Raw genomic sequence first — 276,556 nt, 5'->3', positions numbered from 1 at the left:
GATAGATCCCATCTCTGCTTTCTTTAATCGGAGTCAGAGCTGAAGGGAGCGTTCAGTGTAAGGAGTTTCTAGAGTCGACTGTCTTTCCCATCTCATAGGTCAAAGCTCTAGAATGCCGTGTAAACCATGAAGTGCTGTCAGAACGTTGGATACTAGTAGCGTGATTTTAGACTGAGTAGCCATTTTGATGTATTTTCTCCATGAAAGCGTCTTTTTTCCTGGATTTGAAGCACTAGCCTGCATTCATGTCCCTTGAGAATCCCATGGTCCTCCTAGCCATCAGCTGGTGCTGACAGTGCCTTGTTCTGGGTGTGAGAGCAGCAAAGAGGTAAAAGTAGCATCCTATACTCTGTAACCAACCGGGGATGTGAGCGCTGTCTTTATACTACCCCTTTAGTGGCTGCAGATGAGAGCTTGGTCATCCTTTTATTTATTGTATTATTATTATTATTTATTTATTTTTCTTTTAATTAGAAAAGCAGTAAAAATTGGCAATTAGCATCTTTTCCAGACTGCCCTCAGAAAGACCCAACTGTTGGCTGTTTGGGGGGATCAGTTGCTTCCTGTCACTTTGGACCAGAAGACTTGTCACAAAGCTGCATGGTTTTGGTTTTTAAGGTTTCAATATGTAGTTTTGGCTGGCCTGGCTGGAACTCTCTGTGTACATCAGGCTGGCCTGGGACTCACAGAGACCTGCCTGCCTCTGCCTCTTGAGTGCTGGGATTAAAGTGTGTATCCATGTCTGCCCTGGCCTCACCTCTTGAAGCCTCCGCTACGTCCCTAGAGCACGCTCATTGCTAAGAAAGAATTACCAGTGAGCTTTTGTGGGCCATGAAGATCCAAAGTGTAGATGAAGATACCTTTGTAGATTCACATGTATGAATGCATGTATACTTCTGAATGTGCATGTGTGTCTTTCCTTGGTCAAACTTTAAAGCATTTTACAAAATACATCAGTGTCCTGCAGTCAGTTCAACTGTGGAACATGGGATATCACGCGTGTAACAGCAGGTCAAACCCTGCCGTTGTTTACCATTGTCCAGTCGCTGGGCATTTTTCTGGTTGGGGTTTGTGTTTTATTTTACGTTGTTTTGCCGTTACCGGAGGGTGGTATTAGCGCCATGTCTGCTTTCCTGCTGCTGCGCTGGTCCCGCGATGTTGGAATCGACTGTCCTGCGCCACCTGGCTAACCTCAGTGATTGTTACTCCTAGGATTATCATGTCATTCTGCTCCATGTGCCAAGGGAAGGACAGAGCTTCATTTATGACCTTGACTCGATTTTGCCATTTCCCTGCCCTTTCAACATTTACGTACAAGATGCCCTTAAGTCTGACGATGACATTCATCCACAGTTCAGGAGGTGAGGAAATTCAGTGCTAAGTTCCTGATTTTCTGAAGTAAGACTTGGTGGTTACGTAGACGTCCTTCCCCTCCCTGTCTGCCCCCCCCCTTTTTCAGTCTCTTCCTTTCTTCTCCTCTCCCCTCTTTGTCTGCATCCTCCTGTTTCTGCGTTATTGGTGTGCTTGCTGGACGAGAGCTCAAGAGTATCTTAAAGCTCTGCAGCCTCCTCACCATATAAAAGATGGTGTTACAGACGTCAGTGTGACGAGGGCCAGCCAGGCCTGAGGACCGGTGGAAAGAGAAAATTGATGTCTGTAGATTACCTCTGACCATGCTTGTGCTCTCCCTCTCTCTCTCTCAAGTGTGTAAAAGTGAGTGTGATGAGATTCCCAACATTTTCTTTCAGGTGAGTTGAGGATTTCTGCCTTGATTGCTGCAGTGTGGCTAGAGCATGGCTAGCGTTCTCAAACTCAAGAAAATTACAAGGCAACAACAAAAAGTCCCATCCTTTGTCCCAGTTCGCTACTGAGTAAATAACTACTGGATAGGTTTTCTCCTGTACCTTCTTCTTCTTTTTTTTTTTAATCTTTCTTTTAAGATTTATTTATTATGTGTACAGTATTCTGCTAGCATGCCTGAAGAGGGCACCAGATCTCATTACAGATGTTTGTGAGCCACCATGTGGTTGACTGGGATTTGAACTCAGGACCTCTGGAAGAGCAGCCAGTTGCTCTTAACCACTGAGCCATCTCTCCAGCCCGTCTCCTTACTTTCATAGATTTGGGTTTCAGTCATTTCCTTCAACTTGTTTAGTAGGTAATCAGCCACGTACATGTGTGCAGAAATTCTTGAGTAGTTTTGTGCATCTCCTAGAAACAGTCCATTGTAGGAATGAGTTAGAAGAGCAGCCACGATACCTCCCTGACATAAGTGTGTGTTGATTTCTGCAGGAAATTTAGAGTGGTTCGTGCTGATTCCTACTTGAAGAACTTTGCTTCTGACCGCTCTCACATGAAAGATTCCAGTGGGAACTGGAGAGAGCCTCCTCCAGCCTACCCCTGCATTGAAACTGGCGGTGAGCCAAGGGTGTCCTTTCAGGGCCTCCGCCTGGTGTCTGCTCAGATCTGCATTTCCCTTAGTCAGTTTTGGATAAGCTCCCTGGGTGGTGAGGATAATTGCGAGCACTCGTTCTCTGTGTTTCCTAGATTCAGGAATTGAGGGTCAGAGAACAGGACTGGAAGGCAAAATCACTCAGGGAGAGTAAGTGGCTGGGGACAGAGCCATGACCGCAGCCACCACCGTAACCATGACCGTGGCGAACTGCTCGATTACTGGCTACATCTACTGGGGTTCTGGCATCATATCTGTGTGTCACATAACAGTGCTGTCAGTAGCATGTTGCCATGGTGGGGTTTCATGTGCACCCTTCTGGCGTGTGAAATGCCATTTTAGTAACCTTGTAACAAAGCCTGCGTTAAGAGGGCTCTCCCAGCGCTTGCTTCCTTTCGTCCATTTGAGAAAGCCGTGAGAGTTAAGAACAGAGCCGGTCTTTCACCTTTTACTGTTGCTCGGCGTTCATGTGCTTTTTGAAACATTACCTATGGATTGTAAGTCATTCACAGCATTCCAGGTGAGATGGGTGAGATCATCCCATCATGTTGTTAACGCAGGCCACAGGAAAGAGCCCTGCAGACGGTGCAGAGTTCTGCAGAAACAGAGCAGGGCCATCTCCAGCTCTCTGGGGAGGAAAACAAAAAGAGTTATTTGAAGGGGAGAACACTTAAGGAGGGTTCTGAGTCTCCCAGTGAGAGACTTCAGTGAAAAAGCAAACCAGAAGAACCCCACACTGTGTGATTGCTTTCCCATGCCCCGCCCGATTCCCTGCTTTCAGATTAGAACTATGAAAACTAGTTAGGAGAGGGCTTCCTGGGTTAACCTCACTGTCTCAGGTGGCCTGTTACCCAGGGGCGAGCCTGCACACAGAGTGCCTTCAGCAGGGACATTTCTCTTGTAGATGGAGATGCTTTCAGTAATTAGCACATGTGACCTCATCAGGACCTGGTCCATTTTGGGTCAGTCCTTTAGCTTTGGTGCCAGGTCATTAGGTATCAGTCCCTACTCATTTGTGCCAGGCTTTGGTTAGCTTCTGCACATATAATTGCCATTTATATGTTAGCCGGAAGACGGCATCATGTATAGTGCCGGCCAAACAAGCCTGAGGACCTGATCTTCAGAAGGCAGGCAGGCAGGCGTGATGTGTGGCTTTAACCCTAGCACTGGAGGGGAGGGTCCCTGAGCTGGCTAGCTTAGTGGGCCATGAAGTCCAGGCTCAGTGAGAAATAAAGCAGATAACAGCTACGGGAGACAGCTGATGCTGACCTCTGGTTTCCACACGTGTGAACTCACTTGTGGTTCACACACCCCTCCACACACACACCAATGGCTCTACAATGTCTCTTGAGAATATTGTTTTGTGGGGGAGGATCTGGGAGGAGTTGGAAGAAGAGAAAGATTATGGCCAAAATGTATTATACAAAACTCTCAAAGAATAAATAAAAATATTTTAAAAGTATTTATGGGCCAGAGAGCTGGCTCAGTGGTTAAGAGCACTGAATGTTGTTCCAGAGGACCAGGGTTCAATTCCCAGCACCCGCATGGCAGCTCACAACTGTCTGTAACTCTGGTTCCAGGGGAATCTAATACCTTCACCCCAATGCACATAAAATAAAGGTTAAATAAATTATAAAGAAAGTATTATTTAAAAAAATTTTATTTTAAAATTTATATTTTTTGAAATTAAAATATAATTACCTTGTTTTCCCTTCCCCCTTTATTTTTAGATTTAATTGTTTTATATGCAAAGATGTTTTGCTTGCATTTATATCTGTGCACCACACGGTGCCTAAGGAGGTCAGGTGAGGGCATTGGATCTATTGAAACCAGAGTTGTGAGCCACCATCTGGGTGCTGGGACTCAGCCCTGGGTCCTCTGCAAGGACAAGTTCTCTTAACCACTATTCGGTCCATCCGTCCGTCCGTCCGTCCGTCCATCCATCATCCATCCATCCATCCATCCAACACAGGATCCTACTATGTATCCCTGGTGGGCCTGAACTCACTGTGTAGATCAGGCGAGTCTTAAACTCAGAGATCTGCCAGCCTCTTCCTCCCTGGTGCTGGGGTAAAGGTGTGTGCCATCATGCCTAGCTCTTTATTAAAAAATTGCTTTTGTTTTAAAATGGGTATTTGCTTGCATGTATGTACCCTCGAGGCCAGAAGAGGGGTTGGATCCCCTGGGACTGGAGTTAGACATGGTTGTGAGCTGCATGTGGGTGCTGGGAACCGAACCTGGGTCCCCTGCAATGGCAGCCTGTGTTCTAAACCACTGAGCCATCTCTCCCACCTCCTTCAGAGTCTTGTTAACTGTACATATTGCTTGCCCAGCTCTTTCCTGGCCATTTATCAGTTGACTACATTGGGAATAGGTGTGACAACTTGGCAGTTGGCTGACCGTGTCCCTCTTGTCCCTCTGAATTTCCTGTAAGTTGCCTATTGAAGCCTGGAAATAGATAGTTTGATTATGTATGCACCCTTTATATAACTTTATTTTTTAAATAATTTTAGGCTTCTAGAAAATTTGTTAAATAGGACAGAGTTCTTATCTAACCTTCCCTCAGATTCCCTTGGTGTTGTCTTTCTTTTTTCTTTGCTTCAAGATAGGGTTTCTCTGTGTAGCCCTGGCTATTCTGGATCTCGCTTTGTAGACAAGGCTGGTCTCAACCTCAGAGACCCACCAGCCTCTGCCTCCCGAGTGCTGGGATGAAAGGCGTGCACCACCAACACCTGACTAAGTCTTCTTTTTAAAAGATGTATTTATTTTCAAATTTTTAATGTGTATGGGAGTTTCGCCTGCATGCATGTTAGTATTCCACGTGTGTCCAGTGCCCAGTTAGAAGGTGGCATCGAATCTCCTGGATCTGGAGTCACAGATGGTGGTGTGCTCTGGAGGAGCAGCCGGTGCTGTTAGCTGCTGAGCCATTTCTTCACTTGCTTGGTGTTAATCATCACACGTAACCAAAGCATAATCACCAGAAGAGAAAAGACAGCAATGTAAAACTATTGCTGTGTTCTATAAAAATAACAATGACAATACCGTTAAGGTTTTCGGGGCTTCTTACTCATTTATTTCTGGTATAGAGTCTAACTGGGGTGGGGGAGGTATGACATTTCGTTGTCATTTCTTTTTGTTTCCCCCAGTCTGTGACAGTTCCCTTCCTTTCCCTTTTCTTGCACATCCTTTATATTTGTAAAGACTCCTGGCCATCTGCGCGCCCACGGGGGAGCATCCCTTAGGCCGATGTGGTGCTTGTCTTGAAGAGAGTGTTGTGTGTTGGAGACAAGAACAGCAGAAGTGATCCTGAGCCCTTGCTCATTTGAGTGGGTTCCTCACCTCTTCGGGGTGCTTCTGTTGCTGCTAACCTGAAATTAGTTTCACCAGATGTTTCTTTCATGTTCTTTTCTAGACTCCAAAATGAACCTGCATGATTTCATCAGCATGGACCCTGAAGTAGGATGGGGAGCTGTCTATACACTGTCTGAGTTTGTACAGCGGTTCAGCAGTAAAAACTGCTCAGCCTGATGCTAGAATGTGGAACTGAAGAGGTCCCAGGATCTGAATAAGCCATCCTTCCATTTAAGGGAGCACCATGGTGCAGGTGCTTTGGAGGTCTGTTTTTCCCATTAAACTTGAGCGGAAACATTAATGAACACAAATATGTTCCCCCTTTTTTTAGCTTGAAATCTATCAGCAAGTTCTGTCTCCAACCCTAAGTCAATCATTCTCCAGCCTCAGACACAAACAAGTCAAATAAAAGCTTCCCTATTGATATGCCACAGGCGGTATATAACTGCTAAGATATTCCCATGGCTTATTTGTGTAGACGTTTGATGACCTAGGCCAGCAATTGCTTCCGTTAAACTTGGAGACAGCTCCTCTCCTGTTCTCTCTGCTTCCTGTCCTCTCCACTCTAAACTCTGTGAGCACAGGGTTGTGGCCTGTGGCTCCAGAAGCTCTGTCACCCATTAGAGGTACCTGTAAAACGTTCCCGAGGCAGCGCTGCTGCTCGGAAAGGACAATATTGTGAGCTGAATCAGCTGTAAGTATTAGTCTTTTTGGACTATGATGTTGACTGAGTGTTTATTTGGCCCATGTATGTGCATAGTTTTAAATAAAACTGACTGAAAATTAGTTTGGTTTTGAAGATTTTTGTGGCTTTCTTCTGAGGTGGAGTTGGGCAGTGTTGGTGATGGACTCAGGGTCTTGTATATGTGGGAAGTACCGTACCACAGAGGCCTTCATGTGAGTGTGTGTGTGTGTGTGTGTGTGTGTGTGTGTGTGTGTGTGTGTGTGTGTGTGTATGAGTGTGTGGTGTGTGTGTGTGCAGGCCAGAGGTTGATGTTGAGTATCTTCCTTAGTGACTTCCTTATTTTGGGGGCAGGGTCTCACTGATTGGGCTAACCTGGCTGTCCAGTAAACCCTGGGATTCCTCTTGTCTCTGTCTCCTCGACATGGGGTTATAGGCACATGTCACCTTGCTTGGTTTTATGTGTGAGTTGGGGTTGAATCTAGGGCCACATACTTATGTGGCAGGCCCTTTACTGACAGCCATCCTCATGTCACTCTTAAAATACCTAAGAATGTCTCCATCATAGATGAAAACTATTGCTTTAAAATACATTTAGCACACCTGCCTTGTTGAAGATGCCTTAGGAATGTGTGTATGAACTTTTGCTCCCAGATACCTTTCTACTTAAGAAAATTTTCATTTGACAGGACTCCTCTGCCAGGTGCTGTGACGGTGTTTTATTCAGGAGTCTTGTTAGGTTGGGAAATGTCACTTCCCCATTGGGTTCATGTGTTAAGGATGATTGTGGAAGAAAGCCATTAAACTTTTGTATAAGACCTGGGAAGAGTCTTTCTTTTTCTTTGTGTGTGGAATGAGTACGTGTGTATATTCAGAGGCCGGAAGTCAACCCTTTGTGCCATGTTTCAGTAACTGTCCATCTCTCACTGGGACTGACTGACTGTAATTCTGCTAGCTTGGCTGGCCAGCAAGCCCCAAGGATCTTCCTGTCTCTGCCTCCCCTGGTTGGTATTACAAGTGGAGTCCTGTCATACCTGGTTCTTACACCTTTTTAGTTTAAGGTCTGCAGCGATGGCTGTTACCAGTTGATCTCATGTCGTTCTTGCAGACGGCCTGACTTTCATTCTTAATGCCCATGGCAGGCGGCTCACAACTGCCTGTGACTCCAGCTCACACAAATACTTTATCCTGAGCAGAAAGTATCAACACCCAAAGAATTGTACTCTGATTTACAAAATTATATCTTGGAAGGGCTGGCTTTATTTATTTAATTTTTGTTTTGGTTTTTGGTTTTCTGAGACAGGGTTGCTCTGTGTAACTCTGGAGGCTGTCCTGGCACTTACTCTGTAGACCAGGCTGGCCTCAGAACTCACAGAGATCAGCCTGCCTCTGCCTCCTGAGTGCTGGGATTAAAGGCGTGCGCCACCAACGCCCGGCACGGACTGACTTTTTAATTTGGCCTATTTTATGAGCATGTGTCTAATTAGGGCCTGAAAGGTATGTCTAGTACAAGGCTTGGTGGGTAAAGCCACCTGAAGTCAAGTCTGATGGCCTGAGTTCAGTCCCCAGAATGCACATGGTAGGAGGGGGCTCTCTGGGGCCAGGTGCTGAGAACTTGTCCCCGTACTCAGACTACAACGAAGGAAAAACAATCCTATTTCAGTCGCAGCTCTCATCACTGCTTGATATTAGTGATATTTGCTAGTCCAGGAATCCTCATCTCCCTGGGCTGCCTCACCCAATAGGAATTGTTTGGAGGCACAAGTGAGACTGTATAGGAGGGGAGCGGAAGAAGAGAGCGAGCAGAGAGAGAACTTTGATGCGGAATGTCTTCCTTGATCTCTCCACTTTACCTACTGAAGCAGGGTCTCTTGTTGAACCCAGTTCCTGCTAGTCCTGGCTAGTCTAGCTAGCCGGCTCGCCCGCGTGTCTCCTCACCCCTGCCCCTCTGCTGCTGGTGTTACAGGTAGCTGCTATGCCCGTCCAGCTTTTAGGTGGGTTCTGGGATCCAAATCTTGTTGGTCCTTTTTCTTAGGGTTTCTGTTGCCTGTGATGATACCCTGTGCCCAAAAACAACTTGGGGAGAAGGGTTTATTTCAGTTAAGCTTACAAATTGCAGTTCAGCATTGAAGGCAGTCAGGGCAGGAACTAATGGGGGGGGCATGGAGGGGTGCTGTTAACTGACTTTCTCAGCCTGCTTTCCTCTTTTTTCTTTCTTCCTTTCTTAAATTAAAAAACTTTTAAAAGATTTATTTTTATGTATGCGTGCTCTGTCTGCATGCACAACTTTATGCCAGAAGAGGGCATTAAATCCCACTGTAGATGGTAGTGAGCCTTCATGTAATTGCTGGGAATCAAACTCAGGACTTCTGGAAAAGTAGCTGGTGCTCCTAGTCATCCCTCTAGCCCTCAGTCTGCTTTCTTATAGAACCCACAACCACTAGCCCAGGGTGGCCTCACCCACAATGAGCTGGGCCCATCCTCATCAATCCCCAATTAAGAAAATGCCCTCGAGACTTACCTACAGCCTGATTTTTATTTTATTTTAATTTTTTTTTTTTTTTTTTTTGGTTTTTTGAGACAGGGTTTTTCTCTGTGTGGCTTTGGGGCCTATCCTGGAACTTGCTCTGTAGACCAGGCTGGCCTCGAACTCACAGAGATCCGCCTGCCTCTGCCTCCCGAGTGCTGGGATCAAAGGCGTGCGCCACCAACGCCCGGCCTACAGCCTGATCTTATGGAGGCAATTTTTCAGTTGAGATAACTCTAGCTTGTGTCAAGTTGACATAAAACTAGTTAGTAAGTTCTCATGCTTGGGTGGGCCCAATGAGCCATCTCTCCAGCCCAGATAAAACACTTTGAGCCTTATAGGTATTGATTAGATGTGAACTGTGATGTACATCAACTCATTTAATCTTTAATCCTCAAACGACAGCCCAAGACACTGTCATTTTCTCCATGTCAGAGATTGGATGACCAAGGCACAGTAAGGTAAAATAATATACCCAAAGCTACATATGTGGTGACTGACAAAAATCCAGGTATTTCTGCTTCAGGGCATGCATATAACCATTTGACCCCATTTCTAGGTTGTTCAACCCCCAGTTCTTTCCTTTGATTAAAAAATATACATATTTTATGCGTATGGGTGATTTGCTTACAAGTGTGTCTGTGTGCCCTATGCTTGCCGTGCCTGCAGAGACCAGAAGAGGGCGTTGGATCCCCTGGAACTGGAGTTACAGGTGACTGTGAGCTGTCAAGTGGTCTGGGAATCAAACCCTGGCCCTCTGCGAGGGCAGTGAGCGCTCTTAACTGCTGAGCTCTCTCCAGTCCCTCAGGTCTATTCCACATTCTGTCACCAAACGTCACCACGACTTCGGCAGTTAGGGGACAGAGGCATCAAGAGTTCGGTGTCCTTCCTGTGTACACAGCAAGTTTGACCACAGTCTATGAGAGTCTTCAGAACCCCCAAAACATCTGTCTAAGAGAGATGTCCTTAGCGGGGAATTGAACTCAGCTCTCCAGCATCCATGTGAAAAATGGAAGTGATACCTCACGTCTTTAATCCCAACACTGGGGATGCAGAGACAGATGGATCCTAGGGGCTGCCTAGACTGGCTGAAACTGTTAGCTCCAGGTTCAGTTAGAAATTCTTGACTGGCTTGCTGTAAGTTGAGCTTCCCATGACTTCCTCTTGAGTCTGGTAAATTTGCTAGGATGGCTCACAGAATTTAGGAGCGCATTTAACATTGACTGGGTCTGCTACAGAGTGGAGCTGGCTGGCAGGTGAAGAGACAGGCGTGGTAAAATGACCAGCACAAGGAAGGCCATATCGGGCGGGGTTGGGAATGGTCCCTAGTATGGGAGGTTTTTACCTCTGGGCATCCAGTCATTTGCTGCTCATCCCAGGGATCCGAATCAGGTTGGGCTTATGAAAGGATCACCGTTTTATGGACTTAAAATGTCCAAGGTGTTACGATATTGTAGACAGAAGTTTCTGTCCCACCCCGCCCTGCAGCCATTCAGTCCCAAATAAACACACAGGGGCTTAGAATAATTATAAACTGACTGGTGGCTCAGGCTTCTTATTGGCTAGCTCTCTCTTAATTATTAACCCATTTCTATTAATCTGTGTATCTCCACGTGGTCTTGGTTACCGGTGATGCCCTGGGGGTCTTGCTTCCTTGGCAGCTACATGGCATCTCCCTGACTCTGTCTACTACCTTTCTCTCTCCCTGTTTGGATTTCCTGCCTGGCTACATCCAGCCTGTCCATTGGCAGAAACAGCTTTATTCATCAACCAATAAGAGAAACATATTCACGACATACCGAGGGCATCCCCCATCACGAGAGTACCATAGTTTTCAGTCATGCTCTGGTGTTCTTTGACCTTGCCAACCGCCCAGTACACTGATGTCTATCAGTCCAGGAGCTCTGTGAACCCAACAGTACAGGGATTTTTATTTTTGGTTTTTCCAGACAGGCTTTCTATGTAACAGCTCTGGCTGTTCTGGAACTTGCTTTGTAGATCAGGCTGGCTTTGAACTCACAGAGACCCACCTGCCTCTGCCTCTCGTACTGGGATTACAGGTGTTCGCCACCACCGCTCCGCTGTGATTTTTTTTTTTTTTTTCCCGAGACAGGGTTTCTCTGTGGCTTTGGAGGCTGTCCTGGAACTAGCTCTTGTAGACTAGGCTGGTCTCGAACTCACAGAGATCCACCTGCCTCTGCCTCCCGAGTGCTGGGATTAAAGGCGTGTGCCAAAGGCTTCATTATGAGATACAAGTTTTCCTCATTTTCAGTCCTCTTCCTCGGGAGGATGTGGGGTGGGGCTGAAAACTCGGAAAAACTCCAAACTTCCTCTGGTGGCCTGATGATGAGGTCCCATCCGGGAGCCTGGTAAGAGTCTGCATTAGATGTCTCGTGGTTGGTGGCGCACGTCTTTAATCCCAGCACTCGGGAGGCAGAGGCAGGCGGATCTCTGTGAGTTCGAGGCCAGCCTGGTCTCCAGAGCGAGTGCCAGGACAGGCTCCAAAGCGACACAGAGAAACCCTGTCTCAGAAACCAAACCAAACCAAAACCCCAAAAGTCTGCATTAGAAGCAGAGCATGGGGGCGGCTCCCGCCTCTACTCCCAGCACTCAGGAGGCCGAGGCAGGAAGAACTAACTCAGTGCCAGCCTGGGCTACAGAGTGAGACCCTTATCTCAAAAACCAAAGCAGAGTTTGCCTCAGGACACGAGGTACTCCACTAGATCTGAAGAAATGCACGAGGTTAATATCAGGGCCAGAGACTAAACGAGGGAGTGAGAGGTTGTTCTTGTGTCTCTGTCTACAAAGCTTTTAGGTCCCAGGTCAGTAACCTGGAACCCAGACCAGAGATTAGAAAATGTGTTTTTGTTTTTTAGTATTTCTGCTGCTTAGAAACATAGGGGCTCTAGTTCCTAGTGCTAGGAACTAAGGGTAGACACCAGTATTTACAGTTCTTACCATTTCATTGTAGATGTTGTGATTTCTCTAAGGTAATTTTAAAGGAGCACCTTGGAATCCACAATGCTTGGTGAGCACTCACTTGGTTCCAGCTGCTGACCAAAGCTTGTATTTGGGCGGTTAATCTCTATATTAGCTTTATGGAGTAGGAATTGTTATCCCTGTCTTTCAGATGAGGAAATAGACTCTACTCACCCAGAGCAGATAGTATAAAATATGATTTGAACCCAGCTCTGGCTTAAGAATTGCTGCATTCTAAGAGGAAGATCCAGTTACATCAGAACACATCGCTGGACCCTCTTAGGTCCCCTTTAATCTGGGTCCAGTTATCATTCCCCCTTCACAGGTACAGAAGCTGTGCTTTAAGGGGTAACTGAAGCACTTGGGAGGCAGAGGCAGGCTGATTTCTGTGAGTTCAAGGCCAGCCTGGTCTCCAGAGTGAGTTCCAGGAAAGCCAGAGCTGTTATACAGAGAAACCCTGACTCAACCCTCCCCCGCACAACAAAAGAGGTTACTGAGCTTATAAACAACACAGGGATGTGTCCCAGAGCTGTCAATCTCCAAAGATCATGCCCATCACAGGCAAGGCTAAGATAGGTCCCCCAGGCTTGGCCTTTCTGAATCCATGTCTTTCCTTTCAACCCAAAACTGAGACTTAGGTTTTCACATCAAGGAGGTTAAATGGGAGCAATAATGTTGGGAGTGGGCACATTGGAAAAAAGGGTGACTCTTTGGGATCAGCCTCACTCTGGCCTAGAATGGCTTGGAGCTCTTGATCCTCCTTCGACCTCAGGCCTGGCATAGGTGTGCCACTTTGATCATCTCTGAAAGTCTCTGAGCCTTGCTTTCTCACTGTGAAGTCTGCTTTTGAAACAAATCCTTTGTGATGAATGCATTTTGCTCTCTTGGTACACAAGGGGGAGCATCCAGCCTAGGGATGAGAACCCTGGAGGGATGAATCTGCTTGCTCTGGGCAGGGAAGAGCTCTCTTGCTCTTAGTAGAAATCCATTTGTTTCCCTCCGAGCAAACGGAATGCAACTTACAGACATCATGAAAATTCACTTAACAACAAACACAACCTTCTTAATCGTGGTATTATCATGTCCATGAAGTTTAATGCTGATGTAGCAACACGGTGTGTTCAAATGTCTCTCAGCATCTCCAAGATCATCGTCATCTTACTCCGATCCCTTTTTTTCCCTTTTCAGACAGGGTTTCTCTATGTTGTTCTGGCTTTCCTGGAACTCACTCTGTAGACCAGGCTGGCCTCGAACTCACAGAGATCCGCCTGCCTCTGCCTCCCTCGTGCTGGGATTAAAGGCATGGACCACCACCACTTGGCTTCTTCCTTCTTAAAGATTGATTTTTGTTTGTGTGTATGTACCTCTTTGTATGTGCACGCCTTTCATCTGAGCATTTGGGAGGCTGAAGGAGGGGGATCCGAGTTCAAGGCCAGCCTGGTCTACACAGAGAGTTCATGGCTGCATAGTGAGATTCTGTCTCAAACAAAAGAACAAAAAATGTGTTTTCTAGTGTATATTCAAGACAATAGTTATCAGACATTTTATGAAGCAGAAGATAGAAGAAAAACAAAAAGTAAACATGGTGGGAGAGGGGAGGGGTGGGCCTGGAAGGAGTTGGGGTGAATATGATCAAAGTATATTGTATGCAGGTTTTTCAATTGGCAAATATTATATTTTTTAAAAGTCAAGATATCCAGTCTATGCATTTACTAGTATACTTACTTGGGGTTAAAGTCTGTATAAATATTAAGATTTATTATATATATTAAGATTTATTATTTTATGTATGGGTGCTCTACCGGAATGTAGGCCTTTATGCCAGGAGAGAGCACGAGATCCCAGTAGAGGTGGTTGTGGGCCACCATGTGGTCGCTGGGAACTGAACCTGTGTCCTCTGGTTAAGAGCAGCCAGTGCTCTTAACTGCTGAGCCATCTCTCCAGCCTCCAAACTGAAATATTTCTCTTCATTCTTTCCTGAGAAAAACTGCTGTAAGCTCTGTTGACTTTGAAAATCTAGGGAAATGCCAGATGTTGTAATGCATGCCTTTAATTCCAGTACTCGGGAGGCAGAGGGTGGGTGGATCCCTTGTGAGTTCAAGGCCAGTCTGGCCTACCTAATGAGTTCCGGGACAGACAGAGCTACATGGTGAGACCCTATATCAAAAACAACCCTTGCCCCATCAACAAAACCAAACCAAAACTATGGGGAAAACTGCATTAACATTATCAAGGGCAAATCTACTCTTAGGGAGAAAAGATGTTCTTTATTCCTGCATTGAAATACAACTCGAAGGGCTTGATGGGAAAATTGGCAGTGAAGACAAAGCTCCTGCTTCAACGGGGTCACTGGACAGAGGTAGAAACCTGCAATCTTACGATGGCCACATTCATATTTAAGCTGCTCTTTTTAACCTGATGATGGTATTCACAGCTAATGCTTATGAGACCTGTGTCTAGACAGTTGAGTAAAACAGGAAATGAGTTACATTGTCATCGCTTCAGAGAATTTAACCTCATGTTTTTCCTCTTAGAGCTGGGCCTATTTAAAAAAAAAAAGAGCATTCCTTCTCTCCAGAGAATGTTGGGGCATTTAAGGAACTACAGTCATCCAGGGCCTCTCTCGGGAGTGCAGCTAGCTATTTTGGAAACGGAAATGAGAACATGAATTTATGGTACTTAGACGGTAAACTGAACACAGCTACTTGGAAGAACATGTTTGCTGGTTTCTTCTGGATTCCAAGGATGAGTTCATGGCAGACTAAAAATTCTGAGCTCCTAAAGGGCAAGCTACACTGTATGCTGCTGTAAGTCCATCAGTAGGTCCTGGGAGAGCAAGGTAACAAGGTAACTACCTAAAGGGCAAGCTCAGCCTGACTCAGTCTCCATGCTGGATACAGTATGATGCTCTTTAGTCCATCAGTGGACTCAAAGAACAAGGCAACAAGGTAACTAACATTACCTAAAGGTCAAGCTCAGCCTGATGACACAGTATGATGCTATAAGTCCACCAGTAGGCCCTGGAAGAGCAAGGTAACAAAGTAGCATTACTGGGATACTTTCTGTGCCAAGCAATAAACGAGTCAAAAATATTGCATTATTACATCATTGTAATTTGCTTTATGGTGCTGTGATAAAAAGCACTCTGGCCAAAAGCAACTGAGGGGAGGAAAGGGTTTATTTGGCTTACACTTCCAGGTCACAGCCGGTCACTGTGGGAAGTCAGGGCAAGGGCTCAAGCAGGACCTTGAAGCAGAAACCGTGGAGGATCACTGCTTGCTTGCTCACTCACTCACAGGTCTCTTTTAGCAAGTTTCCTTGTACAGCCCAGGTCCTCCTGTCCAGGGAATGCTGCTGCCCACGGTGGGCTATGCCCTCCTACATGAATTTGCAATCAAGATGGTCCATGACAGAGATGCCTACCAAACAACCCGACGAAGCCAGTTACTCAGTTGTGACTTTTTCAGGCGATTCTAAGCCGTGTCAAGTGACAGTCAATGCTAATTGGGATGCATTTAACACTTGTAACAATGGTAAGCTATGGTTATCACTACAGTACCCATTTTCTAGCTGAAAGGAAGAGGAAAGGGACATTAAGGTTAAGGAGTTTGCAGGAGTGGTAGCCCTGCCTGGCATGCACATGTAAACCATTATGATTCTAGAATCTGTTGTTAATTGGTGTACCAGTTTTCAGACACAATACTCGACAGAAACAGTTTCAGAGAGGAAAGTTTTGACTCTGTTTCAGGGGTTCATCATGGCAGGGAGGTCAAGAGTATTCATGTCACAGTAGACAGGAAGAAGAGAAAGGGGAGACAGGAAGAGCCAGGGCATTGTATGCCCCCCAAGAATATGCTCCCAGTGATCTATTTTCTCCAGCTAGTCCCCAGCTCTTACCTTCCATCACATCCTAATAACATTGTATTAGGACTCTGTTAAGGGATGGATCCCTTCATGAGCTCAGTGTTCTCAGGATCTAATGGTTGGTCTCTGGAGACTCCTACAGTCAGATCTGGACACAAGATTCACTAATCTCGGTGCCTCACAATCAAGCTGATAATCAGAATTAACCATCAGCGATGGTTTGTTGTCCTAGGTAGCACTTGTCAACTTTACATAAATCGTGGTATTCTGGGGAGAGCCTCAGTTGAGGAATTGCCTCCATCTCATTGTCCTGTGCACAAGTCTGTGGGGCATTTTCTTATTTTATTTATTTATTTGTTTGTTTGGTTTTCGAGACAGGGTTCTCTGTATTGTTTTGGAGCCTGTCCTGGAACTCTCTCTGTAGACCAGGCTGGCCTCGAACTCAGAGATCTGCCTACCTTTGCCTCCCAAGTGCTGGGATTAAGGTGTGCACCACCAACGCCCAGCTGTAGGGCATTTTCTTAGGAATTGATGTGGGGGTGGGCTGGAGAGATGGCTCAGAGGTTAAGAGCACCGGCTACTCTTCCAGAGGTCCTGAGTTCAATTCCCAGCAACCACATGGTGGCTCTCAATCATCCCTTATGAGATCTGGCACCCTCTCCTGGTGTGCAGATATACATGGAAGCAGAATGTTGTATGCATAATAAATAAATAAATCTTAAAAAAAACCACACCTTTAATTCCAGCACTTGGGAGGCAGCCGCAGGGAATTTCTGCCAGCCAACTCTAAGAGTTTCAGGAGAAACCTAGTCTCAAAAAAAGAAAAAAAAAAGGGAATTGATTTGGGAGAGCCCAGCCCACTTGTGGGCAGTGCCAACTCTGGACAAATAGTCCTGTGTTACCTAAGAGAGCAAACTGAGCCAACCATGAAAGTGAGCCAGCTTTCCTCTACAGTCACTGCTTCAGTTCCTGCCTTTAGGTTCCTGCCCAAGTTCCTTCGATGCTGGACCATGACCATTACAGAATTGTAATCTGAAATCAACCCTTTCCTCAAGTTTATTTTTGGGTCAGTGTTTATCACAGCAAAGCAGGACAACAATGCCCTATTTTTTATATGGCTATTATGAGGATTAAATGACATGTTTGTAGTAAATTGCTCATAGTGTGTAGTCATAATAAGCATCACAATTCCAGTTAATATTTACACATATAAATGAAATTATGCAGGGGCTGGAGAGATGGCTCAGTGGTTAAGAGCACTGACTATTTATTCTTCCAGATCCTGAGTTCAATTCCCAGCAACCACATGGTGGCTCACAACCACCTTCAATGAGATCTGGTGCCCTCTGCTGGCATGCAGGCAGAAGACTGTATACATAATAAATAAAATTTTAAAAAAAATGAAATTATGCCACTCTTGGCGTTGAAATGACTTTATTCTTCATCCCGATGAAAGAGACATGCCTGGCATTCCTAAAGTCTATTGGAATGGAGTTACACTCAAAATTTTGCATGTAATATGGCAGAGATACAATAATGGTCACAGTTGATCAGGACAGAGAGTTCGTAAGTCATGGGAATTGGCTCACACTGAATAAAGTCTGTGTTGGCTATATTAACTATTGTTTCTAATGGTCCAAGACGTAACTGCACAGCGCATATAACAAATGCTTTGTAAGAGTCACCCAAAGGTTGTTGAGACACATTCCTCTTGCCCAAGGAACTAGCAGTCAAGTAGAGAATACCCTGAAACAATAATAATGGTAACTACCCAAATAGTTACATGTTGTGTTATGTGCCATCACAAAAGGACTAAAATATAAAATAATACATGGAAACATGGGTATGTGTCCATACCCCACTTTGCATGATGTAGTAGTGGGGGCACCCTCGAGTAGGTGACATGTGGCAGTGAGAAGGTGCCTAGGAAGAAGGAACTCTAGAAAGGCCTGGAGGTGGCTAAGAAATGGATAAATTCCAAGACCGGAAAGAGGGTGAGTGTGGCTGGAGAAGAGCAGGATGAGGGGCTTCTGGGCCTTCCTCCTCCTGCTGGTCCTTTGCCATGGCGATTGGATGCCAAGTCCGTAAGAAAGGTCGTCGTCTGGAGAGATGGGCAAGGCCAAAGAGTTTGCATGGGCCCTAGGGACTGTTGAAGCTAGAAAATGCAGGTCAAGGTGCAGCCTGGGCTCTGGGTCAGAGGCCTGGAAGGAAACCAAGGCTCCAAGTGGATAATTCGAAGAGTTTAACAAATGGAGTACTTGAAGGTCTGAACAGAGCTAGGAGGGGTAACAAAGAATGTCGGAGGCCAACGTCACTGACAGGGTCTCTAGCAGGCAGCGCCATTAGTTCTCCAAGACCACCGTGTCCTACTGTTCGGGGCCATCTACTTGGTGATGGTCAGTGGGTATCCTCATTGGTGAATTACAAATCTTATGATATACATATTTTCAAAGTGACTGAGTATAGAGAAAATAGGAACATACATCTTGAGAGGTTTCTCAGTGATTGGTAGAGCAATGGCCTAGTATGTGCACAGCCCTGGGTTTGACCTCCAGCACTGCCAAAAAAAAAAAAAAAAAAAAAAAGAAGGAGGAGGAGGAGGGGAATAGGAAGGTAGAAAAACTACCAAGACTTCGCTCATTACTAGATTTGGTGTTAAGCTATTGACTATTGTAAATAGGGTGATGATACAATTAGAAATAAAACTGTTAATTAGATGGGACAATGCTATTTATGAGACCATATCCATGTTCCGGTCAGGGCAGCTTGACTCTGACGATTTAATGTGAATAGATGTTTTGCGTTTTGTGTGACATCCCTAGGGGTGTTGGCTGCTTTTCAGAGAGCTTCCATTTGGCAGGCAGATGGGGCTGTTGTCCACATTTTCTTCTCCAGCCACAGGCCTACAAGGGAGCAGCTACGCACCAGCATCCTTTGGGGCTGGGGTGGTTATGTAAACACCACAAGCCAGCACGGTGGCCCAGGTCCCACTTTGAGGACCAGAAACTCACCTCTGAAGGGTGTGGCGTCCAGTTCCAAACAGCAGCCTGGATGAAGGGCAGGCCTTGATCTGAGCAGAGCAAGGTGCAAGGTTGGAGAATCAATGTACAGGTTCAGGAGCCTAGAATGAAGCTACGCCTTTTCTAATTTGAATTTGGATTGAGAAATTCATACGAATGTTTTTTAAAGTCCAGAGCCAGATTGCTGAGTTATGAGTTATTTTAGGATAATGTTTTATCAGGCTCTGTTTTGGAAAAAGCGGTTGTGCCTTCGCATTCCCAAGAGGACCCAGGGAGGCTCGTTATGCTTCACCCCTGCAGTCCACAGGGGTGTGCATCCTCGGCTCACACAGCCTCAGTTTGAATGAATCCCACTTTTACTGTGTGATTCTGAGTGAGCTGTGTAAGCTCCCTGTGTCTCGGCTTCCTTTTCTCAAAAAAAAAAAAAAAAAAAAAAGACCGGAAACGACCCTGGTTAGCAGAATCTAGAAGATGAAGCATCAGTGAAATGACTACAGAATTAATCGACTTTTCAGTTTACTGTGTGAGGTGCCTACCTGCTTGCCCCGGTCCCCCCCGTGTGTGTGTGTGTGTGTGTGTGTGTGTGTGTGTGTGTGTGTGTTGTTGTTGTTTGAGACAGAGTCTCTCTCTATAGCTCTGGCTGTCCTGGAGCTCACTATATAGACCAGGTTGTCCTTGAATTCACGGAACTCTGCTGGCCTCTGCGTTCTCAGTGCTGGGTGGGATTAAAGGCGTGTGCGCCATGCCTGGCCAGGAGCTTTTCCTGTTTCCCGACTCCCCTATGAGCACCTGCTACTTTCACCTCATGTTGGGCAGGAGGACAGGTGCCGAAGAGCTAATTCAATAAAGGACACATTAGATGTCATTGTGTCTGTACTATATACCATCTGTATACCTGATTGCAGAATATTGGTTGTTTTTTTTTTTTAAACTTAGTAGGTCTCATTATGACATTTTATATATACAAACTACACTCACACACACACACCACACACACACACACACACCAGTCTACCTTCTGAGTATGAGAGAAAATGTGATATTTTATTTCTCCCCACTAGACTGTAGACTACTGTGAATATTGCTTTATATACACCTAGCTTCACTCTGTGAGTATGTGGGGCTCTCAACTATGCCTTGCTGGGTGTTTTTGTTTGTTGATTTAATTTTTCCCTATCAGGTCTCATATGTAACCTAGGCTAGGTTTGAATTTGTTGTTCTTCTCCTGCTTCAGCCGCCTGAGTGCTTGGACTGGACTGTGAACCGCAATGGGCAGATTTGTCTTCTGAGACAGGATCTTGCCAGGTGGCTTCAAACTTACAGTTCTGCCTTCACGTTCCTCTCCTGCCCCCTTTCAGTGCTGGGCATCATGGCTTTCTTGCTTTTTTTTTTTTTTTTTCCTTGATAGACCCATGCATTCAGCAGACACTTGATGCTGAGTATATTGGGAGCAACTTGCTGAAAAGTCTCAGTTTGGACTAAAAACGTGAAAAGATGACTTTTCCCCCTAATTTTTTGAGACAGCATTTTTCTCTGGAACTCGCTCTGGAGACCAGGCTGGCCTCAAACTCACAGAGATCCTCCTGCCTCTGCCTCCTGAGTGCTGGGGTTAAAGGTGTGTGCCACCACTGCCCAGCTGAATTTTTTTTAAAGTATTGGCTCCCAACTGGATCATATAGCCCCTTTCCAAGCATTGTTTCCCCCGATGACTTTCAGGTAAGAGCTGGCAACTTTTTAGCTCCCTAGACATAAATTTGGTTTAAGCTTTAAAGAAAAATGTTTTCTGATGATCTGGGTGATACCGCTGGTTTAAACACTACACAGAGACCAGCGAGGTGGGGGTCATGGGCTGGCTGTCTTTTCTCAGGCCCATAAGACCAAGCAGAGAACACAATTTGGACCTCATGAGTAATAATAGATGCTTCTATGAAATGACTCTGAGTCATATAACATAAATGCATCTTACCACAGAATGCACCAACCCAGTCACCCTTCCTGACAAGTGCCCTCACAGACCCTGCTGTCGTCACGTCCTTTCTACAGATGAGAACTGAGACACATTAAGGTCCAGCACACTGCCCACTGCAACTAGAGGGGTGGGCTGGCTCTGTAGTCTGCGTTTTCGGTGCTCTGTTGCCTCTTAGAAGGAAGGAGGGGCTTCTCAGAATAATGTGAGGAAAAGGCTGGCTAGCACCATATAATGAAAACAAGGGGGGCAGGTTTGGGAAGTGCAGGCTGGGTGAGCCACACACGCTTTCTTCTTTCTTCGTGTGGGTGGAGAATGACTCTGCTGTCACACTTGGCATTGGCCAAGTATGATTTCTCAGGATGTGGTCGTTGGCTGGGTGCCTCTCGTAGCCACGAGATTCGGCTCCTCCTCTGCCTCTCCTTCTGTCCCCTGTGTCCCGAGAAGCCTCCTTCAGACTTTCCTCACCCTCCTTCTGTTTCTAGGAGGCTGTCTGAATGGGGTGCTGAGAGAGACGAGCTGTCTCTATCTGTGCATGTAGAAACAAATACACAAGTAAATGATCTTTAAAGTCAAAGTTATTTCTTTAGCGCAAGTTAAGCGCACATGCGCATGGGTGATTTGGCAGGAGTTGGTTTTCCCCTTGCACCACGTGAATCCTGGGGATCCAACTCAGGTTGTCCGGCTTGCTGGCCAGTGCTGAGCCGTCTTAGGGCTGCTCTCTTTATATGCGTTTATCTAGATCTCTACTTTGATATATGTTATGAAGGGAAAATATTTTATTCCTTAAATGCTCCTCCTACTCCTTCCCCTTCTCCTTGTGTCTGTACTTAGACCAAGTGTTCATTAAGTCAGAGTCTCTTATTAGCCATGCCCAGACCTTACTGGTGTGATCTGGCTCTACCTTCTGAGGCCAGAATTACAGGGGAGCCTTCTTGCCCACTTGGCACGATCCCCATGGTTCTGGGGATCTGAAGCCCAGTCATCTTGCTCACCAAATGCTTTAACTTCCCTGCTCCTCATTGCTCTTTTTGTTTGTTTGGTTTTTTGAGACAGGGTCTCTCCGAAGCTTTGGAACTTGTCCCGGAACTCATTCTGCAGACCAGGCTGGCCTTGAACTCAGAGAGTTCCACCAGTCTCTGCCTCCTGAGTGCTGGGACTAAAGGTGTGCGCCGCCACCACCCAGCCCTAGTTGCTCTTCTAATTGTACCTTTAATGCCATTTCTTTTGAAGGAGAATTATGGCAGGACCCAGTGCATTTCAGAGTTAAAGGTATCAAATAAAAGGTCCACAGGTAGGGAGTCCAAGCAAGCCCCAGGCAACTGAACGAGAGTCCCCAGCTCAGTTCTTAAACTCTCGTTGCTCAATGAACAATAATAACCACTAACATGTCTTGAATCTGTATTACGGTCAGGCTCCAGGAGCTTTACATATATTCTTACTTTAGTAAATTGTGTCTTGATGGGGGATGTCCTTTCGTATGCTGCACCTATGTGTTTCTCTTATCAGTTGATGAATAAAGGCGTTTTGGCAAATGGCTGAACAGAGTAAAGCCAGGGAGGAAATCTGAACAGGGAGACAGAAAGGTAGGAGTCAGGGTCGAGGAGATGCTATGTAGCCTTAGGGGAGCTAAAACGCCAGGGCACTGCCCGTGAGACAAGGCCACGTGGTGATCTACAAATTAATAGAGAGCTAGCCAGTAAGAAGCCTAAGCCATTGGTCAAACAATTATAGATATATATTGAGTCTGAGTGGTTATCTTATAAGAGGCTGCGGGGATCCCTGCCCCCCCCACCGTGGGTGGAGAGAAACTGGTCCAGTGGGACCAAGATAGATGGAGAAAGTTTCCTTCTACAGTATCTTGAATGTGAACTGTCCCTTGTCATGTGTTTGAACCCTTGGGTCCAAAGCTGGTGGTGGTGTTCTGTATGGTTATGAAACCTTTAGCAGGTGGCAGACCCTTGCTGGAGGACATGGGTCACTAGGGATGCCCCACGGCCTACCTACTGCTCATGCTTATGCCTCCATGATGGTCCGTATCCTTTCTTAGAGCGTGTGCCGATATAAACCCCTTTGCTCAGGTCTCTGCTCACAACAATGAGGGAAGCATCTAGTAGGTTTCTCAATGGCGAGAAATAGGTTCCTGGAAATAAGCATTGACTACGAAGGCAGATTGATGAGAACCTGACTGCTGTGAGGAGGCAAGAATGTTGCAGCCATTTTTTTAAAAAGATTTTATTTATTTATTTATTTATTTATGCATACAACATTCTGCTTCCATGTATATCTGCACACCAGATCTCATAACAGATGGTTGTGAGCCACCATGTGGTTGCTGGGAATTGAACTCAGGACCTCTGGAAGAGCAGTCAGTACTCTTAACCTCTGAGCCATCTCTCTAGCCCCTTGCAGCCATTTTTAAAGCCGTCTTTAAGCTTCTTTAATAATCTCTTGCTGCCCACGTCTGTTTGTGACCTAACATCCTTGTGAGCATCAGATAAATCCTTTAGAATGTAGGAAGGGACTCTTGTAGTGTCTACCAATCCAGAAACTAAGAATGCCAGCAGACAGTATCTGAAGCCCATACTGTGGGGATATCCCCACTTCGCTGTAACCCACCTACCCGATTTCACCGTGTCTGAAACACGAGTTGACACATGACTTTGTTCCATCACCACAAAACCTTCATGAAACTGCTGCTATGTTAGAACATAGAATTTGGAGTAAACTACATCTGTGTTCCTGGGACACAGCCACATATTTGGCCCAGAATAAACTCTCCTTCCCTTTGGGGTGAGACCTGTGTTTCTTTTTCTTTTTTTCTTTTTTTCTTTTTTTTTCTTTTCTTTTTTTTTTTTTTTTTTTGGTTTTTCGAGACAGGGTTTCTTTGTGTAGCTTTGGAGTCTATCCTGGCACTCACTCTGGAGACCAGGCTGGCCTCAAACTCACAGAGATCCGCCTGCCTCTGCTTCCCGAGTGCTGGGATTAAAGGCGTGTGCCACCAACACCCGGCGAGACCTGTGTTTCTTGAACTGATATCTTACTATCAACATCTTGGAGATTGCAGCAGAGGGAGTTAACGTAAAGGTATGCCAAACCACATTACAGGTAAGAGCTGGGTCCGTGGTTCTCGCCGCTTCTGTCTGAGACACTTTAGCCCTCATTCTTCCGAGGCTGGGTAGCAGCTCAGCATCACACCCTCAGAGAAGCCTCTGCTCAGTCTGCCTCAAACATCGCTCTCCTATTCCATTCAGAACACTCACTGCAAGCTACTGCTGTTTTCTTGGTGGTGGTATCCTGGTTAGAATCTGAGATCCATCAAGGCAGAGACAATTTCTGTCTTGTTCACCACCATCCTGTTCTCAGATTTTTGCACAGATTTAGCAAACAGTAACTGTTGTGTTTGTTGGTGAATAAATGATAATGACTTCAGATTTCATTTTCTCTCAATCATTCTACAATACGATCAATACATGGAAATGTCCCAGTTACACATGACAGTATAGTTTGTACTCTTGTTGGTATTAGGCCACAGCTTATTTTTCTATGCATTCCCAGGACATTTTATCATCCTGGTAACAAAGTTCTGGGAGTAGGAATACAAGTCTCAAAAGACAAAAGATATTCATAAAATAATAAGCCAAAAATACACCAGGGTGTATTGTTGGAAAAACATTTATTGCAATTCAGTGTCAAAAAATGTTTACAAAAAATATGCCACTGTCTGGTACAAACAACTATAAAAAAGTCAGTTGTCATGCAAGAAAGTTGTGCAAATAAGTTATACAGGACTCAGATTATTCAATATTAAACAATCATCTTTGCATGTAATCTGTCTAACCTTATACATTTAGTTAACACATTCCACCCACTCTAGTGTTTTCTCTTGAAAAAGTACACTTAAAGCTTCTAAGCTTGGACACGGACTACAGCATACACTCTCTTTAGCCAGGGTGACTGGCATTTGGTAGTATAAAGATGGCACCAAAAGCTCCCAAGGATGGATCAGGGCTTGCAGCCATCTGATGAACAGCCTTGTGCATAGTTAGCAAATGTGTCTCTACCCAAAGAGTCATGTTCAGTCATGTTGAAGCGTATGGAGCATCCAGAAATTTGAAGTTTGGATGTAGCCATTCATTGCCAGCCAAATGGAGAGGGACTAAGCATAGAGAGCCTTCTCAAGAAGCTTTGCTTGCTGAAGTCAAGGACACTTTGAAAAAGGCGCCGCCAGACAAAATTAGGGCTATCACCATCCCTTGCCTTATGGGATAAATTCCACCAACTGCAAACAAAGTTGAACAGTGTGAACTCCCAACCAGATAGAACCTCACTGGATCCTGAGGTGGGGCTCACCAGTAAGAGAGGGGCAGGAAGGAGTATGGATGGCTTAAATGTACCCTTCCATTTCAGGGGAGAAGAAAGACGCGCTTGGGTACCAGTAGGAGCTGGGTCAACACTATACTTATCTGATCCTTTGTGTGTGTGTGTGTGTGTGTGCTAGAATGCCTGAGGATATGTGTGCACAGGCATTATGCTTGTATGTGGAGGTCAGGGCAGACGTTGGGCGTCTTCCCGCATCTCTGTCCACTTTTATTTTGAGGCAGGGTCTCTCACTGAGCCTGGGTATCACTTGATTCTTCAGACTGGATGAACTCCCCTTGCACTGAAGTTCATGTCTGACTTTCACATGGGTGCTGGAAATCTGGCTTCCAGGTCCTCAGGCTTCCATAGCCAGCGCTTTATCAACAAGGCATCTCCCCAGGACCCTGTATCTATTCTTAGAAGGGCATTATGCAAAAACTCAAGGGAAAGACGAATTTATCAAAACATGCTTTTTTTTTTTTTTTTTGAAACAAGGCCTTGCTATGTAGCCCTGGCTAGAAGTGCAGTTCTCCTGCCTCTGCAAAGGTTACAGGTGTGCACCCCATACCTGGCGTGTTGGTTACTTTCTAGTAACCATGCTGTAGTCACAGCAGAATGAGAGGGTGTGAAAAGGAAATGGGGACTCCTTCACTTCTCTGGTAAGAATCAGACTTAAAAGGTTTGGAAGGCTTTGTGACAGATGTCCCTCATGGGACGGTCTCCCCTGCCTCCCGCACGCAGGGAGGACCTTGGAGGAATCACACCGAGCATCGTGACTCTACAGACGTTCACAAGGTGCTTGGGTGGGAGGTGGACTCACAGCTGTAGCATCAGGAAGCTCCAGGTTTCTGTTCAGCTTTCTGCTGCTGACTTCGCAGGGAATGCAGAGGAAGGCTCCCCACCCCCCAATTCTGGATAGACTTCCTCATCTTGAAAGGTAGAAATGCCAGACTATACCCTCGCTCACAGCCCTTCTTGGTCTAATGTCCGGGATGGGGATTTCCTTCATTTAGAAAACCAAAGGTGGCTTTGTTGTTGTTTTCTGTTTCAGCAAAGCAGAGAAGGAAACATGTACAGAAAACATAGAATTTAGAGGAATTACTACCTTGTTTGTTGAAGCCACAGACGGCCCATGATCTATCAAAGAGTAAGATCCCTGCGTGTGCCCAGAGGTTGAGGGTGTTTCTGAGTCTCTGGAAGCACTAACGGGTTTCAAGCCAGCATCCAGTCAAAGGAGATGGTTCACAGACTCAGAGAGTTGGAAACAGATTAAAAAAAAAACAACAACAGATGTCAACATAGAAAATGATAGAGTTTAGTTAAAAAATGCACACATAAAATCACAGTCAAAAATTCACACATAAAATTTAGAGTGTTTGCATAGCAAGATGTTATTGCCCTACAGCCAGGCAGAAAAATATAAACCCAGGTGCATGTTTTATAATCAACATTGTTTTCAATGCCGAGAACCACACACTGCTAAATATCTCCTGTGATGATTTATCTCTGTGAACCATGCCAGTTGCTTAGACAAATCAAATCCCCAGCTTTTGCTCTTCCATGTAGAACAATGAAACAAAGAACCTGTGTCAATAGCGAGCATCTCACGGGGAAGGGATTGGGAGGCCACGGGGATGCGCCACCCACTAGCGGGCTTCACGGTCACAAGTAGGTGGACTCCTCTCCCACTGAGATCTTTTGCAGTGGAAGTATCTTGTCCAAACCACTTCCACCTGAAATTGATCGCCACTAGCCAGGAGGCCTGTCCCAGGTGATGTACTGGAGATCCCCTTGTAACTTCTGGTCCTTTGCCTCCCATTGGACTAATTACACCTGCTCACTCAACAGTGGTGGGTACTGACATGGTCTAGTTGACAGTGTCACTGGGTTTATTTATTTATTTTTTTACTGGTCCTTGCTATAAAAGGAGCATTCCTAAACTTTATATGGAATGGTTCTCCCTCTTCAGAGACTCTCAGCCAATTGTTCTTACGTTTTGAATCACTGTTTCCCTGGGTTTGCTCAAACAGTGTGAACAAAATCTCTTCCTTCTCTTGATACCCAGATGACTTCAGAAGTCTAGTTCTGCTTTACAACATGCAAAGCAGGGGCAGGAGGGCACAGTATTAGAGAGAACACATTTTCTTCTTTGTGTTGGAAAAATTCTTCTAGCAATTTCTATAGCCACGCCCCTCTTGCTTTTGTAGTAGCAGTTCTGGTCTGGGATTCTTAGTTTGTGTTTTAGATCCGGGAGTCCTGGATGGGTTTGCCAAGAGGAATTCTATAGACTATTAATGTCCTAGGAGCAAAAGTTTCTAAGTCCTGTTACTCGTCTGCGAGGCTCTGGCCATGACCTAATATGGGTATCTTGCCTGCTCTACTCTCTCCATGGCTCCTCCTCCACCAACATCAAAGATACAGCATTTCTACCCCTCCCCCACGTCCTCTGCACCTGCCACAGCCTTCCTGTTTCCCACTAACCAATGAAAGTGACCCATACAGGTTCCCTTTTCATCCCTCATCCTAAATGGATTCTTCTGTTGTGTCTCATACCATATCCAATGACACCAAGGTTTATGGAGAGTCTGCAGTCGACATTCCCAAAAACTGTGAGCCCACCACTTGGGGCTAGGGTCATTTTACACAGAGGCAGCTTGTTGCCTGGGGTTGCATGATGTGTGTGCCTTTGTGCACTGCGGACACTGTCCATCAGACTGGCTCACCAGCCTTCCGTTGGCAGCTCAAAGCAGGCAACATGGCTGGACCTGGAAATCCCCTGGTCCCAGCAACTTTCCATCTCCAAACAAGTCAGAACAGTGGTAGCACGTGAAAGGCTGCGAGCCCCTAACCATAATAGTGTCACTCAGAATCACTGTTTCCAGACCTTTTGATAGCAATGGCAGACCCAGCTCCAACCCACACCTAGACAGAAGGTGAGATATTGTAGAGTCTGACAATTATGGAAAAATGTCTTCAAACCCATTCCTTCCTTCCTTTCTTCCTTCCCTTTTCTTTCATAGTCTAGCCCTGTGTTCTTATTAAGTATAGTGTTTGTTTGCATGTATCCCTGCAGGCCAGAAGAGAGCACCAGATCTCATTATGGATGGTTGTGAGACACCATGTGGTTGCTGGGAATTGAACTCAGGACCTCTGGAAGAACAGCCAGTGCTCTTAACCTCTGAGCCATCTCTCCAGCCCCTTCCCTGTGTTCTTAATGTAAAACTAATTCTTGGGCAAAGAGTAAAAAGAAACAAACCCAAACAGAAAACCCTTTGCTGTTACTAGTTTGCAGTCTCCAAAGTTCAACTCTATACACCAAATCTGGTTCTTTTACATCTCCTTTTCCCCATTACCAGCCTTTAAATTCAACTTAATTTCCCCCTCAGGGAGGAATGAAATATAGAGAACGTCTGGTGTAAGCACAGATGCAGCAAAAGCAGGGAGCCCTGCAGACTCCGTCTGCCTGCACAGTACTGACCCAAGCACGCTCTGTTACTGAAGGAAGAGGTGTTGACTGTCCCTTGTTGCTGTGTGTGCTCCGCCACTTTTCCTCTCCTCTGAGGACCACCCAAGCACAATACCTTACTTAAGCATCTCTGTGGAACAACTTCCTATTTCTGCTTACTTGCCAAGGACATACGTAGTGGCAGTTTTATTTGGAGATTAAAAAAAAAAAAAAAAAAAAGCAAATACAACCGCAAATATATGTACATGGTAGAAAAGCAACAATCTATAAAAAGTAAAAAATAACATTGCCCCCACCCCAGGAATCAACTCCTGAAGTCCTGAGATTTGCTTTCTTCCACAGTGTTCATCTCTGCCTTGCAAGACCCCCTGGGATCCTTTGTCTCTTAACTCTCTGTTTTAACTCAGTCCTGAAAGAAGGTGAACTCATCTATCTGGCTGGAGCTCCAGGCTTCTTTTTAAATCCTGCTTTGATAAGTCCCAGTTTTGGATGCCTCAGGTTTGATGTTGGACCTGAAGAACAGAAAGAGCCTTGGCTCATTACCCTGCCAGGGGGAGCAGCAGCTTTCAGACTGGTTAATTGGCTGGTGTGAAAACGTCTCTCGAGCGGTTCTCGGGCTCCACTAAGTTCACAGACATTCACTAATCCATGAAGACACCCATGGAAGCCCAGACAAGCCCAGAAGTTAAGCAAGAAGAGGGTAGAGTTAACTCAGAAGTGCCAAGCCTCCACATCTATAGGCGCCTAATCTATAGCTCTTCATGACCTTTGGCTGGAGCTGTGCTTACAAGGGCCTTCTGGTTCCCTACATGAGCTAGGGCATGGGAGGGAAAAAGGCGTAGATACTGGGAGGGAAGAAGGAAAAGGAAGTCAGAACCAAGAGGAGGGTTTTTTCCTAATAGCGTTCCCATCTTAGCTCATTTACAGATGGAAGAACTTACATGAAACACAGACTTTGCCTGCTAGATAATGTACGCTGCCAGAGAGCGCTCCATGCTTCTGGAGGTAGACTAGTGTGTGGCGTCTTGGTAGGATAAGGCCTTATGCCCCGTGCAGGTTTCAGATGGGCGGACATCATTGCCTATTTAAAACCAACCCCAAAGCCCAAGGACTTCTCAATTGTAGCATCCATTCTCCTTCTTTCTTATTTTAACAATATCACATTGTAAACAAGAGTGTTCTGTCTCGTATTCGAGTTTTGCCTTTTTCTCCCTAGAGAACTAGCAAAGTCTCCATGAACTCAAGAGGACTCCGTTTTCATAGCAGACATAGAGTTCTTGCCCTTACAGTCTTGCTGGCAAATTGTTAGGGAAAAAAAAAGAAAAGTCTATTTACAGTATCTGTTTTTCCGTACCAGTTCTAATGTGAAGTTCACATTTGTAAATTCCCATTGGCAACTGTGTCTCTTCCTTCCAACGTCTTCTCAGTGACTTAGCTCAGAAGTTTCAAGCCAATGCTTAAAATGTACTATTTACAAAGGAAGACTCCGAACTCCCAGCCATCTGGTCAGCAGGGGCCTTGTGAAGTGCTGTCACGTGTTGGGATTCAGAACTTGAACAAGTTGATAAAGTCCTGGGGTGAAAGCGACGAGGAGCAGCTCTCGGGGTTGTTGGCTGTGCACGGATGGACGGTGCCCTGGAAAGAGCATTGCGGTTAGATCTGAGCTCTCACTGGCAGCTCCCCGGCTCTGGATGGCGTCGCCCAATCTCTTAGCAACTCCGTGCCAAGAATGCCAGGGCAGGGGCTGGAGAGGTGGCTCTGTGGCTAAGAGCATGTATTGCTCTTTCAGAGGACCCAAGTTCCGGTCTTGTATCTGGGTCAAGTGGCTCACAATTACCTGTGACTTCAGCGCTAAGGTATCTGACACCTTCTTCCAGCCTCTGCAGGCACCGCTCACACATGTACACAACCACACATGAACATGTACGCAGGTGTATGATAAAAAATACCAACAAACCTTAGACACAAAGGGATGTCACGGAATTCAGGGAGTGAGGAAAGGAGTCGGTGAGTGGAGTGGCTGCCGTGTGACTGTAAGGACCTGTATTTGGGTTCCTGGTACCCACCACCTAAAAGCTGGGCATGGAGGAATGTATCTTGGAACCCTAGGACACTGGGGGTTAGGAAGAGGAGATGGGTCCCTGGAGGTGTTCATTGGCTGGCTAGTCTAGCCAATCTGGTGAGCTTCAGGTTCAGTCCTTTTTTTTCCCCCTAAGATTTATTTATTTATTTATTTATTTATTTATTTATTTATTCATTCATTCATTCATTCATTCATTCATTTATGTATACAAGTGCACTCTCCGCTTGCAATGCCAGAATTCATTCATTCATTCATTCATTCATTCATTCATTCATTCATTTATGTATACGAGTGCACTCTCTGCTTGCAATGCCAGAATTCATTCATTCATTCATTCATTCATTCATTCATTTATTTATGTATACGAGTGCACTCTCCGCTTGCAATGCCAGAAGAGGGCACCAGATCTCATAACGGATGGCTGTGAGTCACCATGTGGTTGCTGGGAATTGAACTCAGGACCTTTGGAAGAGCAGCCAGTGCTCTTAACCACTGAGCCATCTCCCAAGCCCCCTCCCCCCTCCCCCGCCCTTTGTTTTAAAGGGGGTGAGCTATTGAGGGAAAAGGAGACTGTGATCTCAGGCCTCTACATGTGTATGCTCACATGTCATGTGTGTTCCTACGCAAACATGTGCACACACAAACACATCCCACACATACTGCCCCTCCCCACGCCCGCAAAGCAATTCCACAGCACCGAGAAGCTAAAGGGTCAGAGTTTGCCTGCCTGTGTGTTTACCTGTGCACACAAACACAGAGTACGCGGTGAATGGGCTTCAGAGACAAATCAACATGAGGGGTACAGAAATGATATAGTAGCTTTGGAGGCTGTCCTGGAACTCGCTCTTGTAGACCAGGGTGGTCTCGAACTCATAGAGATCTGCCTGCCTCTGCCTCCTGAGTGCTGGGACTAAAGGCGTGTGCCACCCGGCTTGGGGTGCAGAAATGAAAAAGCCTTTGAGTTTCTCTCTCCTGCACAAGTGCTGACTGGGTTTCACCCTCCTCTTAAGTTCAGGGCTGAGACAGGAAAGAACAGAAGAGGAGGTCTGGCCTCATGTTGCTGCCACTGTTGGCACTTAGGACCGGGGCTCAGGGAAATCCGGGCTGGAGGCAGGCACTGAAGCAGAAACTGAAAAGGATGCTAGTGTGTGTCACGCTGACAACATAACCCTAGCCAGCACAGAAGCGTACCTTCCAGGAGACAATGTGGCAGTGTCGGCAGAGCTGCAGGGTGTCCCCATACTGTTCTCTCCTTGGGTAGCATCGAATCAGCTTAAAATACATCTTCTTCCAATCCAGCTGCCCTTTGTCAGACAAGATCAGTCGCTTGCGGATCTGAAAATCAAGTGGAGAAAAAGGAATTTCAGGAGAGGACAGTTTGGGGTTCTCTGGTTCCGAGATTCCGCTCCCACTCTTTCCCCTACGGAATACCCAGGGACAGAACTGTCAACTTGGAAAGCAGCACTTTCTCAGCTCTCTCTGCTCACTCCGCACTGTTCAGCACTGTTCAGCAGCTTCCGAAAGAAACGGAGCTATGAGCAGCGTGGTGGTGGCGCACGCCTTTAATCCCAGCACTCGGGAGGCAGAGGCAGGCAGATCTCTGTGAGTTTGAGACCAGCCTGGTCTACAAGAGCTAGTTCCAGGACAGCCTCCAAAGCCACAGAGAAACCCTGTCTCGAAAAACCAAAAAAACCCAAAACAAAACAAAACAACAAACAAACAAACAAACAAAACAAAACAAAACAAAAAATGGAGCTATGTTTTCCTAGTGACTGGTTGCTCTTGTAGTGCTGTCAACAGGCCGTTCAAAGCCACTCCCAGAGGCCACGACAGTCTTTTCTTTGCCGGACACCCCAACCATTATTTCTAGGAAGACGTAGTCGTTAGCACTAAGGCTCTATTTTATTTCACGTTTACATATCAGGGGCTTCATGAAAAGAACATGTTGAATTAATGCACATACGAAGAAACTGGAAAACCAGCCCTGAAGTGGTGTCCTGAGCAACAGGGTTATAGGGTGTCCACGGCCCAATTCAAATGTGTGGCTGCTTGTCTCATCCTGAGGGTCATTTCACTAATGTGACTACAGCACTTGGTCATTTGTGGCCTTGGCCTCGTCCGTCGCCTGTCTGATGTGGGTATGACAATACCTACCCTTCCTGGGTTGGGAAGATAAAAGGAAATACAGTTCATAAAAGTGCTGGAATAATGCACCATAAAATGTCTCTCTCTCTCTCTCTCTCTCTCTCTCTCTCTCTCTCTCTCTCTCTCTCTCTAAAGGAAAGAGGCAATACCAATGTGTGAAATTTTTGGGTGAGCTATAAAATGTAATTTGCATTAAGGATTTATTTTTCCGGTGGGGGGACGCAGATCAGGGAGCACGGTGTGTGTGGGGGAGCAGGCCACCCGGCTTCACTGACCTGCCGCTCTGAGAAGTGGTACTGGCAAAGTCGCTTCCACAACAGCCGGTCCTCACTGAGCACATGCAGGTCTGCGGCTGCCTGGCCCAGGCTGACCAGGTCCCGCCCATCGCTCAATCTCTGCATGATGTTCAGTTGCAAGCACACGGGCAGGTCGGTGAACGTGAGGCCCTTGAAGGCAGGCTGCAGAGAGAAGGTAAGTGTGGTAAGCGGGTGTTACAGAAGAGCCATTTTCCAGGGAACCTGCTCCCAGAATGCCAGTGTCCCCCGCTTGTCCAATCTGAAGCTGGCTTATCAACCGCTAGATTCTCAAAGCAGTGATGCTCCGTTCCAACAAGTAGGACCCATGGCAGAGCCTCCAGAGGACAGCCTGGCGTGTCTGGGCTGACTCTACCTGAAGTTTACAAGCTTCTGCTTAAAAAAAAAACAAACAAACAAACAAAAAAACAAAACAAAACAAAACAAACTCTCTAAAGCTGGGTGATGGCAGCACAAGCCTTTAATCCCAGCACTCTGTGAGTTCGAGGCCAGCCTGGTCTACAGAGTGAGTTCAAAGAAAGCCTCCAAAGCTACAGAGAAACCCTGTCTTGGAAAACAAAAACAAAACAAAACAAAAACCAAAACCAAAACACCTCTCTAAAAAGCATATTCTGGATTCTTTTCTTATCCTCTCTTGCTCTCTCCCTCTCTCCCTTCCTCCCTTTCCTCCCTGAGACAGCCCTGGCTGTCCTGGAACTCACTCTGTAGGCTAGGCTGGCCTTGAACTCAAGAGATCCACCTGCTTCTGTCCCCCAAGGGCTGGGGCTAAAGGGGAGCACCACCATCACCCTGCTATATTTGTCTTTATTCTTGAGATTTCCATATATGTATAGAATGATACTATCAACCCCATTTCCCTCCTCTTATCTCACCCCCCACACCTGACAGGTCCCTCTCAACTTCATGTCCTTTTCAGAAAAGATTTACTTTTATGGCATGTGTATGAGTGCCTGCCTGCATTACGTAAACACACTATGTCCCTGCCTTGTGCCTGTAGAGGCCAGAGGGCGTTGAATCCCTTGGAACTGGTGTTACAGATGGTTTTGAGCTGCCCTGTCGGTGCTGGGAACCAAACCTAGATCCAATGCAAGAGCTCTTGACCACTGAGCCATCTCTCTAGCTCCTCCTGGTTTGTTTCTGACGCCCCTTTAAGTCCAATTAATGCTGTCCATGTGTGCATGGCATGGGGCCATCCACCGGAGCACCGGGACATACTGGATTTTTGTGCTTTGTTGATTTCCCTACTCAACTTCCAGGATCACACTACCTTCCAAAAGTGCCACTGTCCTGATGGGTGGCCCAGGCAGACACCTCTGTGACCTCAGATGGTTCCATTTCAGCGTACTCTCCGGCACCCAAACCATATCTTGTCTGCCTGTGCACAATGCCCTCACCCACCTGGCTCACTCTTGTCTCTTAGACCCTCTGCAAACCTATTTCCATTGGGTAAGGCGGTTCATGCCTTTGATGTCAGCACTTGGGAGGTATACCTCTGTGTTCATGGCTAGCCTGGTCTACATAGCAAGTTCTAGGACAGCCAGGGCCACACAGAGAGACCCTGTCTCAAGAAACCAAATACCCAACAAAGAAAAAAAAATGCCAAAACAAAACTCAACCATTTCCTCTGACCACCTTTTGGTTTATGTATTTCCCTTAGATCTCCTTCACCGAACTTTCTTGGACCTTCTAGGAGCTCCTTCAAGGAAAGTCTGCACAACTCCTTACCCTTAAGAAACACTGAATGGGACATTCCTTTCAGAGCCTAAGGTCCTTTTTTTTTTTTTTTTTTTTTTTGGTTTTCCGATAGGGTTTCTCTGTGGCTTTGGAGGGTGTCCTGGAACTAGCTCTTGTAGATCAGGCTGGTCACGAACTCACAGAGATCCTCCTGCCTCTGCCTCCCAAGTGCTGGGACTAAAGGCATGCGCCACCAACGCCCGGCCCTAAGGTCCTTTTGCAACAGGGAGTTTGCCCTGTTTCACTGTTGTGTCCTGGTGTCCAGAGTGTCTGGCATATCACAAGCACTCAACAAATATTAGTGCAATGGATTAAATCCAAACAGTCGCACGGGAAATAAAAAGAGAATAACACAAAGACCCTGTGTTTGTGTGTGTGGTATGTGTGTTTACAGTACTATATGTATGTGTCTGAATGCATCTGTGTGGGTTTGTGCATGGACGTTTGCGTATGTGTTTGTTTGTTGTGTATACGCTGGGAATGGCTGGCCCCAAACCCTTTGAGCTAAGCTCCACTGTAAAGGTGGTGGCTCTATTCACACCAGGGAACATTTAATTTTCAAAACTTTTATTCTACAAATATGAGGTTTTGCCTGTATGTATGTATGTATGTATATATATATGTACGTATGTTTGTGAACCACATGTGTGTTTGATTCCCATGGAGATCAGAAGGTACCAGATCCCCTGAAACTAGAGTTACAGATGCTTGTGAGCCACCATGTGGGTGGTGGGAACCGAACCCTGGTCTTCTGCAGACCAACAGTGCTCTTAACTGCCGAGCGATCTCTCTAGCCCCTCCAGGGGATGTTTTTAAAACTGCGTAATATAAACCTGCAATCAACCATGAGCTTCTGAAGGAACCCCCACTATATCCCCAAGCTTATATTCAAGCCCTTTCTTATTTTAAAATTTGATGATCTCAAGATACCTTACCTAGACCTACACCCTTGAAGGCAGGTCCTAGCTTGGAGGCCTTGGAGACTAGTCCAGCACAAACGGCCCTTGAGGCACTTACTGTGGACAGGTGCAGAAGAGCAGAGGGAAAAATAATCCTCTTGGAATAGGGATTATTTTTCTCATCAACATGTTGAAAGCACGGCAAAGCCCAAACACATGGGGCTACTTGGTACCGGCCTCACTGGGATTCCAGGTGTCACTTAGTATTGGAAATCACCTTGGTAGGGAAGACAGGTACTGGTGGGAAGATGGGCCCTAAAAGGAGGACTTAATGGGGACTGTTGAGAAGGATGGGTGTGGCACGGAGGAAGGTGACATGGGCAAAGGGCAGATTCAAATGGCATCCTGGGAAGTCTGGGCCTCGGCTTTCCCAGCCCCCAAAGACTGAGTTTAGAATCCTGAAGATCCCGCTAGTTCTAGTGATCCTGGACCTGCAGCAACGCAGGTCTCCTGTTTCATCAGAAGTGTCTGTGATTTGACAATTTTTACTGTTCACATCTACCCCAGGCTGTTGGGCCGAACTCAATTTGTTTGTAACATCCAGGACTTTGTGTGACCGCAGCAAGCCCTAGACCCAGTTGCCATTTATCATCTGCTGTTGATCATATGAGCTAATAAAACTGCCATGGGATTTTCTCTTTGTTTCCAGCACTTCAAAGCCTCTACTTTTTTGGTGAAAAGTCCCAGGCCAATTATTACATTAACTCCTATTAAAGGCAAGTTTGCTTGGCAGAGTTTGCTCTGTCAAATTTTCAAACCTGAACTTTTCCAAAGCCCTTGCCCAGACCTCATGCCAAGCCCTTATTCCTGATAAATGGTTAACTGCTTGCATGCCTTCTTCCTTTCAAATATAAACATGTAAAAGGAAAAATATGTCACTCTCGCAGCCTGAGTCAAGCCTTTGGCTAAACTCCATTTGTGTCCACCCCAGCCCCCATTTTCCAAAACATTGCTTCCCCTACAAACCAGTTCTCTTAATTCTGTCCTTCATCCCCCATTATTACATAAATTACATTTGCCAATAAAAATTGGCTTGAAAGAGTTAGATATGAAGATTTCTAAGGCAAACAAGGTTATATGCTGGGCAGCAGTGGCGAGGGTGGTCAAATAGGGAAGCGTTTACTATGAAAGCCAGTTTAATATTTTCATGGATTAGCATACTTTTCTTTCTGACAAATATACAAATATACCAGACTGAGGTAATTAGAGTGTTCTTGTTCTCTCCCCGCCCTCCCTGACACCCACCCAAGGATCTTACAGTCTAGGCTGGCTTCAAACTTTTTCTATTGTTGAGGGTGACCTTGAACTCACCATTCTCCTGCCTCCAGTTCCCAAGTGCGCTAAGATTACAGGCCCGAGCCACCAAGCTCCGTAAGAGTTGGGGATGTATGTGGGAAGCCCTACTATACAGCTCTCAGAACAAAACAGCTCAGAGCCCCTCGTGGGTTCAGGAGAGGACAGAGTGGAGACAGGACCAGTCGTTTAAAGTATAGCCTCTGTGAGCAGCCTGTTTTGGAGTCTGATGTCAGACCTCCTGGCACAGAGGCCCCCACACAATAACACTCTGCCCTCCATGTTCTTGGTTTCTACATCCATGAATTCTAAGAACCACAGATGGAAAATACCGAGCCAAAAAAAAAAAAAAAAAAAAAGCATCTGCACTGACTCTGTAGAGACTCTTTTTCTTGTCCTCATGTCCTATGCACATAGCATCCTTTTAGGTATTAAACTGGGCTCAGGATGATTTGCAGTGCAGAGGACGCACGCAGGCTAAGCGTAGTCACCATGCCATTGTACACAAGACACTTGAGCATCCATGGCAACCAGGGCATCTTTGGGGGCGTCTCTGAATCTATTCTCTGTGGATACCGAGGCTGGGTTTTCTCATTTACAAAACGAGGAAATGAAAGAAGAGATGAGCCGGGCGTTGGTGGCACACGCCTTTAGTCCCAGCACTCGGGAGGCAGAGGCAGGTGGATCTCTGTGAGTTCGAGACCAGCCTAGTCTACAAGAGCTAGTTCCAGGTCAGCCTCCAAAGCCACAGAGAAACCCTGTCTCGAAAAAACAAAAAACAAAAAACAAAACAAAAAAAAAAAACAAACAACAAAAAAAAGAGAGATGAGATAGGTAATGCATAGAAGTAAACTTCAGTCATTTGCTCCATTGCAATTAATGACTGGTAAGTTAATTATCACATGGGAAGGACTTACAGTGTGTGTGTGCAGGCAAGCCCTTGATGGTAGCATCTAATGCAGCTATAATAATGGCTGCTACATACCAGGCCCTGTTCCCATTGCTGTCTGTAGACTAGCTTAAGGGATCTCATGCCTATGTTAAATCTCACACACGGATGTGAGATGGGCGTGTCCACCTCGATTTTCCAAATGAGGAAAGCAAAGCTGAGTAACAGTCGGAATCTTGCAGTTGGTAACTTATCACTGTCATCCATTCATCTAGGACAATATTCTCCCATCAGGCTCCCCGGAACCCCAAACATGTACTTCAACAGGCAGGTTGGTGGGGAGCTGTCTCTTCAAAGAAGCACTCATCTCTTCAACTAAAATCTACTGACTGCCGGTGGCAGGCACAGAGCAGCAGGCGACGCTGTCTTTTCCTTTGGAAATCATAAGGCGGTGAGTGGGGACAGACGTGTGTGTGTGTGTGTGTGTGTGTGTGTGTGTGTGTGTGTGTGATGGGAGATCTTTTTAGCTAGCCAGAACGGCTCTGAAGAAGACTATGTGATAGAGGCTTTAAGAGATGGGATGGACCAGGAGGAGGATGTGAGCCAAAGGCCCTGAGGTAGTGTGTAGAGAAGCATGGGGCTCACTGGAGCACCTCAGGCAGATGTTAGAGGGAGACAGATGAGCATGAGGCATGGATCCCTTCTGCAGAGGATTTCATTGGATTAAAAAGGGTTTTGATTTTTTTTTTTTAAATAAGCTGGATCAGTGGATAAACAGTTGGAAGAGAACTAGATGGGGAAAAGTTTGGAAACCACTGATGTTCAGCAGCATGCTTTGCCATTTTAGGAATAAATACTCGCAGCTTCTGACTTTAGCCTAATTGCTGTGTAGTGCTGAGACGGTCACTGGAATGCTCCGGTGCCCACTTCAATGCCATCCTATGAGGGCAGTCACAGTGGCTGCCTTTCAAGAGTGTTTGGGGGGCAGCTAAGGAGGGTTTAAAGGACATAACATCATGAAAGTGTGAGGAACAGGGGGTCCACACTCATTTGAGGTGGCCAGAGGGAACACAGCTCAGGGCAAGCATGACCATCTAAACGAACCCTCCAAAGCTGCTGGAGGATTGATGTCCTGGGAACAAATGGGCCCTGTTCCCTCCTATCACTGGCTGGGAACTTTCTCTGCAGAATAAGACCAGGATGTATTCAGTCCAGGCCACAGAGAACGCTACAATTAGGTAGCAGGTCTACCTGAGTTTTCTGAGAGAAGAAGGGAATTCTGGTCTTAAATGTCCATTGTTAAGCCATGTCTCTCCTTTAGAGATGAGACAGGGATAAACGATTACAATTACGCTGTTCATAATAAGTGCTTGATTTTCTTAAAATAATCCAACAATGGGGATAGTTTCTGAAAGATGACCTACATTTGGGCTCTGCTCCACCCTTTGCACGCGTGTGCTTGCAGGCACATGTATGTGTGTGCATGTACGTGAGTTTGTGGGTGTGTACAAGCAGGGGTGTTGTAGCCTACGTGACTCAGAGGAAGCCATGTAACTGGAGGTTTCCAATTACTCCATCTGCTGCAGAACTTAAGAATCCAAGGTGCAGAAAAACCATTAATTGTAAAGGAAGAATGTGCTTTTTGGAACCGTCACACAGCAAGGTAATTACTTAGAAGAGTCACGGGGTTTCCTTTCTGCATGTCACCCTCACCTGACGCACGGTGCAGCTCTAAACTGTGAGAGTCCCGGAAGCCACTTCACCAGCCCCGGGTGTGATTAGATAAGTAGCCAAGTGTCGTGTGAGCTTCCCGAGTGTGCCTGTCCATTAGTGAGCCCTGAGAGATTACGCCAGCCACACTCACACAGTTGTGTGTGCCTTAGTCTCCCCGTCACCATGAGGAGGATGGGAGCCAACACCAAGTTTTTATTCTGAAAGCCAAAAGCAATGTCTGATATATGAGGCCTGCACTGGTAATCCTCAGCCTCAGAGTGAGTCTCGCTCTGCATTTTCTTACACGGATGGATGTTCAGGCTTGGTTCAAAGGTGTCCTTTGTCATCACTGCCATTAAATGGGACTGAGATGCTACAAGGCTGGTTGTACCAGTTCTCCAAGCCACTGTCTTCTGGGTTCTATTGTACTCGAGGCAGTGTCCCCAATGCACAAACAGCTCATTCTTGTCGAGGGAATGTGTGGAGCGCTCCCCCAAGCCTCACTGAAGACTTGAACGGAGAGCCAGCATCCCTCCCAGAACAGCTATGTTCTCGTTTCTTTGCCCCGTGTTGCAGTTGGCTGTCATTTCTCTCATTCCTTCTACCTGTCTTGCTAAGCTCTTCTCCCACCCCCCTGTATCAGGGTGCCCCTCATACCACCCACCACCCTCAGCACAAGGATGAGGTCTCAAACCAGAAGCAACCATCTGCTGCACCCCCAGAGTCGACTTTAGGCCCTGCAGTGGAGGAAACCATGTAGGGCTGGGTGGGGCGGGCGGGGCTTGCACTCACCCTGGTGATCTGGATGCCGCTCAGCTGCTGCTGCCAGTGTAGTATGGTCTCCATCCGGTACACCCACGTGTTAATGTTACCCACCAGGACAGACTTGCCAACTCTCTGGACCAGCATGCACAAGGATGTGTAGAGGGTCTGGAGAAGTTCCCTGATGAGCCTTATGTTTTGCTGGTCTTCAAGGACTTGAGTGGGGAGAAGAAAAAATGAAAGCAAAGTTATGTGATGGAAACCCTACATGTTACGAGTGGTCTTTTCTTCGTCATTGATTGCTCCCATTACTGGGCTCTGTCTCTTAGGGTACGGACTTCTTTCTCACCAGTGTTCACTCTACACTCGGCTAACGGGTAGAGTCTCCATTATGTCATCTCTCTTTGTTCTCTTCTCCTGGGTTTGTTTGTTGGTTTGTTTGTTTGTTTGTTTTGGTTTTTTGAGACAGGGTTTCTCTGTGTAGCTTTGGAGCCTATCCTGGCACTCGCTCTGGAGACCAGGCTGGCCTCGAACTCACAGAGATCCGCCTCCCGAGTGCTGGAATTAAAGGAGTGCACCACCAACGCCAGGCTGGGTTTCTAAAGGGCTCCTTTCTGTTTCTATTGCTCCACCAGCGCCAAGGGCCCACCTATCAGAAAGCGGCTTTTCTGTTCGGCAGCTGATGGTCAGCAGAAGACTGCAATTTTGGGGTTCATAAGGTTGGGTTTGAACCCTGTCTGGCTAATTTCTAGACGGTCATAGGCAGATCATTTCTCCTACACTTCAGCTCCCCCATGTGTGAAATGAGCCAGAGGTCTAAGGTCATCGCTAGTTCAGTCTTTGCCTCAATTGTGCCTTGCACACAGCCCCATTCTCTAGGAAGATAGAAACTCCACGGTGAAGGGTGGGGTACATGTCCTTATTGGGAAGTCAGTCAAACTTAAAGCAAGGCAAACAGATGATCCTAAAGAGAGGACGAGAGGGCAGTAGTCTTGTTCTTTGCCAAGGGCTCTCAGGGTGGTACCTTTTTCTGAGCTGGAAGCTGATGGCCCTGGAATTCAGCATACACAGCTCATTCCCATCCACTTGTATTACTTTAAATCTAGTGACATGTTCCTCGATGAGAAAATTCACCTGCCTATTTCCAGGCCTATAAAAAGGGCTGGGAGAGGGTGGCAGAGCTCACCTTTCAGAACCACTTTTTCCAAAATGTTCATGAAGTTCTTCTGGGCGATGCCACTCAACGACGTAAGCTGTGACTTTGCTATCAGTTCCAACAGCTGTGGATAAAAATAGAAGTTGCCAGACTTAGAATACAGAGGTATTTTTCTCCTCTAATCTTCACTTCTGAGTCACCTGATGTGCAGATAGAGGCTGACGGGAGAGAGAGAGATAAATGGCAGGCAAGGCCACCAGGCAATAAGAAGCAGGCGCTCCCAGTGAAAGACAAATGGCGGTAATTCAAAACTTGGAGTCAGGATGAATATTTAATTGCCATTTTTCATTTATATATAAAGGCTTTGGGTTTCAGCCAGGGTTAATCTGTTCTATTTGGTCCACTTGGGAAAGGGGAGCTGACAGTATTCCGGAGGGAACAGACCTCTCATGACCTATGAGCACGGGAGCTCTGCACAGTCCCCCCCAGGGGAAACTGCTCTTGCCCCGACTTGAACTCTCGTCCACTGGCCCCCACTGCTCTCAGGGAACAGCAAAGCTCGTGTTTGGTGACCATGCGCTCGTCCTAAGGAAGGGATAATTCTCTTCTAGACATGGTCAGCTTTTTCATGTTCAATAAACCCGCCCGATTAGACTCCTTTGCTGCATTTACCTTTGTTTTTTTTTTTTAATAGGAAGACGCAAAGGAGGAGAAACCGAGGGGTATATAGTGTCTACCTATTTCTTCCCGGAGGTTCAGAGGAAAAACCTTGTATCTGTGAACTTCGATGGGGTCTTTTTCAAAATTTTATTTCACATGTCTGAGTGTTTGTAGCATGTGTGCCTGTGCCATTGGAGGCCAGGAGAGGACATTGGAACCCCCGGAACTAGAGTTACAGCGAGTTCCAGGACAGCTAGGGCTACACAGAAAAATCCTGTCTTGAAGAACCCAAACAAACAAGCAAAATCCCCGCAGACTCTATTGGTGAAGAATATAATGGCAAGGTGTCTTGGGGATCAGCTAGTTCAACCCACTTCTCAGATGAATAAAGTGAGGCTCAAGAGTATGGCCAGGGCCCGGGAGATGGCTGAACAGGTAAAGACACTTGCTGGCCTGAAGTTGATCCCCCAGGCACAGGACAGAAGGAGAGAGCCGTAACTTGTCCTCTGAGCACCACACATGTGCCCATACACAGGCACGCACACACAATAAATAAATGGAATAAAAAATTGAACGGACTTTATGAACTGTCTCACAACCCGTGAGAGGACTCAGCTAAGTTTTCACCACATAGGAAAATCAGAGGACACACTGTGTGTTTCAAAGAATCACCACACAGAAGGTTGCTATAAAGTCAAAACAACCAATTTGGTTGACAACCAGACACATCATGTCCCCAAGAAAAACTTCACAGACTCAGGCTTCGGAAACCGGACTCAGAAAACCAGGGAGTGACACGAGAGAGGTACAGAAGAGACTATGAGAATATCACAATTAAATTATTATTATGTATAATTAATATATGCTAATTCTAAAAAGAAAAGAAAAGAGAAGACTAAGACCCCCTCACTTTTTGGACTCCCTACTCCTTGAAAACTTTCTCAACGGAGCCCTTGACTCTCTCTCATCACAAAATTAAACAGGCTACCTTTGAGCTGGAACAAAATTTCCAGTTTTGTTTTGTTTTGAGACAGGGCCTCACACAGTCCAGGTTGCCTTCAAACTCACTACATAGCTAAGGATGACCTTGAACTTCTGACCCTCCATTTTCCACCTCTTTAGAGCTGGGATGACTGGTGAATCCCGCCATGCCTGTTTTATGAGATGCTGGGAATTAAACACTGGCCTTTGTGCATGCCAGGCACGCATGCTACCCACTAAGCTACAGTCTCGGTCCTGGGAAGCTTTCTGAGAGCATCTCGGAGGACCAGACCCTGGCTGATGTCACGTGAGGTCTCTCATCACTGGACCGTGGTACTGTACTGGATGCTGGAATCAAGGCCGAGGGAGGAAACAAAGTAGAACCGAAAAAAGTGTGCACTGCCAAAACAAAACAACACGAGAACACAAGACACGAAAATAAAAGCAGACTACAGAAGAGGATGAACTCTGGACCCATGTCCTGGTCGGATCAGGGCACCTCTGTGTCTAGGTATTTATTTAAACACTTTGTCCCCTTCGGACCCCTGTCAAACCACATATAGACCTAGCCCCTTGAACACAATTTTAAATTGGAAAAGAAGTTTTAAATCTCAAATGTCTTCTGACTGGGTTTGGTATCTTTGACGTGTGCAGTGGGCGGTGTGGCCTCCTGACTCGGAGGAGGTGGAGGAGGAGGTGACGCCGCTGTGTTGTGCTTAGTGCCAGAGACCTAAACTTAGAAGTCGAGGGGTTGAAAAGCGTGACGCTGACTGTGGAGGCATCAAAACACACCCGGGCGGACACCCTGTCCATCCACAGTGACCACAGCCCTCTGTGCCCGTCTGGTTCAGTTCAGCCACCCATCAGCACGTGACCGTGGAGAGAGGAACACAAACCTCTCATTTTCTCCCTGAGCAACAGCAGTGGGCTGTGCAAAGCCAGGCTGAGGTTTATTAATACCCAGAGCCTCACATGACGAGCATAAAGCAAGATGAAAGAAAACAAAAGCCCGGAGCTTGGATCCTGCTCCTGCAGGGCAGGCGGCTGAACACTGTGACTCATCTTTGGGTAGGAGGTGAGGCAGGGGCTAGCCTGTGATCAGCCAGAAATGCATCCAAAACATGGGTGCCTTGTGACCACCAGCTCCCGAGAGTGTCGGTATTAGCTTAAGAAGGCATCGGCCACAAGGAAAAGTAAATAAATGAAAACTTCCTCTGCAGACTGTGTATTTAGGGGCAGCAAAAAGCTCTCTGGGCTGGCCGATATTATCTTCCTCTACTGAGGGGGGAGAGGGACAGAGCAGCACATTCTGTCAACTGACAGAGGGTGACATGTCAACCTTTCTCTCACCCCAACTGCAGGGAAAGTCCTAGGCAGCTGTGGAGCCCTGGAACAGAAAACAGGGTTTTTGGTCTGGGTGACCTTTATAACTGTCGTCTATTTAGCAAGAATCTCTGTGTGTCCACTCTGTGTCCTAGCCTTGAGACAGATGACAGGGAATGATGACCAAAAACACATGACCCCTAGACGCATGGAGTTCATTGTCTAGTCATCTAGTTTGTTTTTGTATATCTAAATGCCAATAAAAAGACTACTTCAGGAAACACGAAACAACAGCAAAAAAGAGGACCTACAGGATTTTTATGAGCGTCAAGAGAGACAAAGACAAAAACTTACTGAGTGCCAAGCATGAAGTGTTATTATCACTAAGAAAATTATTCTTCTCCCCAGTTCCTGTCTTTTAAGGAAGTTTAAGGATGACAGCTGGAGTAGGCAAATTTTGTAAAGGGTCAAACATTAACTGCTTTTTGTTTGTTTGTTTTTGGGTTTTTAGACAGGGTTTCTCTGTGAAAAAGCCTTGGCTGGCCTTGAACTCACAGAGATCTACTTACTCTACCTGCTTCTGCCTCCTGAATGCTGGGATTAAGGTCACACACCATCATTCCCGGCACCCAAATAGCAACTGTTTTAAGGCTGGTGGGTCTTTCAATCTTTGTATTAAAAATGTCCCGCAACTGTGACACAAAAGCAACCATAGACAATATGTAAATCAGTGTGCACCATGTGTGTGTCAATAAAACTTTACAAAAAACCATCGAAGGGCCAGAGGTAGTCCTGGGGTTACTTCTGGTACACATCATAGGGATTGTAAGCGAAAGTCGCAGAGTCAAACTGTTTTGTATAATGACAGCACCTGCTTTAGAATTGTGAAGATCAAATAGTTCACTAAGCACTCAAAGTGCCAGGAGAATATACTTAGGATCTTGTTATCAGCAGCTTTCCATCATAATACAGAAAAGACAGCTGGATAAAAAACTACTGCCAGGCAGAAAATAGCCAACTACTAGGGTAAAGAACAGCTTGTTTAAAGACTCGATGTTTCAACCGTACATGGCGCCAACTACATGTCTTCAGATTTTAATACTCCTCTGACATCTTTATCTGTGATGGATGCACCAGCTCTCTGGTGACACATCACATGACTTGTAGAGGTACTTCTTGTCCTACTTTGCTAACAGCAATGGACATTTGCTGCGTGCAGAGACTGGGCCACACAGTTCACCTGTGTGGTCTCAGTGTTCAATGACAAAGAGGTTAAGTTCCCCGCCGGACAAACTGAAGACACTAAGGCTCAGAGCAGTCAAGTAGCAATAGTATATAAACTGGGGAGTCAATACTTGACTCCAGATACACCTAACAGAAAATATGTATTTTTGTAGCGCTCAGGAACCCCACAGTGAAGGATAATCAACAATTTGGTATGTAGTACCTGATTTTATTCTAACGACTGTAGCGATATTATGGCTTGTCATTGTCTGGGGAGAGAATCTGGAGACTGTATATCATCAGTGTCCTGTGACTGGTGATCGATTGGCTTTCCATGCCAAGGTGAAGTAATGCCCAGAAGACATTCTACCACACTTACTTAGAAAGAGGCAACAGCTTTGGGCTAACCTCTTACAACCATACAACTTGACTGCCAAGAACCAGCAGACAGTGATGGTGAAGAATCTGCCTATCATTTTGTTGTTGTTAAGAGAGCTATTTGCCCCAGAGAGTATCTAGCATCTGTTTACCAGGATGACTGAGCCAATTGGATCCTTTGCCCTTAGCCACAAGAGATGGGGGGAGTAGAGGGAAACGACCTGTTTGGGAAGTAGCTGTTTTCTGCTGGGCAAATTTTAGCTTGGGTGCCAGCAATGTGTGGCTGTGTTGAAGGAGAGGCAGAAGGTGACGGGGACAGGCAGTCAAGCCGTAGGCTGCCCTGAATGCCATGGTGTCAATGTGAGGCGGATAGTGTGGGGATCTGCGTAAGGACTCACTGTGCGGTGACAGAACGAAGCTTCGCCGCTCCAGGGAGGGGGTGGCCACCACATGCCCAAACCACATCCTGACATTCAGCCGCAACTCATGCTGCTCTGGGAGAGGAGGAGTTGGAGAAAAATCCAGTTGCAAGCAAAGCCCTGGAGCAAATCTCGAGTGTGTACCAACCACCGTTTGATGTGATGTTTGGAGAGCCACGGGGCAAAAGCAATTTCCCTCCCATCATCTTTTACTCAAAATCAGGTTTCATCCTGGAATAGCATTTAGATTTAAATTTATCAGCATTAACTTATGTGTGTGCGTGCGTGTGTGAGTGTGTGTGTATGCGTGTGTGCGTGCGTGCATGAGTGTACCACTGCATGTGAACGGACATCAAAGAACACCTCGTGGGAGCTGGTTCGGCTCTCTCCACTTTCACCTTTATGTGGGCTCTGGAACTGAATTCAGGCCATGAGACTTGGTGGCAAGCGCCTTTACTGGGTGACCTATCTTGCTAGCCCAGTACTAATATTTAAAGAAATAATCATGTCATTTCCTCACTCAAAAATCCTCAGGTGGCTTCCCTCTGCCTTAGGGAAACCCCCATGCTCCTGTTCACAACTGACAAGGTCCTCCTGGACCTACTTCCTGTCCTTCTCCAGCTTCCTTTTGCACAATGGCCCCAAACTCATTCTGTCCCTTATACAGTCCCTTATACCCGCACTTGCTGGACAGGTTAAGTTCGATCCATCCCACCGGTGGGGCGCTCTCTGTCTGGGCCACATCTATACGTGCTTGGCTCCGTCTCATCCCTTAGGTCTTCGTTCAAAGGCTGCCGGGACAGAAAGCAGAGCGATCTCCCCCAACATCTTACAAGAAAACTAACTTCCTTGGCTGCCTTGCTCTCCTGACCCCTCACACGCTTGCTTGCTGCCCCTCCAATCAGCAGCCCTGCCTCCAAACCCTAGAGGGACCTCAGTTTACTACCTCACCCCTGCGTAGTGCATACCAGCTGCTCCACACACACTTAGGCATCTGTCTTTGAGGATCGAAGACTTATTATTTCTGGAAGGGATCTGGAAACAGGTAACCTGAATGCTTGGGATAAAACACTTCCTGTCAAATGATAGGATTCTAGATTGCTTGAACTTTCCGTTTGGAGTTCCTATGGTGTCAGAGTGTGACTCCCCGAGTGGCACAGGGCGCTTAGGAGGAAGTTACCTATCAACCAGGAAAAACATCTCAAACACTCCTTGAAGGGCAGGCAACCTGACCTCTGCAGGGATACTGATAATCAAAAAATAAATAGCAGCTCCCCCTTCTTGGCAATTTAAAAGGTCAAACCCGAATGGAGGTTGACCATGTGTATTCTATAGTATTGTTAATACTATATAAGAACATATTTGTGTCTTGGCTGGGTGTGGTGGCACAGGCCTTTAATCCCAGCACTTGGGAAGTAGAAACATTTGGAACTCTATGAGTTCGAGGCCAGCCTGGTCAACACAGAGACACTGTCTCAAACAAACAAAGCACCATCAGAAAAGGATAGATTTGTCTCCAAATTCTTCCATCTCCTAAGACGAGGCTTTCCATAACTTGCTCGGAAAATCTGCTGGCATGACCAAAAGCAGAGAAGAGTTCCAGCCTCATGAAGCCTCAGCTATGTGTCACGTGCTCAGTGGTCAGGCTGGGTGTCGACTGGAAGGTGCTGTCATTTGTAATAAGCCTTCAGTTACATTAGGCAGCACCTCTGCCTGCCTTGGGTACTGTGTACTTCCAAGATCCTTATTTATTCAATGGATAACACAGATCACAAACCTGGAAGGTTCTGTCCTGACTTTGAGCTTGAACACTGGCAGGTTGTGAGAGGAAAAATCTCAGCCACATTAATTTTCTGCAGGCACGTCAAGATCGGGTAAATATTATTTGCAAGTGAAACAGCTCTTGAACTAAGAGAGTTAAAATAAAGAGGAGGGCCAAGTTTGTATGAATTAATTGTATCCGCAGCCAAGAGAAACTTGCCTCTCCGTCTTTCATCTCCCCAGTTACGCTGGAACTTACAAGGGGTCCCTGAATCCTGTTGTACAGATCTGAGCAGCCACGGCCTTCCTCAGTGACGTTGTTTAAACTGAGCTCCCCAACTCTCCCAGTGTGGCCTCATCTACCCCAGAGTGCCCAACCTGTCCCTATGACTCTTATGATGAGTTTCAATCCATCATCACTCCCTTTCACTTCTGTCCTCCCCGTCTCCAGGTCTCCTCCGTGTCCCCCCCCCCCCAAATTGTGTTCCTGCAAACCCTCTACCCGATTCTCCACCTGGCCAAATTCAGGCCAACCAGGAAGGGAGCATCTCAGGTCCTGCTTTTTTTCCAAGAAGCCACAACCTTAGGGTTGGAGAGATGGCTCAGAAGTTAGGAGCACTGGCTGCTCCTCCAGAGGATCCAGGTTCAATTCCCAGCACCCACCTGACAGCTCGCAACTGTCTGTAACTCCAGTTCCAAGGGATCTGACACCTTCACACCAATGCGCATAAAATAAAAGTTAAAAAGCCGTATCCAATGCTCCTAGACAGCACCAAACCCAACTGATTGCTTATGTAGCTGGGATTTGATGTCAGGGCCCCTCCAGCAGAGGGTAGGTCCCACTCGATTCTCAAGTGGCTAAGGCACACTGGTTCATGGGCTCAGTACAACTTAGGGCTACAAAAACATTTACTTGAAGTGATTTGCCATGTATGGGACATATCAGGAGGAGGAGGATGTCAACTCTTTCTTCCTTGACATTGGAGACCTTTCACAGAATCAGGAGGCCTTTGAGTTCTATGTCACAGTATAACACCAGTACCTTCATGAGGTCCTTCCTTCCTGGATGGGCACTAGATTGGTACTTAAAACTCAGTTCACCTGTCCACTCTGTAGTAAGTTCTGGCTCAGCCTAAAATCCAAGATGGACTCCAATAAAAAAATGTATTTCTAAGACCGTTAGTATGGGCTTGGATTCTGAGTCCTCACACACACACACAACAAGCATGCTTTCAACTCGGTAGTTTCTAAGGTGGGACGAGCAAAGTCAGTTAGAAAAATATGGAAACATGGCAACTCAAAGAATTTTTGAGAGTCATTTCAAGATACAGCCGTGCCAGTGCTGCTGTGACTTGCTGCTGGCCCCCTTCCCTCTATTTCAGACACCACTAGTTTTGAGCCCCTGATGGCCGAGGCCATCCTTCACCTCAAGAAAGCCACCAAGTGTGTGATGCGTCAAATTAATCCAAGGTTACTGTGGTTACGGAACCTGCATGAAGAGCCAGGCTGTCATGCCTACCACAACCCATTGGGGCTTGGCATCTGTATGCCTCAATTTCAGTACCGGGTTTAAATTTGACTCAGTGGGTCATATTTGGTCTTTTGTTTGCCAAACCACCCGTCAGCTTAAACTAAAACACGTTTTTGGAAAAAGCCTCTTCAGGGTTGAAGGAATACAACTTGTAGAAGTATCTAAGTAGACTTAGGGTGGCTGTGTGGTAAAAAATAAGAATGTGCCTTGAGGCTGGGGTGTGCTTTCCCACCGAGAGTAGGGCTATAGGCTTTCTCTGCCCTTCCTGCCTCACTAGTAAACAGGGGCCCGTTTACCCCAATCAGGAAGTCAGTATTGAAGTTCTGCATGGACTTCCTGGGTTGATAATTGCAGCTATAGTTGCCAGGTGGCTGGTCTCATTTGAATCCCACAGAAGAACCAAGAATGATGGTCAAAATTATCTTGGCATTATGGTCTTCTCCTGTGAATATGTGTCCATGTTCATGCAAATAGTTACTCGATACAAACGAAGGCAGAGGGCAGCATGGCGGTGCAATGGGTAGAGATGCTTGCTGCATACAGGCCTGATGCCCCGAGTTCAGTCTCCGGACCCCGCCACAGAAGGAGAGACTGATGCCCCAAAAAGTTGTCCTGTGACTTTCACAGAGGCATTGCAGCGGGCGCAGGCCTGCACTCATGCGCACACAGTACACATGACACACACACACACGCACGCACGCACGCACGCACGCACACAAAAGAAAAGAAAGGAGACCCCACTCTGCATCTCTCCATCTGAGCATGTGGTGGACGGCACCAGGTACAGAACCACAGGACACAGGACTGGGTTTAAATCCCGTGTTTCTTCTTGGCTAGATAACCTTTGTACAGATCACTCAATTCCCTGACCTTTGCTTTCTCATCTTCCAAGTGAGCTTACCACATCCGTCCCACTGAATAGCCTGACCGTCTTCACAGAAGAAGTAGACGCACAGGGTTAGCATCAGTGAACTGCAAAGAGACAGCCGGCAACTGGTGCAATACCCAAAGCTGTCACAAATGATGACTTATTAAAAGAATGCCTTTCCAACCTTCTCTATTCCTTGACATTCTTCTTCCCCCTGGACCCCTCTGGTCGACTAGACGATGTCACACAAAGAAGCCACTCATTTGAAGACTTCTTAAGTCTACCTCTTGGTTTAGCCATAGCGGACTGAACCATCACTGCCAGTACCCATCCATTTCTGTGACAAGAGGGATTCCCACATTATCTCCCTTGCTGTTAGCTGCATCTCCGAGAGACTGGGGGTGTCTCTGAGCATCACTACAGTTTTACGGGGGGGTGGGGGGGTGGGGGACGACGACAGAAGTTTGCCCAGGGTCATGTGAAAACTGTGCATGGCAATAGCCTCGCCTGACCTGGTATGCTGGAGCACACTCTTGACGGCCTTCCCTGGTTTCCCTGAGTTCTATTGCTCCTAAGCCCAGTTCAAACCCCACTTATTCCTTCCTGGTAGTCTATTGGATAAGCTGCTCACAATGCCACCTCCTGAGACTTCACAGGCTACGCCACCTACTCTCATAGGTCCCCTCCTCTACACGCCAGTGCCCGTCAGTCAGACGCTTTGAAACTGTGTATCATGGTGATATAGCTCAGATAACCACAGCACACATTTCCCAAGTCACCAACATGGTTCACAAATCACAAATGAGACGGCGCAGTAGAGGTCAGAAAAACGTAAAGGACAGTAAATGTTTCATGCTTGCAGGCTACAGGAACTGTCACTCAACTCTGAATCTGATTTCCACTTAGCACAGAAAGAGCCCCAGACAGCATGTTAACAAGTGTGCGTAGTTGGGCTCCAGGAAAAGTACACGGGCAGTGATATTTGGGTTGTGCATAATTTTAATGCCTTATTATTATGCTTCTTTAATTTAAAAAAAATATTTGGAAAATACACAAATCACTCTTGGCTTGTGGTGCTTACAGATACAAGAGGGAGACCATGCTGACCCGAGGAGCTTGCCCTATTCTACTGCAGACCTTAAGGTGGTATCATGGCTATTCATTGCTTATCACAATCACATAAATATGAAAACACGCATGCATATATATGTGTATACAGATTTTGTTTTCAGCGCTGGGGTTAGAACCCAGGGTGTTGGACATATTAGGCAAGTGCTCTACCATGGAGCCATTGCTGCAGCCCTTAGGCCACTTTTTTTGGTGCTTGGAATCTTAACTTAATTCTATTTTATCTCAATAATGCAGTCCCCTGCTTGAATAATGGTCTATCTTGGAGGTAGTTTCATTTTATCATATATAAAAAAAAATCTTGTTTTAAAATTATTTTTCTTTTGTGTGGGCACACAAGTCACAGCAAGTGTATGGAGGGCACAGACAACTTTTCTCTCCTTCCATCTTACTTTGAGGCAGGGTCTCTCATTATTTCTTTTAAAAAATATTATTTATTGTGGTGTGTGTGGGGTGTGTGTGTTTGTACTGATATGGTGTATGCTACCATAGTGTCACCATACAGAGATCAAGGGACAATGTCCTTCCAGGGGACAGAATTCCATCTGCCAGGTTTGTGTGGCAAGTGTCTTTCCTGTTGAGTCACTGCCCTGACCCTTAATAACGCAGCCTTCTTAAGTGACTCACTGAGGAATGGGGTTGTTTAGGCAAATGCTGGTGTTTACCATCACCAAGCCCCACTGCAGAGAAAGGGTTTAAAAGAAATGTTCAGCCATTCTCAGCACCTCAGAGGTCCTGCTGCAAACGGGCAAATCTTCAATTGTATCTCATTTGCAGACCCAGACCCCCCATTTTCATCACTCAGGAAAGATGGCCGCACACGTGTAAAGCACGGAAACATACCCAACACTCCGCACTTCCTCTGTCTTTGTTTTCATACTGCATCGTTCCATTTCCACAGAGGTACAATGACTCAGGCACGATTCCCACAGCTCCACAGTTTAGAGGACCAAAGCAATTGGTTTATGGAAGGTATCAGCGCTAACAGGGTCTAGACGTTGAGCTGGAGAGTGGGAGGGGCTCCCCTCTTCCCACCACACATTACAGATGGCCCACAGTACACACTCCAGAAGTCATAACTAGGATTTGATGATGTGTATCTTGTTTAAAAGCTTATTATGCAAAATATAACATTTGGGTCCTCAATAAATTCCTGAATTAGTGTGCAGACTCTAATAAAACTCACTAAGATTTCCTTAGCAGATACTTTAAAAAATGCCAATACCTGCACACAACCTGCAATTAGTGAACTCAGAAGCTCTTGGGGCAGGTGGCAGATACTTACTGGCTTCTTTTTTTTGTTTGTTTGTTTTTTTTGAGACAGGGTTTCTCTGTCGCTTTGGAGGCTGTCCTGGAACTATCTCTTGTAGACCAGGCTGGTCTCAAACTCACAGAGATCCACCTGCCTCTGCCTCCCGAGTGCTGGGACTAAAGGTGTGCGCCACCACCGCCCGGCTCCTACTGGCTTCTTAAGTGGTTAAGTGCAACCAAAGCGGAGATATGCTGCCTTCTCTGGCCTTGGTGTCCTGGCAGTCGGCTGCTATTCCAAGCTACCAACCTTCAACCCCCTTGTATGGGGGATTCAATAGTAGTTTGGGTAAGGAGGCAACCATTAATTAATTAATATTAATAACCAACTAATCACATTAATTATAATCCACCACACATAATTATCCAATTTAAAATGTCATATAATTGATAAATTAATATTAGTAATATTAATAATTACTATTAATTAGTATTAAGTATTAGTGGCTGAGTCTGAATAGCTGGCTCTCATCGGCAGAGCTCACCCATGTGTAAAAACATCACCATGTTTTCAGACCTTCCATTTGAAGCCAGGGACACCCCTCTTAGAATCCTGGCTAACAAAGAACCCAGAACAGCAGATGCCAGCATGAGCTCTTAAGTCTGCATTCCGTTCCTTCCACAGTCCCGTGACCCCGGATAAGTCAGTCACCTGGCTGTACTGTCCGTTTACATGGAAATAGTCTAAGCACCTACACTGAAAAGGTTAAAGGTGAACATGTGTGCGGCTGTGTTATAATGTGGGCCCTCCGCTTTATGTCTTTTGAAAAGAACAGTAGGTGAGTAGGAGCGCCATCTAAAACCGGATCGTTCTGATGATCGATTTCTAACAGGTAATCAGATCTGATGTCTCCTCTAACACAGCCGGTGGAAACTATTCATATTCTTAGCCACGGAAGTTTCCAGATCTCCCTGGGACATTAGTCCAACCAGCCAGACTAGTCTGTAGGCATTGTGAGGACTAGGTGACCTCTCTAAACCAGCAGAGTCATGCAGGATGACGGGGACACTTTACCCAAGAAGGGCTCTTATTTTTATCCCCTGAAGAAGGGCTCAGCCAGCGAGAACACAACTGCTCATGCGTCATAGGCTCAGCCCAGGCCCTCAACCTGCTGCTTGAAGGCCTCGGCTCTTGCCAGGTCATTCTGCACGGCCAGCCTGCGCCTCCCCAGATGGCAGGTGAATGAACCAGGCCTCCAGGGGACTGGCATGTCATCACCCTGGCTGAGCTGCTGCGGTCATCTGACCGTGTGATTGGCAGCGAGAAGATGGACAACCCAGAAAAAGAAAACAAACGCTTAACCAAGTAACACCCACAGGTGGAAATTCCCTCCAATTTCAGAGTCCCAAATCTAAACAGCTTCTTCTTCCTAAGGGTAAACCATCAACAAAAAATGTACCACAAAGTAAGTGTGTGTGTGTGTGTGTGTGTGTGTGTGTGTGTGTGTGTGTGTGTAAAACCACTACCCAGACTCAACAACCTCAAAGCATGTCACACTCAATGGTGCTATTTCCTTCATTATTAATACTTTGCTAAAATTCATTCATTTTTTTTTTCACAATAGGGTTTAGAGTAGAAAGCAACAGACCCCAATAACAGTGTCAGCCTTAGGGTGGGAGGCATGGGAAGGTCACACAGAGGGGCTTTGAGCCCACCCATTTATGTGGCCTAAGTTGAAGCAGGCCAGCTGTGACCCAGAGCAGCTCAATTTGGGGCTTATTTCCTGAGAAACTCTCCTTTGCTGCTGTTGCTGCCTGCTCCATGCTCCCATTTAGACAGGGGGAAGTGTGGGAGGACCAGGAGTGAATGTCTACTTGGTGACAGACTGACTCACAGATTTTCTGAGGAATTATGGCACAGCATGTCTGAGGGGAGTCCGTCTTGGACATAACAACACAGCTACCATCTAGACCCTCAAGTCCTGGGGACTGGGAAAGCAATGCTGGACAGAGTTGTCTTCTGCTTGCACTGCACCCTCATGGTCATAAAAATCTCTCTCTCTCTCTCTCTTTCTCTCTCTCTCTCCCTCCCTCCCTCCTCCTCTTCCTCCTCCCTCTCTCCCTCTCTCATTCAAAACTAGGACAACATGAATTTTGTTTTGTTTTTCAAGACAGGGTTTCTCCATGTAACCATGGCTGTCCTGGAACTCGCTCTGCAGACCAGGCTGGCCTTGAACTCAGAGATCCGCCTGCCTCTGCCTCCTGCATGCTGGGACTGAAGGCGTGCTCTGCCACCATTGCCAAGACCCCTCCAGACAACATGGATGTTAACAATCCAGTTCAAGAGTCTGGGCAAGCTTGGGCTTTTGAGACTCACCCTGACTACGTAGTTGAATCTTCTGGAATCCAGTATGGCGGTCGAGAAGTCCAGCCTGTTGAAAGCTTCCCCCAAGGTGCAGTAGCCATGGCGCTGCATGTGAGTGAGACAGACACACGTTACTCCCGCCATGCAAGGCTATACCCGTACAGTCCAGGGACTCCATTGAACACCCCACTGTCCGTCTTAGAGGACTGGGCTTCGCCTTCCTCTCTGCATCCGAATCCCAGGAGACACAGGAGAGTGGTGCAGCCCACATCTCCTCCACTTGGGGACTAACCTGTGGACCATCCGTTTTCGTGACTAGTACCACCCTAGCTCTCTGCACACACTGGTCTGGGCGTGCTAGTGTACAGTGCATCACTGGGAACTGCGTACATGCTATTTGGGATTGCGACAGTGTCTGCCACACACTCATGGGAAGAGTTCGCTCAGTTCTCCCTGCGGCCAAGATGGCATCACCCCGCACACTGTGCTTTGTGTGGGAGAAAACAAGCTCTGAACTTTGTGTATGGACACACAGAGAATCGGGGATACAGACTTCTGGTATATCATCTCATCCTGTCCTAAGTTCCTGGGTGATTTGGGTTTGCCCCTGATGCCATAGAGAAACGGGGTGTTGTCCAAGGCCCCCCCCCCCGAAAGAAACAAGAATGCTGTCACTCTGTCATGCTGCCTCACGTTCCAGTGAGCAAATGGCCCGTCTTATCCCGTACCACAGAAGACGACTTCGTACAAGGACCCACCTACCGCAGAGAGCCGGCCCTGAAAACGCCTGCTGGATTTAATGGTTAGTCCTCGAAAGCCTAACCCCTAAGCAAGGCAAAGCCTGAAGATAGCACTCTTCCCTGCCCACTCCCTCTGACAGAAAGCTGACCCCACCCCCTTAGACATAAAGAACCCTCTGTGCCCAAAGCTCTCCTAGGAGCGTGGTGCTGTAGTGAGTGGGTATATGCTCACCTCTTTAGTACTTCCTTTGTGAACATAGATCCACTTTTCTTGATGGAAATCTACGGAGGCCAAAAATGCAAAAGGAACATATCTGAACAACGTGCAGCAGCCTTAAGGTTTTAAATGTGACTCATTTTTTAAAAAATTTATTTTACAAAGTTTAACATGTTTGGACACAAAAAAGACTTTACCAACAGTCTAACAGGAAACCACGCTTTTTTTCTTTTTTCTTTTTTTTTTTTTTTGGTTTTTGAGACAACGTTTCTCTGTGTAGCTTTGGAGCCTATCCTGGCACTCGCTCTGGAGACTAGGCTGGCCTCGATCTCACAGAGATCCATCTGCCTCTGCCTCTCGAGTTCTGGGATTAAAGGCGTGCATCACCAACACCCGGCGAAAACACGCAATTTTAATGGACCCTTATATCCTACACATAAGTACCTAGACCATGTGAGCAAGATTTATGCAAGAGGGACATATCTATTTTCTTCTTCCATCTGTTTTTTTTTTTTTCTTCATTTTGAGACAGAGTCTATGCATCCTACATTGGCCTCAAACTCTTCTACCTTCCACGAGCCATTGTGCCCAGTCCATTTGGTACTGAGGATGAATCTGGGCCTTTGTGCCTGGGAGGCCAGTGCTGAGCTATGTCCTCATCCTCACAATCCTATCTGCAAAGCCTCCAAACAGCTGAAAACCAAAGCACTTTGGGAATGGGCTCAGCTGGTTATATCCCTGACCTGTAACTATCTTACCTATGTCAAAGGCAAGTGACAAGCAGGGACACACTCCTCTGGCGAGGACTTTCGAACGATAAATATGCTAATTTTGCTTGTGAAAGGCATAGCTGGGTTTGCGGAAGGACACAAAGTTCCCAGCAACCCCAGGTGAGTGATACAGACGGCATGGAGGCATCGCTCAAGATGAGAGGACTCATTGCTTTCAAGAACCATCCGTAGCAATCTCCCGACAGCCTCTGCTTTTCTTTTCTCACAGGGTCTCACATAGCCGCAGGCTGGCTTTGGATTTGTTAGACAGCACTGGACCATGGCTTTGAACTTCTCATCCTCCTGCTGGGCTGACCTTCCAGGGGCACAATGCCTAACTACAGAGCACGGAGGGGCTGAACCCAGCCAGGCCTGACTCTGCCTCCCAGGCAGACGCTCTACCAACTGAGCGGATGTCCCCAGACACCATTCTTCTTACATTCAAAACAAATGGCTTACACTGCGTTTTGGTTTTGCTGTTCAGTATGTCCTTCTTTCTCTTCTTGGCGGCAACGTCATAGTTCAAGCTGTTGAAGAGGTTCTCTTTATTGTAAACCTCCTTGCTGCAGTAGCTGTAAGGGGAGAGAAAAGGGTTGTGACAGCTATCCTTCCACAAATAACTCCCTGGATTATAAAACACACCAACACATACATATGCTTCCCAGACAAAAAGACCGGACAGCAGCCTTTCTCCAGCCTTCCTAATGCTGCACCCTTTAACACCATCCCTCATGTTACGGCGACTCCCACCCATAAAATGATTTCACTGCTACTCTATAACTGCAATTCTGCTGCTGTTATGAACCCTAATGTAAATATCTGATATGTGACCCCTCCCTGTGAAGGGGCCATTTGACCCCAAAGGGGTTGTGACTCACAGGCTAAGAACCGCTGCCACCCAGGCACAAGAACGGACTTGTCTCTTTTAGTAAATATATCACCTCCGTGTGGCAGGCAGGGACGGGGGCATGCGTTCCTTCTGACTTCTCTAACAGGGCCTTCCATTATAATTTGACGGAGAACACTATACTCTGTGAGACTGACGCAGCTCGCTACCGTCTCACTTTAAACAAAAGTGCTCAACAGGGGAGGGCGATGGCTGGTATCCCTGCTGCCACACAATGCCTGCATTTTGCAAGACGCAGAGCATCTAGTCCAAGCTGCCCTGGCTTCTTCCTTCCCTTTGCACCATTCTTCCTCCTTCCCTTATCCACCCTTCCACCTTCTCCAGCCCTCAACTCTTCTCTCTCTTTGAGGCAGGGTCTCGCTCTGTAGATCAGGCTGGTCTCGAGCTCACAGAGATCCACCAGTCTCTGCCTCCCCCCCCCCCCCCCCCCGTGCTGGGATTAAAAGGGAGCGCCACCATGTCCAGTACCTTTCTCTTCTTTTTAAGACAAGATTTTACTATGTAGCTCAGGCTGGCCTTGGATTACTACGTAGCACAGGCTGGTTTTGAAATACTGTTCCTCCGCCTCAGCCTCCTGAGCACTGTCTGTACAGAATGCTGGGATTGCAGACATGCTATCACACCCTGCCCTTCTCCTTATAAACGGTTTTAATGAACTATAAATCACATATTATACCAGTCATTCACTTTAACGTATGACCAAGCTGCTTCAACTAGCCTGTCCCTGTCGTGTCTTTAAAACATGACCACAATTACAAAAATCTAACTTAAAAAGTCCCCTTCTGGCAGGTATTTTGCACATGACACTACTTGTTTAACAACAGTGGGACTCAGGCTGAAAGGTTAAAGTGCTGGATCCTAACAGAAACCAGAAAAACGCACAATTCGTTAACTTAGAGGGGCTGAGAAGACACCAAATATCTAGGTCACCGAAGGGTGGGCTGGTCCAACTTTGGTCAGGTGCCTACTTCCTTCAGCAGGCTGAGGTATTATGGGAGTGTGGCTGATAGTCTCACAATTTAAAGAAAATTCTTGACTACTTTCTACAAAAATGATGGGGAAGAAATACTAAAATTTAACCTTTTTCTTTTTTAGGTTTTGGTTTTTTGAGATAGGGTTTCTCTGTGTAGCCCCAGCTGTCTTGGAACTCTGTAGACCAGGCTGACCTTGAACTCAGAGATCTGCCTGCTTCTGCCTCCTGAGTGCTAGGATTAAATGCATGCCCCACCACCACCTGGCTCCCTGCCTCTTTCAACCCCCAGGAGGAAGGCAGGATTTGTAACAACAGGTGTGTGTGTCCACTAATATATTGAGTCCTTTAATTTCAATAAAAAATGTGATTTGATTTATATATTTTTTTTGGGGGGGTGAATATAAGCATATATGCTCTCCTCTGATTCCGGCTTTGTGTAAATGACAGAAGGTGCCAAGAAGGCCAAAAACTGGTCCAGTATTCTTTCATTGCAATTAGTGTCTCAGTAAGTAGGACTTGCCTTAGTATCTTACTAAAATGCCGACCCCACCAGCTAGATACCCTGTGCTGCTTTCAGACTACAGGGAAAAACCTGGCAGGCCACCCTGGCCACTGATCAGCCGTCCATTGCCTTCTCTTTTTCATTCAGGGAAACAGGATATTTTTAGGCTTCAGATTGTGTGTTGCAGAAATGACGGCTCTCGGAGAGACACTTGTCTGAGTGAGCCAAGGTGAATGTTTTGGGTCAGGCTTTGTCCAGCTCCAGAGTGTGTGTTTGTCCACTTGCATGGCTGTGAGGGCTACAGAGTCACTGGAGGGGTGATATTCTAGTAGGCAGAAAGAAATGGGCAAAACAAAAACAGAACTCTGAGTTTCAGAGGCCAACTTAAAGAATTTCAATCAAAGCCGAGGTGGAGGAAAAGACAGAAAGTCACTTGAGCGGTCTGTGACGTCCCAAAGCTTCAGAAAACAAAGCTAGGACATTCTGTGGGCAAAAACATCACGAAGAGGCTTATTTTAAAAGAAATATACAGAGACACACAACCCTATAAGCTACAGTTAAACTTCCGTGCCTTGAGCACAACTAAACAAAGCTATCTTATTTTAAGTGACACACAGGGTCTGCTGCAGCCTCCCTTCTTAGGCACAGCTAGTGACCACCATTCTCTCTGATTTTTCACAGTTCATACCTCATCTTATACTTTTCTAGTAGAAAGTGTTTGAGGGAATCTGAGCACTTGTTTTCTTCACGGCTGCTATAATGAGCTGCTTTAAGCTGGAGTGACTCATTTCAAAAAGCCGGTTCAAGACGAATTTCATAGCATCGATGATACTCTCTCGATGCAGAGTATAGAAAAGTTTTCATCACAGGGAAACCCTACAGGTCCTCATTTCCTCACTTTGTATTAGGGTTTGAATTCTGGAGGCTGGGTCTGGGAGCAAGGCTGTGAACTTTGTGTTGTCTGCTTATGTTTTCTCTTAAGCAATAATCTATTCACTGGCTATTTTGAGACTTTGGTTATGACTGTCTCCAGGAAATGCAAAATCACAACTCAGATGTTTTTTAACAGGGAATATGACCACCGTTTACAAGTTATAGCATACATATAAATATATTTAAAGTAAGCAAAACCATCTCAAGGAGGCTGCCTTACCAAATGCAACAGTAGTCAGTGACCTGATGCTTTATAACGACTTCTTTTTTTATTTATTTTATTTTATTATTCAAATTAGGAACAAGCTTGCTTCAGATGTCAATCCCTTCTCCCTCTCCCTCCCCTCCCCCCAACATCCCACCTGCCCCTAGCCATCCCCCCTCCACTCCCAGGCAGGGTAAGGCCCTCAAAAGGGGCTCCCCAAAGTCTACCACATCATCCTGGGCCAGGCCTAGGCCCTTCCCCATGTGTCCAGGTCAAGAGAGCATCCCTTCATATGGGATGGGCTTTCAAAAATCCCTTCTTTTTTTTTTTTTTTAAGACCTTACATATTTAATACAGTGCGTTACCTCTGTACAAATGGAAAAAATTAAGTTTATAACGACTTCTTACTAATCTTGATGTATACAGGCAAAGCCCTCCTCCACCCAGCAACCACATTTGCCATCAAACACACAGAAAATACCCTCAGGCAACTGCAGAAGAGATGGCAAAATAGGACCAGTTCCGCAGCAGATAAAGGAGGGCATGGGAAACCCGAGTTTATTTACTTCATCTGTAACTAAGAAAAGCATTTAATAAAACCACGTCCTGACCCCAAATACTTCTATGGCTCTGATTATGGCCGGTGGGATTTTGATGTTTATTTGCTCCAAGTCGTATCCAGGTTGCCGAGCTTCAAAGGACTCCTTCCTGGACTGCTTTGGAGAGACAGGCTAGTGCAGGACGCTTCCTACAATACTGCCTTCCACAGAGTACATGCTCATAAAAATATCTCTACGAATATTTTTATTCAAGGCATAAAGACCAACTTCCTCCTTCCTGGGCCAGTCTGAGCAACACACAGTATGCATGGCAGGAATGGGCTTTTAGCTGCAGAGGTCCGGGCTTGGAGAAAAGAGTTGAGATTACTCATCCTGGGGTTGGGGTGGGGCAGTGTGGGCCATTTCAGCCACCACTTCCTTGAAGCATTCTTGGATCCCTGCAGCTCAAAACACTGCTCCTTCCTTGAAATTCTAATCTGTCTCGCTTGCCCTTCCTCCTTTATTCCAACTTTTTAAGGGACCAGCTTTTAAGCTTATCCGAAGTCTGTGATCTCAGGAGGCATTTGGTGACTTTGGGAGAGTAACATTTAGCTGTGGGAGGACAGGGCCCTGGACCACAGAGACAATGGCCAGCGGAGTCTAGAACAGGTAAACTGTGCAGGCAATTCAGGGCTCCCTCTCAACAATAACCCCCAAAGTACACCTTTATTCACTTTTGCTAGCAACTCGCAGGATGGTCCATGGAATTAGAGAAGCAACCTGCTCCTTGGTAGGTAGTTCAGCTTACAGTCACTGACCTTCTCTCATAAAGGAACTGCCTTTTGTTTTCTGAGAACAAGAGAGGGCATTCAAGCTCACCTGTGCAGCCAGGCACGGGGAAAACCAAGCCTGGAAACAGTGGGATATTTGAGACCAGGAACCCTGACCTCAGGAGGCCACTGCTTTTAAGAAGTTGGCAGACTCTCCAGCGAACGAGGGAGGGGATTGTTTACGGTTGCTGGGGGAAAAAATACCCTGCAAACAGCCAGCTGCTCTGAGCCGCAGATGACTAAATCGGTCCCCAACTGTGACTCAGCATAGGGCTGCAGGTGGTCACTGTTGATCACTGTTGAGACAATGCTGACTGGGGGTGACAGCTACAGTTCACAGGTGTGATAAGCAAGCAAAGAAAGGGGGCGGGAAGGGCTACCTCCCAGACTCCAGCCTCCTGAAACGGCCAGTTTAACTCATCTTCAGGAGAGTGGGGCGTCACTATTTCTAGTCTCTCTCGTGGAGGGAGAATGGAGTGAGTATCCAGGTGAACCGCGGTCTCTCCAATTTAGATCTGGGCCCACTGAAAACAGTGGGCTGTTATCTATTTTTATCGGGGAAGCCAACGGGATGCAGCTGGCTGGACCCCTGCAGCATCACCCTGGGATGAAGCTGTGCTTTTTCTACAGAAACAAAGGTCTGGGATATTAGATTCTGGCCCCTAAGGAGGATGGCTCCATGTAGGGCACTTCTCACTTAGTTGAGGAAGATGTTCTAAGTATGTATAATGGTTAACTCCATCCTGTAGAAAACCCATCAGGTTACGACAACAGTTGGGTAATTTATCTGATTTTTCTGTGAATCAGATTTTCTTTAGCGAATTCTAAACTCCCCTGGGGCTGCTCAAAGGACCTAACACAAAGATTAATTAATAGATTCGGGTTTTTGGTTTGTGTCACCTCATTAAGAGACAAAGGGAATTCAAGCATTACAAATCACAAACAAACTGAGGCCTTGGAGGGCAAGCTGCCCATATAACCACAGTTTTTTGATAATTAATTGCCAAACCTTTATTCAAACAACCATTGGCAAATCTCACTCCCGTGGGACCTGGCCCCCTCACTGAACTCTGCAGAAATCAGTTTTAGGGTGGGTGGGTGGTGTGTGTGTGTGGTGTGTGTGTGTGTGTGTATGTGTGTGTGTGTTTGCGTGTGTGTGTGTGTGTGTGTGTGTGTGTGTTTGCGTGTGTGTGTGTGTGTGTGTGTGTGTGTGTGTGTGTGTGTGTGTGTGTGTGTGTGTGTGTGTGTGTGTGTGTGTGTTTGTGTGTGTGTGTGTGTGTGTGTGTGTGTGTGTGTGTGTGTGTGTGTGTGTGTGTGTGTGTGTGTGTGTGTGTGTGTGTGTGTGTGTGTGTGTGTGTGTGTGTGTGTGTCTCAGGCAACCGGCTGCCCAGGTTGGGGACTGACTCTCGACCTCATAATTTATGAGTGGGCACTTGTTACCACCTCAGATTTCCCACCAGATGACAGAGCTCAGGTGAGACTTCAAGTCCGGGTGGTCTCCCTGCAGCTGGCAGGCACCACTAGGGACGGGAGTGTGCTCACTGTGTAACAGGTGCAAGACTGTTCGTGTGGGTTTCACCCCCGGTCTCCCTGCACCCCTTAAGCGTTACCACTCCCACCCACTCGGCAAATCTGCCCAGGAAGGCTGCTGTCCCAGGGCCCATGCCCCTCCCAGTCACTCTTTCTCTCTGCCCACTCAGCCGGCGACTGTGCGTGGGAAGAGCCTTCGTGCACGCAGGGCAGGCCGGGCCCACGACCATACCCACCGCCATCCGGCTCGTGACCGCCGTGACTGTTGCTCTCCCTGGGTCCTGTCCCAGAACAGCGAAAGGCACACAACCAACTCGCTAGCGCCCACTTAAAGCAGTAACTGCGCAACTCCCGGGGCTAAGCAGAGTCCCCGAGTGGTTCACAAGTGTTTAGGGACATGGTTCCCAGCTGCCAGACTGGAGGAGGTCCGGGTTCTGTATGCAATCTGTATGCAATCTGTATGCAATCTTTTTCTCTGGGAGACACTGACTTTGATCAGTAAGGGACACCAGGTCACCCCCATCTCTTGTGTTCTGGCGACCTTTGCAGAAATCCGGGCGCCTCACTCAGTCCCCAGCCGAGGCCCCCTCTCTACCCTGGCCCAGCCCTGCTTGCCTTCCTTCATCTGCTGCTGCGGTGCGCGCCCCGCCACCCCCCCACTCCAGCCCGCCCCAGACCAGCTAAGGTCGGTTTTGTGGGGCTGGGAGTTGGAGAACGTCCTCACCTGCTGAGGTCGCTCACGAAACTGCCGCTTTTCTCGTCCAGGAAGCGCTTCCAGCCGTCGGCTGTCTTCACCCAGCTCTGGCCCGGGGACCGCCAGTCCTGCCCGAGGAACGGCATGGCACCGAGCGCGCACGCCACCGACTGACAGCCGGGGACCCTCCGGCCTTGCTGGTCCCGGGGATGCGCGGCGCTGGGAAGATGCTGGGGCAGGGGTGGGGTGTGTGGGGGAAACGCAGGCAGAGACCGGGACGAGCGTGGGGATCTGGGGTGCAGGGCTCGGATCTGGGGAGGGCGCGGGGGGTCCCCGCAGTCGCAGAGGGCGCAGGCGCCGGGGAGGGTCTCGTGTGGCCTCGGACTCCCGGAATGCTGCAGCGCCGCTGCCGGGGCGCAGTATTTATCCCGGGCCTCGGCCCGGGCTCTTTGTTGCCGGAAGAGCCGCCTGCTCTTAGCCCGGCCCCCCGGGGCCCCAGGCCACGTGGCTTTGTTTATGGGCTCGCCCTGTTTTCCGAGGCGCTCGCCGCTCCGCTTTCGCTCGGCTCACGGTTGCACAACCTTGCGCCCCGTGGAAACTTGAAGCCGCCTGGCCGGGCCAGGTGCCCCGCTGTCCCTCGGTCCCTGGCACCTCTGCACCCCACGCCACCCCCTCCCCCGCCCGCATCTCCCCCACCCTCACCGAGATCCCGGCCCTGTGTTCGGCACTGCGTCCTCCCCACGGCTCCCGGACTAGCTAGATGCAGCAAGGAAGCCGGCTCAGAGGCTTGGGAGCCCTCGGTTCCTAGGTGTCTGGGAACATCGGGACCAACCCTTCAGGAGGATCAGCCTAGGGGAGGAGGGCAGGGTGAGGGCGCAGTCTCCGGACCCCTCTGACTGCCAGTACCAACTCCAGGCGCCAGGGTGTGCTAACGGGGAGGAGGGGGACAGCCCCCACTCCTTCTGCCTTAAAGCTGTCATTGATGCCTGTGCGGTCGAGCTCGACTGTCCCCACCCCCGTGGCAAAAGAGGGGGAGGCCCTGCGGCGGCGTCTGGACCACAAGGCGTGGAAGTGAAGAGTTGAGACCGTCCTGAGGTCCCACCTCGGGGACCCAAGGCGAACAGCGGGGTCTGGCGATGCTGCCAGTGCCATGGCGTCAGAAAGAGTCTCTTCTTTCTCTGGCTCTGCTCACTGTCCCTGTTCTAGGGCCCCAGGGCTGCACGTCTGTCCTGTGGAGTCACTGGAGCCCTCCTCTCTTGCTTGCCCTTTCTGCAGTTAAGCTGCCAGTATCCTCCAGCCTTTAGCTATGAAGTCCTCTCCTGGGTTTCACACGGGGAACCTGTCTGGTGTCAGCACGCATGGTTTTCAGGTGAAAGGCTGATGGGTTGGACTACCCAGGGTCTTATGGCTACTTTCTTCTCAACTAATCGTCCGCTTTCTGCAGAATATAAACTCCCCTTTTATTCCAGAGACGTCTCAGCCCAGTGCGTTAGAATCGGCCGCTCGATAACCAGCCCCTCTCGCCTTCCCGCCCCTCCCCCGCCCTGTGTGTGTGTGTGTGTGTGTGTGTGTGTGTGTGTGTGTGTGTGTGTGCTCACATTTGTCCACTGGGGTGTGTATGTGCAGTTGTGTGCATGTGAAGGCCAGAAGTTAATGTCAGGTGTCTTCTCTATTACTTTTGGCCTTATTTAATTTATTTTTGCGGCAGAGTCGCTAGTGGCTAGAGTGGCAGGCCAGTGAACCTCTGGGGTCTCCTGTTTGTGTCTCCCCGGACTAGGATAAAGGCATGGTGCATTGTTTTGTTTCGAACACGGGTGCTGGGGATCTAAAACTCAGATCCTCAATACTGCTCATCAAGACCTTACGCAGGGCGACGTCTCCCTACCAGATCGTCTCAGCAGCCTCTCCATAGCCAGCTCCTGTGTGAACAGGTGATCACTGCATCGGGGTGGGGTGGCTTCCCATCTCATTCACTGGCCTCCCAGCATCACGAGACCCATAAGGTCACATTCATCTGGGGCCTACATGGCACCAGGCAATAGCCGTGAAGTAAAAATCCACGCTGGAGAATGGACTTCCAGCTCCCTTCTTTCACCCACCCCCCACCCCGCCTCTGTAGCCATGGGCTGTGTCTCTTCAGACGTGCCTTGAGGCTGGGTGAGCAGAGAAACGGAGTGTGTCTGGTGGGCTCTGTGTTGCAAGCCGGGAGGAGATGTTTTCAATAAAGTCTGCCTTCAAGTAGCCAGGACTTTTGGATTTTGGTTTCCCACCATAAATAATTTATTAGTGCAGCAACAGTAAAAATGGCTAGTAAACGCACTGCAGAAGATCCCAAACAAATGTCAAACCCAGATGAGGTTAAGAGATGAGGCAGGGCTGGGTCTGGGCTGATATGGGCAACCAAACACAGGGGATGTGGTTATTAAAGACGCAGGAGCTACTTACAGGAAGAAACCACGGAGGTCTGGAAAGCAGAGGATTTGAATTCTGATTTTGCTAAAGCAGCTTACACTTTGTCGGTGAACAGCAAAAGGCTTCACTTACAACAGTACAGGGGCTGCCTGCTTTTCAGACTGTTCAGACAGTGTAATAGTTGGGTTATCAGGGCCTCTCTTGGCCTGCCTCTTGCAGCGGAGTGAGGGAAGAGCAGTTGAAATTCTGAGTATGTATTGTTACCATGATTGCTGCTGTGTCAAGGGCCCCAGCACTTTAGGTGGATGGGAATGGGGGTGGCAAAACCTTCTCCAGGTTAGGCTCAGGAGATTGGCAAAGTCTTCCTATGTGTTGTGTAACAGTTTCCTCCAAAACTGAGATATCCATACTCCAGGGAAGTTCCTTAAGCATGCAGGCAAACAATTCCAAATAGCTTCAGGAAGTCCCTGAAACTGAGTGGATTCTCTGGGCCCCTCCCTGCCAGTGGGCAATAAAGACTACAGAGAGCCACTCTCAGAGAAGCCAAGGTGAAGAGACCATCAGCCCAGCCAAACTGTAAAATTGATTCTGAGACCAGATAGAGAGGAGACTGACGAGGTCCCTAGGCAAGTGTCAGTTTCTAAAGGAGGGGAAACCCTGAGTTAGGATGAGGTGTTTGATTTTAATTGGGCACGTTAACGAGATGAGCCAAAGGGGGCTTTCATTTGCTGGACTTCAATACATTGATAGCTGAACCTTGGTAGTCACCCTCCGGAGGAGGCAGTGGCCAAATAAGGGAATAGATTTTGGGGGCTAGCTTTAGGAATCTAAGGCAGAGGCAAGGCCTGCCAGAGCCATGCTCACCGTGCTTGGGCCAGCCTGAGTCCCTGCAGCTGACTGTTAGGAAGAACCAAGTGGCTGAAACTGATGAATTTTTTTTTATCTCTAAAATTCAAACAAAAGTAAAACAATCACATTTCCCCTCCCTCCCCCTCCCCCCTCCCTCCCTCCCTTCCCCCTCCTTTTCTTCCTTCACCCCTCTGTCCATTACTTTCTAAGAACTACACTCCAGAAGCCTCAGCATTTGCCTTGAGTCCTTCAGCTTTCTCCTTAAAAACAGATTTTAAACGTGTGTGTGTGTGTGTGTGTGTGTGTGCGCGTGTGCGTGTGCGTGTGCGTGTGCGTGTGCGTGTGTGTGTGTGTGTGTGTGTGTGTGTGTGTGTGATATGTGTATGTTCTGGAAGAGGCCAGAGAGAGTGTCTGATTCTTTGGAGTTAGAGTTACACGCAGTATGGTATGGGCACTGGGGAACTTAGCTCAGGGCTTCTGGAAGAGCAGGCTGTGCTCCAACTCAGCACTGTCTCTCCAGCCTCATGCTTATGCCTTCTTAAAAAAAAAATTAAAATGTGGCTATCATACTGAACTCAGACTACTTGGAAACTATATATAACCAACCATTTTAAGTGTCCTCTACCATCAAAAGTCTGACTGGAAGGCAGGTTTCAACCAGGAAGGAGTGTAATGCTGGGGCCCTTTAAGATGAAGAACTTGTTAGGCTGTGTCTGGTTGCAGCTCAGCTATCTTCACGTTTGTTCCTGCCCTGACTGAAGACTGTGACTGAAGGCCTTCTTCTAGCTACACATTTTGGAATCACCAAAGAAAAGCTATGGATGCTATAACATTAGGCTGAGGATACGGAGGTGGACGCAGGCTTGGAGGCTCTCACCAGGTCCAGTCCTGTGAGGTTACCACACTACCTGCCGTGGTGCGTGATGCATGGCCGGTATCCAGTTAACAAGTCAACAGATGTTGGCCTGACCTGGAAGGTTGCCACGCCCATGACTTCCACCTATGGTCATTTTATGAGGGACAACTGTAATAGTATGCTGTCCTTGACCTCACAGCTACCTTTTCTAACAGAGACGTCTTACAAAAGGTGGCTTCTTAGGAAACACCCATGTCAACGTACTGTTCTGCTGAAGGCTGATGCTGGCTGTGCCGAGAACGCCGCTGAATGCTAAGCCAGTCCTGCTCAGTCCTCCTTGCAAACCTGTGATCCAGGATGAACACTCTCTCCCAAAGCCTCAGTGGAGAGATGTCTCACCAAATTGCAATGGTATTTTGTTTGGGTTTTTTTGTTCATAGTTTCTGTTTCTGAAAGGGCATTTTTTTTTTCAAATGTGAAACATACTTATCAGCCAATGTTGTAAGTTAAAAATAACTTGCTGGTCGGGCGGGGCAGGGACAAGAAACCACAGGATCTGTTCAGGTTGGTGACTTTTGCAGAGACCAGCTGGACGGGCTCAGGGTATCACACTTGACCTGCTGGTGGTGTCACAGGAATGTATGTTCAATGTCACAGCAATTTGCATATGGCCTTACAGCCCATTGGTCTGGGGTGGGGCATCCTTACAGTGGTGTGAAATTCTTGTGCAGAGTGTGCTGTAGCAGGGCTGGCCAGCCGTGAGTTATTTTGGAGGTTTTGGCTGCTGCTAAGCTCTGCCAGCTAAACTCAAGTCAGTCAGACATATGTCCCTGAAAATATTCTCATTGCTTTAATGATGATCACGTGGCATCCCCTAAGCGCGGGCGGGCCTGGCTCGGTTTAGGAGAAAGAGCCCAGAGTGTTTTTGTTATAACTCTTTGCTCTCACAGAACAACTGCACATTTTCATTGAAAACTATCATTTAAACATTTTCAGTTACAGTTACTTATTTATTTTTGCATGCCAGGGCCCAAGCATGGTGGTCAAGAGGATGGTTTGTGAGAGTTGGCTCTCTCTCTTCTATGGTTGGGGTGGTTGGGTCCTGGGGAACTTAAACTCAAGTCGTCAGGCTTGGTGGCGATGACCTGCTAAGCCATCTTGCTGGCCCTACCTCTGTTCTTGCATAGGTAGGTGGTCAGAAATATTTAGAGATAAGGCTAAGTTTTACATAGTCAAGGAAATAGATAAAACACATTCACATTGATGGAAGGACAAACTTCTATCACTGACTTATTATTCTCCTTCCTTTAAAACTAAGTTTTATGGGGCTGGAGATGATGGGGGAGGTCCTTTTGTGTGTACGTTTGTCTTATTGGTTGACAAATAAAGCACTGTTTGGCCAATAGGAAGCAAGTTAGGCGGGATTTGGGGAGGAGGAGGATTCTGGGAAATGGATGAGAGGAAGGAGCCACCATGTGAGCCCGGCAAGAGAGGACGCATGCCACCGGCGTCCTCCATCAGATAAGTCTTCATAAAATATATACATTAATAATTATGGTTGATAATTAAGACTGAGCTAGCAGATAAGAAATCCTAGTCATTGACCAGCAGCATTGTACCTAATATAAGTCTCTGTGTGTTTTTTTGCCACCCATGTGGCCGGTGGAAAGATTTATCGCTACAAGGAGCGATGGCTCTGTGGTTAAAAGTTAAAAGCACCATACTGCTTGTGGTGGTTTGAATGAAAATAGCCTCATAGGCTCATAGGGAGTGGCATTATTTGAAAGGATTAGGACATATGGCCTTATTGGAGTGGGTGTGGCCTTGTTGGAGGAAGTGTGTCCCTGGGGGTGGGCTTTGAGGTTTCAGAAGTTCAAGCCAGGCCTGAGGGCTCATTCTCTCTCTTTCTGCTGCTTGGCAATCGAGACATAGAACTCTCAGCTACCCCTCCAGTACCATGTCTGCCTGCACGCTGCCATGCTTCCTGCCGTGAAGATAATGGACTGAACCTCTGAATATGTAAGCCAGCTCCAGTTAAATGTTTTCCTTTATAAGAGTTGCCATGTAATATGGGACCAGGCTGGCAGGAAGAACCATCCGTTTTCCAGCCATGGTCATGGTGTCTCTTCAAAGTAATGGGACACTAAGACACTGCTCTTGCAGTGGACACAAGTTTGGTCCCCAGCACCCATCCCAGACTGTCTCACAACTGCCAGTAACTCCAGCTGCAGAGAGATCTAATACCTCTGGCTTCTGGGGGCACCTGGATGCATGTGCACATACCCGCCCCCACTTACCTAAAAATCAAATAAATATTTAAAACCTCTGTTTCATTATTTATTTTTTGAGACAGGATTTCATGTAGTCCCAACTAGCCTTGAAAAAAATCTCTGTTTAGCCAAGATTGGCTTTGAAGACTACTGCCCCTCCAGCCCCTACCTCCCAAGTGCTGGGGTTACAGGTGTGCACCACGGTTTCCCACTGAAAACTGTGTTTTTAAATACAGTTTGGTTGGATATTAAGTTTGCTGTGGATGCATGGCTTTTAAAACAAAATCAGTGCATGGTACTGATTAAATCTAGACTTGATAATCCCCCAAATGGTATTTGGAATTGTTGGGAAAGACATTTTAGTTCTGAGATGTCAAATCTCAGTTACAAATATAAGTCGGGCTGCAACTCATGTAGACAAAGTGTCTGATGGCTTACTTAATACCAAACATGTTAACACAGTTTTGCTGGGTTGCTGTTTTTGCCCTCACCTTACCGATGAAGACACTGAGCCTTAGGTGTGATAGTGACTTACAGTTTTATTTTATTTTTTAAAGATTTTATTTATTTATTATGTATACAACATTCTGCTTCCATGTATATCTGCATACCAGAAGAGGGCACCAGATCTCATAACGGATGGTTGTGAGCCACCATGTGGTTGCTGGGAATTGAACTCAGGACCTCTGGAAGAGCAGCCGGTGCTCTTAACCTCTGAGCCATCTCTCCAGCCCTACAGTTTTCTTAAAAAATCAGAACAGTGAGACATGCATAGATCTAATGAATAGATCTACCCCAGGAAGGGAAATAGACAGGATCTCCTCAGTAAATTGAGAGCATGGAGGGCGGGGGAGAGCGGAAGGGGAGAGGGGAGGAGGGAAGGGGAGAGGCAATGGTTAGTGCAATTTAAAAAAAATGGCAAAAAAAGAATGAAAAAAAAAAAGTCACTGGGTGGTAGTGGCGCACGCCTTTAATCCCAGCACTCTGGAGGCAGAGGCAGGCGGATCTCTGTGAGTTCGAGACCAGCCTGGTCTCCAGAGCAAGTGCTAGGACAGGTCTCCATTGCAGTGCTAGGACAGAGAAATCCTGTCTTGAAAAACAGCAACAACAACAACAAAAAAACAATAAAACAACAACAACAACAACAACCACAAAACCCCAACATAGGAACAGCATCTAGAGACAAACTTTGCCCCAAGAAGGTCCACAGAAAAGGCACACAGTGATTTCACAGCAGCCCTGCGAGACAGGTGTCAGTAATTGAACCCAGGACTCATGAATGCCAGGCGAACAATTTACACCCCCAGCCTGGCTTGTTATTCTTGACAAGTTCTTGTCACCACCACCTGTTGTGACTGGTTGACCTTCACGAGCCTTCTGTGAGTCAGGTTAAGTGTGTTTCCCTGTGTGAGTCAGTCCCATGTTGACGGACTCTCAGAAGTCATATAACCTGTTTGTGGCTCTGAGTTTATATTTGCCCGTAACTATGTGTTACAGAAACAATTGTACAGCTCTTTAACAACACCATCGGAAGGTTGATGGTTAACAGTTAGAATTTTTCACTGAGAAATAAATCACAATCATCTCCGATTTCCCTGTATGGACCTGTAGTTCTTGAGTGTGTAGGGAATCTTGCTTCCTGTGTATACCAGAAGCCTACATGGATGTGATCTTTGGAGTTACATCTCCAAGTTGAGCCCAGCAGTTACAAACTGCAAAACCATTTCACTGCCTCCCCCAGTAAACATAAGAACAGAACAAGCCTGGGGTTTCTTTTAAACGACAGCACATTCACTTAAGAAAGAAGATAATTCACCCAAGAGCACAGAACATCGTCTTCCTGTCTTCCCCGACTACAGCCTGAAAAGTCAGGTCCCTTAAGGGACGTGTTATTTTTAACCAGCCTTTGCCGCTCAGAGTAAGTGAAGAAAGGATTTAGTCTTTTAAACATCTGATTTTCTGAAAGTGCCAGACTCTAAAAGCCCTTTGCTTTTTGTCTTCTGGCTGTATGTTTACTGGGGAGCTGGCACTGGGGCCTAGTTTGTATCCTGTACCCTCTCTTCCTCATCAGCTTCTGGCAGCCCGAGCAGAGGGAGTAGGTATCTTCAATTCTTGCTTCAACCATTTTACAGGTAGGAAAATATATCATGGAAATATTCATTCCCCCGTCAAGCTGTGCTATGTTCCCGGCTATGTTCTAAAGCTCCTTAGGGAATACAAACACACAGGAGGAGTTTTGAGGCTGCAGAGAAAGAGCAGTGTGTGAGCATGTCTGACGTGTAGTGAGAGCGATAGGTATGGGTGTTACTGGACACCCAGGGGGGACTCGTCATGGTTTGAGTCATTAATGTCCCCACCTTGTATGGTTTGTATGGTTTGAAGACAGTGGGGCTTTGGGAGCTAGGAAATGGCTGGTAGAAACAGCACGTTAGGAGTGGGCCTTTAAGGATTATAGCCACCCCTGATTTCTGACCTGTCCTCTGCTTCTTGGCCTGCTGACATGTGAGGAGATGCTGCCACGTGTTCTCACAGCCATGACCCCCTTCCCTCTCCCCAGGCCACCATGATGGACTGCAATCCTTCCAAAACCATGATCTGTCACAGTGTCATGAGAGTAACTAATACAGGGACGAATCAACTACCCCAGCCTTGAGCCGTCAGAGGGACCTTGCCAGCTTTGCTCCTGAGTTAGGTGTGTATGCAACACAGGGTTGGACCTGCCCAGCAGCTGGAGGTGAGGTTGGGAAGGGGGGTGGGTTCTAGGCAGAGGCATTGAGGACAGCAAAGGCTGGGCCTGGCGAGGGAGAGAAAGTGAAGCAGGGAATGACCACAGTGGGCCTCGGGGACACAGTTAATGGGATGGCAGAGCAAGCTCTGTGGACCTTGGCAGAAAGACAGGGCTTTATGTGAAGCCATGGGATGGGAGTAGGTAGGAGTCAACAGCGGGTAGGTTCCTGGAAAATCGTTGGTGTCTGTGGATGACAAAAGGTGATGTTGGTGTCACTTTTCACTTTATTTTTTGGGACAGGCTCTCACTGAACCGGAGTTCACTGGTAGAATGAGTGGTCTGAGCGTGCTGAGATCCGCCTGTCTTTGCTGCTCCAGCACTGGACTATAGATGCGTACGGTCATGCATGGCACTTAGGTGGGTGTTGGGATCTGAACTTGCGCCTTCCTGGCTTCATAACTTACCAATAGAGATACCTATTCACCATTATTATATTATTATTACTGCTACAACTATTATTTTTCGTGTCTGATTATGGCTCGTTTTCTTCTCCTGGCTGAGGGGGTGTCTCATTGCATGCAGGCTTGGTGAGGGGTCCTCCTCACTTGCAAATCCTCTAAAGGGACTGTATCTTCCTGCTCCCTGCTGTAGTTCACCCCCAGGTAGGCAGGTGGCTAGGGTTTAACTAAATATGCATTGTCCTGAGGAGGGAGGGGTGAAGGCTGGTAGTTCCTTGTGGGGGTATTCCTAGAGCATCACTGGGAGGTACTAGGCATAAATGGTTCTTGCTGTGATGTCTGCTATAGTCCTTCCTTCCCAGCCTCGGAAGAACCTTCAGTTCCTATCTGTTTTCTAAACCTGCTGCTGATTCTATGGATTCTGATAGTCTGCTATTCAAATCTTGGCATATGAGAGAGCCAGGGGCTAGGGTGAATGGCACAGTACACTAGCCATGCAAAATTGAAGACCTGAGTTTGATCCTCAGACCCCAAAGCAGGATGCAGTAGGTCACACCTCTAATCCCAGGACTCCTATGGGAGGAGACTGGAGATGCACCCAGAAGCTCATGGGCTAGCTGGCCTGGAGTACACAGCTCAACAGCGGAAACAAGATCGGCCCGTCTCAACAAGGTGGAAGCTGAGGTACAAGTCCTGAAAGTTGTTCTCTGACCTCCACATACACACTGCGGCATGGGAATGCCCTCCCCCAATGAGTAAGTAAGTATATAAACCAATTAGTAAATCCATAAGTGAATAAATAAATCAAAGAGAGCAAGGATTGACTTGAAAAAGACAGAAAAAGGCAGAGAGATCGAGCCCTAGGGAGAGATTCCTTCTACATGAGTGAGAATTGAGATCGATGGTGTTGCTGCTAGAGGGGGCTTTGATCATCTTGGTTTTCCTCACAATATCACCTCTAAAGAACCAAGGAAACTCAGTTTGTCATGCAACTCACCATCTAAGAACTTTCTAGATCATGAACTTCCAAAGAGCAGCTGGGAAATAACCTAAATGTTGGATTGCTGTTCTACAGAATAGAGTTAAATTTGGTGTTTCTTCTATAGTCAGAGTGCAGATTTGGAGATAGGTGTAGTAACTCCTAACTGTCAGAACATTCTATCCAAAGATGCTGCTTTGAGCATCTTGGGTTCCCATCATCACTACTTTGGGCCCTAGTTTCTATAAGGAAACACAGGCATAATTCTACTAAGCGGGAAGCCCAAGTTGTCCCCCGGTTTAAGTTCCTCATCTCACTGTAGGATGATATCACTGTATTGACTGTAGTGACTGAACTTTGTCATCAAGGACAATTAGGTTCCTGCTACTCAACAATGACAAAAACTCCTTATCACACCTATACCCAGTTACAATGCTCTGTGGAAAACCATGATAACTGAGTAAATAAATACTTGGTCATTGGGCATAGACCAAGGCTTATTCTAGCAGGTCAGAATTCCAACCTTCTGTGCTAAGGATGAGGAGTAGGTAGAGTGGACGGCAAAAAAAGAGGCTGTAGTTGGCCTTGGCCCCATGACCAGCTCTTGAGGAGTCTTGCCTTGTCTGATTTACTTTACAGATGTTCCTGCGAAGTCATGTTCTGATGAGCCATCATACATTGAAAATTTCATTAAGTCAATCTTCATGTAAAATACCCAGTTTTCCTAATGTCATAGCTCAGTGTACCCCCACCTAGTCAAGCTTAACGCAATGGCACTAACCTATAGTTGGGTCTGCCATCCAAAAGAAATCCTATTGCATGATAAAGTTCTAAGTATTCTTCATAGTATTTCTTGAGTACGGTGCCCCTTGTGTTGGAGAGCTGACTGGGAACTGCTGCCTCTCCTGCCTGGTGAGGGAAGATTGTTCTTCATATAGCTAGCTTGGGAAATTAAAGACAGCATTGCTTTTTTGCATTATTGTAAAATTATGTTAAATTTGGCGTCTGGTTTTAGCTGAATAGAGCAGTCTCTGTTCCCTAGAGGATGTGTATATCGAAAGGACAAGTGTCCTTATGAGAGCCAGGCAGTGGTGGCTCATGCCTTTAATCCCAGCACTCGGGAGGCAGAGTCAGACAGATCTCTGTGAGTTCGAGGCCAGCCTGTCTACAGAGCGAGTTCCAGGACTGCCAAGGCTACACAGAGAAACCCTGTGTTGAAAAACAAAACAAAACAAGAGTCCTTATGACAACTTAAAATGAATTTGCTCTATACGTGCAGATCTCTAAGAGGAATTCACACTAAGAGTAATATAAAATAAGAAAGGAGCTGTTTCAAAGGTCTAATTTGAGATCAGAAACTTATATGTACTTTACTCTGAGGTCAGATATATATAAAAAAAAGTCTACACCATAAATGAGCAGATTGTTTTCTGCCAGTGTGGGAGAGAGAAACTGCTTTCTCCACTATTCTCAGTTGACTGGCATTGTATTGTGACTGGCACTGTATCATGACCCTTGGGGATCTGCAGAAACTAAGCACTGGTCCACTTCTCTAAGCTTTTATTGAGGCCACACAAAGTCCCCGCCACCGAGTGGCAGATGTGTGAGATATGGCCCTTACCAAGCATACCCAGGGCACTGTGTGAACAAGCCTCTGTGTGAATTCAAGCTGTCTCTAATTTTCCAGTGTGACAGTGTGCAAGCTCAACCAACTCTCTGATTTTGAGGATTCTTGTGTGTGGGAGTAACATTAACTGGCATTTACTTGTCTCACAAATACTTGCTGCTGGCTTGCTATGTGGTAGTGCTGGGGGCACCAGGGCCATAGGACTGAGGGGAAAACAAAGCGAGGCTAGCTAAATCTCAAATGAAAACAAAATCCTAAACAACAAGAGCAACGTGAAAACAGAAACAAAACCGCTCCCCCCCCAAAACCTACTTAGGGCATCGCACCTGTCGTTAGACAATTTTGGACCTAGAGATCTGTTTCACAGAGCTGTAGTGAGAGCGAACTGTGATGCTGACAAAGCAGAAGGCACATGAAAGATGCTTCAGAAATGCTAGACACCATGATTATGTCTTGCAGAGCTAGACCTGTAGCAGTAAAATATAATGTGAAAACCGCAGAGGAAGGCAGAGAAGGTGGGATTTATTGTGGTACTGGGAAATTTTATTAATCCAGGTTCTCTAGAGGAATAGAACTTATAGAATGAATCTATCCATCATCTATCTGTCTATCTATCTATCTATCTATCTATCTATCTATCTATCTATCTATCTATCTATCTATGGGATTTATTAGAATGGCTTAAAGGCTGTGGTGCAGCTAATCCCACAATGGCTGTCTACCAACAGAAGTCCCAGTCATCTAGTAAATGTTCAGTCCACAGGCTGGATGTCTCAGCCAGTCTTCAGTATACACCAGAATCCCACAGAAGTAGGCTCTAATGCCAGTGAAGGAATGGACTTGCTAGCGAGGGCAAGCAGAGAAAGAGAGAGCAAGCTTCCTTCTTTCCATCCTTTATATAAGATGCCAGGAGATGGTACGGCCCAGATTAAAGGGGGATCTTCTCACCTCAAAAGATCCAGATTAGAAGTAGATCTTCCCTTCAAATGGTTTAATTAAAAGCAAAACAAACAAAACCCTCACAGGTGTACCTAGCCATTTGGGTTTTAGTTAATTCCAGATGCAGTAAAGTTGACAACCAAGAACAGCCATCCCAGAAATCATGAGTCCCAGAGTCTCAATGCAAAGAAGAGCCTGATCCTATGGTGTCTTGGAAAAGACACTGAAACCAGTTTGCCTGAGGCAGAGGCTGTACCGATGCACACACTGGGCTGAACTAGAAGGCAAATTAGGGCCAATGCAAAGACTTTAGCGTCATGTTCCATCTTTGCCCTGGATAGGGGTTGGGGAGGGCAGACCGCCATTGGGGATCAAGGCAAGGACTGGGGAGAACGCCACTGGGGGCAAGGCGAACCCCTTTCATGACACTTGTCTTCGGAACATCAGAGACCTGTTGCAAGCAGGGTGTACTCATCCCTGTGGGTGGGACACTTCATCTCAAGCTTAAACTGTGTCAAAGGTTGAGTTGTATCAGGAGCCCCGAGGGCAGGAAGCCTGTCTGCTTCTGGGGTTGCTGCATATCAGGAGATCACATCCTGGTTTACTTTTCTTATTTAATTCAATCAAAAAGAAGAACCAGTGAGAGACTGACAGTTGATGAGGCCATGTTTACTGAGCACACACAGTATGCAGTACTCTTTGGCAGCCATGGTGTGGGGGAGACACATCCACTGAGGGGTGAAGTGAGGTTGCCCTGTGGTAAGGGACACGCCTCTGCCTTGAAGCACAGTCATCCCCTTCCCTTGGAGGCTCTTAGAAGCTGAGGCCTGTTTGTTTGTAGTCTGATGTTCCCTAGGTGGGATATTCATCAGGATGCCTGAAGCAGATCCCATCAGCGTTTGGGCAGGTGAGAACAGCAGAATAGCAGGATGCTGATAAACGATGGACCGGGTAAAACACTAAGCAACAGTGGAGAGAGGGACCAAATGGGACTTCCCCTGTAATCAGATTGAGAGCGACCACAATTGTCAACCCTTCATCCAGTAACAGATGGAAGCAGATGCAGAGATCCACAGCTAACCACTAGGCCAGGCTCCCTGAGTCCCATCAAATGGTGCCAGTGTGTGGGCTGTGATGTAAAACTGTCATGCTAGCACGATGGAAGCACCTGGCAGAAACAGCCTGAGGGAGGAAAAAATATTTATGTTGGCTCACAGTTTCAGAGGGATTTCAGCCCATCACAGAGCCAGGGAGGCATGGCTTGGTCAGCAGTGGTGGGACTGTGTGGCAATGGCTGTTCACGTTTTCATAGACCAGGAAGCAGAGTGAGAAGGTTGGAAACCAGGGGCCAGGCTGTAAACGACACAGGCCTGCACCCACTGACCTGATTCTGCTAGCCCAGCTCCACCTCTGCAAGGACCCAGAGCTTCTGAAAATAGTGCCACAACCCGGGGACTGAGTACTCAAAACCGGAACCTGTGAGGCGTCCCAGGTGAGAATCAGAAGTCTATGGTTTGAAGGTGCTGAGCACAGCCTGGCCACTTACTGTCTTGCATAGGGACAGATTCATGGCAAGTGACCCAAAGCCAGCCAATGCCAGGCAATTGTGAGCACCCTGCTGGTAACACTAGGAATGCCCATTTGCAGGAGTTGCAGGGAGGGTGGGTCACCAGCCTATAGCTTGGATGGCAGGGTTGCCCAGGACAGCGTAGCTAGCCTAGGGAACAGCACCATTGGGGAGGTAAACCAGTGTTGTCAGCTCAACCGGAATCCCTCAGTCCTGGGCTCAGCAGGACAGCTGGTCGCCTAGACTAGAAAGCGAGAGTGTGTCCTGAAAACATTATTAGAGTTCCCAGATCCAGCCCCGTCTGTGAACTTTCACTGGTTTCAAATGGGTCCTCAGGAACGAGCTGCTCTGGGAACAGAAACATCTGTGTGCCCTCCTAGCCAGTTCTTGGTGGCGGTTTTTTGATCTTTGAGACGAGTAGCTGAATATTTTTAACATTCTCTTCCAGTCTCATAAAAGCTATGTATCTGTATCAGACTAGCCTCGCAACCTCCCTTTCCTCCCATTGGCCATTAACAAAACAAACACTCCGAAAACAAAGAAGAAAAGAGAAACTCTTCTGGGCAGAGTGTTCCTCCGAGATGCGAGCAATGAGTTCGAGCCGATCTTATCGGCTTGTAGCTTAGCTTTTCCTAGATGAAAGCAAGGGCCATTAAAATATCTGCTTGGAATTTTTTATATGAGACCAGGGCTGGAACATGAGGGATGAAATGGTATTTGTTGTACTCAACAGCCGGGAGCCTTCAAGAGCCAGGCAGTTGCTCCGGGGGCAGGAAGTACTCGCAGGGTTGTGCCTCCACAGGGCAAAACCTGGGGCGGGATGTCTTCTGACTCCCAGGTCTCCAGAACAAAGAGGAAGCCACCCGGGAGCGCTGGGTCCCAGAGTAACAGCCGCAATAGCCCTTGACATGCTCTGTCCATGGCATCTTTCTCAGTCCTTTGTATTTCTACTTATTCCTTGTATTGTGAATCACCATGTGGGTGCTGGGAATTGAACTCAGGACCTCGGGAAGAGCAGTCTGTGCTATCAACCTCTGAGCCACCTCTCCTTACATTGTATCTTAAATATCTTTCTAAGAATGGTCTCTGTGTGTAGTGTGCATGTGTGTTTGCGTGTGTCTGTACCTGTGTGTATACATGTGTTTGCATGGGCCTCAGGCCTCAGGTTGGTGTTGGGAAACTTTCTCCGTTGCTTTCCACCTTACTTGTTGAGGTGGTGTCTCTCAATCCAGCCTGCACGGCTAGTCTCACTAGCCAGCTTGCTCTGGGTGCCCCTGTCTCTGCCTTCCAAGGTTGGAATTGAAGGCGGGCTACCATGCCCACTTGACAGTCCCCTGGCATTCATCTGAACTCCAGTCCTCTCAAGCAAGTGTTTTTACTTCTGAGCCCCCTCTGTAGCCCTGCATCTTAAGCGTGTTTAGGGATGTCTTTCTGACCTCCGACCTCCGACCTCTGAAAGAGACTATGGCAGACTGAGGTGACTGCCCCTCCTCATCTCCCTTTCTTGGCCGCAAGTCCTGCTGCACTTTGAGGGATGTGTTCTCTTCCCATGTTGCTCCGGTGGGGCTCTTCACCACGGCACTCACCTCCCTCCTCACAGGGGTTGCCAGGTAACCAGGCAAGCCGGTCTTTCCCAGTGTAGGGATGACTCCAAGGGCAGGCATGCGACCTAAACAGGGTCAGTCGGTTTTCCTTGGGATTGGTCTAGCGAGGCAAAGACAGTGGGAAGGTTTGTGGATGAGATTGCTGGGCATCTAGTTACCAGAGGGAAACTGTCAGCCTCAGGAGGGAAAGACGGCCTTCCGTAAGGGGAAGCAGTGATGAGGTGTGGAATAAGACCGGGTCCTCCTGATCCAGACCCCTGAACCTGGATGTCAATGAGGAGGCCTCTGCACTCTATGGACCCCTGGTAGTGGATCAGTATTTTTCCCTGGTGTAAGAAGGGACTTTGAGAGCCCATCCCACGTGAAGGGATGCACTCTTGGCCTGGACACATGGGGAAGGGCCCAGGCCCAGCCCAGGATGATGTGGTGGACTTTGGGGAGCCCCCGCCGAGGGCCCTACCCTGCCTGGGGAGTGGAGGGGGGGATGAGGTGTGGAGCAGTTGGGGGGTTTGGGGGAGGGTTGGGGGAAGGGAGAGGGAGAAGGGATTGACATGTGAAGCAGGCTTCTTTCTAATTTGAACTAATAAAAAAAGAAAAAAGAAATAAAAAAAGCAAAAAAAAAGGACAATGGGTCCTGTTTTCAAATATACGCACATATGATAAAATACTTCCTTTTGGAGTATATGGTTTTTGTTTTGTTTTTAGTATACTCGTAAGTTTGAGGAACAGTGCTTGTATTATTTTTGGAGGGGGCATTTTCACCACACTGAAACTTTATCTGTCGCTCCCATCTCTGTGATTTCATAGGAAATAATCTGATAGCCTCTCTATCCCTCTGGATCTGACTATTCTGAGCGTTTGCCATCAATGGAACCCTGTGCTTTGTGGGGAATATGTGCCTGCCTTTCCCTGCCTTAGTGCAATGCTTTTAAGGTTTGTCCATATTGTCACATACTGTCATCTCATTCCTTTTTATAACTAAATATTTCCTTATAAGGACATGTCGTACTTCAGTCGCTGAATATTTGCCTTTTTGTGTCTGTTATGAATAACTCTGATACTTTTCATAGAAAAACTACCACCATACATTATTCCTAGACTGATTTGTTTGTTGAACTTTACTGTCTCACTGTTAATCTCTGAGTGCAGAAGAGACTAGGCAGTGTCTGGCACTCAGCAGATTTTCAATAATTATATACTTTCCGAGTAAATGAATGAAAGACAGTGTGATATCACAGTACAGACAAATACAGTTGGAGTAAATTAACTTGTTCCAGTCACGTGTCGGATCCATCAGTCACACTCTGAAACACGAACAATGGAAATCAACTCTGGATGTCTGGAAACGTCAGGAAGATGCAGGCTTAGACAAATGAGCTGCAGCTAGGGAAGTGTGATGGCCATCTTTGGTTGTCAGCTTGAGACACCTGGGAAGAAGTGTCTGTTGAAGAACTGAGTTCATAACATTGGTCTGTGAGCATGTCTTTGGAGCCATTTTTCAGACTCTTAATTGATAGAGGAGGTCCCGGCTGACTGTGGGCAGTGCTACCCCCTGGAAGGTTGCTCTGGGTTGTATAAGGAGGCTGGCTGAGCAGGAACTGGGGACAAGTAAGTGAGCAGTGTTCCTTGACGCTCTCTGCCTCAGTTCCCACCTCCAAGTTCCTGCCCTGACTTTCTGCTTTGGCTTTCCTACATGATGAAGTGTAAGCTTTCCCTTCTGAGTTGGTTTTGGTCATGGTGTTCATCGCAGCAACAGAAAATCACCTCGTACAGAAGGGAGGATGGCAGATTAGACAAGGCCAAAATCATGATGAAAAGCATCCTCCTGATAAAATTGCTGACATCCCCCGAATAGCAGATACTGTGGCTATCACTGTCTTTAGTGGTAAGCTGTTCTTACTGCTTCTGCTATCTTTGTCCCCAGAAGGACGCCTGCCTTTCGCATGGGCTCTGAGCCTTTGAGTCTTTAGTTTCTGATTAAAGCTGTAGGCCTACATGATTGGCTGTGACTTAGCTGCAAGGGAAGCAGGAAGAGTGGGCATCTATTTGCCCTTGTTTTCTGTATTCGAAAGGGGTGCACTGAACCCAGATTCACAGTGGGGATTCTCTGGAGCAGTGAGATTGGGTGGGAAAAAATTAGCCATAGTGGTAGAGAGAACATGACAATTGTTTGATAATGTCTGACCAGATGTCCAGTCTTCTGAACATTCTGACCAAAGGAAAATGTTATTTCTATCAATTCCCACTCTCCTGAAGTCAGGTGTCAAAGCTATGGTATGTCTTCAGGCACTCAAGAGGTGTATTAATTTCTTATCTTAAAAAAGTCTGGCGAGGTAGTGGTGGCGCACGCCTTTAATCCCAGCACTGGGGAGGCAGAGGCAGGTGGATCTCTCTGAGTTCAAGGCCACCCTGGTCTACAGAATGAGTCCCCGGACAGTCAGAGCTACATAGAGAAACCCTGCCTAGAAAAACAAATCAAACAAAAAAGTTTGCCAGAATGGATACCCTTTTAAATGTAAGAATTGATTGACTTAAAAAACCAAAGCCAAACAAAAGCAAAAATCTCTACCGAGAACACTGAGACTCTAGCCACTGAGATTTGCAGTGGGGTAAGAGTGGAGAGGAGGGTCCGAGAGTGTACCCCTGCTACCTCAGATGTCAAGAGTTGTGACCTTACGGCTTGTGAAGGCTAGTGTCAGTTCTCAACCTGACAAAGTCTAGAGTCATCTGGGAGCTGGGCCTCTGAACTGGCCTGCAGTGGACTGTCTTTATCACATTAACTAATCAGGGGAGGCATTTCATGCTCAGGGAATCTGGCCTGTGTATGTGGGGATTACATGTGTTCCTTGTTTTCTGACCATGGATGGCACTTGAATGTCTGCTTCAAGCCCCTGCTGCCTGGACTTGCCTGTCTTGATGGACTGTAAGCTGGAGCTGTGAGCTACAATGAACTGTTTTTCCCTTAAGTCACTTTTGTCAGAGTATTTTGTTACAGGAAAGGAAACGAAGACGCAGCCTTTCCATGTCCCACCTTCTGTCTCTAAGGGGAGCACGCTGAGAAGCCCACGACTTTGCTCTGTTCAGTGCCCCGGGCTCCCTAGGAGTGAACTCTTCTATCCCGTCCTCATCTTGGCGTCAAGGGAATCCTACTCTTGCCATGTACCAGGTGCCCATGGCAAAGGAGATATGCCACAGGAAAGATATCAACCTGAATTAAGCATTCTTTAATTACATCAGCGTAAAAATGCACCCACTCTCTTGGGCCCTTGAGCACATGCATAATTAGGCAGCGTGATTATCTAAACCATTAACAAGATGCCAGGCTACCTGAATTTAAGCCAAGATGGCACCATGTGTGCTAGAAAGGAATTTCAGAGAGCAAGACTGTCTCTCATTGTTATCCTGGGTGTTGAGTTGGATGTGCTTGGAGAGAATTCACTTCTAACCTCCCACGTTACAGAGGAAGAGACTGGAACCGTGTGCGTGCGTGCGTGCGTGCGTGCGTGCGTGCGTGCGTGCGTGCGTGTGTGTGTGTGTGTGTGTGTGTGTGTGTGTGTTCATACATGTTTTGCAAGTGTGTAGGCACATGTGTGTGGGTGTATGTGCATGTGGAGGCCCAAGGTTGATGTCAGGAATCATTCTCAATCACTCTTCCATCTTATTCATGGAGTCAGGGCCTCTCAATCGAACCCAGAGTTCAACAATGGCTGGACTCACTAGCCAGCTTGTTCTGCGTGTGTTGTATTTGTTTTCTGAGGCTGGAATTACAGGGATGCTAACACACACATACACTCACACACACTCTCACACACTCACACGTGCACACACTCTCACACACATGCACACACACACACACACTCTTACACACACACACACACACACACACACACACACACACACACACACACACACTCAGTCCTCACACTCGCCTGGCAAGTAAGTGCTTTAACAACTGAGCCATCTTCCAAGCTCTCTTGCTTGGAGTCCTACAGCACAACAGCTGTAGGCTCAAGGCAAAACTTTGGTTGTCCTTTTCTAAAGAGATGTTAAAAATTAGAAAACATTCCTCACCATGACATCAAATGGGAAGATGTATATGGCAGCGTTATTAAAATATTAGGCATATTTCACAGAAATTGAGCAGATACTTTACCTTTCTTTTTCCCAATTTCTCCAACTGTGCAATCGGCATAAATAATATTCATTCTTTTCATCAGGTTGAGTGAGGACTAAGCTAAAATTTGTCAGTAGCCTGGGCTAGAACTCCACGTACTGTGTACACCATGCATTTTAACTTTTATGTTGAACCTCATACCCAAAGGAACCTTCAAGGAGGTCCTTCTATTTGACTGATAAAAGCTAATTAGTGATTAACTTACTCCCCTTCAATTTGCCTTATTGGGAACTCTTCCAAAAGTGAGACCTTACTGTCGTATTTTTAAAAAAATATTTATTGTAATTGTATGTGTATGAGTGTGCACTGTGTGTCTGCCTGATGCCTGTAGGCCAGATGGCATCAGATTTCCTGGAACTGGAGTTAAGATGGCTGTCAACTACCACTCGGGTGTTAGGAACTGAACCTATCTCCTCTGGAAACAAACAAACAAACAAACAAACAAACAACAACACAGTGCTCTTAACAGCTGAGCCAGCTCTCCAGCCCCCACTGGCTTGGCCTATTTTAAATTATTTTTATTTATTCTTTGAGAATTTCATATAGTATATTTTGGTCATATTCTTTTCCTTCTCCCAACTCTCCCCAGATCACCCCCCCCACCCCCCAAAAAAACCCTTCATGTTCTTTCTCTGGGAATAGTGGTTTTGGTCATTGTGGGAAATGGGATCAAGGCTATGTCATCTGTGTGACCAGGTGGCCTGAGATACCGTCATTCGGTGTGTAGTTGTTTGAGGGCCTAGCTCTGGTGGTTGCTGGTGAAGCACCCCCAGGCACACCTCTTCCTGTCTGTGGCCATGGATTTACTCAGCTGTGAACAGAGGTTGGTTGAGTGGATAGCTTGGGTCTGATCTAGATGTCTCTGGAAGTTGAAGCCGGCAGACAACTTCTTATCGAGCTCGTAGGTGCTAATAGGGTGCCTTCGCTTGGAGCTTTTGACTTTCTGATGGTGAGAGATGGTACCCTCCTATTCTGCTCTTTACTTTCTGTGTACTTACTGTATTGAACGAGTGACCTGAGATCTCAGTACTCTGTGGCAAAGCTGGCTTCCGAACTCACTTAAGGAAGATCAGGCAAAGGTAGGTAAGTTAGTGTATGAGACGTGCTTTGCATTGGAATGTTTTCCACCTTAAGATATTCTTATCAGAATGTAACCCCATTGTAAGTTGGGGAGCAAAAGCTAAGTCTGAAGAATCCTGAGTTCAAGGGCAGATTTATGTGATCTTGGGTGAGTTGTTTGATTAATCTGAGCTTTAGCTTTTTTTTTTTTTCACGTGTAGAGTTGGTTGGTGTGAAGATTCAGTCATGTATTGAGCATCATCTACTTAGTTAGCACTGTTTGTCACCTCTTGAGGTCCTGGTAGGGACTGGATATTGTAAAAACCACCAGAAAGTCCTTGCATCTAAAGTGACCCAACCTGTATCACCTGTCACTGGATGTTTCTCTCCCGCCCAATTCCAAATTAATCACACAGAGGCTTAATATTATTTGTAAATGCTTGGCTGATAGCTCAGGCTTGTTTCTAACCAACTCTTACACTTAAATCAACCCATATTTCTTAACTATGCTCTGCCAGGTGGCTTTTGGCTTGTTACCTCATTTTCTACACATCCTGCTTCCTCAGTGGCTTGCTGGCATCTCCTGACTCCGCCCATTTTCATCCCAGCATTCTCTCTGTGTCTGGCTCTCCTGCCTATTCTTCTTGTCTGGCTACCGGCCTGTCAGCTTTTTATTAACCGATGAGAATAATATATATATTCAGAGCATACAGAAGGATTACTCCACCTTCTTCCTTCTACGTTGTCTTTCTTTTGAAGCCAAGTACAAAGATTTGAGTAACTGTAAATTCTGTTGGATGGAATGTTGGTAAATCAAGAATTATCTTTCCTCCTACTTTGTCATCCATTTAATTCCAAGGACAGGATTTGAAAGGAGCCTTCAGGACATCAGGTGACACTTGTCTCTTGCATTTGTGCTCTGAGAGAAGGAATCAGTGTGGTTTCCCAGGAGCTAGTTGCCATTCTCTGGCCATAATGCAAGCCGAGTCCTGGGTGGTCCAGGAAAGACAATGCCCACTGAATGCAGAAGCAGCATCGTCAGAAAAAGAAAAATATGCCCAGCACCCGGTTGCATCAAGGGATGTGTTTTTATTGGAGATAAATTAAAAAGAAGTAACCACACCATCCACACAAAGTAAGTAGCAATACAATCTTCTGTGAACATACGCTTCTTGGTAACCTGGCAAAGAAGGGTTCAAAGTCACTGTGGAGTGCCATTAGATGTGCCACAAAAGACACCAAGAGTGTGGAGAACTTGGCCATGGGTTATTGTAACAATAAGTCTTTCCACCAAGCCACCTGAGCCCTGCTGCCACGTGGGTGCTTTCTGCCAGACCACCCAAGTTCTGCCTGCCGCCACGTTATGGTCCCAAATAACACACAGAGACTTATATTAAGTACAAATGCTGCTTGGCCAATGACTAGGATTCTCATCTGTTAGCTCAGTCTTAATTATCATAAATCTATATATTTTATAAGACTTATCTTATTGGACGCCTTCCGATGGTGCCCTCTCCTGCCAGCGGATCACATGGTGACTCCGGAGCAGAGACCAGGAGGAAGAGAAAAGGGACGACTTCCTTCTTGCCCTTGCTTATATATGAGTCTCCCTGCTATGTGACTTCCTGCCTGGATCTTTTACTACATTTCCCAGAATCCTCCTTGACTCCTAGTCCCATCTATCTTGCTTCCTTATTGGCCAAACAGTACTTTACCCAGCAGTAAGATAAACATATACAGAAGTACATTCCCCATGAGATTATGACGAAGTGTTTACAAGGCTGACTAAGTGCTTTTCCAGGTCTGTTTCTCAAGGCTTGGCTGCATGAAGGCAGCCTAGATAATGTCCTATTTGTTCTCCTAGAGAGGAGTGAGAGAAAGGGGGGTGACAGGAGACGGAGAGCTGTTTATCTGGTGCCTGCAGAGTAGGTGAACCAATGAACTTGAGGGAGAGTGCCAGTCCCTTCCTGGAGGATTTTAGCTCAGGGTCATGATGTTTGTGGGCAGTGGTCTTTCTGAAAAGGGGGCCTTGGAGGGGTTCAATTCCAGGCTGGAGTTCTACGTCAATGGGACATTGGCAATGGAGCTTTTGCCTTCCATTGCTGTTGGGTCTCCACACATAGCTTCTGGTCCTCCCAAACTCAAACCTTGCCTTCTCATTGCTGACCATCTGGTCCTCTAACAGCTTTCACTGGGGTTTCCGCCTTAGCCATCTTCATACTCATTGAGTCCATTCATTTGTCAGCTTACCTTAGTATTAATGATATCGTGTGATGAGGACTTCTACAGGATTGTTGATAGGTATTTTACAAACGCAGAGACAGTGTGTGTGTGTGTGTGTGTGTGTGTGTGTGTGTGTGTGTGTGTGTATAATTTTATTTTATTTTTATTTATTTTAGACAGGGCCTCACTGTGTAGCTGTGGCTGGCCTGGAAACCACTCTTTAGCTTCAAACTCACAGAAATCCACTTGCCTCTGTCACCTTGGAATGCTGGGATTAAAGGACAGAGTCATACACCTTCTGGCAATATTACCTATTTTTCATGAGAGAAGATAAAGTCTCTGTTTGGTTACTTGACATTCTTAGTCTATAACAAATGTTTTGTATTGGTAATTTATAAAGAAAGTTAATTTATTTCTCACAGTCCTAGAGTCTGGGAAATCCAAGATCAAGGCCTGGCAGCTTCAGAGACTGGCTGGTGATCGCGCCTCCCACTGCAAAGACAGTGGCTGGGACCTCAGGTCATGGAGAGAGGAGAAGCTAAGCTGCTTTCTCCCTTCTGTGCTCTAGGAAAGATGCTTAGTCCACCCACGAGGGAGGAGCCCCACAGGTGGAATCTCCTCCTGGAGGCCCTGTCTCTCGATACTTTGACTTTGCAAACTGCTTTTCAATGTGAATTTTATGGGCAGAAAAATACTTAAAACTGTAGCATTTGACTTGTTTAGATTTCAAAGATAGTTATATGGGGAGCCAGAAAGTAAGTGTGTGTGTGTGTGTGTGTGTGTGTGTATGTGTGTGTGTGTGTGTATGGGTGTGTGTGTATGACTGTGTATATATATGGGTGTGTATGTATGTGTGTGTGTATATGTGAGTGTGTGTGTATGGGTGTGTGTGTATATATGGGTGTGTATGTGTGTATATGTGTGTGTGAGTGTATATGTATGTGTGTGTGAGTGTATATGGGGGTATGTGTATAACTGTGTATGTATGTGTGTGTGTGTATGGGTGTGTGTATATGGGTGTGTATGTGTGTATATGTGTGTACATATATGTGTGTGTGTGTGTGTGTGTGTGTGTGTGTGTTTGCATGTGTGGAATCCAGATGACATCTTTGATGTGGTTCCTTTTTTTTTTTTGAGACTGGCTTTCTTACTGGCCTGGAATTTACCACATAGGCTAGGTCAGTGAATCCCAGGATCTGCCTTGTCTGACTTCCTAGTGCTGGGATTACAATTGTGCCATTTCCCTCCTCTCCCTCCCCTTTCCTACCCTCCCCCTCCCCTCCCCCCTCCCCTCCCCTGTCCTCCCCTCCTTCCCCTCCCCTCCCCTCCCCTCCCTCCCTCTAGATTTCTTCCTTTCCCACCCCTTCCTGCCCACCCTTATTTCACGCATTCATCAATGTGCATTCTGGGGATTTAACTCAGATCCCCTGCTCGGAAGACAAGGACTTTACTGACTGAGGCATCTCCTTAGCCTCAGAGCCAGAATTTAGTCCCAGGCCCTCTCCCTCTGCAAGAACAAGACTTGGTCTCACACTCTGACCTCTGGTCAGGGACTTTCCTCACATAAAGTCACATAAAGGTAGACAAGACAGACAAAGGTGGAGCTCTTGGTCGCACCCATCACATGCTTGCCATGAGTCACCCACTGTCAGGATCGGCCGGGTGAGTTTTCTTTCTTAATGGAGTCACTGGAATTGGGTTGTGTTTGAGCACGTGCCTTCTTGTTGTAAGCAAGACCTTGGACAACTAACTGTTGCTCTCCGATTTTGAGCGGTATGGAAGACAGAGCCTCCTTGGGATGTTTGGTTAGGGTTGGAGGAGAAATGGTGACAAGCTTGGGAGGTACTACGGCAATGGCAGTGATTCATGCTTTCGTATTTGCTTCTAGCCAAGATTAGGGGACCACTTTCTCATTTCATCAGAGGTCTAGGCAGGCACTAGCTTCTTTGAAGACACCAGGATCCAGGCCAGTTTTTTCTTACAGGCCCTCCAGTCCTCCATGAAGAGAAGGCACCGTTACATGGGTAAGTCTGTGGGAGAGGTGCACAGCTGTTTCCTAGGCCAGGTACATTGTCAAAAGGAATTCCAAAACGGGACATATTGAGTTTCATATTACCCCGGACAGGTGGTTAGGTAATAATTATTTTTCCTAGACTTCTTTCTCAGTGACTTTATTTCACTAAGGGTAGGGCTCTGCTGGACCGCAAGGGGGCGTTGGACCAGGCAGCACGGTGTTAGGATGGGGCCAAGGGAAAGGAAATAGCTTCTGTTTCTTCTAGCTGGGCTCAAAGCAAGCTCTTCGTTCCCAAATCTTCTTCCCCTTCTGCCACACGTTACTTTATCAATGCCCCACAAGAGATAAGGAAGCCTGCAGTTACCTGGGGATGTTGGTTAGTGTCCCAAGCAGACACAAAGGGACAAGAGAAGGACAGTTGCCAGGACTGTTTTCTGGTTACTGAGGCATTTCCCATGCAAAGTAATAGATTCAGAGACGGGCGTTGGTGGTGCATGCCTTTAATCCCAGCACTCGGGAGGCAGAGGCAGGAGGATCGCTGTGAGTTCAAGGCCAGCCTGGTCTACAGAGCAAGTGCCAGGATAGGCTCCAAAGCTACACAGAGAAACCCTGCCTTGAAAAACCAAAAACAAACAAACAAACAAAAAAACAGAGTAATAGATTCAGAAACACTGTAGATACTTTTAGTTTAACCTTGGCAGAGAAGGCAAAGCACGTGAGTACCATGTCATGTGTGGAACACAAACCTTGAAGGGCCCTAAACACTGATCTAGATTCTCATGCATTTTAGATGTGGGATTTCGCAGCCATCCCACGGCTCTGCAAAGCTGTGACTTTCCCCTACGGGTACATCTTCAAGATACTAGTGGAGGCACGTGGCTGCCCATCAAAGTCAGTTGAAGGAAAAACAAAGGAGCAGAGGGAATTTATTGGCTCAAGTCCTTGAAGGAGACTGGGTTGGACCTGGATTTCCGGCACAGCTGACTTCTGTGTCACTCTTTCCATTTCATATCCTTGCTCACACCGCCTGGCTTTAATGGCTGGGGACTTCCATGTGACAAAGACAGCCACGGGTGCTTCCCAGTTATCACCAGTAAAACAAAGAAACAAGTAATTAAACAAGTAAAAGCCTAAAAGGATTCCAGTGGCCAAATATCTGACAAGAAGCAACAAGGAGAAGGAAGTTAGTGGGAATTCGTAGTGTGGTGGAAATTTGTTTCTGTCAATAGTTTTGGAGTCTTAGGGCGTGGCTTCAGTGTGTGGCCATGATCCCTTACATGGAAGAGAGGAGGGGACGTGCTCGCTCTCTCTTGAAGTTATGGTCTGAGACCTGTTCATCATCATCCTGCATCTCAGCATCCTGCCAACTATTCCGAAAGACCACGGCAGCTATTTCCCTTCATTGTGTGTGTGTTCCCCAAATAAATATGTTATTCTTTCATTTGAGTGCTTGTGGACTCCATTGATGCTCCCACAAGGAAGGGTTTGTTCCACTCATAGTCTGAAGGGAGACAGTCCTCCATGGTGCAGAAGGCATGAGGTAGAAACGTAAGATGGCTGCTGACATTTTATTTATATTTTGGAAGCAGAAAGTGTATAAGAAGTAGAGCCAGGCTACAAAAGTTCAAAGCTTGCCCTCACTGAGTCACTTCCCTTAGTGAGGCTCCAGCTCCAAAAGATTCCACAATCTACTACAGTGCCACCAGCTAAGGACCAAGTGTTCAAACACGCAAGCCCACGGGGACATCTCACCTTCAAGCCACCGCAGGAGGGTACAAGAATCTCAACCTCAGCAGCACAAACGACAGGACTCATCTGGCTTGAGCCACAGGCCTGTTTTCTGAAATAACAGCTTGTCCAAGAGAGTCCTGATTGGCACCATCTCTGGGATGACCTGGTACCTGTTGGACCCAAAAGTGAAGTCCAACTCCGGGAGATGCACACCACAGAGTCACTCACAGGACACAAGTTCGATGCAAAAGCAAAAGGATTTTATCCCAACGCGTTGGGGTCGTTCCCTGGGAAGAGAAGGACCCCGAGTTTTTAAAACACACAGTTTTTATGTCTTTTTGGTCACTAGGCAGGAGTGTGACAACGTATTGATTGGCCATAACATACATGAGTCATTTACTAATTGGTTGGGAACTGAACTTACAATTTTGCCCACGAGGGGTTTGGAATGTTATTTTGGTTTTTACACCTGCAAGGCCATGGGGCGGCTAGTGGTTTTTCTGGGAACAGAGTGACTTATACTTATTTTCAAAACTTGGGTGCTCTGGAGCAGGGTAACCCATAACAAGTTTTAGAAACCAGACAGTTGTTGAAGATAATAGAAACTAATAATAATAACAATTTCCAGAGACTGGTCATCGTGACCGACCATTTCATGTGTTCTTTGTCCCAGAGCTGTGTGTGGCCAGAGTGATTTTCAAATGCATGCTGGTGGGTATCAGGCTAGGCTTGAGTTGGGGTCTTTCAGTACCCTCTGCCCTTCTTCCAGAGTCAGGGAATTTCCACCATTGTTGCCTGCAGAAGGTAGGAATGTCAGAATCCCCAAACATTTGCATGCTATCCCAAAACCAATGGCTATGTTAAGTTCCATGGCAAGGGGTGGGGGCGGGGAGTGAAGGTTGGAAGAGAAAATAAAGGACACTAATCTGCTAACCTCAAAATGGAGAGATGATTGTAGACTATGGAGGTGTTCAGTATAGTCACATAGTCCTTAAAAAGCTAGAAAATCCAAGATGTTTTTCCTTGGGGGTTGGACCTAGTGAGATGCAGCCTAGATGGTGGATCTCTAAGGCAGCAGACGTTTATTGTTTTAGATACTAAGTGGTAGGCATTTGCGCAGCAGCAACAGGAGACTGACATTAAAATGCCACTGCTCGGGGCTCCTTGCACTCAAGTGTGCTCCACACAGCAAGTGGAGCAGGCGCTGGAAACTCTTGGGAATCTCTTCTATTCTGTTTCGGGACCTGTATGTTGCAGAAATTGTTATGTTGCGGCCACTGGGATGACGGCACACGCTACAGAAGGTAGAGGTGTGAACTGGGAGTAGCAGAGTCTCACGACCAGCCTTGGGATTTTTTTTTTAAATTTTTTATCATTTCTTTTATTTGAATTAGAAACAAGATTGATTTACATGACAATCCCAGTTCCCTTCTCCCTCCCTTCCTCCTCTACCACCCCCCAACTAAAACCCTACCTATCATATGTCCTTTCTTCTAATCTACACCTGACTCAACCTTTCTGCTCCCTCATGACCTCTGCATCCTTCCTCTTCTTCCCTTCTCGTTCTCGTAGCTCCCTCCCCCCTCTTCCCATGTTCTCAATTTCTCAGGGGATCATGACCCTTTCCCCTTTTCCAGGGGACAAAGTTTGTCTCTTTTAGGGTCTTCTTTGTTTACTAGTTTCTCTGGCAGTGTGGATTGTAGGCTGGTAATCCCTTACTCTATGTCTAAAATCCACTTATGAGTGAGTACATATCATGTTTGTCTTTTTGTGATTGGGTTACCTCACTCAGAATGGTTTCTTCGAGTTCCATCCATTTTCCTGCAAATTTCAAGATTCCATTTTTTTTTTTCTGCCGAGTAGTACTCCATTGTGTAAATGTACCACATTTTCTCTATCCATTCTTCAGTTGAGGGACATCTAGGCTGCTTCCAGGTTCTGGCTATTACAAATAATGCTGCTACAAACATGGTTGAACATATGTCCTTGTTGTATGAATGTGCTTCGTTTGGGTATAAGCCTAAGAGTGGAATTGCTGGATCTTGTGGTAGACTCATTCCCATTTTCTTGAGGAGTCGGCATACTGATTTCCAAAGTCAGCCTTGGGATTTTTAATGGCATATTTTGAGTGAGAAACAAATGCCTGTCTTTTTCAAGCCACTGTCATTTTGAGTATGTGCAAAACTCAAAGCTGGAGCAATCCCGATGGCTGGAGAAAGTCAAGGCTTTGGTGCAGAAGTTTAGAGCGTCTCAACTGTGTCCCTTCCACACTGAAAGAGAGAGCATCTCTATGGTGTGCAGTGATGGGTCTGAAGTTGTTCTGTTTCCTCCTCTGCCCCCAGCAACTTTTCCATTGGATGATGTGGTCTTGGTATTACAACACTTACCTCTGTCCTGTCCTGTCCTGTCTCTTGTCCTTGTCACTGGTGTCTATTTTTAGGCAACAACTCTGTAGCCATTCTGAATTGGCTTGACCCTCTGGACTCTGCATGGCCGGGGAGAGTTAGCCTTGACCTAGTTCTGGCCATTTGAAACTCCCTATTCCTGACATTGCCTGACCTCCCCATACATTGTACCCAGAGAAAGTACACTAAGAACTCTTTCCTTTTTTTTTTCTCTCTCTTTTTTTGTTTTTGGTTTTTCGAGACAGGGTTTCTCTGTGGCTTTTGGAGGCTATCCTGGAACTAGCTCTTGTAGACCAGGCTGGTCTCGAACAAACAGAGATCCGCCTGCCTCTGCCTCCCGAGTGCTGGGATTAAAGGTACATGTCATTAGTATTCAATAGCGTGGAAGGCCCTAACCTGAATGTGATTTCAGATGATGTCATAGTTCTGTGCACTGAGAACTCAACCTAGGACAGCAAATTCAATGCTCAATCTTTGACGTCATAGTTCTGTGCACTGAGAACTCAACCTAGGACAGCAAATTCAATGCTCAATCTTTAGTTTCGTCGAATTGCCAGACACAAGGATGTATATGTTGGTATCACTTCCCTGAGTCAAGAGAAGTTAACTGACTTAAGGCCACTAGCTCTGGAGCGTCAGAGCCAGCATATAAACCAGGCAGTGTGGTTCTGAGGCTCATGCTGTGACGTTACCTGTGTCACCCAGGCTCAGCTACTTCCATCACCTGAGCAGCACTTAAGAAAGTGTTGAGACCCTTGTGATAATGGCCCAGGGCTGCCGAGTGTGGTTGGGTGGACTGGGCACACACAGTACAGTTGTATAGGTGTGGCCATCCACACCGCAGCCATGTTATTACACTCTGGAGTTGTGTAGTGTCGTCATATGTGGTCACTCAGGGCCTGGGCAAACCAGGATCAAGAGGTCACAGGGAAATGTCAGGAGTGCTTCCTGGATGGAAGTCCCTTCAGTTAGAAAGTTAGGCATTTGTTCTTTTCCAAAGTCACCTGCACTGGAGTTTTTGGCTATGGCTGTTCTAGGTGCTGAATGGAGACCCTAGGCCACCAGATACAGTTTTTCCTCCTCCTCCTCCCTCCCTTTTTTCCTCCCTCCCTCCCTCCCTATTCCTGATAGGGTCTCACTACATAAGGCAAGCTGGCCATGAACTTGTGGCAATCCTCTTGCCTCAGCCTCCTAAGTGCTGGGATTACAGACCGCATTGATCTTGTCTTTGTGGAAAATGATCCTGCATAAAGGCACAGACCTCTGGGTAATCAGCCATGAGTAGTCCCCAGGCGATAGGCGGCTGGGGTGCTTAGCATCCTTGACCCTGACTATGAGAACACAGAGCTGTGACACCCAATCTTCATTCAGAGTGTCCTGTCCACCCAGCACGATGGTCCTGCCCTTTCCTCTCAGCCCTCGAGATGTCAGGCATGGTTACTAGGACTGCAAGATGTTTTTAAAATTTCGTTTAAGAATTTAAAAAGGGAGCAGTGTTGATGGGGAATGTACTGTGTATGTTTATCTTATTGACTGTTAAATAAAACACTGTTTGGCAAATGAGACAGGAAGTTAGTAGTCAAAGAGGATTCTGGGAAATGTAGTAGAGAAGTGCTGATCCGGGCAGGAAGTGACATAGCAAGGAGACTCATATTTAAGCGAAGGAGAAACAGGAAGGGCCCTTCCCCTTCGCCTCCTCCAGCGGCAGGATGTGAGCCACCGGCAAGGAGGAACGCGAATAGGCGTCCGATAAGATAAGTCTTATAAAATATATAGATTTATGATAATTGAGACTGAGCTAACAGATGAGAATCCTAGTCATTGGCCAAGCAGCTTTGAACCTAATACAAGTTCCTGTGTATTCATTTGTTCCCTAACCCGGGCAGGCAGCTGGCGTAAAGCTCACACATGGCGGTGGGGCTCAGGCGGCTTTTGGCGGAAAGATTTACCGTAACACAGTGTTGCAAACCTACTGATCTCCTAAACCGCGTGTCTGTTCCTTTGGTGCAGTGTGGAATGCTGTTGATGGCTGTCTGTTCACAATAGTGTCTGGTTACGGGGGAGGCCATATCTCTACAGATGCTGGAGCTAGAAGGATCCTTAAAATAATCTGGTCCTTTTTTTTTTCCCATTCATTTATTTAGCTCTTAAATAAAGTCATGCACAATTATGATACACAATACAATATGTTCACAATGGCATGGTTAAATTAAACCAATTAGCATGTTATATCACACATATTCATCATTTTTGTTTTGAGAACACTTAAAGTATACTATCTCACAACTTTTAAAATATAGCATATTGTTATCAGCCATATTTATCATGCTCTCAGTAGACCTCAAGACATCACAGAGTCTATGCCTCTTGTCCAACTGCATAATCTGGTCCTTTATTCTATAGAAGAGGAAAAATGAACTCTAAGGTCACCAGAGATCATGGAGCTATTGATTGCTAATGGGGCTTTGAACCCAAGTCCCTTGATGATTTTTGGTTCTCTTTTCTTTCACTTACAAGACATGTGACCTCACATATGGTCTCAGTTCCATCTTCACTGTGTGGTTTTTAATCTGACACTTAGCCTCTCTGTTCGTGGCTCATCTGAAATACAATCTCAGCTACTGACCTCATGGAGTTATATTAAGGAACAAGTGAGATTTTGCCTGCATAATACATTTAGAAATACCAGTCACACATAATGAATTGTTCAGGAAATCAGAGTTTTAATTTGTGGGGTTTTTGGTGCTGGGGTTGAGCCCAGGGCCTTGTGAATGTTAGGCATATCTTTGACCAGTAAGTTAAGTCCCAGCCCTATAGGTCCAAACCCAAACCCAAACAAGACAAACAAAACAAAACTCCTCCTAACAACTGGGCAGGATCACTTTACAGTCTAGAAGCATATTCTTCCAAGTTGGGCTTAGAGGAAGGAAAGAGCATCTTGTGTATGGTTTGTGCTGGGAGTTTCCATGCTTACCTTCAATGTTTGCTCAGTATAGTGTTCTGTGGGACCCTAGGTCTTTCCTGACTCTGAGAAAAGTAATCCACTAAATCTCTTCAAGCCAAGGTAACAGTGATAGTTTACACTCCCAAAATGCTATGGTGAGGTTATCACAATGTTATTCTTTGCAGCCCAAGGTGGGGAATCTCAGATAACAATGGCTGGTGGTAGGAGAGCTTGGATCTTGGTCTGGGTCTTCATGGAAACTTAGTCAACTCCAGATGGTTGTGTGTTTGGTCCCTAGCTGGGCATCCCCTTGCCAGCTCCTTCCCACCCCTCGGTGTGTCCACCCACAGGTGGGGGACCTCCTGTCCCGGTGAGTGAGTGGGCTACTGGTGGAGGGAAGGGGCAGAGGCCAAAGCACCTGGCATGTGGGCTGTATCGTGGGTGCTAGGCAGGCTGGTCCAACACTATTGTCTTCTAGATTCTGCTTGGGCTTAGGGCTCAAAGCTGGAAGCTTCCCACGGTGAGATTAGCGAAGTGAAAACTGTAACCTAACACAATGGGGCTTATATCTCAATGAATGCCAAGCCAAAGTAAGCATGGCCAAGAGGTGTGAAGAAAGATTCAACACCTGCAAGATGCAAGGGAAACCCAGACTTCTTTCCCAAACAAAGCCCTCTCCCAACAAAGGAAACTTGGGGATGTCATGTAGATGCCTACACATATTCACATAGGACACACTTTAGGGGTGGACACATTCTTGAGCATGCTCAGTTAAGATGGTAACTGAAGAAGGAAAGAGAGTAGACACTTTTTTTTTTTTTTTCTCATGGAGCGGTGGTTAAAAGCGGTGATTAAAACCATGCTGACTTGGTTAACACCTTGCTTGCATCACCAAGTTTTAGCTGGAAAGCAAGGAAAGGATCTTTCCTGCCTTGCCTAGCTGCTGACAAAAGCAGTGTCTCTGAAGTAGAGTGATTAAAAACCAACGCAGAGAGAGCATCACCCCAAACACGATCAGTATGAAGTTCCTGCCTTAGGTCACTGTGACTTAGGGCAGCTTTGGACTACAGTTCTTTCTTTGTGTAAGGTACGGCTGTTTGCGCAAGAGGGAAACTCAAAAGCATCCGGGACATTCTTCCCTTTGCCCCGTGCAGACTCCAGGGTTGAGTGTGTTCCTAAGTGTTTTATACTTTGAGTTCTTAGCTAGTGACAGTTTGGTTGTTACAATGTCTAAGCGTTAGAGAAGACCTTTCTGCTGGAGATATTTTCAACTATTGCTGCGCCTATCTTGACCAGCAAGAAAGACACAACTCGGGAACTCTTCTTCCTACAGTTTATTTCAGGAGCCTTGTACAATCTTCTTCTGGGGGCCCCGAGGAAACCCGACCCTCTGCTTAAAAGAGCCCTTGGCAGCCCACCCCAGACCGCCACGTGGTGAAAGCAGAAGGGTCCACATACACGGAAGCAGGCCTGAAGCCTAGCCTTAGCCAGATAAGAAATTGTCCAACACAAAGACCTCTCACCCTCGGGATGGTGAAGGCGGAAGCCGGCGCCATCTTTTGGGCCGACAAAGCACAGCTCTCCACAACTATATGCAAAATAGAGATATTATATAATCACGAATCACTGATCTGTCTGTCACTCAGCCTCAACCTCTGTCAGCATTCTGTCAATCAAAGACTTCCATTTTGATTATCCCTTTAACTCTTTAGGATTTTCTATATATTTGTGCACTTTATTTTTTTATTTTTAATAATTTATTTAGTTTTATTTCATATACACTGGTGTTTTACCTGCAAGTATGTCTGTATACGGGAATCAGATCCCCTGGAATTGGAGTTTCAGGCAGTTGTGAGCTGTCATGTGGGTGCTGGGAATTGAACCCTGATCCTTGGAAGAGCAGCCAGTGCTCTTAATCACGGAGCGATCTCTGCAGCCCCTACTTTGCACTTTACAAAGCACTGGAGTGTGGCGGTTCATCTTTACTGTTGGCTGCATTTGGAAACACCTAGGAGACCGAGGAACCATCTGTGTTGCTTGCTAGGTTTCTTTTTTTAAAATTTATTTATCTAATTAGACTTGTGGATTTGAGACGGACCCACCCTGATCATGGGTGGCACCATCCCCTAGGCTGGGGGTTGACTCTATGCAATAAAAGATAAGGACTAAGAAAGCCAGCCTTGGGGGCTGGTATCCTCTCCCTGCTTTCTGTTCCCCTCCACCAAGCTGTCCCCGCCTGAACGACTCACTGCTCCAAAACTGGGCAAAATGGATCTCTCTCTCTCTCTCTCTCTCTCTCTCTCTCTCTCTCTCTCTCTCTCTCTCTCTCTCTTCTCTCTCTCGGTTTTTCAAGACAGGGTTTCTCTGTGTAGCTTTGGAGCCTATCCTGGCACTCAATCTGGAGACCAGGCTGGCCTCAAACTCACAGAGATCCACCTGCCTCTGCCTCCCCAGTGCTGGGATTAAAGGCATGCGCCACCAACGCCCGACAGACCTTTATCTCTTTTAGTTGTTTCTGTAAAGTATTTTGGTCTTAGATAGCAACGAAGAGCCACACATACTGGTCATAGCAATAAGAATGACACAACACGTTATCCCTTGTATATAATTATATATTATACACACGTGTGCAGCGATCAAAACCCTTTCAGTCACACGGTTTGTGATGACGTGTTTAAGGAAGGCTGTTCACCCTGCAGTTGGGAAGCACACCCAGTGTGCCCGTGTTCACACACTCATCGACTTCCGTCACCTTTGAGGAGACTTCTGCAAGGACCCACTCTCCACCTTGCTTTCTCCTCTCTGACAACTGTCTAGCGTCAACATATGTTTTTTTTATTTTTTATTTCTTTTTCAGAATTGCATCCTTTGCCTTCTTTCTCTCTTAATGTGTCAGGATGAATTATTCATCTCTGTGGTGGCCATACCCCCCTCCCCCGCTTAAGAATACAATCTCTAAGACTGCCACCTCTCCACTGTCTATGAAGTACCCAGGATACAACAGATGCTCAGCAAATCGTGCAGGCTAGCTGAATGCCACATTAGTGTTCAAGGTTAAAACAGTACGAAGGGGCTGCCGAGATGGCTCAGAGGTTAAGAGCACTGGCTGCTCTTCCAGAGGTCCCGAGTTCAATTCCCAGCAACCACATGGTGGCTCACAACCATCTATAGTGAGATCTGGTCCCCTTTTCTGGCCTTCTGGCATGCATACAGAAAGAACATTGTATACATAATAAATAAATCTTTAAAAAAAAAAAACAGTACGAAGGTAAGACGAGATCCCAGTAAACCAGCTGCTAGATGAGTCACCATTGCTCGAGAAGTTCAGTGCTAGAAGAGATAAGAAACCATGCAAGAAAACAAGTCAAGTTCACAGGCGGTGCACGGTTAAATGCCAAACAAGCACCGACTGGAGATGTCAGAAGCATCAGGTTCAAAGAGAGAACACTGTCCGGGGTGGGCGGGGCTGGCTGCGGACTGTATCATCTTTTGAAATATAAAATCCACATGTGTGCAAACATAGTGATGTCCTGGAAGCTGAAATTCTTGTTCATGATACCGAGTGTAATTTAATTTTGATTTACAAGCATCTCTAGTTCGACCCTGAAGACATGACGATAATGTCATCTTCCCACAATATTCCAGCACGCGTGGAACCTGCCCTTTCTCAGGCTCGCTCGGCTTGGCCTCTTACCCTTGGAGATGGGGCTCTGGCTTGTTAGCAGTCACTGTCCTGAGGCCCTGCATCAGTTCTTGCTTTGCCTGGGTTCTCAGGTGGTGTCTCTCATGATTTTGTAATAAGGGACTTGTTTTCCTATGATCTGATAAGGAGAGAAACAGCTCCCGGGGTTGATTTGAAAGTTGTGGGCTGGCTTGCGGAGGCCAGCCTGACATTTATACGACTGGAATCGGCCCCCACCTGAGACCAGCTCTGTCTGTATCTGCCTCAGTTCCAACATACACCCATTTATCTCACCCGGTCTCCTCATCTTCTTCCTTTAGAACATCCTCTTGACGAAGGCAGGGGCCTTAACTGGGCTGTTGTGGGTGAAAGCTCAGCATGCAGGCCTGGGCTTGGTGCAGGGCAGGTGCTTGGTACACACGTGTGGGCTAGAGGAGGGTGAAGTGAAGGTCGTGGCTGTGAATGGAAGCACAGAGGCCAGAGGCTATACCCCTCGGTTCTGGAGTCTCTTTGGCTTGTAACTTCAGGTCGAGGTATTTTCCTCTCTCTTTATTTCCCTTGACATTTCCCAACGTCAGGTGCTTGCTTGCAGTCAACGTGAGCGGACATCACCTAAATGGAGTTAGCACACTCCGGGCAGCCATTTGATCATGGGGTGGGGAGGAAGGAAAGGACGGCGGGGCTGGAGTGAGTTGACTTAGGGCGATGCCCGTGTTCTTTTCTCATCCCTTGTGCAACCATGGGCAAATCATCAGCCTTCTGGGCCTTAGCTTACTCATCTGTGTAATGGGAATACCACCAGCAGCCGTCTTTGTCCAGGGGCAGTTGTGAGGCAGTGTGGCCGGGAAGAGTCCTGTAAACAATGGAATTCCTAGAGATGACCGTCATGGTGGACTCTTGCCAAGACAACTAGGAAAAGCTGGGGATTCCCACGGGGCAGCCAGCAGTATTGTTGGCCCTCAGATGGACTCTGAGCCCAGAAATCGAACCTGCTGGGTCTAGATTTCCAGGTCTTTGCCTTCATAAGCTCCTGTTGTCATCACCTTCCTTTGTCTGCCCAACCTCCTCTAGTGTCCCTTTATGCTGGCTCACCCAGCCTGCATGATGGGCCAGGCCAAATGAAGCCTGATAGCCTGAGTTATCTAGGATCACATTCCATGTCTGCAGTTATTTTTCAGGGGGGAGAGAAAAAAAAAACAAGGACGCGGCACAGGAGGGCACAAAGGATGTTCGAGGCAAGCTCTACCCTGCGCTTTGAACAACTTGGCCTGTGGTTTCCTAAGATTAACTCCACCCGTTGCCTGTAAGACCCTCAGAAAGCTGAGGCTTTCAGAATCTTAGTCCAGGACGGCGGCCACCCCAAACACAGAATGGAGGCGAAAGCTTGCTGCAAACTGCACGAGGCTTTATTGTAATTTTACGAGCTAACCCCATGTTAGCTCAGGTCTTTCACCCACCCGCCATGGCAGACGGCTAGAAAAAGACGGCTCCTAGGGTCTCCCAAAAGATCTTATAGGGCAGCGTAAGGGGAGTGTCTAGGGGTACGCACAGGCTTACGATTGGTGTGCCTCCAGGCTTGCCCTGTGTTGATTGGTCAACTGGTTGTTATGGCTCATAGGCCCTCCCAGGGTGGTTGCTATGCTCTCTACGTCATTGCTGTGCGCTTGTCCGTAAAGCACACCCAGGGTCGTAAAGCATAGCGCCACCAGCTAACTTCCGATTGGCTCCTTGTCATGAGACAGGCATCTGACTTTCTAGTGACTAACTTCTGATGGGTTCCTTGTCACGAGACAGGCATCTGACCTCTACGTGACCAAGGCAGGTTTATGGCAAGCACGTGTTCGGCTGTTATGGCTGCCGAAAGGGAAGCCGGTTCCTTCAGCCCACCCTGCAGGTAGAATGAGGATCTCCTACTGGGATTGATTTTCTGGAAGTCGAAGATCTTCCCTCAGCCTCTCTTACTGGTCTGAAGCCTCCCACCGGAATTCTCGGTTTAATGCTCGTATGTTCCATGGCAACATAATCAACCGCTGTTAACCTGAGTTCCAGGGTACTTTACCTCAGAGTGAGGGTCAGGGACACAGAAGGGGCCATGAGGGGTAGGAAATACTCCACTAGGAAATGTCTGGAAAGGATGACCTGTGACGGAACACTTGTGTGAGGGCATGTGGAAGGGACCCCAAGAACTAACCCTGAAGTAGGAGGCAGGGGAGTGGAAGCAGAGGGGCAGAGGCTCTTACAAAGAAAAATGATTGCATCATAGGTCTGTTAGCTTTCAGCCCAGTTAGCAGGCTCACCACTGTTAATTAGCATGAATGGAAGTATACTAAGATTGTGTGCGCATGGCTGGGCGTTGGTTGGCGCACGCCTTTAATCCCAGCACTCGGGAGGCAGAGGCAGGCGGATCTCTGTGAATTCGAGGCCAGCCTGGTCTCCAGAGCGAGTGCCAGGACAGCCTCCAAAGCCACAGAGAAACCCTGTTTTGAACCCCCAACCCCCAACCCCCCATCCACCACCCCCCGCAAAAAAAGATTGTGTGTGCTTGTGTGAATGAATGAGCCTATGCAGACACCCACCAGTGCCCGTGCTGAGGGAGGCCTTTCATGCTGTCGTCCTCTATTGCTCTCTGCAGTATTGCCTTGAAGCAGCGTCTCTCTCTGAGCTCACGCTCACTGATGTGGCTACGCTGGCTGGCCAGCAAGCTCCAGGATCATTCACTAGTCTTATGCCTTCCCGGGGATGTGGTTACAGATGTGCAGGCCATGCCTGGCTCTTTCCTGTGGGTGCTGGGGACTCAAAGTCAGAAACTCAGGTCTAACGCTCACACAGCAAGTCCTCCCACCCACCGAGCTCTGTCCCCAGCCCCCGAGTATAGTTACTTTTATTTAAACTTATAAGTACTTTAGTTTTGCCAAAATAAAACCAGTACTATTGATCAGTCAGGTTTATTTTAGTGATAATCCTATGATTTTACCCATAAGACGATATGGAGACTTGCTTGTATATTTCTGCTCTTTGCTCCCTCCCAAGTCTGTTCCAGGTCACTGTGTGGGTGCTTGGGTATTTCCACTCTGGAGTGCTATTTATTGTGCAGGCTGTCTGAGCCTTTTTTTTTTTTTTTTCTGTTGTTATTTTGCTTTGCTTTTTGAGACAGCCTGGTTTTGGTTCTTTGAGTAACCCTGGTTGGCCTGGAACTCACTCTGTAGACCAGGCTGGCCTTGAACTCACAGAGATCTGTCTGCCTCCATCTCCAGAATGCTGGGATTAAAGGTGTGCGCCACCTCCACCCGGCCATGAGCCCCCTTTCTTAGCCCATGGAGTATCTGTCTCTCCATCTGAACAACTCTTGTTATTTGCGTGTTTGTCTTTCCTGCCCAGAGCTGAGATGCTCCTTGTTCTTTCATTTTGCTCTGGATCTGTCCTCTTGCCTTAGGGAGACAGAAGAGCTTGTTTTCCTTACCAGTGCACCCCTGAAAGGGTGCATACTAACTGTAACATGAATAATGAAAGATCCAGACACAGATTTTGGGGTTCAAGCTTCAAGCTGAAGAGCACAGAAGCAAAATAGCCAAGTCACTAACTCTCAACTCTACCTCAAGCTGAAAGGGCTGATCCTGTCTCTCACCAAGCCTCAGACTGCTGCCTGTCCTCAGCGTGGCTGGAGAATCAATCTCCACTTGAGACTCTGCTTTTTATAGCCCCCTAATGCTGGGATTAAAGGTGTGTGATCCCAAGTTCTGGGATCAAAGGCATGAGCTCTTTTACTCTTCATTCTTGTGTAGGCCAGGGTGGCCTTGAACTCAGAGAGACCAATCTGCCTGTCTCCTGAGTCCTGGGATTAAAGGTGTGTGCCACCACTACCTGGTCTCTATAGCTTGTGGCTGGCTTTGCTTTCTGAATCCTCGGGCAAACTTTAGGCAACATGTGCTGGGCTTTTGACCTTGCTGGACCTTGCCCCAATCACTAGGAAGCCAGATACATTCCATATGGGAAGGAGCCAATCAGAAGTTAGCTGGTGGGCTCTGGATGTACTTTACGGCAACAGTGGAGTGTAGAGCATAGCAACGGCTCTGGGAGGGCCTATCGGCCATAGCAACCTGGCTGCAGCTGCAGTTGACCAGTCAACACGAGACAGGTCATCCAAACAGAAACACACCAGTCTTGAGACTCTTTCGGACCCCAGACACTCCCCTTGCTCAACCCCAATAAATTCCTTGCCCCTGGGTCCCTCTGGGCCCTTCTTGCTCCACCCGCTGTGTCGGACAGACAGAGGACCCGAGTTAATACAGTTAATTTCTTAATTAATTAAAGATGCTTTTGCATCTGATAGGGTCTTTTGGTGATTTGGGGGGTTCAGAATTTGGGTACGACAATCACCATAACTAATTGTTGAATGGACTGGCACACAGCTGGTACCCGATGTATTCTGTAGTGATTTAGAATCACAGAAAGAAATACCCAGTCTTCCGACGGACACTTGTCTCTGTTAGGTTTGCCAGAGGGCTGGGAGGTGCCAGGCTCTCCTGGGGAATATCTAGATTTTTGATCAACCATCCGAACTACAGAGGTGGTGGAGTGGGAAATGTGTGCCCCGTGTCTGAACAGATGCTCTGTGCTCCGGATTCCATGCAGTGCACAGGGAGGTCAAAAAATATGTCACCCATCATGTTTGCAACCAGCCTGACTGGATTCTGATTGGAACCCACGCGATTGTTGCAATCTCTTCTTTATTCTACAATGCCCTAGGGCAGTGGTTCTCAGACATACTAGTTCTGTGCAGACCCCAACCATAACATTATTGCGTTATTTCTTCGTAACTGTAGTTTTGTTAGGTTAATGAATCATAATGTAAATATTAGATATGCAGGATCCCCGGGAAAGGGTGGTTCAATCCCCACAGGGGTCACAATCCAGAGGTTGAGAACCACTGCACTAGAGTCTGTGTTCAGAACTTAGCTGTACCCTCTTTTATCTATCTCTCATCTGTCTATCATCTGTCTATCTGTCTGTCTATCTATTATCTACCTATCATCTGTCTATCTATCATCTATCTATCTATCTATAATCTATCTATCTATCTATCTATCTATCTATCTATCTATCTATGGTCTGTCTGACTATCATCTATCTATCTATAATCTATCATCTGTCTATCTATCTACCTATCTATCTATCTTTTTGCTGCTGTACCCTCTTTAAACCCAAGTACACTCCAAAAGCACAGGAAAGCAGAGTGAGAAATGTGGACAGACCTACGGAAACCTGGAGGACAGTGTTCTCTACTTCCCGGCAATAACTTCAAAGGTTCCTTTTTAAAGGGATTCTGGGATCTGGGGAGATGGTTCTGTCGGGAAATTGCTTGTGCACTCACGAGGACCTGAATTCGGATCCCTAGAATCTGTAAAAAGCCAGGCATGACAGCATGCACCTGCGTTCCTAGCCTCAGGGAAGCAGGCACAGGAGGGTCCCCGGAGCTTGCTGGCTAGCTCAAGGTTCAGTGAGAGATCTGTCTCAACGATTAAGGTGGAGAGAGAGGAAAACACTGATTTTGACCACTGGCCTTTACACAAGTTCAAGTACACATGCCTGCACCAGATCCTGCGTGCGTACACACACACACACACACACACACACACACACACACACACACACACACACAGGAGGGGAAGGGGCAGGGAGAGAGACTGCCGACTGCTTTCCCTCAGATCCTTCAACCCCCAACTCCTATCACTTCTCCTGTGGCAGCTTCTCCAGGGATGGAGGCAAATTCCTCAGTTAGTAGAGGGAGCCGATTGGTTTAAACACCCTTCCCCCCTTCACATCTAGAATGTTAGTGAACAGGAAGTGCTACTTACTCAGATGTCAGAAATTAAGTGTGGCTGATGCTTAGAATTCCTGGGTGACCTCACTCAGGGTCCCTGCTGTGGCCAGCCTTGAGCTGGAGCCAACTTAAACCAGCTGAAAGACCACTGAGTGCTGGTCTTCCCAGCTCTGCGCTCAGTGATGCTCGTTTGTAACTTGAACTCTGCTGTCACAGAAGAATTGACACCGCGGCCCTCAGTAAAAGCCACACGCCAGGGTTAGTCTTGTTCATTGTTTACCGGGGGACGTCCGGGTGCAGCTGACACCGGTAAGCGACTTCCTCTGGCTGTTGTGACATCTCAAAGAGTGAAGGTGTGAAGTTGAGTGAATGGTGGGAGTTGAGAGATCAAAATACATTTTTATGGCTATGTGACTGAAAGGCTCAGGCATTGTGCTGGCCTGCCCTGCCACCTGGCAGAATCCACTCAGGAGGACCCCGGTCAGCCTAGGGTTCCATGGGGACTGAGTCTGCGCAGGTGTAGGGGATGCCTTTAAAAGACAGACCCCGGACACTTATGCTCTCCTCCCCTCCCCTCCCCTCCCTCCCCTCCCCTCCCCTCCCTCCCCTCCCCTCCTCCTCCCCCTCCCCTCCCCTCTATTCTCCTCTCCTCCCCTCTTCTCTCCTCCCCTCCCCTCCCCTCTCCTCTCCTCCCCTCTCCCCTCTTCCTCTCCTCTCCTCTCCTCTCCTCCCCTCTCCTCTCTCCCTTTCTTCTCCTACTCTTACGCCCTGCTCTGTCCTTCCATTTCTGTTTCTCTCTCCCCCACTCTCCCTCTCCCCTACCTGGAGTAAACTTTGTTTAATGTACCCTCCATGGTTCATGTTCCATAGATCACGTCTTTAATTTAAGCAGAAATCTAACAGCAGCAATTTCATAGGACAAACAAAAACATTATTAAAAATCACCCACCCCTTTCTTCCGTAAGAGTGGAACGGGTCTGTATTTACGGATTTGCTTTCGTCATTGCTTGCTTAATTATATTGCATGCTTGAAGAAGATATGCGCATCGGTCGTGTCTTTTTTTGTTTCTTCACCATTGGACCAGAGGTATAAAAACTCCTGTTCGACTCAGGAGAGGTCTAAGTGCAGACGGGGTAGGGGCTGAAGAGATGGCAATGAGAAGGAGCGTGACTGGACCACAGAAAGAGGCATGGAAAAACACACCCACGTTGTGGACCTGTCTCTACTTCCTTTTCTTCTCTTAGCCAGCCTTCCGTACTTCCCAGCATACTTAGGAGGTGACAGAAGCCATCACCCAACTCCTTAGTTACCACCTCACTTAAAGGACCGACTTAGGGAAAGACTCGCTGGGTCCCAGCTTCTAGGTGATCATTTCAAATGGCTTTAGTGTTTCATGCAGGCTCCAATAATCAATCCTACTTGAGGGGGTAAGGCTGTACGACAACAACATAGACCTCAGGATCCCTTTCAGGCAGGTGGTACACCCTAGGGGTTGTAGTAAACTTGGCATAGATTTACAAAGATGGTAGCCACACTCTATTAAAAAAAAATCGCTTTCAAAAGTCTAGATTAAGCTTAGAATGGAGGTAGGGAGCCAGGTGAATGAGAGCAAAATCCGATGGGCCCAGGGAGGGAGGGAGGGCAAGGGCCCTGTGCCATCAGGGAGCGAGTGGACTGCAAGCTTGTCTCCCTCCATCAGAATTTTAGGCTCTTAGTCCCAAGGGCCTAGAAAGGACAGCTAGTCCCAGGACTGTTTTCCTGGCTGCGTTTGGGCCTCTTGTGCCAATGGAGGGAGAGAAGGAGATGGCCTGGTGCCCAGGCTGTAGAGAGGAGCTGGCTGGCTCTGGAGTGAACTGGCATTATCCAGATCTCTTGAGTCACATGAATCCTTTGACAGTGGGGGGTGGAGAGAGAGAGAGAGAGAGAGAGAGAGAGAGAGAGAGAGAGAGAGAGAGAGAGAGAGAGAGAGAGATTTCAGGGGTAGAGTCTGCTGGAGAATAAATATCCTAGAGAGTGAGTTGCCTACCATGTGAGCTCAGAGATGCTGGGGTCTGGTCCTGCCATGGTTAAGATAATCAACAAGTTATTGGCGCTCTTGGGGTCCTGGGTTATAACAGTGAATAAACAGCTTCTCCCTTAAGGAACATAGAGGAGTTAAAGCAATTATAAAAGATGAGGCATTGGGGGTCACGGGGCATGTAGATGGGGTGCAAAATCTTACGTATCTGAGACATCTTCATAGATGTTTCATTAGTTAATTATTGATTTTTCAAGACAGGGTTTCTCTGTGTACCTTTGGAGCCTGTCCTGGAACTCATTCTGTAGACCATGGCTTTGAACTCACAGAGATTCCCCTGCCTCTGCCTCCCAAGTGCTGGGACTAAAGACATACACCACCATCGCCCAACTGGATGTTTATTTGTTTTTAAAAATTATTGATTTTATTTATTTTTCGTGTGTATAGGGGGGCATGTGCCTGTACACTAGGGTGGACTGCACACAATTTATGTGAGTCGGTTCTCTCTCTCTACCCTGTGGGTCCCAAGATCGAACTCAGGTTATAAGGCTCAGCAGCAGAGACCTTTACCCACAGCCATCTTGCCAGCCTAGTGAAATCAGGCCCAAATGAGGAAGCTTAAGTAGGGGACTGGGGGTCACAATGGGGAGAAGTGTGGAGAATGGTCTTACAGTGTTTATAAAAGTTTTCAGAAGAAAAGAACTCATCGTTGTCCACAAATACAAACCATCCCAAGCTTTGGAATCCCTGTGCTGGGATTGGGCATCTTGTGAGATTCTTTTATTTTTGTCATGGGTAGGATTTTGTGTTCTCTGAAAATAGAAGACATCTCCAAGGCTCACAGGCTTTGACTGGTACAAGAGCAGGGCCCCTGGGGCCCCTTTAAGCTGTCATTGTGTCCTCTGAAAACTGACTACAACAAAGACTTGGAAAGCAGCTTCTAAGTGGCCGTGACACCGCTGAGTCTCCTGGGTTCTGCTGTGGTCTGTGGTGGCGGCTGGACCACCAGTGCATTGGATTACTGTCCTTTTGATAGGAGTAGAGTTGCTTCCTAGGACTCGCTCTAATGTCCTGCTCTGTGACAAACAGGGCCTGCTCCACCAGCAACCCCAAGGTAACAATACCATGGCTACTTTATCTTTCTCATCTCCCTCACAAATTCTTTCATCCCGCCCCCATCCCTTCAACAGTCAGAGAACCCTGTGTACACTGAAGCCTTCTCCGGCTGTGGGGACATCCCCACTGTGGTATCTGTGACCCCATAAATTTCCAGGGTGAGTGGACTTGGAAGATGTCTCTTCTTTCTCATTATACTCCATGCACGCCATCTGTGGGCGTGTGGGAGAGCGGACTGACGTGGAAAGTGACTTTTTGGGTAGGGGACGCAGAGTTTTCCATCAAGCTTTTGCGAACCGACGGTAGAGCCTCAGAGCTTGTCTGGTCTTGTACCCACGTCTGCGGTGCGGGAAGGTGAGGCAACTCTTCCGGGTCTTGGTTGCTGACACACTGCTTAGGAGACCAGGACACCTGGGCAGAAGGCAGGTGGTGCATGGGTTGAGTGAATCAAGAGGAATGCCCCGGCAGGCAAATGTGGTGTTCTCAAGTTATAGCCGCCTAGCTAATTGAGGGTGTGGGTGCATTCCAGCCATTCCTTGTAGACAGAGCACAGGTTCTAGGGTTCCTAAGACTCCCTTCCCCACCACCTTTCCTTAATCATTAAAAAAAAACCCAAATTAATAAAGGTATACATTGTATAGTGAGCATTGTTGTGGGTTATTTTAGATGTGTAACATTCATTTGTGCTTTGGAACATTTGTTTCATGCTGCAATGATGTTTCATGTTGCCTTTAACTCTGTAAAGTTGGGCTACTTTGCCTGCCTGAAACGCCTGATTGGTCCAATAAAGAGCCGAACGGCCAATAGCAATGCAGGAGAGAGGACAGGTGGGGCTGGTGGGCGGAGAGAATGAACAGAAGACTGAGTTAAGAGATTGAGGGAGGAGTGAGAAAAGGAGAACATCAGGGACCAGCCACCCAGCCACCCAGCCAGCCACCGAGTAACAAGGAACGAAGTGAATATAGGATAGAGAAAGGTCAAAGGCCAGAGGCAAAAGGTACATGGAATAATTTAAGTTAAGAAAAGTTGGCCAGAAACAAGTCAAGCGAAGGCCGGGCATTTATAAGTAAAAATAAGTCTCCATGTATTTATTTGGAAGCTGGATGGCGGGTCCCCAAAGAGCAAAGAATTAAAAAACAAAACAAAACAAAAAACAACGCAAAACACAGAGCATCTCATCCTGTACCCCAACTCCCCTGCCCCCTTCATCCCCTCCCTCTCTCGTTTTTCCCCTTTGTTCCCCTAGACAATGTCACTTGTACTTTTGTTCAATGTACACACACACACACACACACACACACACACACACACACACGATTTCATGTGATTATATAAAATCTAGGGCCACAATCGAGAGAAATCATATGACAGTTATCTTTCTGAGAATGGCTGATTTTATCTAACACAACTATCTCGAGTTGTACATGTTCTACCACGAATGATATAACTTCATTTCTTCATGAGTAAAATTATCACCCTTTCTGTATTCTTCCCTCTGTTCTTGGGCACTTAGCTTGGTTCCACACCTTCGCTTTTGTGTTAAAGCCGAAGGTACTCTATCTGGGTTATATGTCTATGTCTAGTTTTTGTTTTATTTTGTTTTGATTTTTAAGCCCCGTACCCATTTCCTTAGAGGCTAGACTAGTTTTCACTCCCAGCATCATTGTGTGAGGCTTCCGTTTATCTACAGCTGAGCCAGCCTCCCCGCCCCCATCTTTTGTTCAGTCCGGTTTCTGTGGTCAAGGCTGTGCAGTCCACTCTCAAACGCTCGCACGCTTCCTCTCCCGGCTTCCCTATGACCTGACTCAGGGACTTTTTTCCACACTGAATCATCATGGCTGCCCACATCTGTTGGGTAACCTCCATTTGTTGTGTCTGGTCCGGTACTAAGATTTTCCACACTTTATCTCAGTCAGTCCTTATTCTTCCCAGGCAGTCTGTGTGCCCATATTTGCCTGGAGGGAATGGCCCTTCTGTTCATCGCTCAGCTCCATCGTCTTTCCTGTTTCTTTGTAGCATTCCCTCGTCACTTTCTATTACACCTGTCTGTGTTATTTCTTTTTAGCGTTTGTGATGCAAACAATCCTGCTTGTTTCTTAATTGTTGGTTTTGCTCTGGGGAAGTTTATACTGGGCAAGTTTTAGAGCTCATGCATTGAGGAAGCTGGTGTTCAAAACCACTACACATCTTAAAATGGATGCCCTTGTCTCCAAGACTCTTTCTCATGGTGGTGTGATCTTCCACTTGTCTGATCTCACCAGGCTGAAGTGGGCTGGGTTCCCTTCTGCTGTGGCATGTCACTTAACTGGTGCTTGTCCTTGTATTTTGCTTTTGGCATAGGGCATGAGGTCCCTTCTCTGCTCTGTGTTATATAGCTCCTGACATGGAGCTAGCTGTCAAAGGGGAGATGCTACAAAACTGACAGTCACATTTCTGTCTCTCAAACTGTTGCAGGAATACTTTGTTTCTTACCACTTTGGGTTGTCCTTCTTAGACACCACTATGGCACCAATGACACACAGGAGCGTGGATCACTTTGGCTTGCCCTCCTCAGGCATCACTATGGCACCAGTGACACACAGGACCGTGGAGATTTGACCCCAAGGAGAAAGATGCTGGAGGGATTTTGTGGTCTGCTTCTCCTGGTCACTTTTTAAAGGGAAATATAAAGATAAAAAGTCTTATTCTACAGAAATTCTCCAAAAATGAATTTTCAACAGAATCAGGTGTAGAACTGGGTAAAAGTCCAACTTCTGCCCCAATTCTGGGAAGAACGTGTCTAGTTCTGGCCCTTCTCAGATTGTGTATTTATGGCATATAAATAAAGAAGGAGCTGACAGACAGCATCTGGGAAGACAGAAAGAATCTCAGCCTCCAAAAACAAGTCTGAGGTATGATGTATAAAACCCACCAGAATGTTCTCCGTGTCTCTGACATTTCATGGCTAATCCCAGCACTGCAGCATTCAACAGTGCGACTTCATTGAATTAAGAGCAATATTTCTGCGTGAGTGTGAATGCATGCTTGGGGCACTGTGTCTCTTTGTCGGTCAGAAGATAGTTTTTAGGAGCTGGTTCTTTCCTTCCACCACGGAGTTTTGAGGATCGAACTTAGGTCCCCAGGCTTGGCAGCAGACGCCTTTATCTCCTGAGGTCTTGCCAGTCCTCATCACCATACCCTAAAAACATTGCCAAGCAAAGCCCAGCATTGCTGACAGTCTCAGTGGGCACAGTTTGTCCTTCGTCTTACAAATCCTTAACTTCACTGTCTTTTGCAAAGTCAGTCAGGATGATTTAAACGAGTCATTATTGAAATAGATTTCTATATTTAAGACTGTCTCTCACATTTGAAACATGAAATCCTTTAATAAGAGCAGATTAAAAATCCCAAGGAAATCTGATTCTGAAATAGAGGCTCCTACATTTCTTTCTTTCTTTCTTTCTTTCTTTCTTTCTTTCTTTCTTTCTTTCTTTCTTTTTCTCTTTAAATGTGTAGCCCAGGATGACCTGGAACTCATGATCCTCCTGCTGCTGTCTTCTTCAGCAAATCCTATCCTGATTGTGCCACCACAACCTGCTTATCTTTCTTTCCTGATGGGGGATGTCTTTCTGTATATATGTTTCTCTTATTGGTTGATGAATAAAAAAACACCGTTTGGCCAATAGAGACAGGAAGACAGGCAGGACTAGGAGACGAGGAGAATTCTGGGAAAGACAGGCAGAGAGCGACACCTCGAAGAGATGCTATGTAGCCAAGGTAGGTGTAACAGGTCTGGACCTGCCTCCGATAAGATAAAACCACGTGGAAATACATAGATTAATAGCAATGGGTCAATAATTAAGACAGAGCTAGCCAATAAGAAGCCCTAGCCATAGGGCTTTATATAACAGTTTTTATAAATAATATAAGTCTTTGTGTGCTTCTTGGGGGCAAGGTGGCTGTGGGACCAGGCGGGACAAGAAAACTCCAGCAACACTTTCCTGCTAAGAGAAATTTTTCTAAAGTATAATCTCAGAAGCCTGTTGTATGCAGGGGCTGCAGTAATGAAACTGCTGACATGCTCTCCATAATATGGTTAATGTTTTTATTGTAGGAGAGAGGGAGAGAGAGAGAGAGAGAGAGAGAGAGAGAGAGAGAGAGAGAGAGAGAGAGAGAGAAACAGCCAGAGGCATCTGGAAGAGTCCAGAGCAGAGAGAGCAAGAAGTGGACTGAACACAGAAGACTGGACATGACCAGGGCTAGGGAGTGGGAAAGAGGAGTGGCGATAATAAGAGAAAACATAGTGACAGGATAGGAAGGGAAATGAGAGTCAGGGTAAGACAAAATAGTGAGCTAGGTTATAAGAAGGATGAGTAGCGGGGCTGGAGAAATAACTCAGAGGTTAAGAGCACTGGCTGCTCTTCCAGAGGTCCTGAGTTCAATTCCCAGCAACCACATGGTAGCTCACAACCATCTGTAATGAGATCTGGTGCCCTCTTCTGAACTGCAGGCATACATGCAGACAGAATGCTGTATACATAATAAATAAATAAATTAAAAAAAAAAAAAGGATGAGTATCTGTGGGTGGGAGATACTCCCACCTGTGAGCTGCGGGGAGTTTAGGGTAGGGGAGGAGGCAATAAGGGATGCTAGCATGGACTTTGACATGTACAACAGGTACTCCTGATCCTAAGGGGCCTGGAGGCAGCATGGGCTTTGATAGACACGGGGAGCCATGTGTCCCTTCTGCCAGAGTTAAGGGAAATGACTCCTCTTGGCAGATGGGACTTTGTGTTTCACAAGTTCCTGAGGAATGCTGGCTTTCATCCAACTGCCAGAAATCTTGCAGTCCAGTTTAAGTTCATTTTTGAATATTTGGACCGGCTGTGAGACCTAACACCGATCTGACCAGTAAACAGAGCAGGTAATATCACAGGCCTGGCAGACAAGGAAATGCTAAAGACTATTGGAACAATGGACCCCAAAGAAACTGGAATTTTCATGAATCTCATGCTGGGGGAAAGGAAAAGGCCCCAGCCAGAGGGGGAACTTGTCTCCAGGAAAAGAAGCCACACAGCTCCAACTACGAGTCAGACACTCACAGGATGAATCTGAAGCCCAGATAAGGTTGGGTCAATGGTGAGTGGGACCACACCTTACGGGACTGCTCTCCATTTAAACTTTGCTCACACTTCAGGTTGACTTGAGGGTTCAGTGGTTCCAAGATGGCCACACTGAATAAATCTCTCTTTTCTGATTTCTACTTTAACTTCTTTAATTGGCTTATTGAGGACTACACCTGACTTGGGGCACAAGTTGTCACCCCCAAGTTGGATAACAATAGCTTGGTTCTCTTTGCTAAAATTCTGCTGGGAGTCACAGCCTGGAATTCGTTAGGGGAGGAGTGTAAGATGCTTGTTGCTGGGGTTTTCTTGTCTCGCCTGAGGTCCTGCCCTCCTCAGCTCCAAATAAGCACACAGATGCTATATTAATTATAAAATTGTTGGCTGTTGGCTAGGACTTCTTATTGGCTAGCTCTGTCTTAATTATTAACCCATTTCTATTAATCTATGTATTTCCACATGGTCTTGGCTTACCAGAGAATGCCCGGACCTATTACTCCTTTGGCAGCTACATGGCATCTCTTTCTGGTCTCTCTCTGCCTACTTTCCCAGAATTCCACTCGTCTCCTAGTTCTGCCTATCTTCCTGCCTCTATTGGCCACAGTGCTTTATTCATCAGCCAATAAGAGAAACACATATACAGAAGGACACCCCCCATCGTCTGCTCCACACAGGGGCTGGAGAAGGCTTGCTTAGTCTTGGGCTGAGTACAGTACACCAGTACACTCCGTACACTCAAAAGGCTGGGTTACAAAGGCCGACTCTAGAGTCCGGTGATCCTGTGAGCAAACTCCTTGAACTTCGGCCAGTCTCCTGGAAATACTCTCTTTCAGCAAAGTGAGAGAATGGCCATCCTCTTCTTTATATCTGGGACTGTGGCTGAGAGTACACATGTAAGAAACCTGGGCGCCTTAACTCAATACAGTTTCAGGGTCTAGATCAGGTTCATTTTCTCTGCCAGCTAAAGAACGAAAAAGCAGAAAAACCTGGAAACGCAAAGGTAGCAGCAGAGAACTCTCAAACACCGTGGAGGGAGCCAGCAGTTGAAGGAAGGTATTCACTGGGGGTGAGGAGACACACACACACACACACACACACACACACACACACACACACACACACACACAGAGGCAGCAGGCCCTCCACAGAGGGTGAACCAGGGAGCTGAAGAATCTAATCTCTTCTCCAGGCCTGGGGTTTAAAGCCTCTGAAGAGTTTTCCTCTCCTAACTTAGGGTTGGTCAATTTGAAGAAAGCTGGATGGTTGGTTGTTCCAGAACTGTTGAGTGACATGTCCTGATGGAGTCTTGAACTTGTTGAGTCAGTCCATCAGCAGGGGCCTGCTGCTAGGAGGGAAAAGCCTCCGGGGCTTTTGTCTCAAGTCAGGAGGTTGAAGAAGCTGGCCATATTGGAAATCCGCCATCTTTATTACCTAGCCATGGTCCCTCTCCCTGTCTGTCTGCCTGCAAGGGAGTCTGCCTATCTCCTAAGTGTTTAGCATCTAGAAAATTCACTTACTTTTGTTAAGACAAATAACACAATATAGAACAGAGAAACAAAGCCAGGAGGGCTTTTAAGGTGAAACACAAATTCTGAGAAGTCGTTGGTGGCAGGACACTGGGGTTCTGCCTCCATCAGCGTGAGAGAAACAGCAACACAACAGGGGTGGCTGAAGAAGAAAGTATCCATCCCAAGGGGACCAATGAGTCAGTATGGCCAGAGAGAAGGCAGGGAACGTCCCGTGAGGGACGCTAAGGGACAGGGAGTTAATGGAGTGACAAGATGCCTTAGTTCCTCATAGCTCAAAGCTATCAACTATTCAGTTGTCCACCCAACCCCCCCTCCCAACTGCTGGTTTCTACTGAAACGAACCAATCAGAGCTCCTGGAAGCCAGCGTATCTCCTTTGACTTGAACATTCTTTTGGCTCTTGATTGATGTATTTAAAACCTTTTATGTTTTCTTTTACTTTAAAAAAATGTAGTAAATATAGAGTTAACATGCAGCAAAGTTTAAGATAAGAAAGGAGAAGGGTCCATATTTGTGTTAACACACATATAGACTTAAATAACATACCATAATATGCATTATTAAGACACTGCTGCACACAACTTCTTGCCCAGAGCGGATGTCTTGAAGCAGGTCTGACCGCGTCTTCATTGATGCCATCTGGGCTCTTTGCAGTTTTCTGAGGTTTCCCATCTCCCCATGGGAGCCTATTTTCCCACATGGCCTTGAGCACAAGTACACCCTGCCCGCCGTCCCTGCAGAGCGGAGTTGGGGTGGGAAGATTTGCATCTGAACTTTTCAGGGCGGCTTCTAGTTGACGCTTCAAGAGGATAAGTAAGTCATTTGTACTCAAAGCAACAGTGACTAACTCTCCGCCGTCTCACTGTTTCCCAGAAGCGATGGTACTCTAGGAAGACGTTTATAAACCGAAACGTTTTGAGGCCAGGCATGTGGCATGGTCAGTGAAGTGCTGGCTGCACCAGCTCGAGGACCTGAGTTTGGGCCCCAACTGCACACTTAAAAAGCAGGGTGTGGTGGCATGTTAGTGAACACCAGCATTGGGTGGGGCAGAAAGGTAAAACAGCAGGGTTTTATTGGCCGTATCCTGGTGAGAGATTTTGTCTCAAAACCAAAAACAAACAAACCAAAAAAAACAAGACAAAACAAAAAAAAACAAAACCAAAACCAGGGTGGATGGGGAGAGATGGCTCAGCCGCTGAGCGCACTTGGTAGCCTTGCAGAGGACCTCAGTTTGGCTTCCAGCACCTTCATCACGCGTACCCACAGTTTGAAACCGCCTGTAATTTCAGTTTCAGGAGGCCAGAGTCTGTCTTTTACCTTAGGGCTGCACACACAGTGTGCATCCATGCACTCAGGCATGTACAGAAGACAAATAAATAGATGAATAAATAAAGATTAAGGACCTAGGATGGTGAGTGATAGAGCAAGATGCTGACCCCTGGCTTTACACATGTGGATATGCATGCAAACACACACCGCACATGGCTTTACACACGTGAACATACATACAAACACACACCGCACATGGCTTTACACACGTGAACATACATACAAACACACACCGCACATGGCTTTACACATGTGGACACACATACAAACACATACACTGTACATGGCTTTACACACGTGGACACACATGCAAACACATACACTACACATGGCTTTACACACGTGGACATGCATGCAAACACACACTGTACATGGCCTTACACATGTGGACACACATGCAAACACATACACTGTACATGGCTTTACACACGTGGACATGCATACAAACACACACTGCACATGGCTTTACACATGTGGCTATGCATGCAAACACATACACTACACATGGCTTTACACACATGGACACACATACAAACACACACACTGCACATGGCTTTACACATGTGGACATGCATACAAGCACACACACTGCACATGGCTTTACACACATGGACACACATGCAAACACATACACTGCACATGGCTTTACACATGTGGACATGCATGCAAACACATACACTACACATGGCTTTACACATGTGGATATGCATGCAAACACACACTGCACATAGCTTTACACACGTGGACACACATGCAAACACATACACTGTACATGGCTTTACACACGTGGACATGCATACAAACACACACTGCACATGGCTTTACACATGTGACACGCATACAAACACACTGCACATGGCTTTACACACGTGGACACACATACAAACACACACACTACACATGGCTTTACACACGTGGACATGCATACAAACACACATACACTGCACATGGCTTTACACACGTGGACACACATGCAAACACATACACTGCACATGGCTTTACACATGTGGACACACATACAAACACACACACTACACATGGCTTTACACACGTGGACATGCATACAAACACACATACACTGCACATGGCTTTACACACGTGGACACACATGCAAACACATACACTACACATGGCTTTACACATGTGGACACACATACAAACACACACACTGCACATGGCTTTACACACATGGACATGCATACAAACACACTGCACATGGCTTTACACATGTGGACATGCATACAAACATACACACTGCACATGGCTTTACACATGTGGACACGCATGCAGACACATACAACATACACACGCCATTCTGTTTTCAGGGAAGGAGACTGGCACATTGAAAAGTTTCTAAGAGCTATACAAATAATAACCAAGGATCACATTAGGTGACGACACAGATGGACTAGTTGAAAAAATAAGCCTTAGTCACACATAAGAGTGTTGAAGCTGTGGTGGCGCACGCCTTTAATCCCAGCACTCAGGAGGCAGAGGCAGGCGGATCTTTGTGAGTTTGAGGCCAGCGTGGTCTACAGAGTGAGTTCCAGGACAGTCAGGGCTACACAGAGAAGCCCTGTCTTGAGGTGCTGGTGGGGAAGAATGTTGAAGGTTTTGGAGCAATTCATTTTAACAGTCACAGTGGAGAAGCAAGCAATCGAGCAGAAGTTGAGGGCTGGCACTTAGTTGGAAACAGTTAAGAGTCATATCTCAGCCTGGAAAGACGGCTCAGCCAGTAAATGCACCTGTCACCAAGTGCGACAACCTGAGTTCAATCACCAGCATCCCCACAGTGGAAGGAGAGGTCTGATTCTCACAGGTTGTCTTCTGACCTCCACATATCGGGCTGTGGCTTGTGTGTGCCCCCCCCCCACACACAAAACAAGTAAGCAGATGCAGTAAAAAGGTCAAGCGAACCGCGTCTTCCTTGTCTCATAGAATGGATCTGTGTGAGAACAGTAGAGTTTTGGGCCAGAGAGTTTAGCTTCTCCGTGTCTCAGATTCTGCGTAGGACCTTGTAGATGTTAGAGGAAACCCTGAGTTTAATCCAGCCCTTGGCAAGAGAGAAACCTTTACTGTTGTAAAGCTCGTTATCGGGGCAATTAACACCAGCAGTACAACCCAGAACCAGCTGGAGCAGAACTGACGATGAGCTGAATTTGGCCCGGTAACTGCTCAATGATGGGCAGTTAAATTGCACGAGATTTGTCCTAACGTTTATTACATCGTCTCGAGAAGAAAGCGGCGTTAGTCAAAAGGCTGCATTGTTTCCCGAGTGAAGAGCAACTCTATATTTGGTTAGAAAATGCATGAATTTAGTGTGGGACCCCCATTCCCACTTCTCTCAGAGCTCCACACCCTGGATCTGTTAAGGAACCCACCTGCGGCTTGTATTCAGCATCCAGACAGATTCCAGATGGAGACAGTGGGTTCGGGCAGATGAAGGGTGGTTATGTCAGGCTCTTCAGGTGGTGGGTGGGCCAAACACATCCAAAACATCCTCCTTGCAAATACTATGAATGAGGGGCTGGAGAGATGGCTCAGCAGTTTAGAGCGCTTCCTGCTCTCTCAAAAAACTGGAGAGCTGGAGTTCAATCCCATTGTCCATGTATGTGGCTTGCAACTTCCTGTAACGCTAACTCCAGGGGATTTGATGCCCTGTTCTGGCCTCCAGTATCACCAACATATGGACACACACACACACACACACACACACACACACACACACACACACACACACACACACACACCCCTAAATAAAAGTACTATAAATCATAAAAAATACTAAGTACTATGAGTGAGTTTGTGACATCTGTCCAGTTAGCACACCTGCCTGAGAGAGGAGGCCAGTAGAAGAATCGTCCAAGGGTTAGTCTGTGCAGAGTGGTGAGAGTGTGAGGTGAGAGGGGGGTGGTCAATGGGGGAAACGTCTGTGTCCAGGAGCGGGGACAGCCCCAGTCCTACTCTCACTGGAGGCAGAAGGAGGCAAGGAAAAGACACAAATATTGAAATAGAAAGGGAGGAGTCTTTAGGCCCCAGGTCAGCTAAGACTTCCGAGAATCCAAAGCCAAAATCCGGTACTTTGGTGCATGTTGGTGCTGTTCACCGATTCCAAGTTTTTAAACAATCATTTCTTTTATTTTTTTGGGATTATAATATAATGACATTGTTTTCCCCTGATTTTAATTTTTGTTCTTTCATTTTGCTTTTCTATTTCTTTTTTCCTTTATCAAGAAGGTGATTTTGTACTCGGGAGGTAGAGGTAGATGGATCTTTGGGTTTGAGGCCATCTTGGTCTACATAGTGAGTTCCAGGACAGCCAGGTCTACACAGAGAAACCCTGTCTCAAAAAAACCAAAAACCAAAAAACAAACAACAACAAAAAAACCAAACAATAAAAAAACAAAAAACAAACAACAACACAACAAAAAACAAACAATAGCCGGGCGGTGGTGGCACACTCCTTTAATTCCAGGGATAGGCAGGTGGATCTCTGTGAGTTCGAGGCCAGCCTGGTCTACAGAATGAGTTCCAGGATAGGCTCCAAAGCTACATAGAGAAACCCTGTCTCGAAAAACCAAAACCAAACCAAACAAAAACCCAAACAAACAAACAACCTGTAATGAGGAGGTTCTTTGTCCTGGCTGGGTCCCGCCGCCCTTCAACCCCAAATGAACACACACATGCTATATTAGTTATAAAACTGTTGGTCAGTGGCTTGGGCTTCTTATAGGCTAGCTCTGTCTTAATTATTAACCCATTTCTATTAATCTATGTATTTCCACGTGGTCCTGGCTTACCAGAGAACGCCCCGCATTCCTCTCTTCCTGGTCTCACATGGTGTCTGTTTCTGCCTACCTTTCCCAGAATTCAATTCCTGCTCTATTGGCCAACAGTGTATTTTATTCATCAGCCAATAAGAGAAACATATATAAAGAAGGTCTTCCCCCATCACCAACCCCAACAAGACAAAACAACACAACAACACCAAACATAAAGAAGGAACAAAAAAGGGTGATCTGGACTCATTGTAGAAAATTATAGACAAGAACTCAGGAGGAAAAATGCCATAACCTCATCAGGGCAAGACAGCCTCTCTGAAGAGTGTGATGGTTTCTCCTAATGCACACATTTCCTTTATCTGAGACCAAGCTTAGCACTGTGTACATGGTTTTCCACGTAGCTTGTCTTACATCATCACACGTCCTCATAGCTGTTTTGTGAGTGCCGTTTTAATACCTGCCTAATATTCTGTTGCATTGCTGAGACGTTTCACCCAGCCATATCTTATTTTTAGACATTTAAGTTACTTCCATTTTTTCCTGCTTATCAGTAACATCAGCCTGGTTATTTATATACATAAATCTGTTTCTGATTGCTTGGAAATGGAATTACTGGGTCAAAGGGCACACCAGTGGGATATTCAGAAAACGATACCCGTTTCTGTTCTCAGCTGGTTCCTATAAAGCCTGGGAACTGAACAGGCGCCATTTTTGTGTCTTCCCGGATCCTCCGCCTCTGCTTCATCTGCCCTGCCACCACGACTCAGAACCTGCCCTTCTTTTTCTCCTGAGCTCCCTCCCACTGGGAGTTGAGCTGGAGTCATGTCAGCGTATTAAGAAATGTTCGAGTTATAGCTTATTGCCCATGGGATGTCGGGTATTGCGGATTTCCCACATGCAGACAGGGAGGGAGGGCACTGTGTCTCCTTCTCTTCCCTCACTCTCCCTACTCCCAAAGGGGAGAAAGGCTCCCCTACCCTCACCCCACCCCCTCTTCTCTCTTCCTTTCATCCTGTTCTCATTTGTTTTCCACACCACACCGGGTACCCTGCTAGGTGCTGGGATTCTGAGACAGCTAGGCCAGGTACCATCAGTTGGGGTTCTCGGTTCTAACCCCCCCCCAAAGCTGACTATAGTTGAACTTATTCGTAAGAGGATACTGGCCATTTCCCAGAATTGATGGAAAGCTGGAGAACCCAGTGGGGCAACCAGAAGGCCAGGCTGCAGGGAACACAGCCCTGGACATCCTCAGGAGTGGTCTTCTGGTTAGGACTCGCTGGCAGTGCCTCAGATAGCGATGAGCTGGAGCCGAAGCCTGGATGAGTGCTAAATGAACCTGCTTCTTGGTGTTCTTCAGCTTTCAAGTTTGGGATGGAAGCTGTGATTGAGTAGGGCCACATCACTTGCTCATGACTGCATGGGGTGGTGTTACGGACTGTCATGGCTTCCCCTGCACCCCACCACCTCCCACTCACTGCAGGATTTCTCTTTAAATAAGACGGGAATATTTATCCGGGTGGTGGTGGCACATGCCTTTAATTCCAGCCTGGTCTACAGGCTCCAAATCCACAGAGAAACTCTGTCTCAAAAAACAAACAACAAACAAACAAACACACAAACAAAAAAACAAAATAAAATAAAATAAAAAATAAAAAAGGAATATTTAGATTTGTGGGGTTCCCTTCTCCTCCACATGGCTTAACATCAGTACGGCAGGTCCCTTTGTTTCATGATTTATTGGTTGAAGAAACAGATGACTATAGTGTGGGAAGGATGACTGCCCAACATGTCATGTTCCAGGTGAGGAAAAGACACAGAACAGGTGACAGGGATGAGAAAGAAAGATTTGGAGACATCTTGAAAATAGGAGGCAGTGGAGAACCCTGGGCATCTCGAGACGTTACCCACATCTCAGGACCGACATGGAAATGGGTGGTGAGAAAACCAACAAAATGGGAAATCCTGTTGTGGGGCGGGTAGGATGATCTTACAGAAGCAGAGGCCAAGGCTACCTCAGCACAGTAAGGTGTCTGCAGTCTGGTTACACAGTGAGATTTATTCCCTACCTGATATACTCCATGCTGAGGAACAAAGGCTAGCCACTCTCACCCCCAGGGAGTGTCCATCCAGGGGAGCCCAGGCCAGACACATGGGAGAGCCATTAGAGGTGGGCTCAAGATTGGGGTTCATCCAAATGGGTGGTCATAGAAAACTTGGATGGGGATGGGATTCCGGGGAGACTGTTAAAAAGGAAGGTAAGAGTTGGCAGCTGTGCTGGAGCCTGGGGCATGGGATTTAAAGAGGGAGAAACGCCAGCTATGGGAGGCTGAGGATGGGCCACCTTTTCCCAGCTGTGGCCACCTGGTCACGGAATCTGTAGCTGCGATCTGCTTGGAGTGTGTTCAGGGGGAGTCACGTGAGCGTGTAGGGAACAGCTGCCTTGGAGCTGAATGCTGTGGTCTTTAAATGGATGCGGGCTTTGGGGTGTTCCCTGTACTACCTCTTTGCCCATCCCGTCCAGGGTAGGTTGTCTCTTCTTCACTGGAGAATATCAGCACCAGTCCCAGCCCCATCTCCTACCTTGAGGACAATGGCATTGTCATGTACAAGGATCAGAACTATCCCAACAGACCATGGCCAACTGGGTGGAATGCAAAGCTGTCTTCCCAAACTCCTATTTTGGGTTTCCTCTTGGCTGCCTTCATGCTGGTTTATCTCTCTTCATAACCCCACAGTACTTGGTGTACCAGCTCAGGAACTACTGGTATTTATTGCCGGGCTGAGGAGGCTTATTGCACAAGTCTTCCTGAAAGAGGACATTGTCCTGATTTCTTTAACGTCCCTGCCTGGAGGAACTGCAGACTAAGGGATAGGTCTCACCTTCTCTTCTCTATAACACACACACTTGGAGGGCTAAATTGGCCCATGTCCTTGTTGTGGCTGAAAGTGTCTAACATTGGCAGAGTGGGATAGCAGGTTAGAGCCTCGGGGGTAGCGGGGTGGGGGAGGGGTGAAGCTTAAGCCAATGCAAAGGCCATCAGCTGAAGAATTTCTTTCTTGCTTAGAGAGGTCAGGACTGCTCTGTTAAGACTGTCAACTGGGGATGGATGAGGTGGCTCAGTAGGTTGAGGTCCTTTACTGTGCAATACTGTTGGCCCAGGTTTGGTCCCCGAAGCCCACATAAAGGTAGAAGGAGCAAAGGAACTTTCCAGAACTTTCCTCTGACCCCCCACATGTGTGCTGTGGCATACGGACCCATAACAGCACGTCACGCACATGTCACCACCATCACCGCTGTGTGTGTACTGTACACAGTAAAGTCAGGCTCCTCTGATGGGGACGTCCTTCTGTACATATGTTTCTCTTATTGGTTGATGAATAAAACACTGTTTGGCCAATAGCCGGTAGAGACAGGAAGAAAGGCAGGGCTAGGGGATGAGGAGAATTCTGGGAATGAAGCAGAGAGGCACTGCAAGGAGGCGCCATGTAGCCGCCAAAGGAGTAGCAGGTCTGTCTGGGCATTCTCCGATAAGCCAAGACCATGTGGAAATACATAGATTTATAGAAATGGGTTAATAATTAAGACAGAGCTAGTCAGTAAGAAGCCCTAGCCACCGACCAACAGTTTTATAATTAGTATAAGTCTTTGTATGCCTATTTAGGGCAAGGCGGCTGCAGGACCAGGTGGGCCTCGAAGACTCTGGGTACACTCCTCTGGTATGTTACACTGTTATGTTGTACAAAGAACCCCTGCAGAACCAGCAAGTGATTTAACACATAAGCACACATGGGGCTCACAGGGAGCTTTGTGTTGTATAATGATCATGGCTGTGGTCAGATCTGCTGTCTACTGAGAAAGCCACGGGCTACAGCCACTGTGCATGGTGTTTTCCATACATTTGCTCAAGCATTCAAGGCCTTCCTTCTCTGTCCTCAAAGGCAAGAGTGAGACCAAGTTATTAGGAAGAGTTTATCCACTAAAGCAGGGCTAAATGCCCAGCCTTTGCCCAGAATGCTGTTCACACAATATATGAGACACCTAGGGTATGGGATTGGTCAAAGCCACAAGTGTGGTGATCCTTCAGGAAGGTTATCCGTGAATCATTCTGTGAAGAGTTTGGTGGGTCTACTGGGGTCCGTTGTACAAAAGAACTTTACAGGAAATAGCAGAGGGGCTTGACTTTACTGTGCACAGGCTAGTTCACAGGGATGCCTCTTGAAATTCTCGGTACCCAGGTGGGAGCTTGGAGTGAGTAAGAGCACTAGAAGATACAACTGAATCAACCAGTCAGAAAACTTGACCTACAGGGGCTTAAATGTTCAACCATATATTATTTTGCTGAGGAATTTGAAGCAAAAATGCTAGGGTAGGGCTGTGAGCTCTAGTGTCTCGTCAAGTATCCAGAGTTATTCTTAATTTCTCTCCCCTTAGCCTTTCCTTATTATCTTGGTTCTTGGAAATTTATCGTCACAAGATAGGTAACATAACTCCAGGCATCTGAATTCAAGGAAGATTCAAAGCATTTGTGTGTGAGGGTGGGGCGGGAGTGTTTAATGAATGTCTTAGTGAGGGTGTCTGTGGCTGTGAAGAGACACCATGACCACAGCAACTCGTATAAAGGAAAACATTTAATCGGGGCTGGCTTACAGTTTCAGAGGTTTAGTCCATTATCATCATGGCAGGGTGTGGTAGTTTGAATGTAACTGCCCCCATAACTTCACAGGGAGTGGCACTATTAGAAGGTGTGGCCTTGTTGGTGGGTGTGGCCTTGTTGGAGGAACCGTGTCACTGTGGGTCAGGCTTTGAGGTTTCCTATACTCAGGACACCACTCAGTGTATCAGTCAACTTCCTGTTGCCTGCAAGGTGTAGTAGAACTCACTCTCAGCTCCAGCACCAAGTCTGCCTGCACGACGCCGTGCTAATGGACTGACCCTCTGAAACGGTAAGGGAGCCACCCTCAATGAAATGTTTTCTTCATAAGAGTTGCCTCGGCCATGGTGTCTCTTCACAGCGATAGACACCCATACTAAGACACAGGGCATGGCAGCATGCAGGCAGACTGAGAGTTTTACATCTTGATCTGCAGGCAGCAGAAGGAGCCTCCATAATGGCTTTAGCGGGTATGAGACCTCAAAGCCTGCCCCAACAGTGGCACACTTCCTCCAACGAGGCCACACCTCCTAATAGTGCCACCTTCTATGGGCCCAGCATTCAACATATGAGTCTATGGGGGCCATATCTCACCTGTACCCCTTATAGGGAAGCCTCTCAGGTGACTTTATGTGTCATTGGCCAGAAAAGGGTCAGATGGACACTCATAGTCACAGGGAAGCTAGGGCAGTGGGAATAAGCTTGCCATCCCAAATGGAGTCAGTTCTGATTTAGTGCAGGAGGCAAATGTAGTGTTTTTCTGAATGAAACTGGGCTCTGGTAACAAGGAAGAAGGGTGGCTCTGGGTAGGTATCTTCCATAGTGACAACTGGTGTTATCTTTCCAACCCTCAAGGCAGTCTCCACACTGACACTGTCCCCAGGATAGTGACCTCAGGCAAATCACACGTCCATCTTCTCCCCTGCTGGAGATAAACAATCCATCTTCTCATGTGCCTTATATATTAATTTTTTTTGATAAAGGGTCTCACTATGTTGCCCAGCTTGGACTCAAACTCATGCTCTTCCTGCTTCTGCCTCCTAAGTGCTGGGATTGTGTGTGCCACCAGACTAGCCCTGTCAGTCAGCCCTGGAGAGTCTGCCACAGAGTTTGGAGGAAGCTGCCATAAAGGAGAGGTGCTGATATCTTCGAGGCCTTCCTAAGACCAGGAAAAGCTGTCTCAGGAAGAAGAGAATTCACTGAGTAAAGAGTAAAGGTTTTCTATCTGCGGAGCAGCACCCAAGTAGCTTATTTTCAGGACTTTGGCCAGTAACTAGTTTCTGCATTAACCACTGCCCCCTGCTATAAGGAGTTTTGACTTTGTTTACCCTACCAGTCACCAACCCTCTCCTGTGGATCAGGTCTCCAATCCAATCAGGAGAACAGTTGGTTATTATCCCCATAAACAATCTTGCCACTATTGCAGGAGACCAGTTGGTTATCTCGGTAAACGGTCTTGACACTATTGTACAGCAGGCTTCACTCCCTAAGGCTCACGGAACACTGGGGACCAGGAAGAATCTAAGGAGACTACTAATTACTAATTACTAAGAATCTAATGGGAGTGTACTGTGAAATGCTGTCCTCTGTATGTGACATGGCTGTTGTATACATGAACCCACACAGGATTGTCACAAGGTCAAGCCCGTTAAAGATTACTGCATGGGATAGGGAGGAGCTTCTGAGGCCCCACCCCGTAACTGAGGCGCTGCTGGCCATTGACAGCTGCTGGAGTAGAGAGTAACTTCCCTTTAGGTGTGTGCTCACTGGTTGGCTGCCCATGCCCAAGTGGAGGACCCCACCCTTAGGAGAAAACGGATAGCACCAAGTGGACTAAATAGTTTGAAAAAAAAAAAGACATAATTATAAAAGGACATGAAGTTGAGGAGGAAGCGATGGGGCACCCTAGGGTGAATATGATTAAGATATATTCTATATGTGTACAAAATTTCAAAGAGTAAGTGAAGGTTTTTTGTTTTTTTCTTTAAAGTCGAGATTTTTACAGCCCAGATGTGGCTTTGAATTCTGTTGTGAAGACGAAGTGAAATGATGCATGTTACATACTGAAAACAAAACGATGCGTGTACGATGCTAAAAACAAGAGGCTTCCTGCCCTAAGTCAAGAACAGAATGCCAACCAGGCTGAACTTCGTCATCACCAGGGCCTTCAAGTTTCCATTGCCTCTCAAGAGTTCAGTTCCAACACAGCAACACCGTAACCACCACCAACCAGGGCCAGACAACATTTATGGCTTTACTCAAAGCCACTATAGTCATTTTTAAATTGATTTTTCATAAAGCAAATCACATTCTTAAAATACTTGTGAACTTCACCTTTGGTCTCTGAGAACTTTGTTTTTCATTTACACAGGGATGTATTTTATTTTGATAAAATCCGTTCCTTACTTCTCTGTTCCAACTCTTGTCCCTCTCCTCATATCTTACTCAATGTCATTTGTCTGTCTGTCTATCTATCTATCTATCTATTGATTATCATCTATCTATCTATCTATCATCCATCTTCTATCATCTATCTACCTACATATTGGTTATCTATATCTATCATCTATCTATCTACCTACCTACCTATCTATCTATCTATCTATCTATCTATCTATCTATCTATCTATCTATCTACCTATCTATCTTCCTATGCCTGCTGGTTCAATTAGTGTTGCCCACACACATGTGATGTAGGGCCTTCTACTATCTGACGTGGGCAACCTAACAAGGGCCCCGCTCCTGAAGAAAACTTCCTCTCCCTTAGTGGCCCTCAATTGTTTGTAACTTATCAACCAAGAGTGGGGCCCCGTGAGTCCCGCAAAGTCATGCTGGACTATTGACTTCCCATATCTTGTGCAGGTCTTGTGCAGGCAACCACACACCTGTGAGTTCACATGTGCAACCACCCATCATGCTCAGAAGACACCATTTTGCAGGAATTCTCTCCAGCTCTGGCGCTGAATATATTTGTGCCTCGTCTTTTGAGATTCTCCCTGAGCCTTGGGGGTGACTTTGATATAGATGTCCCACTTGGGGATGAATACGCCACAGTGACTTATTTTCTGCACGTTGATCATGCGTGGTTCTCTGTGTTAACCTCTACCCACTACAAAAATAAACATCTTTGATGAGAGGTGAGCTCTGGACTAACACATGTGTGTATGGATAAGTATCTAGAAGGAAGCTGGGTTCTCTGTGAGTTTAACAAAGTTGTAATAGCAGGTTTTCCTCCAGGTTCTGTGACCACAGGCCAGATTCCCAGTACCATGCACGAGTACCCCCTGTTTAGTGGGCCTTAAACCCAGTGGGACAGCTCTTGGTTACTCACTGAAATATTGGTGCCACGACACCAGTGGACCAGATGAGTTGCTCTTGCAGTTGGCTAGGTTCATATCTGGGTAAGACAGCAGGTGTTTTTTTTTTCTCCTCTTGCATCCCTGCCTTGGCACTTTTTTGGCACTATGAGATCTGGCCGTTATGGAGGAGGCTTCCAGTTTGGTACCACCTAGATTTCTCCAAGTCCTGTGACGGAAAGTATGTGGCATCATCAATAGGATATTATCATCAAGGTCTGGTGGGAAATGCTCCTCCCAGAAACCACAGACTATGGAAAAAAATTGGTCCCGGTCCAAGGCATTCCAATACTTTCCTTCAAGTTGTTGGTTAGGGGATGGGGCCATTTTTTTTTTTTTTTGACTGCTACGTGCCTTGAATCTTGTTAAGCACTTTGTGTGAATTTTCTCATTTTCTCCTTGCAGTCTTGAGAAGATAGACACTACTTTTCTTCCTACTGTGGATGAGAAGTCAGAGGTTAACAGGGCTGAGAATCCTGGCTGAAATCTGTTGGTGATGGAATGGGCTTGGTAGCTAGAGCTGTACTGGGGAGTGGCAGAGCTTATGGCTCCCCTGCAATGGCCCCTTCTTTGGTGAAGATTGCACAAGATTGTGGTTCCCAGGATTTTTTGAATATTATCAGTGGTCCTGACATAAAACAGAGGCTTATTAGGACACACTCAAACAACCCAGTTCCCCCAAGGGCTTCCATATCTTTATGGACATTAAAAGTGAATTTTAAAATTGCATAGAACCCTAAATCTTGGGATAAAGTCTAACGGTATAATTTTACAGCTCAAGCTAGAGGGATAATTGTATTTGAGTTGAAGATGACGTTGGAGTATGATGTTTCATGAAGTTCGCTACTGTTTTCTACATTTTCCTCCTTGACCATCTTGGAACTCAGGGTCTGCTTTGTCATCTACCGAGCACACACACCCATATTCGATGGACAAAATCACAACTTTTCTAGTCCTTTTATTCACTTTTTTGTAGTGTATGTATGTACGCGAATGTGTGTGTGTGTGTGTGTGTGTGTGTGTGTGTGTGTGTGTGTGTGTGTGTGTGTATTTGTGGTTTTTATGTGTGTGTAGTCTTCCTTCTATTACTTCTCCACCTTACTTTTTAAGACACTGAACCTTGAGCTCACTGTTTTGATTAGGTCACCTGACTGGCAAGCCCTGTGATCTTCCTGTGTCTGCCTTCCCCACCCAGGGCTGGGGTTGCAGGCATGTGCTGTCATGCCTGGCTCTTGCGTGGGCGCTGTCATGCCATCTGAGCAGATTTCACTTTGCCCACTTAAACTTGAGGATCATATTTTTTGTTTTTGTTTTTGTTTTTTCTTGAGACAGGGTTTCTCTGTGTAGTCCTGGCTGTCCTGGAACTGGATCTGTAGAACAGACTGGCCTTGAACTCAGGAATCCACCTGCCTCTGCCTCCTGAGTGCTGGGATTAAAGGCGGGTGCCACTACTGCCTGGCTGAGAATCACAACATTTAAGTCGACAGTGATGTATAGATTTAAGTGTCAGTTTGACTGAAATAAAGGATTCCAGGTAGCTGGTAAAACGTGATTTCTGTGGTCCTGTCTTTGGAAGACTTTCTATTCATTCATTTATTTATTCATCTGTCACTTATCTTTTTTATTATCTGTCTGTCTCTTATTGGTTCTGAGCCAAGTATAGGGCTTGTGAAGCCACAGCATGGCTTTTTTTTTTTTTTTTTTTTAACCCTTCTGTCTGAGGGATGGGAGCACAGGAAAATGGGGGTAGGGAGAAGACCAGCTCTGTGTGTGGGATCTGGACACTTAGAGTGGCCAGTGTCTTGAAGGGGCAGGCCCATGATCTAACGTGTTCTCATCAGCTTGGGACTGTTAGGAACAATGCTGTCGTGAACATTTGGCGTGTGTGCTATAATCCCTCTGCGATAGATTTTATATAAAGAATTGCTGGGTTGTGCCTATAAATCCACAACTTTGCTTGTAATGTAAATTGTTTCCCACTTTCTGTGTTTTGGCACTGATCCTGTAGTTTAACATTTTATGGTCCTCTCTTCAAGGTCACCAGCTGCCTCCACATTGCCAAGACTGGGGTCCTTTCTGTCCTTACTCATTAGTAACTTTTGATGTCATTGAGCCCTTTGAAAGCATGCTTCCCACATGGATGCTGGAGGCTTCTTTGGCCCCCTCTCCTCAACCTGAATACCGGAGTGGCCCAGGCTCAGCCCCCAGGTTTCTTTTCTATTTATGTACATTCTCTAGACTGCTCCTCTGTCTTCTGACTTTGGACACCACCTAAGTGCTGATGACTCTCGAATTTGTGTCTTCATACCCTGTGATGGTTATTTTGATTGCCAACTTGACTATATCTGGAATTAACTAAAACCCCCAAATGGCTGGGTACATGGGTGAGGGATTTTTCCTCAGTTCAGCCATTGGAAGTGAGGAGATCCACTTTTAATCTGGATCTTTGAGGTGGGAAGACTCACACCTCTAATCTAGACCCCATTTTCTGCCGGAAGCATATATAAAAACACGGAAGAAGGAAGCCTCTCGCTTTACCTCCTAGTTTTTGTCCTTGCTAGCAAGTCCAGTCCTTCACTGGCTTGAGAGCCTATTTCTTCAGGACTCTAGTGTATACTGAAGACCAGCTGAGACATCCAGACTCATGGAATGAATCGAGCCAGACTTTCCATTGATAGGCAGCCATTGTTGGATTAGCTGGACCACAGACAGTAAGTCATTCTAATAAATCGTGTGTGTGTGTGTGTGTGTGTGTGTGTGTGTGTGTGTTTGTGTGCTCTTTCTATAAGTTCTGTTACTCTAGAGAACCCCGACTAATACATACTAAATCCCAGACTCATCTCACCAGCTATTTGTCCCATGTGCCCTCTCAAAAGTCTAAAAGCACTGCCATCATCTCAAATGGAACGCTTCAGATCCTGCCTCATTTCCCAAAGCTGCACCACCCTGTGTCCCTTTCCTGGTAATGGTAGCACCACTCAGGCTAAATATAAATATGCACATTTATATAAACATACACCAGTTTAATTTCATTCTTTCTCTTGCATGTGACATCTAGGCCGTGAGTCAGTCCCCTTGGATCTGTATTTGAAGCATACCCGGAATCCAGTCTTGTTCACCACTTGTCCAAACCACCGCCACCTCTGGCCTGCAGTGCTGTGGGTCCTGTCTAGTTTCCTATCTTCCTCTCTTGCCTTCCAGTCATCTATTTCTGCACTGAGCAGCTCGAGGAATTAACCCTCCCCTCAAAACAAAACAATTGTCAACTCAGGCCGCATCACCCTCAGCTTCCCACCTTGCTCCAAATCCTTATGTGTCCTTCTAGTTTTATCTAATCTCATCTCCTGAACCTGTCTCCCAACATAATGGGGCCATCTGCTAACTGCCCTTCAGTAGCCGAGGTCTTGCTGCTCTAGACTTGCTGTATGCACTTTGACCCCTGGCCATTTGCACGGCTCTTTCCTGGCTTGCAATATTGGTGTATTTGTATGGCTCGTTTTCGTTGTCCATTCTTCTCTCTCTGATTGAGTCTTTCCTCCTTCCCAGGCTCCGTCTCCCTTGCCTTTTTTCTTGTGTCGTAACCTGACCTGAAACAGCTTATAGGTACGTGTTTCTATATTCCCTTACTGCCTGCTTCTTGTGTATACAGTTGGTGGTCTTTGCTTTGTTTCATGTTTTACCCCCAAGGCCCAGCACATCTAACACACAGTAGACTCTTATCTAACACATAGTAATAGATACTTAATAGATACTTGTTGAATGAATGACTATATGAACTAACTACTTACGAGCCATATAAAATATACTTAAAAATAGTGCTTATTCTATGGTTTGAATGTAAAAGGCCTCCCACAGGTTCTCGTTTGGAATGCTTGCTCTCTAGACGGTGGCGCTGGTTCGGGTGGTTGTGAAAACTTTAGGGGTGGGGCCTACCCAAGGGAAGTGGTTCCCTAGGGACCGACCTTTGAAAGCCCCCAACCCCACTTCCTCCCCGCCTGTGCTTTGCTTTCTGATTGGCTATTAGGGTAGCAGCCTCTGCCATGTTTTGGCCTAGCTTTCTAACTAAGCCGACCCACTATGCCTTCACCTCCACGAAGCCCTGCGAACCCCTTTACCTCCCTCAAATCACCCTGCCCCCGTTGTGGTTTAGTGGGAACTCCTCCAGCGTTTCTCTCGGTGAGTTTTGGGAGACTGAGAGGAAGCTATGTGATTATTCTGTTTGGTGAAGAGCTAGCTTTAAAAGTCCACACTAACATGTGTTTTATCTCCTCAAATTGTTGGGAATGGTGGTGGTCTGATTAAAGTGTTCTTCCCGGTGACCCAGCCTGGGTGGGGGGCAGGGTCTGTCTACCACAAAGAAGAAAAAAAGGACCAACCAGGGAAGACGTGTTTGTTCCTTTCCAAACTCACAGAGGGAAATGAAGGGCTAAGAACAATTATTTTGGGAGATTTGGTCTTTGAATCCCACTTTGGAAGAGGAAGGTTTTGTTTTTGTAAAGAGTGGGTGGGCCCCAGGTGGCCTCCATATTTTGAAGTTCCATGGAGACTCTGTTGCTGGCAGAAGGCTCTGCCCTTTGCCCTCTCTCACTGCACCCCTGTTAGAACTGTTGTCTCCAGCAGTGGAGTTTTTCCCTTTGCTTTTTAACTGATATAAATTGTTTTACAGTTCTATGTGTGACCCTTAACCTGCACAGCCGGACCACTTCCTGCCTAGGCAGGAAGTTTATCAGAGTCTTTGGATCCAGTTCTGCCTCAGCTCCTGGCCTTTGTCAGTGTCCTTCTGCCTGGAACGCCTTCCCCTTCTGTGGGGTCTCTTATTTGCCTTTCATGACAAGGTCACCTCAGATTCATTTGGCATACTCCGCTAAGATGTCTGTCCTAAAGGGCGGGTCGGGTCTCTGAGGAAAAGAAAGCAGGACTCTTTTCTCTTTTGTCCCCTCTTTTGTCTCCTGTAGGCCAGCAGTTCCCCTTTGGGGGTTGTTTCACAGGGGTTATGTATCAGATGTCCTGTATATCAAATGTTTACATTATGATTCATACTAGTAGCAGAACAGGGCCGGGGGAGCCTTCACTTCTCTGCTTGTCTGCTGCCTGCTGTGAGCATCCTTAGCTGCATGACCTGGTCTGACCTGGGTCTGCCTTACCTGTCCTGCGTTGCCAGCCCCTCCAGTGTTCTCTGCTCAGGACTGTGTTGGCAAACATTTGCTAACGCTGATGTGGACTCTATCGCTGCAGTGTTGGCTTAGCTTGGTAACCCGCTGCTGCTGTGGCCCTACTTGACCACCTACCTAACACCTGTTTGTCCAGCTACACTGGGGCCTGGCCTGCTTCAGACCTACCTGCTCCTCACTCCAAACCCGGTTTGAATTTTCACCTCACTGAACTCTGTGTCTTCACCTCCAAACCCACCTGCAGCAGCTCTAGGGGCAGCTCCATTTGCTTCATTATCCTATCAATCCAGACTCTTTCCCAGCTCGTTAGCTCCTTCTGAATCTCCTTAAACTCTGCGGCAACCTATTTAGCTTGTATTTATTCTGTAACCCATAAACACACACACACACACACACACACACACACACACACACATACACACACACACGAGAGAAAGAGAGAGAGAGACAGAGACAGACACAGAAAGACAGAGACAGAGAGACACAGAGAGATATTTACTATATGTTGTGTAATATGAAAGCTAACCACTATTAAATAAAATAACTTGCAATTGCCTCAGCGAGGCTACCAAGATAGGTGGGCTATATGCCAAATTTCATCCTCGAAACCACTGGACCTTGTGAATTTATTGTTATTCAATAAATGTTGGCATTGCACTCCCGAACCTTCCTTGTCCTGTTGGTTTTCTTCAGTAACAGCACCTTACATAGTCTCAGTACTATTCTAGGCTTGCAGGATCAGGGGCCCCTCCCTAGGACTCCATTCTTTTGACCCAGAACAAGTACTCAAAAACTGCTTTAACTGTAAAACACCGGCCGTCACTTGAGCCTACAAAGGTACATTAAGTCCAGACATGCTGAATCTGGCGTATGCGGACAGACTCCTGCTTAGCTCTGCCTGTCAGTGTGCTAATCATTAGAGAAGTGTCTAAGAACGGCTCTCTACCCTAGCTCATGCATCCCCCTCCCAGGCTGAGAGCACACAGATAAAAATGGCAGGCAGCAGGCATCTTACTGCCAGCCCTTACAGTGTCTCGTCCCAGACCCCCAGCAGGCATCTGAGTCCCCAAGTCTTGTCCTAAGTCTGCAGTGAGGTCACATTGGTATCCGAGGGGAAAAGCAGAGCTTTGCAGACATAGCGCCCTATGCTCAGGTCACTCCCACAGCAGGGACAGTCCTCTCTCATGCTTGTCTCCCCAGGCAGCAGGACTTCTGATCACCTTGCAGAACGAGAGTGACTGAGACCTCTTAGTTATTTGCACCTCTTGCTCACTTCTGTCCCGCTATTCCTCTGTTTAAACCTAGAGCTCGAGTCAGCACTGCAAAAATGGTTGAGATGTACAGACTTTCTGTCTTCACGATATAGTGTAGCTGTGTTGATTAAAACCCTTTCCTGCCTCATTACCAAAGCTTGTGTTTTCTTTCCCTGGGGGAAATAGATGGACCTCAGAAATTAAATTCCGGCCAGGCAGTGGTGACTCACCTGTAGTCCCAGTACTCAGGAGGCAGAGGCAGGTGGGTCTCTACAAGTTCGAGGCCAGCCTGGTCTACAGATCGAGTTCCAGGACAGCCAGGGCTACACAGAGAAACCTTGTCTCAAAAAAAACAAGAACAAGAAAAATTGAATTCCTTGGAACTAGATCTCTGAGTATATTTGCCTGGTATGCCTCAGGAAACTATGGACAGTGATGGACCAGGTTTAGAGGCCTCAAACTCTGTCCTTTATTTTGGTTGTAGGCATGTGGGCTTTTCTGGAGGCTAGTAACCCCAACCTTCTAGAAGACTGAAAATGGAGGCTGTTGAGATCAGGCTGTGCCCTTCTCTAAGTTGTACTATTTGTGATAAACAGTGATTTTTCTAGACTGTGGCTTGCCCTGAGAGACTCCATTTTATAAGTAGCTTTGACTCCATTTTGAGGATAGAAGATGACTCTTGTCCAGTCAGGGTAATATGGGACATGCATTTGATGAGTCAATAACACACACTGCCAATCCTGAAATAAGCCAGAGAAAAACAGATCCACCATTTTGGCCAATTTAAAGCAAGCTTTTGTTAAAATTTTCAATACTGACCAAGATGGAATTTGGTCAGGACCACCACTTGGAAAATTTCCAGCTAAGTGGCCTGGAGACTCATGTTGGTGAGGTTTATATGGACAAAACCCATGGGCCACTGTACTTTCCCATGAGCCTTTGTTGTAATTTTCCAAGGGCTACAACTCCCAGAATTCCAGGAAGTTATCTCATCCTTGGGCAGGTGGGGTTTACAGGTTACCTTAAGGTCTAACAATACCCGAGATTGAAGAGTTTAAACTTTCCTGCTTTTATAACTGAATTTAGGTTCTAGCTCTCTGAAAGGGTCAAGAAGATGTCTTTCCCGATGAAGAGCCATTTATCAACAAATTACACTCAGGGATGATGGAAAGAGCACAAACAAGGCCGGAGTCAGCTCCATGATGTCTCAAGGGAGGTTCCTGCAACCCCCTGGAAACTTACCCAAGTATGTCCAAAGATAAAATCTCAGCCAATAAAAAAATACAAATGTAGCTGCTGCTTGTTTAACCAATCATATTTGAGATGACCTAACTGTCCCTGAAATTCCCCTAGCTGTGCTTAAAAGGAGCCTGCGCGCTCCTCTAGGGGTTGTCTCCATTCTGTATAGGTGAATGGCCCCGGCATGCCTGCTGGAATATTCATAAATGGTCTTCACTCTTACATACTATTTGAGGCCGGGGTCTTCCTTCAGTGTTTTCTTGGACCCAAGCAAGATGAAACAACACAGGGACACTGTGGCTTAAGCACAGAGCCAGACCAATCTGTTTCTGCAAATGGCAGGAAGTATGGAGCCATCACTGTAGCAGGGGACGTAATCAATACAACGGCCCCAAGACAATACTCCCAGCGTGAGAGCAGGCTCTAGGGAGAGATGAGGAAAGAGCTAGGTGGAGGTTGCACTGGGGGGAATTGCAAGTTGCTTTCATTCTGTGTTGTTACTATCATTGGGACCCTGGTGTAGTCTGAAGGTGGGGATGGCTGCGTAAATATGAATGGCATATTGGGCTCTGGACACCTAAAAATATTATAGCCTCATCTCATCACTTCTCTGGTGAAGGAAAGTCTGCAGAGGCCATGACTAAAGTTACTGTTGCAGCGCCTCAAAGACACAGGTCACACAGTGGAGGTGATGGGACACCTGAAGTGGTGTTGACAGACACCTAAGTCTCACCCTAGGGCTTTCTGGCTGAGAAAGGGAAGTTCAGGAGATGAGAAATTTTATGAGTGCCACTCCTAGGATTGACAGTTTTTCATGTCCAAAGGAACCTTCAATTCCCCAAACTCCAGAGGTAGTCCAAATATCCAGAGATGAGCTCAACACAGACTATAGGAGAATTTCTAGCAGCTAGATAAAAGCCAGCATTTCTCAGGAACTTGTAAAACTGGTTCCCACCTGTCAAAAGGAGGAGTCCCTCTGGCAGAAGGGTCTTACGGCTACCTGTCGTGCCTATCAGTCTATCAAAGCCCACACCAGCCTCTAGGTTCCCTTGGTGTCTCAGGTACCCTGCTCACCGCGCCCCCCTACACTTAACTCCCTCCAACTCACAGGCTTTCCTCTATGTAGCTACTCTTCCTTTCCCCAGCTCTCTCCTCTCCTCTCCTTTTCCATGAATGGAGCTACCCTACGGTTTCTTTACTGAAACCCTTGAAGCCCTTGCACACAGAGTTGAAAAGCACCAAGAAGATTCAGTGGGTTGTTCCAGAGAGAGAAGCTGGGATGCTGAAGAATGCCCAAGAGCTTTGTGGCATTTTCTGTATATTTTGGAAGATGACTCTTATTATCTGTTGCTTATTTTTGGGGGTCAGCCAAGGGTTAGAACACGAAGCCATTCCCAGCCTTTGAAAGCCATTTCCAGAACAAAAGAAAGTAAGTTCCTGGGTAGGTAGGGAGCACCAAGTTAGGTGAAGAACTGGTGTTGGGGATTCCCCCTTGGCAAAGGAGGGCCATGTTCGTCTGTAGCAACTCAGCCCGTTAATCCGAATTATCTCTGACAGCTTGGTTGAGGACATCACTCTCAGTATCTCAGGTAAGAAAGCCAAGTCATTTTTTATGATGTGCTTTGGTCCACAATGAGTAAACTTACACTGGGGGTCAGTGTACGGGGTACTATATTGCAGGATTTTCAGATGTTTTTACACGTAATTTTTTAAAAATTTTATGTGCATTGATGTTTTGCCATGGGTTTCAGGTCCCCTGGAACTGGAGTTACAGATAGTTGTGAGCTGCCATGTGGTTGCTGGGAATTGAACCCGGGTCCTCAGGAAGAGCAGTCAGTGCTCTTAACCACTGAGCCATCTTTCCAGCCGCTCCCCATGTAATATTTTTTTTAATAATTCCATAAGATGGGTCTTATTACTCTAAGTGATGAAACCAATATTTTACAAATGATGCAACTAATGCTAACTGAGATGAAATGACTGGTTCACACTTAAGTTGTCTCTGGTGTCAGAGGCTGCATCCTTCCCATAATGCCCTGGGCTTCTTAGCGCCCTCTGTGCTTGTCATCCTGTAAGGTCAATGTTCCTCTAGGTGTGGCTCCACAGCTGCCGGGCCCCTTGTTAAGAAGACTCATGGGCTGAGCCCAGATCTGTGGAGTCAAGCTTGCTAGAGAGCCACCCTGCTGTCCTCTGTGACAAATTCTATAGGTGGCTCTGGTGTCATTTGTGCCTGGCCAATGGCTATCTCAAACGCTCTAAAGGACTCTAAGCGGTCCAGATGATGGAGTGTTGATTTCTAGACCTGATCTCCATGTGTTTGTCTCCTGATCCTGTTGTGATGAGAGATGGACTGACTAATCATGGTTGGTGGTTGTTATTTTTTAAAAAGATTTTATTTTAATTGTATGCATCTGTGTGTAGCTTTGTGCATATGCATGCTGTTTCCTTGGACTCTGGAGAGGAGTTGGATCCTCTAGAGCTGGAATTCCTGTCTGTTGTGAGCCACTTATGTAGATGCTGGGAGCTCTGGTCCTTTGGAAGAAGAGTACACTCTTCTAACCCTGAGCTCTCCCTCCTGCCCACTGGCTCTTTTCTGGTGACAATAATCAGATTCGGAGGTACAAGGTCACCCAGACAGGAGCCAGGATTCTCAGCTGCAAACCACGGAGTCGTGAGCCTTGTCCCATCTGGAGATGGCTCTAACTAATCTTAGTCACTGTTTAGAAAAGACAAAACATGTGCGTGAGTTGGGCTCTTGGGAGATTTTAGAAATTTTAGAGCAAACTTTGGTCCTTAGCAGTGACTACTGACAGGGGTTGCCTGTCTGTCAGGCAACTTTGCTTTTGTTATCTAAAGTTTTATGAATTGGATATTAATATTATTCTCATTTTGCTGCTACAGAAACTGAGACTTGAATAAAGGTCTTAAACTATAAAAAGGTTTTAAGGGATTAATTTAAAGTCACATAACTTATATGAACCAGGCACAGTGGCACATGCCATCTCAGCACTTGGGAGCAGGAAGGATCAGTTGTTCAGGGCTAGCTTTGGCTACATGATGAGTTTCAGACTATCGTGGGCTATACCAATCCCTATCTCAAAACAAGCAAACACATTCATATTGGGAACTAACCACCGAGGCAACCAAGTCTTGAGTCTGTCTTCTTACAGTTTTGACTAAACAAATCAACCAACTTTTTATGCAGTGGAACTTATATTGAGCTGGATACTGCTCGATGTCTCAAGGACATCTATAGTGTAAGCCAATCTCCTCCCCGGGACTCGTGGTGTGGTTAGACAAGCGTCTTGTATTTAGGGGGCTACCGTGAGTTCGATGGGCTTGCTGTGACACATGCTCTCAGGGCCTGTGTTTGAGTGTGAGGGGGTATGAGTGTGTGTATACGTATGTAGTGAGGACCAGGAGTTCAAGGCCAGCTTCAGCCTTGAAAAGAAGGAAGGTGGAAGGCATGGGGCACTCAGCGTCCTGTGGAGGTCATTTTCAAAGTCAAGCACACAGTGCATTTGTCTAGGAAGCTCTTAAAATCAATGCATCGGTCCTATCTAAAGCCATGGATCTTACTGAGCTGAAGGGTGGAGACGAAGAGGCCTGTTTGGAAGCCCCTCTGTCAGACTTACGAGTATTTGACTAAGGGCCAAGTGGTCACAGCCATGCTTCCTCCACCACCCAGTGCCCTCCCCTGCCAGTTTTGAATGCCAGCCACAGCGCTTACAACAGACGTCTTGGTGCTGGGTCTCCTTGTTCTCTCTTCTGTGTGTACAAGAAGGCAGATGACCACGCCTACGCCTTCTCAGAGGCTGCCACCTGTTGCTGTAAATCTCAGGCGATTTCATCACGCCTTCGCTCCATGTATGCTCAGTATCTTATAACTACATCTGGATGAACAATCTGTTGTTTTCGGTCCTGGAGCAACTTGTCCCGTCACAAGGGGGGTGTTTCCTGCCCTGTCATGGGGGGGGGTTGTTATGAATACAAGCTGGGAGTTTGTTGGTGGGGAAATGACAGTGATTAGCTTTGACGGTTGTTGACCGGCTCGCCTCTCCTTGATTTGTTGTTGGGAAAGACTTTAAAATAGAAGGTCAAGTAAATCCTCACCACCTCGGGACAGTTGTTTCTATGTGGGGTCTTTAGTGAGATCAAATGGATCTCACTGGGCGAATCTCATGCAAGTCCCTAAGGTAATGGATTTGGAAGGAAGAGCTTCATGGATGGATGCTTTATCACTTCCTTCCTCGATTTTCCCGTAGATATGAACATATTTTTCATAACCATTTGACAGTTAAGAGCAGACATCCCTTTGCCCATAAACCCTCAGAGTATATTCCCTATAAGCAATGTGTGAAAGAAGTGGTTCTCAATGTCAACTGCATACATTAGAATGACTAAGAATCCTGGGGTGAGGCCAGGCGGTGGTGGCGCACGCCTTTAATCCCAGCACTCAAGAGGCAGAGGCAAGTGGATCTCTGTGAGTTCGAGGCCAGCCTGGTCTACAAAGCTATATAGAGACACCTGACTCTAAAAAAAAAAAAAAAAAAAGAATCCTGGTATGGGGTGGGTGAGCTGAAAAGCAAGCACACAAACCAAACATACAAGAAATCCCAGGCTGCCACACTCATGTATCTGGGGCATAGTAACAGCATGGGTACCCTCTCAAAGTTCTTAGACATCTCAGTGTGCAGCCAAGGCAAAGAGCTGCCGCGCTCATGAATACCAGGGGCTCACACACAAGTGGATGGCTTACTATGTTGCAAGGCAGGGGGAAGGGCCTGAAGGCCAGGCTATGGGCTAGATAGCTAACAACTTTGGAGTCACACCAAACAGTTCCCAGAACTCATTTTAACGTTGAGGAAGAGGCCTTGAGAGTCTTTACATCCATGGTTCTCATCCTTCCTGATGCTGACACCCTTTAACACAGTTCCTCATGCTGTGGTGACCCCCAACCCTAACATTATTGTGTTGCTGTGATTTTGTTACTGTTATGAATTGTAATGTCTGATATTCAGAATATCTGAAATGAGACCCCAAAGGGATTGTGACGGACAGGAGAAGAATCGCCACTATGTGTGCTCAACAATATGAACAAATAATCACCAAAGAGATCTGGGTGTGCTGTGTGCTGTGTGCAGTCAGGGCATAGGATGGTTTCCTTGGACCCTATCATCTGTGTTGTGTTTCTGAAAGGGGAACAGACAGATAAAACGATGCAGAAACTTGCAGCCCATTGCCCACAATCTGAGGTGAACAGGGATGGGCTGCCCCACGGGTCAAGCAATCAAGTGCAGATACCCGGCAACCCTTCTATTCAGGGATAAGTCACACTTTAGAAAAAGGTGTCAGGATTTGTACAAAGAGTTTCATACCATTAGTCCAGACACATGAGTTATTAGTGCACTGTCATACCCGAGTTATTTCTGTCTTATAGATATATGATTTTTTTTCCTGATTCATTCGAGGCCTGAGGGCAGACTCTTAACAACTACACACTTGGGCTCATCTTCCCAATAAACAGGGGTATTCACCTGACGTGGTGATGAGGCAATAATCCGGGGCCAAACAAGTGAGCCAAGCAAGGGTACTTATTCTGTGGTGAGGAAGTGATTTGTGCAGAGACCACTATTCACTGGGAAAGGGGACAGACGAGATGAGAGGGGGAAGCTTCAGCAGCTTTGTCTGCTTGGTCTTGAATTGGGCATAAGGAGTACACTTAGGAAAACTGTCAGTTATCCATCAAGATCTGAACATTACAGAAGTTACTTACTGTTTCATTTCTTGGACTGTCACGAGGGGTGGCCCTGTCGCTTCTGACAAGACCACATTGAACCACATAGGACATCCTGGGCTGATTATCTTACGTATAGGGCTGGTTTCCTGGACAGACTTGGAGACTGGGGTTGAATTGCTGTTTTTATATATGGTTTGGCCATTGTCATTTTGAACACTCAATCTTTTAGTACAATGTTCAAACTGAGATTTAACGTTGGATTAGCATTGTTAGCTAGCACTCCGGATTCATTTTTTTTTTTTTTTTGCAATTGCCCATCATACCCTTCATAGGAATTCTGTCTTATTCTGTCTTCCTTCTCCCGGCCCAACTGCAGTGAAGACCATCACACAGTTCACACAGGGGCCATGTCTTTTATGTCTTTTAGTTTGGCACACCCTGGCTTTGTTTATGTTTCATAACACTAACGTGTGTGTGTGTGTGTGTGTGTGTGTGTGTGTGTGTGTGTGTGTGTGTGTGTTTGTATTCCTGTGTTTGTGTATGAACAAGCATGTGTGTGCAGACAGGTATGTGGAGGCCAGAGGTCAGCACCAGGCATCTTCTTCAATTGCTCTCCATTTGATTTAATTTTTTTTTTTTTTTTGAATCTAAGCCTTGCTGGTTGGCCATGCTGGCCGGCCAGCAAACCGTGTACAAGGATTAGAAGAAATCACTATTGTGCCTTTTTTTTTTTTCTTTTGGTGACATGGGTGCTGGAAATTTGAACTCAGGTCCTCATGCTTGCACAAAATACTTTACTGCCTGGGCCTCTCCCTGGTCCCTTCACTAGCATTTGCAGCACACAGAGCAATACTTCGTGCTGGGCATACCCTAGCACGCACGCATATCCACAGGCAGTGCCTCCTTCTGAAGTCTTGTCCTGGAGACTCAGAATTGTTTGGGTTTCTGCAGCCCAGGTAACAAGATCATCGGGCCTGGTCTCGGATGCGGAAAGTCATGTCTACATGGAGGGCAGAGGGCAAGTCTGTAAACAGATTGGAGCTCAGAGCCATGTTCCTCAACAGCTGATCCATCCCAAGGCCAAGAGAACTTCTGAAATACGTTTTGGTTCCAGTTTTGGAATTAAGTTCTTTCATGAGCTCAGCTTCCTGCTGCGCTGTCCATATGTAAACATTTGCATGCCAGCCCCCATCTCCCGCCTCTATTTTGCCGTCTCTGCCAAGATGCCAGAAACATTTTCCAGGCCCGAGGGGAGAGAGCCAGGGTGTTGTTCCTGCAGGAAAGAGTCCTGTGGCAGCCATAGACATGGGAGGCTTGAAATAGCATTGTGTTCTTTAAGAATATCAGAGATGATTGACCAAAGGCAATTCGTGATTACTGATCGCATTTGGGGCCATGGAAGGAAACTGTGGGGACAAATATTGCAGGCTGGTCTGTGTCACTGTAGCGCTTACCCCTTAGTGACTCCCAGAGGCCGGCGAAGAGGCGTTTCTCAGTTTATCAGCACTCTGGATCATAGCTCAACTCTCCTCTGCTCTGTCCCTTTTAGCACACTGAGCAATAACAGGTTTTTATTTATGGCTGATTGAACTAAAATAAGTTTGCAATGTGCAGCACTTAAGTCACTGGTGTTCGGTATCAGATTGTCTGGCTTAATCCTTTGCTATCTCACCAAGTGTCCCGGAGCAAAAGGCTTAACTTCAGGTTCCTCCTAGCGAAATGAGGACAGTATTAGCTGTTTACAGGACTGTAAATCAGAAACCCTCATCGAATGCTAACATAATTATGACTTTGCTTATCACTGAAGTGACAAGCTGAAACTTACTTTTGGTTTTTGGTGGATGGAAGGTGCATGGATTTTTGTTTCAATCAGATGCGAATCTAAACCCATCGCTGTCTGGCTGTTATTGAGCCAGTCTTCTGAATGTATAGGATGGGAATGGTTAATGTCTCTAGTTTGTCTGAGAAGTTGACAGGAGCGTCCATTCAGTGTGCCCAGTGCGGTGCCTTGTCCTGAGGAGATGCTGAGGAAAGTGACTGGCTAGTCATTTGCTTCCTCCCCCCCCACCCCACCCCTCCTGGCCCCACCTGGGTTAGTACCGGTTTTTGAACAGAAAGAAAGCAGTTATGTTAACTGGTATCAGGATAAAAAAATTTAGGACCATTATAACTGTGTCTATCTACCATTTCGTGGATAGCCTTAAAGATCTAGAAAGCTCTGATTAAGACAGACTCCTTGAGAGTTTTAAGGCTTAGCTAAAGAGAGAGGGAGCACCGTACTGTTTCTTCCCCTCCCTGCCTCCAGTCTTCCCTTCCCTTTCCTCTCTTTTCTCTCCTCCTCTTTCTCCTCTCCTCTTCTCTCATTTCCTCCCTGGACCTTCTTTCTCTCCTCACCCTCTGCCTTAGATTCCAGGCAGCCTTGAACCTTAGAACCCCCTGTCTCCGATGAGCTGGGGTTACAAAAATTTACCACCGCACTAGGTGACAACCCATGTCCTTTTCTGTTTGGCACCACCAACCTGGGGGCCCAGAGACTTAGCTCACATCCCATGGCCATCTTGGTCTCTCATTGGATTCCTCTCCTCTCCATCCTCTAGGTCTTTCCCACCTAGTAACGCTATTTAAGTTGCTGGTCTTTTGTAAGATGGGCCAGCTAAAACTGGGAGGCCCATTTGAGCCAATGGATAATGAGGTAATAGCCAGTCAATTTTAAACAGAGAATTTCAGTCTTGGAATCACAGATATTTTAGGGTAAAGAGAACACAATCCAATGACATTGTATACTTATATGAAAATGTCTTACTATTTTTACAATTAATACGCATTAAGATTAAAATAAAGTAAAAACTCCACGCTAGTCACTAAAGACACATCAAAAGCCACTTAAATAGTGCTTAGGCAGGAAAGAACACACAGACTGTGACCCCATTGGTGTGTAACTGCAACACAGCTGGAGCAGCCCTGAGCCTGGAAATCTGTCTCCCTCTCTGAGCTACTCAAAGCTAATCTCTGGAGACATGCAGGCCCAGCCAGAGTTCACCCGAACTGACTGGGCCTTTGAAATTTTATCTGCAGATAATGGCAGAGTCCCAGCAGCTTTGCCTTCCAGAAAGGACCTGTTGTCTGTGACAGAATCCAGAAGAATCCCCAAGGTGTCTGATGAGATTTGCCTTTTGGAGGAAGAATTATAATCAAGATCATAAAAGTTTTTATGCTGTGTCTTCGGCAGAGATCTTTGATCTTGCAATCGTGGATATTTTAAGAATCTAAAGTTGGAAGACAATTAAGTCTTCAGGTTCAATTTAGATTAAGTAAGCTATGGCTTCAGGAGGATCCAGGCTTTACCATCTCCTTTGCTGAGGTTTTATTGACACAGGATTTTCTTAACCTTGAGACCTAACCAGACTGGGGGCTACAAATAGCCCATACTGAATTATGGGATATAGGATGAGAGAATCGTGTGTATTGGGGTTCCCTGTTGAGTATGCAAATCAGAATTTTAGTTCATGAAATCAGATCAGCGATCTGATGCTTGTTTACAATGCTGCTGGAGTCATTCTAATCCTACTAGAAGAGAGATTTGGCTGAGGGTGGTCTAGAACTTTCCACCTTGTGTAGATTGTCCACGCAGTTCTAATGTACAGCATGGCTGTTTTAAATGACACGCAGCTCCTAAAATATCTAATGGTTATTTATCTCCAATGGAACTGAAGAAAAAGATCGTTTAGCTTAAGCTTCCCATCATCTACCACCAAGTGACAAAGTGTCCTGGAATATCAATTTAAAAGGATAATTTCATTTTATTTTATAATTTGAGGCCATGTATTTAGACAGGGATGAGCTAGGTTACTCGTCTCTGCTCCAACACCCTGGGCTGTTGCTCTCGGGGTCAAAGGATCCATTTCCAAGATGCTGCCTTCATATGAGTAGCAGTTGGTGCAAGGGTCCGGGTGGGGATGCTCAACTGGACTGTTGGTGAGAGACTTGGGTTCCTCCCCAGCCGACTTCTCCATGGAACTTGAACTTCCTCGCAGAGTGGTGCTAGCATCCATTGCCAGTATTTACTTGCAGTTTGATTGAAGTGAAAGCTTGCCTGCCACTTGATTTTATGCATAAATCTTTATTAGAACACAACCGTGCTCATTGAGTTGCTTGTTATCAGGGTCCCACAGCAGCAGAGGAAAGTATTTGTAGCAGAGACTATGTGGTCTAAGAAAACATAGGCTATTTGCTACCTGGCTCTTTGCAGAGAATGTAGCCAAGGGGTTGATCTGTTTAGCCCTATCTCTTCCTTCTCCACTATTTCTTTTTTTTTCTCCATTTTTTAAAATTTGAATTAGAAACAAGATTGTTTTACATGCCAATCCCAGTTCCCGCTCCCTCCCCTCCTCCCCTATCACCCCTCCCCAACTAACAACCTACCTATCCCATACACTTTCTGCTCCCCAGGGATGGTGAGGCCTTCCATAGGGTGTCATCAGAGTCTGTCGTATCCTTTGGGATAGGGCCTAGGCCCACCACCGTGTATCTTGGCTCAGGGAGTATTCCTCTATGTGGGATGGGCTCCCAAAGTCCACACCTATGCTAGGGATAAGTATTGATCTACAAGAGTCCCCATGGATTTCTCAGGTCTCCTCACTGACACCCACGTTCATGGGGTCTGGATCAGTCCCATGCGGTTTCTCAGCTATCAGTCTGGGGAGCAAGAGCTCTCCCTTGTTCAAGTCAGCTGTTTCTGTGGATTTCACCAGCCTTGTCTTGACCCCTTCGCTCATCACTCCTCTTTCTCTGCAACTGGATTCCAGTTCAGTTCAGTGATTAGTCGTGGGTGTCTGCTTCTACTTCCACCAGCTGCTGGATGAAGGCTATAGGATGGCATATAAGTCAGTCATCAATCTCATTATCAGGGGAGGGCATTTAAGGGAGCCTCTCCTCTGTTGCTTAGATTGTTAGCTGGTGTCATCTTTGTAGGTCTCCAGACATTTCCCTAGTGCCTGATTTCTCTGTAAACCTATAATGGCTCCCTTTATAATGGTATCTCTTATCTTGCTCTCTTCTGTTCTTCCCCCAACTCAACCACCCTGCTCCCTCATGTTCTCCTCACCTGCTCCTCTTCTCCCCTTCTCATTTTCCTAGCTCCCTCCCCCCTCCCCCCATGCTCCCAATTTGCTCAGAAGATCTTGTCCCTTTCCCCTTCTCCAGGGGACCATGTATGTCTCTCTTAGAGTCTCCTTGTTTCCTAGTTTCTCTGGTGGTGTGGATTGTAGGTTGGTAATCCATATATGAGTGAGTACATACCATGTTTGTCTTTTTGTGACTGGGTTACCTCACTCAAAATGGTTTTTCTAGTTCCATCCATTTGCCTTCAAATTTCAAGATTCCATTGTTTTTTGTCCCTCTGAGTAGTACTCCATTGTGTAAATGTACCACATTTTCTCTATCCATTCTTCAGTTGAGGGGCATCTAGGCTGCTTCCAGGTTCTGGCTATTACAAATAGTGCTGCTATGAACATGGTTGAACAGATGTCCTTGTTGTATGAATGTTCTTCTTTTGGGTATATGCCTAAGAGTGGAACTGCTGGATCTTGTGGTAGACTCATTCCCATTTTCCTGCGGAATCTCCATACTGATTTCCAAAGTGGCTGTGTGAGCTGGCACTCCCACCAGCAGTGGAAGAATGTTCTCCTTCTTTACTATTTCAGTGGGCAAATTGAAGGAGTCTTGTTTCCATCTTTCTATGGTTTTAGATATTTCTCTCAACCAAAGAAGTTCTCCCTGAGCTTGCTCATGGTGGAGACTCCAAGCACACCGACCTTCTTATGCTAAAAAGGTTAACACCCTTTATTTTATTTGACTAACTAGTAGTAGACCAGATGATGACCCAGCATAAAGAGGCAAGAACTTTTAATTTAATGAAAACATTGCAGTTTTGGAAGCCACCAGATGGAAGTCCCAAGCAGACATTTTTTTTGTTCCTTAGCTGTCTACGATCTATTCTACCTTTTTGTGACAGTAATTTATTTCTTTTCCCCCATCAATCGTGGTTTTGGTTCAATCAAGGGACCTCTTCCTGCACCACCTTACACAAAATTAGACATGTGACCAAGGGGATGGGTGGAATACTGTACTGGTTCATCCCGGTGCCAGTAGCCTGCAAGGCTACCACCTGTCCTTTCCACCCTCTCTGGAGCCCTGGAGATGCCAGACGACGGCTCACTTACCCACGTATTTTCTGTAAATTCCATGAGCTATCTGGCATGCTTTCAATTCTGTGATTTACAACAGAAAGTAGCTAACTAGATTATTTCTAACAGGGAGTCTGTGACAAAGAGACTATCCAGAGTGAAGAGACACCGTGCGGAGTGGGAGAGAACACTTGCAAGCTGTCTGTCTGCCAGGGGATTCATTTCCAGACTACATGGGGTGAAAAAAAAAAGATCTTAGCACAAACAGCCAGAAGAAGGAAAGAATCCAATTTAAAAATAGCCTAAAGATTTGAATAGGCATTTCTCAAGAGAAGGTAAATGACCAATAATATGGAAAAAAATGATCACTAAGGAAAGGCAAATGAGAACCATCAGTGCAATATCACTTCAGCCCCGTGGGGATGGCTAGCAAGGGGAACCCAAACACTATTTGTGGGAATGTAAATTAGTATAGGAAACAGTATGGGACTTCCCTAAAAACAAAAATAAGGGGGCTGGAGAGACGGCTCAGTGGTTAAGAGCACTGATTGCTCTTGCAGAGGACCCAGGTTCAATTCCCAGCACCCACATGGCAGCTCACAACTGTCTGTAACTCTGGATCCAGGGGATCTGATACCAATGCATATAAAATAAAAGTTAAATAAAATTAAAAACAAAACAAAACAAAAAAACCAAAAATAAGGTTACCATATGACCCAGCAATCCAGCTATGGAGCGAGTGTATAACTAAAGGAAATAAAATTATTCAAGAAAATATTTGCATGCCTATATTTATTGCAGCACCACTCACAATAGTCAATATATAATCAATTAAGGTGCTTGGTGGATAAATGGATAAGGAAAATGTGATATACATGCAAAATGGAATATCACCTGCTACAAAAAGAATGAAATGCTACAATTAATTTATATGAACATGGATGGAATTGGATGCCAGGTTAAATGAGATGAGTCAGACCCAAATACCACACTGTTTTTTTATTAATTTATAGGGATTTGTACATCAAAGTTGTAGAGGAGTGGAATGGAATTGTGGTTGCTCGTGAGTGGGAATGACAGTGAGGCAGAGGCTAGCACCTCGATCAAGGGCACCAAGATACAGAGGAGGGATTAGCACGGGTGTTTATAGCACAGGAAAACAGCTATTATGTGTGACAATTTATGATAGATTCTGAAAGAACTGGAAAGGATCATAAAACTCCCCAACATAATAAATAAAAGCCTCCCACCCCAACGATAGATAGGAGAGACAGATATAAACGCAAGGTCTTCTTACCCTGGTTTGACCGCCACACACTGTACATGTGTATAAAATTGCCATTCTGTCCTCCATAAACAAGTACAAATATTAAGTCTTAAGAAAAAAGAAGGGATTTCGGCAGCCATAACAGCCTAGCACCTTGTCTTAGTCACTAGGAGGTCAGATGCCTGCCTCATGGCAAAGAACCAATCAGAAGTTAGCTGGTGGCACTATGCTTTACAGCTCTGGGTGTGCTTTATGGACAAGTGCACAGCAATGTCGCGCAGAGCATAGCAACCATCCTGGAAGGGCCTGTGGGCCATAACCACCAGTTGACCAATCAACACAGGGCAAACCCTCCAAGCCTGGAGGCACACCAATCCTGAGCCTGTGCGTACCCCTAGACACTCCCCTTACGCTGCCCTATAAGATCTCTATGCAGATGCTTTGAGGTGTCTTTCTAGCCACCCACCATGGTGGGTGGATGAAAGACCCAAGCTAACAGGGGTTTAGCTTGTTAACTATAATAAAGCCTCGTGCTGTTTGCATTAAAAAAAAAGAAAGAAAGAAAGAAAGAAAGAAAGAAAAAGAAAAAAGAAGGGAAAGAGTTAGCTTCTCTTACTTGTAACTGGTGCTCTTGAAAGATGCCGCTATGTAAAATAAGCAAATGAAGAAATATCCAAAATGAGAATCAAAACAAGCATTTGTAACCCACAAAATCCATAAGAATTTGCCCAGTGATGATATTCACTGTGTGAGATAGATAGGAGTCGGCATGGACTTTCACAGAGGTTGCTAATTCGTGTGTCCTTTCTGGAGATCATTTTACTTTTGCAGTATTTATCAACAGCATTGAAAAGGTCCCTACAATTTGACCTAGCAATTGTGCCTTCCTGTGTGTTTGCCTTGGGCAATAACAAGAGATTAAAGAGGCTGTATCAAGTTATATATAGCTCGAGTGTGGGCTCTGGGGTTTGCCAGCCTGGCTAAAGTCCTTGTTGGCAGTTGGTAAGTCACATAACCTCTGGCCAGGCCCTCGGACTTTCCACCCAGATGTGGTTGCCATTCTTCCAAGATTGTTCACACTGATACTTGCTTCCTGAGATTCACGTCTACTGGTCCACTTTGTGTCGTGATGACAAAATAACCGAGGCTGGACACTTAAAAAAAATGTATTTACCTTTTGGAGACTGAAAGTCAAAGATGGGAGGTGTCTCGTTTGTCTCACGATAGTTACATTATAGCACAGTAAAGACAAAAAGAGGACAACATGGCTTCAGGGTTGTTGTTCTTCTGTAAAAGTTTAAAAATTAGGAAAGCAAAGCCGTTGAGATGGAAACCGGCCCGATGGAACATGAACCGTCGGAGTACATTAACCAAAGAGAGTTTTTTATTACCAGGCAGGAGAGCGAGAGGGGGAGAGAGAGAAATGGAGGAACAGAGCAGAACAGAGAGTAAGAGAGAAGAATTAGTGGTGGACCACTGGAAACAGGAGAGAGAGAGAGAGAGAGAGAGAGAGAGAGAGAGAGAGAGAGAGAGAGAGGGAGAGAGGGGGGACAAAGGAGGGTGAGCCGAGAGAGACAGGAAGGGAGAGAGAGAGAGAGAGAGAGGAGAGAGAGAGAGAGAGAGAGAGAGAGAGAGAGAGAGAGAATGTGGAGGAAAGCTTGCACATGCGGACTGAGACCTTACGCAGCCCTGTAATGAGTGATTTAGGGATGACGTGGTGGCCCTCCCATTGTCAGGGGCCAGGGGCTGTCCCTTAAAAGGGTACTTTGAACCTGTGTGTAGACCGCCTCTCATGGAACCCTGGACTGACCAGGGTACTTCCTGAGTGCATTCTGCCTGGTAACCGGGGCAGGCCAGCATGATGCCTGAATCTTTCAAGGGTGGTTTCACTTTATAGTCAGCGACAGATAGAAGCAACTTACCCTGGGAGATTGGCAAGAATTCTTCCCAAGGGCAGCCTCCTCCAGTGACTTAGTTACCTCCCCTCTAGGTCTGACCTCTTAAAGTCACCTCAGTGAGCACCAAGCATCTAACGCATGAACCCTTTGGGGGACAAGCCACCTCCAAACTCTGGTATGTCCTGGTGTGGTTTCCTCCCATCTTAGGGTGACCCGTATTGCTAGCGAGACACTGTGACTATGATGGACTATGACCCTGGAGTGCAGTTGTATATCGTGTCTTCCAATTCATTCTCTCCAGCTTTCCTCTATGTGGGGGATGGCACTCCAGCAGTTGTATGGAAATACCCAGGGAGCTGGGATCCCCTCAAGTGAGGGTGAGTTGTCTCCCAAGCTGAGCTCAGCAGAGTGTGGAGGCTCCAGATGGGTTTCTGCTCAGACAGCTACTCCCTCTCCTCTCTAGTTGGTTTCTGTTACCCTCTTTCAGTTATTTAGACGTGTCTTCCTTTAGTCTCCGGAAACCCAAAGAGGTGGTGGGTTGAACCCCGGGAAAAGCCAGAGTTCCAGTTACAGAATCTCTTTCCCCTTAAGAGTTTAGCTCTCATTTCTAGGGCAGCACCTGATAGTCATGACCCCAATGATCAGTGACTCATCCAGTCATGGGGTCTGGAGATGATTCAGGAAGACAGAACGTGGTGTCAGGAGTGTGTTGGCTGACTTTCTCCAAGGTACTGATTACTCCAGTTATGCAAGTGGCCCCTACGCCCACGTTGTGGTGTGTGGTGTGATCTGAGTCTCACCCAAGTTGAGCATGTGAGACAGGGCTCTCACCTGGTCTCCTGAAAGATCTCAGGTTCTTATAGCCCAGGGACATTATTTCAGCCAAGATGGTTCTCTTCACTTTCTTCAGAGGAGGGACAATGGACCTATATTCATTCACCCTTCCAATTTTTCTTCTGAACCGAGGTCAAGATGCTTTGGGGAAATCCAGCATTGATTTCTTCTCATTGCCTCTTGCTGTGTTGTTGGTTTTCATGACATAGGAAAGATGTCTCCAGGCTGAATCAGGCACCAATGCCCTACATCCAATAACTGTGAACACATTTATACAGAGTAAGATTTTGTCTTCAACTCTTGTGGACAATGTAGGACACTAGAAAAGAAGTCATGAACCTGGTTTCAAGCCCCACGTCTGAAAAGGACATGTCACCAATATAGCCAAGTTATTATAGCTTTCTGAGCTTAATTTTAATCAGCTGAGCAGAAGGTTAGACGGTATGGTGAATTGACTGAGTGTGGCTTCTATATACTTCTATGTTTGAATGCTTGGTCCCTAGTTAATAGAACTGTTTGGGAAGGATTAGGAGGTGGGCTTTGGGGTTTCAAAAGCACACCCTAGGCCCAGTTTCTCTCTGCCGTTGCTTGTGGACTGGATGTAAGCTCCCAGCCTCATGCCTGCCTGCTTGCCACCATGTTTCCTGCTGTGATGACCATGGACTAGCCCATGGCGTCTCTTCATAGCAATAGAATGGTAACTAAGACAGAAGGAGCTCCAAGAGATTTACCATTTTATAGTTTCCTTTGCAAATGCTATCTACCAATGTTTTCCCGTCTGCTCAGTATTTTTCCAATGAAGATTTTTTGAGTATTTATGGTGTTCAGCATTTTATGTATTAATACATATATGAACTCTGTTGTGAGCTTATATTTTAGTATATGGAGGAAGAAAAAAAAAACCTCCTTTCCATATCTATATGTGTTTCTGTGTGAATGTCTGTCACATGTGTGTGGGTCCCTTCAGAGGCTAGAGGTGAGTGTCAAACCCCTTAGAGCTGGAATTTATAGACGGTTGTGAACTGCCTGTTGTGGGCGCTGGGACCCAAGCTGGCTTCCTCTGAAAGGCAGTATACGATCTTAACTGCCTAACTATTTCACTAGCCTCCCAGAAAACACATCTGAAGAGAGGACATAGGAGAGAGCATGGGGGCCACAAGGGCTGCCATGACTATACTACCCGATGGCTACCAAAGTATCTTGCAAGGGAGGTAACATCTGAGAGGAAACCTGGTCACCCATATTATTTCCTGACTGCGTGGATGAACAGGAAGGAGTCTGCCACAGGAATAACTAGAGGAGAGCATTCTAGGCAGGAAACAGCAGACACAAAGATGTTGAGGTGGGGAAGACGGAGTGCCCTGAACACTAGGAAGGAGGCAAAGGCTGGAGCACAGTGCTCCACACAGGGCCCTGGGAGAGGAAGTCAGGCATTATCTGCCCCTGGAGACGCGATTTAGGAGTTGGCTGTGTGCTGAGCAATGGCAGAGTCACCTTATCTGACTTATATTTAAAAATAAAACACTTTGCAATGCGATATCACTTCCCACCGCCAGAATGGTCAGATAGAACAAATATCGAAGGCGTGTGGCAACGGCAGCTCTCACACACTGCTGGTCGGAAAAGAGATTGGTGTAACCAGTTTGGGAAACCCATCGGCTGGTCTGTAACACCGAATCCATGTATGCCTTCTGAGTCAGCCCTTGCATTCCCTATTCCGTACCAAATCGATCGGCATACACACACCATTAAAGTTCTGCACAAGGGTGCCGTCCTACTAACTCCAAATGAGATGCTACATGAATGTTTACTAAGCACATGTCTCTACGGTGCTGAGTTTCCAAGTTCAACAAGCAACAAGAATGAATGAGCTTTAAGTACATCCAACAACATAGGTGGATTTTACAACTTAATGTTGGGAAAAATATGCCAGAATGACACTCAAACTAACCCCCTGTGCACAGGCACAGGGTTCAGCTGTTCTAACAAGCTACAAATCAGGGCAATAGCTAGGTACCTGTGGAGAGTCTAATGCCTGGAAAGGGGAGAGATAGGGCCTGGGATCCCATGTTGCCTTATGTCTTGAGCTGGATGCTGGACACGGGAATGTCTTTGGTGGATTTCTCTAAATATCCCCTAGTCCTTAGCCTGACCACTGTTGGCCATCATGCCATGATTACAATTTCCTTAAGGGTCGTGGGCAGATGAGATCCATGAAGAGGTCATAGCTTAGGGACCGTCTTGGGGTCCCATTGCTATTCCAGGGAGAGATGGATCTCAGACTCAAGACCTTGGATCTCTTCTGAGGCTCCCTGATGTTTCTATTTCTCCTCTGGACTGGAGCAACTGGTCTCTCCAGCCCCCTTCAGCTCCATGACTCAGAAAAAGCTACGTTTGCAATGGGGCATTCCAGTCTCGAAACCAATCCAGGATGCTACGGAGTTTTGACTGTTATCTTTATTTATACAGTCTTATCTCTAATTACCTTTAAAAAACAAAAACAATGTCTTTGATTAAGAGGGTAAAAATATCGTTAAGATGGAATCAGCTCAGAGGCCCGTTAAACTCTCAGGGAGAAATGGTTATTTCCATTGCCCGGTCGGTCCTCTCAGTTCCGTTGCACGGGCATCTGAAATTGTGTGGGACACATATTTTTTTTTTGCTGTAACCACAAAATTTCATGAATTTCCAGTCACTGAATAATGGAATAAATTGTCATTCCAGACAAAGAGAAGGGGGCAATTTTGAGGGCAGAAGTATTTCCTTGAAGACTCATTGAGAAACAGAAGCCTTTGCCACATTCACAGGGAGCAAGCCTTTACAGAGTAAGTGTCATGTGCCCTAGGCATGAATGTGAAGGTCGCATTGTCCCCTTTGGATGAAGAGCTGGAGGCTAAGCGTCAGAGCTGTTTAGTCTCTGTTTCTTTTTATCTATGGGGGGGGGGGAGCTAATAGCTAAGCATTGTTTGTTGGTAGACAAATAGGAACGCATTTTGACCAGTTGAAGAGAGGAGGGGCTGAGGGATGACAAGGAAAACCGCCTTCACCTACGGGTAGGTCCTTTGCTACCATTTTGTTTGCAATCTGCACCAGTGATCCCCGTTTCTGTGATAAAATACCATGACCCAAATCGATTTCTGGAAGAAAGAATTTATTTTGTCTGACAGCTCCAGATGTGCAATCCAAACTGTCAGGGTGGTCGTGGCAGCAAGCAGGTCCCTGACAGATCGCATCTTCAACCCCACAGAGAATAAAGAGCAGGACTAGAAGTGGGGGGAGACTAAAACCCCTCAACCCCCCCCCAGTGGTGTGCTTCCTCCAGCAAGCCTCAACTTCCCAACCGTCTGCAAACAGAGCAACCAACCAGGGTAAGCATGTCTTACTCTATTCACCACAGAGTCTAATCCAATGGAGACGTTTGTTCTTCCACACATGGAAGAACTCATGGGTCTAGGAGCAGAGCCAGGATCTTTGAGCTAGGAAACCACTGAGGGGTTTAAACAAGGAGGAGATCATCAGAAGATAAGTGTGTGTGTGTGTGAGTGTGTGTGTGAGTGTGAGTATGTGTGTGTGAGTGTGTGAGTGTGTGTGAGTGTGTGTGAGTGTGAGTGTGTGTGTGTGTGAGTGTGTGAGTGTGAGTGTGTGTGAGTGTGAGTGTGAGTGTGTGAGTGTGTGAGTGTGTGAGTGTGTGTGTGTGTGTGTGTGAGTGTGTGTGTGTGTGTGAGTGTGAGTGTGTGTGTGTGAGTGTGAGTGTGTGTGTGTGAGTGTGAGTGTGTGTGTGTGTGTGTGTGTGAGTGTGTGTGTGAGTGTGTGTGTGTGTGTGTGTGTGTAGCCCTTACCTGGGAGGAATGACAGACTCAGCGACTTGGTTTGAGTATGTAAGTTTTACTTCACACTTATGTCAAAGTAACACACACAAGCATAAGCAAAGAATCCTAAGAACCACAGACAATAGGCTCACAGCAGAGGTACCTCTCCTGTAGAGGCCCTCAGGGCAGGTTCAGGCTCTCACTTCAGCTCCTCTGGTCAAGCTGTCCAGTCTCCTGAGGGCCCAGTGTCGTGGTATCAGGTTCATAACGGTTGGCACTCAGCTTGATGGACTGGTTGTTTCAGGTTAGCGGAGGAGAGCTCCAGGACATAGAGCCATGGTACACTCTAAAGTTCCCAGTTCTGAGCTGGTCCTTAACTAATTTGCTAAATCTTGCTAATCACACTTTGCCACACTCCACACATTCTCACTCTTACCTACAATTGCCGCGCAGTGGGCCTATACTCCCTTTCTTTTAATCTTTCTTTAGCCAGGCCTTTGCCTGCCTGGTTACAAGGCTCCTTACAGTGTGTGTGTGTGTGTGAGTGTGTGTGTGTGTGTGGTGTGTGTGTGTGTGTGTGTGTGTGTGTGTGTGTGTGTGTGTGTGTGTGTGTTCTGTGGCTGCTGTAACAAATTACCACAACCTTGGCTTAGGACAACGGCAATATATTTACTCACAGGAGTCCACCATTCCAAATGAAGGTGTCAGCAGGACCACATTCCCTCAAGTCGGCAGGAGAGAACTGGCTGCCTCTCTCTGCTCTCTCCCAGGGCTCCAGCATCCCCACACGTCTCTGCTTCAGCTATGGCTCACCCTCTGTGTCTCTCATCTCTGCCTTTCTCTGATCAGGATAGTTTTCATGGGAATTAAGCTTCCCCTGGAGAGCCCCAGACGCTTGCTTCTTGAGGTCCTTGCTTGTTTTGTTCTAGTCTTAGGTGTGTACACATGGTGAGTGTATACATGTGAGTGTGTACATGAGTTGAGTGTTCTCACTCAGCGTGTGTGTGAGAAGGCCAGAAGTTGGTGGTGTGTGTCTTCCTCAATCGCTTTCTACCTTATTTTGTGAAATAGGGGTGTCTCACTGAATTAGAATTTGTTGATTGGCTACATTGGCTGTCCATCAAACGCCAAGCATGATGGCTGCTCTTGGTCGTCTACCTGACTACATCTGGATTAACTAAACCTGAAGCTGCTGGGTATTCCTGCGTTTGGGAGAATTTAACTGAATCACTTGAGATCTGAAGACCACCCTAACTCTGGGCCACACCTTCTGGTGGCAGCCTGTGTAAAGAATAAGGAAAAAAGGAGCCTTTGCTCTTTGCCCACCGGCCTTTGCTCTTGCTGGCAAGTTCATGCCTTCATGGGGATTAGAGCCAGCTTTTTTGGGATTCCAGAGAATACAGAAGACTAGTTGGGATATTCAGCATTATGGACAGAATAATTATTGAATTCTTGGACTTCACTTTGAGAAACAGCCTTTGCTGGGGGCAATCAGACCATAAACCTTAAGCCACTCTAATAAATCCTATTAATAAATACATATGATATATACCCAAGGAACTTCCTGCCTCTGCCTGAGCTGGGAATATTGGCGTACACGCCTTCTTTGGGCTGCTAGAGATTGAACTGGAGCTCAGCAGATTTCCTACCCTTCTCTCTCATACTTTCAATCCCCTTCTCAACTGTCCTGCACCCTGGATGTTTGGTGTGTTTACCTTCTAGACTCCATGACCAAAGTATCTGATAGAATCAACTCAAGGCAGAGTAGGTGAAACTTGGCTCATGGTTTCATAGAGATTGCAGCCCATCGTGGTGGACAGAAAGCAGAGACTATGATGAGAACCCTCAAGCCCCGCCCCTCAGGGACTCACTGTTACATCCCATCTTCTAAGAGCTCCACAGCCTTCAAAACAGTTTTCACAGGTTGAGAACTAAGAACTTAGAGCATGGACTTGTGGAGAAACATTTCAAATTCAGTCCACAGCGTCTGGACTGGCATGCTCGCATGCAGTTAGCCCTTGCCTCCTGATGGCTCTCTCTTTTTGGAGCCTCAGAAACAGACTTGTGAATATGGCTGGCCTGCTCTGCTCTACCTGAGGTGACCATTTGGGTTGCATGTCAACAACTACCTAAATTCAGGAAAGAAAACAGACCCGTAAATAAGTATATAATAAATGGTAGGAAGGGAAGAAATGAGGGTTGAGAGGGAATAATACAGCCAGGTGGGGGGCAGCCAGGGACAGGTGTGTGTGTGTGTGTGTGTGTGTGTGTGTGTGTGTGTGTGTGTGTGTGTAGCGCTGGAAGGCTGACCCGTGACTCAGCATGCCTGGTGCAGGCTAAACGAGCAGCAAATGTTTTTCATAATCACTCTCTGATTTATTCACTCAGCAAGATTTCCTCTGGGCTGATTGCCACAATTGTCACTCCTGTGTTGAGCCGCCAGTGGTCTTGGTTCTAGGTATAGAGTGTCATGGTCCCCTCAAACACATTAGCGTTCTTTCCCCTTCAGATAAGCAAGCCAAATAACACATACCCAAAGTGGGGTTTATTCTGTGTTCTTTGCCAGCAGTGGGCAAAAGGTCCCACCACTGAGGTCCTGCTCAGGGCGTGCCTGCTTTGCATGGAAGGGACTGCAGCTCCTCACACAGCCCTTTCTGTGACTTTCTGGTCTTGGCATGTGGGTAGAGATGATGGGTCTCTGGTGGGAACTGCAAAGACAGCCTCTGATTGTGAACAAGGCAGACCGCCAGGCTTCCGTCTTCCTAAGTTAACATCGTTGCAGATTCTTGACTCCCCAGCTGTGTCCCGAACGCTCCATTTTCTAGACCACTGACGTTTTATGGGAAGGTGACTAGGGAATTGGGGTTCATAGGCCTTGACATTTTAATTCAATCTAACAAATGAAACGAAAATGAAAAGAGAGTCGTGGAGATCTTTAGGGAAACAAACCACATCCCCCACATGAAGAGAATGGAATGGCATTGGAACCGGTTTCTGGACTCCCTGCAAGCCTGCAGGAGAGCCAGTATTTCAGAAGCAGGTCCCACCCCCAGCAGCCCTATGCTAGATTCTACTCGAACATGCCACTACCCCAAGGGGTCACAGTGGAAAGACAAGAGCAGGATGTGGTGGGTGACACTGCAAACAGAAGAGTCCTCATAGATAATTTCAAGTGCCTGATCCTGTAACATCTCACAGACCCCAACTCCTTCCTATAAACAGTTTTATTAACATCTATCTATCATCTATCCATCTATCATATATATATGCATATATATATATATATATATGTACAGTGTGTGTGTGTGTGTGTGTGTGTGTGTGTGTGTGTATACATGCTTGTGGTTGCAGGTGTGTACAGGGCAGAGCACAACCTGCCGAAGTCAGTTCTCTCTTTCTATTATATGGTTTCTGGGGATGGAACTCAGGTCATTGGACTTGGCAGAAGTGCCTTCACCTGCTGAAGCATCTCATGGTCCCTCCAATTCCTTCTTACTGGGCACTTGGCAAGTATTGGAGTCATAGGAACTTGCTTAAAAGCTATATCGTAACCCATTCTCCCCTTGTCCTTTGAGTCTGTGAAATGATTCAGTGCCTACTTGCCGACTTTCTTCTTGGTGTCAGGTCCTATGCTAGGCGAGGGGGATCCAGAAGAAGATGTCCCGGATTATTGCCGGGTCCTAACGGCTCCCTTGGGGGAGGGGGTGAGAAGGCGTGGTGCCAGCGGCACAGACACCAGGAGTCCGGTAAAAGGCAAACAGCAGACTCGTTTATTCAGCAATGGGAGAGCCTTATATACCACCCTCCCAGCACCCAGGCTGCATTTGAGTCATTGACATTGTGTGGTCGCTCCTCATTGGCTAGGCATGATCAGGACCCCCGGAAGTGCCTGTTGCTAGGCCCACAGGCAGATTCCAGGTTGGCTCATCTCTCAGCCTTGTAGGCCTTGTCTTCCTATACCCAATGATCACGGAGACACTGGGATGAGTTAGTGTCCTGGTGCAGGGACAGAGTGGGATGAAGATCATTAAGAATTCTTGGAGCCCAGGATATCTGCAGTGGGTCAAGTTCGTGTCCACATAGAAGCCCAGAATTTGGCCACGGAAATGGAGACTTCTCAGGGATAAAGATAAAGGAAGAAATAGACCATGCCTTTATGCCCCTAACCCTGAGGAGAACATTCTCCTAAAGATGGCTCAAGAGGAGAAGGCCGTGAATATGAGGCCAGGGGGAGTGAAGCGTCTGCAGTCCCAGCACTCAGCGTTCCTGAGCCACAGAAAGAAAAGACGCAGGACCTTTAGACCCATCACACCTCCTCCAGAACCATGAAGAACACACTCAAGTCTCCTAAAATACCCAACTCGTGTACATTGTGAATGGAACCCTAGACAATGAGTGTCAGACCTAAGGACCCAAGACAGCCCAGAAGAGGAGCTACCAGGCTTCAGTTCCCGCTTCCTTGTTTGTTTGTTTTTTTTCTAACTGAACAAGACAGGCTAAATAAATTCCACTGCTCAGCAGGCTCTGTGTATGGATCAGTGGCATTGGGGGCACTGTGTGGCAGGAGATACTCTTCCTTGTTCACTCTGTGGTCCATGGTGTATGGAACACAGGAGATTCTGGACGCTGCTTGCTGAGTTCCTAAATGAGTGCTTGAATGAATGACTGAGCCGAGGGGCGATGTAAGCAGAGGTGGACCAGCCAGGGAGAGGAACTATGCTGTGGACAGCTGTGGAAACGGAGCGGGAGGCCTTTCCATTAGCCAGGCTAACTGCTGGTCCTCGGTAAATGTGATCAGGGAGGTTTCTTCCATTGAGATTGTAGAGACTAACGAGCAACGAGGGCAGGAAGACAGATGAGTGAACAAGGAGCTGTGCCCATTGTCCTTCTATGGCAGACACCCGATGGTCCAGGAAGGCTCGTTATCTGTGGTGACCCTCAGAGGCTTAGACATTCCATTTCCAGATGTGGACTCTGAGGCTTAGAGAGAGGAGGCAGCTGGGAAAGTACCATCCCACCAGTGAGGAACAGAGCTGGGATCTCAGCCGGGGTCTTCTGCTCCTACGTCTGTGTCCTCTCCAATACATGGTGCTGCTGATGTCATCAGCTGTAGTCAGGGCTCCCAAGGATGACACAGACCTTAATGTCTCCCAAAGCCTAGATAACTAGAGGAAGAATTCTCTGGACAAATGACCCAAGAAGATAGTGAGCTGGCGGAGCACTGGGTCTCAGGGGACCAGTGGTGTTTGGGGCCAGCAGCTGTGTATCCTCAGCTGGTCTCAAGTAAGTTCTCTGGCAAAGCTGTCCTTCTCTGGTGGGGGTGTCCTTCTGTATATATGTTTCTATTGTTGGCTGATGAATAAAACACTGATTGCCCAATAGCCAATAGAGGCAGGAAGATCGGGGGTGGAGGCGGCTACGAGACGAGGAAGATTCTGGGAAAGGTAGGCAGAGAGAGCCCGCCAGAGGGGTGCCACGGAGGGACTGGGAAGATAGGACGTGCCAGGCATTCTCCAATAAGCCAAGGCCACATGGAAATACATAGATTTATAGAAATGGGTTAATAATTAAGACAGAGCTAGCCAATAAGAAGCCCTAGCCATCGGCCAACAATTTAATAGTTAATATAGCATCTCTGTGCGTTCATCTGGGGCTGAAGCGGCAGGACCTGGCAGGACAATTAACTCCAGCAACACTACTTGTCCCCATCAGATGCCACTCCATTGCAGAATGACGTCCATTATCCTCAGATCCTCAATGACTTGCAATTTATTTTTATTTTGTGTTGCCTGCATGTATGTCTGTGCACTAGCAAGTGTTCTCAACTCCTGAGCGTGCTCTCTAGCTCCATCTTAGATCAGTTTTAAAGGTCAGACAGCATCTGTGCTCCTACCTCATTTAAGCCAGCCAGCCTGGTAATGAAGTCCTTGTTGCTGCAGAGTTGCATGGACAATCCCGTGCCCGGGAGGCTCGCACACTGTTTCATCTACTCTTTCATTCCACCATCTGTCTGCCAAGAACTTAGTGAGCGTGACCCTGGGGTCTCCAAGGACCAAGGCTCTGTTTTGCTCCTACGGAGAGCTTCTATTCCAACTTAGCCCAAGAAGATCCTGCGATTAGAGGTTTGGGAAGGCAGGGCAGTTGGGAAAATGCTGGCCGTGCAAGGATAGGGATCTGAGTTGAATTCCCAGTGCCCATGTTGGGCATGGTGGCATATGCTTGTAATCCCAGCACTGGGCATTATTAGATGGGAGTGGGGTTGGGGACAGCAGGATCCCTGCAGCTTGTTAGCTGGCCAGCCTCATCTAACGGTGTAGCTCCAGGTCACTGAGAGGTTTGAGGAAGAAGGTTGCACACACACACACACACACACACACACACACACACACACTGACTTGTACATTTGCCTGCATACCTCATGCATGCATATGCTCACACACACAGACGCGTAAAAGAAATAAGATGTCCCTGTGGTGGTACGGTGTGGAAAGGCTGGAGAAAGCGTCACAGAGCCAAGATGGAGGCTGAGAAAGTGTCACTAGGAAAGTCACCATGTCAGAGGGAACAGTGTGTGCTCAGACACACCTGATGGGTGTGGCACGGTGGGTGTGGCATGATGGGGCTGGGGAGGTTTTAGATCCATACAGTGTGTGAGTAAATCCAGTCACAGAGTGTCCCCAGGGCATTCATATTTTGTTAGAGGTGGTGAAGTCAGTCTGCCCTGATTGGGGAATTGATTGAATTTAAGACTTTATAAGCCTTACCAGAGAGACTAGCTGCAGAGGAGTCACCTTTCTGGGGGCCAGTGGTGGCTCTAGGCCTAGGGGGTGAGTGTCACTTTGGAGCCCCAGGTGCTTATGAACAGAGAATCAGAAGGGTCTGTGTGCAATGGGCCCAAAACAGTGTCTGGTGCCTGACTCAGGATCTGTGTGGCCATTTCTGCATGTGTGATGGTGACCCCAGGGCAGCCAGACCTCCTTTTCAGACCCCTACTGCAAACTGGGCTGCACAGACATTGCCTAGACCTGAGGACTGACCTCCCTTCCAGCCCTGAGTACTGGCTTCTCCTCTATCCCTGAGGACAGGCCTCCCCTCCAGCCCTGGCTTCCATTCTAGCCTTGAGGACTGGCTTCCCCTCTACCCCCGAGGACCAGCCTCCCCTCCACCCCTGCTCCCATTGTCCACACTCCCTGACTGAGTTTCTCCTTCTGCTTCTGCCTTTTCTCTGTCAGCTCCTCCCTGACTCTCTCTTGTTCACTCTTTCATGGGATGGGGAGTTTGATATTTTCTTTGGTGTTTTCTTTGCTGGTCCTTGGTAGTTTCATCTCCTCCCCCTCTTGCTGTCTGTGGAGATGATTAGTCAGGCCACTTGACATTTTTTTTTTATAACTTAAAACTTTTTAGTTTAACCGCTGCTAGCTAAATATACTTTGACCTTGGTAGCGGCCTGCGAGGCTGGGCTCAGTGAGACCAAGAAAGGCTGGCGCCAAAATCATCTTTCTCTTTCTCTTTGGATAGATTATCCTCTGTAGACTGGAACCCTTGCACACCGAGGGTGGCTTTGCAATGCAGTGTGGATTTGGGGTTTGGTGGCCGGGGGTTTAGATGTGCAGGTGTGCAAACGCCCCTTCCATGAAGGCACCTGGTGAGGTGCTACCCTTCTTTATGAACCCTAGGAAGTGGTTCACATAGTTCTGTCCCCTGGGGAGACTTGGATGAACTTTGAATAACCACAGCCGGAGTTATTAATGATTAGACGGAGAGGAGAGGGAAAGCGAGTCATGCCTCCTACAGGATATTACAGACAGCATGACTTCCCCATTCCAGAAAACAGACTTCTATAAAAACATTTCAGTCTCCAGGCTCCTGGGCCGTGCCATGCCATGTCCACCCGAACCTACCAAATCCTTCTCAGGATGAGAAACGGGGCCAGAGGCAAGGGCAGAAAGATGCTTAACTGTAGAGCTTGGCCTTTATCCAGCACCTATGGACTTCCCTCTGAGAGAGAGACAGAGACAGACAGAGACAGAGATCTCAGAGACGATGTGGTTCTAACATCTTTCTTCACTTACCAAAATTTTAGTTTATTTGTAGTATGTTTATGGAGGATCTACAATGTACATGATGGCCACTGAGAGAGCCCTGGGAATGCAGAAGACCGCTGGACAGGAATGGGGGGGGGGAGATGTTCATCTATTCATTACACACAACGATGGTCTTTCTTTCTTTCTTCCTTCCTTCCTTCCTTCCTTCCTTCCTTCCTTCCTTTCTTTCTTTCTTTCTTTCTTTCTTTCTTTCTTTCGAGACAGGTTTTCTCTGTGTAACAGCCCCAGTTGTTCTGGAACTAACTCTGTAGACCAGGCTGGCCTCGAACTCACAGAGATCCTCCTGCCTCTGCTTCCCGAGTGCTGGGATTAAAGGTGTGCGCCCCCACCTGGCTTAGTTACTTTTCTGGTTTCAGTGACAATACATCTGGCCAAAACAACTTAAGGGAGGAGGGCTTGTTCTGGTTCACAGTTTGAAGGTGCAACCCATTACCCTGGGGAAGTCATGGTAGCAGGAGCATGAGGTGCTGGTCACATGGTACCTGCAACCAGGAAGCAGGGTGGGTGAATGCTGACACTGTGTGGGCATTCTTCTTTCTAGTCAGTCCAGGACCCCAGCCATGGACCACTGGGCGTCTGCATTAGGATGCATCTTCCCATTTCAATGAATCCAATCTAGAAACGGCTTCACATACACACCCAGAGGTTTGTCTACCAGATGACTCTAGATCCTGTCAAGTTGATGGCATCAAGCACCATGGGGTCTCAAGGGAAAGTGGAAGAGGCAACAGAGGCATTTAGAGGGCTGACCCAAGCCCCAGAGGGGAACGATATGCCGAGAGCTGCCTTGACGCAGGGCCTTTTAGTCTGCTGTGTAAAGTAAGAGCTTAAATCACAACAAGTGACCTTGGGAGACCTCTATCAGCAGAGGTAATTGCACAGGCAAAGACTAAGGGGAGGGGCAGGAAGGAAGAGAAGGAAAGCAGGGAGGCGGGGAAACAGAGATGATTTCGGTGAAGGGCATGGCTGAGGCCGGTGCTGTAGGATTCTGGGCTACAGAGGACAGAGAAAAGATTGATAAGCTGGACAGTAACACGACCGGGAAACAGCTTTATATATTGTCCAAAGAAGGGTGTAGGGAGGAATGGGACGTTTCTGTCCCTTTAGGAGGCTGGCCAGGAGATGAGGATGGATGGATTGCCCCAGAGAAATCATGAGGAAAGCACACGAGGTATTTTATCTGTTTTAGGGATGTCACCGAGAGGATGAATTGATAGGTGGATGAGGGTGATCAGGAAATGAAGACTCTGTCGGCAGTGATCTCTCTAGACGGAAGTTTCTGTCCCGTCCAGTCCCACAGCTGTTTAGTCCCAAATAAACACACAGAGGCTTAGATTAATTATACACTGTTTAGATTAATTATAAACTGTTTGGCCGATGGCTCGGGCTTCTTATTGGCTAGCTCTCTCTTAATTATTAACCCATTTCTATTAATCTATGAATCACCACATGGCCTTAGCGTACCAGAGAATGCCTGAGCGTCCTTTCTTCCCTGTAGTGTCTGGCCCACCGGTGTCTGGCTCACTCTTTGCATTCCTCTTCCCAGAATTCTCCTAATCTGATAGCCCCGCCTATACTTCCTACTTGGCTACATCCTGCCCGTCTATTGGCCAAAACAGCTTTATTCATCAACCAATAAGAGAAACATATGCTCACAGCATACAGAGGACGTCCCCCATCAGGGATCTGGAGACGTGAAAGTGAACCTTGTAGGCTGAAGTCTGGGAAAAGGAAGAAGGGACAGCAGTGTGAACATGGGGAAGGGGGCTGCTTGGGATGCCCGGGATGTACAACCCTGAAGAGCAGTATGGCTACTGCTGAATGCAAGATGATGGCAGAAGAGATCTTAAACAAGAGTGGGAGCCTGCAGCGAGGTCGAGGAGAGGTACCAGTCTCTGAGGCTCGCCTGGGTGAACTGGGAGGGCTTGGGACAATCCTAAACAGGGGAATGATCTATTTATAGCACACAATACATATATCACACCACACATACACCAGACACACCACACACACAAATCACACACACACACACACACACACACACACACACACACACACCACACACACACCACACACACACCACACACACACACACACACCACACACACACACACACACACATCACACACACACACACACACACCACACACACACACACACACACACACACACACCACACCACACACACACCACACACACACCACACACACACCACACACATCACATACACAAATCACACACACCACACACATCACACACCACACACACACACACACACACACACACACACACACACACACACGCAATACACATTTTATGTGTATGTATATTTTATCTACATATGAGTGAACACCACAGGCATGCCTGGTGCCTGCAGAGGTCGGAAGAGGATACTATACACTTACGTGTATTTTATGATTTCACCCATCCAAGGAGAGAGGCGATACCAGAAATGGCCCATGAACTGAGACTTCAGTTGTATCCTCATTTAGTAGTCACGAAAACCAGGAGACAAAAGCGAGTCATGGCGAGGAGAAGCAAGACCAAGAGGCATCATGAATTCAGGAACAGGAAAGTAGTTCAAGGTGGAGGGCAGGCCGGGATGTGCTTACTGTGTGGTCACTCAATGAGGGCAGGAAATGAAAGAGAACTGTTTAGGCAGTGTTTGCATCACTGGGTACCATTCCAAGTTCATGTTAAGGGAGAGAGAGAGATGGGACCAAGGGCCTGGCCAGGGATGTGCTTACTGTGTGGTCAGTCAATGTGGGCAGGAAATGAAAAAAGAACTGTTTGGGCAGTGTTTGCATCACTGGGTACCGTTCCAAATTCATGTTAAGGGAGAGAGAGAGATGGGACCAAGAGGCCGACAAAAAAGACTTCAAAAACAATGGATTAGGACTAGGGCTGTAGTTGGTAGAATGATTGTCTAGCACGTACGATGCTTTGGGTTTGATCCCCAGTGAAGAAGAAAGCAGGAATGGTGCCACACACCTGCATCCTCTGGATTCAGGAGGTAGAGACAGGAGGATTACAAGTTCAAGGCTACCTAGTGTGTTTGAGGTCAACCTGGGCTACAGGAAACCCTCTCTAAAAAGGGGGGCGGTTAGAGAACGGGTAGCATGTAGGCTGAGGGGCAGGGCCAATGGTGCAGACAGAGACTCTGAACCACAGTATTACCTCATGAAGAGAACCTAAGGGGAAAGCATGAAGACAGGAGGAAGCCTTTGTAACCTGGGAAGGCAGGGAGACTCCAGCACGCCACACAGAATAGCAAAATTTATTCCAGATGCTTTCGTGGGTAGGAAACAGCTTACATGCCGAGATTGCCTGGCATTGGCCAGGACAGGATAGGAAAGAGAGGAGCCATGGTGGTCTTCAGTACATACAGCTGAGCAGGGCTCTGGCTCTCCACCATGGCTGAGTGATAGGGTCACCTTAGGAAACCACTCAGAAATACAGAGTTCTGGACCTTCCCTCCTCGAACCCCTGCGCCTCCATCTTGAACGGGACTCAATGATGTTTCAAAATGTCTTCTCTGTGTTTGCATCATCCTGGCCTCACTGAGAGCCTCTGATGAGCACACCGGCGTGTGCGTGGGCCTGACACTGAGGATGAGGGGGACTTGGAAGTGAAGGGGCCACGGGGAGGCTCAGCCCTGATACCTGGGGGGTGATGGTTGCTGCTGTTGCTGAGGAATCCGTTGGCTTTCCCCAGAAGAGCCATTCTCATAATACTTAGTGAAACGGAACCCCAAATTCATTCCACGGCTTTAAGAGATCATCTGGCACCAGCAGCAACTTTGTTCTGTTCTTAAGTTTTTCATTGCAGGATAATTTTTGCAGACCCTGGGTAGCTACTGAACTGAGCCGACTTTCAATGCGTTTTACCCATAGAATGTGGGGACACAAGTCACAGATACAACAGTTTCATGTGCATCCCTCTGGCCTGAGTGATCCCAAGGGTCCTGGGAAACATCTTCTGCCTTATTCCAGGCGGTTTGGGCTGTCAATCAAGTAGTTACCCCCACTTCCATCTGGAGTTATGTGATACAGACCTTCCCAGTTGTAGTAGTGCAATTTCTGGCATTGGTTCAAGAGGTATGAACCTCTTGAGTTAAAAGGCACCCGTTGGCATTTCTTCTTAAATACTACTCTGTGGAGAGTGGTAGTTTTCACTTCCCTCAGCCCTAGGCCTTTGGAGCTGGGCTGCAATCTCTTGCATCACACAGCATTTTGACCCAGATAGGTTCTTGTGGCCTTCACGTGAAGCCGGCCGTGTGACGGATGCACTGGAGAGTCAGGCAGGCGTGGTCAAAGAGTGTGTGCGGTAGCTGTCCCTGGGATGTCCAGGTGTCCGTCTCAGGGTCATAGCAGTCAAAGGAGGCGGAGTCCTCAATGTTGCAGTCCGTGGTCAGCCTCCGCCCACCTGTCACATACAGCTTGCTTCCCATCACTGCCGCCCCGTGGTGCATCCTCCGGTCCTTCATGTCTGCACACTTGACAAATTTGTTGGCCCGAGGGTCATAAGCAAGAATCCTCCTTGTGTAACCTGAAAATTGAATAACGCACGGACAGCTGTGGGTGGCTCACCTGGGGCTGTGGATCAGGGCTTGAAGAATGCTTCTGCTCCCCAATTCCCCACCCCCCTGGCCCCCAGACACCCGCCAGGCTGGGACTCTGACCAAAGCATGGATGCCCAGGTACCCTGCTGCAGCCTGGCTTGTGGCAGAGCTGAGGCTGGCATCTGGATCTCTCTGGCTCTGGCCCAAATTACGGCAGCCATGTAAGTCATTCGTAGCGTAGGGGGAAATTCTGCCTTCCAATAGCTTCTACAGCCCTGCTGCCATTATTATCTCTTCTGCGTGACCCCAGAGCCACAGCCATTCAAGGACGAGGACCTTCTTTGGGAACACAGAAATGGATTGCATGGCTGTCTGCTGGGCAGTTGTTTTGAGGGTTCCCATTTTCGTGACAGGCAAACCAAGACATAGAAAGATGACTAACTTGCAAAAAGTATATAACCACCTAATGGTAGAGTTGGGATTTGAACCCAGGTCTCTTTGACCCCTCTACTGGCCCTCTTAACCACAGAATAGTATGCATTTACAGAGAAGTGATGTGTTAGAAGCCATTGTTGTTGTTAGTATCAGCAGCAGCAGCAGCACCACTACTATTATTAGTAGTAGTATTTTGAGAGAGGGTCTTATACTTTGTATAGTCTGGTCTGGAACTCACTATGTAGCCCAGACTGGCAATCCTTCCATCTCAGCCTCCCAAGTGCTCAAATTACAGGTGTGAGCTACCACACCTAGCTAGTGTTGGCATCTCTTCTTCCTGTGTCTACAACAGTCCTGCTGGCTTTAGCCACATAATACATTTTATCAGGACAACAGCTCTGTAGAATATAGAGAGAGACAGGAAGAAGCTTCCAGGCGAACGGCTCTTTGGGTTTTCCGCACTTTCCTCCGGATGGATGTGATTTCCCAAGCCCGGCCTCTCAGCAGCCGTTTCCCCAGGAGCTGCTGAGTTTGTTCCCGACCGCTCTGTTCACTCACCTCCCACAATGACAATTCTCTCCCCCAGTACCACTGCGGGGGCGCACACGTTCTTGATCATCCTTGTCTCCATTTTGAACCATGTGTTTCTGGAAATGTGGTAAACCTGAGGGGGAAACAGAGTCATGACACCAAATTTTAAAGTTAACTTCTCTAAAAGAGAAAAAGAGGAGTTATCACATTTTTACTTGAGAGAGACACACACAGAGAGAGGAGTATGTTTGTGTGGTGTGTGTGTGTGTGTGTGTGGTGTGTGTGTGTGTGTGGTGTGTGTGTGTGTGTGTGTGTGTGTGTGTGTGTGTGGTGTGTATGATGTGTGTGTGTAGTATGTAAGTCATGTATGTATTGTGTGTGTTGTGTGTGTGTGTTAGTGTGTGTATGGTATGTGTATGAAAGTGTGTGTGTGTCTGTGTTTCTAAGTGTGGAGGTCAGAGGATTTTGGGTTTCTGTTCTTTTTTTCTACCATGTGAGTTCCAGGGCCTGAACTTAGATCACCAGTCTTGGTGACAAAAGCCTTTATCTGATGAGCCACCTTATTGGCCCAAGTAGTCAACCTCAGGGTGAATCAGAAAGGAATTTTTCTTTCCGTTTCTTTTCAGGTTTTAAAGTGTAGGTATTACTATCAATACATGAACTCTTGCTGGCAGAAAGATGAGTTAGTTTTGTGACCCCATGAAACCAGTGGCTGTGTTTCCATTACCTGGGCCAAGGGTTCCACACTGGGGTAGGCATCTCTCTTACCTTCTTGGGATGTTTTATTATTTTAATGAGAAATGGAGCATCTTGGATATTTAGGAAACCAATTATTTTTCAGTATTTTTATTTCTAGATAGTGTTTATATTTCTGAATGTTCCTGTGTAGCTAAGAGGGTCAGAGAACCAAGAATACATTTGAGGCTATGCAAGGAAGGCTCCTTAGGCTGAGAGGAACTAGAGTTTTTGTGAAAGAAGAGAAATAAGAGAAGAGACAAATCGAAATGCAGATCAAATTACGGTTCCCTCTTCTGTTGATTTCCTCAGTTTCAAACTCAAATATCAAACAAAAGTAATAGGCACAATTTAGCATCAGAGATAAAGGACAGACTCCACATAAGAAGAAACAAGCCAGACATTGGTGGCACACGCCTTTAATCCCAACACTTGGGAAGCAGAGGCAGGCGGATCTCTGTGGGTTCGAGGCCAGCCCTGGTCTACAAAGCTACACAGAGAAACCCTTCTGGAAAAACCAAACATGGAAAAAAAAAGAATAAACAAACATCTGTTTACTGAGGAAAATGGCACAGTAGTTGTCACTGATACTTTTTCCCATACAAAATATAATTTCTAGCTTCATCAATGACCTCATCCTTTAGGGCAGGCAGTGGAGTGCTCACCTGGCCATGTATGAAGCCTGCACTGACCCCCAGGACCACTGGCATGTATGAAGGCCTGTATTGACCCCAGAACCACATACACTGGGTGTGGCTGGTGCCACCTGTGACCCTAGCAACCAAGAAGTGGAAGCAGATCAGAAGGTCAAGGTCAGCCTGGGCTACATGAGACTTTGCTTCTAAAATCATAAATAGGGACTGGAGAGGTGGCTCAGTGGTTAAGAGAACTGGCTACACTCTGCAAGGTTCTGGGTTCAATTCCCAGCAGCTCACACGGTGCCTCACAACTGTCCTTAACTCCAGTTCCAGAGAATCGGATGCTCTTGTCTTACTTCTAGGGCCACAGCATTCACGTGATGCTCTGGTGTGTGTGTGTGTGTGTGTGTGCAGGCAGAACACCCATAGGCATAAAAAATAACTACATTTTTAATGTAAATAGGTAGCAAGAAGAAGTTGACTTTCACAATGTTATCAGGGTAGCCACTGTTTCTTCCTCGTTTTTTTAGATTAGACTCTTGAGGCCTACAGACAGTGACTTGCACAGACAGACTGAATGGACATGGTAGTTTCTGGTTCAATCCAGGGGCCATGCTCTCGGTCACCAGTGCCATGGATCTGTTGACGGAGTGTGGTATTATCTGCTAGTTTACAATTTATTGCTATGTTTGTTGTGCGTATGTTTGTGCATATGTGTGCACACTTGTGCCACGGTGTGTGTGGAGGTCAGAGATCAACTTTGTGAAGTCTACTCTCCCTTCCACTTTCACTGGGTTCTGGGAACCAAACTCAGTTCAGACTTTCATAGCAAGTCCCTTGACCTGTTGAGCTGTCTTATGGTGGTGCCGTGATGGATGAGACCAACACTCCCCCCCCCCCCCGGGATCTACATCATTCCTTCTTCCTGTTGCAGCCTGGAGGAGGCTGAGTAGAGTCACTGGGAAGTCCCATTGCTTCATCTGAAAATACAGTGGTGACACACTCCTTGAGAAGTCGGATCCTCTGGAAGAACACGGCTGCTGGCTGCATTTTACTCGGGTGAGGGATTGCCTCCTGGCCTTCTGCTCTCTCAGCTTGGAGTTCGGTTTCAAAGACAGGTTTGTCATTTGCTCTCAGTCCTCACAGGACTTCAGAGAGACCGCAGCAAGGTAACAAAGGATGTGCTTGACCCGCTCAGGAAGTGATGCTGCCTCATGGTACAGGATTTGTTTTATGTCCTCTAGAAGCAGAGTCAGGACAAAGGCCAGGTAGAAAGGGACCATCAGTGTCCACCTTGTCTAGTGACACCATTGAAGGATGGTCTGGAAGACTCCTCTGCTTCCGCCTGAAAACTCAGCCTCCTCCATCAAGTGAGTCCCAGCACTCATTTTAAAGTGTGTTTAAGCCAGTAGAATGCCCACTTGAAAGCAAATGCTAGACGGTAAGAAAAGCATGCATGTGAACGCTTCCACCTGAAGGCGAGGATGGAATTATGTCACTAGACCCCAGGTAAATGATAAATGGGTGTTTATTGGGGGACAATTATACAGAATAATACAAAGAACCATTGGAGTTTCCCTGCTCTGCCTACCGGATCCGCTGACCCACCAGAAAAGTGTGGGCCAAGGAAAGCCAGCTCAAGCTCCTCTCTTTCTGCTTCTGTCCCACTGAAACCACATCCAAAGGGGTGTGGCCAACGTTACAGGCCCACAGACCAGCCGCCTACATCCACCCACTCCTGGCTTTCCTTGGCTGTACCACAAAAGGGCCACTCACAAGTCCGGCTAGTTTGGCTTTGTGAGGGTCTTGGTTTGGTTGCACTATGCATTTCCTGATCTGTTAGCTGGAAGTTTATTCGAGCTTTGCATTTTATTCTCAGGAAGTTGGTGACAGTCTTGTGGCGGCGTGAAGTCACCGGCCTAGCTGTTGATTCTATTTGGGCAAACAGTCGAGAGAGGTGGGCGGGGCCCTGGTGGGTCTCTCCTGAGGATCACAGTGGAGTCCCCCCCAGCTCCAGTCAATGGGTGGACTGGGGGTGGGGCTTCTGGAAGAGTGAGGCTCTTCTTGATGCTCACGGGGAGTAAGGGCTGCAGAAAGAAGGTGCGGAGGTCTAAGCCATCAGCACCCTGTGTCCGGGCTTCTGGGAGCATCTTCCGGCTCTCTTCCCCGGGTGTTCTCCATTCCCTCCTCTAGAAGCATCTAGATCAGTGGTTCTCAACGTTCCTGAGTCTTCAACTCTTTAAGACAGTTCTTCGTGTTGTGGCGACCCCCAACCATACAATTATTCCACTGCTAACACGTAAGTGTAATTTTGCTACTGGAATGGATCATAATGTAAACATCAGACATGTAGGACACCTGATATGTACCTTCTGTGAAGGGTCATTCGGCCCCTCAAGAGGGGTCACGACCCACAGGTAGAGGGCGCTGAAACGCAAACCTGATGCTCTCTCTGCCCCCTCGCTCTCGGGTCACCACCCCAGTTTCCTGACAAGATACACAAAGCCCAGCCGCAGCAGCTTCTTCTCCACAAGCCATTCTGGAATGTTCCATAATTTTGGTAGGAGCGCCTTGGAGGCAGGATCTGGGTGGAGGAGGCTGCTGGGGCAGCGTAAGAAGGGGATGATGGAGACTACACGGGGCTGACACCTGCTCCCTCCCCAGCTACCGTCTGGCAAGCAGCCTCTCTCCTCCTCACTCCGCTGGCGACTGTACGTCACGCTGTCACTGTCACGCTCTCCGCTCCGCAGGCAGAGCGCTTGCCTCCTCTTTTCTTCTGAGCCTCTGTACAAAGGACCCAGGTCCGTCTCTCCCTCTGCAGACAGTTCTGCCGTCTTCAGCTGTCAGCTCTTCGCTCCCAGCCAGGCCCCCCGCTGCTTGCTCGTTTTTAGCATCTTAGCATCCATTCTGACGCCTCCCTCCTCTTTCACCCTCTCACGGAGTTTTCTCCAAATTCCTCTGGACCTTCATGCTCTTTGCCATTCCCTCTGGTCCCATCTAGGACACCCCTTAAGCTCTCAGCACTTGGATCTTCAGATTCCGAATTGCAGCTGTCATGTAAACTCCTGGAGGGTTAGATGTAATTTTCTGTTTCCTCTCAGGTCATTGACAGCGGACAGACAGAGTCCACCCCTGGTGTTGCCTAAATAGTAAGGGAAGCTTACCACGTGCGGCACAGTCATTAAAGCTTGCACGGAGCATGGACACTCGACGCTCTGAAGTTGGCCCTTTTCAAACACACATCTCAGGGCCTGTGCTAGTGAAATGAATTCCTCCTGTCATTTCAGGCACATGGTCCCAGCCCCAGTCATGCCTTAGAGGCTCCTGGAGACCTCTGTAAAGCACAGATGTCATGATTCCATGCGAGGAGGGTAGCCTTGCAGTGGGGGTTAACGGCACCACGAGCGTTCTATAGCACTGTGCTGTCTTGTTTTAAATATGTTTCAGCATGAACTTCTAGGTTATTTCCCTTCAAGTGAAGACAAGCTCTTTGCGGATGGGGTGCACCTGACATGACTTTGCATTAGTCTCACAAGAAAAATCCATAAGCCAAACACCACTGAAAATTTCCTGCTTCTCTTCATGGCCTGAGAAAGGCAAATGCGTGCATGCTATGTGTGTGTGTGCTATGTGTGTGTGCCTGTGTGTATGTGTGTGCCTGTCTGGGCATGTGTATACACTCATACACACACACGAATACATGCATTTGTTCTCAGATGAATATACTATCATATGTGGCATATATAATACACATGTATGCATGCGTGCATATGTGCACAAGTGTGTATTCTATTCTGTGTCTGCACGCATACATATGTACATAGGTGTATATGTGCACAAGTGTGTATTCTATTCTATGTCTGCATGCATACATATGTACATAGGTGTATATGTTCACACGTGTGCATAGATATGTGTATGCCACGATAAATAAGAGTGCATGTATGGGTACACACACAAATGCATGCATGTATGTACACGGTACACAAGAATGCATATATGCACATATTTATGACATGTATGTGCTATGATACGTGTTCACACAAATGCATGTACACACAAGTGCACACATACACACGCATGTGTACAGACGTGTGCGTAATATGGGTGCATGCATGTGCCCATGCATGTAGACTTGCATATGTATGTGTGCATGTGTTGGTCATGATATGTTCATGTCTGCATATGTATGGCGTTATACACGCACATGTGTATGCGAATATGTCACATAATCATGTGTGCACATACATGTATTTATGTGTTTATACTGTTAGCATGTTCACGTGAGTGAATGTACACCTGACTGAATGCATGCACACACGTGTGCATATATGTTCACTCAGTTATACATGTGCCTGTATGAGTGTGTCTGTATATAATTATGCGTGTGCTATGTGTATACGTGTGTATGTGAATGTTTACATGGCTGCAGATATGCATGTGTATATGTGTGTGTGTATATGCTATTGTATTAGGCATGTATATTTATGTATGTGTGTGTGCGCACACACAAGCACACTTGGTCCTAGCGTGGAGAGAAGGACCGGCTGGTTACCTGGACGAGGCGCACAGGGTTCTGCATGATGTCCTCACCCCCAAAAAGATAGAGCCTTTGGTCCTTCACGGCAACCGCAGGGTGGAGCACGGCCACTGGCATGTCAGCCATGCTCTCCCAGACATCACAGACGCTGTCATACCTCTCCATGGAACCCAGGAGCTGCTGCCCTTCTCCGGTGCCCCCGATGGAGAAGATGAAATTCCGGTGGGCGGCGCTTCTGTGAGAGTAGCGGGCTGCCAGCATGGGCTCCCCGCGTCTCCACTGGTTGAGTTTCAGAGAGAAGACATACACGCTGGCACTGACGGCACTCTTGCCCTCCCTCACAGCCACGCCCCCGAGCACGTAGACGCTGCGGTGCAAGGTGACAGCCGAGGCCTTGTACAACCGCGCGGGGAGTTTGGCCAGGCTCTGCCACTGGCCAGTGTGTACACTGTAGAGCAAGACATCCCTGGTGGTCTGCTGGTTGTCCTTCTGGCCCCCCAGGACAAGGAGGCAGTCTTGGTAGCAGCTCCTCGGGGGTTCGTGCCACACGAGTTTGCAGTCCTGGGCACTGGGGCTGTACAAAGAGAACATCTGCTTCCTGGCCGCCTCCAGGATGGCCCGGCACGCGGGCGACGACTGGAGGACAGCGTCGTTGGCAATGAAATGGTGAAAGAAGGCAGGATGTATGTACTGCAGCCGGACTTGCTGCAGAAGTTCCTGCATGTAGGGCCATCGGGCCTGGAGGTCATGCTTGACCCAAGCCATGAGGGCCTCAAACACCTTTTCCTCCTCGCCGCAGAGCCTGTCATCTCCTAGGTAGTCTCTCAACTCCATGGCACAGAGCTCCTTCAGGTCAGCCGACGCTGCTACCTCTGGGAAGCAAGTCAGGGCCACCTCCCTGGCTCTCTTCTTAAGGCTTTCACAGTTTAAGATTTCCGCGAGTCTGACCAGGCCCAGGCAGTTGTTGGGGGCCAGCTGGCTCTGCAGGTATGATGAGCAGGCCTCGAACACCCTGGGGTACTGCAGCATGGCGGCTGCCTCCATCAGGGGGAGGACGTTGGCAGCTGTGATGTGCACCTCTCCCGTGTACACATACGTGACGACCTGCTCTAGAGTGCTGGAGTTGATGCCCTTCAGCCACACTTTGGCCTCCGTGCTCTCCCGGAAGTGGCTGCAGAACATGGCCTTGAAGTAGGGGCTGCTGGAGGCCAGCACATTGCGGTGGCAAGGGACCTCCCAGGCTCCGGAGCAGATGCTCACATCGGTCAGGGTCTTGCTCTGCCTTAAGTCATTGAGCTGTCTCAACAAGTCAGAGGAGAAGTTGTCGTCTTTGAAGACAACCCCATCTGGTAGCTCCTCATCCATCCTACAAAGAAGGAGGGAAGCCCCAAATGGAAGCAAGGTCAAGGCTTTCTGGCATCGTGTACTAGAGGGGTTAGCTGTGGGGGCTCCAAGCCTCGTTCATTGTATCTATTTACCAAGTCAATGGGTTCACAAACAGAGCACACTGAAGAGGGAAGAGGAAACCACCCTCATCGCAGACCACAAAGTGATCTACTTCAGGCTGTGAACAGCCTCAGAGATAAAAGACATGTAGCATCTCCAGCTAATCTTAGGCCTCTTCCAACCAAAGTTGATGGTCAGAGACTCACATATTAGCCTGGCACAAAAATAAACAAACAAACAAAAAAAGCAGTCCATGCATTTGACAAGTAATGTATGCCTTTGTCCAGATCATTAGCAGATTTGCCAGTAAACTTGTCTACAAATCTTTCTTGGAGTTAGTTATTCCCTAAGGCTGACATTCTGGGGGTGTGGTCTTCTGGTCACTGGACAGAAGTGAGGGATTACAGCGGGCTGTGGCCAGATCTAGAGAGAAGACCGCATGGTCTCTGGGTTTTGTTTTAAAGATGTAATTAGTAGAGAACACCAAACACTTCTGTGGCTCCTTGGTGACATGGACAGTCTGCCTGCTGAGGAATGACAAGTTAGGGACACCTACCTTGTTTTGCTGCAGTGACATCCACGGATGCCGGGTTTGTCTTGTCCCCTCAGAAGGTTTCTACCTTAGTCTTGGAATAAAACCATAAACCCCAGGCCTTTCCTTCTGTTGGCAAATTCTCTGTCCTAGATGAGTTCTGGGTTTGTTTATGCTGCAGGCACTTTCACAGCTCCTAGAGCTCGGTGCAAGGGCTGCCGGGCAGGCAGACAGTGTATACATTCCAAGCCTAAGAATAGCTGCATATGTACTTTCCAGTGTTATGACATGTGACTTTCCAGTTGCCTTTTGCAGCCACCCGAGGGCCTGCAGGGCTGCGCATGCCTGCATGGCTTGTTTCCTTGGCGAGTGTTTACATCGGCATAAATAGAAAGGGAGGGACGGATTCTCTGACCAAGGCTTTGCTGTCCATTTGGATGCATCCCGAGTCCCTTGTCCTAAGAGAGCCTTGGAACTCTAGCTGTTTGTAAACAGGTTGCTGTGACCTGTGCGGAATCGCTGCAGACAGACAGCTCTGGGTCACAGTAGAGGTGGCAGGTGGTCATAGGAGAGGCAGAAAATGAACAGAACCCAGGGTGCTATTCCGTAGGGGTCCGTCCGCCACCTTCTGCCTGGCAGGACTGTGGTGAGGGCTGTGGTTCCCTTTCAGGCCCCAAGGCAAAGCAATCAATCCAGAGCAAGGGCTGGTGTTTTGTTTTGTTTCTGTTTTTGAATTTGTCAAGCATTCTGGAGTTTTTAGACTTGGGAAAGTCCTGGCTCTAATTGAGCCTTCTCTCTCTCTCTCTCTCTCTCTCTCTCTCTCTCTCTCTCTCTCTCTCTGTGTGTGTGTGTGTGTGTGTGTGTGTGTGTGTGTGTGTTTGTCCTTCTGTCTCCTGGTACAGCTGTGTACTCTGGCTTGTAATGTCCATCTGGACATCTGCAGCTGCTCTTCACCTGGGCTCTCTTAGACCTCAGGCTTCCTTCTCTGTCTCCTCTCACCACAGAGAAGTGAGTTAGAAGCAGGAGGCAGGGCACATAGGTCCAGGGAGAAGGAGAACAAAGGAGGATAGGATGAGGAGAAGAGGAGAGAAGGAGGAAGGGATGGAGAAAGAAGGAAGGGAAAGAAAGCCAGAGGGAGGGGGGAGGGAGGGAGGAGGGAGAGAAGGTGGAGGAGGAAGGGGAGGAGGAAGGGGAGGAGGAGGGGGTATGGAGGAAGGGTAAAGAGGAGGAAGGGAGGGAGGGAAAAGGAGGAAGAGAAGACAAGTTGGAGGGAGACAGAGAGGTGAAAGGAAGGTGAGGAGGCCGGGGAGAAAGATCAAAGAGGAGCAGGAGGAGGAAAAGGCAACGCGGAGGGAGAGGCTGGGAAGAAGAGGAGGAGGCCAGGAAGGGAGAAGAGACTGGTGGTGGTGTGGGCTAAGGACCCAGCTTTGGTCTCTGGAAGCTGAAACAATGGAAACACAACTTCCCCAGGGCTTGGAATGCCTAAGTCATGGTTCTTCCGGCTGCTGAGCAAGCCGAGCATGTTCTGGTGGTGGTGATGGGCGGCGGGGGGGGGGGGGGGTTTGCAGGGCAGCCAGGCCCACAGCGGTGAGCTTCAGCACGCTGGAAGGGTGGCGGGCCACCCCTCCCTTCACTGCCGTACGCTATTGCTCTAGCCATGAGTGGCAGTGAAGCCTAACTTCCTCTCCCCACGCCGCTCAGACTCTTGGAGCAGCCTCTCCTGCTGGCTTAGCCCTTGTTTGTAGCCCCTCCACAGCCACTACCCCTGCCATGTTGCCATAGGCGACAAGTCAGAAGCTGCCAGGCTCCGAGCCACGGCTCTGCTGGCTGTCCATGTCAAGAGCTCTTCTTAGCGGGAGTCAGGTTGGTCTCTGGCTCTTCCCAGAACCACACTGTCTCCAGGAGACAACTTACAGATCCATGCACATGTCTGTGAGTGTCTCTGTACGGGGGGCCTGGCTTTTGGGGTGCTCAGCGCAGGGTAGAAGGGGTGTTCTCACTCAGTTATAGGCCATGCCCTCAAAGAATTCACGTGGTCAAGGTCACGACGCACATCCAATGCGTGGCATTGGGACCAGGGGTCTAGAGGCAGAAGTAGTAATAGCAGAGAGAGAGCCTGTGCCTAAGGGATCAGAGAGAGATTGGAGCTGAGGGCGGGGCTTGTGGATGCTGGCCACTCCCCCTGCTTCTGAGCCTTGGTGATGGTGCAGTTGCATCCCGAAAAGGGGCCTGGTGGCCCTCTGTTCTATACTAGGTGTTTTCATGTGCATTCTTCTCTTAGCCCCCTCTTCTGTTTTCACTGTCCCCATTCATCTTTCAAACTGTAGTCTGCGTGGCAGCTTTTCTGAAAGTCTTCCGTGCCCTTCCTCACCTGTCTGCACCGTTCTCATGCCCTCTGCCCCGTGGAGCAGGATGTGCCCCAGGCTTCACGGCAGTCTGCTGGTCCACTCGTGCCTGTCCCATCAGTGTGGAGTCTCTGAAGGCAGGAAGTCTGGTCTCTCTCCCTCTCCCTCTCCGCAGAGTCCAGGGCTGGATGTGGCGGCCTCTTTGTCCTTTCCGCTTACCTCTTCACCGTCTTCCTTCTCCATGTCTTCTTTCTCAGCTCCTCTCTCTCTCTCTCTCTCTCTCTCTCTCTCTCTCTCTCTCTCTCTCTCTCTCTCTCTCTCTCTTCTTCTTCTTCTTCTTCTTCTTCTTCTTCTTCTTCTTCTTCTTCTTCTTCTTCTTCCTCTTGCTTTCTTCCCCTTCTTTCTTTGTCCATCCCTCCCTTCTTCTCTTCACCCCTCCTCTATCATCTAGCGGGCGGGTTCTGTTCAGTTCCGGAACTGAGCAGAACTGAACAGAAGCAGAATGGAGAAGGGGGGCGGGGAGAGGGGAGCTCCCTGGGGGGTCCCATCAGCTTTGTGAGAGTATGATGAGGGCTACCACTTGCAGCTTGTGTGTAGACAGCAACGTGACCCCAGTGTCCCTCCCTTTAATTAAACCCAACAATGTCAATAATGCGATAAGCTGAAAAGCCAAATAAATAGCTTTGTATAATAGAGTGAAAGTTGAGTGTGGGCTAAGGACCCAGCTTTGGTCTTTGGAAGCTGAAACAATGGAAACACAACTTCCCCAGGGCTTGGAATGCCTAAGTCATGGTTCTTCCAGCTGCTGTGCAAGCCGAGCATGTTCTGAAGGCAAAGAGCCGAATGAATTTACTTAGCACCTGTCCCTGGAAGGCTCCTTGGATTTTCCCTCCATCTTCTAATTAGACCTTCCAGAACCAGGTCTGTCAGGGGATTGGATGAGCTGGGTAGTGTCTGGCCAGCTTCAATAAATCTTTTAGTATCTAATGCTCAGAAAAAGCAGGCTCCATTCTGTTGGATTGGCCAAGTAGAATTCAGGAAAAGATACAGAGCTGAGCTGTTTAACACACACACACACACACACACACACACACACACACACACACACGTCTCTCCCACCCACGAGTAATCTCAGCCAGCTTGTTCATACAGCAGCTTCTCTCTGACGGTTTTTTTTTTCCTTAAATTTCCTTAAGAAGATATCTTAGTTTAGGGTTTGAGCATATGGTGACCCAAAATAAATGAGGACACCCAGCTCTATCTATGTCCTTCCTTTTGAGGAAAGCCAGTGTCACAAGGAATCGATTTTGGGAACAGGAGGGCTGGGGACAATCTTGGCATCCTTCTCTCGGTGCAATCTTGGGCATACTATTCATCTTCTTCCAGCCTTGACTTCCCGTGTGTTAAACGGGGCTCGCCATCCCTGCCACATTTTAGTAACGTGTGTGTAGTGCTGGCAATGGACCTGACCTAATTGTCATTATCGTATTGCTCCTTAGACAGTCTCATCAGAGTCTGGCAGAGCACAGTGTCTGGTTTGCAGAGTCTGATTTGGTTTCATGTTCGCTTTAGCTGCTTGTTTCAGTCCCGAGCTAAGAACTGAGGTGCTCCTAACCCTCTAGAGACCCAGCCTTGGGGGTCTTGGAGTCTACTCAGAGTTCTGCATGTCCTTGGGCAAGTCACAAATCCCTGTCTACATGTCCCCATCTATCCTTGAAGTTATGAACCCTGACCCTTCCGGCTGCCCCCGGGTGGGTTGGGTATCTATCCTCTGCTAGGTGAGGTACAGCAAGGAACGGTGAAAGGCCGAGCCTCTGTGATCAGAGTTCTGGCTCATCTCTGACCCAAAGCCAAGTATAGAGTGGACCGTCAGCCAGTGCCTTTTGTAACTTTGCCCTTTTAAGTGAATCCAGGAAGCATGTTCCTGGTAGAATTCTGTACTGATTCTGGAGGCCGTTCTTATCCGTATGTGCAGGGACTGGACTCTTATGGGAACGGTAGGCCAGTGTGTCAGCAGTAGGCTTGACTAGTAGGACCAAGAACCCACCAAGCAAGTACATACATGTACACACATGACTACAGGGATATGCATACATGTGCATACATGTGCATATGTACACACACACATGCCCTGGGTGTGCACCCCGCCTGCCTTTAGAGAACCCTGGTGGCAGGGGCTTCAAGGATAGACTTACTGCATGTGCAGACATCCACAGCAGATGCTCTTGCTGGAAGGGCGCCCCCAAATAGCATTAGGGCGCTTCCTGGGGGAGTGAGAGGAGCTGGAGAAGAGACGGGATGAGCAGACATGGGAGGTTTTGGACAACTGGATCTATAAAAGCCATTGGCTGGAATCTGCCTTGCTGTGTGATCCGGGCCATCCACAGCCACAGGTCCTTCCGCTCTGTGGGCCAACCGCCTGCAGGGAACAATTGCAGCTGTATTCAAACTGTGTGCATTTAAGGTATTCCCCAAGGCTATGTGCGAACACTACACCACCTTGTCTGAGGGGCTTGAGCATTGGAGAATGATGATTTCCAGAAGGTCCCAGAACCAATCCCCAGCACATCCTGAGGGATGACTGTGTATGCAGAGACTGTCTGAGTCTGGATCCCTCTTGCTCTGATTTTTTCATACCTCTACGTTCATGGAAAGTTGAACAAGGACTTTGTAGTCACAACAATAGCTAAAGGGGAATGTGTCCCTCGATCAAGGGAAGCCCCTTGACCACTGTCCTCTGGGATCAAAGACCTGATATTACTGTCACTAGCCTCAACTCTTCCTCCATGCCCCTCCCACAGCCAGAAGCATCTTCACATTTTAGCCCTGTGGAAGGCACGGGGAGAAAAGACTCGGAGAGATGACTCTGGCTCTGTTAGCAGATGTTGCTGTAACCCGGATGCTGGACCCATTCTCCCTGTAAACTGAAGTTTGACGTCACACATCTCTTACGCCACAGGTCAGCTCTCCTGGCTTCCATTAAGGCAGCAAAGAAGAATGACTGTAAGCAAGGATATGTTTTAAACTATTCTGGTGTAGCTCTGTGACCAGAAGTGAAACACGCTGCTTGGGCTCTCTGTCGCCCACCAGGTGCCTGCAGTGCTAAGACAGACACCGAGGGAGGACACGGCTGTCCTGCCACTTGACGCTTTACTTTCATGAGACTGAAGGCAAAAGGTGTGTATAGGAGGTCTGACATAGAAAATAAACTTTCTGATCCTAGAAATGGGCTCCTTGGAGGAAGTGGGAGTTGACCAGGAATCTGACTCCCAAGAGTTGTGCATATATCCAACCATCCATGCAACTGTCCGTTCATCCATCCATCCACCACCCACACACACACCCATCCATCCATCCATCCATCCACCACCCACACACCCATCCATCCATCCATCCATCCATCCATCCATCCACCCACCCATCATCCATCCATCCATCCATCCATCCATCCATCCACCACCCACACACCCATCCATCCATCCATCCATCCATCCATCCATCCATCCATCCACCACCCACACACCCATCCATCCATCCATCCATCCATCCATCCATCCATCCATCCAAGAAGACACTAGGGAGACAGAGATAGTCTCTGTCCTCATAGCATCTGGTAGGGATGACAGAAAGATAATTCAAGAGCCCAAAGTGTTCTGAGAGGAAGCCTCCCCAACTCTCCCCCCACCATCACCACCCTCCCACACCCCCATGAGTTCTGGCTCCCTGTAGGAGAACTCATACATACATCCTAGATAAGCTCTCAGAGCAGCCTGTTTCAATCAAGTCTTTCTACACACACACACTCACACTCACTCTCACACACACACACACTCATGCACACACTCACACACATTCACATGCACACACTCACACCACATACACTCACACACACAGAGAGACACACACATGTACACACACACAGGCACACACACAGGCACACGCACACTTACACACACACACACACACACACACACACACACACACACACACTTTGGAACCCTTTGAAGGCAGGGATGCCTCTGTCCTTCCCCCCTCCATCAAGAACTCTGGAGTTGTTAGCGTATTTTGGTGCAGGAGGCTGCTTGCTTAGCTCTCTTTAGACTGGTTATGTTTTTACTAGGTCTCTAAAATTCGCCAAAAACACCTTTCACCGATTAGTTTTTTTTTTGTCAATTTCATGCATACATCTATGTGGTATATTTAGATTTCTTGCCGCCCGCACCCCACATCCCTTCGGTCTCTACTAACCTTTCATCTTCCCTGCCAATCCCTTTGCAAGGTTCATAAGTTCTGGTTTTGTGTGGTGAGTCATTTAGTTTAATCAAGGCCATCTGTGTGAGCACTGGATTAGGACTGTGTGAGCATTGGAGCCTAGTGGCTTCACTAGTGCACACACAATCCCCCCCACACGTCTCTGATTCTGTCAGTAGCAAATAGTCCAGTAGGAGAGGTGGAACCCCCGAGCCCTTTCCCACCCATGCCTGATTGTTGTTGGAACCATTTTTTTTTTTTTTGTAGAACCCAAAATACGTTTAATCTGTGCAATCTTTGTTTTTAAATTAAAAGTCCTACATTTACTCGCTTACCTTTTGGTGTATGTATACATGTGTGTGGTGTGTAACATATAAGCATATGTGTGTACAGGTGTGCGTATCTCTGAGTGTTCACTTGGATGCCAGAGGAGGGTGTCCAGTGTCTTCATCATTCTTTCTTGAGTTATTTTTTTACCTGGAGTCTCTCACTGAGCCGCAAGCTTCTTGTTTCAACTAGGCTGGCTGGCCAGGGAGCTCCTGCGACCCATATCCCCGCCTCCCAACACTAGGGTTGTAGGCACTTGTGATCATGCGTGGATTTTGCATAGATACTGGGGATTCGAACCCATGTCCTTTTGCTTTCACAGCAAGCATTGATCCATCTTCCTGTTTCTCACCTGATTTGGGGGGACAAGGTCTCTGGCTGACCCTGGAGCTTTTCAGTTTCACTAGGCTGGCCCAGACAAAGAGCTCCAGGGATTCCCCTGGCATGAGTATGTCCTACTGTCTTCCACATCTCGTCCTATTGTCTGCTTGAGCATTACTGTCTCTGAAAGGATATAGGGATTGTGCAGTGTGTGTGTGTGTGTGTGTGTGTGTGTGTGAGAGAGAGAGAGAGAGAGAGAGAGAGAGAGAGAGAGAGAGAGAGAGAGAGAGAGAGACTGCTTTAGTAGACTAATAACCAGACAGTTTTAAGACTATCGAAGTCATTTTGTCTCCAAGTCAAGGGATACCCACATAGAAGAAATGAACTCCCCTTGTATTGACTTTCAGAGTCTCAAAATTCCTCTTTTTCTGCAAGGCAGAGCCTGATGGGGTCACCCAGTGGTTTGCTCAAGCCAGCACAGCTTCTTTGTCATTATCCAATGGCTCCCAGATACAGGCTCTGGGGTGTGGTGAATACTCACCGTTCCTTGTAAATGATTTTTACGGACAACGGGAACTATTATGAAATATATGCAACTGTGTACTAGAACACCGGCTTTACCCACTGCTCTGAGGCTGAGTCCCCAGAACCTACCAGGGATTCAGGCTGTCCTGGGATGGGAAAAGGCTCCCCTTGTGACCTCTTCACTTTCTCCTACACCTGAATAATCAGAAGGTACAGAGAGTGGGCAAGGCCAAACATAGTTGATTTGGTAACCTTCATTCCAAGGAAAGCTTGCCAAAGGCCCCGGGGCTTTGGATAAGGAAGCAGGAAGCACCTTCATGTGTTTTCACTCTAGCAGACAGGCTAGTACAGGCAGGGACTTTCAGACATGGGCTGGAGGTCGGAGAGTCTGCTATTTAAACTTCCCATCACACTCAGGGCATTGTCATTTGCCCAGAGACATTGCACAACTCTGGTGCTAATAATTGCAACCAGGAATCTGCTATTCAACCTGGGACGTTTGTACATCATTCCTATGGTCATGCCCAGAATTTTCTTTAACCCAACCCAAGTGACAGGAAGGGAATCCTCTCTGTTTGTGGCTGCTGATGTAGAACATTATGGAATGGGTGTGTGACCTTCCCAGTTGTCAGAGGATTCTGTAGTAATGGCAGTCACGGACTACTATTTCAGAAATCTGGGTTCCCGCTCTGTCAGATCTAACTGAGAGCTTCTGTCCCATGCAATGTCACAGAACATAGACTCCACACATAAGTTATTCACTGACCGTAGAGTAGGTTTGGAGAAAGAAAGATCCTGTTTTTGTCAGGCCATACAGCCAATCATCTCCCTTTAATTCCCTTGGGAATCATCTCTTCCCCAAATTAGATCAGACAATGATTTACACAACGATGGAGAAAAAGTTCCAGGGATAAAGAAAAAAAAGATTGTTCCAAGAGGCATTATTAGAATGTGGGTTACGTCTAGAAAGAACCTTCAGGCAGGTAGTTCTCTGGTCAGAAGACCTGCTTTGGGTCTCAGAGGGAAATCCTCGGGCAGGTAAACCAAGCAAAACCAAAACTTGGCTTCACAGATGCACCTGGGGTTATCTGAGGGCCTTTGAGAACCCTCTCTCTCCTTCCAGCTCACCACGCAAGGTGCCCAGATGGTCTAATTTACACAGAACAGACCTCTCCTGCTTGACATTTCCCCATGAAGTGTCATCATGCTTTCTTTCCCTAGGCACCACTCCCTACCCCCCCCCCCGTTATCTCTCCATCTCCTTTTCTCCTTTTGCTCAGTCAAGCTAATTTTCACTTGCAAAAGCACCGTGCACTTCTGCCTTCCGTTTGCCATTTCTCATGAGGGAGTTTTACAGACTTATGTGACTTGACCACCAGACTCAACCCCCACCCCACCCCACCCCCACCCCACCCCACCCCACCCCCGGCCGTTTCCCCAGGTGACGTCAATTTCCCCTCAGTGCTGTGGCTTTATGGAAAAGGCCACTGCTCTAGCTATACTTTCTGCAGCGAAAGTTGTTTCTGGCCAACACAGAGCAGCTCAAGGGGGAGAGAAAAGGTTTTTGGAGCAGGGAGAGAGCAGTCTCACATAACACGGGCGTCATCTTTGCTTGAGCAAGTTTGCTTATTATGAGAGTTAATATTCCCTAGTGGCCATCTAAAAAATCCACATAAGGAGTTCTACCCATAAAATCTCACCCACATGGCTGCCCAAACGTAAGCTGAACAAGAATGATGCCAATGGACCTCTCAGATTGGATGGAGAAAAACCCAGGGGGGTCACAGCTCTACCCAAAGGACCACGGGCAACTAAGGAATCTGGGAGTGAGAGAGTGGTCCTCACCGGGGAAGAGCACACCCACTGGCTGTCCAGTGCCAAATGGATAGCCCTGAAAACACTCGTACAAGTGACATTATCCCGACTGAACAAATGATGTATAGGAATGTATGCCTGTAGTATTCATTACATGTATGTATATACATGTAATAACCATTCGTTCAAAAAGAAGCCATGGACATGAAGGAGAGTATGGAGGGGTGTATGAGAAGGTTTGGAGGGAGGAAAGAGAAGGGAGAAATGTTGTTATTATATTATAAGCTCAAAAAAAAAACCCTTCAAAATCTATGTACATGTCTGGAACCATGCACTTTAGCTATTATTATGGAGGAAGAAATAGTCTTTGTGCCGGTCTAGGTTCAACCAAGCCTTGTCAGTTGCTTGCCATGTACCTGAGCCCTTGACAGTTTGAAAGACTTAAAAATTAGCAAATAAATATAGCCCAGAAACTGACCAAGGCTACTACTATGACTTAGTGCCTGGAATTTACCAGCCACCAGCAATTACTCCCTTACAAGGCCATAAGATAACTGGGTACCAAGAATTCCCAGATGGCCAACCTCCCCGAGGGGCTCATGAAGGAAACAGATTGCCCCACTGGCCAATGTGTCAATCATTAACAATTAAGGGTCCCTGTGAAACAAAGAGATAGCTACCATCAGTTGGCACATCCTGAGGTCTGCAGGTTTTACAAATGGTGGGTCAGGAGGCCATCTGATTCCCAGGCCTCCCCTCAAGACAAAGGGCTTCCTAGGAACCCATGACTCTGGTCACATATTCAACGGACAGAGAGTCAAGGCCCCTCTCTAAGCTTATGGTTTTTGCCTTTAAAAACGCCTGTGCCTGGGGGACGGGGCTACTCTCTAGCCTGCATGCTGAGAGAGTCCATTTGTACAAATGTCTACCTTTCATTAAAGCCTCTTGCTGTTTGCATCAAGTTTCTGCCTCCTCCCTGGTGGTTGGGGTGGCTGCAGTCCTGGGAAAAGATTCTGGAGGCCTGAGCTTCTGGGAGTCTTACAAGTTAAGTTCTCACAATTGCTCACACTAAACTAGGGTATTTAAAACAGGAAAGTGCCAAACAGTGTCCAGGACACACTTAGGTCCAGGATTTTCTGAAGCTTAAATTTTAGTCTGTGGTCTGAATTTTTGTTTTCTATGCCTACATTAAACCTGCTCTGTAGACGGCTGCTGGGTCTTCTCTGGGGCTCGATGCCAGTGCAGGGCAAGTTCTGGCTTGTGTCCTTCCCTTATTTCTGCCACTCCAAAGACATGGAGAGAGTGGGAAGGGTGAGAAGAAGAGAAAGGCTCCATTACTAGAAATGAGTGAACGTATCTGACCTTCTGCCCCTGCCATTTCATCGGGCATTTTCAGCCACCGTCATGTCATCCTTGGTAGCATTGCGTCCAGGAGAGGACACAGTGAGGATCCTTGGGTTGAATCATGACCAGAATTTTGACCTTTTTGAGAGGAGAAATCTGAGTTCAGAAGTTTGACCTTTTTGAGAGGCCAAAAGGAGAAATCTGAGTTTGGGGCACTCACAGCCCCAAGCTGCATGACCTCCATCCATGTTCATTCTCTGACAAATTTTTGTTTCATTATTTAAAAATCTAGAATGGGATACTCACCTCGGCTCTTTGTGAGGCCGTGTCAGATAGTTTGGTGCAGAATATGATCCCAGGCATACATGAATTCAGATCTTAGCTGTGTGACATGTGGCCAAGATGCAGGATCTTCCTCGGACTTGGTTCCTTCATCTATAAAATGGAGATGATGGCAGGCAGTATGGTTTTGAGGCAAGGCTCGCTAATGAGTTCTTTGATTTAAACAGGCTCTTATTGACAACCTGGCCAAGCCCTCCTGTAAATAGCTCTGTTGGGGAGCCGGAAAGGAATGCTTGGCTTGTTCTAGGAGCTTCCAAAGGATCAGGAAACCAGATCTACAGCATGAAGGACCAGCAATTCGGTGACCAGTGCCCAGGTAAAATAACAAGACAGTAAAGTCAAGGGTGTGATTGTCCACAACAAATTCAGGACATTGCCCAGGGGGCAAAAACAGCAGCAATTCTGTCTTACACATACATAGTTCACAGATAGTGCGGGTAGATTAGAACAAGCAGAGTGAGGAGTGGCTGGTTACAGAAAGCTTCTGGGGTGGGGTGGGCAATGAATGGCACCTGTGGTGGAGAAAATCCAAAAGGCAGAGGCAGGGGATCCGGAGACGCCCTAACTGTAGAAGGAGAGCTGAATTGAGAGCAGGAGACAGTCTGGAGGCTCGCACTGTTGCTTCTGAGGGGGTGATTTTTCTCTTAGCTGAGGCTGACTCCTCCACGTTGGGAACTCAGAGCAGACAGTTTTATCTAATGTTCTCACCGGAGGCAGCAGGACTGTCATACCTGCCTCTCTATAACCATCACCCTTCGGCTTTGTTACACTATGGGGCTTTGAAACGATTAAGGTATAACGTCGTACTGTTTATTCTCTGTGTCCCTTAACAGAAGAAAAACTGTACAGATGGGAGCAGTGTGCTCACAGTGGGCTCCTCAGGACTATTTGCTGGGTGAATATGTAGCAGGCAGACAGAAGCCTCAAAAAGCTAATCTAAGGGATTAGGATTTTATAGAAGATACAAAAGCACGAATAAAACCTAACTGGGGAGATGTCTGATGCAGTAGCCCTTCTGGACAACAGGTCTCTTATTTGATTTAAAGGACTCTAGGAAGGGATGAAGGTATGATGGGGGGGGGGTCTTCTTGGGAAACTGGAGCCTGGGTTTCAGAACCTTCTCAACCCGAGGCTGTCAGGGCAGGAGGTTTTCCTCTGGTTACATGGGAAACTCATCCCATCTGAATCTTTAAGAGTGCAGTTGAGACCTCAGCAGTCTTGAGCATCCCAGGGAAGTCACTGTGTAGTCCAGGGCAGGAACCTCTGTACTGGGTACCACACACATTTGCTGGCTACTGTAGGCACGATTCATTGCTTCATTAAGACAGGAAGTAGAAGCCATTGTTTTTTGGGGTGTTTTTCACAGGCTGGGGTGTTTGAGCACTGGGTCCTAATTGGTAGAACTCCTTTTGGGAAGGTTGTAGAGTCTCTCATACAGTAGGATGGCTGGCAGAAATGGGTAACAGGGGTCGGACACTGAGAGGTGTAACCTAGCTTACTTCTGGCCTGACCCCTATACATCACCTGGTCCACCAAGAGGTGACCTGGGAGGAATGACAAACTCAGCGAGTTGGTTTTGAGTATATAAGTTTTACTTCACACTTCAAAGCAACACACAAGCATAAGCAAACAATCCTAAGAACCACAGACAATAGTCTCACAGCAGGGGCACCTCTCCTGCAGCGCCCAAGTTCAGGCTTGGGACTTCTGCTCCTCTGGAGTCTCCTGAGGGCCCAGTGTTTGGACTGGTTGTCTTAGGTTAGCGGGGGAGAGCTCCAGGACACAGAGTCGTGGTACACTCTAAAATTCCTAGTTCTGAGCTGGTCCTTAAATAATTCGCTAAATCGTGCTAATCACACTTTGCCACATTTCACACATTTTTCACTCTTATCTACAAGGTTGGGCTGCGTAGTGGGCTTCGTAGTGGGCCTACGCTCCCTTTCCTTTAATCTTTCTTCAGCCAGGCCTTTGCCTGCCTGGTTACAAGGCTCCTTACAGTGAACAAGACACATTGCAGACACCTATTGCCACTGGCGGATTTTCTCCAGTTCTCTACCTTAGTGAACTTGACCCTCTAAACTATGAGACAAAACAAGTCCCTGTTCCCATATGTTGCTTCTCTCAGAAGTTCTTTTGTAAGGAGGGGACTAACTCTCCTTCTTGTCTTTGGCAGGAAGACCTTATCCAATGGTAAAGACAGATGGTTTTGTTCTTGGGCGCACTTCTGGATTTGACAGCCTGTTTTAGGACAGCCATACATTTCTTTCTCTTCACATGGACCTATGACAGGCCACATGGCCTCTTGATGAAACATTAGCTTGGGGGCTAGTTATCGGCAGCTCTGAGCTAGCTTCTATTCTGCTGGCCCTATGGGTTAACTCAGGCCCAGTCTCTTTTGCTACTCATTGTGGCTTCCACGTTCTCAACTTGTATTGATTGTCCTTTCAGCAATATTGTGGATCCGTGTGCCCCATGTGGTGGCATGAGTTATATGTCACACGAAAGGTGCTAATCAGAGGTCACTAACATATATCACATACTCGATAACCTATTGACCTGGATGAAGGCAGATGTGGGGGAATCCCTCCTGGAAGACTCGCTAACCCACTGACTTGGATGAAGGCAGAAGTGGGGACTCCCTCCTGGAAAGAGGTCATTAAAACTCCTTTACTCTTCTTGGAATCTGCATTTCAACATGCTTTCTGAATATCATCCCAAGCTTGCCAGCCTTTTTGTTAATCTTCTTGAGGGCAAGTGCAATGTAACCTCTGTTGAATCCAAACAGCTAGGTGGTTACCTTCAAGCTGATGGCTAAAACGTCTCATTGGCCCGGTGTGGGGGACCCCTGGGAGTTTGCTTCTCTTCTCTTATCTAGGGTTGATCCGCAGTACCCTTGGGGAGCTACTGGCTCACAGCTAGATGCTATTTCCTTATTTTCCCTCCTGTCAACAAGGCCTGTTTACAAATATGCAGATTATCTGCATATTGCCAGGGACTTAAGAGCTTGGACTTTGATCTGAGTTTCTTCCTAGGGCACTGCTGATGCTATATAAGTCAACTCCCCTCTAAATAAAATTGACATTCTTCTTTCAAGAGTGACCAGCAGTAGCGCTGGATGCTACATAGAGGAGGTCCTCACCGAGATCGAGAAAGAAGGGAATATACACTGAGGGGTCACTAGTGGAATTGCTGGCCAGCGTCAAGGTAGGATATTGAGATGGCTGCCTCAACTCCCGGATGCTACAGTCGTGAATTAGAATAACAGTACAGAGAGTGAGGACTGTGCTCAGGCTCTCTCTGCCAAACAAAAGAAGCAAGCTGTCAGTGAGCTAGGCGGTGGGTGCCCCGGAGCCCCCAAACACACTTTTCTCATTAGCTACATCTCTTCTTACCCTTTCCCTAATGTCTGTTTGGGAATGTGATTTTTATGACTCATGTTCCCGTGTCTTGTTTTGAAAAACACGAGTAATGACTGCAAGCATAACATCAAGTCTTTGCCTTTGGGGGTGCATTGGGGTGGCTAATCAATTAACTATTCCTTTAGCTAACAAAAATGTCAGGTGACTCATGTATCCACCGGTGTGCCCTGAGTAACTGCTATGTCTCAGCCACTATTCTAGGCACCAGGGAGACGGCGAAGGAGGCAGAGGAAAGATGAGTGAATGAAGTCAACCGAACCGTGGGAATGCTGTGGTTGAAGGTAAGTGCTATGAAGTTAGCCTGTGATGGAGAAGGGCCTGGAGGGGCAGGCTGTTTTACATTTGTATACTTTCCTGTTGCTGCAACCAGGTCCAAACTGTGGACCAAAACAACTTTAGAAAAAGGAGTTTATTTTGGCGTATGGTTCCAGAGGGATAGAGTCTATAATGGCAGGCAGCAGCAGGAGAGGGAGAGAGAGAGAGAGAGAGAGAGAGAGAGAGAGAGAGAGAGAGAGAAGAGAGGTGATTCCTCCAGCAAGGGTGCACCTTCTAAAGGTTCCATGATCTCCCAAACAACATTGCTATCTAGGGATCAAGCGTTCAAACACATGAGCCTATGGGGGACATTCTCATTCAAGCCACCCCAATTATCTTGTAGTTAAGGATGGTAAGGAGATGAGAGATGTATGGAGAGAGCTGGTGTGTGCACGGGGGCAGAAGGCTGAGTAACATGGAGTCCTCACAGAGCCTCAGTGTACTTGGGCAAATGGATCCAGACAGCAATGGAGAATAATGCAGGAAGGACTGTGGTGGAGCTGGCTAAAAGGAAGCCCACAGAGGGACTGAGTAAACTCGTGGGAATGGGGAGGGAAGGCTTGTCTTCCGGGATCCTGGTGCTTGAGCCATGACAGGAAGGAAATGTGGAAGGCAAAGGATAAAGTTGGCTGAGGAAAGGAAAATGCACAGTCCTGTCGGGGTTTGTTTGGCCAACCTCAGTTCAGTGAGCACCTACGCTATGTATGCCGGCATTGTTCTAGGTGTGGGAGTTAAAGCCAGTTTTCTGGCGTTTGTGTCCTAATAGTGCGTGGGGTAGACAAGAAGTCAAATGGGTGATAATTTTGAATGGTGACAGCTTCCAAGATAATACAGGGTAATGATGAAGGGAGAGTGGGGATGTGCTCTGAGAGTGTGATGGGATGGCACTGGGCTTGGAAGAGGTGACATGGATGCCGAGATGGCACTGTGGGAATTCCTAGGAGAAGGGAAATGCTAGGTAGAAGGACTTTCAAGCTCTGAGTACCGAGGCAGGAACAAATGTACTGAAGGAACCAGCTTCCCTTTCGGCAGCCATAACAGCCAAACATGTGCTTCTATGACCTTGACCTAGTCACTAGAAAGTCAGATGCCTGCCTTGTGACAAGGAACCAATCAGAAGTTAGCTGGTGGCGCTATGCTTTACCACCCTGGGTGTGCTTTACGGACAAGCGCACAGCAATGACGCACAGAGCATAGCAACTGCCCTGGGAGGGCCTATGAGCCATAACAACCAGTTGACCAATCAACACAGGGCAGGCCCTCCAAGCCTGGAGGCACACCAATCGTGAGCCTGTGCGTACCCCTAAACACTCCCCTTACGCTGCCCTATAAAGATCTGTACGCAGCGGCTTCAAACCGTCTTTGCTAGCCGTCTGCCATGGCGGGTGGGTGAAAGACCCGAGCTAACATGGGGTTAGCTCGTTAAATTACAATAAAGCCTCGTGCAGTTTGCAGCAAGCTCTCGAATCCGCCTGGTGATTGGGGTGACCGAGAACGTGGCCTGGGACCCCGGATACTTTCGGGGGTCTAACAGTACTAAACTTCAACAAGAAGAAAATGCCCAGGGTGGCTTGTGTCTGACAGGGGAGTGAGATCGGCATTTTAGAACAATCTGGAGATGATAGACGCACCCTGGGAATGGTCATGACGCCATTGTGGAGTCCAGGCAAGAAAGGATCCAGCAGGAAAGTGGCGGTGACTATGGAGATCTGAAGCATGGGAGCTCTAAGATATTTGGCACTTTTGAAGAATCAAAGCTGATTCCTGAGCAATCATTTGAGAAGATAATTCTCTGTAGCTAGAAGTGGTGAAAGGAACTCTTTTTGAAGGCCGAGTTTTGCACTGGACCTGCACATACATATGGGATGCTGACTGGACACTCCGGAAGAAAGGGAACAAATGTTTGTCACGAAAGCTGGAGATCTGAGAGTGGCAATCCCTGCCGAGGGGCTTGGGGCTCGTGCCTGGGGACAGCATGGAAGAGATACAGTTTGGCACCTGGCTGTGAGGTGGGGAACAGTCTGGAGGCAGGAGGTTAACTAGGATGGAAGACCAAGCCGGTCTGTGTGTGGAGGGAGGAGAGAAAGGGCTGCGTTCATCTGGTATCTGTTCCTTCCGTGCGTCTCCTGCAGTGGGCTGATGCATGACTCCCGTTTCAGGACTGGCTGCCCAAGACAGAGGATGGGATGACCTGGGTAGACAACAGTAAGGCTCACAGAACAGACCCTGCATGACATGACTGCAGCCATCTTGAATCATGGCTGCCCTGATCACCTGAGTGGTGCTAGTTGGTTTTTACTCTATAGTTTCCCAGAAAACTGAAACTACTCATAAATAAAACCATTAGAGTATTATGTGGGGCTTTACAACCCAACCCTGGCGCCAGGGATCCATCACTCTCTGGTGTTAAGATAAGCCACCAGGTGTATTCCAGCTAGGATGAAGCCATTTTTGTCCTAGACTTAAATATGCTGTTCTTTCTGGCCCAAATTGTGAGGCTCCAACTGGTTTGATGTCATCTAGGACCAGAGTTTTATCAGCAAGCCTTCCAATAATGACACTCTGTCAAATCTTAGGTCTTCCTGCCTCTCTTCCTTCTGTCTTGTGGAGCCTTTCGGCTGGTCTTCATTCAAGAGGACTGAGTTGGTGAAGAATGAAGATATATGCAAACTCCTGGACTCTGTTTACCTCTGCAAAGTAATTCCATTGCTTTCTGCCATTTAGTCCAAGCAAAGATTCTGGGCCAGGTAGGTGTGGTTGCTCTTGCTGTTGTTTTGGTAAACTCAAAGAAACTCTAAGTGGGCTAGAGTGAGAGCCCAGCTGGGAAAGTGCTTGCCTTGTAGCTTGAGGACATGAGTTCAATCCCTAGAGGTTAAGGTGGATCCCTGGGACCAGCCTAGTCTAGTTCAACTCCAGGCCATAAAGAAACAATGTATCAAGAATCAAGGTGGATGGTGCTTGAAGAACAACAGCTGAGGTGGTCTTCTGACCTCCACACACGTGAACCTGCACATACGTGGATGTACGTGCGCACACGCATGCAACAAAATGACATTAAATATCTATCTTTTAAAGATATCTGATGTTACCATTCTGAGCGAGGTAACCCAATCACAAAAAGACAAACATGGTATGGACTCACTCATATGTGGATTTTAGACATAGAGCAAAGGATTACCAGCCTACAATCAGCACCGCCAGAGAAGCTAGGAAACGAGGAGGACCCTAAGAGAGACACATGGTCCCCTGGAGAAGGGGGAAGGGTCATGATCCCCTGAGCAAATTGACAGCATGGGAAGAGGGGGGAGGGAGCTACGAGAATGAGAAGGGAAGAAGAGGAAGGATGCAGAGGTCATGAGGGAGCAGAAAGGTTGAGTCAGGTGTAGATTAGAAGAAAGGGTGTGGGATAGGTAGGGTTTTAGTTGGGGGTGGTAGGGGAGGACGGGAGGGAGAAGGGAACTGGGATTGTCATGTAATTCCATCTTGTTTGTAACATACATATATGAGTTGCCTTGTTTTGCCCGCAGGTTGTTTGTTCTCCTCTATGAAGGTTCTTTTGTTTTGGACACTTAAGTAGGGGAACTTCTGGAATGTTCCTCCCCAGGTTACAGATAAGAAAGTTGGCTCTCCGAAGGGCAAGGTGTGCAAAGAGTCAGTTCCCTCTCTGTGCCTTCTCACTCCTCCTCTGTTCTCATTCCAGTCAGGGCTAGGATGGGAGAGGGAAGCTGGTGACGGAGTCATGAGACCTTTGGCCGGAAAAGAAGCTGGGGTGGCGATCAGAGGAATTCATGTTTCAGAAGGAAGAGAAGATGTGCGCACAGTAGGAGCCCTCCCATCTAGCACAGGTGATGTGCACACAGTAGGAGCCCTCCCATCTAGCACAGGTGATGTGCACACAGTAGGAGCCCTCCCATCTAGCACAGGTGATGTGCACACAGTAGGAGCCCTCCCATCTAGCACAGGTGATGTGCACACAGTAGGAGCCCTCCCATCTAGCACAGGTGATGTGCACACAGTAGGAGCCCTCCCATCTAGCACAGGTGATGTGCACACAGTAGGAGCCCTCCCATCTAGCACAGGTGATGTGCACACAGTAGGAGCCCTCCCATCTAGCACAGGTGATGTGCACACAGTAGGAGCCCTCCCATCTAGCACAGGTGATGTGCACACAGTAGGAGCCCTCCCATCTTGCACAGGTGATCGGTGGTGGGTCTCTGTATTCTAGCCCATAGCAGTGACTCGGGATGAAACATCTACAACGGTTACATGTTGGATGTGAAAATGTGTATTGATTTACTAAGAATTTTCATTGAAGAACGAGATGCAAGTGGGTATGCGGTGTTTTTCTTTCTTTGCGTTAGTTACTTTTCTTGTGACAGAAAAAGCGACTGAAGGGAGGGAGGGACTTAGGCTGGAAGTTTGAGGACATATCCCATCGCAAGGCCTGGAGGAGGGAGTGAGAAGCAGCTGCTCACATTGTGTCCATGGGAAGCATGAATCCTGGCACTAAGCTGGCTTCCTTCTTTGTATCCAGTCTGGGTCCCCGGCCTGTGGAATCCTGCAGCCCATATCCAGGGTGAATCTTCCCTCTCTAGTTAACACATCTCTGGAAATGTGCACACAGACATGTCTAGAGGTGTGTTTCCTAGGTGATTTTCAATCAAGTCACGTTGACAATGAGGTTAACATCTCAATCACCTCCTCCTTCTCTTCAGCATATTCAATTCGGCTTTCTCGGGAACAAAACAGGTCTTTCTTTTCATAGCTGATCAGCTTATTTAATAATTAATGACATTGTTTTACAACAATGGCCAAACACAACAGGTATAAATAGTTAGGACAAAAATACAATCTGCTATCGCAAAATCTAAAATCTCCCAGACATAGGGGACCTCCTACTCACACTCCACAAGCTGCCAGCCCGTACAGCAACCATGGGCCCACCAACAGGTTTTTTAGAGAGAAAGGGCCAATATCTGTTCTGACAAATAGGTTAATGGGGTTGAATGAGAACTCTAGACAGAAATACATGCATTCAGCTCACACTAGCGCTTGACAAACACGTGAACACCATGCTTGTGTGGAAATGATTTTGCTTTTATGGTTCTTTTCTTTTCTTTTTCTTTTTTTTTTTCTCACCCTGGTTCAACCTTTTCAAAAGACTGGTTTTAATTTGAACTGGTTCAGTAGGATTTGAAAAACAACAACACTGATATTGTTTTCAGGGCAGTAAAAAGAATTAATACTTGGGTTGGGTTTGGAGTTCAGATAATTGGTGTCGTCCACTTTGGCTGGTGAGTCACGTTATCCTGGTCCTCATTACTCCTCCCTGTCTTTTTAGTTCAGATCCAAAAATGCCTCATGTTTCTTTTGCCTTGAGTGTCTATATCTAAGCCATCTGAATGTGCCACTCGTTAGAGACCAGAAAATCACTAACAGGCAAGTGACCCTAAGCCCACCAAAGCTGACAGTGATAGGTGCTTTATTGTGTGTTGTTGTAATTTAAGAAAAGTGGCATTCGAGAGAAAGCACCATGCAACAGGGTTCAAGCAGAGGGTTTTTTGTGGGGGGGAAGGGATCATAAAAAAGGGAAAGGGAAGGGAGAGACCGACCTCCAGAGACAGGAGCAGCAGGAGAGAGGAAAGATGAAAGAGGAAGAGAGAGAGGGAGAAAAAAGAGAGGGAGAGGGAGAGAGGGGAACGGACAGACTAAGGGAAAGAGAGCGAGAGGGGGGCTGGAGAGATGGCTCGGGGGTTAAGAGCACTGACTGTTCTTTCAGAGGTCCTGAGTTCAATTCCCAGCAACCACATGGTGGCTCACAACCATCTGTAATGGGATCTGGTGCCCTCTTCTGACATGTACAGTATACATGGGCGGGGCCCTTTTAAAAGGGAACACAGTGAATGTGCACAGGTGGTGCTCTTAGTGGCTGCAGCTGAGGGTGTATCCTATCATAACCCCAAGGACAGGCCAGTACAGATGCCTGAATACTAACAGGTGTCGCACATAAATCAACAGCTCTTCCCATTGAGGTGCTCACTAAGCAGATGGCTCCTCCCAGCTGTGGGCCTGTTTTTCTGGGAAGAGGCCCAGCCCACTCCAGAAGCTTTGTAAGCTGGCCCTGATTTGAACTTCCTCCATTGCTCTTGTTTGTACTTATCTCTCTGATTCCCTCCTCCTTCTGGGTGGAGTCTGGATCGGCTGAACATATTTTGAACTCATGGAGTTGGTTGCTTTAAAAACAGAAGGTATCAGTATCTTTATTTTAGTTACAAAGAAGCCATGGAATGTTCTCTTCAGAGCCTAAGATACAATCCCTTAGGCATATGAGGATGGAAGTCTGAGGACCATTTAGCAACGGCCCATCGGCCCATCGTTTCTGTTACAAATGTCACAAAGTTGCTGACTTCCACAAGCAAAATCGTACACCATACATTTAATTAATGCAAATGAAGTTTATTTATGCAAATTAAATTCCCCCTCTATGTGCACCTGTATGTAGGTATATGGAATGTCGGTGTGCTTTCCAGAGTTCATATATTAGAGTCTTGGTCTGTATTGTGGACTGATGGCCTGTTAGGATTTTAAAAGGTGGCCTCATGGAAGGCAGTTGGATCACAGGGGACTGTTTTGTAAGGACTATGACTTCTCATTTTCACGAGGAGTCCTAAGCGACCAGGTTGTTGTAAGTTAGCCTGGCATCTCCTACTTCTTGGCTCATGCATGCATGCCCCACCTATGTATTCTTGGTTTCCTTACCATGTCTTTGCCATGTTGTGATATAACCTCGTGGCACTTACCAGATTCCAACAGAGTACTGCCTGGTCATAGCATTGAGATTTCTAGATTGTAAATTAAGTAAAAAGAAATCTGGCCAGGTGGGATGGAAAGACAGTCAGTGGCAACTGCTGGACACTCATTTTTCTTGATTCTTATGATTTATTCTAGAAATTTCCCTCCTACTGTCTCACCTTTGTCTTATTTTCCAGCTGTCAACGTTTGCCCCCTAGCAAGAACCATGTGGTACTGATGATGGCCGAAGACATCCTATGAACTCATTTAGTAGGAACGCAAATGGGCTTTGATCTGTTTATGCCTGAAAGACCCCTGCCCCTTAGCCCTTTCTTTCTCAAGTTTGTCTCCTCTTCCTCCTGTCGGCGGCTTCCCCGATCCCCACCCCCGGCGGCTTCCACTTCCCCGCCGCCCGCGCACGCCCAGCCCGAGAACGAGCACCAGGTGGGCTGGCCCGAGAACGAGCACCAGGTGGGCTGGCCCGAGAACGAGCACCAGGTGGGCTGGCCCGAGAACGAGCACCAGGTGGGCCGGCACGAGAACAAACACCAAGTGAGCCGGCCTGGAGCCCTGCCCCTGAGCCCCCGCCCGATGAGAAACACTCCGTCCCAAGGTCTCCGCCCCCAAGGTCAGCCATCTGGACGCGGAGGGAGGGGGAATTGAGTCTGTTGTACCAGACACCAGACCTTGAGAATATGCTGATCTGGAATGGCTCTGTGTCTCATTTGAACCATCCAATAGAAATGATTCTGTATTTCGCCTCATTTGAAAGACTCTGTGTTTCACCTCATTTGAATAACTCTGTACTTTGCCTCATTTGAATAACCCTGTATAGCGCCTCATTTACATTGACCAATGGGAATAGCTCTGTACAATGCCTCATTAGAATTATCCAATAGAATCCCTGCTCCTAGCTTGCGCCTTTTTCCCTATATAAGGACCCCTTTCCCTTGGCTCGGGGCGCTTGGCCTCACAGAAGCTAAGTCGCCCGGGTACCCGCGTCTCCAATAAAGCCTCTTGTGGTTTTGCATCCAAGCTCGTGGTCTCACTGATTCCTGGGTGCGGGTCTCCTTCTACGAAAGTACCTCTTCGGGGGTCTTTCATGCCGACATATATATCGTGTATTTGCAGGTGTAAAATTGACCATCATTGCTTGAAATGTGTGGGGCTACGGGGTTGTAAGTACCCAGCAGTAAGACCGGATCGGCGGCTTCTACCAGTTCCCACATTGTAAATGTCACGCCTGTTTCAAGATGCCGATGTGATGTCATGGAATGTGAGTTGGGGACAATAAGCAACAGTACCTCAGAATACAGAATTGCCACCTCTCCTACACACGAGTGGAGTGTGAGGGTAGGCATGCAAGCAAAGACTACCTGGGACCCTCAAAGCTATGGAGAGGAATTTGGAGAGTAGGGGCTAATGTTCCCAGAGCTTCTGGTAAGTCTCCTTAGTTCTTTGGGAATGAACATCTACTTGATTTGCCTAGGCTAGACCCCAAATTGCTTACCCACGATGCCCCAAGAATCTCACTGGGGTAAGTGGCAGCGTGGAGTGTCATCAGAAGCTGGAGCAGGACTTCCTGGGGAAATGCATTCTGGGTGAGCACAGGCATGGAGAGGTGTGCAACCTTTTTGTAACCTTGGGAGTGGGCTCAGGAGTAATCCCCAGGGTCTTGAACAGTGGGTGTGAAGAAGAGAGATTTCCTTAGGCAGCCAGGGTACCAGAGGCTAGGGTGTGGGTGGCGTTCCTGCGGCAGAGCTGGTAGAAGTTTTACTTAGACACGTAGAAACCTGTCCCGGTTATAAGTGGAGTGACTACCCAGCAGTCATAGGGACAGGCATTTGGATGCTTCATTCAGCCAAGCCATGAACAATAGCTCTTGTGAGCCATGAGCTGGTACAGTGAGCTGGTACACAGGCATCAGGGGCAGAAGGACTAGGGTGGAATTCCAGCCCTAATTCCACTTGGGTGACTCTGAGCAAATGACCTTGCTTTTCTGTCTTATTTATACCAAGTCTGTGGAACACCTCTCTCTTCTGCGTGCAAATCCTGCCAGTCCTGCCTGGGTCTCTTCTCAACCCACTCCTTCGTTTTTCTGCCCTTGCTGAGTTCAGATCCCGAGAGTTGATTGCTTGGTTTCTGTTTGGTGCCAGGTAGATTCAGTGTGTTATGTGACTACATTTGGTTCTGGAAAAACAACTTCGTATGTATAAAATCCCAGCTTGAACGACGACTGTTAGGAAGGTATCAGTGTTCACAGAACTTCTTAACTTGTGGGTCACCATTTTCTAAGAACTGAAAGGCCATTGTGCCATCTGACATCTGTCCTCACACACTGAATGTTTGGGCTATTTGCTATAATGCTACTCAAGTGACTCCCATACCTCCTGACCTGATCATTTCCTTTGCGAATGTAGGTCATCTCCTATGACTGGCAGTGTCCAAAAGATAAAAGTCTTACCTTGGGAGGACATCCATTGTTCCTTCTCACATCCATGTACCAAAAGACATCTGTCCACTAAAGCTTCTTGATCTCTCAACCTGCTAGGGGCCACACCCATGAAGAATCTGTCAGTAGTTCTTCAGCCAGGATGGGGCTCATGTCCTGCCCCGCCCCCATCTGTGCTGGAATGCTGCCTGCCTTGATCGTGGGCAGACCTTAGGCAGGCCGCCACAGCCGCTCTGAGTCCACGAGTGTGATCCTAGGTCACGTTCAGAAGACACAGAGGCTCCGGCCATCTTTCCATCTCCTTGTCTGGGATGTCCCCTGAGCCTTGACAGGAGGGTGTGTGATACAGATACCCCGCTTATGTCTGAGCACTGCATAGACATTTATTCTCTGCATTTGACCTGTCTGCTTTCCTTGGTGTGCTTACAATGGTCTGTGCTCTAATGGAGGCATCTGTTTTCAATACCGGCTTGGAAATAATACTACATAGGAAACAGCCCGAATCTTCTTACCTTGGTGTTAGCGGCGCCCACCACAGTGGCTGGAAGCTGGAAGATTACCAACTCATTCATCACATCCCTCAGCTTCCTTTTCTGAGAAACATGGTCTGTAGCATGATCTCTGCAGCCATCCAGTTTGGGATATGAATCCTAGTTCTGTTGCTTACAAATGGGTTTTAGCTGGGTCACTTAATGTCTTAGTTTCTTAATGGAGGTCATACCAACCCCACAGTGTTATGGATTAAGTGTGAAATTGTGGTACTTAGCAGGGCCAGGCACAGAGCTCATCCAGTACAGGGTAGCTGTGATGGCTTGCCCACGGTGTCCAAGTTATCTTGACAGTCTATGCTTGGCTCCATGAGGCTGTAAGACCAGCATCTTGAAACAGAGAGTCTAGTATTGCAGAATAAATCCACCTGAGAAGCAGGGCACTGACTGCGACCCTGTTGGCACTTTGCTTAGTCTAACTGTATTTGAAGATGGAGAGGATACCTCGAGTGTGTGCTGTCTAGAGAAGCAAGAAAAGTCAACTGGACCAGGAACAGTTAGTGAGTCACTTCTAGTTGCATTTCACACAGGCAGGTCTTCCCTTTCCTCGGCGATGGCCTTGACTGCCATCCCTGGCGACTGTTAATAAATGTCACCATTTGCAATCCCCCAGTGCATTTAAGTTTCACTAGTTCCGTATTTCCCGGCCAAGGACCCAAGTTCATCAAGCCAGTTTGGAAAAGCAGCGATGGAGGCACAAACCATAACTGTCATTAACAGAAAGGCTTTGAAACTGAAGACACAGAAGGCAAATGAACAGACCATTTAATCTTGTCTCTACTCTACTTTAGCCATTTAATCTCTGCTTTGGCTCTATACATCTGGGAAGTATATCATTTTCTAAACATTTTATCATAAATGTTCAGCTTTTCTCACCAACGGCTGATCTCATATGTGCTTAGCAAGTATTCGCTCATAATGCTAAAGGAAGACTGAGAGACGGTTTTGGTTTTGGCTAAGCCAGCATTCAAGATGAAATGCTGGAGGGTTCTGCAATTGATTTCAACAGTTTAACTTTACACTACTAAGGAAACAGTCCTGGAGGTGAAAGGGTTTCAGGTAAGAAGCCCCACTTGAAGGTTTGATTTGTTTTGTTGAGGAACCCTGATAAGGTGGCCTCTGCACGCATTCCTATTGCTCTGGTTTGACTCAGTGCAGAAGAGCCACCAGCAGTTTCTGGAAGTCCCCAGAGGTGTCTGAGCGAACCATGTCAGAGAGAGACTTCTGATACTTCTCCTGGAACTTGGCTTTTATCCCCTGAAGGTCTACCTGTAGGGATAATGGCAACAGCATGAGTGTCAACACTCAGAGTGTGTTTGTTAGGAAGAGCAGACACTGTCATACGCCATCATACTCATTTGTTATATCGTTAAACGGCCCTGAGGGCTCAGCTGGCATTATTTACAGCCTGAGGGTAAGGAAAGGGAAGCCTACTTTAGCTTCCTAAAAGTAGAAGTGTCACACATATATTAAATTGGGATTTTATGTCTGGAAGTAAAATTTAAATTGCATATGTTTTCATGTCTCACAGAATGTTTTTCTTCTGAATTCTTTGTAGGTATCTGAGCAGGAGTCATTCTTGGGTAACAAAGCTATACACATACAAGAGGGAGGTGGACCCCGTTTGCTTTCCAAGACAGTCTGACAGCATTCGGTAGAAGGGTAATCCTTTTCAGATGGAGGTCTGAAATTAAGCATTGCAGCTGGAAAGGTGACTCAGCAGTTAACGCTGAATATTCTTCCAGAGGACCCAGGTTCTATTCCCAGCACCCACATGGCAGCTCACAACTACATATAATTCCAGTTCCAAGGGATCCAATGTCCTCTTCCGGCCTCTGTGGGCTTCAGGAAAGATAATAGTCCCAGTTGACACATTTCAAACCAATTGCCATTTGTAGGGCTTATTTTGAATGTAATTCAGAGAAAGCTTAAAAACCCGGGGCGGGAAGGAAGATCGGTAGGAGAATACCCAAAGATGGTTCTGCTTCAGATTCTTTCAACTGTAAAAGCGAAAGCTACACTAGCTGGGGGAAAAAGAAAGTAACTCTAGCGGGGACAAAATGAATGCTACAAAGAAACAAAGTTTTGTTTGCTGTGTTTTGGTTTTGGTTAGCCTAGAAACAGTAGACAACCGTCTGGTTCCCCTCTCTTGCTTCAGTGAGAGGCCAGACAGAGAGAAGAAGGGAAGCTAGGAGACGGTCAGGGAATAAGGGGTGGTTTGAAGAGCATGCTGACTGATCTCAAGTGAGAGACTACTGGAGGGCAGGCGCTGTGAGCGACCCTGCGGCCCTGCGGCCCTGCTTGGGTGTCCTCTGCCTGGCTAGATACCCAGTCCTGCGGGAGGGGTAGGATGCGGGAGTACAGGATCCTGGCAGCTGGCACTTGGTTCTAGTTCATTTGGGAGATTAGCAGGTCCCCTAAACATACACGTGCCTAGGCCTGAGCATACAAAGAGACCGGACACAAGTGGAGATTACACATCCTCACACGGGGTCTGTTCTGAGGTAGAATTGAACATCCCATGGTCTATATCCATTGATTCTAGAATGCTGGACAAGCCTTCTGGTGGGATCAAGTCTCTCTCAGGGCCAGGGCCTACAGAACCCTGCTTCTCTCAAGATTTCTCTGCAGGGACTGAGAGAGACAGAGACAGAGAGACAGAGACTAATAACAAAAGAGAGTCTTCAAACTCCAGAGAGGGAGAAAAGAGGCTGCTCAAGAGTAAGAGGGTGGCAGGGGGAGGCATGGAGGAGGAGGAGGAGAAAGAGGGGGAGGAAAAATTCCAGGAACAGAAATAAAAAGGAAAGAGCTGCCTCGCTGTGAAGCTATATTTAAAAATAACGTCAGATGTTAAGTGTTTGTCGAAAGACATGGATCAGAATTTGGGCTGCTACCTCTCCCTCTCTGTTCAACATTTTTTTTTGAAAGATGTCTGTGGTTTTCAGCTGCTTAGCTCCCTTCATTCTCCAAGGTTTCTTCCTCTGCAGTGACATGTCTGCCACCCCCCTTAGTACACATCCCTTTCCAGCCATGCTCTGACAGCCCAAGGCAGTCACTGTGAAGCTTGGGGGCTGTTTGCAAGCTTCTGGCTACATCACCCCCTCTCTTTCTGACACACATTTTCTCTGAGATGGGGTGCAAACTGGTCCTTAGGGAGCAAAAGAAGCCCCGTTCTTTTTGCATGGAAAGCATTAGTATGCTTGTAGTGCATAAACAGATATTTAGTATTATCTGTGCTGTTAAATTCGGGTAGGGAGAGATGTCAATCAAACGTAAGTCTGTCTAAAATGGCTCTGAGAGGGTCAGGATTGAGAAAAAGACCAAGAAACTTTTCTAGTCTGTCTGTCTGTCTTTCTTTGATTGTTTTTTTCTGAAAAAGGTATGATCCATTAAATAAAGGAGCTAAAGAAATCATATGTGTTGTATTTCTGTCTTGCTGCAGGATGACCCCTTCCTATGTCTCTGGTTTGTCTTCCCTAAAATAGAGCTGGGCGTAGCTGTGCTACGTTGGAACAAGTCCACCAGTTCCCCTTTCCACAACGCCACCAGCTAGCTCTCTGGAGCCACACATGACAAAAATAGAAGCAGCTCTTATTATTGTATTTTAATAAGATGGAGAGGACTGGAGCAGAGTCCAACGTGTTCTGAATATTCTGGGAAGGAAAGGGCTGTCTTTGTCTTACAGTTTTGATAAGTAGTCTAGTAATAATAATAATAATAATAATAATAACAGTAATAATAGTAATAATAATAATAAAATTGGCCCCAATGACATTAAGTGGGGGCAAAGACACTGAAGTCCCCTTTTGGCAGTCAAGTGTATCTTACCTCAGCTCTGGTCACAATGATTCGAATTAACGTCTCCTCATCTGTCCCCATACCCTTCATGGCCTTGTACAGCAGGTCAGCAAAATAGCCCTCGAGGTCCTGGGCACATCTCACTGGGAGAGAGGGAAAAGGAGGATCTGAAATGTTCTTGTGGTTTCATGAACAACCCAGGGACCCCGCATAGGCCCAGAGCGTCCCAGCTGTCTGTGGGCCTTCTGGACTTGACTTGAAAAGGTTTGGAAGGATCTGACTTTATACTGTTGTGCAATGAGATCTAGAAGGTTCCCTGGGTCAGTGTAGTGTGGCTCTCCAACCAGAGCTGAGTCAAAGCCACTGCAGAATGAGGAGACTGGCCTCTATTCTGTGCAAACTCTGAGGAGACTGGCCTCTCTCTATTCTGTGCAAACTCTAGGGAAAGAGAGTGGTCCCCTCACACTCATACCGTGGAGGCCTGGAGTCCCACTCATGGGCATAGCTGGTGCTACACAGTGAAACCTCTGGGACTAAAGCATGGCTCCGTGGGAAACAGCCTGGCCAGCAGCCTTCCAAAATAGAACCTCCTATCTAGAAGGTTTACCCAGCTGGACCGCACCCTGCTTTCCGTGCTCAGCAACCTCTTTATTTCCCTACTGTGTTTGTTTGGGCATCTTCTGTATCAGCTGCAGGTCCCCAGCATCTTTTATCTTTCATGGGACAAAGACGTTTGTCCCTACTACTGAAGGTCCCTTTTATGTTTCTGCTGTGCATTCCTTTCCGGTCCTCTCCCTCGTCTGCCATCTTTGCTCTAATTGCAAACTGGTGAGGCTTAGTGTTTGCTCATCAACCAGGCAATAGGGTGAACTTGCACGCTCTGGGTAAGTGTGTTGACTAGTTTGATGTCAACTTGACACAAGCTGGAGCCATCTGAAAGGAGAGGACCTCAATGAAGAAAATGCCTCCATAAGATTGGACTGTAGGCAAGCCTGTGGGTCATTTTCTTAATTAGTGACTGATGTTCGAGGGCCCAGTCCATTGTGGGTGGTGCCATCCCTAGGCTGGTGGTCCTGGGTTCTACCAGAAAGCAGGCTGAGCAAGCCATGGGGAGCAGCTCCCCTCCATGGCCTCTGCATCAGCTCTTTGCCTCCAGGTTTCTGCCCTGTTAGAGTTCCTTTCTTGACTTCCTTCAATGATGGACTAGAATAAGGAAGTATAAGTCAAATGAACTCTTTCCTTTCCAAGTTGCTTTGGTCATGGTGTTCCATCACAGCCATAGAAACCCCAACTAAGACAGCAAGGAAGCATTTCTCACCCCTCCTCCTGGGCTCATTGGTGTCCGCCACTACACCTGCTTAAGAAGAGTGAACCGCTTAGATTGTTGACGTTTTCCTAGAAAGCTCACCAGCATATGGGGTCTTTAAAATTTGCTTTTTGATTGTTTGTTTTTGACATAGGGGTTCATTCTATAGCCCAGGCTAGCCTCAAAGTCAAGAATCCTTTTGCCGCAGATTGGGGTTACAGTGCTAGAATTACGGCAGTTTTTCAAAGTTGGTGACAGTAATAAATTCAAGATTTGTGTGGATTGTCAACCTTAATCTGTCCTGGAGCAGTGTCTTCATTTCCTAGTCACTACCTGTGTGGATGACGTTTCTGAGCAAGCGACAGGAGCAGACCTAGGTCAAGAGCTATTCTTTTTTTCTCAGTCCATACAGCAGCCACCTAAGTTTTGGTGGAAAACTGGAGGGCCAGGTGTTTGCACTCTGTAGAACAATCCCCAGATTCCCGGTTTGAGGTGGGCGGGAAACTCCATGCTACTCTGACACATGACTTGCTGTGGTCCCCAGGCTATTTGAGCTGCTTATAGCCACAGATTTCCTAATCCACACAGCACCGATGGGTGTCCAAAGGTCAGCATCTCTGTTAGTAGCAAGTAGCAGGAATCCCTCAAGAGGCTGGGCCACGACAGCTAGGGAATATTGGTGCTAAAACTGTTTCTGTTGCGTGGAAACAGTGCTGGCCATGGCTGTCAGCGCCTTCAAAGAGCAGGGCTTTGCAAGCTTAACTGAGCACAAAACCGTCACCAGGGAGCTTGTGACAGTGCTCTTTCAGGCTTCCTGCCATTTCTGGTTTCTCTGCGGTGAACCTGGGGTGGGTCCTGGAAACTTTCCTAAAAGGAGGTTTTGAGGCAGGAGGTTCATGGGCCCTGTTGAAGAAGTGTTTGTGGAGGTGGTCATGTGATCTCAACCCCTATGGATTGGAGTGGTCAAGTGATGTCTTTCCAAGGTAAGTGGAGTAGGGTTGGGGATATCTAGAAAACACAGTAACGAAGCCATATTCTTTGTGAGGTTGATGCTCAAGGTCTTCTCTAATCACTTTTACTTTTGGAACCACGAGTCTATCAGCTCCCATGGTTCATAGCGCCCAACTCCAGGCTTTTCCCTTCCTCTTTACCATCCTTATTGTCTGTTTTCTGTCTTTCCTCACTGTTACTTTATATATTTATTTGTGTGTGTCCTCTGTGGACATTCAGGAGCTGGGTCTTTCATGCCTCTGATCCCACACTGAGCACGACTCGGGCACATGCTGTCCCTGAATGGTGGCATTGAATCTTCTGACTGTACTCTGAAGCCCTCATGTCACATGTCCAGGAAAGGCCTGAACCCTCAGAACAAGTCATCGGGTAGAGCACTGTATCCATTTGGGAGAGCCTTCACGAAGCCCAAAGGACAGCTGTTCACACAGGGCTCATGGGTGTTCAGGGTGGACATGAATAGTGTGGGTAACATTTGGAGTTCTGTACATCAGGTTTGATGTCTGCTAATTTAAATGAAAAATGAGAATAATGGGGAAAGGTCAATGGCTGACATTGTTTAAAATAGAACTCGTACAAAAAAAAAAAAAATCCTCCAAACCCCATAAAGGAGTTTGGCAATGGGAGCACATTTTTTAGGTTCCAGGGCTGCTAGTTCGGTTCTCCTTCTGGGGGACACGTCTCTTCATTCCTGTGCCATTTGGGATGGTTCCCTGGACTCCCTGCCACAGCAATGTGGACAATGGACAGTGTCTTCATTCCAGGACTTGCAGAAAGGAAGAGGGAGCGTGCCAGACATGGCGCCAAGCCCATCTCTCTGCTATTTCCTGCCTTTGGGCAATACCTGGAGAGAAGGTCCTGAGGTTGGCTTGGCATGGCCACAATCTAGCCTCCCTCCCCTCTGCTTCTAAACAGAGCTCATTCTTTGAGAACCCTGAAGGGGATCCAGTGGGAAAGGGAGACCCTCTGGCCATCAGGCACGTGCAGAAACTTGTCCCTAGGACCTAACTATGGGTGCTTTTCCGTGTGTGTCATATAAGCCGTAATCATACTGCTAACCCCATCTTAGATAATAGTCCCAAGCCTTGACAGTTTTCCTATGCCACACAGCACTAATGGATGCCCAAAGGTCATCTCTCTGTTAGTAGCAAATAGCAGGAATCCCTCAGAAAGGTTGGGCCATGACAGCTAGGGAATATCTGTAATAAAACTGTTTGTGTTGCATGGAAGCAGCCACAGCCATGGCTCTCGGCACTTCAGTCCTCTTGTTGCCAAAGAGCAGGGCTTTGCCAACCTAACCGAGCACAAAACCGTCACCAGGGAGGGGCCCACACTCTCAGTACAGTCACAGGAGACTCTGTGATGGACCACTTAGATGCTCTCTCTCAGATCAGGCACTCAGTGCCAGGGTTGTTTGCCGACTACTGACAGTCCCTTCTCAGAAGTCACCTTCCAAATGAGAGAGCTGGCTGCTTGGTGTTGCAAATGGTCCTGGGGCCCAGACAGTGTGCAATGTGACTGGTTTTATACAGTCATAAAGAGAGTGAAGAGGAGACTTGCTTGCTTCCCTCTGGACACTCCCCACCCTTCTGAGCTCCCTGGAGAACAAAACCCCATTACACCCACGTCTGCCTTGCCCAGTTTTGCTTAGATGACTCCTGCTAAAGAGCCCCCCATCTCTCAGCATGGTTCCGGGGAGCCCACCCTGGGGCAGCAGTCCTCTCATTTTACTTTACCTATAGTTAAATAGGCCTTCTTCAAGTCTCCCGATGCTTCTTCCTCGATGGATTCCTCTATGTCCTTGCCAATGAGCTGCAAAGACAAAGCCCAGCCGTGACTCCAGGGCTGCTGTGGCCCCAGCATCCCTCAGCTTCCTTTAGAAAAAGTGTGGCACTCTTCCAGGTTTAGTGCTGTGCCCTAAGGGTACCTATCCTGCCTCTTTCATTGTAAGGTGGCCTGGTTGTCCCCCCCCCCCCCAGAGGGGGTTCTCCCTACTGAGGAGCTGACCAAGTTGGAGCCAGTCAAAGCCGTTTCCTCAGCTTCCATATTCTCATCTGTAAATTTAGGGGGTGGAGGGATAATGGATACATACTGAGACAATGATTTTTGTGTAATATGTGTGCCTGTGTGTGTTTATGAGAGGAGAGAGAGAGAGAGAGAGAGAGAGAGAGAGAGAGAGAGAGAGAGAGAGAGAGAGAGAGAGAGAGAGAGAGAGAGAGAGAGAGAGAGGAGAGCACCGATTTACAGAGTGTTTAGAGGCCACTGGAGGATGGCTGGTGTCCTACTTTATCGCTCTCTGTCTTATTCCTTTGAGACAGGGTCTCTCCCTGAACATAGAGTTAGGTTGGCAGGCAGCAGGCCCAGGTGACCCTTCTGCCACCCCCACCCCCTGCAATGCTTTGGGTTACAGGCACTTGTGGCCACCCCTGGTGGCTTTTTACATGGATATGATACTCAAACTCAGGTTCTCATGCTCGCTCATCAAGCGCTCTCTTTTATTAAGCCACGTCCTTAGCCTGCAACAATAATTTTTTACATTGTATAGCATTATGTTTTCTATCTTTCCCGTTGTAAGTTCCTGGGCAGCAGCGACCGAAACTCTGGCCTGTGTCTCCTCCTTCTCACCTGCCTTGGGACAGGAGACTCGATCACTTACAGTTTGGGTAAAGTAAGGAGCGGCTGTGAAGTTCATGATGAAACTTGACCTAATAGTTCACAACAGAGTGGGGCTTCAAGGGCTGGAAGCCAGGGGCTGACCACATCAAAATGTCACTTTCCTTTACTGCTGGGTGGCTGCTAATGATCTTATACATTCACTACTGGCTCACGTCGCCTGGCACGGCATTACACGTTGGGTTTCTTTCCAAATATTTACAGAAACTGAAGTTAAAGTAAATTGTGCCTATCCTTAACACAAATACTGTGGGGCCAAGCTCTAAGAAGGCAAATAGAGAGAAAGGATATTCTCTGTTGGGTTTAGGGCTTTGTCTCTTTCTTAGAAACCGTCTTTTGAAGACAGGACACAATTGAGCCTAAAAATAATTGAGACATTTGAACACACACTAATAGATTTGGAGGGGTTGATTGGGAAAACAAAGGCAAGCCAAACATCCTTTGTGATGTAAGGACAATATGTGTGTGTGTGTGGGGGGGCAGGTTTAACAAAGGTCTTCCCACCCACCATTCAGGCATCTACAGAAGTCTTTTGTGACACAGAGGACAACAGATCAGAAGGGGACAGGAGCTTTCAAGCTCCCCCTCCCTGAGCTGCTGCCACCTTTCTGGGGTTTGATGTGGGAGTCTGAGCTTTGGACGAATGGGTATCAGTTCCCCAGAAACTGGGCTCTTACTGTGCAGACTGAGATTGAATTTCATGCGGATGTTTTGTTCACACAGGTCTGGGGTTTAAAAACAAAAAGCCCCACATTAAGCCACTTTTTGTTCCTATTGTTAGGACAGAGCCAGAACAGTGGCTTTCAATTTTCTGTAGACTCCCAGCCTCCAAAACCGACAAAAGTGGAGCAGTACAGTTCCTAGGAGGCAGGCGGAGGCAGGAGAGCTGAGTTCTAGGCGTTAACGCCACACTCTGACCTCTAGGGGGCGATATTCACATGATGTCGTTTCCGGCCTCACCCACTATTTGCAGCTACCTAGGTAGGGATCTGTGCAGACTCCATGAACACAGTCTGAAGACAGTAGGCTGGCCCAGGTTACTGGGACCCTCCTTTGCAAGCTTTTTGTGTCAGTTCTTGGAATACCTGGTTCTCAAGGTGCTTCTTTTCAAACACGTTCCCCCAAATTGACAGCATGGCAGCAGTGGAAAGGGGCAAAGCCTCTTGCCTGGACTTGGGGATATATATACACTGACTAGGGATACATAACACGGGGGGCCTCAAGGCTGTGCTGGGGGCTTGTCCACGCACTGTTCTTACTCATTCCTGCTCGCAGAACTTACTTTGGCCATCTAACCATGTACGCCTTTTGTGCTTAGTAAAACCAGGACCGCGATCACTTTGCATGGTATGGCAGTTGGAGAGGCCCTGTGGCTTGGGGGAGTGAGTCAGAAGTTAAGCCTTGGGCTTAGCAGGAGTGCAAAAGGACAAACCCCTGAGCTACAGTGCCCACAATTAAATCCACCTCTATTCCAGGGCAACGTGCTACGTAACAGTAACACTCCCAGTGGCCACACACTTAGTGCTTTTGAGCAGGGACTATCAAAACCTGATGGGCCTGGTTTCTAACAGCAGGGTAAGCGCTTAAAGAAAAATAACAGTATAGCTCAACAATGGTCCAGTAACGCTTTGGGAGCCAATCTAGAGCTGTTTTCCTATAAATGATCATGGGATCGGATGACTCCCTAATTTGTCCGTTTGTCCTATTGTTTACAAAAGGAAACAACTAACAATTGCTAGTGTCTATTGAACACCTACTATGTGTCAGACACTAAGTGTTCTTGTTCATTCAACGAATCCTTACTAATCCTACTTGATACCATCTAAACCCTGTAGGTAGTATTAACTCTCTTTTACAACCGGAGAAACCGAGGCAGAGTTGAATAAGCCTAGAGCTGACTTCTCAAACTTAAACCTGTGTCTGATTCAAGACCCAAACCCAAGGAAATAAATGTGGTTCGGTAGGACCACAGAGAGGACTGAGATTTTCATTTTAGTGGGTTCTCAAGCGACTATGGTGATGTTGTTTGGGGACAAACTTTGTGGTAATGGCCTGGATCCTGGTTGCTTGTTTTTAGTAGTCTATTGAGGTAGTCACTAGTTCATGGAGGGGGACTGGAAGGAGGGAGGAAGGGAGGGAGGGAGGGAAGGAGGGACGGAGGGAGGTTGTTTCTATAGTGACCACCAGTGTCAGCCATTCTCAGAAACTCCATCTGTGGTCTTTGTGACATGGAAAGGGGACATAGATCACATATAAGTCCTCCAGCTCGGTGGCCACTGGCTTCAGGGATGGAGAATGGGGAGGTTGGGGTCAGCTGCCTTTGATCGTGACACTGGGCACGATTTAAAAGCAGGAGGCCCTGAAGACTTACATACAGTAAGGCTACAGTCCCAAAGCTTTGTCTTTTCATCTGCTGGCCGCACACACACCAGGCTATTTTGAGTGAGGAGCAGCCAGCGTCAGCTGAGGTAGAACTCAGCTGGGGAGTCCTGGAGTTCTCATCCACTCTCTGCTACCAACTTGCTGTGTGGTCCTGATAAGTTACAGATGGCTCCTTGCTCGGCAGACTGGCCTCGGCCAGCAGTTGTGGGCAACCATAAAATAGCCACTCAGCCCATGTGATAGTTCTGATATTGTTGTGAAATTGAAATCAGGCACACAGCACAGCAAGGTTTTGAAGAAGTAAAAGCATTTTCCAGGAACAAAACAGAAGACAAAAGAAACCTGAAACTCCTTGTAGGCCTTTTTTTTTTTTTTACAAACTAAAGATTTTCTCTCAGAAAAGGACGGTCACTAAGAACCTTCAAACAGCCAGCTCATTTTGCTGGCTCATGGCGATCATGAGATTGAAAACATAATTTATGCATGTTTTTCTCCAGAGCCTCTTTCCTGAGGTGTGGCACGTCAGTCTTGTGAGGCTGACAGTAAATTCTGATCATAAAAATAAAAGCAAACATTTGTATGCTTGCCACACGCCAGATATGGTCCTGAGCCTGCGTCTGATCCCACACAAATGATTCTGCGAGGGATAAAGATGCCCAGGGTCTCTTTCTCACAAAAGAGGAGGGGGATGTTGGTCATTCGCTATCGGTGGACCCTCTGAGTCTACACCTTTCTCCTAAATGTGACACTTCTCTGCTGCCCTAGCTCTGCCGTAACCCAGAGTCAACCTCAGCTCCACATTTGGGGCTGGTCAGTTCTGCACAGTTGAGCTCTTCTGTGTGTGTTTAGCAGTATCTGGGACCTTCCTTCTCCTACCATTGAGAACCACTGATGTAAATGCCACCATCCCCGACACTCTGGCCTGCATCCCAGAGCATGGCTTCCTTTAGAGATAGCCCAGGACCGTGAGAGAAGGAACCCTTGAGCCTCAGGCCTTCCCTACTTACAATTTGATACGCTTGAAAGGTGGCCCGCAACTGCTTGTAGCTCCTCTTGGCCAGGACTTCATTGAAGGCAAGCTCGTCGGTACCCCAGCGGCCTTCCCCTGCCTTAAGGGCCGATCGCAAACAACGTGAAAACAAACCGGGCAAAAAGACTGAACACATATTGCTGTTGACACTGGGTAGGCAATCACTTATATACAATGCAGTGTAGAATGCTACGACTAGCAGGTCACATACGACAGCTCTGTCTCCTGACTGTCAGAATGCCACTTTGTGGTTAAACATCCTTGACTCTGTAGTTAAAATGTTCCCAATATATCAGAAAGTAATGTGACAGGGCACTTTCCCTATTGCTACACATGCACACCAACTAGGTCTGTGTCCCAAAAGTCCCTGACGTTGTTACAGTATCACATTGTGGTTTTTCACTCTCTACCTTGTGGGCTTTTCTAGAGGCTCATGGGAAGAGATACCCTAAAATAGAGATCTGGTCCATCATGATATGAGAGAGAAAATTTATCATCCCACCCCACAAGTATGCCACAGAAATGTCTCAGAAATCCTCAACAAGACACCCTTGACACCTGCCAAACAGGTATTCCATTTTCACAAACACCCATTCCAATCTCTCTTTGGAGTACTGGCTTTATTAATAAACTTCTGCAAAAATTGTCCATGGCTTTCCGTCAAACTCTTTCCTTTACGAAGGCAAGAGCCAAGAGAGCCCCATCAGACTGAGTGGGCCTCAGTTACAGAGAACAAATACGAAGTAATGGAAGTCAGGTGGGCAGATGGAGCTCTTAAAGCCTCCAGCCCACAGTATGCTCGACACATTGTTACTTATTCCATCCTGCGAGGTGGTTAACCTGAGTCTATCAAGTCTTTATAATATGATCTGTGCAGATTGTAGCATATACTCACGTATCAGAGGACACATTTCATTCCAAAGTAACTCTCATTTGCAGGAAACAAAGAAATGCCCATTAAAACAGTGCTAATGAGTGGAAAAACCAAAGGAGTGTGTGGAGCCAGTGCACACAAACACTTACATCGTACAAATCTTTGGCATCCTGACCAGCCAGGTCTTTGTCCACGGTATCTCCTTCATCTCGACTGGCCTACAAAGATGGATGCATTGCCGTTAACTCAAGGACTTGTTGACCGCAGAAAAGTGAGCGAGCCCTGTGATACAGGGGTGACTTTGGGGGAAAGATGGGGAGAGGGGGACTAAAGCTCAGCTCAGTGTGGCAGAGTGGCAAGGCCTGCTCTTTGCTGCCATCTTTTGGGAAAGATTGAAAACAGTCTAATTTCTGTGATTCCACTCTTTCTCTCCCTCTTCCTCTCATCCCCTCTCTCCCTCCTTCCCTCCCCCCCCATACCCGACAATGTTCACTCACCAAATCCACAGTCTTCAGTGAAAGCTAATAGAAACCTCGAATCCAGTAGGAAGCAAGCATTCTTCCACCCCAAATACCAAATGCCACCATTCAGTGGCCAATACCAAAGAACTCTGAAAGTTGGTCATGGGAGACTATGGAAGTGCTAAAATGACCCCAGTGACCTGACTTTTGGTATGTTCCCCTTTCCTTGGGCGTGGAAGGAGCAGTAAGGCAGAAGAAATTGTCCAGGGTGATCCCTAGCCCAGAGAAAGTTCTTAAAGGCCAGAGGCGGAAGTCCCAGAGGAACTCTTGCTTCTGGTTTTGGAGAAAGCAAACAGCCCAGCTATAAGCTGTCCTGGTGGCAGAGGTGGAGGGACAGGCGGTAGGGGGCTGGAGAAAGTCTCTGGGTGACAGCTAGCAAGAAAACAGTCACATCAGGTAGCGAACCAAGGAAATGAATTCCCTCAGAGCCTTGGATGACTGACATTTGGACAAGTTGATTCCACCCTTGTAGGCCTTCTGTGAGGGACCTAACTATCAAACATCTGGTCCCTTGGCCCATGGGCACTGGTGGACAATGGGCCGTGATGCATTGAGCTGTACGTTTGGGGCAGTGTTTGAGACAATTACCCCCCTCCTGGCTGAAATCTACACACGCATTTTTTCTGCTGTCAATATGCCCAAGTGAAATGGGGAGAGTGGACAGAGGTCTGTCAGTGGGAACTGGGTGACGTTAGTCTGGAGCCTCAGTCTAAATTAAAGACCACTCTCCTATTTGTTCTCACCTGAAGCAGGGACACCAGAATCTTCCTTAGGTTTCCACTTGTATCGCCTTTGACATCGGATTCAAGGCTCTTGCTAAATACTTTTGAGGAAGAGAAAGGGAGAGAGCGGATGACTGAGTTACCAGCCGTGTTAAAAACAAAACAAACAACACCGCTTTATCCAAACCCAGAACAAAAGTTACTTACGCCTTTGGTAGGCTTCTTTGATGGCCACAATTTCCTAGGGAAACGGTTGAAACAATTAGTGTCCAAGCTGGGAGTCAATAGAAAGCAGAGGTGAGGCAGAAGTGTAGCTCAAATGCAGAGGCCTTTGTGACTCTCTATTGAGAAGGTTGTCCCTACAGAGCAGGGTGCAGTCCCACGGGGAATCTGCTAGTGTAAAATGACCTTCTGTGTGTAAGCGGATAAGTAGTGTATGCATACAGTCTCCTTAGACATGGAGTCAGCTTGGGGAATCTGTCACCAGACAAAGGAAGACACTGTCGTACATTTACACTATGGAGTAACATTTGTTCATGAAAAGGAAGAAATTCTGTCAAGTGTGATCCAGACAACACGGCTGATTCTGCAGTACACTGAGTGAAATAATCTAGACACAGAAAGTCATGCACCCCAGGAGCTCACTCATGTATGTGGTATAAAAAGCTAGCATCAGGGGTAAAATGGTGGGTGCCAAAGGCTGGAGAGAGAGGGGCCAGGGGGGCGCCAATGGTGGTACCAAGTTACAGTGTGTGGTGGCTTGAATGAGAAATGTCCCTATAACTCAGGCATTTGAACCCTTGGTCTCCAGTTGCTGACTCTGTTTGTGGAGGCTACGGGAAGGCACAGCCTTGCTGGAAGATGTATGTCGCTGAGAGAGGGCTTTGAGAGTTTATAGCCTCACGCTATGCTGCTTCATGTTTACAGTTGAAGAAGTGACCTCTCGGCTTCCTGCTTGTCCTGCCAGGCCTTCCTGCTTTGATGGGCTTCTATCCCCCCTGGAACCGTAAGTCACAATAATCCTTTTCTGCTGTGAGTTTCTCTTGGTTTTGGTCTTTTAACACAGCAACACAAAAGTAACTGATACATGCGAGGTAAGAGGGAAAGTTCTAGTATGCACAGTAGGACGACTGAAATTAACAAGAATATACTGTCTACTTCAACATGACTGGAAGAGAGGACCTTGAATGTTCTCACCATAGAGGCATGACGAATATTTAAGGTGGGGGATTCACTGGTTGTTCGCTTGACCGTGATACTTTGTATGTATGAAAGTATCCCACCTTAGCTCAAACAGAGCTACAATGGTGACGTGTCAACGAGTAATAGGAAGCTAAGCTAATACCTTTCCCCGTCTCTTTCCCTCATCCCCACCCATACAACTAAGGTTAGAGTTCAGTGTGTGTTTCTCTGTCCTGTCTACTTCTATCTATGTTTACTATACGATTCTCTAAGCCAAAGGTCCGCCATCTTTGTAGGTTCAGCTATGCCCACTTGCAAAAGATCATCCCAGCTCACCTTGTTGACTATTGACCTTCCTGCATGAGAGAAGGGGTGTAGAGGGTCACCCCTTCCAATCAGATATACGTAATTCTTCCCTAATTGTAATGGAGGCATCAAGGAGGAGCTAGAGGTAGGTATACAGGCCGAGAGGGATGAGGGCAGGGAGCCACAGGGGAGAGGGCATCCACACTGGGTGCAGACCTTCCAAGGTGACTGTTTGAAGGTCACCCACACTCCTGCCTGTAACCCCCCACTCTCTGCTCTGTAAGTAAGCCTAATAAACTCATTGGGTCTTCAGAGTGAATTGTGTGGAATTGTACCTTGTTTTGTAATTGGGACCCTAGAGGAAGACATTCACATCTCAACGAGAGCAAAAAAAAAAAAAAAAAAATCTTAGCAACCAAGTTTCTAAAAACTATTTTATATGCATCATATGCTTAGACAGTGGGAAACAGTGATTATTGTTGTGTGGCTTATTTTTAAAAACAATTTATGTAACCTTCATTTTATTTTATGTGCATTGGCGTCAGATGCCTTGGAACTGGAATTAGAGACAGTTGTGAGCTGCTGCGTGGGTGCTGGGAATTGAACCCAGGTCCATCTTAACCACTGAGCTATCTCTCCAGCCCCACTGTGACTTATTTTTTTTAACTCCATGTTGTCTTGGAGTTCCAGCTATCCTCTAAGGTAGATTCATTAACATTTGGGGGGGGGAAGAGATAGAAAGTCTCCCATGCTAGCATAAGCCACAGCTGATTTAGCTAGCCTCCAGAGGGCGGCTGCTTAGGTTGTTTCCAGTTTGCCTCTGCTGTAAACAACGTGGTGGTGGTGGTGGGGGGAGTCAGCAGTACAAGTTTCCCTCCAGGAATTGTTTGACATCCTCTGTGTCAAGTCGCCCACCTCAGAGCTGTCTCAACGTAGCTGGGGCCGGTGGTGATTAAGATTCCCGGTACCCCTGCACCTAAGCGAGTGGAAAGGAAAGTCAGAGAGAAGTGAGCAGGTGTGGGCTGTGCCGGGGGAGGAGGGGAGGGCAGGCCAGGTGGCAGGGCCATCAATTTGTTTATGTAGCTCCCTCCCTTTTGTTTTTTCCACCTACCCTTGGGATCTGTGTGAGCCCAGCTCTCCCCACATTCACTTTGTGTGTGTGTGTGTGTGTGTGTGTGTGTGTGTGTGTGTGTGTGTGTGTGTGTGTTTCTTCTTTTTACCAGCAGGTCTACTTGATGGAAAGAAAGGCTTTGCTGGTTGCTTGGATCTTAAAGGCACCCTGGTAAGAGCAAGAAAACATTCATGAAAGCAACCCTTTCACAAGAGGGGGCCCTGCTTCTTTGTTTCTTTGCTGGGACCTGGGCATGCATGTCTGGGAAGGGTGGGCATGGACAGGGAGAGTAGATAGGGACAATGGAATGACAGTGGATGGGGTCTGTGCTAATCTCTCTCTCCTTGAGATGGAAAGGTTACAGGCTGGGGATTTAGCTCAGTGGTAGAGCATTGGCCTGGCAGGTGTGGGCTCTGAGTTTAATTCCCAGCACCAAAAAGGAAAAAGAAATGGAGGGGTTTTGTCAATCCCAGAGATTCTGAGGACTGACGATTGCTGCAGTGGCCTGGCTCATAGGGGTGCTGTGTGGACATGAGTGAGGCCGAGGTTTGGCCAAGCAGAGGAAGCAGGGGTCACATCATTACACCACAGCATGGTGGCAGGGCAGCGCTTCAGATTTCCCTTGATAGCTGGCCTACCCACTGCCACTGTCCCCTCCGAGGAGCGTCAGAATGCTGGGCTTTTCTGGCATGCTCTCTGCCATGCCTCCCCACTCCGCCGGGGCTGGCGGTTGTGGGGAAGAGCCAGTTCTCAAGAATGGTTGGTGGACCTTACTCTTGGCCCTCCTGGCTTGGGGAACCAAGGACAAGTTGGCTTGTGTCTGCACCCCATCAAATGTTCTATGCAGCTCCTAAATTGGGGGTACATTCTCAAGGGACAAACAGGGAGAACTACTGGTGAGGGATGCAGGATGGGGCTTGGAGCTACTGATGGAGATGCAGGATGCAGGGTGGGGCTTGGGGATGTGGCTCAGCTGGTAGAGTGTTTGCCTAACAAGTGCGAAGCCCTCAGTTTGATCTCGAGTACCACAAGAAACTGGGTTTGGTGCCAGTAATCCCAACACTCCAGAGAGGCAAGAGGACTGGGAGGCCAAGGTCATGCTTAGCTAATGAATTTGAGGCCAGTCTTGGTTACACAAGCCTCTGTCTCAAAAGGAAAAGAAAAAGAAACATCCAAACAGCATCGTCAAAACCCCCTGGCTCCAAACCCCAAAGAAAAACAACGGCAGCAGCAACAACAACAAAACTACTAACACAGAATTGTCTAGGGAGATGCCCCTGGCCACTGGGGCTGTACCCTGGAATCCCTGATACCACCCACCTTTGCCCATTATTGAAGTTTTCTGTTTTGTGCTAGGTGACAGCCGTGTATGAGGTAGTGACAGGAACACACTTGGCTGCTTATTGATATTCATGGCAGAAGGACTACAGATAAAATAGAATCCTGCCCCCTCTGACAGAAAAACAAAACCTAGATTGACATGGCTTTTCTGGCAAGCCATGGACAGCAACATGACAATGGACATCTGGAGGACATCAGGAGGACTGGCAGAGCAGTTCTTCCTGCTTGAGTTTAGCAGACATATTCAGGCCAGAGTCTTGTCCCCTTATGGATACTGTGTAGAGGGTGAGCTTCCTCCGGGGCGGTGTGTGGGGGTCAACCATTTTGGATGTGTGAGTGACCTGTTCTCCAGGAGTTGGGACCAAGGGCTCTAGCGGGACTGACCTTATTGCTTCTCGTGCATAGGATCTCTATGAGCACAGCCTCGTCGGTGCCCAAGCCCTTCATGGCTTTCTGCAGCTGCCGTGCGGCGTACTCATTGGGACGGTCCAGAAGGGCTAAGGCTGTCTTCTCGAAGTTTCCACTCAGCTCACCCTTGAGCACGTCCTCTAAGTCCTGCAGGAAGCACAGAACGGTTGACTGCAAATGTCATGGGAAGAGAAGGTGAGCATCTGCCTACATTGCAATGCCAGTTCCAGGGACAGGAAGCCTGCTCTAGACAGTCACAGGAATGATCCAGGCAAGAGCCACTTGACCTTGAGGACAGCGGTCACCACAATCGCCCTTTCATCTTTCTCCTACCCCAAAGTCTGGCTGAGAGGCACCTTGCTCGGGACTGGCACCGCCCGGCAGACGACTTACAACAGCGAGAACATCTGTGGACCATTTTAGAGTTCTGAGAACATCTCTCAGCTGAAATTCCACACAGCCCTGCGGAGCTGCCAGACGAATCGCACTGTCTCCACCTAATAAACCTCAGGAAATGACGGCTTTGCCCCAAACATTTAGCTAGAAGACGCAACAATTTCTGCTAGTGGTCAGTGTTTTTATATGGGAAGATAGCAAGGCTTAGGGGTGTGGGGGAATGAGAATCCACAAAATAAAACAACAACAACAACAAATCCAGCACAGTGTCTACATTCAATGGTCAAAAATTACTCCTGGTAATATATTATGCAAAAACATTATCATTATATCCTGAAAAGAATTTCCTGAGGGAACACAAACCAGTTCTTTCTCTGAGAGACCTCTGAGCTCTGGGTTTGGGAGAAAAAGCCAGAGGGCTTTGTGCAAGGGGACCTGCTGTGTCCAAAGGGGACTGTGACATCATGCCTCTGTCCCTATGTCACTTCAACCAACACTGCTTCCTCCCTCAAGACTATACAGTATGGGTCCCCTGAGATACTCGAGATCCATTTTCTCAGGTCAGATAAGCATTGCTTAGGACTGCAGAGGGGTCCCAGCTCTTCTGTCTTTTGTTCCACAGGCATGAAAGCCAAGCTGGTATTTTATATGGCCCTAAGCCCAAGAAGCAGGCTCAGGAAGCCTGGACGCCAAGGTTCGTTGGTGTCACTATGCTCAGGGTTCAGTGGGTATGAGATCTTGAGGTTGAGTGTTTGACCTCCTCCAGAGTTTTTAACATCTTCTTGGTGGTCTCGGCCCTCAGGAGATCGGCAAGTTCCCCAAGGCTCAGGGAACATTGCAGAAGAAGGGAAAGAGAGTTGTAAGAGCCAGAGCAACCAGGAGCTTCCTGCGAGATTGCGTCTCCTAGGAACACAGAGGCAGACACTCATAGAGTCTTACCAACATGACTGCCCAAACATGAGCTGGACAAGGACAAGAGCAATAAATGTGCCCAAGTGGACGGAGGTAGGGGAGGGGGCACCACACGCCCTTAGCTCTACAAGCAACTGACGAAAACTGGCAGAGGGGGAATACTCCTCCCCGGGGAAGAGTATAGCAGCTGGTTATAGTCAGCCCTGAAGACAGACACACAAATAACATTATACAGACTGAGCAGGCTGCAATATTATTTAGGAATACATGTATATATGTGTGTGTGTGTCTATATATGTACCGACAATGAAAAAAGAGGCCATGAATTTGAAAAGGAACAATGGGGGCTTTAGGGGAGACTTTGGAGGGAAGAAAGGGAAGGGGAAATGATGTAATTATATCATCTCAAAAATAAAAGAAATAATTTTAAAGTTTTCTGAACCAATAGTCTATGAAGAAACACTAATCTCAAGGACAGCCGAATGCAAGAATATTTCAATATTAAGCTGCACTTATGGAAAATGGTTTCCAAATCACTGTCCCGTCTATAAAATATTATGCGAAATTAGTCCAAATTGAATGAAAACTTAGTAAATGTAATAGAAAAATGAAGCCAATTAAAGAACAATGAGTTAAGTTAATATTGATTTATAAGTATGAGGTTGACATAACAGTGTTGGTCTTTTGTCTGGTCAATTAAAAGTTCCAGATGCCTTTTTCTCAGACTGTATTCTGGCTTCAACTATATTGTCTCTCCAGGGGTGTGTGGAGGAGGCTGAGGCCGAGGCTGGCACAGCCCTGCATTGTTGGGAGAGATGTTGGGCCTCAGCCCCCACGGGGTCTCCGTGAGTTGATAACCACAGATGCATCCTCTTTTCTAGTCTTGGAGTATAGTCTGGGCATTGCCCCACTGGCATCAAAAACATGAGCTCTTACACCTGGGGTTTTTCCACTGTGCTGTAAGTCTGTATATAAGGCTGCTCCCTCCCTGCAAAAGAGACAGATGCTCACACACATTCTCCTCTGCAAAAGACACACACACACACACACACACACACACACACACACACACACACACATTCTCCTAGCACAAATGACCGGGCGTCTCTGCTTTTAACTAAATCTCCAGGCTTTCGCCAGATACTCGGACTTAGTCATGGTGTGGACGCCACAAGTGGAGTTTCCATACCTTGCCGTACTTCCCCTTGTATTTCTGCTTTATCTGTTGCCTCTCCTCGGATGTCCTGATGGATAAGACTTCGATGATGGCTGTCTCATTCGTTCCTGAGGTGTAGGAGACAGAAACAAAGTCACAGTGATCAAGAAAGGTGATGGATTTTGTTACTCAGGTCTGAAGAAGCCCCGTCTCCAGCCTAAAAGGGGTCAGAGGCTAGAATGGGAGGAGATGAACCTGATGGCTTTACTGTCTTGTGCTGAAAACCATATTCTGTCCACTCAGACAAATATCCATGGAGACCTCAGCCTGCGTGCAGGGCAGTAACAGGCACAGTTAGAAAGAAATGCCTATGGCATGTTCCCTAACTTAATTCCCAGGAGAATAGAAAAAATCTGCACGAACTCGGAGCAACAATGTTCGGAGCAGCGTTGGCCCATGTCAGCCAAAGGTAGAAAGACCCCAAGTCCACCGGAGACAAATGGTAAACACGATATGGGGAATCCATACAATAGAGTACTACTGGGTCTCAAGAAGAACTAGAGTACAGAAAAAACAGGAATGAACCTTAGAAACGTTAGACTAGGTAAAAGGAACCAATCACAAAAGGCCACATGTTGTATGATGCCATTCGAATGAAAGTCTAAAATAAAGGATTCCATAGAGGCAGAAAGTGGGTTTGGGGGGTTGGCAGAGTGGACAGCGTGTATGAAAAGATGAAAGCATTCTAAAATCAATCAAATGTCTATGTCCAAACTACCCTGAATGCACCCAGTCTCATCTAAAATCAATCGACAATGGTAGGGCTGCATATATTTATGAATATAGAAAAATGCTTGTCGTGGTTTGAAAGAAAATGGCCCCCAAAGTGAGTGGCACTAGCAGAATGTGTGGCCTTGTTGGAGTAGGTGTGGCCTTATATATTGGAGGAAGTGTGTCACTGTGGGGGTGGGGTTTGAGGTCTCCTATGCTCAAGCTACCCCTGGTGAGACAGACTGCTTCCTGTTACCTGCATATTGGCATGTAGGACTCTCAGCTCCTTCTCTGGCACCTCATCTGCCTGCATCCTGTCCCACCATGATGATCATAGCAGGATTCCTTTGGTAAATTAAATCTATTCTCTGCCCTATTATTTCATTTCCATGTATGGCTGCTTTAGTCTCCCTGAGGCAAGGCACTGATCTCTGCAATGTCCAGCTCATTTCACCCCATAATCTAAATGCCGTTAGTGAGTCTTCATGACTCCCAGGGTTGGATCAGAATCCCAAAATGGAACAAGACTTCCTGCAGCTTCATCTCAAGCTGCTCTTCTAGATCCAGCTCTATGATGACTAACACGGGGCTCACCTAGCTTCTCTTAATGATGTTTTTCTGTAGATCAGTTACTTTCGTAAGCCTTGAATAGTCAAATTTCTGTTTTCTGTGTTCTTCCATAGCCAGCTATGTAGTCAGTGTCAGGACCAGTTATAGGATTGTGTATGTGTGAAGTTGTGAGTCTGGGGTCTGGGCCTTGGCTGTGGTCACTCAATGGTAGTGAGCACTGTTGCGCTGTCAGTTATAGCCATCTTGCTTGAGCCATAACTGGGAGCTTGGGGGAACTGAAGGTTTTGCCAGGTCCACTGACTTGTGTTTCCAATGCCATATTACCAGAAGTATGAAAATGACCTAGAAAGGTTGTTCTATGACTATTTTTACATTTAATAATTATGATTTAATTTTAGTGTGAACTTATGTTTTGAGAAAGAACAAGAGTCAAGCTTTGATGGTCCATTTGATACCTTACAGTCGATTATTGACTCTTCAAGGATGTGGTGTGGGTGAGTCTGATACACACTTGAGTCTTTTTACACAGTGGATTATGGTGGTTCTAGCATGTTCTGTGTAAGTGCTAGTTGCATTGTTCTGCACTTATGTACTCAAAAGAACGTGGTGCAAAGCTGAGTTTCTGTGATTTTGGGCTAGTATTTCTCCCACTGAGTCTGTTGCCTCTTCTGAAATGGCCGCTGCCCATAGAAATGTAATGTGAACTGCAACCCCTTTGATGGTGGGCTTTTGGCTTCCAGAACTGTAATACCAACACATGCCCATTGTTTTAAGTGATGTAGTTTTTGGTGAGTCATTATGAGATTCTAAGATACGACTACAACTCCTCTCAGCAATGTCTACAAATTTGGTGGCAAGAACCAAGACCTCTCTCTACAACCCCAAACCTGGAGAGTCCTGCCATTGCTGGTGACCATCTTCAGTTGAAGTGTGAGGGAACTGGCAAGGTGACCTCTGAATAGAGCCGAATGGGTGAACTGGTAGGTGATGGCTACGCTGTTGAGAGACTGAGATCCTAGGGGACCAGTAAATGGAGCTGACATATTTTGATGGAGGAGTTGGGAGCAAGAAAAATATCAGGCCGTGGTTGTGGACAGGAGATGGAAAGGTTCTGGCTGGAGATGAGGAAGGGAAGAAAATGGACCCTGGTAAACACCCGAGATTTTTACCATCACTTTGGCACTTGAGCATCAGTGCTCAAGACTGTCTTTGGAAAGACCCAGCCGGAACTTAGAAGGAGAGAGCCCCAGCCCACAGGACAGAGGGTCCTGAGGTAGCCACCAGCTTTGTGTCCTCAGACAGTCATTTCACCTCAAGGATTGTTCCCACCTCTGTAATTCTGGGACGATTTTAGCTATTTGGGTCCAACCGGAAAAAGAGAAAATCCTAGGATGAGCTCACTTGCAAAAATAGCAGGAGTTAATTGCCTGCCTCTTTCTGGTTTGGTTCCAACACTGCTATTCTCGTTGTCCCTCTTAGTTTCCTCCAGGGCTTTCACCTAGGTAACATGTACCTGTGTAATCTACGATGCTTTCGTGACTAACGTTTAAATGTCTGAGTGTCAGAAATCTCACCTCAGAAAAGATTTCATGTTCTTTTTAGATACTGTAGATTGGACTCTCCTTCCATTGGGGCTACTCCTGTCCAGGTCAAGGGCCTCAGTATTGTCGCTAAGATCCTAGAGCCTCCTGTGGCTTCCTGCCTCCATTTGGTAGTCTCGTGTCTTTCTGTATGAATGAATGCATGTCTGTATGCGTGAATGGAAGAAGTTTGCACACCATTATGAATAGAACTTTCTCTATGCATGGGTGTGAATAGTGTGTGTTATACTCAAATGGACTGGATATAGCAAAGGCCAAGAGTAAATATTCTTGACTGTGTTGTCTTTTGAAACCTATATCTGGATAATCAGGGGAAATGAGTTTATTAGAAAAAAAAATCTGGTTCTGTAGATTGTTCTTGCTAGAAGGCTTTTAAAAAAGAGAGATCTTGAGATGAACACATTGGTGAACCCCTGTCATTCAAGTACTAGGGGGATTACACATTTGGGATCAACCTGGGCTGTACAATGAGTTCAGGGTCATCCTGCTTTATGCAAGACCCCAGGCTTAAAAAAAAAAAGGAAAGAAAAGCAAAACAAACAGCAAAAATGCAACACAAGAATGCAACACAAGAGAGCACAGTAGCTGTAGGATATTCCAACACCAGCCTACAGCTAGAGGAAGGGCTGGACGATGACACATAGATGTCCTTGAAGCCACTTGAGACCAAGTCTCAGGTTGGTCCCTGAAGCTGTTTTTACAAGGCAAAGAAGAAGCGGTTTGCTGAAGGTGACTTCACTCCACATTTCACGATCCACCATGTGTCTTAGAAGCAGACGGTGCTGCTGAGAGATTTCCTGTAAACATTTGTAATGGTTTGAGGGACTCAGGCTGGTCCCCAGTGGTTCTGGGAAAGACTTTTTAAAAAAGCTCCCCCCCCCAGGCGGGCTGTACTTCAGACACTGAGGGGAGTAATTACATAGCTTTGCAAGAGCCCGAGTGATCCCCAGCCTGGAAGTTCCCGTGAGCATCTGTGCTAGGCTTCCCAGCAATTTCCTGGAGAGCACCTGGATGGTGTTGGAGTCTCAGCAGGATGGAGCCACAATGTTTGAAGGCCACATAGCCCCGTGTGGCAGATAAACAAGGCTAAACTGGTGGCAGAAACTCCAGCCCACGCTGACCTGGTTGACCCCAGAGAGCTGTGTTCCTAATCTGGTGCTTGAGGCAGGGCCCACATCCTCACACGTGGGGCGGGGTTGGGGAGGGAGGAGGAGGAGGGCACAGGGAAGGCAAGACATGTGATGGATGAGTGGGCCGAGTCCTGTCTGCCTGGGGGGACCACTGGCTTGCACTTGTCCTGTGCGTTCACTTCCAGAGGTCATTGTGTCAATTACCACACACTCAGTGGCTTCAAGCAACACAGCTTGCACCCCTACAGTTCTGGATACTGGAAGTCACTGTGTCAACGGGGACATAGTCCTGGTTCTCCCAGCGTCTTGGTGTTCTTTGATCTGTGATTACACGAGAGCAGTCTCTACCTGTTTTCATGTCTCCCCAACCCGACTGCCATCTTTCTCTTCTGTCTTTCTGTGTAAGTGTTCCCCAATAAACACCCATTTATCATTTATCTTGGGTCTAGTGAAATCACTATACCCTCACCTTCATAAGAGTTCGTGTTAAGCATGCTACCTCGACGGGCGTTGGTGGTGGCGCACGCCTTTAATCCCAGCACTCGGGAGGCAGAGACAGGCGGATCTCTGTGGGTTCGAGGCCAGCCTGGTCTCCAGAGCGAGTGCCAGGATAGGCTCCAAAGCTACACAGAGAAACCCTGTCTCCAAAAACCAAAAAAAAAAAAAAAAAAAAAAAATGCTACCTCATCACCATACCCAGTAACGTACTCCTATCTCCATCCCATGGCCAGGCATCTGGCCTTCACCACAGAGCATGAGGGAAATCTCAGCTGCTTGGAAAGTACCCTGGTATTCCCTTCCACTCAGCAAACCTCAGGCATAAACATCCTGAGGCTTCCATACAGGCCTTTCCTGGACAGCTGTCTGCCCGACACTACACGAGCCTAGAGATGAGCCGCCCTGGGCTGTAAGCAGGAAGCTGCAACCTCGGCGACTTTCTCTGATTATCCCAAGCTGTCACTGCTGAGCCCGGCTGTCATTTCTAGATGCATCTTCCTCGCCCTGAATCCAGCTCTTTTCAGATCCGACTCCTCAAGACCTCTCGAGGAAAAGGCCAGAGTGATCGAGACAAGATTAAGAAAGCCTAAGCTTTACTCCTAATGAAGTTCCCCATAACTTCAAGGTCAAATGAAATGTCACGAGATTTAACTTCCAATAAATACCCTCAAAAATCATGAGTCCCTATGATTACTTTGAGACCTCAGATAAAGAGGTCACCCGGAAGAGATCAACTTGAGTTAGCTTAGAATAATGTGACAGGTAGGTCACCTTCCTGTCACTATGGGGAAGTTGGTCATGACATCAAGCTTAATCAATTTCAGAAATAAATAAACAAACAAAAGTGTCCCTTACCCATTCCTTTGCAGGCTTTGTACAGCGTTTTGGCATCTCGGTCTGCATCAAAACCCAGATGGCTTTTCTCTTTGGCCTGGAGAGGAAATAATTCAAAAGGGGATAATGCAGTCGTTCTTAAATTAGTTTTTCAAGAACTGATGCTCAACTAGATCAAGCCACCATCCAAACAAAGGACAGATGCCACTCTACAAGTGGACATTTGTGGAAATCAGCTTGGGGAAACTTTGAACCCAGAGTGAAGGCTGCTGCTCCTTGGGGCCAGATGGCCTTGGGCGATCATGGGATCAAGGGTCTCTATCCTCACAGACAATTGCCCTTGCCAACTCTATGGTAAGTGATTTAGATATCAACCCATCTTTTCATGTCCTTCTCTCTCCAACAAAGCATGACACAATGTACCAGTGTCCCAGGAGTACCTGTCCTCCATGACAAATGTACCAAGTACATCTAGAGAACAGGGTTTGCTGGCCAAAGCTGAGGAAATCTTACAGATTCTTTTGCTGGCCTGGCTTGGTGCCGTCTACAAAAGAAGCTTATCATTAAGTTTGTCAGAGACTCTATGCGAGGCCACAAAAGAGTAGTTTTTAGCTTTTAGTTCTCTTGAGAGAGAGAAGTCTTGTTTATATATTGAGTTGTATCTTGTATTTCAATCTTTGGAGTTAATGCGTGCACAGATGTATTCTTTTACTTATGCCTGTATCCTTATTATTTGCATACAAATAATAAGGTTTCACCAGTGTGTGAAGGTTTTCCTTCACCCAGTCAACAGACTCTGTTTTCATTTAGCTGTTTTAAAAAGACACTTTCATTAGCACTACACTGGAAAACCAACAACATTTTCATCAATAACAGATAACCATACAAGTAAACAGATCATGATTAAAAATGTAAAGGTAGGTTAAATTGCCATTCTGCCGCTAATAACCTTGAGAACATCTGAGTTCTCTCAATTCTTTGCCTTTCCTCACTCCACGAGACATCTTGTATCTCCTCAACAAAGGAAATACACGACCATTCCACTTCCGCTCCCTACACAGGGGAAATGAAAAGCAAACGGCGCAGGGGACAATGTGTAAGAACAAAACACCTGGATGACCCTAACCCCGCCCCCTAACAAGCGGGTACTCACTCGCCCGCCATGCCTTTCGACCTTTGCCCTACTGCGCATATGCAATCTTCCCTTTAAAAGGTCCTGCCCCACACCCCTCGCTCTCTTTCTCTCGGCTCCCCTAGGGTTGGCTGACTGCCCATCCCCCCTTTCCCCCCCTCTGATAAATAAACTCCACATGGATTGCTTATTCGTTGTTCCTTTCTATATTAGCAGCTGCAGCTTAAACAAAAGAACAACACAATGGACATGTGGTATTTGCTTAGCATCACTATTTCTTTGGTGGATTGCCCCTCCCCCACTCTTGGTGTCCCAAATTGGTTTTCAGTCATGAGACCTGGTCATCATCATTGTCGGTCATCCATACGGACTCCTGCCCCGTCACTGGGGCTGTCATAACTGGTTCAGGATTGAGTGTACAGTTTCAACAGAATCATTCAGTCTTTCCTTAGGTTAATAAACCGAGAGAGGAATGAGGCTCCCTCTACTGGCCCTGAGGAGCTGAGTGATTCTTAATTTAAAGCTGCTTTGGTGGCCATTTTGCCCACTACATACCACAGAGAGAAAGTGTGAGAGAAAAGAGAGAGGCCGAGAGCAAGATTTAGCGAGAAGAGAGGAGAATGGGTGAAGGAGAGGAGGAGGGCAGGGAGAAAAATATCCCCAGCGTGGAAATACCTGGATGACTTTCTGTTTCATTAATGACAATCAAAACCTTACCCTCTGACCAAGAGAACATGAGTTGGGTGTTTGCCCTTGTGACCCTAAGTGTCCTTACAACATCTGTGGTCTGACAGAGGTTTCTATGAATGGAAAATCATAGGACCTGAGAGTCAAAGGGGTTCTTGGGCCACCCCTCACATTTTTTGGATTAGAAAGGAATTACCCATCAGTTTGAAAAAAACAATTCCTATAAGATGTCTTCCATTTCTTTATGTATTAATTGATTGCATGTATTAACTGATTATGTGTCAATTAATTGATTTTGTTCGTATATGTTTGTGGTTGTGTGCATGTGACAGTTATATTTTAATTGTATGCATTATGTATTAATTGATTTTGTTTGTATTTTTTGTGGGTGTGGACATGTAGCAATGTCTTTGTAGAGGTCACAGAATGATTTACAGTGTTCTCTCCTTCCACCATGTAGGTCCTAGGGACCAAACTTGGGCCATTGGTCTTTGTGCACTGAACCATCTTGCCAGGTTTACATGGCCTGTATTGAAGCATTTGAAACAAGCCAGGAGGTGGGCTGGCCTTTTTAGAACACCTGCTACATCCCAGCCAGTTTATAGTCCTTCGTTTGTTATCTATAGAGAAGAACGAGCTATGCTCACAGTGTTTATTACAGGCCAGGGCACCTGGCTTTGGGTCATGCATTATTCTGCTGCTCACCCCACTTTTGCCTCAGGCCTTGTGCTCAGGCAGAGGACTAACACTGCCATTCTCCTTATCCACATCTCATGTGGCTTTGAGAAAGTCACCCTGCTGCTTTGGGAGGCTTCTTGGCAAGATTTGCCACACTGCTTTCAGGACTCACAACCAAGCGATGCTCAAAAATGATGAAGAATTCCAACCAACATGGTGTTGTCAGAGCACTCAGGCAAACATGGGGTTCTTTGAGTATGGGGTCCCACGAGGTCACACAGACAGACTCACGGAGCTCACGTGCATGAGCAAGCCTGCTTGTGTGTGTGAGCAGGGGCATGGATTTGCCACATTGTCGTTGAGGATGCCGTTTGAGACAGGTCTCTTGCTGTTTGCCACGTTAGCTGGCCTGGGAGCATCCCTGGGTTTTTCCTTTTCTGCCTCCCATCTTGCCATTGAGACTGAAGTGTTACAGCTGTGTGTTACTGTGTTCGATGCTGTATAGATTCTGACCTGAACTTAGGACTTCATGCCTGTGAAGTAAGAGCTTCGCCCACTGAGCTATCCTCCCCCCAGCTACCCACCATAATTTTCTTTAGTCAAATTCCAGGCAAAGATGAGTCTCTGAAGGACTCTCAGAAGACCAGATGGTGTGCTTGCTCGTCTTCAGGGGCGGGACTGGACCTGGACAGCAGAGTTTGTCTATTCAGGGTTCTTCCCAGACCACTCCACATGTCCTGTTAACTCGTCAGCGTCAGGACCCCTGTTAGCTGTCAAACTTCAAAACTCAGAGTGGAAGCTGAACTGTAGGCTAGGCTCTGCCTCAGGTCCCCACGAGTCGGGTCACACTTGTCAATTGCTGGCAGGGTGGCTTCCCCTCAATGGGACACCTTTTCCTCATTGGCACAAAGAAGTTGCCAGGGCTACTAGAGGCCATGTGAAGGTTTGTCTGAGACCTCCTGGTCAGGGAATGGCTGAGTGGGAACCAAGACTAGAGCCAGGACTTTCTGACTCAGGAAGGTAGTAAATGACATCCCTGGCCCCATCCCTGGAAGTATAGTTAAGGGATGGGAAAAGAATCCCCTCTACTTGCCCAACAAGTTCAAGGGTAAAAGCTGAGTCGGAGTGTCCTTTGGTTCAAGCTATGATACCCAGGGACTCTGAGAGGGTATGGAATCACGTGTTAGGGCTGGAGATGAGGCTGGGTGAGGTGGTTTGAGTGAGAACGGCCCCCACAGGCTCATAGAGATTAATGTTTGCTCATCAGGGAGCAGCACTTTTTGAGAAGGATTAGGAGGTGTGGCCTTGATGGAGAAAGTGTGTCACTTGGAGCGAGCTTTGAGGTTTCAAAAGCCCACACCAGCCAGGCCCAGTCTCTCTCTCTCTCTCTCTCTCTCTCTCTCTCTCTCTCTCTCTCTCTTTCTCTCTCTCTCTGTGCATGTGTGCATGTGCTCATGCGTGTGTGCGAGCGTGTGTGTGTGTGTGTGTGTGTGTGTGTATGTGTGTGTGTGTGAGAGAGCTGTGCAAGCGTGTGTGTGTGTGAGTGTGTATGTATGTGTGTGTGAGTGTGTGTGTGCGAGCATGTGTGTGTGTGTGTGTGTGTGTGTGTGTGTGTGTGTGAGCATGTGTGTGTGCGCATGCGCGTGTGTTAAGTGTCAGGATGTGGGTCTGAACTACTGCTCCAGCATCCGCCTCCATGCTTCTGCCATGATGAACTGAACCTCTGAAACGGCAAGGCAGACCCAATTAAATACATTCCTTTATAAGAGTTCCGTGATCATGGTGTCTCTTCACAGCCATAGAGCAGCGACTAGGACACTGGGACTTCCTTATGGGTGTGCATGCCTGGAATCTAATGTAGAATGACTCCATATCAGAAACACTGTCATCAGCAGGGAAGGGAGGACCCAGGCCCCGCTCTGTGTAGGCTACCCTTTCCAACCTGCGTGAGAAGACAATGGAGTCTTGTTCCTTGTAATAGCAGGGTTAATGTGTCATGTCATGATTTGAAGGAGAAAGAGAGAGAGGGGGGGAGGGAGGAGGGAGGGAGGAGGAGGAGGAGGAAGACAGACAGAGGGGCAGGAAGGGGAGAAGAGGAGAATCTCAGCCTGTTTGGATTTTCCTTCTGTGTGGCTGGGTCTGTCTCCACAGTGACTGTATTTATGTTTGTCAGTGATGTCCTGGCGCTCCTTTGGAGGAGCTGTTTCAGGCTTTCCTCTGGAATACACAGGTAGCAGGCATGCCACAGCCATTGTTCATTGTTAAATGCGCAGATGACTTTGGGGCCTAGTGCTGTTTGCCAGCCAGGAGGTGTCAGGGGAGGTATATGGGTTAGCTATGGAGCTGGTGGCAGGGGACACCAGCACAGGGCCACCATGTTCCCAGGTTTCGAATGAGTACACAGGTACCTGCCTGCTTTGAGTGTGGAGGCAGAATGACATCCTCTGTGTTTGGATGCGCTTGTTGTGAGCAGCCCTGGCACCCACTAACACCCGGGAAGCAAAGCTGGCACAAGAGGTCAAATGCCAATAACAATCAGTATGAGGACCTGGGCCTGAGCCACAGGAATTCTGGTTCAGCTGTGATTCTGCCACTTGGCCGCTCACCCATGAGCCAGTGTCCTTCTCTGTAAACTGGAGGCAGTGTCTGTCCTGCAAGGCCAAGCCGAGCTGGCGTGAGACCACATTTAGAATGCCAGCCTTATACCACACGATTGCCTCACAACACATTAGATACCCCAGGGTTACAGGGCATCTGCGTGAGTCCTTCCCGGCTCCTTCAGTCATCTCTTGTCCTTTTGCCTTTTGTAGTGACACCTACAATGTGTCAGGAAGTAATATTTATGTACATATCAATTACACATATGTTTGTGAGACAGGATCTCACACATCCCAGGGTGTTCCTGAACTCACAATGGAGCCAAGGATAACCTTGACTCAACCCCCACCTTTCCTTCCAAGAGCTGGGGATTGTAGGTGTCACCACCACGCCACGCTTGGCTCAGCTCTGCATATTTTGCCAACAAGTTTGGAAAGTTAAATGTACACAAATGAAGATACATAAGTTTCATTTTGTGATTCACGTCTATTTAACATACATCTGGGCACACACACAATCACACACACACACACACACTCACACACTCACACTCACACACAATCACACACACACACTCACACACACTCACACTCACAACTCACACACACACACTCACACACTCACACACTCACACACTCACACACACACTCACACACTCACACACACTAACACACACTCACACACTCACACACTCACACACACACACACGCACACACACTCACACACACACACTCACACACACACGTACTTATACATGTATGTGTCTCTCTATTACAATGAAGAGGTCTGAGCTGCTGGGATTCGAATTCAGACTGACTAGAAAGGCTTGCTCTTCAGCTGACCTTTTTTCCCTCAGAAACACGACTTTATTTTCCATTTAACTAGAGCTCGTCTTTAAGGCAGACATGCACTTGCTCATGTGTAGTGTGGTGTTCAGACACGGTCATGTCTCCAACAGAGTAGCCCGATGCTAGACGACAACCGTCACTGGGTTGGTGGCACGTAGAAGGTGGGCTGCCTGGTGACCTAAGGATGGAAGGGTCATTTGTGACTCTGAAGTATTGTTGAAATGTAATGGGAGCCGGACTGGTCTCTGGAGGTCCTGGCTTGGGGCACTCGGCTTGGTAAATATTTGAGAATGGTTGCCTGGTATCCAGGCTCTGAGCCAGCAGGGCTCAGGAAGCGCAGAGGGCAGAGAGCCACTGAGCTGCCAGGTGCTGCTGGGGCCACTGTGAAGTAAATAAACACAGAAGCTGAGGGTATTAAACAAGGGTCAGGATTAGGCGAAGGTGTTTTCTGGGTCTGTGAAGCAAAGTGGCGGGAGGTTGTGCCAGGGCCTAGCTCTGGGCAAGCCTAGATTCCTCTCAGGGGCAGAAATTAGCATTAGCACCATCCGTGGCACCACGAATCATTGCCGGGTGTTCTGGCTGCACCACGAACCAATGCTGGCTATTCTGGCTGAACTTGGCTTGCACTATTTTCTTAAAACAATATTCTTGAAGAAAACTAACAATTTGGAGTGTGCTTGGTACGATACGCTGTATACAACTCGGTACCTTTAGTTTTACACATAAACCCACGGAACTATCACCATGGTCAAGGGTTGAGGTGAACCCTCACCACCCCAACTTTCTGTGCTCCCTTGAATGTGCGTGAGAGACTCTGCTCGAGATTTGCAAGCCTGACTAAGTTTAAGCGTATGTTAGAATACTGTTGAGCAGCAGTAGCATACCGTAGCGTGCATTTCCAGAACTAGCTCATTGTGGCTGAGACTGTACAGCAGCTGAACGACACCTCATTCCCTGCCTTGATTCCCGGGAGCTACTGCTCAAGGCACCATCCCTGTGAGTTCTGCTATTGTAGGTCCGGAAGTAGTCCCAGAAGTGCAGGGGTGCAGTGTTGATCTCTTAGTGGCTTATTTTACTTAGCAGGGTGCTTCCTAGACTCATCAAGGTAGTCACAAATGGCTCGATTGTTTTCTCTTTCAATGCTGAATCCCATTCCATTGTGAAATTGCCTCGGATTGATTTTGAGAATGTTCTAAAGTTGAGAAAACCGAGGTCTAACTGTGTAACTTTGGAAAAGACTCCTTTGAGACAGCAGGGTTTTTCTCTCTCTGCTCTCAAAGCTATTTACTCTTAATCCAGATACAAAGCTATCTCCCTCGTGCCTTTTCTAAGACTGCTTTCCCTTCTGAATGTCAGTAAGAACTCCACCTCCCATGGCTCGTTATAAGGACGTGGACACAGAGCATTTGGCATAACGGCTGGCATGTGGAGAGCACTCATTATTTCGGTTATCTTCTGTCTTTACTTGGTTTGCACTGGGTTGAGTAAATTCCTCCCATGGTGCTTAACCCCGGAAACTTCAAAATTGGGACTTGGGTTGTTGAGATAGCGTCTTTGGTAAAGTGCTCACTTTGCAGGCACACAGATCTGAGTTCAATCCCTAAGACTCATGTAAAAAAGGCTAGGTATGGCATGGAATTGCACAAAGTAATCCTGGCACTGGGGAGGCAGGAAAGCCCTCATTGGTCAGCCAGCCTAGCCTGGCCTAGGTGGAGAGATCCTGTCTTAGAGAAACAAACAAACAAAAATAATAAAAAACAATAGGGATGGCACCTTAAAAATGACACTGGAGGCTGTCTGGCTGCCTTTTGGCCTTCACACAAATGTGTACACACTTGAACTTTAACATACAAACATGAAAGTGTGTACAGGCACACAAAAATAAAACCCACCTTTACCACAGTGAACAACAAAAAAAAATTACTAACCATATCTTTTGTCAACTCCAAAACTACTTTATACTTTTGACTAGCGTCAGGGACTGAAAGTCACAGAGAAATCTATGGGTGAAATACTGAGCACTGAGAATGACAGCCAAAGCAGATCACTTGCTACATGGCAGGCCCTGCTGTAGATGACATGAAACCCCTTTTAATCCCCACAGCAGCTGTGGAGACAGGTGTTATGACTGTGCAAGTTAAAAGACTGAGACAGAGAGGTAAGTTACCTGTCCAAGGCCAAGTGATGGAATGAGCATCAATACTACACTCTGGGTTCAGAAACTCTGCTAGACTTCCTATTATTGCTTCTGTGGGCCCCTGTTAAAATTAGTTTTAATTGGGAGCATGGGAGGAGGGGGGAGGGAGCTAGGAGAATGAGAAGGGGAGAACAGGAGGGATGCAGAGGACATGAGGGAGCAGAAAGGTTGAGTCAGGCGAAGAATAGAAGATAACAAGAATGGAGATACCTTAATAGAGGGAGACATTTTAGATTTACAGAGAAATCAGGCACTAGGGAAATGTCTGGAGATCTACAAAGATGATACCAGCTAACAATCTAAGCAACAGAGGAGAGGCTCCCTTAAATGTCCTTCCCTGATAATAGGATTGATGACTGACTTATATGCCACCCGATAGCCCTCATCCCGCAGCTGGTGGAAGTAGAAGCCAACACCCACAACTAATCACTGAACTGAACTGGAATCCAGATGCAGAGAAAGACGAGTGAAGAGCAAAGGGGTCCAGACCAGGCTGGTGAAACCCACAGAAACAGCTGACCTGAACATCGGGGAACTCTTGCTCCCCAGACTGATAGCTGGGATACCAGTGTGGGACTGATCCAGACCCCAGGAACATGGGTTTCTGTGAGGAAACCTCGGAAATCTACAGGACCTCCTGTAGTTGTTCAGTACTTATCCCTAGCATAGGTGTGGACTTTGGGAGCCCATTCCACATAGAGGAATACTCCCTGAGCCAAGACACACAGGGGTGGGCCTAGGCCCTATCCCAAAGGATACGATAGACTCTGATGACACCCCCTATGGAAGGCCTCACCATCCAGGGGGAGCAGAAAGGATATGGGATAGGTAGGGTTTTAGTCGGGGGAGGGGAGGGGAGGAGGGGAGGGAGAAGGGAACTGGGATTGTCATGTAAAACAATTTTGTTTCTAATTCAAATAAAATTAGTTTTAGGAACAGCAATTGCAGCTCTACCGTTTGAAAGATTGTCTTTCACAGAAACGTCAGTTGACACTTGTCCCCTGGCCAGAAAAGCCAAGAGCCTCTTATCTAGATAGCTGTGGGATCAAGAGATGCCTAATGGAGCAAAAATAGAAAGTGAAATGAGAGCTGAAGGCTGGGTACCACTCTTTGCAAGGTAGTTGGTGCCCCCATCTCTTCTTAGGCAGGCTGGGCTTGCAGGAGGGTGACTGCAGCCAGAACTGTCACCCAGTGTTCCTTTCCATTCAAGCGGAAGGAACCATGTGTTCTGCTTCTCATTTGGAAACTGAGATTAACAGATTAATATTTGCCCCGCTCAGCAGTCTCGGAAAGACTAAGGATGACCCAGAGCTGGAGGGGCAGAAGTCAGCTTCCCAGTCCTTCCACGAGCTCTGAGGACACTTCCTCCTCCTCTCCACATTTACCCGACACTTTCCGTTTCCCACTTTCTTCTAGGGCAGAAAATGCTGCAGTATGCAAGCTGTGTGTGTGGTGTGTGTGTGTGTGTCTGTCTGTTTGTCTGTGTGTGTTTGTGTGAGGTGTGTATGTGGAGTGGATGTATGTGTTGTGTGTATGTGGAGTGTGTGGGTATGTGTGTGCATGTGTGTGTGTGTGTGTGTGTGTGTGTGTGTGTGTGTGTATGTGTGTGTGCATGTGTGTAGTATGTGTGAGGTATGTATGTGGAGTGTATGTATGTGTATGTGTGAGTTTGTGTGTGTGGTGTTTGTGTGTGGTATATGTGTGTGGTGTGTGTGTGCATGTGTGTGTGTACGTGTGTGTATATATGTGTGTGTGCATGTGTGTAGTATGTGTGAGGTATGTGTGTGTGTGTGTGTGTGGTGTGTACATGTTTGTGTGTGTGGTGTTTGTGGTGTGTGTATGTGGTATGTGGTGTGTGTGGTGTGTATGTGTGTATGTGGTCTGTGTGGTGTGTGTGTTTGTGTATGTGGTATGTGTGTGTGGTGTGTACATGTTTGTGTGTGTGGTGTTTGTGGTGTGTGTGTGTGGTGTGTGTGTGTGTGTGTGGTGTGTGTGGTGTGGTGTGTGTGTGGTGTGTGTGTATGTGTGTGTGCGCGGTGTGTACATGTTTGTGTGTGTGGTGTTTGTGGTGTGTGTGTGTGTGTGTGTGTAATTTTAGTGAAGGTACTCTGAAGATTGGGAAGGTTTGGCCAGTAGAAGACAACTTCTAATGTGTTTATTTGGGGGTAGTGGGCAGTGAACTGTTTCCAGCCTGACAAACCATCCAATTTTGACATAGGTAAAATGTCACTGTCTGTCTGACAGAATCTTTGTAAGCCAACTGTTGCCTTATGGCGTTCTCAAGGGGTCGTCATGGTAAGGCGAGGAGCAAGGGAGGAAGGAGAAACGTTCCTTCCTACACACACACACACACACACACACACACACACACACACATACACACACACACACACACCACACACCACATACACACACACACACCACACACTGTAGGTTCCTGCCTGCGACCGACTGGCAGGAACGGAGCTTTGTGAACATCCATTTTTGTTGTTGTGGCTGGTTTTTGTTTCGTTTTGTTTTTTGAGACAAGGTTTCTCTGTGTAGCCCTGGCTGTCCTGTAACTCAGTCTGTAGCGCAGGCTGATCTTGAACTCAGAGATCCATCTGTCTCTGCCTCCTGAACACTGGGATTAAAGGCGTTCGCCACCACCTCCAGGCTCCATTTTTTGAAAGCACATGGTTGCTGTTGCCATTGAGTCTGTATAGTCATGGAGACTGTAATTGCATACGGGAGTATACTGAAACTTCAGCCCTGTTCTGAAACCATCTCTAACCCATCTGCCTGGAGCTGGGAATGTCTTGGGACACAGGCCTTTCAGTACTAAATCTGTGACAGTGCTGGGTAAACTGATGTTCACCGTCCTGTCTGAAGCTTATTAGGTAAGTTTGCAGGGGCAGGTTGTGAGCATCTCTTTCCTAACCCTGGACCCAGAGAGGTCATGCCAGTTACTGGGAATCAGCCATATGATCGGCAAACCTTTAAATTAGGCTTTTGATTATGGTCTCATTTTGCAGCACTCCCACCGGCTTTGCTTTTGAGACGTCTATTCTCTTCACTGAAAAGCCTGGCTTTTTCTTTAGACTGTTGACTTCTTGGTGGTAAGAGTCACTTCAAGTCCACTGTTACATCCCCAATAGCCAGCACAGAGGCCACTCACTGAGGCACTTGGTCATTGTAGATGTATTCAGGAAGGCAATGGGGCCGTATGCTGCCAGTTCCAGCATATGGCGTGTGATGAATGCAGGACACAGATCTCTCTCTGTTTTCAGGACACGAGGCACCTCTCCCTTCTGCAATGTGTAGCTTGACTTTGTCAGGTCATTGTCAAGGACAGAGGAGGGGAAGAGAAAATTTACTAGTATAGATAACCTGAGTTGAGAATAGCATCAGGCTTCCCGGAGTGATGGAGCAGGGAAATGAGAGAAAATGCTAGCTCAAAGGGTTCCTTCAGACTTTACCTGAGGGATGATGAGACCCCCAAGGGAAAGGAAGGGCCCCAGATACTCAGATGTGGTGCAGTTTGAGCTAGATTTCACTTGGAGCTCTTAGAATTAATGCTATATGGAGGGAAAATGGGCTCTGAGGGAGATGGCCTGGCCAGGAGAAAGTTGAGTAACTTTTCAACCCTGGCTCACATCACAATCATTTTGAATGTCCAAAGTATGCAAAGGACAGAGCCCTACTCTGCTCCTGCTAACTCAGGAAAGGCTGGCATAGGTCAGTCTTCTAAGTTTGAAATTCTCCAGACCATTCTAATGGATGGCCAAGGTTGAGAGAGCTATTGATCTAGCCATTGTTATAAACATTTGCTGCTCATATCCCAATGAAGACACAAGGAGACTGGAAATGGACTGAGGGTTTATGTGGGTAAGAAAGCCTGGACCTTGTTCAAAATGCTCAACACAGAGGGAAGAGGTTTGTCATAGACTCAAATGGTGAAATATAGTCAGAGTCTTTCCAGATAGACAACATAGAACACCAAGACATAGGAGTCATTAGAAATCCCATTAGAAAGGGAATTCCCAGGCCTGGGGAATGACCCAGAGTGTGAAGGTGACTGTCATCAAGCCTAGTGACTTGAGTTGGATCCCTGGGACCCACATGGTAGGGAAGAACCGACTCCCACAAGCTGGCTTTTGAAGTCTACACGTGTGTCTCTTACCTCCATATGTATACTATGCCATGTGAGTGTGCATGTACACACACACACACACACACACACACACACACAGACACATACACAGACACACACACACACACACACAGACAGACACACAGACACATACAGACACACAGACACACAGACACACACACACACAGACACATAGACATACAGACACACACACACACACAGACACACACACACAGACACACAGACACACACACACACACAGACACACACACACACACAGACACACACAGAGACACACACACACACACAGACACACACACACAGACACACACACAGAGAGAGACACACACACAGACACACAGACATACACACACAGACACACACACACACAGACACACACACACACACAGACACAGACACACAAACCACAAAATAAATAAATAAATAATGTAATAAGAACAAGAAAATTCTTGTTACATTCTCTCTTTTGTTACAATTACATTCTCTCTCAACTCTTCTGGTTGTCTTTGCCTGGTAATGTTAGGGTTTTACACACTTCTAACCTAGCAGATGGAGCATCATAGGCAGAGGGCCTTCACTAACCCATTATTTGTTTTTGGAAATAAAGTTGCAACATCCAGCCTATCCAGTTACGTCTCCATGGCTACTTTTGTATGATGGCAGGGTGTAAGAACTTGCACGGTGGCCCCAAGGCCTCAGATATTTACAGTGTCAATTACTATTCTATTCAATGCAAACTACTTTCTCCCCTCTCACTTTAAAATTGGAGATCAGGTGACAGGATCAGAGCCTTTAGCAGGCAACACCAAAAGTAGTCAGAATTTTATACCATCTTTTGTTTTCTCTTATATACACACTGATGCTAGCTCACTATTCATTGTGCTAATCTAGAGTTTCCTCTTAAGAGAAATTCACTGCTGCAAAAAAGCAAACGGGTTTAAAGGTGGTAATAGTAGGACTGTTTGTAGATCAGGTGAGACGCATATACAGCCAACATCACGAAGGCTGTCTTTAAGTTTGAACTATGGGCAGCACTGGAGGAAAGGTATTGAACCCTGTTCTTTTACAGGTAAAGAAACCACAGTCTCGTTATTAAGTCACCTGCCTATGGTCACCTACTTGCTCATGGGCTAGATTCCTGTCCTTGTAATGACCTCATACCTCTAAATGGTCAGTCATCTGTACTTTGAGCCAGTTAGTCTGAACACAAATTACTGCAGGATTAAAGTTCATGAATTCAGAGCCGGAAGATAATCTGCATGACGTAGCCACAGACTCTGGAGAGCACAGATTGAGAGACAACTTGAAACAATCACGGGGCCATTTGCATTTTAAGCGTGACGTGTTGGTTTCCTTAAGTTGATTGTTTCTTGGTCATGGTTTCCTCCGGTTAATCAATCTGATCAAAAGTCTTATTTATTTATTTATTTATTTATTTATTTATTTATTTATTTTAAATGTAAGTGCACTAACTGCTTGTATAGCAAACCCTGCGACTACCAAACCGAAAACGCTGTTTTTCTGTGTGTTCTGTTGGGCACACTCAGGCACAGTTTGGCTCAGGCAGGGATGCTTGGTATTCTGCCCTGTGGTCACTGCTTTATTCCCACTGGGACTCTCTATGATGTCCCCAGCGAAGAGCCGAGCTTCCCCTAGTCCCACAGCCCCTTCCCACCCATGTAATTCCTAATCTTGGGGTAAATTGGAGAGCCCGGAAGTGCTCAGAGAAGCTTGAGCTCTGTCCAAATGGGGTGATGGGGATGTGACACAGTCGTGAGACGGAGTTTTGAAGTGACAGGGTGATTATGATTGGACACCACTCTACATGAGTAAGCTATTTGGGTAACTTGACAGATAAGGTTGAAAGAAGAAGACAGTTGGGGATGGAAAGATAGCTCCCCGCTTAAGGCACTTGCTCACAAATGTGAGGCCTGGGGTGGAGATCATTTACATATGTAAATGTCTGGTGGGTGCTGTGGTCCTCCTGTAATTCCAGGGCTAGGAAAGCAGAGTGGAGGGATCCCTGGGGCAGCCCTAGCAGGCTCCTGAGTAGGTGGATCAGCTCAGCGGGAGCTAGAAAGCTCTAGGTGCAGCTGTGTGTCTGTTGCACAATGGGCAGAGCATCTGAAGAAGATTCCTGATCTTGGCTTCAAGCCTCCACACACATGTACACTCACAGGAGCCCATATGCATGCAGACATGTGCACACACACACACACACACACACACACACACACACACACACACACACACACACACGCAGACACACATGCAAAAGGAAAAGACATCCATTTGGATCAGAACTCAGCATGCCTTATTTACATAGATTGGCTGTGTATTGAAAAATGGGTGAAACTTGTTATATTAGAAATAAACTCTCTTTTACATCCATTCTGTATGTTGCTACCTTCTTAAAAACTGAGTTTTTGAGACAAGGCTTCTCTATGTCGTTGGCTGTCCTGGAACTCACTATGTAGACCGAGCTGGCCTGGAACTCAACAGAGATCCTCCTGCCTCTGCCTCCTGAGTCCTGGGATTACAGGTGAGCGTTACCATGCTCGCCGTACCATTAAGTGGCAATTAGCATAGTTCCGACATATTCTAGAAAGACAAGCATTCTTAGGTTACATGTGTTGATGTGACATTTATCAAAGGTGACTGTGGCCTTGGCCAGAAGCAAGGAAGCCTCACTTAAGACTCCTCCACAGCCAGCGCCTTGAAGCACCAGGCACTGTTGTTCCTGGAGATGGCAATGGACATTCGAAAGTGGAAATGTGCAGCCAGCTTGTCGTGCTGAGTAAGCATTTCAGGAGATGGAGCCTGGGAACCTTTCGTGGGCTTCAAGCAAGCAGGAGATATGTGTAAACGAACTCGTGGGTGACTCTGCCAATGTCTTTCCCCACAGGGTCACTATACTCGGGGACACCTGCAGCTTAGCTGTCTATCAGGCTCACTGATTGTGCAGCGAAGGCTTCCTCCCCTGACCACCATAAATCACCAATGTAGAACAACAGCAGCCCCAGAACTGCCGTTGTCTTCATCATGAGGACAAGGGTCAACCTCCAGGAGCTTTGTCCCTGTGATAAGAGACAGGGTCAATATGAAGGCAAAAGGCAACAGATATGACCACTGATGCCGGTCCAAAGAGCTGAAGACATCGTGGGGACACATGGGGCCACATGGTCTTGCTCTCCCAAAGGTGTGTAACAAATGTACTGACTCTCAACTAGCCAGGAGTGAGTTCTCCTTCTGGGCAACTTTGGCACCGCCTGGGAAACATATACATCGATCCCAGATAGGGAATGACTACTCTTATAGCTAAGGACAGAAGCCACGGATTGCTAAACATTTTCCAATACATAGAAAGCCCCTCACAACAAAGTGTTACCTGAGCCCAAATGTCAATAGCACCAAGGTCCTACGTGCCCAGGGTCTAGATGGCCCGAGCTTATAACAATGCTGTCAACACATCGCTTTAGCAGGTGTTGAGAAGTTGAGCTTCTAGTGGTAAACAGCACATGGGTCCTGACTAAGATCTCCAGGCACCAAGAGCAAATACTTGGACTTCCATAAAAGGGAAGATTAAAAGCGGCCGTGTCTTTCTGAGGATAAATCTGAAAGATGAGAAACAGGATAAGGTAACTTGGAAGAAAAATTGGAGCCCAGTGCAGATCTCAGCGAGAAGCCTGCTGTCACCTCCTGTCCTGTTGTTTGCATCCTGACACTGAGGGCACCACAGCCTGCCTGCATGTCAGGGTGTCACGTCTATGTGACCACTCCCGGTTGGCCCATTTTTTGGTTGTTTTAAAATGCTGTGTTGGGCCCAAGGGCATAGACTATCCACTAGAAGGTGGCATTAACCATCTAGAAACAAGATTTGTGTCGTGGGGAAAATGATAGTCTACTCGAGGGTTGTCCACAGATTGTTTTGGAATCTGGAGACCTTGGAAGAGTGTTAAAGCTTCCAGATACCCAGTCACCACTGTACTGCACCAAGGAAAGGGAGGCTGGAGAGCAGGTGGCTGCTGGGAGATGACAGTCATTTATCAATGGTGACAGGAGCCATGTCTTCAGGGGTTATGGCAAAGGAGGCATGTTTTTTATTAGAAAGGAATGATCCACTTCCTTCTTACATTGCCAAAGACTGTCTTTAGCCAATTCACCCAGAGTAAAAACTTGGGGTTTGTTTCTTAGAAGATAAAAAAAAAAATAACTAGTGTATTCTTGAAACCTTAATAGTCAAAGTTCAGTGGACAAGTGGGACTGAGAGACTACTGGGAGCTGAGTAGGCCATCACGGTATTATATATACTGGACAGTAAGAGCTCTAAACACAGTGTGGACAAGTTCTGATTTGCTGTAATAGAACCAAGAAGAAACAGCCGGGAGTTTGCTTTACCAAATTCCTGTCTCAGCCTGTATCAAAACAATGAATGTTATTCTTTCCCCCCCAAAAGAGACTTGAATGTGCATTGGCTCCAGGCCTGGCAATTCTTCTCTTTAAAATTCCTTTTTGTGTTTTTTCTCCTTTTCCCTCACTATAACTGCTCAAATCCCCTGTCGTAGGAAGAGGGAGTTGTTTTACTTCCTGTCTGTTCTTCAAGTCTTGGTTATCTCGTGGTGATCTGAAAGTTGGTGTGACTAGTGAGGGCATGAGGCCTGATACTAGTAAAAACCACACTTGGAAGAAACCAGCAGTGGTAAGCCAGTGCCCCCTCTCCCAAAGGTAAACTCAGCCATGGCCCTGGGGATTAACTACCAGGCAGGACGTGACCCAAGCCAACCAGAATTCTCTGACATTTGAAAAAGACGATATATTTATCTGTGTGTATGTATGTCTGATGGGGGATGTCCTTTTGTATGCTGTGAATATATGTTTCTCTTATTGGTTGAGGAATAAAGCTGTTTCAGCCAATGGACAAGCAGGATGTACCTACCCAGGAAGGAAGTGTAGGTAGGACTACCAGACCGAAAGATTCGGGCAAGAGGAATATGGAGAGTGAGTCTCCAGGGAGACACCGTGTAGCTGCCAAGAAAGCAAGAGATTCTGGCATCACCAGTGAGCCAAACAGTTTATAATTAATACAAGACTCTGTGTGTTTATTTGGGACTGAACAGCTGCGGGACCAGGCAGGACAGAAGCCTCTGCCTACATATGTCTGTGTGTGTGTGGTGGGTATGTGTGCCACTGAAGATGACACAGAGCACAGAAGAGGGTGTTGGGTGTCCTGCTCTATCACCCTCTGACCGTTCTTTTGAGGTGGGGTCTCTCCTTGAACCTGGGATTTATGCTTTTTGGCCGAACTGGAATACGATAAGCCCTGGGCTACTCCTGTTTCTGCCTCCCTGGGAACTGGGGATTACAGACATGCACGGGTCACCCAGCTGGTTACACGGGTACTGGGATGGAAACTGTGGTCTTCACGATGGTTCAGCAAGCTCTCCTGCCCCTGAGCTGTCTCTCCATTCCCTCTCTGACATTTTGTACACACAGATGCTGAAAGAAGGTGATGGGAAGTCAACTTTGCTTCTTCAGATTCAACCAACCACAGGTTAAAAAAAAAAACTATCTGGAAAACAATTGCATCTGACCAGAACATGTGCAAGTGTTTTGATTATCATTGATTTTGAAACAGTAGCGTGAACAACTGTTTACACTTCACATACAACACAGTGTTACCTTGGCACTAATCTAGACAGGGGTTGGTATACAAGAGGGTGTGTATAAGTTACTTGTGAGTGTCAAGAAGTTTTATATAAGGGACTTGAGAGTCTGTAGACTCTCTGTCTCTCTGTCTCTCGCTGTCTCTCTCTGTCTCTCTCTCTGTCTTTCTCTCTCTCTCTCTCTCTCTCTCTCTCTCTCGTGTGTGTGTGTGTGTGTGTGTGTGTGTGTGTGCGCGCATGCACACATATGTGAGCACATACTTGTGTACACATATGCATGCTTGTATTGCAGCCAGTATTCATGGACTCTGGGAGCAGATCCTGTTTTCCTAGGTTGGAGCTGTACGACCAGGCCTCCCTCTTGCCAGTTCATTTTGGTTGTCACACCATTTCCATAGCATGGAGCCAACTCTTCCCCTGCCCCAACCCTCTCTCTCTCTCTCTCTCTCTCTCTCTCTCTCTCTCTCTCTGTAAATGGCTAGTTTACTCTCTCCCAGGGACAAAGGGCTCACAACCTTTCAGTCTCCCTTTGCCAGCCTAGGGCTAGTCTGCCCAGCAGTCTGCCCTGTGACACGGGATGCTCGAAACTTTTCAAAAAAATTTGCCTCAGAGAGGAAAATGGCACACAAGGAGAAAGACATATCTTCCCCTCTCCTCTTCCTCCTTGCTGATGACCATTTGTGTCATAAGGAGGAGGAGGGGTAGGCACACACTCGGGGGTGGCAGGACAGAGAGGCAGCCAGAGCTCCACCCTTAATGATGTTTCTGACATGCTGTGTGCCTTCTCCCAGGCTGCCTGCTAAGGCTGGGTTGTGGAACTGGGCCCTCTGGACATGACCTTGCTGTTTCTATCTTAGAATCAGGCAAGCTGTGATTACCCTCATGAGACTCTCATAAGATCAGGCCACCTAACGTTCCTCTGAAGACATGGGAGAGAGCTCTTGAAGCAGCTGGCTCACCAGGTTATGAACCAGGCCCCACACTGGATTCTGCCCATCTCCATGGTTAGCAATTGCCAGAGGGTGAAACTTGTTTTCAGTGCTGATACCCTGGAGGCAGAAACCCACTCTCCCACGCTCTTGTAAATAGCCCCAATGAAATCTATTGTTTTATGCTAAACTTGGGTAAAACCATTGATTTGGTTTGTCCTTGGTGCCATACCTAGGGTGAGCAGATTTTGGTTCATGTCTCCCCAAGAAAAGTCATACAACAGACAGATCAATAAATGTGTTTGTTACGGAAACTATTTTTAGTCCTGCTTATAATCGATACCTACTCTTTGCTCCAAGACAGACAGAAACCTGCTGTGGGCTCATTCTTCCCCAGTTACCTCAAGCCCCTTGTTTTCTGAGGTGTTGATGCAGGTGCCTGCTGGGTGTGTGGAAGGTATCTCAAACTCAACAGACCCCAACCTCGAACTTACTCTGATCTTGGAAACCTGCATGTTTGCCGTCCATCTCTAAGGTGGATGGCCGTCTACCCTCGTACACCAGCCAGCCAGAAGTTGTTTTTTTTTGTTTTTGTTTTTGTTTTTTTGTTTGTTTTTTTTGTTTGTTTGTTTGTTTTTGAGACAGGGTTTCTCTGTGGCTTTGGAGGCTGTCCTGGAACTAGCTCTTGCAGACCAGGCTGGTCTCGAACTCACAGGGATCCTCCTGCCTCTGCTTCCCGCCACCACCGACCCACTTTTTTTGTTTGTTTGTTTGTTTTTTGCCAGAAGTTGTTGTATTCTCCCTTTCTTCCTACACAATCAGCAAACCACGTGATTTGGCCCTCTCACCTGCCCGCCTCTCTCCAACCCACTGCCTTTGTCTTGGTTGCTGGAAGGGGGAGCGGCTTTTCACTGGCTCCAGGACCGTTGCTTCCCTGTGTTGTACTTCGTGATAACTGTTCATCTCCCAGCTGTCCCCACATCTTAGCATGGCCCATCTGAAGGCAGCCCCCTCATTTGTCATCCCATGGTGTGAGACTGACTGGGGGTTTCCTGTTGCCTAAAGCAAGGAGGAAGGCTGGAGATAAGCAGACTTTCAGGGCCATTATCTGGGCAGCTCTACCCTGGGCCTGGGGGAGGGTTATGCTCTGACCAGGGTTACAGCAGTTGAGTGTGAAGGGCTCTACCAGGCCCAAGCATGGCGAACACGGGCCTGAATATGACATAACCTGTCACGACATGTTTGTATGTTTTCAGCACAAATGAGATTTATTTTTCCTCAGATGGACAGAGGGCAGGGAATAAGAGACAAAGACAAGAGATAGAGGAAGGGAGACAAGGGGAAGGGAACAAGGGGGAGGGAAGGGATATTTACTCCTGAGGGATGAAGGATTGCCTCTGGATAGGAGACAGATGTGGCCCACAGGGAAATGGCAGTTTATAAAGGTAAAGGGGGAAACCCTGTGTTAGGCTGAGGTGTTTAAATTTGATTGGACACGTTGATTGGATGAGCCAAAGGGGCATTTTGATTGCTGGACTTCAATACTTTGATAGCTGGACCTTGGTAGTCAGCCTCAGGAGGAGGAAGTGGCCAAGTAAGGGAATGGACCTTGGTGGCTAGCTTTAGGAATGTAACCTAATGGCTTTTGGCAAGGCAGAGGCAATGGGAAAGCAGGGTAAAGGCAGAACCTGTTAATGACTGTTTGCCCAGCTGGGCCTGCTAGAGCCCTTCAAAGTGACCATCTTAATCACCCACAGGGTTCGTTCACATGAAGTCACTGGGCTTTGCCTTGGCAGTTGCTGATTCAGTGGGTCCTACGTCATACCATGATACTGGTCCGCAGATCACATTTAGAAATCACCATACTAGAATTATATCTGCCACTTGGTGGGCAGTGGTCTTAAAACACATAATTGTTAGTGCCTCACTCATGAATTGATCTGGGAATAGGGCTGGGTAGAGATACTTGAGCTACAACGAAGTAAAATGTTGGCTTAATTTGGATGCGTGTGTGCCGGTTCGAATGACATGGCCCCGTAAGCACATGTAGTCAGCACGTGCGTGGTCCCCCGTTGATAGCACTATTTGCAGATGCTTTGGCGGTTGCTGGAGGAGGTAGAGACTCAGGAAGGGGACAAAAGAAGGTGAAGGAGTAATGCCCATGTTTCCCCACTAATCAAGGCAGGTCGGTTAGCTTCTACTTTTAATACGAGGCTTAAAAGAACCTAAGACACAGTATGGGAACTTGGTAAATCGAAATCCATGCTGTGTCTTGTGTGTGTGTGTGTGTGTGTGTGTGCGTGTTGTATATATATGTTTGTGAGGGTGTGTTCACACCCCTGTGTGTGTGTGTGTGTGTTGTATATATATGTTTGTGAGGGTGTGTTCACACCCCTGTGTGTGTGCAGATAGAGGCTAGAGGTCCATATTGGTGTCTCCCTTTATCACTCTCCATGGGGTCTCTCTGGAGCTATTTTGCCTAGGCTGGCTGGCCAGCGAGCTTTTGGAATGTCCTGCCTGCATCTCCCTCACCCAGCACTGAGGGTTACAGACTCACACTGCCGTTCACTTTACCCACAGAGCGATCTCCCCAGTCGCCCATCATGTACCTCTCAGCAGGTGTCCCAATCACCCCACTTTTGCTTCCCTTTCTTTCTGTTTGGGAGTGTCTCTTAGGATTGTCATAAGGACTCTATCCAGAGTGTGGCACAGTGGAAAGCTCAAACATCGCAGATCACAATGTCCACCTATGCAACTCCTGTTCCAGTTAGCTCCGGATAGACGTTGGCTATATCAACACTTCCAAGGCCCCATTTAACCCCCATCTGTCTCCGTCATTGCTGAGAGTTTTGTTTTTGTTTTTCTAGGCAGGGTTTCTCTGTGTAACAATCCTGGCTGCCCTTTTGTAGAACAGCCTAACCTCGAACTCACAGAGATCCCCCTGCCTCTGCCTCCCGAGTGCTGGGATTAAAGGCGTGCACCGCTACTGCCTGGATGAATTTCAGTTCTTGCTTCTGAGCTGAGGACACAGATGCCAGGCTATGCCAACAGGCTGGGTGTGAATGCATCTCTACTCAAGGGACTTTAAGTGGCTCCTGATAGCTGCAGCTCTGAGATCCTGTGTCAATCTGTGAGCTTTATTTTCTTCCTTGTGTGAGTGTAACAATACTTGCCTTAGGTGTTCCAGGCAGCCTTCTCACTATGTCAATGTGGCTGCTTGTGTCTGCCCTAGATAAGCAATCCCAGAAGCCCAAGGCACATAATTTCACTTGAAAAGTATCTAGAACTTCAGTGAAAACTGGTCTCCTTCTGGGAACTTTCTATACTCAGTGTGGTGACCCAAATGACTAGCCTTCCACCATAAATGTTTTCCTGCTAAGAGAGGCATGGTTGCAGGCTGTTTCTTCTGGGGCTTGACTATGGTACCCTTGAGTAACCGGTCACAATTTAATGCACACACTTGGTTACAATTGTACCATCTTCCTTGAAACTCCCTACAATATTTTCACTTGCCTTCTTTTCCTAGAAATCTAGGCCTGTTTGCCACCTGTTGGGTACCTCCCAAGTGTCAATCGGTCTACCTTCAACTGGGACTCCCCCAGTGATCATCTGCCACTGGTCCCAAACTGTCCTCCACGTTAGGTAATGTTTCTGTTGGCTAAATTTTAGCCCAAGCAAGTCATTCCCTCAGAAGTTGTTGGCAATGCAGCAAGTTGCTGGGCAGCAGTTACAAGCGGCTTTGCTTTCACTGACACTCCTGGTGACTCCTGCCTTCAGTGGTGAGTCGAGCTTTCCCTAAGGTTAGGCATAGGCATGGGATTTAAGAGTCACTGAGGGAACACTTATAAATCCTGACGTCTAGGACAACAGCTGCAGCAATTGATTTCAAGTCTCTAGGGTGGGACCTGGATACCAGTAGGTTTTAGAACTTCTCTGGTGAATCTAATGCCCATCTAACGTTGGGGACTTGTACGAAAGACTGTAAGAGACTTGGGAAAGGAGTGTAAGATTCATGTGTGTGTGTGTGTGTGTGTGTGCGCGTGCGTGCACACACGCACGCACGCATGAACACACCTGTGGAGGTCAGAGGTTGATACTCAGTGTCTTCCTCCATCACTTCTCCATTTTTCTTTTGTTGAGACAGGGTCTCACTATGTAGCCTTTACTGGCCTGGAATTTGTTATGTACTAGGTTGGCCAGGAACTCACAGAGATCCACCTGTCTCTGTCTCTTGTCAGGATTTAAAGGGGTGTGCTACCATGCCTTGCTTGGCATCTTATTTTTGAGACAGGGTCTCTCACTGAACCTGGAATGTCCAGATTCATCTAAACTAGCTAGCCAGAAATCTCTCGGTATCCACCTGTCTCTGCCTGTGCAGTCCTGGGATTACAGACACGTGCTGCCTGGCTTTTTACCTGGGTGCTGGGACTTTGAACTCAGGTCCTCATGCTTGTGAAGCAAGAAGTTTATGAACAGAGCCGTCTCTATAGACCCAGTTTCACATTTATGATAAGTGTCCTGGTAAAGCTGATGTTTCCCCTGGTCAGGGGCCCAGTGTTGAACAGCAAAGCTGCGGGTCTTTCCAGACTCTCTTTATCAATGTTGCAAATAATTTCCCAGAAATCACTCATCCATTTGGCTTTGTGAGCATTTCCTCATTTGTAACACACACCCCCAAGCCTTGCTTTCTTTATTATTTGTCACACATTAGTGGTCATCTCAAACTTCCTAGTTCCCTCTAGTATCTAGTATCTAGTATCTAGTATCTAGCATCTAGCATCTAGCATCTAGCATCTAGCATCTAGCATCTAGTATCTAGTATCAACTCTCTTGGAAACAACCCACACAACAAAGCAGAACTGACCCGCCACCTAGTTAAGCCTAAACACGATTTTCTATGTATCTTAATTTTCTGTGTTTGATGTTCAGCAGCACAGGGGCCAGCTTAGGCTGTGCAAACCCTGACTATGGTGTGATGATGCTAACCCAGTATCTTGGTTACTGCTATTCCAAACAGGCTAGTCACAAAGAATTATGTCTTTAGCGCCAGAAAAGAAAAGAAGAAAGTCAGGACAGGTAAGATGGCTCACTGGGTAAAGGCGCTTGTGGTGATAGCCTGGAGACCTGAGTTCGATCCTTGCAAGGCATGTAAAGGTGGGAGGAGAGAACAGACTCCTCAGACCTCAATCTGTGCATCATGATGTACAGGCTCACACATGCACAGACACAAGAATAACAAATACAAATGCAAATAATGAAATCACCAATGGGGAGGAAGAAGAAAAGCGCAAAGCACAAGGGTGAGCATCCTTCAGTTTCTGGCCTGGCTAAGATTCCACATGTCAGTACTGGGAGATGCATCTGCTGTCACTAGTCTCTTGATTTCGCAATACTATTAGAGGAATAGTTATCTGTGGAATTGGTCTGCAGATGTGCTGTTAGGAACGTATGGCTTCCCTAGGTATTAAGTGATGATGCTAACCTAAAACTTAGTACATAGTTCCCTGGGTCATATGGATGAGCAAGGGAGTTCAGTGCCTGCCTTTGTGTATGCATTTTAAATTTTTAGTAAGTCTTATTTCATTTCATAGTCAAGGGAGGGAAAGAACAAAGGTGTGTGTGTGTGAGAGAGAGACACACACACACGCAGAGACAGAGACAGAGAGACACAGAGAGAGAGAGAGAGATGATATGGATATCAAGAATCAGAGCCAAGGGAAAAGCCCGATGGCATTGCAGGAAGTACCACTAAAACTTTCTTGGTAGGTGGATTGGAGTAAGCATGACACCACATCGGATTTTAAGCTTGCAGGAACAAGTACTATCATACTTGTTCTGGTTTATAGATATTCAAGAAGCTTGCTAGGACCATCAATTTGAGCCGTTTCTGGGATAACATCTCCTTCTTGAAGCAGGTTTTACATCCACTCTTCTAGGATATAGTCGCTCCTTCAAGCACTTGTAACAGTTCCTGGCTACACTGTATCTTAGCTTGGGGCAAAGCATCCTGGGGTTTTGTTCACCGCATGCTCTTGGGAGCAGTGAAGGCCTAGAAAGCTACATTTTCTCATGAGCTGCAAACATTGTAACAAGCCCTTTGCCTGTGTGAATGAGTACATGCTTGCTGGGTGCATGAGTCGGTGCCTGTACGCATGGATACCGGTGTGTGTGCATGGGTGTGTACATGTATGTGTGAGTGCAAGCATGTGTGTATGCACATGTTTGGGTGTCTGTGTGATCCCTGATTGCAAACCTCATGCCTTATAATGAGGTTTTCAGCCTGAAGCAAAAGACGGTAGGTAGCCAGGTGACATTGTGTCTAAGAAATCTTAAAATGGAAGGGAAAAGAAAGTGCCTATGGGCTGTACTTGAGTGGGTGCAAGGCTACCAAGGGTGGCTTGTCCCCTTTGGACAACTATTGATTGCCTTCTCAGAGGAGTAAGAAGGGGCCTTGGGATTCAAAAGTGAAATCTACAAAAATTCTGCTCTAGTCTAGTGAGGGGTGGTTTTTCCTTTCTTCTTTCTTTCTTTCTTTCTTTCTTTCTTTCTTTCTTTCTTTCTTTCTTTCTTTCTTTCTTTTTGTTTGTTTTGTTTTTCCAGACAGGGTTTCTCTGTGTAGCTTTGGAGCCTGTCCTGGAACTCCCTCTTGTAGACCAGGCTGGCCTCGAACTCACAGAGATCCACCTGCCTCTGCCTCCCGAGTGCTGGGACTAAAGGCGTGTGCCACCACCACCACTGGCTGACGGGTGGTTTTTCAAGGGACATAATTGTCCTCCAAAGTGCAGGTGTTGGGGCCAGTGGTCTGAAGTCCCTTGTGACCATTTGAAGAAAGTATAATATAAGTAGTTTTTGGCTTCTGGGAAAGATGAAGAGGATAACTCATAACCTTGGTTAGCTAGAAAAGGCTATTTACATATGATTTAAAAATTAATGACCCTCTGAGAACAATCCTTGGAGATTTGTGACCATTGGGTGACCCTTTTATACCAATAAAGGCACAAAGCGAGGTTGCAGGAAAAACTCAAGTTTTATTCCCTTTGCCTATGGCACTTTATATATATCTATATTAAATATATTGTATACTCGAAATCTTGCTATGAGAAACTACGGTAGCTGCACAAACCTGAATCAGGTTCTTACTGGATTAGCTTAAGATATTCATATCTCCGAGTAGAAATCTGATTCAATTGTTATTTGCCTCATGCACCAAAGATTACAAACGATAAGGGCTTTGGTCAGTTCTTAGTCATTTCTGACACGCTATTCCTAAGCGTAGGCATTTCAGAAGAAAAAAAATGAAACATTTAGTCTATGCCATGACCCATTGCAAATGTCTGGGTGTTTGAAGCTGCTTGGAGATAGCAATGGAAGATTTTCACCTTGTAGTCTGAATTATCCGGCCTCACAGGAGTATCTTATCTTGCTGTATTGATATTTTCAGCAGGAATACATCTATCACACACATTCTGAATAGGACTAGTCTATGAGATTTTGCACAATTTTGCCACAAACTAAAAGCTTTACTTATACGTTCTACAAATACATGCAAGCCATTTGCCCTCTGCAGGACAATCCTTATTGCATTTTTAAAACACCTTCTAAAAGCTCCTCTCTTGCCAGGAGAGAAATGTATTCCAGATACATTTTAAAAGCATGGTATACTCGTGTTAATGCTAGTAACAAGGCGGGCATCAAAGTGATGAAGCATGAGGCTATGTCAACCGTGAGCTCACAGCTGGATTCCTTCACAGGCTAACCAAACAGCAAACTGAACCCCAAAGGTAATGAACACTTACATGACGATTCCCCATCTCCTCTTCTCTGAGACGGCTGTCCCCGGTTTCAGGAAGAGATCAGTCTGGGAGCACAGACAAAGTTTATAATGGGTTTCTCAGGGCACAGTTATCTCTTGTGTTTAATAAGTAACTTTTGGCATTGGATTTGAATACACTGTTGGGGATGGGTAGGGAGTGGCTATAGCTGGGAATGGGCTTTAGCTCCCCGGGCTGCGTGGGCAGGCCATCCGAGAGATACACCCAGAGAAATGAAGCCTAGACTTTTTAAGTTGAGTTACTTAATCACAACTCACAGGTTAAGCTCGCCTCACTTCTAATAGTTGAAAGAATTTGAAAAGATTTTTCTTTCTTTTCCCCTTCTTGTCGGAGATAGGTTCTCATTGGATAGCCTGTAGTAGTCTTGAATTGGAAGCAAGCCTTCTTCAGTTTCAGTGTGCTGGTATTACAATCCTGTACTCCCACTGGGTGGTGGTGGCGCATACCTTTAGTCCCAGCACTCAGGGAGGCAGAGGCAGGTGGATCATTGTGAGTTCAAGACCAGCCTGGTCTACAAGAGCTAGTTCCAGGACAGCCTCCAAAGCCACAGAGAAACCCTGTCTCGAAAAACCAAAAAAAGAAAAGAAACAACAATCCTGTACTCCCACCACAGGCATGAGGGTTTTTTCTTAATTAAATACATATGTATGTATGTATGTATGTATGTATGTATGTATGTATGTACTCTCTCTCTCTCTCTCTCTCTCTCTCTCTGTGTGTGTGTGTGTGTGTGTGTGTGTGTGTGTGTGTGTGTGTGCATGTCCATGTATATCAGGTGAGAAGACAACTAGCAAGTCACTTCTCTCCTCCTCATATTGTGTCTGGGGGTGGGGTGGGAAATCAAACTCAAGTGAATGGATTAGGGAGGGAAAAGAAAACCAAGAGGGAGACAACATGTAGCCACCAGGGAGGTTTAACTCCCAGACATTCTCCAATAAGACAAGGCCATGTGGAGATACACAGATGAAGAGAAGTGGCTTAATAATTAAGAGAGAGCTGACCAGTAAGAAGCCTGAGCCATTGACTAAACAATTGTAACTGATATTAAGTCTCAGAGTAGTCATTTCATTAAATGGCTACAGGACCCCGTGGGTAGAGGAAAACTGGTCCAGTGGGACGGAGGTAGTTGAAAAAAAATCTCTTTTCAAGATACATACACAGATAGGTAGATAGATAGATAGATAGATAGATAGATAGATAGATAGATAGATACACAGGCAGATACAGGGATACATGGGTAGATACATAGATACATAGATACATGGATAGATACATAGATAGAAACATACATGCAAATAGTTAAACAGTCATGGGTGCCTGCGTGTAGACCATTTGGGGTAGGATTCATAGAAGCAAGCTTCTAGAAGAAGGAACCGGGAGGTCAATATGCTTGCTGCCAATGATCATCTTTCTAGTGAAAAAACTTACCCAGATCTGCAGCTATAAATTTTGTAACTTAAAAATTATTCAGATTAGAAAAAATATAGCCCCATGCAACTCAAAATATCCATTAAAGATCTGATGGGGAATGTACTGTGTATGTTTATCTTATTGATTGTTAAATAAAATACTGTTTGGCCAATGAGACAGCAAGTTAGACAAGGGACTAGGAGTCAAAGAGGATTCTGGGAAATGTAATAGATAAGTGGTGATCCAGGCAGGAAGTGACATAGCAAGGAGACTCATATCTAAGTGAGGAAACAGGAAGTAGCCTTTTTTCCCCTCTGCTCCTGCTCCAGCAGCAGGATGTGAGCCACCGGCAAGGAGGGACGCCAATAAGGTGTCCGATAAGATAAGTCTTATAAAATATATAGGTTTATGATAGTTAAGACTGAGCTAACAGATGAGAATCCTAGTCATTGGCCAAGCAGCATTGAACCTAATACAAGTTTCTGTGTATTCATTTGGGCCTGACTCGGGCGGGCGGCTGGTGGAAAGATTTATCATAACAAAAATCATTTGTAATGAAATAACAGTGGTGGCATGAATAAAATGGAGTTTTAAGTCTGCTTGGTTAATGATAATGGTGGTGGTGGTGACGGTGGTGGTTTTTGAGACAGGCTTCATTATGTTTCATCGGCTGTCCTAGAACTCACTACGTAGACCACAGTGGCCCTGAACTCTCTACCTCCCAAGTGCTAGGATTAAAGGCGTGTGCCTCCACACCCAGCAATGCTTTTGATACGTGTGCTTAAACAACCCACAAATCCAAGGATAACTTGGGGCTGTTGATACGGGTCATACAGATTGGGTGGATGATGGATTGGGCCAACCTATAGCTCTGGTTCTGGGTCTGGGTGGTTGCTGGGTTGCTCATCCCGCCACCTCGCCTTTGTCCTCAACACCAGGGTGAACTCTCCAGTGCTGCCCAGCTAGCTCATCCAATGTGGTAAGCAGCAAGGGGCGGGGCCAATTCCTGGGCTCTCAAGTCCTGGGGTCAGGCTCGCCAATACCTGCAATACCAGGACCAGCTCTACTGTGCGGCCTAGTGGGAGTGTGGGGCCTGCTTCGCCTAGTGCTGCAGCGGCTGAGAGGCAGGACCAGCTTTTTCACTCTAGAGACCCCAGGAACCTACCACAGGCCTTGAGGGGCATGGGAAGGGGGCTTCTCTCCCTTGCCCACACCACCATATGTACAGGAGGGGCGGGGCTCAGTCGCTGAGGGGCGGGGCTCAGTCTCACACTCCCATGCTCAGGGCCAGCTACCCCACACCTCCATCCACAGGGTCAGCTCTACTGTGTTGCCCAGGTGAGGCACAGGGCCTGCTCTCCTTAGTTCTACATCCAGTGAGGGGCAGGGTCTGCCTCAGGTGGCAAGGGGTGAGGTGGGAGGGGCATCTTTCCCTGTCCCTCTGGGGGTTCACACTTTTAACCCCCAAATTTGGGAGGCAGAAGCAGGAGGATACAAGTTCAAGGCCAGCACTTGGCTACACAATGAGTTTGAGGACATCTTGGCTACATGACTCCCTACCTCAAAAACCCCAAAATTTGTTTGTGTCAGGTGCTAAGACCCCCATTCTGACACCAGGACTGAGGGCTATGGATCTGTAGAGCCTTACCCCCAACTCTGGCAGCCCACTCTGCCCCAACTCTAGCCAGCCAGGAAACACCATGGGATATCCAGGGTTCAGAAGACTTACGCTGCTTTTTAAAAATCTAAGTAATGTAGCCGGGCGTTGGTGGCACATGCCTTTAATCCCAGCACTCGGGAGGCAGAGGCAGGCGGATCTCTGTGAGTTTGAGGCCAGCCTGGTCTCCAGAGCGAGTGCCAGGATAGGCTCCAAAGCTACACAGAGAAACCCTGTCTCGAGAAACCAAGAAAAAAAAATCTAAGTAATGTATGTCTAAAACATGACATTAAAATATTACTTCATGTTACAGAGAAGACATTAAGACTGTTGTTTTCATTAACAAGCCTGTACCTTTTCCCTCTCCCTCAAATAAAAAACCTAATCTCCCTTCTCTAACATGCTACTCGGAAGGGACATGGTATCCCCCCCACCAATATTTCCTACCCATATTAGACATTTCACACGTGACTGGACATGTTGGAAGAAGTAGGAATGAGGGGGAGGGGATAACCAAATGTGGACAGGGAAATCTGGCCTTTCCCCGACAGCTGCCCTCAGTTCCTTGCCCAGGATCCTCTGCCACTCAGGGGTGACAGCTGGGGCTGTCAGCCTGCCCTGGCCTCTGGGATCAGGATGATAGTCCAGGGACACCTGAGTGTCTGGGGGCTTCTTGGATCCCTGGGGACAAATTAAGTGAGTCAGCAGCCCCTTTGCTTGGCAAAGGAAGGGCCATGGTGGCTGGGTAGGAATATACAGTGAAGGTGTGCAGGTTGGAGCTGGCCGTCACGGTGAGCTCCGAGGCAGAGTCAGGCTTGGCTTGGAGCAATGGCTCCCAATTTTTAGGGTCTAAATCTTTGATCTGTTAGGAATTGACTTTGATGAAGATAAAGAAGAAGGGGGTTGGGTTAGTTTTTGCTTAGGCAGTTGAGACTAGATAGCTTGTAAATCCTTTTTTTTTTTTTTTTCTCTGTTGGTGTAAAATGCTACCTCTATTTTAGGCTAAATTCTCTTACAGCTTAAAATTAAAATGCCACATAATTCTCTTAAATCCTGCTTCTAAATAGGTTCATTTTGTTGTTTAGCTTTTATAGACTGTGGCTGTAGACATGCTAGTTGCTGGAACAGTAACACTGAGAAGGATGGGTAAGGGTTTATTTTTCTTCCTACAATGTGTGGCTACATTTGTATACCCAAGACAAACGAGTAACAAGTGGTTACTCACAAGGCTGGAGGCAGGGTGGAAAGTGGGGCTCAGAGACTTTGGACAAGGGCTGCAGGCTTAGCATATGAGACAAACCTAGGGCAAAGAGGAAGGCTGGAAACACCGCTCCCACCAGGACTAACAGTCACGGAGCAGACCTGAGAAAGTCCATGTGCAAATGAGCCGGGGAGGCGTGCAACGGGTCACAGAAAGCCTGGGCTCCTTTGTGCACTGTGACGCTGGGTTTCCAGGCTCCTCCTCTCTGCTCTCTCCTGCTTCCTTCCTTTGAAGTGTCTTTAATAAATCCTCTCGCTTTGCTTGCTGCTATCCTTGTGTCTTGGACCCATCCCTTGCTGAGTCACAAGAATCTTGGCAAGTACTCAACAAAACCCGATATCTGGAAGAAGGTTCTAGATAAAGAAAGGATGTCATAGTGTGTGTGTGTGTGTGTGTGTGTGTGTGTGAGAGAGAGAGAGAGAGAGAGAGAGAGAGAGAGAGAGAGAGAGAGAGAGAGATTTCCTTTAAATTGGGACAGGATTTTCAAGGGGCCAACATTTATTATATATATATATATATATATATATATATATATATATATGGCACAGAGCCTATCCATGTAGCTCAGGGTGATCCTGTGAACTGAAGTGCCTAGAATTAAAAGAAAAAAAAAGTGCCTTACCTGTGCTAAACATTCTACAGGACTGACTGCCTGGCTAGAACCCCGTGATTATGACGATTTGGAACGTTGCATATCTGGAGCCAGTCATCCTGGCTATCTTTAAGTTCCTAATAGCCATCCATTGCTAACCTCTGCATCTAATCTTGTGACCTGTCCACCAACCGAAAGGCCAGGAAGTACATCATCAGATGACATCTGAGGCCTGTAGCAGACACGTCTCCACGCTATCACTGGTGACCTGATGCCCCCACCCTGCCATCACCGCTGACCTGATGCTCCCTCCGTGCTATTTCAAAAGCACTGTTATTGATGACCTTCTTGTGTTCTGTAGCTATAAAACTATGCGAAACTCTTACCACATGAAACACGGTACTTGGGACACCCTAACTTGGTGTCCCCAGGCCATGGGTGACTTTCATTTATTGCCTCTGAGATGAGAGGTGCATTTTTCTGGACCTCAAGCTGAAATCCCCTTGCTTCTGCCTCCTGAGCGCTGGGATTACCTAAATGATAGCTAGCTAACGTTTAAACTGTGGATTAAAGGACAAGGTGGTCTCAGTGGAAAATACAGTATTCCAGACTGGATGGCAGTAGCTTGTGCTAAGGTTCCAAATAGGCAAGAGCTTTGCAAATTGGAGGGAATCAAAGATTGGAGGCCAACCGGGTTCCAGGTAGAGCGCTAGATCTTGGGGATGTGTGGTGAGTGTACTAAAGTCTCTTGTCCCCAAGAACTCATTGTGGAAAGTAGACACAAAGACACAAATGACCCACACATTGGCTCTTTGCTTTTTTTTTCTAATTGTTTTTACCTAATTTCTGCTTTATTGTCCATGCCTCCTTCGACAGCTCCAGGCTTTCCAGGGCCAAGTCCACTCTGCCCCATGTCTACACTGGCTTGGGAGTCACACCCCATGCAGCACTCACCGCTCCTAGAAATTTCCAGGGAATCCGTGTTGGTTCCTGGTCCCTCCCTCTTTACAGTTTGACTTCAGAAACTCAAAGGTCAGGAGAACGGGCAAATCGATTAGATACACATCTCACTGTGCAGATAAGTTGTGTCCAAGGGTGCCTAGTTACCGAGCTCGCCAGCACCCAGCTATGAATTTATGGCTGGGAGGTGGGGGAGGCGAAAGGCAGAAAGCTGAGAGGTCAAAGCGACACAGCTTTTGGATTTTCCAGATCACCACCACCAAGAGCAATCTTCATGTTCTAGATGTACCCAGAGTCAGGTTTCCATCTGGCTGACGTTAAACTCTCCCAGATGGGAGGAGGTGGCTGGGGTACACTGGGCAACTGCAGCCTTGGGGACTGAAGGCATTTCTGTGGTCCCTGGGCTTGAGAGGAGAGGGACCTAGCTATCTTGACCAGAAGAACGAGTGAACATAATTTGCAGGAGTAAAGGTCACCGGCCCAGTGATGACAGGTTTCCTGTGGGATCTTAAATAATTACTATAAATTGTGATGGGTGTTGCCCAACAGAGAGGCGGTGTTTGGTTATGTCTTTTGGAATTTGAGGGTTCACAGAGTGGAGGTACCGCACAGCAAGGGGCCTGTTGGCAATGTGTGGGAGTATCTAGGTTGTCATGGTGACTGGTAGAGGGGTGATCTGGCCACGTTTCTGCTTCCACAGTGCAAACACTACATAATCCTCCAGGGCTGTCGCACTAACTTGTCTCCCAGTTTCTGTCTTTATTCACTAAAGTCCGAGTACAAATGAGGCTCTGAACACTCTTGGTTATGTACTCCCCTGGCTGCTACCTTCTGGGGGCTTCCCCATGCTCTCAGGGAAAGCCAATCTTTGCAATCACCCGCACATCAGGCCCTAGAATACTTGGTGTGCCCCTACCCCTACTCCCCGTTTCCTCTCTCACATTCTCCCCCATTCCCTTCCCTTATGCTGTGTGTTCTGGGCATAGCAGTGACCCTTAAACGCAAGCAGCCGTCTGTAACCCTGGCCTCAGCGCCTTTGCATACACTGTCCCTGCGGCCCGGTGAGCTCTTCCTGCAGTCGCCTCTGGCTCATGCTTTCCTTCCTCAAGGCCTCTGGTGACGTAGTACCTCAGAACAGTCTTTACTGAGCATCTTTCAAAATCTGCAACCTTCCCTGCTTCCTTGCTGTATCCCCTTCTGAAGGCCCTAAACCCTTGTTGATTTCATCGGATCAGTATATAGTATTTTAATTTTTTTATTGATTTATTTTTTACATTCCAATCCCAGTTCCCCCTCTCTCCTCTCCCCCAACTCCCCCCATCCCCTCACCTCCCATCTGCTCCTCAGAGAGGGTAAGGCCTCCCCTAGGAAGTCTACTCAGTCTGTCCCATTATCTCATTGAGGCAGGACCAAGGCACCTCCCCACCCTCCACACCCCTGTGTCTAGGCTGGACAAGGTGTCTCTCCATCTAGAATGGGCTCCACTAAGTCATTTTCTGCATTAGAGTCAGATCTTGGACCCACTCCCTGTGGCCTCATATATTGTCCCAGTCACACCATTGTCAGCTATATTAAGGAAGTCTAGTTTGGTCTTAGGCAGGCTCCCCATTTGTCAGACTGGAGGCAGTGCCCAGCTAGTTCAGTCGGTGGAGCATGAGACTCTGAATTTATTTTTAAAATAATGGTAACGGGCATTGAACACTGGCCCGCCCATTCACATACCAGGCAAGTGCTCATCTCATGAACCCCTTGGTGGATTTTTTTTTTTTTTGGCATATATTATTTGAAAGGAAGGAGTTAACTATGGCAGATACAGATGGTGTTTTGATTATATTCACCTCCATTGCTCTTTTTTTCAGCTCTCCTTCCTCTCCCTTTTGCATCCACAGGAGCTCCTTTTTAGATCATGACTTCGCCCCATGCCTCTACACCTCTGCCCCTTTTATAAATACCAGAGAAAACACGACTTCGCCCCATGCCTCTACGCCTCAGCCTCTTTTATAAATACCAGAGAAAACGCAATGGCATCTGTGTGTTTGTGATAGTTAATTTTTTATTATGTCAAGTGGATTGGGAGACACCTAAGGGATTAGTGCCGCTAACTTCTGGTGTGTTTATGAGGGCACTTCCAGATCTGATTAGATAACGAGGCTCATCAGAGGGTTAGTCCCTACAGGAGCTGCAAGATGATGGCATGGCTGAGAGGGGCTAAAGGAAGGAGGTGGGTCCCTGGGGGCATGTCTGAGGGGTTGTACCCTACTTGGCTCCTGTATTCCTTCATTGCTTCCTGTCAGCCACGATGTGAGCTATCATGCCCTCCCTGTGGTAAGGGGATGAAGCGTCTGAAGCTGGGCCAGATCAATCCTTCTACCTTTGAAGGTGCTTTGCCAGGGCGACAGTAAAGGTAACGAATACAGTGTTTTCCTTTGTGCATCTCTGTCTGCCTCACTGGGACAGACCTCAAAAGCCCACGGAGGTTTTTTTGTTCGCTGCAGTACCCTCAGCACTCAGGACAGCAGATGCCTCGCACTCAGTAAGTACAGGCCGTTCTCAGCTTACCACACACAGTAAAAACACTTACGAATCAGCTGGGCGTTGGTGGCGCACGCCTTTAATCCCAGCACTGGGGAGGCAGAGGCAGGCGGATCTCTGTGAGTTCAAGGCCAGCCTGGTCTACAGAGAAAGTGCCAGGATAGGCTCCAAAGCTACACAGAAAAACCCCAAAAAACCAAAAAAAGAAAAAAAGAGAACACTTATGTCTCAGGCTCTTCTTCAGCCACCTAGTCGTAGTTAAAATAACAAAACGTACATACACTCTAATTTTCCAAAGCTGAACAGCTGCTCATCCTTTCTTGGTGCAGAGAGAACAAAAAATATTTTATTTATGTGGTGTTGATTTTTGGATTGATGTCTTCCTCCACATCAACAAAAGCAAAAATGATAGTGTTTCTGTAATGTTTGTTCACATTTGCCCCCTTCTCGATAGTTAGTGAAGTCCCCAGGGCTAAGACAGGGCTATCGCTTGACACACTCTGTACCCGTGCACGTCTGCTTGACAGAGACAGAAATGCTGACGTCGGCAGGAAGGGATTTTAGCTGTTGAAAGCCGTGCATGTCTCTACTTCTACACTTTCCAACAACGCCAAAACCATGTGTGCATTTTCCAAGCATCAACCCCAAACTTCACATGATGAAATACTTTCTTCAGCTCTGGCATGTGTGATGTGTGTGAACGGAAACCTAGCCTGTGTGTGTGTGTGTCTGCTGCTGCTGGCCATAGGACGTGGGACAGACAGGCAGGAATGTGATAGCTCCTGCTCCAGATGGGAAAATAATGCAGCCATATCAGGAAATTCACCCCAATCAAATTTGCATTGTGTGTCAGAAAGAAACACTGAAAAAACAAAGCTCCGAATTTGGGACTGGTACTTACAGTCATTTCTGCCAGGCTTCTCAGGTTTCTGTTATGAAAACCTCAGAGTTAGACTTCAGCTTTCCATTTACTGTCAGGCCTACAACACAAAGAACTTCTTGCCTTTAGGAAGACATATCGGAGTAGGGCCTGATGGCGCATGCCTGCCATTGCAGCTATGTGGGATGCTGAGGAAGGAGGGCTTTGAGTTCAAGGTCTGCCTGGTCTACAGAAGAGGCATGGTCAGTATGATTCTTTCGGTTGCTGGTGGCTAGAAACTTAACCTCCAGTAATTAGGCAAACAAGCGATTGTTGACTCCTAAAATGCAAAAGGGCTGCTAACTTTAGGTATATCTGCATTTCGGTAATCAGCTAACAATGTCTCAGCGCGCATGGTCAGTATGCATGGTCTCTGCAGTTTTTAGGGCTGCTTTATCTCCTCACAGAGAGATTCCTTGTCTCAAGGGAATGATGTCTAACTATGGATTTTCATTTCCAATCTCACAATTCCAAGACTATGGGAAGGAAAACGAAAGATTTCCCTTCCTGTAAGATTGAATGTGCGTCCTGATCTCATACTCAGGCTCACCTCCGAACTGGTCTCCACTGTGGGGTGGGGTGGGGTGGGGGCTGGTTGTGAGAACTCACTCGGGGTCACATCCACCCTGCTGTGATTACACACTAATTTCTTCCAAGCAGCCCCCTTCCCCCGCTCTCTCTGGAGGACTGACTCTCCTTACAGCTGCAGTGGTGGATAAAGGCAAGTTGGCCTGATAAAGAAATATCTACCAGAGAAGAAAAAAATAAAGCAGCATTAGGGAGGTGAGGGAAGACAGACGAACCGGAAGGCCACAGAGAGATCAGAGGATGGGAGGAAGAAGACACTTCTGACCCACACTGCAGAATCCCACCAACACATAGCTATTGGTGTGGGATGCTGCAGCAAGCAAGCACTGTGTCCAGAATCAATAGGCAGAGGAAATGAAGCTAACAACAGGGGTGCTTGCCCACCAGGGCCTCTAGGTCCACCTGCGTGTAGAAGACACTAAAGTGTGTAACGTCAAGACAGCGTAGAACTCAAGTATCAAATGACTGTTACAGGCAACGGCGGCTACAGAGTTGGGATAGGAGAAATGGCAGCCACAGTGAAAGAGGAAGAGTTCCTGGGGGTGGGGTGTGTGTGTGTGTGTGTGTGTGTGTGTAGGTGTGTGTGGGTGTGTGAGAGTGTGTGGGTGTGAGTATATGTGTGAGAGTGTGTAGGTGTGTGTGTGCGTGCGTGCGTGTGCGTGTGCACGTGTGCGTGTGCGTGTGTGTGTGTGAGTGTGAGTGTGTGTGAGAGTGTGTGAGTGTGAGCGTATGTGTGAGAGTGTGTAGGTGTGTGTGCATGTGTGTGTGTGTGTGAGTGTGTGTGTGTGGGGTGTGGGTGTGTGAGAGTGTATGAGTGTGTGTGAGTGTATGTGTGAGAGTGTGTAAGTGTGTGTGCGTGTGTGTGTGTGTGTGTGCGCGTGTGTGTGTGTGTGTGTGTGTGAGTGAGTGTGTGTGAGTGTATGTGTGAGAGTGTGTAGGTGTGTGCGTGCGCGCGTGCGCGCGCGTATGTGGGTGTGTGGGTGTGTGGGTGTGTGCGCGTGCGTGCTGTACCTTGAGATGAGTGAAGTGGCAGGGGTGGGAGGGGACACGGGGAAGAATGACCTTGGGAGTGCCCAAGACCCCTGAAGTGATGAGGAACTGGTTAGGTGGGTGGTGAGTTGAGGGGATTTGGAGAGATGTTAAAATGAAGCTGAGGAATTCGTTTAGATAAGAATACTTCCATTTGAATGTTGGCAAAATGATCAAAGAGAAACCAGAGAAACCAGAGGGTATCCCCAACTTCTCCTGAGAAGTGATGACATTAACTGAGGTGAGGAAGGCAGCTAGGGCAAAGACCCTGGAGCCGGGAGATAAAGGTTTTGCTTTTGTGTTAAGTCTGAGGCCTTTATTAGACACTCGGGGAGAAACGCTGAACTGGCGGTTGAGTGGGAACAACACAGGGTTAGAGATAAGTTGGGAGTCGGTGTCGTGCATATGTCAAGAGCGAGGTTGGTTTTGCTGTGGACACTGGAAGGAGAGACGATGGGAAGAGGCAGGCAGGCCTGAGGGGGAGGGTACCGGAGGCCGGGTTCGGTGTGCCAGTGCTAATGCCTCCCAAGAAGACAGGGGACTGCAAAGGAGACAAGGAAGGGCACCTACAAAGCTAGGAGACGGAATGAGAGAAGACAGGAAGTTACTCGTGGGATTCGGTACTCTGGAGCACCCCAAATATACTTTATTTTTAAAAACCAATCTTACTGTTTTGCTTTTTGTTTTTGAAACATATGTATCATTTGAACAGAAGCCAACAGGTAATTTTATTTTTTTTAATTAAGATAAATAAATTTTTAGCCGATTTGGTTTTCTTTTCTTTCTTTTTTCTTTTAGTTTTTTCTTTTTTTGGTTTTTTTCGAGACAGGGTTTCTCTGTGTAGCTTTGGAGACTGTCCTACACTCGCTCTGGAGACCAGGCTGGCCTCAAACTCACTGAGATGTGCCTGCCCTGCCTCCCGAGTGCTGGGACTAAAGGCGTGCACCACCAACACCTGGCTTCGATTTGGTTTTCTAAATCAACCAGTTTGATTTGATTTAGGCAAAGAGGTTTGGTGGGAATGAAGAAGAGGAAGTGACTGACCAGAGAGGTCCCTAGGGAGATCTTGCTCTGTCTCTGGCCACCACATTGCACCTCTAATCGTTTCTGTAGATAGGTGAGTGAGTGATTACTGGTCTATCTATTCCACTTATGGCTTCCACGTTTAGACCCCTAAAGCAAAAGAACAGGCCATATGGCACCATCTCAGGGTCACTTGCGTTCTGTGATCTCAACTAGGAACACTCATGGAGTGCTCTCTTACTGAGATGTGTTTGCATCAGTACCAAAGCTGTTCCGGGATGTATTTGCATCAGTGCCAAGTGCTGTACTGAGATGTGTTTGCATCAGTACCAAGCACTGTACTGGGATGTGTTTGCATCAGTACCAAAGCTGTTCCGGGCTGTGTTTGCATTAGTACCAAGCGCTGTACTGAGATGTGTTTGCATCAGTACCAAGCACTGTACTGGGTTCCAAAACTCTGCTTGCTTGCTTGCAGTGCTGTGTGGAAGAATATTTTTATTACTTTTTGTTTCATAATGGCATGCAAAACAATGCCAATATCGAGAGGCAATAGCCCCATTTGCAGAGTCCTGTGATTTTTTTTTTATGGCTTTAAAAAGCCTGATCTATGTTCAAAATGTTTCACTTTATGAGGGGACACTGGGGTTGGGATGCCTGAGATAAGAGCTGCTTGTCTTTTGAACTTCCCCATACTTTGGCTCTGTTGCTGGCCCACCCGAGCTCAGCACTTTGCAAAGAAGTTCCCAGTGAGGCCACTGCTCTCTCCCTGACACACACACAGCCTGTGTGGGCTCCACTCAGGAGCCTTGCTGAGATCTGATTATCCACATATGGCAAACAATCAAGTCCAAGTCAGACAGCCCTACAAAACTCTTTCTGTAACCTGCTTCCGATGGCTTGTGTATTCCCAGATGCTCGTTCAATGGAGGTTGGAGGAAGCTGCCAATATCAGCAAGCAGAGCAATAACAGATAAATGATTAATAGAACAGGAAGCAATAAGTTACCTGCTGATGTCATTGCCAGCAAGGAGGGCGACTCATCCCTTTCCATGATAACAAAGGCTTCCTCTGGTTTCCTTTCAGAGCCAATGCTGGAAACAGCAAATGGATAGAATATTGCTAGGAATTGATGCCGACACGCGTTTTATTTCACTCCTCAGAACTTACTTACTAAAGTCCTTTTAGTCCAGTTACGTTTGTCTTCACCTTGAAAGGAGTAAGCTGAAAGTTCTCGGATTTTACTTTGGGGTGCGTGGTAAGTGGCTAGAAACACAAAACCCCTTCAGAGTCATTGATGAGTGAAGATGAGTCAGATGTCCATCCTGCTGCAGTGTGGCCAGGGAAAGCTGGACAGACAGCTGACCAGACAAGCACACACTTGGACAAAAATCGCTTATGATTAATCGGGTTGTACAAGATAATGGTCAAAACCAGACCATTTTTCCTCCCAGCAAATACACATATATGGGCAGGGGCTTCTTTCTTTCTATATTTTTTTCTCCCCATTTTTCATGTGTGTGACTGAGTGATGATGTTCATGTGTGTATGTGTACTCTCTCTGTTTCTCTGTCTCTCTGTCTCTGTCTGTGGTTTTTGAGACAAGGTTTCTTTGTGTAGCTCTGGTTGTCCTGGGACTTGTTCTGTAGACCAGGCTGGCCTCGAACTCACAGAGATCTGCCTGCCTCTGCCTCCCGGGGGGGGGGGGTTGGGATTAAAGGCGTGTGCCACTACCACTTGACAGTGTATATGCATTCTTGTGTGTGTGTGTGTGTGTGTGAGAGAGAGAGAGAGAGAGAGAGAGAGAGAGAGAGAGACATACAGAGAGAGAGAAAGAGAGAGAGAGAGCTTTCATGTTTATGTAGAGGTCCAATTATGATGTCAGGATGTGTCTACATCACACACACAGATATACAGACTCCCCCACAAGACACACACACACAGAGACACACACTCAGAACCACACACAGACACACAGACACACAGACACACACACACACACACACACAGACACACACAGACACAGAGACATACACACAGAACCACACACACACACACACACACACACACACACAGAAACACACACATAGAACCACACACACAGAGATACACACAGAACCACACACAGACACACAGAGAGACACACACACAGAACCACACACACAGAGATACACACAGAACCACACATAGACACACAGAGAAACACACACAGAACCACACGCACAGACACACACAGAGACACAGACACACACAGAGAGACACACCTATGTGTGAGTGAGATCGTGCTTCTCTTCCTGTGTCTGGTTTGTTTCACATACAGAAATCTTTGATTCCGTGCTCACAGCATCTAAGAGAGGGAAACAGCCTCGGTGCTCACCAGTGTATTGATGTGAAGAGATTTACATTCACACATGTAAATTTGTAAGTATCTATGGTGGAGCACCATTCAAATATAGAAACAAAGAAGGGTCTCTTGCCGTTGGCAGCACTGTCATGAGCCTCTGGCCCTCTGCTATGCCAGTTTTATTGATTGTTGACTCAGCTCCTTAGCAGACAGCTTATGGTGCAAGATTCATTGGAAACGAACTGTACAACAAAGACTGTTAAAAAAATAGCTTTGATTGAAGAGGTATGTTAAGACCTTCTTGTAGAAATTTAAGTGTTCGGTATAAGCCTGAGCCCAGCCCTCAGCATCAGCACCGGGAAGATTCCAGATTTCTGACCGGAGATATGACACACACTTGCTGACTGTTTATCTTGCGCCCACTTTGTCTATACCACGTGTCCAGAGATAAGGCTGCCCTGTGAGCCTTACGAGAAGGCCAGGAGAGGTGGGGATTCAGATGAAGACCAGAAGCCAGTGTACCGTTGGGTGGGTAAAGGTATGGCATTGATCTGAAAGATGGGTTTGATATTCAAAGTTGTCACAACAACCCATGTTGTTCTACACGCCTTGACAACCTGCCGTCCCATGACTTCCTGCTGAACTGTAAAGAAAGTCTACCTCGCCCCTTGCCTCCTCTGTGCTGGGCGCTAGAGAATGCCACACATGTAAGTGATGAAGACGTCACCATCAATTGCTAATTGTTGGACAGCATCCTTTCATGTGACAAGGTGCTGTGGTGGAAGCAGCTCTCTTATGGCGTATGCTCACCAGGAAAAGCATGTGGGAGAGGAGGGTTAATACCTCCGCACTCAGATTTTGACCAGTAGGAGGTTGAGGGGAGGAAAGAACCGGTAGAAAAAGACACGTTCCTCCTCCTTTCTCCTCTAGGTAACTGTTTCGCGTGCAATGGCTTCAGAGTGCTCTTGAGAGATGCCACACAGGACAGAGCAGCTGAGCTTTCCTGAGAAGCCGGGGCTTCGGGACCATGACATTTGCTCTAGACCCTCCTCTGCCTCATATCCCTCCCCTTCACTCTTGCTGTCCTAAAAGTGCACCCCATCACGTTATCCATCTGTTTCCTAGACGACTAGGGCTAAGGGACTAGCTTTTAAGTGGTTGGAGTTTTCTGCCTGGGTGCAATAGGATACCTAACTTAATGAGAATGTGGGTGGAGTCGGGAGGACGAAATGGAGAAGCGTTTCCGGGTGATGACCTTATTGTAGGAGCTAGAAGTGGACTGTAGCCAGACAAAACCGGGTTGATAAAAGATGAAACAACACAGGGCTGGAGAGATGGCTCAGGGGCTAAGAGCACTTACTGCTCTTGCAGAGGACCCAGGCTGGATTCCAGTATACACGTGGTGGCTTCTAACCATCATCCATAACTCCAGTTCTCGGGAATGTAATGCTCTCGTCGGGCCTCTAGGAGCACCAGTCATGCCTGTAGTGTATATATTTACACGCAGGCAAGACATCTATATACATAGAAATAAAATTTTAAAGCCTTAAACGCTGAAACAACACAAACAAAAATATAGCACTGAGATAGCACGTTGCAACTAGGGAATAAGGTTGCGTCTTGGAAAGCTAGCGAAAGAGGGTGTCTTCAAGTCTGACTACGGTCACATGGGGGCAGGCAGAGGTTGCTCTGTGCTCTCTGTCAAACGAGCCTTGCAGTGACAAGGGGTGAGAGAGGAGGCAGCTGAGCATTCTGAAGTTTGGTCTGGGGTGGTGGCTCGGGCGGTGAAGTGTTTACCTTGCAGTCGTGGCAACCCAAAGTTGATCCTCCAGAGTGCAGGCTTTAAAAAGGTGGGCGTGGCGGGGTGTGCTTGAAAGCTTGGAGCAGGAGAGGTGAACAGATCTGTGGGACTCTCTGGCGAGCCAGCCCAGCTTACTTGGTGACTTCCAGGTCCCAGGGAGAGATTCTGTCTCAAAAGCTAAGGTGTGGGCAGAGCTACAGAGATGGGCAGTTAACAGAGAACTTGAATTGATTATGTAGCCAGGGATGACCTTGAACTCGTGATCCTTCTACCTCTACCCTGCCTCCCCACACACACCGTAAGAGCTGTTGGGCGTCAAGATAGGCTTATTTTGTCTGTTTCAACAATGTGCCCTGGGAACAAAGCTGCCACCTGTGAAGAAAACACTGGTCTAGAGAATGCTGTGGTGTCCTAATGAGGAGCACATTGGTAACTGTCATAGTGTTGAAGTGACATGTCCAACCAGCTCAGGTATACTTCCCTGGGTATACGTGTATACCCTCAGTATCCTATCATTATTTGCTCATAGTAGGCGTGTCTAGTTTCTCATATCAGTAATAAATAGACGGTGCCAGCTTGTACCAGCTCCTGGGTTTTCATGCAGTATGCAGTAAATCTTTAACTTTGGCTTACTTATAAACCGAGCTGCCAGCTTCTTAGTATTCTAGAGTTCAGTGGCCACATTAGGAGTAAGAATATTTGGCATTTATAGCTTGGCAAGAAACTTTAAGTATCATCATTGGTAAATATTTAAGGCAGTGTATTTCTTGTTTGACTTGGAGTGAGGACATACCAAGGTTTTTGTTGTTGCTGCTGCTGCTGTTAGCTCCATGTAAATATAAGACAGATTATAAACTAAGTTCATTCTGTCTATTTGAATATGTTCATAGGTTTTTAAAGGAAAGCAAAATCGTGTGTGTGTGTGTGTGTGTGTGTGTGTGTGTGTATGTGTGTATGTCTGTGCGTGTATGTGTGTATGTGTGTGCGTGCGTACAGTTGAATTGCTAAAGGAAAGATTTAGCCAAGCTTGGTAGTATGCACATAATTTCTGCACTTGCAACATGGAGGCAGAAGGATCAGAGTTCTAGGCTAACCTGGGCTGTGTGAGACTCTGTCAGAAGCAAATGACAAATTATCTCTAGGAGGGCTTCGGTTCCTAGCAACACTGAATTGAGTCTGGCAACCACATCATTGTTTCTTTTGTTTTCTTGGCATAGCATCTTATTATCGTAACCCAAGTTTATTCAAACTCACAAGCCTCCTGGTCCAGCCTCTGCCACACCTGGTCATTTAAAATTTTTGTTCATGTACTGTTGCCTTTCATGGTATCTCCTAGATAATTCCTGGCTGCAGGAAGTCCTTTGATATGTGGTTCTGACCTATCCCAGCATTAATGGTCATCTGAAAAGGACTTCTTCTGTAAATCCTTAGTGAGAAGGTTAATTTCTTCGCTCTAGCATCTCGTACCCACTCCTACACCACACGTCACAGCGTATTAAATCGTGGACCTGCATTCTCACCCCTGCTCGGCTGTTCCTTAATTGAAGGTAGCAAGGTGCCTTGCTCAGCTCTGTGCCCTACCTACAGGCTTGACACATTGAAACTACTTGGTCCACATTGACTGAAAAACTGTATCTATTAGCTAAGTCGATGCTTCTTAGCTGAGTTTCATTTCCAGACTTAGGAGTCAGTGTTTGCCAGCAGGGAAGCCTCAGTTACTGATACTCTATTATTGGCCGGTGAGGCTTGGGGTAGCATAGAATTCTGGTTATAGAGCTTTTTATTCTCTTCCCCTACTTATAGAATGAGTCATTCCCTTTTTGTCCTTAAATATAACAAATGTGCTTCTTTGACACTTGGAAATTAATCACATATTTCCCATTCATCTCACTGACCGTGTCCATGAAATGGCCTTGAGCCTCAGCCTGGTCCAGAGTGGGTTGGGATTATCTGCCTGAAGGAGTCACGTAGACTCTGTAGGTTTAGAAATAAGAAGTGCTGTCACTTAGAAATCACACTTGGGACCCTCCGTGTTATTCTACCTTCCCTGTATCCATGGAAATGGTCTTTGTTCAGCCCTGGCAAACCCTGATGTCCCTGAGGTCTTGCCCTGTGGTACTAATGAATCAGAACACAGATAGCAAAGGACTGTCACTCTGCTTAAATCGCCCCTTATCTCCTGTGCAGAAAATAGGTCTTAGTTCAAGTCAAACCAGGCCATAATTTGGGATTTGTGGATGGCCACAAGTGAGCATTTCCAGACACAAGAAAAATCTACTGTTGCATTTTCTGGGGCTGACATGAGTTTCCTTGTGCCCTTCCTCCCCATGGTAACAGGGTTCCACATTGACTGAAAAACTGTGGTAGTGTAGCATGTGTGTGTTTGTGTGTGACTAAACTCTACTAACTGAAAGGCTAGATCTGGCCTCTTCTGTTAAAATGCTCTCATCTCCTTGGGGTAGTGACTTCTGCTGGCAAGTTTTGGTACACACTGAAGGCTTCATGCTCTTCCCTGCTTCCTCTCAAGATCTGACACGGGAGTAAAGTGGATTCTGAAAGCCCCTTACTAGCCAAGCCCAGCTTTCAGCATGACTAACTGGCCAAGACTCAGAAACTCTTATTTCCTATTGAAAAGTTGAACCTTGGATTTGTATTTTCTCAAAGACAATATAGGTATCTTTTAAATTAGTTTTAACTGATTTTTTTTTTTGGCTAGGTACATGATTCAAAAGATGTCCTACATTGGAAAAAAAGAAAAGAATAAAAATGAATGTGTACTACGGTGGTATAGTTTCTTTAAAGATGTAGTCAAACCTACAGGAGAGAGAATTTCACATTTCCTTAAAGTGAGGAGCAAATCTTTCCACAGTCAAGAAGCGGGCACTGACATTAGCCCAGAATCACAGCCAGTAACGTTCCTGATCTCGTTTTAGAGACCACAGAGCCATCCTGCCCTACTTGAACCTGATCTTTGATCACAGTTCCCATTAGGAGACAAACTTGTATTTCTTGTTCAAGGATGGAGAGTTACTTGTTGCTAAAGGCATAAACTTTGGATGACATAATGTAGAAGGAAACAACAATGACAAAAAAAAAAAAATACTTCCACCAAGTCCTAAGCCACTGTGACAGAACATCCAGATAAGCTAAAAAGACCAACGGACCAATGCACAGCAAAACACAAACTCAGGTAGTTTCCATGTTGGCCCACTAGTGGATACTGTTTTGACTTCCGACTCTCCTGATTGCTATCAAAGGATGGGAAAATATTTCCTCCGTCCGATGACGAGTGAGTGGTGTTGAAGATATTCATTTCTTGTATATAGTAGGAGACCTAGATTGGAAGCCTTCTTGCACATGTAAATGAAGTACTATATTTGTTCAAGCATAATATTTTTGTTTATTGTGTATCATAGGATAGAACTGATTATTAAACCTGATCCGCAGAATTATTGACTCAGAACTTAGAACTGGATATTACTAATCTTTGTCCAATCTCCCCCTTGTTTTACAAATTCACGTAACAAATGCTGAAAGATGTTTATAAGTGGTTGCCAGCCTTCCTGCGCGTCAAAGTTCCTGGAGACACTTTATAAGCACACAGCCTCAGGGGTTCTGACGTCTTCCTTCGGGTTCCATGCCTGATCGATCTGGTGTGAGGTTTGAACACTGGTAATAAACAAAACTAAACAAACTTCTCAAGTGCTTCTAGCGCTGTTAGGACTACCTCCCGATTAAAAGCCAGTATTAACATTGTAAAATTCTGTGTCTTATCCTCCCAACATTACCTACATATTTATTTATTTATT

At 47.0% G+C, this 276,556-nt stretch overlaps 4 protein-coding genes and 4 long non-coding RNA genes across 19 annotated transcripts in view; 4 read left to right on the top strand and 4 right to left on the bottom strand.

The window, feature by feature from the left end:
* LOC103158908 (protein N-terminal glutamine amidohydrolase) overlaps window positions 1–6,589 on the top strand; it is an 18,165-nt gene extending 11,576 nt beyond the window's left edge. The window contains exons 4-6 of the mRNA XM_027431651.2: window positions 1,213–1,361; window positions 2,293–2,417; window positions 5,865–6,589. Of these exons, the coding sequence (XP_027287452.1) occupies window positions 1,213–1,361; window positions 2,293–2,417; window positions 5,865–5,980 (390 nt within the window). The 3' untranslated portion in view covers window positions 5,981–6,589. The remainder of the gene's footprint in view (window positions 1–1,212; window positions 1,362–2,292; window positions 2,418–5,864) is intronic.
* Window positions 6,590–21,045: 14,456 nt separating this feature from the next.
* On the bottom strand, window positions 21,046–64,616 carry Fbxo32 (F-box protein 32). Of its 2 annotated transcripts, none has more exons than XM_027431645.2 (9): window positions 64,474–64,616; window positions 57,790–57,902; window positions 56,576–56,625; window positions 55,616–55,708; window positions 41,748–41,841; window positions 40,592–40,776; window positions 33,173–33,355; window positions 31,944–32,087; window positions 21,046–21,370 (listed from the first exon to the last, which is right to left on the bottom strand). In XM_027431645.2, the coding sequence occupies exons 1-9, from the start codon at window positions 64,587–64,589 to the stop codon at window positions 21,323–21,325; spliced, it is 1,026 nt and encodes a 341-aa protein (XP_027287446.1). In that variant the 5' UTR covers window positions 64,590–64,616; the 3' UTR covers window positions 21,046–21,322. The 2 variants fall into 2 exon arrangements, with proteins under 2 accessions (XP_027287446.1, XP_027287445.1); XM_027431644.2 differs by lacking the exon at window positions 21,046–21,370 and adding an exon at window positions 24,501–30,304.
* A 7,192-nt stretch (window positions 64,617–71,808) lies between these two features.
* On the top strand, window positions 71,809–75,967 carry LOC118238109. Of its 2 annotated transcripts, none has more exons than XR_004771302.1 (5): window positions 71,809–72,962; window positions 73,388–73,522; window positions 73,859–73,975; window positions 74,585–74,771; window positions 75,635–75,967. It is a non-coding gene; the product is annotated as an uncharacterized LOC118238109 (long non-coding RNA). The 2 variants fall into 2 exon arrangements; XR_004771301.1 differs by having other exon boundaries at window positions 74,585–74,775.
* Window positions 75,968–99,876: 23,909 nt separating this feature from the next.
* Window positions 99,877–106,956, bottom strand: LOC113837488. The gene is made up of 2 exons (XR_003488087.2): window positions 106,820–106,956; window positions 99,877–101,817 (listed from the first exon to the last, which is right to left on the bottom strand). It is a non-coding gene; the product is annotated as an uncharacterized LOC113837488 (long non-coding RNA).
* Window positions 106,915–222,706, top strand: LOC113837487. Of its 10 annotated transcripts, none has more exons than XR_004771284.1 (14): window positions 106,970–107,094; window positions 155,981–156,081; window positions 156,424–156,624; window positions 173,005–173,129; window positions 190,026–190,174; window positions 192,307–192,510; window positions 192,953–193,062; window positions 193,467–193,558; window positions 196,169–196,339; window positions 216,524–216,729; window positions 218,629–218,707; window positions 220,416–220,471; window positions 222,047–222,244; window positions 222,390–222,706. It is a non-coding gene; the product is annotated as an uncharacterized LOC113837487 (long non-coding RNA). The 10 variants fall into 10 exon arrangements; XR_004771281.1 differs by adding an exon at window positions 221,657–221,926 and having other exon boundaries at window positions 222,047–222,706; XR_004771283.1 differs by adding an exon at window positions 221,657–221,926 and having other exon boundaries at window positions 220,413–220,471; window positions 222,047–222,706.
* Window positions 128,911–135,076, top strand: LOC118239361. Its single transcript, XR_004771286.1, has 3 exons — window positions 128,911–132,380; window positions 133,216–133,272; window positions 134,336–135,076. It is a non-coding gene; the product is annotated as an uncharacterized LOC118239361 (long non-coding RNA).
* LOC100764038 (kelch-like protein 38) lies at window positions 168,461–179,389 on the bottom strand. Its single transcript, XM_027431641.2, has 4 exons — window positions 178,613–179,389; window positions 176,626–177,976; window positions 170,725–170,830; window positions 168,461–169,718 (listed from the first exon to the last, which is right to left on the bottom strand). Exons 2-4 carry the CDS (start codon window positions 177,973–177,975, stop codon window positions 169,429–169,431), a joined length of 1,746 nt encoding a protein of 581 aa, XP_027287442.1. The 5' UTR covers window position 177,976; window positions 178,613–179,389; the 3' UTR covers window positions 168,461–169,428.
* LOC103158836 (annexin A13) lies at window positions 204,039–261,234 on the bottom strand. Its single transcript, XM_027431643.2, has 12 exons — window positions 261,064–261,234; window positions 256,599–256,660; window positions 229,939–230,014; window positions 224,547–224,641; window positions 222,026–222,196; window positions 217,909–217,942; window positions 217,723–217,802; window positions 216,608–216,676; window positions 215,562–215,663; window positions 211,236–211,311; window positions 207,213–207,325; window positions 204,039–204,653 (listed from the first exon to the last, which is right to left on the bottom strand). The coding sequence occupies exons 2-12, from the start codon at window positions 256,611–256,613 to the stop codon at window positions 204,534–204,536; spliced, it is 951 nt and encodes a 316-aa protein (XP_027287444.1). The 5' UTR covers window positions 256,614–256,660; window positions 261,064–261,234; the 3' UTR covers window positions 204,039–204,533.
* Between the last annotated feature and the right edge of the window lie 15,322 nt (window positions 261,235–276,556).

The sequence above is a fragment of the Cricetulus griseus genome, chromosome 10, assembly GCF_003668045.3.
Source record: "Cricetulus griseus strain 17A/GY chromosome 10, alternate assembly CriGri-PICRH-1.0, whole genome shotgun sequence".
Taxonomy (NCBI): Eukaryota; Metazoa; Chordata; class Mammalia; order Rodentia; family Cricetidae; genus Cricetulus; species Cricetulus griseus.
This window is presented reverse-complemented; position numbering and strand designations above follow the sequence as displayed.

What these genes read in the sequence shown, in the direction of transcription:
- Fbxo32 (XM_027431644.2), bottom strand. Translation starts at nt 64,589, where the DNA reads ATGCCGTTCCTCGGGCAGGACTGGCGGTCCCCGGGCCAGAGCTGGGTG. An exon ending in GATTCAACTACGTAGTCAGG is followed by an intron (nt 41,842 to 55,615) that starts GTGAGTCTCAAA and finishes TTTTATCCACAG; the next exon opens with CTGTTGGAACTGATAGCAAA. An exon ending in GCCACATTGTCTCCTGGAAG is followed by an intron (nt 30,305 to 31,943) that starts GTACGCTTCTGT and finishes TGCTCTTTCCAG; the next exon opens with GGCACCGTCCATCCGTGCAC.
- LOC100764038 (XM_027431641.2), bottom strand. Translation starts at nt 177,975, where the DNA reads ATGGATGAGGAGCTACCAGATGGGGTTGTCTTCAAAGACGACAACTTC. An exon ending in ACCCTGTGCGCCTCGTCCAG is followed by an intron (nt 170,831 to 176,625) that starts GTAACCAGCCGG and finishes TTTCCCCCTCAG; the next exon opens with GTTTACCACATTTCCAGAAA. An exon ending in GAGAATTGTCATTGTGGGAG is followed by an intron (nt 169,719 to 170,724) that starts GTGAGTGAACAG and finishes TTCAATTTTCAG; the next exon opens with GTTACACAAGGAGGATTCTT.
- LOC103158836 (XM_027431643.2), bottom strand. An exon ending in ACAAGGGGAAGTACGGCAAG is followed by an intron (nt 222,197 to 224,546) that starts GTATGGAAACTC and finishes TGCTTCCTGCAG; the next exon opens with GACTTAGAGGACGTGCTCAA. An exon ending in ATGCCAAAGATTTGTACGAT is followed by an intron (nt 215,664 to 216,607) that starts GTAAGTGTTTGT and finishes TCGGCCCTTAAG; the next exon opens with GCAGGGGAAGGCCGCTGGGG.